General features: G+C 41.5%; 5 protein-coding genes across 17 annotated transcripts; 1 reads left to right on the top strand and 4 right to left on the bottom strand.

The window, feature by feature from the left end:
* Positions 1-2519: 2519 nt before the first annotated feature.
* LOC135235485 (sestrin-3-like) lies at positions 2520-27235 on the bottom strand. The gene is made up of 10 exons (XM_064300933.1): positions 26923-27235; positions 13787-13852; positions 12417-12617; positions 11968-12150; positions 11562-11798; positions 11053-11200; positions 9911-10029; positions 8679-8869; positions 8107-8251; positions 2520-6592 (listed from the first exon to the last, which is right to left on the bottom strand). The coding sequence occupies exons 1-10, from the start codon at positions 27001-27003 to the stop codon at positions 6506-6508; spliced, it is 1458 nt and encodes a 485-aa protein (XP_064157003.1). The 5' UTR covers positions 27004-27235; the 3' UTR covers positions 2520-6505.
* Positions 27236-47730: 20495 nt separating this feature from the next.
* Positions 47731-56662, bottom strand: LOC135235772 (protein FAM76B). 2 transcript variants are annotated; one of them, XM_064301603.1, is made up of 10 exons: positions 55823-56662; positions 54802-54866; positions 54404-54458; positions 53954-54109; positions 52600-52787; positions 51993-52040; positions 51511-51588; positions 50896-51028; positions 50698-50799; positions 47731-49464 (listed from the first exon to the last, which is right to left on the bottom strand). In XM_064301603.1, exons 1-10 carry the CDS (start codon positions 55913-55915, stop codon positions 49375-49377), a joined length of 1008 nt encoding a protein of 335 aa, XP_064157673.1. In that variant the 5' UTR covers positions 55916-56662; the 3' UTR covers positions 47731-49374. The 2 variants fall into 2 exon arrangements, with proteins under 2 accessions (XP_064157673.1, XP_064157672.1); XM_064301602.1 differs by having other exon boundaries at positions 50896-51031; positions 55823-56656.
* A 192-nt stretch (positions 56663-56854) lies between these two features.
* Positions 56855-63669, top strand: cep57 (centrosomal protein 57). 6 transcript variants are annotated; one of them, XM_064301597.1, is made up of 11 exons: positions 56855-56998; positions 57786-57945; positions 59409-59564; positions 59666-59787; positions 60208-60324; positions 60641-60718; positions 60948-61040; positions 61139-61216; positions 61531-61784; positions 62321-62465; positions 62667-63669. In XM_064301597.1, exons 1-11 carry the CDS (start codon positions 56945-56947, stop codon positions 62871-62873), a joined length of 1464 nt encoding a protein of 487 aa, XP_064157667.1. In that variant the 5' UTR covers positions 56855-56944; the 3' UTR covers positions 62874-63669. The 6 variants fall into 6 exon arrangements, with proteins under 6 accessions (XP_064157667.1, XP_064157666.1, XP_064157665.1 ...); XM_064301596.1 differs by having other exon boundaries at positions 61136-61216; XM_064301595.1 differs by having other exon boundaries at positions 60942-61040.
* A 192-nt stretch (positions 63670-63861) lies between these two features.
* On the bottom strand, positions 63862-74192 carry LOC135235770 (myotubularin-related protein 2-like). 3 transcript variants are annotated; one of them, XM_064301591.1, is made up of 15 exons: positions 73869-74189; positions 73225-73312; positions 72526-72589; positions 71558-71652; positions 71151-71255; positions 70717-70821; positions 70539-70637; positions 69802-69951; positions 68814-69002; positions 68379-68564; positions 67971-68177; positions 67323-67415; positions 66787-66900; positions 66300-66476; positions 63862-65788 (listed from the first exon to the last, which is right to left on the bottom strand). In XM_064301591.1, the coding sequence occupies exons 1-15, from the start codon at positions 73946-73948 to the stop codon at positions 65633-65635; spliced, it is 1908 nt and encodes a 635-aa protein (XP_064157661.1). In that variant the 5' UTR covers positions 73949-74189; the 3' UTR covers positions 63862-65632. The 3 variants fall into 3 exon arrangements, with proteins under 3 accessions (XP_064157661.1, XP_064157662.1, XP_064157663.1); XM_064301592.1 differs by having other exon boundaries at positions 70539-70622; positions 73869-74187; XM_064301593.1 differs by lacking the exon at positions 69802-69951 and having other exon boundaries at positions 73869-74192.
* Positions 74193-74970: 778 nt separating this feature from the next.
* Positions 74971-243359, bottom strand: LOC135235769 (cGMP-dependent 3',5'-cyclic phosphodiesterase). 5 transcript variants are annotated; one of them, XM_064301586.1, is made up of 31 exons: positions 242948-243359; positions 200218-200278; positions 125882-125971; positions 123023-123114; positions 112783-112892; positions 111881-111936; positions 108880-108939; positions 105520-105682; positions 104800-104852; positions 97791-97865; positions 97244-97285; positions 96263-96331; positions 94443-94573; positions 91746-91857; positions 90490-90529; positions 90309-90372; positions 89876-89957; positions 89311-89485; positions 87610-87722; positions 87297-87374; positions 86875-86997; positions 86696-86766; positions 85934-86056; positions 82725-82812; positions 81177-81224; positions 80825-80899; positions 80520-80619; positions 80216-80328; positions 79574-79612; positions 78744-78850; positions 74971-78257 (listed from the first exon to the last, which is right to left on the bottom strand). In XM_064301586.1, the coding sequence occupies exons 1-31, from the start codon at positions 243013-243015 to the stop codon at positions 78005-78007; spliced, it is 2874 nt and encodes a 957-aa protein (XP_064157656.1). In that variant the 5' UTR covers positions 243016-243359; the 3' UTR covers positions 74971-78004. The 5 variants fall into 5 exon arrangements, with proteins under 5 accessions (XP_064157656.1, XP_064157658.1, XP_064157657.1 ...); XM_064301588.1 differs by lacking the exon at positions 242948-243359 and adding an exon at positions 204734-205257; XM_064301587.1 differs by lacking the exon at positions 242948-243359 and adding an exon at positions 200780-200939.
* Between the last annotated feature and the right edge of the window lie 16199 nt (positions 243360-259558).

Genomic DNA, 259558 nt, shown 5'->3' with positions numbered 1-259558 from the left:
GAAGCCATTGGTTGCTTGGAAAAACTCAGAAATCCCATTGAAAATTTATTAAAAATCAAGGTAAATATCATGAATACAATAATACAAATGCAAAATAATGTTTCAGTTCTTTTAAAATAATTTTTTCCTTGAAAAAATATTAATATATTGTGAAGTCTTTCAATGACCATGGGTACCCATGCTACAGTAGAAAATATTTGACTCATTCAAAATCATTAACAAATCTGTGTCCCAACCTTTCTTCAAGCTGCTGAACACAGCCGTCAACTTGCCTTAACCCTCAGACTTACCGTTTTCCTAACCCTAACCCTAGTTTGGGCCCTTAACCCTAATTGAAGCCATTGGTAGCTTGGAAAAATTCAGAAAACCCATTGAAAATTTATTAAAAATCAAGGTAAATATCACGAATACAATAATACAAATGCAAAATAATGTTTCAGTTCTTTTAAAATAATTTTTTCCTTGAAAAAATATCAATATATTGAGAATTGTTTCAATGGCCATAGGTACCCATGCTACAGTAGAAAATATTTGAATCATTCAAAATCATTAGCAAACCTGTGTCCTAATCATTCTTCAAGCTGCTGAACACAGCTGTGAACTTGCCTTTACCCTCAGACTTACCGTTTTCCTAACCCTAACCCTAGTTTGGGCCCTGAACCCTAATTCAAGCCATTGGTAGCTTGGAAAAATTCAGAAAACCCATTGAAAATTTATTATAAATCAAGGTAAATAACACAAATCCAACCATACAAATTCAAAATAATGTTTCAGTTCTTTTAAAATAATTTTTCCTTGAAAAAATATTAATATATTGCGAAGTTTTTCAATGACCATATGTACCCATGCTGCTGTAGAAAATATTTGACTCATTCAAAATCATTAACAAATCTGTGTCCCAACCATTCTTCAAGCTGCTGAACACAGCCGTCAACTTGCCTTAACCCTCAGACTTTCCGTTTTCCTAACCCTAACCCTAGTTTGGGCCCTTAACCCTAATTGAAGCAATTGGTTGCTTGGAAATATTAGGAAAACCCATTTCAAATTTATTAAAAATCAAGGTAAATATCACGAATACAATAATACAAATGCAAAATAATGTTTCAGTTCTTTTAAAATATTTTTTTCCTTGAAAAAATATTAAAAGAGGACACAGAACCAACCACAAACACAATTCTGTAAACCGTCCAACGAGCACCTATACCAATACCGTACCAGCTTTGTGATAACGGGGTTTCACACAGAAGCGCTGATGGCTGTTCTGTCAGTGCTTATAAAGGCACCTCCCCAGGTGAAAATAATTGGGCATCAGACACCTGGAACAAATTAAGAAATTATCAAATGCCGGGTGCCTTCTAGTGGCAGCACAAGGCCACTACACCCCAGAACCATGACAAGCTCAACAAATCAAACACTGTTTTCAAAATCAGCAGTCAGAATCTTACCAACAATTTCAATTTCATTTTTAATTATTTGGGAAAAACATTTTTTTCTTTTATACTGCCTTCACATGACAATGCAAACTGTTTATTATTCTCATCTACTGTTAATAATTTTTTTTAAATTATCTCACTGAGGTGATATGTATTATGATACTTTAATAAAAGGACAATTAATTACTCTAGAAAAATCTTTCGACTAAAATACTTTTTCTTAACTCATATACAATGACAATGCAAGGTTATAAAAGGAGATTGAATGACTATAGAATCCTACTAACAAAGGGTAAGCCTTCTCTGCAAAAATGTAAAGTATCTGACAGTCTAAAAGATGTGTGTGATACTTCCTTCTGGCTGAAATGCTTGCCAAGTGTTCCACAGATTCTGCGATAAATCAAAAATCTCGCACCCTTGCTGTAATTTAGGCCTGGAATTACGAGCCAGTGACAGCTGTGCCACAGAAAGGCGAAGTAGTCAGGAAAGACTGCAGGCCCACACATTTCCATTTCTGCACAGCTTGTGTCAGAGACGAATGAGGATGGACAGTAATAATCCACTGACACTAATGAATCTGCTATCCTCTGCATTTGCAGCAATTAAGTCTGTATGAGTCTGTGATCACTGGCTGCAGATATATGAGTACACTCATTTAGCCATTTAGCCGTCTCCCTCTTTCTATCATACTGTGTTTCTGTGTGTGGACCTTAAATGCCAACCTGAGACATTGCATGTTAAAAGGATTTAGCATATTACTCTTATTCCTTGAATACCGTTTTAAAACATGTCTGACAGTGTGATTTTCTAAAGGTCAGAATTGAGGGTTGCTTATAATTATAACCACTTTCCTCACTTTTTCATTTTGTAATGTGACTATGCACATACTACTCTACTGGTAATGGAAGTCTTTCAATTGAAATAAAAACCCTGAGGTTAGTAAGAGCCATTTTTATTGGCAGCCGATAAAATAAACACAAGAAATGCTCAAGGGAGCCCTGTATGATAACTATTACATAGAAGTGGATCGCTTTTAATTATCTAGCAACAATCTGGGTTTATCAAATAGAAACACAATGCAGCAAATGGGTGTTAGAACAGCTTTATTGAAACAATGAGATTCTTCTTTTCTTCTACAAGCAACTGTAAAATACAGTCCTGCCCATATGAACACAATATAGTTGTACAAAGCCAACCCCATTGTTCCGTACCAAGTTATAGAAAAAAAAAAATCTCATGGGGAGAAAAAAGTGCAGATATTACTCGCTGAGGAGTAACTATGGAAACACATAGGAGTTTAGGTTTTTCGTTTTTAAATCACAGCTTCATTGTAATGGCCTGAACAAAAAATAAGCATACAGCACCAGTGACCCACATGGAAGTTCTGATTCTTTTCTTCCGGAACACCATTCTGAAATAGACCCTCAGGTCAGCCAGCACTGCATGGCTTGGACTGCAAAGAAGGCACAAAGATCTCCAGTCTCAGTTCCAAAGATAGACAACCCCAAATTCTGTTCATTCTCCCGGGTCTGGCCGGGTCTTCTCCTTTTCTAACATGTCTTACACGTGCCCACACATGCACGCAGAGAAGAGGCTATCGTTTTGCACTGATGTAGGCACTTGAAGTGCCCAGATGGCACAACCTGAAGTCGATCCAATGTACAAGTCACGTAAGGTTTCTCCATCATCTAGGTGCGACGGCATACATTGTTTTTAACATTCTTTATTTCTTATTTGTTTCTCTTTATGCTGTTCAGGACAGCTCATGTTTCAATCATCTTGAGCAGGCACAGACAATCAAGGCCCACTCGCATCAATGGTGAAACTATTAAATCTACAGCAAAAAAGAAACTACTTTAAAAAAACTGAAAATACAAAATAAAAATGTAAAAGTACACTTTGAACAAGTTAATTAGTGATAAAACCTTGCAACCTCAGGTGTATATCAAAACAGAGAAATGACCATGAGTCTGTAACATTCTGAAAATGTGGCTATACAAAACATTTGTTTGCAAAGCACCATGAAAAATTTTGGAGCTATATAAACACTAAAACAAAAAAGCCAGTTGTTTCCCAATTAGAACTCAAATAGTTTAAAAATAAAAACAAAATTTTAATAGCAGGTAAAAACTAAATAGATTCCAAAGGCACATAATTTGTAAAAATCAGAGGGGGGGATTCCTCTTTTGAAAAGAACATCAATGGGGCCCTCGTTAACTCGAACGATTTCTCAAGGTTCTGCGGTACACCAGAGGTTTAGACAGGAGTATGATGATCATGAATAGATCATCTAACATCATCCAGTTAGGACTCTTCAACCCTGGTCCAGTTGATATACAACCTAAAGAGAGCCTCCCAGCTCTCTTTAAACAACCGAGCACACAGCATCGAGAGAGAGAAAAGGCTACACAGGCTATGTCAAAAGGCTGATTGAATGAATCAGGTGCCTAGATGGGGGTTGGTTAATCCATGATGACACTGCACAAACATAGACCAGGGTTGAACCGCCCAAAGCAAAGTATTAGGCCTACATCTATTACAGCCTATGGGTTATGCCCTAATATGCTCGTAAGTTATACATCAGAGTACATAGCTTATTCAAGTTCTGAAATGCATCTTCCAGCAGAGCTCCTAAGAGACATGATTGTCATCTTAGATTCAATGGGGAAAAAAAGCACACGGTTTCTCCACAAACAGTACAGTAACAAAGCACTTGACTGAAAAGGATAGTTAAGTTGTGAGACACCATGGGTGTCCACAATTTCTTTCTTTTTAAAAAAGCACAGCCTGTAATTCTACTAATACTGAAAAAAGAAAAGGGCTCAAAAAATCACAAGAAATACAAGTACAGTATGTTGCTTTCATTACATGACATGCTACAAAGTTTCCTAGTAAACATTTTTTTTAAAAGTACAGGACACAAAAAATAAGTATGATGGATTCGTCCTCGCAATTCTTTTTTTTTTTTTTGTTTAAATCTGTTTTCAGTAGAAATATATACATTCATTACATCATATGACAAATAACTGAAGCAAAGCCAAGGCAGAAGGAACATTTCAAGTTTGAATCTCACCCATAAGGGCCAGTTCCAAAAAAAAAAAAAAAAAAAAAAAAAAAAAACAACTTGCAATTTTCTACTGTTGGGGGGGGGGGGGATGACTTTGTCATTAGTTATCTCTTCAAACAGGCAGAACTTAAAAAAATGTGTAATATCATGTTACCACAGCCTTACCACACAGTTACCACAACGAGGAATGTGGAAAATTTGGCACTAAAAATGTATGCTAAGCATTTTAAGTGTTAGTCTACCATTATATCAAAGCTGTTCCTGCAAAACAAGTTTTATAAACTGTTGCCTGATATATTTCAACAAATTTAATTTTAACAAGTTGGATTTGAAGACTCGCAGTCTCATTGGGTCTGTGATAATAATGGCTGATTGCCACCAGTCTGCATTTCCTCTCCTGAACAAGTCTGTTAATACTGAAAGTGAGCATACAAGAGAGCACTGAACACACGAGGGGGCACAGGTACATTGAGTCTAAGCTGTATTATACCAAACCAAATGCTCTCAAAGCCATTTTGGTGATACTCTTATGCTCTGTGATTCTACTACAGAGCAAATATTAGAGAGGTTTTCAAAGTCTTGAAAACTACTTAAATGTGCAAAATACTGAAAATAAAACATGATCATGATTTTGGGGAGTTGAGCTTAATCATATATGTGTTAATAGTCTTAACACAGTATTTCCAAGTAGTAAAACTTTGAAAAGACCAGAGATGAATATATTGCACTTAAAATTTGTCCACCAAATCACGGCAGAGCAAGCAGAATAGCTTTATTTTTTGTCATGCAATTAAACACATGATGTGCACGCTCATGCCCTCATGTCTTTTAGTGACACAACTACACTATACTACTGGAAACTGAGGCATCAGACTTTCACTCCGAATAACCACCATTTAACAACAACAACCTTTTTCAGGACCACCTGCATGGTCCACAACGTTGGATATACCCCTGTAACAAAAGAGGGGAACAGAAGGCAACATGGCGTTGATTTGGTAATGGTTAAACAAAGAACGACGTGAGCTACTGCTGGCACACAAAGCATCAGGGGGAGGAGACCCCGTGAGCAGGTCTTCGATTTTGATTGGCTGAGAACATAGATGGGGACACCTGCCTCAGGTCCTCATTTGTCTCTCGCTGCGACAACGGGGACTGTGTTCCAAACGCTGATAAGGTAGGAAGTGGAGCAGCCACTTCCTAAGCCCTGATCATGAATCAGCAGTGTTGAGGGGAGGAGGAAGTGACATAGAACGCAGTCTGCCGTATACTGTAAGCACTTCCCATCATCAGCAAATACAAGAACTTTAGGATAAGAATCTTTGAATATTTGTTAGTCAAAATGTGGCCACACTGCTGGCAGATTCTACAATAAACTAGGAGGTACAAATGTAGCATTATAAGTGGAAGCCTGGCCATCTGATACGAGGCTAGAACAAGGCTCGATGGCTTTGTAAATATCCTATTTCCTCATTCCGTGCCTGGTTTATAATGGCCAACCTTTGCTAAAATAGGCTTTTGTTTTTTTAATGACTTTCACATTTTTCCAAAAGCTACATATCAAGTAGCCAATCAATGGAAATCTCCCTGCCCCTTCACATTAGACAGCCCTGTAACAAAATAAAAAGTAAAATCATATAATGTTACAGGGGTGATTTAGCTAGCTCTGGAAAAAAAAGTGGATTTTCTGGATTATTTTCATTTGCATTCCATCTTTTCTTTCCTTAAAAAGAAGGTTAAGAGCCACATCTCTTAGCCTTCCTGACATTCTCTGGGTTTGGGTTTATTGCACCTAAATGTGCCGAGCACTGCCAAGAGTTGGGGGGAGAGTTGAGTTACTCGAGACTTGAGGCACACAGTGAAATACAGACACAGAGGGTATGGGGACACATGGGCCGTCCCACATCCCTCCAAGAGGGGCTTCAATCCAGGACCACACGTCAGGGGAGGATGGGAGGAGGGGGAGGAGGGGGTGGAGGGTGAGAGAGCCGGACGCTCCCTCCTCTCAGGTCATGTAACGGGTGATGGCACGCAGGGCGTAGAGAAGCTCGGCCTGCATACGGGCCTCCATCAGGAGCAGGTTCACATGTACCTACAGCGAGGGTGGGCGAAGGAGAATGGGTCACACAAAGCCAACCAACCACAAAATCCCTTCTTAAGACTGTGCAACTTTAGCTCTTTGACATTCCAAGTTTCAAGTTTATTTCATTTATATAGCACCTTCCATGCAAAAAGCAGCTCAAAGTGCTGTACAAAACATATCTTAGCAGATCAATAAGAACATTCAATAAAAGCACACAAAACTTTACACCAAAGACTACAATAAAAATAGAAACGAAAAAAACAAAACAACAAAACAAATAGAATAAATACATGATAATAAAAAGAATACGGGAGCTGGGGTTGAGTTGTGTAGTCACTATTCAAAAGCTAAATTTAACAGATGTGTTTTTAGATCCTTTCTAAAATTGTCATGATTCTGACACGCGAATAGACGGTGGTATGCTGTTCCACGCTTTAGGGGCGTAAGAGGAGAAAGAGGCTTCACCAGTTTTCTTTTGGGTCTTTGGTACAGTCAAAAGGCTGGCCTCAGAGGACCTGAGTGTGCGCGCAGGGACATAAGGTGTTAGACAGTCGGTAAGATAGGAGGGCTCTGAGCCATTCAATGATCTGTAGACCAAAGAGAGAATTTACCAAAGAGAGAATTTCCAAAAAATGTACTCGTCTGTGTTCAAGAACTCCAATGCTATGAATTACCAGTAGTGACTGTTAGATTAGCATTAGCACGTTCAGTTAAGATCGTACACCTTTAAGGGAAGTAAGCTATTAATTTAAAGAAAAAAGAAAACACACAGAACTGTAAAACAGAAAAATAGACCAGTTTTGGTATCCTTTAAGCTGGCCTGTATTAAAATTGTACAAAGCTGATAATGAGATTGAAGTTAATACTTAATTCTTTCCTAGTTCCCTGTTTTTATAGTACCTATAATGCTGAATTTCCAATTATTCTAATATTGTGTTACTATTTATAATATTCCATAATTTAGAATAAGACATTGTCATATGAAGGTCATTTGGAATACTGTATATGGAATGAGCCATTTCTGAACCTTGGCATAGAAGAGATGGGCTATTCTGTTAATGTTTTGCTAGATACAAACTTTTTAGTCATGTAAATGCTCTCATCAGAATTCTTAAGACATCTGGAATGCTTGGCTTGATGATCTGCATGTGTGTGAATGATTTTAAGGATGTGTTGGTGAGTCAATCTATTTGGCAGTTGTCCACTCTATAAAAGAACGATTGACAAATGTTGCAGAAAGTAAAGGAAATGCATGGACACTTTGGACATGGTCTCCATGTGTCAGTGCACCTTACATGAAATTTCAAAATTAATTTACAGTCGGCTGTGTTTACTCATGGAAATGTAAAAAGTGCACACCAGTTAGTGGACACCTTTGCCAAAAAAAGACAAAAGAATTTCCTTTTCCCTACTGTCAGTACCGAAAAACATTTGTAGAAAGCCCAGATACAGGATATGCAACCCCCTTTACCCCACCATGCTCAGTGACTCCCATACAGGGCTCTGATCTGCCACGCCCTCACCTTCTCAGAGTGGCGGAACTGGCGCCAGTAGCTGTCATACATGCGCCGCGTGGTCCTCTCTGGGTAGCAGGTCACCGTCTTGATGTAAACTTTTAGACTGCGCTCCAGCAGCTGGTTGACCTCTCCATAGTCATAGTCATCATATCTGCAGCAGAGGTGCAAGTCAGAGTCCAATTCTTATGTCCGCACAATTTAATTAAGAGACAACACATGCACGCATGCACACGCACACACACATGCACATGCACACACACACGCACACACACACTCACACGCACACACACACGCACATGCACACACACATGCACACGCACACACACACGCACACGCACACGCACACTCACACGCACACACACATGCACACGCACACGCACACGCACACGCACAGGCACACGCACACGCACACACACACACACACACACACACACACACACGCACACACACATGCACACGCATACGCACACACACATGCACACACGCGCGCGCACACACACACAGTCAGAATGTACAGGTATGAGACCCCACACCAGCACACACGACAGGGGCGAAAGAAGCGCAGGGCATCCTCGTACCTGATGCCGTACATGCAGTGCACGTAATTGAAAAGGGCCCGCCGCAGCATGGTGGTGTCCACGTCCTCGTGGCTGGCCATGTTGTAGTAGGTCAGGTTATACACCGTGCGGAACTTCTCGTCCAGCAGGTGGCCAATATCCGAGTACAGCCGGTTGACCAATGAAAAGCCGTGATCTTCCCAGGAATAGTCCTGCCAAAGCAAGGAGCGCTGTGAAGGACGGCTACAGCTTGCAGCACAGTTACACCATCCACAATTTCAACAATACCTCAGTGATGTGTAAAAAGCAGTACTCACATTACATGAGGACCACAGGGAAAATCGCTTTAAAAGTGCAAAGGAAGGCTAAATCAGTCAGTTTCCTAATATAACTCAAACTATGGTAATGATAGTCAAACCATAACTGAATTCATCATATTGCAAAAGTAGCACCAAGAATTTTTTATTTATTTTTTCATACTATTAGATGCAATTCAGGTTAGTATTATGCTCAAAAGTAACAGCAACACTTTGGCTGTAGTAAAAGAGTGGCACAGAATGACCAGCACAGTTAGGTGCCCAGCTTTAAGACAGCACTGATGGGGCTTCAGATGACATAGTTAAGACTGCAGCAGGAGATTTCAGGGCTTTGGGGCTCAGCTCTTTCACGGTGTGAGAGCCTTTACCGGCTGAGCCATGCAGGAGCCACACTTGATTTTAAATTACATTAGACGCCGCTGTGAGGGTGGATCACTGACTGCCACTTGGTTTTGTCACAGTTCTAGCCTGCCTGCGCTGTGGCTCACCTGTGCTGTGGCACAACTATACTGTGGCTCATTTTTATTCTACCTCACCTGTATTCTGGCTCACCTGTATTCTACCTCACCTGCATTCTGCCTCACCTGTATTCTGCCTCACCTGCATTCTGCCTCACCTGTATTCTACCTCACCTGTATTCTGGCTCACCTGAGCTCTGGCTCACCTGTATTCTGGCTCACCTGTATTCTACCTCACCTGTATTCTGCCTCACCTGTATTCTGGCTCACTTGAGCTCTGGCTCACCTGTATTCTACCTCACCTGTGCTCTGGCTCAGCTGTACTCTACCTCACCTGTATTCTGGCTCACCTGAGCTCTGGCTCACCTGTATTCTACCTCACCTGTGCTCAGGCTCAGCTGTATTCTACCTCACTTGTATTCTGCCTCACCTGTATTCTGCCTCACCTGTGCTCTGGCTCACCTGTATTCTACCTCACCTGTGCTCTGAAGGTTGGTGGGTTGTCCTCCCCATGCCTCGCAAAGTCCTGGTAGCCAAAGGTGGCATCCTCCACAAACCGAGACACTTTCGATGATGGCACCACTTCGTCTTGGAAACCTGTTTGAATGCACCACACCAGGATATCAGAATAAAGAAATCTACACAGACCATTTTGTTCCCGTTCATGAACCTCACAGGTAAGCAAATGCAATGTTTACACAGTTTCACGTCACAGCTTACACAAGAGAGAATGGCGGCAGCACCGTTGCCAAATGTGCAAAATGATTTTCAAAAAGTGCCAACTCAAAGCCTCAAGCCTTTGTTCACCTCCATTCTTAATGCAGTTACAGCAGCCCAGACAGATGCTGGCTGTTTAACTGCATTACTCAAGGCCGGAATGGGAGCTGGGGTGGTCTTCTAATGAAGACAACTGGCTAGATTCAAATTTGCCCGAAAGGCGAAAAAAGGGGACCAGTGACGCAGACTCTGTCACACATGATCCCGCTGTTGCACAAGCACATCTGCCCACCTGGCTCGCACACAGGGACGGGATACAGATAAAGAGGTTTGCGGAGTTTCGCAATCCAGCGGCTCTGGCGGGTAATGCGCCGGTGCCTAGCAACGGCAGCGTGCGAACCGGGGCTGGCGGGGACCCGACGGCGTCCCGCGCCTCTCCGTTTGTTCTGCTCCAGCGACGTTTGAGTCGCACACAGAAACGTCATTGGACCAAAACGCATGAAAGTGAATCGCACACGAAGGAAAAGCCGTATCAGCTGCCCTATATACCCCTACGAGAGCAGATCATCCACCCGCAGGAGAACACAATGTCCGGATTCAGCCAATACTCTAACAGAAGATTTTCCAGATTCCAATTTTTGCTGATCCACAATATCCTACTTCAATGTCACAAATAAGATTAATTAATGAAAAAGAATTAGGTTATTAGTGCCTAGATATTCTGCCCTGTCTTTTTATCTCTGTGAGCGTATAATTGTGTACATACTGATCCATTGCATGTATCCGTGTATGTATGCCTGTATGTGAGTACATCTGTGTACCCCTGTATGTGTGCACACTTGTTTGAGCTTTTGCGTGTGTCAGCATGAGCATGTACTTCCAACTGCAGCACACGGTTAGTACCTCCAGATCCCACCAGGAGGCTCTCCTTCTTCTCCTTTTCAAAGCGTGTGGCCATCTCCTCCTGCGAAGCCTCCTCATCCTCTCTCTCCTCCAGCAGCCTCTTCATCCTCTCCATCAGGGCCTCCAGCTCGCTCACAGAGTCCACCGTCTGAAACGCATGCCCCCGCCATCAACACGCGGCTGTCCAGAGCACCCGCTGCTCTTCTGCACGGCACAGACGTGCTTTAGAGCTGCCAGGCCAGTCAATGCTATCAACACTGACCAAACAGAGGCAGCAGCAGTACGGTTCTGTTCTAATGATCGAGGTGCATAACCGCTAACGTGAGTAGAGTAGGCTTATGAAATGGCCATTGACCTCTGACATCCCAGGGCACACACTCTCCCCTGAGAGTATCCAGGCGACTCAGCCAAAACAGCTGTGCCTGCGCTATGAGACCCTTGTTTGTTCCAGCAGGATCTGACTAGGACCCGTCAGAGGTACGCGGGGCTGTGCGGTGCGGGCGACTCACCCCGAGGGCGGAACTGCTGAAAGGGACCTCCTCCAGGCTGTTGTCATTGGCCAGGTCGCACGAGCACACATTGCTGACACCCATCTGCTGGAAATTGTTGGTGTTCTCCCCGTCAGGTTCGGGGTTGATGCCACTGCCGAAGACAAAGCTCGCCAGGGCATGGAAATGGGCAAGAAGCACCACTGCGTGGACCAGCTCTGCTAAAGACCAGCTGTTCTCTCCCGTTTTCACCAGATTCTAAGAGTAAAAAGAAAAGACAGATGGAGATGGAGAGAGGAGAGAAGATGAAGGTGTTCCCTTGCTTCAATCAATTGTTTCCTAAAGTTAATGAAACATACGTTGCTTATTTTTAAGATGTCATGGGTATAACTCTGAATGTATGTGTGTGTGTGTGTGTGTGTGTTACCTGTATGTGGTCCTTGGTGATGAGCCAGGGTCTGTGTGCGAGGAGCTTGTTGATCTCGTTGAGGTTCCTCAGCCGCTGGGGAGCGTACTGTAGGCCATTGAGCCACTCCACACATACGCCCATCTGGTAAAACTCCTGAACGTGCATCTTCACCAAGAACGAGCACTGGTGCCGGGCGGCTGCCTGCGGGGACCAAGTCAGCGAGCTCATTGCCAAAAACCCATCATGGTATCCCGATACTACTGCTGAGCAATATCAACAAGCTTCCATTTCCTACCTGATATCGGCTAACAGTTATCTATCTTTACTAGATAACTAATCTAAACGGGGTGTCATGAAGTATATTAAGCATGAAAAATAATCGGCAGGAATTCTGTTTAAGAAGCTACCAGTAAATATCCCTTTTGCGACCTGTGCACACAGTACATTACGTGGGCAGCACAACTCACCATGATAGCGATGTAGTGGCGGTAGTGCAGTGGAAGGGGCCCGTCCATCCTCAGCAGGTAGAACTGGCTCCTCAGGAAGGACTCCAGGTAGTGCGGGTGAAGGGCCATCACCTGGGTCAGGTGGTCCACGCGCCCGCTTGTAGAGTACTCCTCTGCCAGGAGCAGGATGGTGTGGCTGTCCACGGGCGTGGCTTCTACAATCTGGAGAAAGTCGGGGGTGACCGTGAGCTATTGCATCAACTTCAGAGTTCAAATGAGGCCAAGAACTGTGGGGTGGGGGGGGGGGGGGGGGGGGGGGGGGGCTAGAAGGATCTGGAAATCATTTATTTGATTGGTTTTTCAGGGTGACTTGAATGGTTTAGGACACAAATCACACTACGTTTACTGTACTTTAACAAGAGTAAATCAGGTAAACAGGATTACTTTAATGCCATGGTGGCTGGCTATATAAGAAATTAAAAACAACTGTGTGTGTGTGATCAGGTTGCTAGCTGTGTGCTTAGGAGGTCAAACTGAGTACTTTCCCTGTGTAACATAAATGTATAATGACTGCTTAGCTTCAAACGGATATAAATGATGCATGCTACATTACTTTTTCAGAGAAATGTCCAACGGTTGGTATCCAACCAGGGTACCAACCCCAAATTCTGTAGCATCAATAAAGGTCATAAGTAAATTCAATTGCAACTTCAGGGAGGGGGGATAATATATTTGTCACTGGAAATAAAGAAATCCATCTAGGCAGGAATGCCCCACTACAGAAGGTGCAAATCACTGGCAAACTTATTGTGCAGCGCAAATACGGAAACAGCACACAGAATGAAAGAATGTGACCAGGAGAGGACTGCTGGACTTCAGTCTGATACAGGGGCCTTGAACAGGAAAGAGAGTAGATCAGATAGAGGAGGGGAAAGAAAGTGGGTGAGATAGAGGAGGGAGAGACAGAGCGGGTGAGACAGAGGAGTGGGAAAGAGTGGATGAGGTAGAGGAGGAGGGGAAGAGACAGTTGGTGATATAGAAGAGAGGGAGAGAGAGTGGGTGAGATAAAAAAGGGGGAGAGAGTGGGTGAGACTGCAGATGAGCGAGGGGGAGAATGGAGGGAGAGGAGAAAGTGCAGGAAATAAAGGAGAGGAGGAAGAGGTAAAACAGCAGAGAAGAGAGTAAGAAAGAATATACAATCAAGAAAGTAGTGAGCTGAAAGATAAGAGTAGGAAAGGAGGGAGGGGGAGAAAGAGTGGGCTAGATGGAAGGTGAGAACAGAAGAGAGTATACGGGCAAGAAGAGAGAGACCGGGTGAGAAGAGTGAGAGAGAGCGGTCAACAGAGACGAGGGAACTGGCAGAGAGAAGATGGAAGCCAAATGGAACTTACCTCATTTTCTGGAATGAAGGAGCTGGGGCCACTGGTGAGTGGACGAGGGACTTTCATTCCCTTTTCCTGTTAAAAACACAAAAAGAAAGAGGGAAAGCTTTGTCAAAGTATGAAAACAAGGCTTACAAAATTACACATACAGCCTCATCTGACAACAGTGTTTCCTAATTAACTGTTGAAATATAGTCTTTAACAGACATAACATGTATGAACAATGTCCAAACACAACAATAATCACACACTATCTTAATATTACTCCAGTAACAGACAACACAGATGGCACAGCCTGATTTTGGCACAGTCATGTAAACTGCAATGAACTGAAAATAAACATGGAATTCTCGTCATCTGCTCTGCCCTGTATTCCAATACCAACAATCAATGTTTCCGTATAAACTTGTGAAGCAACAAAATCATTTAAATCCAACCAGGAAAAACAGCTCTGGCCTCAACTGACCACAGAGGAATTTTGATAAATAAAAGCATAAATATCTAGGCTTATATTATGTATCAAAATATAAATTTGTACATTGGTGCTACAAATGGAGATTTTCAGGGGTGACACTAACATATTCAATATTCAAAACCTCTGTGCTCGAGTGTCTAGTGACATTAGTAAAACACCCTTTAATTCCAGATCTAACCCAGGGAAATTAACAATTGTAAGACAAATGGCAGATTGGTGAGAAATATGAAGTTCAAGCTTGAAGAGACAATCAATATGCACAACACACCTGCCCAAAATCCCCCAAATCCAGTTAATCAGGATCTCTCCAAAATATCTGACTACATAATTTTGAGTGAATTTTAAGATATATACTAAACATTACAGTTACACTTCTCTGGGACAGCTAGTCCATTGAATCCTGCATCTTTGGAACACAGGACATTTCAAAATCTGCATTTTATACAAATTCACTTGCATTCAAATAAGATTTCTGCCACAATATGCCAACTGACAATAATAACACAATAAACATCTCTCATTCATAATTTTATTAGGATACTTGCAACGGAAGCGGGATGATTAGCGGGATGAAATAAAATACAAAAAATTATCAAAACAATTTTTTGTCACACAGGCCAATAATAAAAATCCCCTAGGAGTGATTGCTGTTTTAATTTACTCATGTTGAGCAAGCTAGCTAGTGCATGACATCTCAATTTTGACTTTTTATTTAAATTAAGGGCTTTCTCTTCAAATCTCGCTATGGTACCAACAGCTGAGTAAATATTATGCTCAATAAACAGCAGACACCAAAACACAATTGCCTCAAGGAAACAGGAGTAAATATTGTTGTGGTTCAAGTCTGGGTCATTGCTCCTTGTAATATCTGTGTTTATAGAATGCAGCGTATTCTTCCCCTCCATTTTGGCTCTTTTTCCAGCAGAAAAATGCAGAATCCTGTGTTAACACAACCACTGGGGGAGACCTGAAAATGTTTTGACAGATTATGGAAGTCTTACACCAAAGCTACCAGCAATCTGATTTCCTCTATTTATCGCATATTTGTCATGGCTTCAGATCTTTAGACAAAATTCTCTATTAGACAAAGGGAAACTGAGCAAACAAAAAACACCATGAATTCTGCTCTACACCACAGAATTCTTAAGGAGAATGTCTGGTCATCTGTCCATGAGCTGAAGCTGAAGTGTAATTGGGTTACGCAGCAAGACCATGATACAAAACACAAAAGCAAGACAACATCTGAATGGTTGAAAAGAAACTAAATTTAAGTTTTGGAGTGGTCTAGTCAAAGTCCTGACTTGAGATGCTGTGGCAGGACCTGAAACAAGCAGTTCATGCCCAAACACCAACCAATTTGACTGAATTAAAGCAGTTCTGCTAAGAACATTGGACTCAAATTCCTCCACAGTGATGTGAAAGACTGATATCAAATTATAGGAAGCTTTTGGTTGCAGTTATTACTGCTAAAGGTGGAGCACACAGTTATTAAGCTTAAGTGAGAAATTGCTTTTTCACATGGCTGATATGGGTGTTTGATCATTTTTTTTCATTAAATAAATGAAATAATACATTTAAAAATGTGTTTAGTGTTTACTCTGTCAAAAAGATCTGAAACCATTCAGTGTGACAAATATGCAATAATAGAGGAAATCTGGAAGGGGCCAAATACTTTTTCACAGCACTGTATCTTATAACCTGCCACCCACAAACGGACTAGCATTAGGCTGAAGTCTTATTTAGCCAAGTCTGGCAACACAAATATTTATCCAGGGATTTCTGGCATCACAAGGGCCTATAATGGGTGCAGTGATATAGACGCTAATGTAATTACATGTTACATATTGCAATGCAACTTAATACCTTGAAACTACAAGAAAATTGACCAGGTCTTATGTTAATGTGTCGTACACGAGGAATGTGAAATAAAGTCAATTGTAAATAAATACTTGTCCGATCAGCACAATTATCTTCTGGGCGTTATTTTACAGACTTTTGTTTTTTTGTACTAGCTGTGATGGCACATGGTACAGTAAAACCTAGGCCCACTGCAATGTCTATTAACTAGGCCATTTGCTGGATAAAATATAAACACTTAGGCAGACTAAAATAGACTATGGAACACTGCATATTCAGTGAAAAGAAAACAGGCTGTTCTCTCCATTCAGCAAAACTTAGACACAATTTTGCATTTAGAGAAGGGGAATCTCTTCATGCCCCTGTTATTTACATAACATATACATAAGAGAAAATAATAGCCTAAAACCTTTGCCTCCGGTAACAAACCTTTAAAGGTATGCTAAACTGCACTCCTGAAGTTCTGGACTGTTGCCGTTAGTCAAAGTAGGCCTAAGTCAATTTGAGAAAATGCAGCAAATGGAAAGTTGCAATATTTATCTGAATGAAAGTGTAATCATTTCCTTTATGACTGACAAATGAAATACAGCTTTATAATTTCTGTTTTAATGTTTGTGGGTAAAGTAAAATATGTTTACACATCAAGCAAAAAAAAGGTGTCGGACAACGCGTCAGTTGGCCAGGAGACACGTTCCGAGCCGGTGAGCTCATCTCCCCGTCCGTCGTCACGGGGGCAGGGTGTCACAGGACTCAGACACCCCTCTCCTTTTTCCCCTCTGGGGAACGAGCCAGCGTAGTAGCCCCTCCTTTCCGCCAGCCCTTTAACATTTCCACCACAGCAGACCGTGTGCACATTAGCCCCAGCCGTGACGGCACAGAAAGTGCAGAGCAAAGAAACCTCCATTACTCACACTTCATTTTACAAGTGGGTTAAACAAGGGGCACCTTACAACACGCTGCGTGTGCAGATAAGACTCTCCCACACTGCATCCTAGTTACACACTAGCAGTGCCTGTGTTTTTTAATTGTCAGCCAAACCTATGTGCGAATTTGATCTCTCGTTGGAACATCGCAGAAACCCTTTGTAACACTTTTACATGTTTCTTCTTTTTATATTCTTGTTTTTCACACTTTCCTCCTGGACATCTGTGCTTTATTGCAACAGTACAACTTGCAGCAGCTGTTACAATTCTTTGCAAAAGGACAAAATGTACAGAATATATAAACAGTCCAAATCAGCTAAATGGCAGACTGTTGTGCAGCTGAGAAGGAGGAAAAACAAGACCTGAGTGTCCAGAATGTTCCTGAAATATGCTTGTGAGCGTACGTGCATGCGCTAGTGTAACTTCTTGCAAGATCGTGGTATACAACGGCTATGAAAGCTGTGATCAGAGATGAGGTGGATGGGACAACAAGTCTTGTGCCAAGCATATGGAAAATTACAACACTTTCCCCTTTGCCATATTCACACCACTGGTGTGGACCAACGGCCTTGTGCCGCAGGGCTTTGCAGAGCATGAAGGATAGCGCACTGCTCTCCTTCACTCTGCACACACAGACTGGCCTGCTCCAGCAGAAACCAAATGTGTAACTGTTTCTGGAACACCTCTGATTTATACTCAGGAGTTAAGAAGTCCCTTTCTCCCTCTGTGTTGGCTTTATGAAGATGCGACTGTTTACACATCCTTCAGATAAGAACAGTTCGACAGTTCTGCCCACAGGGGATTGTCACGAGTATACACACACACACACACACACACACACACAAAGGCAGGAAGACTGAGGAAGCTGTACAATAATCACAGGCTCTGTTGTTCTTTGGTTCTTGTTGTGAGAAAGCCACTGTTCTTAATGTCCCTACACAGGCCGATAAACTCAAAGAAACGCTAGCGTCATTGTTCTAGAGCTAAAACAGCAAGGTTATAAAAACATGCCCCCATCTGGGTCAATGTTGCATTCTGAATCTTTAAGGAACAGGAAAAAAGTCTTTACATCTAAGGAAGTGTCTTTCCTTAGGCAAAAAACATGAGAAAATGACACGTCTTACATTTCCTCTTTTAATCAATCAAGGAAACTATAACCATAGATTAAGTATAGCCTATATGTTATGCAGGATCAAACAGATTATAATTAATGACACATTATTGACATTTCATTGCTATATGTTGGCTTTTTTAGCACTCATGAACCAATTCTAACATTTGAAAAGGTGAAGGAGTTCACAGATCCTCCTTCCCCTCTCTGAAGCTTCTTAGTATTCCTGAGACATTTCTGGTGATGACATTATTATCATAATTCAGTCAAAATATTTTTCAAAAGGAACATGTGATTGCCAAGCCACAAGAAAAACTTGTTTTCCCACAAAAAAAGCACATTTTTTCCATAAAGTGTTGGAAGATTTTACAGAAACAAATCATCAACGTTTTATTATAATAGCTGCTTTCAAACGATATGGTAACTGTCGATCAGGAAGTCATAAGGGCATCGGTCACAGCATAAACAAAGACACTAGGTCTGCGTTGACTGGAAAGACAGGATTGACTCATGTGCAACAGTCAAGTCGCGGTGGCTCCACCCTACCTTTGGCAAACATGGATATGAAGACAAACCCACTGACCCTGTTTATGAAAACAGCAAAACCTGGGCCTTTACCATTATGGTGGGTATTCTACCATGGACTCGTATATGAGGGCAACGGGTATGATGGCAATACATGAGGCAGGGGAGAGATCCAGAGGTCCCTGACACTTCTCAAGTGTTTCTCCATGTTTGTGTTTCACAGATTAATTTGCACACAAAGTACCATTAGTTATGCGAAGCTTTAAAAAAAAATTTTTAAAAAAAGCCACAAAATGGACTAATTTTTATTATCACTTGGTCTTAACCATTTCCTAAAGACTCATGTTACCTTACATAAGATGTTGATTCTGCAACAAGACCAGTGCACTGAAAGCCCAGCATGGAAACATTCAGCCCTCCAACCCAAACAGGCATCAAAATAAAATATTTTTTAAAAAACAAGGCTCTTTCAAAGACCTTCAAAAACGACTTTTCTCCAGCTAGCTGCTGCCTCCTCCCCAATCCAATTCAAATAAAAACCAAGCCACATTAAATTTACATTGTGGAGACGGCATGTTGTAAAAATGGCTACCTTGTTCATAGGCTTTGCTGACATTCCCAAATAACTGAGGTGCTAGTTTAACTGCCCCAGATTAAATTCCTAGAGATACCAGAGGTTTCGGGTTGCAGGACTGCACCCCGGACACAGAGCGCCCTGCGCAGTCTGGCTAACCTCGCCTTGACCCTTTCCTTTTGAAGAAGACCCCCATGAAATATCACAGCATCAGCTCCATGACTGCACTCAGTGAACCAATAGAAAGGGGCTGCTTGTTTTTCCTTTTTAGTTTGATACAGAAAACACAGGACAGGCGGCAAGCTGAGGTGAACTCGAAAACACTGATAAAGAGCGCAGCTCCAGTGTTATCTCCTGATAAAGCTCACACAGTCTCCCAGCCCTCCCTCCCTCTGTCTCTCTCGCCTACATCTGAACTCATCAGTTATAGCCCAATTAGCGCAGGCAGTCCAAACTCCAGTTGGAAAAACACTGCGGGACAATGCCGGGCTTTGTGGCTGCTGCCGCTGCCGTCGCTGCTCCGGCTGCTGTTGTGTAAATGGAACGCTATTTAAAGAGCAAAGATCGCAGAATGCACCGGTGGCCCCCGCCAGCAAAGGAGCACGGTGAAAAACAAAAACCGGCGTCGAGAACAACCCCGGCGTTTTTCAGTGCAGAGACGTGCCGCGATTTACCAAACAGGCTGGGCTGTTTTCAGTCCGGGCTGACGTGTTTACACTGCACTCTCTCCTCAGCCAAGTATCCCAGAGTGCTTCACTCAGAGGGAATCAAAGCGTCAACCGCAGGTCATTAAGGAACATCATTCCCTATGGCATTTCAACTCTGTGTGGGGGGGGGGGGCAGGGGGAGGGAACCTGTTTACCACAACACCGCAACAGTAAAGCAGTCATAGTGGGTGTGATTGATTGACAAGTATGGGGGTTGAGGTAAATGGGAGGGGTTACGCAGAGAGCCCTAAGAACCTAATTTAATGACAAAAAATAATGAAAAAAGTCAAAAAGTAAAAACGCACAAACGACCAGGCCCAGAACTGGAGAAAAACAAGCCTCATGCACTAGTCTTTGCCAGCTTATCTCCCAAGGGTGACACATTTGCATGCGCAACCACAAAGTGACATAAATCATGCTCCCCTCCTCCCTACCTCTCCAAAGTGGAGTTTCTACAAGATTGTTGTTTTCAGGCTGTGTGGAACTCAGAGCCTGGCTGGGGGCCAGCTCACAGTCACATGACATCAGTGGAGTCAGCTTTCCAGCCAATCAGGGCCCGTCTGCCAAAGGAGACCAGACACGCAGGCCAGAGGCCCCGAGCAGAGGTATCGCAAGCAAAACCTTAACAGTCCAGCTTAGGGAGAAGGGGAAGAGTATCTGAAAGAGTCCAGAGTCAAATTAACCTGCTCAGCGGCTACTGCTGAACAGCAGTCATCAGCATCAAAAAGCACAGTGACAAAGGTCCAGTTTCCTCTGCAAAACTAAGTGCCCAGAAACAGCTACAGCAGGTCTGACACAGAATGAGCCTTCAAATAAATCTGTAAGCGTGTCCTGTAAAGAATTTGGAGCTTATAAACAGAAATACATTTTTGAAAATGAAAATCAAAACAGTCCTTTTTAAATTCTTCTCACATGAGAGGACCAAATATTTCTGTCAAGTGAAAGGACTGTGAAAACAGAGAGGCAAATTTGAACGGTTACAAAGAACAAGTGTAGTGACGCAAAACCGAGTGTGACTGCGTCCAAGGGCACAGGGAGGTGGACTGGAGGACGTTGTCTGAACCTCCCCCGTACTGGCCGGGCCCCCAGACTCCACTCCTATGCTCATAACATGGAGAGAAGCAAGGAAAAGTGCTGATGACAACCTATCAGCCCTTCCCTCTTTTCCTGTTTCCAGATAATGGGACAGACTTGCTACTTAATTTCTTTAGAGCTTCACAATCCACAGTAGAGGCAAAAGGACATAATGGCTTTTCCCCCTATTCTGCCCAGGAACAGTTCCAACACCTGTAGACAAACCCCCAACCCCATCAACCCAGCCAGAACTAGAGTGGTGGTGTATTGAGCCCAGATACGCCACCACTGCGCAGTTGCCCAGCAGGCCTGCCGAACCTCCAGGGGTCTGAAGGATAAAGGGGAGACTGAAGCACGTTGGAGGAGCAACAGAAGCCTCTCCTGTGGGGGAGCAGGGGCCAGGAATGCAGGAGAGGCTGCGGAGGCCTGAGTGCCAGGGGCCTGCCTGCGACTCCAGCACAGGAGTTACATAATCCCCATTATACAGCATCTATCAAGGGCCCTTTAAGGGGGACAAGGGGCTCTGGTCAGCCCAAGCATTAGCACATGCACAGCTAAACCCAAAAAATAAGTCAATTTTTTTACAAGCAAATGAGCCTTATATTCAGATGTATTTCTATTACTTTTTTTCTTTTTCTTTTTACAAAATAAGACAAAAAGCTTGCCAATGAGGTGAGACAGTTTGGCTCATTGCCAAATTTACCAATGGGGTAAGACAATTTCACTTGTCCAGCAAAAAGTAACTTAAAACAAGCTCATATTTTTACTTGAGAGAAAGAAAAATATTTCCATTACAAGACTAAAACACTTTTAAGACAGGTTTTTCTCCCCAGTGTATTGCTTTTTTTCATCTTATAAACAAGCGATAAAGTATATAATTTGCTTTATCATCCTAAAGACACCCCCCCCAAAAAAAATTAAATAAAGTCAAAGAAACATCCTTGATAAGCCTGCTTTTAATCAGTGAAACAATGGGAGTTGATGGGGACAGCCATCCACACCTGTAGCCTACCTACAAAATCCTCATTAGATTGGGGTAGACCAAAAAGAAACAGAGTGGGATATCACTGGCACAGGCAGAGCCTCTTCAGCTGCATTGATAGTAGGACCATTAGTCACAATGGCCACTGAGTCACTCACAAGTCTCAATTTCAATGGATTTGGGCATACCCAATTAAAAACAAATGGTCAAATTTGCCTTTTCACACCATGACTGTTTTCCATTCTACTCCACTGTTTTCCACTGCCTGAGGCCCCAGTCCAGTAACTGTACTGCAAAGCGAACATCCTCACAAGCACGACCTTGGTTTATAACCTGTGCTGTGTGTAAAGTCCAGTATACGTTCAGGCTAGACGTGTGTCTGTTTGACAATTCTGACAGATCACGGTAGGAAATGGCATCTGCATCTGGGTTTGACCCTGAGCTGCCAGTCAGATAAAAGTTCCTGTAGCCTGCAGATGGCATTCAGCAGAAACTGGCAGCAGTGTCACAACAGATAGTTTTCTGCATTTTACTACTATGTACCAACATCGTACTGCGTCAACAACATACAGTGTATCAGTGTACCTACTTCTTTTCACATTGTTTCTAAACCCACTACTGAATTATCAAAAAAAAAAAACAGTGAATGGACACCCTTGAAGATATCAACTTTGCTTTGAACACACCTATCAGAAGTTTTTTTTTTTTTTTTAAGTTTTACAAAGTTATCTTAAAAGCAAAAAGTACACTACACAGTGTGCCAGGCTTGTGCACAAATTTTCATTTTCACACTGTGTCCTGTGCAGGCTGTCTTCAGTCTGCACTTCCCTTTGAAACAGTGCCACAGAAAGCAGAGAAGGAGCCCAGCGCAAGGTGGATCGGTCTGAACCACGGCCCAGCCAAACAAAACAGGCCGGCCGGGCACATTCCGCAGGCGGGCGAACGCAATACGACCGTCTCGCACCGCGCAGGCGCCTGCGGTGCCACCGAAACGCCCCGCCGCGCACTCTCTTAACCAGCTGAGCTGGGATGGGTCATCGAAAGGGACGCGACACCCGGTCTTCCTGGAAACCGGATGTGCCGTACAGAGTCCCCGCGGCGACGCCAGTGGAAACTCAAACAGCACTCCAGGAGGCCTCGGCCTCTGGTCTCACCTCCACCCGCTTCTATGGGAAACGCGAGCATATGTGCAGTTACGCAACAGGCCTCTGTTTGTCCTTTCTACAAACAGACAGACAATTTCCTGTGAATTAAGTAGATAGAGTCTAAAACCCGAAATCTCCCCCGCTGCCACCGGGTTGATCGGTCAGGCCCTTTCCATCACAGGAGCATCATGGGTATTTTCCTGTTCTTGCATCAGAATCGTCGCAGCTATTTCCGCGACAGCTGGCGGAATGAGCTGACAGAGAGGTTTTCCTGTTTGCAGTTAAGCGCTCAAGAGAGATACAGATAGAGTGGTTTCAGAGTGACCTCCCTTTCACTAATCATTTTACTAGATTCACTTGAGGGAAAGTCTGTTGAAGATTTAGACTGCAGAAAGCAGTATTCTGGAGTCGGTTAGAGTACTGAACATGTCACCACAGAGTTTTCGCTTCAATTATGGCTGCAGTTAATGATGCTGCAATTAAGCCCTCAGCAAATTAAAAACACAAAAAATGACCAGGGCTAGGTACGCCAGTTAAGCCATAGCAGTGAGTCACCTTGAATAAAGGCTGCTGCTAAGCAAATAGTCTAAAGAACATAATAAAATTAAGTAATTAAGTAGCATGCTGTACCCAAGTAAGTGACCTTGGCCTTTTAGCTAATTCAACAGGCCCTATAAGAGGGCAGAAGTATGGATAACATGTAGCCTAGCATGCAGCATGTATACTAAAATGGCCCATAGCTACAAACATTCCACATGCGTTGTGTTTAATGAACAGAAAGCTACTTTTTGACCCGTGGGCCACCCCTCTCCATGAAGTCTCCATGTTACCAGAAACTTCTATACAAAAACAATCCCAGAGTGAGTTACTTTGGTGTTTAGCATATGTCAAAGTGGCCTTTTCTTAAATACTGATGTTTTGATGTGAGTGTTCAAGGCAGCTGTTTCTGTTCAACTATTTGCTGCCAGTTACCACTGGATTTGTTTCATCACTTCTCGGCATTGTGGAGAAGTTATGGCAAAAATAAGATTATGTATTTCTTTTCTGCTGTAAGAGTCAGACCCAGACAAACCACAGTGTGTAAATTTGGACAGATTTATCATTTTTGCATGTTTATAGTTTTTTTATTATTTTATTTTTTACTGGTAAAATCTCTTTTTGCCATTAAACAAGTCAAATAAAATAATTATCTACAGTAAAGACAGGGACATTATTTGTATAGGTTATTCAGACAAACTTTTAAAATCATGTTGTTCAATGACAGTGTATTTTTCAGTGTTGTATTTACATTTGTTTGCCGTTTCCTTTCATGCAAGCGAGCTTGGCAGCTGCGGGTCCCCTAAAACAGGAAGTGGGATGGCTGGTGTTGAATCAGCAGCCTGGGCTCTCTGGCTTTCCAAAGTTTGGCAGCGAATCAACAGAAGGATTATATTCCAACAATAGCGGTTTTACAAAGAGAGGAGAGGGGTAAAACTTTCTATAATGTCCAGGAGAAAGAAAAAAAAAAACATTCCAACATTCAGCCAAATAGCTTCTCTTGTTAGGCTATCTCTTTCTTGGTTTTGCAATTTTTTAGATACCAGAATGATCGTCTCCCACTACAAACTTTTCACTTAACAAATCTGTCTAATTGCATTATGACTGCCTCTCTTTTGAAACCTTGTAAAACTTGCAACATGCTAGTTTTATACTGCACCCAGAAGAGCATTTGTTTTCCTAGCAAAAATGGGGATCAATGTGCTGTTTAGTTTGTAATTATCAGCAAAACGGAATTTATTCATGTGTTTATCAAGACAAGTCAGATGTCCGTGGAGTTTGTCCCTACTCCCCTCCCCAATTATATGGGCTGTGCATTCCTGCTAATTTAATTTCCCTGTAAAGGAGGGCATCTCTGGACACCACCTTTTTTAGAACTCTTTCACAAGGACTTTGCAACCCTCAGCTCCCAACCCCCAACTAAAGGACTACAAAAACAAGTCACTGAGCACAGGAACATGACCTCACCCTGTGCATGCAACAGAGATATTCGCAGTAACTTGAAAACCACAGACTTACCACAAGGGTATCAAACACTGATAGCAGAACAAGGTAATGAGAAGATAATGACAAATCTGAGCCCAACTCAGTAGCAGGCATATAAAAATCTGATCAGCAATTGCAGTTGTGTTAAATGTCACACCTCTGACAATACTGTATACTATTTGCACTTTAAAAACGACCAGACACAAAAAGCTTCTAACTTTACACAAGGGTTTTCAGCCATTTAATTTTCTGTCATTTCTAAAAATGCAATACCTTTCATAAATTAAATTTCTGGTTAAAGCACACAAAACAAGATTAAAAAGTTATTCAAAAGGCAAGGCACTATTTTGTCATTCCAACAAGCAGGATCAAATAAATAACCTACTTCACTGGCCATGCCTTTGCCCACCAAGGCCCCTTAAAAGTTGCCAGTGTAGAATTCAGCAGGTCATGGCACACATTTCACATGGCACACATTTCACCTGAAGCCCATCTGAAATGCCCACCCTCTGGGGCATTTTGCATGTGTGACAGAACTACTGCAGCACAGACATGGGGCTCCTGACACCCTCCTGACACAGTCCTGCATTCCACACTGGACCTCGAAATGCCCTCCGGCCACTCGACTGTCCCACTGACACCCAGTAGGACCCAATGAATGATCCACTAAGCAATGTGCGTAACTGTCCTTATTTCAACACTGCAGGATCTCTGGTCACCTCTTGCAATAAATGACCATAGTAACCCAAGTGCCCGCAATTGCTCAATGAAACACAGCTTGTTTAAAATAAAAGGAGATAATACTGAGTGCACTGCTCACCCCTTGTGAAAAGAAGTGCATCCAGTATAAGTGGGCCATGTGTGTCCAGGATGAATAATGACAGCTAAAAATAGAGCAGGGCAGAAAGGACTGCGTTTCATTTCCATCCCCACAATTTTACAAGTTGCATTACACACACCATTAACAGCGCCCAATTAACAAGCGCCAACAGTTCAATGCCCAGACATGTGTCAATGCCCAGATGTTCCCTTTCATTATAAAACCTGGAGCTCATGGCAGGCAGCGTAACACTGGGGTCTTTCAGCACTAATTACGCAGTCCTTTTCACCAGCTTAAGTTGTTTTTTCCCCCTCGATTTTGCTAACGTAACTAAAGTACTTCTTTTAGGATTTCCAGAACGTCTACCAAACCAGTAACGTTATCTGTGCTCACCCCCTGCCCCCACCCACCCAATTTTGATTATAAAAGAACCGCAGTATCGGCGTTGTTTTGATTGGCATATGTAATACACCAAAACATCTAATAAGCTATAGGCTATATAAGCAAAGCATTGTGAACAATTTGTCATAAAAACCCTGCAGAAGTCGAACATTTAAAAAATACAAGAGTCTCACGGCGTTAACTTATTCCACCAATGAGACCGGATTTGTGAGCATTAGCTAACACAGCTAGTTAGCTTGCTCCGCGATTCTGATATGCCGGAGCTAGAACCGTGCAAGTTCAGAAAGGGCACAATATTGTATTCGCTTGTAACTTAACGCTGATAAATACAATGAAAAAACCACCATAAAGCAAAAGAATCGACAGAATAAATGCGCAAAATTCATCGGCAGCAATCTAGCATTCTGTCTGACCAAGCCAGTTTCCAAACTAAGATCTTGAATAAACTGTATCATAAAGTAATATGATAGTTAGCCAGATTAAAGAATATTCAACATTGAAGCTGAAGGATAAACTGAGCTTGTTTACCTTTTTTCTGATCACTTTTTGACAGTTGTTACAGATGAGATAGGAGTTGGTAGTGGAGAGAGAGTCGGCACTGACATTCATTCTGGTTGCTGGTGAGAGAGCACAAATTGAATGCTTTGTTTCAACTAAAGCTGGTTGAAAGGCGCATTTTTCTTGAAATATTACAGAGTTCTGGCAGACATTTGTGGCCGGTATTTGGTGATGGGGCTGTCTTATAGCTGTTACTAAGAACGAGGCCGGTTGTTTGATGGCTGGTCGAGACTCCTTCCCCTGCGCTCTCGCTCCCCACACAGCAACACTTTTGGAGCTGCAAGTTTCCAACTTTAGCCCGAGCAACATTAAAACACGCCCACCAGCCAATCGCTTGGCTCAGGGGGCGTGGTGCTGATTATGGCGACTGTACCGGTATGCAAAACTCCGTATTAAACGATTATCTCAACGTTAAGCACAAACATATATTATGTGGCATATCCACAACTACGCCAACTAACATATTCATTAAAACGTGATGCATCTCTGAAATCATACCGATTTGTCTACTTGCACTGTAATGACCGGCTACATCTGCATACCCTTCTGACCCTTCTTTGCATGTCTGCATTTGTGCTGTTTAATGTTTCTGATTTGAGTAGCTTTCAGAGACAAGCCCACTAGGATTTTCTCTGATTTGTGGACCCTATGGACAATAAAATTGCAACGCAATATAATAACCAGACTGATGCCAATGCTAAGGTATCTGAATAAAAATATTTTTCTTCATGGAGACAGGGGAACATGCGTGTTTGGTGAGCTTCTGCATTTCTCTGTATAAAACAAAAAAATATGTAATATAATTGAGTCCAGGGAGAGAGAGAGAGAGAGAGGTTGTTTTATACATTACATTTACATTGTAAAACTCTTTGATTATTCTGGAGATGAACTCTCCTCCCTCGCTTTGTGTTGAGACCCCAAACAGCTAGAAATCACGGAAACATATTAAAAGTTATTTAATATAAGCAGTAATGAAATAACACATTTTACATTATTCATGTTCCTAAATTGTATGCTTCTCTGCTGTGAAATATAAAACGAGGTCAAGATGGAAAGGGCTATCCAAATGTATTATTTTTATAATGGGCATTGTTTATGTTTTACAGTAGTGTGTGTCTTGTGCACACATTAATAAATAAAATAAAAAATAAAATAAATGAACAGTTATTTTCACCAAAGATGTCCGTATGGTGAGATTCCATAAATATGTTTTCAGTATTTGTATCTTGGTTTGCACAGTTTTCTTGAATCCGTACTTTAATGATGTTGCATGTTGCACTTGCTTGTCTGGGAATGTTTTAACAAGGTATTACTGGCCATTTAAATCAGGTGAATGCACTTTTGTTCTCCTTCATTATAAGTCATTCTGGAAAAAAAGTGTCTGCTAAATTCATGTAATTTGAGTTTTAAAAGTTAGCTACATGTTTATGATATGTTTGCGTATTACTACTGCAAGCCCAAGATTTCAGTATTTAAAGATGACCAGAATTTACATTTTCTTTGTTATTGGTTTTATTTTTGCAAATAAAGCAGTGCCTGACCAAGGAAGATGTTATTGAAAAAGTTTGAGTTATAAAATATATAGTATCCATTAAAAAGATCATTTTAAAAATTAAGTTTGCATTGTCACGACAAAACCAGGCCACATAGTTCCCCAACAAATTGAAAAACAGCTTTTCTCTGCCCCTAGAGTTTTTCACCCAGCAACAACATGATGTCAGCAGAAAGACTGTGTGACCAATCACAGGGTTGGCTGTGGAGAAGTGAGGTCACAATGTGGTATCCTAGCAATGGCTGAATAGCTGTCAAGCAAGACAGTTCTATGCACTTCGTTTATTCCAATAGTACAGACGCTGTGTCTCCTTAGAATCAGTGCATTTTACATTATATTCGCTACCTGTTCCTGCCAACTTTATAGGTTTCATATATGAAACAAAAGCAACGGAAAATGAACTATGTCTACTGCAGTGATTGTATTCAAGTATATGAGTCATTTTCTGAACCTCTTTGCCTCTATCTGTTGTTACAGACAGAATAATTAAAAACTTCTCAATCTTAAAAGACCAAAAACCTGCAAATCAGAGTAAAAGTTGGGTCGGAGAGCCTTTAAGCCATACATGGGTCCATTTTTTATGCATTTGTTTGGAAGGTGGCTACAGTCTGAGGCTGTACTCTCATAGCACAGCACTTCAATAACAAAATCTGTTTTAATGTGTGACATTATCTTGCAGCAATAGTACAAGTAATCACAGCAAATGAAGCTGAACATGCCAATGAATGATAATGAAGTGAAGTGTTTACATGTAATCAATGTAAAATGGTATGATCCCAGAGGGGAAGCGTTAAAGATTAAAAGCTGAGATATTGCTCAAGGCTTCATACTCCATCTCATCCATGATAATAAAAAAAGTTTTTGAAGAGGTTTTTTTTTTTTTTTTGCCTCAGACAAGACTAGTTCACTCTCTTGCAGGAAGGCTGTGGTTTCATAGATTTTCACTTTTGTACCACTGTGTTGTGAGGGTATTGAATATTCTGAATCAAGGCCACAGGTCTAATATCTTGATCTGTAAATGTGGATACACAGTATGAACAATATGCAGGTTTTTTGCCTTTTAAGACACACAAGTATGATGTTTTGAGGACTACAGTGACTATATATTAAATATAAAGCTTTTACTCTCTGTACCAATTTAAGCACTCTGTGCACTGCCCTTCAGGTTTATTATGGCTAAAAGAGATGTAAAACCTCCCTGACTGCTCTAGGACCACTAGGACCAGTATAAGGAAGCCTGCCTATGTGAAAGACAAATTCTACAAGTCTGACTCAATGCAGAAAATTGCAGGGCCTTCTGACCTGGGAGAAGAACAGAAATGCGATAGTCAGGGAAAAAAGCAGCCGATTTCTGTGCAAATGCCTTACAGTTCACAAACGGCCGCTATGATCAGTGACCTAACTGTGCACCCTGGCATTTCGCTTGTCTGAAAAATGTTGCTCTAGTGCAAGTATTTATTCTGTGGGAATGACCAAACTTTCATTACTCAGCATGTATCGGCAAAACAGAAGATGCAGTAGGCAGTAAAAAAAAATGCAATAACATAATTGAGTCAACAAGATTTCTAGTCTTGAGAAAAACAGCAATCCACATCATGAGTTTACTTGCAATATATTTTTTCTCTCTCTTTCTCTTTCCCTGCCTCCCTGAAGTCTTAGAATTTTATCCTTACGACCATAGTGAACTGTTCTTGCACAGAGTTCACACTTTTCCCACAAGAGCATCCCCTCAGCTTTGACCCCCGCAATCCTATTAGTCATTGTCTACCTGGAGGGTGGTTTTACAGAACATTGTCAAGATCATGGCCCAGATAGTCACTCAGCTGAAAGAGGCACCATCTCATACATTGTGCATTTGCGGACCTGGGGCTGAGGGGGATGGATTGGTGGAAAATTTATAAGATGTAGCTAATGACTTCAGTCTGCAAGTCAATTTCAAGATCTTGAGCAAGAGAAGTCTTTTGGAAGTCAGCTGTGATATGAAAATCTCCTGTTTGTTTTACACTGTATTTGAATCAGGCCCAAAAGACTATTGAGGATTCATGATTAAACAGTATAAACAGTTTACTTTGGTTAAAATAGGAACCACAGTACACAGAACAGTAATCATTTGGAAAAGATCATAATATTGTCTATACAAAGAACACTGCAATTCGAACAGACCTTATTCAAATATTTACCTCCTTTCCAAAACAGAGCACACTGATATTTTCCATTGACATAGATAGATTTCAACCGAACTTCTTGATAGCTCTGCCTATTTAACAATACAGAAATTTAAACTGAGTTGTAATTGATCTAGCTTTATCTAGCTGCTTCTTTGTTAAATGTTCTAAGAAGCAATGCACTGGAGAATGAGTTTCAACTCAACAGAATCCATAATTTGATTAAACATGAACATGGTTTTGCCTTACATGGGAAAGCAGAAAAACTGGGAAAACTATACAACTGTCTCTAAGGCTAAACCTCAAATTTGCAGTCAGATTGACAGGAAAAAAAATTTGATACTCTAATGTTTGGTCTCAAACTGAGTATAAGTTAATCCTCAGGTCTAGGTGTGTTCCTCAAGCAGTCGTTACTAAAGGCGCTGATAATCTCAATTCATCATCTGCAGTTCTGTGAAGGTGCAGATGGGTGTTGGCATGAATAGTAATGATAAAACTTTAAAAAGAAAAAAATGACAATGTTCCACAGGGGTTTATAAGACATTTGTTCATACACAACTCATATTAGACCAGACTGACATGACTGTTCCACAGATCTGTCCTCAGAGGACCAAAGAGAAGGCTTCTCCAGAATTTGTTGTGTTTTTCTGTCCTCAGAATAACATTTCTAAATATGTACCTGAATGTTCCTATCCCATTTCTGCAATAAGCTTAGTGCCTTACGAAATTAAGCCCATTACTTTCAGTCCTGTATAGTATAGAATCATCTCCTCTCATCACAGTGAGGGGTCACAGTCAGTTACTCTCTTTCTAACTCCAGGCACATTTGTTCAATGTTATAAAAGCCTTTTTCCCAAGTTTTTAACTGTAAAGTATTTAGCTATCGTAGTCGTTTGTATATCATACATACCCTGTCTAGCAAACACCCTGTCAACTAATTTCTGAATCGTTGTAGCAATATTATCACTTGCAACAAAAATTTTTTTTTTAAATATCAAAACCAAATGTTGATATAATGTGCTGCGTTAAAATCTGATCACACTTGGCTTTCAGGCTTGTGTCAATTACCACCCTGTCATGCCATATATTCTTGTATTTGCACATCATGTTGTGGTTTAAATCTTACACTAACATACACACACACAAACACATATATAGGTTTTTTTCTTCGCAAGTGAAGGTATTCTTTGGTTATCCACTGCAGTGGTTTTCTATGGTCTAACATGTTGTTTCCTATTTCTGAGCACACCAATGCATTCTTGCATTTTAACAATCTACCAGCTAGTTGATCGATTTATTCTGATTTGTCAGCCTCATGATGGCCCAATTTACTCGCATTGACACTTTTTTGTCCTCATTTTGGGGCTCTAAAACAGAGGAACTATGTATAAAAAGGGCCATAATTTTCACACAGTTCACCCGAAATGGATCATTTCAAATTCAATGTGCCTGAATACAGAGCCAAAGCCACAAATTGTGCCACTGTACATATATTCCTAATGAAACCATGCCTGGGTTGAACATCATATTGCAAAGTAGTACAATTCCACTCATTCATGAGAGTATTTTTTTCCCTACGGGTAGGCAGCAGGCAGGTGCCTTCTAGCACTGGGCAAAAACTTGTGTAAATTTAATATGACAGACAACAAGCCTGCCTGTTGCGGGACTCTCTGTGGCTGTTGTTTCTGTGGCTGTTGGTTCCAATATGCCTGACGGCTGCACTGTAAGGAGGCCAGTGGGAGGCTCAAATTTCACCCCACAGCTGGGAGGGTGGGGGTGGACAGGGCTCACTTTGTTATGTTATTTTGGGATGGATATTGTTGACTCAGATAGCTGAGCCAGAGGAGTCTGTCAGCTTGGCTAAACATAACCCCTCTGAGCGCTGACCTCAAGACTGGAGAGCTGAGACCCCTCTCACTGGTCTCGGTTCATTCTGTTCTTGCTTTGTAGACTGCTGTGCGGTTTTCACCCAGATCCCATAACATTGGTATCTCCAGAGCTTATATTTGGTTCCTCACAGGCACCAAGGAAGATATGATACTGAAGTATAATAGACTGTTAAAAGCAGATGTGTTTCTTCTGCAGTGGTTTGTTCACCGCAAGATTATTAAATATGCTTTTAAAGGTTGTTTGTAGCTTTTATTTAATATCTGGTTAGAGGCCCCATAGCATGGAGACAAATATAAGTCAAAAGCCTGGCAATTAAATCAACTGCTGAGTAAATGCTGAAAAACTATCACTATGTGTACTGAACCATACCATAACATATATATTTGATTACACACATGCACACACACACACAGGCCTATACACACATAACATTTTTTGGTTAATATGCTAAAGCACACAGGCACATACGCCCTTTGATAGCAAAGGAGCTTTAGCATTGGCGCATAGGTCCTCAGATGCCCAGAGAAGAGGAATAAAAATGACTTGCTTTGTTAACCAAGGCTGCAGCTTAAAGCTGCCTTTAAACCTAACGTGTGGCCTGATGCATCACTGTTTCACATGTTTGAGACAGAGGATGAAGGCCTCTGAGCCCATCTGTAGCTTCACCTAGCTTTAACACACAGACACATCTCTTCCTTTAGAAGCCAGGCCACGCCCCTAAACAGACTGAGAAACAGGCCTGAAACGCATACTGATCACAAAGGCATGTGTAGACAGGTCCCATCTTATATATAATCCTCACCGCAGAGCAACTAACATTTGTTTTTCCATGAAAGGCAGCCCTGATAAAATACAGAAGACTGTTATCTCAGTGAATGTCACTGCACATAGAGAAACATGTCCAAAACTCCCAGAACTGCATTCTGAGCTTGCAGATGGTAATCAGGTCTAGCATTAGAAAGGAACCCTCATCTTTTTCCACCTTTGATTTGTCAGCCTCTCCATAAATGTTCATGTGACCTGGAATGCAGAAGAACAAATTACTTTTATTCTCCTTGAGTCCCCCCCCCCCCCCCCCTTTTTTTAAATTTTTATATTCAGTGTGGTCTTCCATGCACGAGTGATTCCTTAATCCCAAAAAAAGAACATTGTTAGTTCCACACACTGCACTTCAGTGTAATTAACAGAGATGAATATCAGCAAAATGAGTTGTGATCCTATAAGAGCATTATTACAATGAACTAATACACCAAATAATAGTAGGATCAAAAGGAGAACTTCATTCTTATGTGAAACATTCTTTTCAATCAGGGTTTTGATCCTGTATTTTACATGATAAAATGAAAGCCACCATCACCGTCATTCTATAATGTACTGTCATTTTTTACATGTACTGTCAGTTTTTGTTGTCAGAGTCCCACACCATAGTCCTCCAAAATAATATTCATAGGATTTAGTTCTATATGAGACAATTCTCTCTTACCTTCAAATTACCTAAAAAGTTGAGACAATAAATTAGATGAGTTCTGACAAAATTTCTACAAAATACTCCCTGAATGAAATTAGAGTGATTAGCCTCAACTACAAATTCTAGATTGTCCTACTTGACAAGCCAGAATAAAATATTGTTTGATGTTCATCAGTATAAGTCTAAATGGAATGTGATGCATTTCAGCTCTCTCTCTCTGTATATATATATATTTTTTTTCTCTCATATTCACCGATTCACACACACATGCAAGCATGTGTGCACGCACACATACACACACACACACACACACACACACAAACACACACAGATGTGTACTGCATAGAGGAAAGAAGAAGCAGCATCAGTGAGGATATGAGGGTCCACCTGCACTCTTGCTGTCCACATTATGAAAGCATTATATTAAGCAATGGCACTCCCTTCATTTTACCATCAGGGAATTATTTTTGCGATGCATCATATTCGACAAAGGCAGTGTAGGCTCCAGTAAGGAAAATAAATATACTGTATGATGAATGTTCTACAGACAAGACTGAATCAAAGGAACATGTCTGAGCATGTTTAAGGAGCCACAGCGCACACAAAATCAGTTTTACTGTGAAGTTAATGCAACATTTTCCTTAAATAGCCCATAGAAAACATGTGGCATGGCCAAGAGCAGTTTTTATATGAGCAGGTGCAAGACATACAATTAGACATGGGATTAGACTTAGCAAAGTTACATTAGTGCTGGCTATCAATATGCAAATGCAAAAACAATTTAGTTACTATGACAGCTTCCCCGAAAGGGAAACACAGAAACAGGTCAGCTGTCAGAGTATTTTTGCGGAACATTTATGGATTTAAACCTGGAAAAAGGCCAACAAACATATTCTCAAAGTATCACTGCAATGATTGAAACACTTCCCCTAAATTTTATGTACTTCATAAGGTAATCCTGCCCTTATGGATTCTGGGAAGACCTGAAATATAATCTATCATGGCATCCATGACAATTAGTAAGCTGCTGGAGGCAGTGACATTTAATTTGCGTTTGGGTATTTTAAACAGAATGCTTTAAAAAAAAAAAAAAATTCAATCGGTAAACTGGCTAGAAAAAATCATGGAAAAACAGTCTGGCAAATGCATGTATCAGCATCTGGGAGTCCTGCTGCTGGTGAAGTAAGACAGTAACCAAGACCTGACCCTTTAACTAATCCTTCACCTGCCTCCCTCCTCAAGCCTCCACAACTACAGTTGTTTCATGAAATATGCTGGCGCCATGCTCTACTTATAATCATTATAATCAGCATACTTAAAATATGGAAAAATTCAAACATCATTCTGTAAGATTAGAGGCTGACAGGCTCCAGTGGATACTGATAGCCATTATTGCTGGAGAGCTTGATCGCTTCCTGTAATGGACACAACAATGATGAAACCTCATAGACACTGAACCAGTACACGGTGCTCTGAGACAATTTGTTTGCAATCAAAGCACATGATGCCCTGCATGAACTTGCATAAAGTTTTGAATGAATACAATTACAAATATTTTGTCTCTCCATATTTTTTACTCCCAGTTCAGAATGGCCTATCATCTTTATAAGCCTGTGTGACTGCTGTATCCTGCACATCCTCTGCAAATGTGGGAGAGTGCGTACAGGCCACATCCACAGGATATGCTGTCAGGCAGTGCTCCTCTTTACTCTGTTATTGAAGAGCTGAACTGCACTGAAGGACAGATTGCAGGCACCTGATCAACCAAAGGGAGACCGCGCCTCCTTCCTGGGATGGCACTGCAGCCAACGATGGCACTGTGTGGTGAATCACCACATCTACACTACTCAGTGCTGCAGCAGGTTGCACCCCAGAAAGCTCCCCAAATTTACTTAGCTGAAATACAATAAAAAGATTCATCTTAGCGAGTTCTTCTTTATTGTTTTTATGAATCACACTATTATTTTGTGAATCACACTTTTCTTTGCTGTGACTTGTCAGTTTCGATCGAATCCAGGGGGTTCATTTTTTGAATGAACTGGAGAAACCTCCAAGATTCTGGGTTCTGATTTTAGGGCTTGTGGTCTTCATTAAAAAAAGAGGTTCCTGGAAAGACCTTAGCGAGCTGTAAACATTTTCTCACCCTCTCTGATTCATATCCCAAATAATGCTGTACAATTTGGTTTTGTAATTCTCCTTGTGAAGGACCAGACTTGGCTAAAAATTGGGGTACATAAGTACTCCACCCGTTTTGGCCCCCTACCCACCCCCATCCCCATCCATTGCCACTGAAGCAGAACGCTGCCTGGGGGGACCAGAGCTAACTCATAATGCCTAACACTGATTTTAACAACACAAAAACCACAAAGCTTTAATAACAGGGCCTCTTAGGGCACCTAAAAACCATTTTCCAGCTCCCTACACCCAGAAAGCCTTCAAAACACTTGCCTATTCTCCACAATGAGCTCTTCCCCAAAACACCTATACTGCTCTTCACAACAAACTGGCCTGATAAACACTTTTCCTCACAGTCAGTCTGCCCACCAAACACTTGGCCTTCTATTAAGGTCCTTTCTATTTGAATTGTTGTCGTTCTCAGTTGGGCTCTTTCAAGTGCTTTTTTCCCCCCTGAAAAATAAAAATTGAGAAAAAGTGACCACTACAAGAAACAACGGACATACTGCCTATTCCTGCCATCGTGACTGAATTGTGCTCAAAGGCTACAGAGACTCAAAAGGCTCAGCCTCAGTGGTCACCCACGCTCCCACAGCTCACGCACTCGCTCTCATCTCCCACGTTTCTCACCTCTGCACTGCTGGCCTGATCCAGTGTTCCTTTCACACGACAGGGCTATAAGAAGGAAAAAAAAAAACAAAGATGTGACGGCTTGAAGAAATGCATACAAGATCAATTGTTTTTATAATTGCAGAATATAAAATGCTATGGCCTTTCAAACTGTCTGACTCATGCACACACACACACACACACACACACAAGAATGTGTTTGGATAAAGGGGAGGGCTAACAGCCAAATGGCCGCACATGTTCTCCTGCCTTGTTCTGGTGCATGCAGTGAAAGAGAGCACACAGTCACAAGATTCCTGTCTCTGCCCACAAACACAGCAGCTGTTAGTACACATGCTCAGGATTACAGTTCCTTCTGCTTACCTTCACTATCTAAAGTTTCACCTGCAACATATTACACTTAAAAAACCTTTCCTATACAATGTTTGACCATAAACAATATATATATATATATATATATATATATATATATATATGTATTATATATATATATATATATATATATATATATATATATATATATATATATATACTGACCTGCCTATTTTATAGCACCAGAAAAAAATACCCATGTAGGTTCATGCAGAAAAATGCAAATTCAGGACAGATACTTATTCAAATATGCCTATGCTATGTTCAAACCTGATGCCTTTCTGATAAGGCATGCAAAATCTAAATCCTCAAAGGAACAGCAATCACATTATCTGTATCAACAAGCTCCTTTCTGTGCACTGTACTATCGAAGAGAAATATGTTTACCTCAGTTTAGCTTGTCACTTGGCAAAATGTTAAGTTGCAAAACTACTGCACATATCTCCTGTGGCTTTCTTTTTATGAAGTCATTATTATGTGATTGCAGATCACTCATGAATAATTCTCATGTTGTTAATAGAGTAAATTTGCTTGTTAATGACCCTCCTGGATGAATGTAAATCTTAACACCCCAGATGTGCTGTTCCACAGCCCCCCCCGGCCCTGCTGCGTGGCAGCCCCTTCTCGCTCATTACGCCTGTGTAGTCCCATTCACTGGAGGCTGCTATTCAAGAGCTCCTCCACCCACACAAACATGTGCAGTGACAGAGAAAGCATTCTTGGCAGGGCCGGCGACCCAAGCGAGAAGTGGGCAGAAACACATTTCTCCTCTTTTGCAGTTTTGTTGCTTGTTGAGGCACCATTTAGGGTGGGTGTGGAGTTAGGTTTCTTAATACACACACAGTACATGATAACCACACAGACATGCTGTCATAAATACGCACCTGGGTATTTAATTGCTGATTAGGCTACATAATCTTTATGACCAGCTACAGGTAACTAGCAGCAACTAGCAGCTAGCTACAGAACAAGGTGGAGCTGTTTTCCACCTTGGATAAAAATGATGTCCTTTACATTTCAGCTTCCTTCACTGGGGTGGTTTTGTCTGTTGATGCTCAGCAAACTCTGTACCTGACCTTTGGCTTTGTATGCATGTATACAACAAAAGAGAGTGAGGTTTGCCTGAAAGCGTGTTTCCATTGCACCTTTATAGGAAGCAGGCTGAAGACAGGATGGCCAGAACAGCTGACAGCTGGCTGTTGCAATGGACTTGAGACTATCAGCAGACAACCTTGGCCAGGCCTGGGACAGACCTGACAAAAGCTGGAGACTTAAATAAACAAGATATCAGAGGAGACTCAAAATCACATTACCTTACATTAAATTTAGCCTGACTGACAACTTCACATTGGATAAACATTCTACATACACTTAATATTGAAAAACAGAATCTTCCTCAAAGCAAAAATTCTTAAAAGAATTTGGGAATCCAACCACCTGATCAAAGTCAGGTTCAGTAGAGACAAAAGATGATGATTCATAAACGGTTTTTACAATTACCCTTCATAGGGCATAAAACACAATATAATTATCACTCCGATCAGATACACTTGTCCTTTGAGATGCAGGCCACAGACAGGGAAAATGGAATGCATGTCTCGAGTCATTTCACATCCCTTATATCTGAAAAAACAAACACGCTCACAATATAAAAAATAAAAAAAAGCAGCGGGTGGAAGAACCTTGCTTGCATTTCTGCCCTTCGCTGTTAACCCCCGCCTGCCTGCAAGGTGGAGTATCAAAGCACATGCAAAGACAAGGAGCACAATTTCCTCTCCCATGTTTTCTTTTAGGAAACAGCCTTTTGAAGACACCGCTCAGCCCGGGAAGTCCTCCCTGACTGTAATATAAAGAAAAGAGACTAGACCAAGGGGTGCCAAACTGGTCAGGGGTGTGAGCAAAGGGTGAGGGGTCAGGGTCAGGAAGCACCCAAACTTACACACACTTCGCAGCAATACTAGGGTGCAGATTTTCTCTATTGTGTTTTCCAGTCTTGGTAAGATTGCTGTCATATCAGGCTAGGACTCCGGTGTGGGTCCACCCAAGGATCTCAGAAATGATGTGATCTGTACTATTGGGCACACGGCAAGCTGGATGTCCACTAACAGAGCTGTATTAAATAAACTGCCACAGGCATTGCATTGTGCGTGTGAGTGTGGATGCAGGTGTGTGTATGTGTGAGAGTGAATGTGGCAGTGTATCTGTGTGATTGGGCATGGGAGTGCCTGTCTGCATATATGAATTTATGAAGAATATATGCATGCGTGTATGTGTGCAGGTGTGTGTGGGTGTGTATGTGCGTACTCCCATGCATCAGGCAGATCGTCCTTGTTTAGTGTATAAAAACAGGCACGTTTCCCTCGATTGTGTCCCCTGCAGCATGGGGGCAGACAGTGAGGGTGAAGGCGTGGTACTTCCTTGCACTGTTCTCCAGCTACGCTACGCTGTGCTCCGTTTGTGTCGCACCCCCAGGCTGACTGGGGGACAACAAAGTTTCTGCAACAGAGCAATAATGATTCAGATGCTCCCTAGCTAGTCGCACGCTACACACACCTACAGGCTTTGGAACCGGGTGCTCAAGCTTTAGTTTTAATGCTTGTCTCCTCTGCCGATCTCGTTTTATACAATGTACAATGTAAAAATGTACGTGTATCCACAGACAGCTTCTGTAGCCTTCCTCTCACATTACCTTCAACAAAACCGACAACAAGCCCGGTATCTAATGAGGATATAGACAAAAATATAATTGAACATATAAAAGATAGCAGGGATTGTGTGGAAAACAGTTCAATGAGGATATATACAAAAATATCACTGGACATATTAAAGGCAACAGGGGTCATGATGAAGGCGACCTTTCCTCACCATGGTCTCTGGGGATCTGGGGAGGCGGGGGACACATGGGGATGTTGATCAATTGGCCCAGGTGTGGCTTTTCCCATGTGCTGACTGAACTAGGTCAGTGTCAGCATAGTTGTAAGATAGCTTTTCCAGATGCTAGAAAATGTGGCTGTGGCCCAGGACAGTTAAATTCCTGCAGCACATCACTGCATTTTCTCTCTGCCTTTTAGTAGATTAACCTTAAACCTCCACTTCTCTAAGCCAGGGAGTATTGCAAAGCTCATATGTCTGTGTCTCTCACTGAGCCAATTACACCAGTTCTCTTTCCTGTCAGTAACGTCTTGACATAACAGGAATTGGTTCAAATGGGAATTTGATCTTTCTTTTTAAGTTTTTGATAAAAAAAAATAGATTCCCACAGCACAAAGCTACAGGCCTTCTATATCTGCCAAGGCAGGAAATTTCCATAGCGCTTCCCCTGTGAGAACGTCAAACAAAAACTGTGTTAATAGAAGGAATCAAGCAGTACTCAGAACTCTGTTCTTTGACACCAGGGTAAAGTGGGTGGAATTCCACATTAACCCAGCCTGCATCCAGCTCTGTTTGCAGAATGCACAGTCTTTATCTACGCTGCACAAATGCGCCGGCTAAAATATCGCCATACCTTACCTGCATTTGTATTAGCTTGGCACACAAAATGTTTTCTAACCGATTTGTGCAGATGGATGTGTTCAGAGAGCAACTTGCGGGAAGCACCTTACAATAGGCTACGATGGAGCATTTTGTTCCCCAATATAAAAGTTCACAACATTCAGGTGCAATAAAAACAATACTGTAGATGTTGCTGCCTCTGGCTCAGGAGATGGGGACATTTGTGACACTGTTGCTCATTCAATGGGTGGAATTGGGTGGGTAGGCAGCCCCAGCAGTTGGCTTCCTGGCAAGGCTGATGAGATCCTGCCTACTTGGCTCGGTTTCTGCTGACAGGGCCGCGGGTCCCACCCTAATCTGGCCACGGCTGGAGGGAGCGCCAGGCCCGGGCTCCATCATAGCAGCTAGCTCTGACTGCACTGACCATTTCAAACCTATCACCGCACAACAGCCTGACAGTACTCGCTCTTTCCCACCTACAATGCTCCATGAAGCCGCAGTTCTACATTTTTTATTTCATTATTTTTTGGTAATATTTCATCTTTGGCCTTTTCCCTAAAGCAGTATGCTTTACATTATGGATTTACAAAAATGGAATACATTTTCTCTTGGTCGTCTGAAAACACTCAAAACAACACTAACACGCACACACACACAAACACACACATGCACGCGGGCACACATGCACACATGCACACACACGCATGCAGGATCTGAAGGGAGTTTTCTTTTTCAATAGGAAGTCGTGCCTCTAAGAATTGATATCTCACAAAGGAAGCTGTTTCCAGGGATGTGTATGAATGAAGAAATTCATGAACACATCAATCACTGTGTGTGGGCAGGGGCATAAACAGTGACAAAGACATAAGCAAATAAAATTAATGATTTTTTAAGAAGAAGCCATTACTAAGCGGAAAAAAAACATTTTTACTAAATTTATAGCAGCGATTTCTCTAGGTTTTTTCATATTTACCTCCACCCAGGAGGTTATGTAATGACACTGCCCGTATGATCGTAACAGATATATCTGGAAAATTAATGGCTGGATTTCCAGGAAATTTTCTGTGCACATTCATGTTCCCAAGAGGAAGGAACCTATTGAGTTTGGTGACCCCATGACCTTTCTTCTAGCGCCACCATCAGGCCAAAGATATCTCAAAAGGTTATAATTGGATTGCAAACATATTTGCTGTGCACATTCATGTGAAGGGAGATTGTTGTGCCTTGGCAGAGGTCTGCACACTACTGGGCATTAATTCTCATTCTAAATAATCAGAGGATTTTTTTCTGCTTATAAGAATATTTAATTTGTGATAATAGGCAGGATATTGGAAAACATGGCGTATGTAAATTGTTTAACAATTATATGTCCGACCATTTGAAAAGGATTTTAAAGCAGCTCTGAAAGAGTATAGAATTTCAGTAGTTTTCGGAGTAGAACTTCAGGGTCTTTGGTTCCCTCCTTTTCCCCATAAATACTGTGAGTGATAACATTAAACAATTAAATCATTTACTAGCCTTTGATGGCATTCAATGTCACAGAGTGGCACTTTAAGAGGATTATGAGGCTGAAACTCTTTACAGATCAATGAGGAAAAGTGGGAGGCTGCCTCTCCCTTACTTTTAAGCTTTGTAACCCCTCCTAAACCACTTTCCGCCACACATTTCACAAGCAACACACAAAGCACATGTTTAGAATAAATTATGAACATATGCATTCTATTTTTTTATCCAGTTAATTACACAAGGAAAATAATTGGAACAGACGCATCATAAAAAAACTTTGGAACTAATCATTATTTAAGATGGATGCAGCTGAAGGGGTATGCTCCCATCTGATATAAAGACACCTGCCATCAAATTTTTTTTTTTAAATTCTAGACAATTCTACATAGTGACTTTTTATGCCTTTAAAATAAGGACACTGACCATGTGTCCTACAGATCAGCTAAGCACTGGAGGAAGAGCAGCTCAGGCCGATTGAACATACAGCACTGATGCACAAGAGGCCATTTACCCTTTCTGTAGCGCCCCCTTTTTCAACACAAACCTGAAAATGACATACTATTCTATACAATGAAATTACTATTCTTGAGCCTTTTTGAAAACAGGGATAATCCTGGTCTCTTCTAAAAGGTAACCCTTGGGAGTTTGCTTTCAAAAAGTCACCATTAACACACTTACTCTTTCAAAGATTGCCATGGAATCTCTTATGACCACAGTGAGTTGGTTTGGCATCTCATCTGAAGGTCGCAAAAACATAAAAGTGTCAACATACATATCTTAAAATACATTTTGAAATAAATTGGGTATTTTCTTGGTGAGGAGGGAAGCTTTGGCAGCTGAAACAAACAGTCACGTGACGTCACATTGTATCCCGGGGTGGATCCTTCACCAGCTGGGCTCAAGGTGAGAAGTTCTCACCTTAAAATAAGAAACACAAAGCTGTGCTGTGCTGTGCTGTTAACACATCAGACACTTGACAGATTCCACTTGACAGGGTCACAGGGACAGGGACCGGGTCAGGGACAGGGGTTCCAAAGTCAGAAAAAACATACACAAACTAACCAGGTCAGCTTTTCTTATTTCCTACTACTCTTCAACTCTGGGGCTGAATTGTAGTTGCTGTGCGACCTGCTGAGTTCATCTCTGATGTAGAGCTGCAGTAATGCAGTGCTAACTTTGACAGGGACGGGGGGGGGGGGGGATTTGTTGATCCTATGGGAAGTTTCACAACTGCAGTATGGAAGACTACTGACTCAGACATGACTCAACCACTGGCTAAGCACTCGAAGGCTGGCAGTGTTAGCTAGGGTGTGGTAGGGGGCTTTGACCCTTGGCTAAGCAGGTTGAGAGGCCCCAGCTTCTCTCAGAGTGATGACACGGAGGAACGCTGACGGGGCCAATTCCCACACGCGAGCATTATGGGAGGAATTAGGGTCCACTGAGCACTGAGAGAGGCCGTTGCTATTACAACGCCGTCTGCATGCTTGTCAAACACCACAGATTTTTTCATTGCTGAAACACACAAAAGTGTTGTTATTAATGCTACTGGCAGACTGCAGGGCAAACAATGGTTTCATAACAGCCTAATAATGATACTTTAACTGAAGCCAGTACAATAGTCCCCTTGAATATATCACATTTATTCACACTTCAGAGCTTCATTTATCTACCAAATAACCCTGCCTCCTTTCTTGCCTTCAGCCATTCATCTACACTTCAGCTGCAGAGATCTCCACCTATCCCTCCGTCCTCCCCCAGCTCTTAAAAGTCCTCAGATAGCGCTTCTGGGATTATCTGTACAGTTACATAACAATGATTAAGGGAAAATCATCTAGAAAAAAGGAGACAGTTTGGAAGCATATGAAAGGCAGTTTGTCCCCAGACTTCCAGGAAAACTGGCTAAGATGGTGAGGTTAATCATATAACCATGAGATTAGAGTCACTTGAAGAGGCTTGAGAGTCATGGATTCTTCTAAAACTGGCAAAAAAGAGAACTGATTAGGAGGACTAGAGGATCTTGTGTGGTTTCAGTGGGAAAGAATCTACTTCTTCAAACACACCATGTTTATCTATCGAAGCTGAGACAAAGTAGGATTCTGGTGTTCAGTCTAAATCAAATTCAGAGTCAGATTTAGGTTTCTTTTGACAGTAATGCTTTATGTAATCATAAAACATTACTTTTTATTTGTCCTCAACTCAGATTAATTTTTTGTGTGTGCCAAAAATCATTTAAAACTATATTCAGTCACAGGCTGCCTGGACTTGGATTTCCTTGAAGAGGTTCTTGCCTGGAAACTCTGCTGAAGCAGCAGTTTTGTGGCCGACAGCGATCCGAACTAGGCCAGAGAAAATCATGTATGTGGTTCACCAAAATTCTCCCTCTTCGTCTGCATTCAGGTCACTGCAGGGAACATCACCTTTCCCCTTGACCCCGTGTCACTGTTACCGACTCATTACTCAGCCCTTGACTACACCACCAGTTGCAGAGTCACAGGCAACAATGACTGGGTAATGCAACTGCTGTTCAACAGCTAACAAAGGGGAATACGTCTTCCTTTTGCACAGGCAACATATGGCTGCACAGTAAGGGCGTGATCATCTTTGGGAAATCTGTAAAAGAAACCCATAAACAGCAATATGGACACTGTCCAATAAGTTTACATACTAAATCGGTGAGGATTAACACAATTTTTGTAAACTCAAACTCCAATGTAATCATTGCTATATGTCTGGCTGTGGATAGCAATGTGCAGCTGACCACTGTATTGTCAAAATTGACCGTTAACTTCACAACATTATTAGGAAGCAGCAAGCCTCCTTATAATTGGCTTAGTGATAGATCCTATACACCAGTGGCTTTCATGTAAAGTAATAACACTCGGCTCTTAAACAGAAGGTTAAAAGTTCATATGCCCAACAACCAACACTACTTATAGACTACCATTGAACCATTTTAAAAACAATGGGTGGATTTTTAAAGAGACATAAACTGTATTGTTTGCTCTAGATACAGGTGTCAGCTGAGCAAATGCTTGGAATATAAAAAGAAATAAGATAGGAGGGGCAGGATTCGCCTTTTCTGTCAATGTTAAGGACCAAGTGTACTTAACAATAAAGCCGAATAGGAAAGGTCTGTATTCACACACCAGTAACAGCAGCTAAATACAGCACAGCACAGCCCAGTATCTGCCCAAACCCAAACAGTAGAACAGCAGCTTCAGCTTCCACATATCCATAAAGTCCACTGTTGATCTACAGTAACCTCATTAATGTTCATGCACAGTCCTTAGCTTATGTAACCGTGCTCACAAGCACAAAAGACAGCACGCTCGCTGTGGACAGTTCACAATTCTGATGTTTTCAGAAAGGTCTCTGCCGCTGTCCAGGCTTTTTTCTCCCTCTCTTGCAGAGTTTTCTTTCCCCCCCTCAGTTTGTTTTAACTGGCTTCACCAAAGCCTATCAGTTCCTGAAAAAGTGAACAAACAATGCTATTGAAATCCTGCCAGCAGATAAAGCAGGATGGCAGACTCCCCTCATCCCTCTAGAAAAGTAACATACACACGCAGACAGCCGAAATAAAAGAAAGAACAACACTAAATTCACGTGCGACCTTTGCAAACAGTGAGGTTGCTTTTTTCATCTCTTTTTGTAGGGGGAGAGGATAGGGCTGTGGGAGACGGTTTATACAAGACATGGTCGTACCAGCAGCCCACTGGCTTTCTGGTGCTGTCAAAAATTAGGGTAAAGTTCACTTCCACAGGTTTCTTGCCCAGTACTGCAGGGTAGCAACCGACGGGTGGCGCCAGAGATAACCACTTCCCTGAACTGGGTGTTCAGGCCACTTAAAATTAATTGCCAATTAACTGCAAAGACATAAACAGCAATTGCTCATATTCACTGTAGTTCTCTACCTTATTTGTACTTAGATTTTTGTCCCAAAATGGACTATGCAGAAGGAAAAAAATTCAATTCAGAACAACTGCGTCAATAAAATTAAAAAAAAACTTTTTTTTAGCAAACTAGTAAGGTTTTTTCCAAACTAGATACACATAGTATTCTAGATGATGACTATGTAAACTGTAATCTGTCAATCATTTAGTTTCTATGGTTAAGCAGTGTAACCATGACTGCACTTCCGTCAACTACCGACCAAAAGGACTGGAGTCTTTGAAGGTCACATATTTTTAAACTGTTCCCACCTGATATGACCTTATTCTCTGTATTTACCTATACACAAATCCTAGTGTTGCTAGCTGCCACTTTTCAGTCTGCAGCCCATCAGCTCAGCTGAACAGTCATTGCACCAGAGGACACTGCCAAATATTGACAAGTCTAATCAAGTCACTCTTGTGCGTGACCCTTTCTCTCTGCATAATGTTACAATTATGCTCCACCAAGCAGGGCTCAGTCTTGGCACAGCCACAATGCTATTCCATAACATGAAGAAAACCACTGCACTGAGAACAAGGGCATGACTGGATTCACCACTCGACAGCCACATTGGATATATCTATCCAGAAATTCCCAAAACACTCTTCCCACAAAAGGCTGAGGAATATGGGGTTTCTGAGACGGTCAGTCCATATACTGGCACTGACCACAAGCCTCTGCTATCATAGACAACCATGACCAAGACACTACTGAGACACAATTGGGCTCTCCCTGCCTGTACACTGGGTTTAAGTCAGCTGGGCTTCACCACTGCACAAGCTCCTACAAAAATGTACATTAGGCACAAGCTGTAAGTGAACAATACACCTTGCCTGCAGTCTCTCTCTTGTGCCACTGTTCTCAGCAGGGAGCAGAACGCAACACTCACATGATCACATGCTCCAATTGCAGTGCCCTTTGCACAGGTTTGGGTACACCAGTGACTCCTGGCGATTCCAAATAGGAGCAAAAAACTGCTTAAAAAAAAAAAAAAAAGAAGCAAATGTTTTTAACGGGACTATGCTGTCATCTAGTGGACAGTGAAGATAAATGACATTACGGAAACGTTAACAATAGCATTGCTTGGCCTGGTAGGGCCTCTCAATTAAACCTATGAAATTAAGAGAACCTTACCAGTGACACAATTCATTATGGACTTCTGTACAAAAACTAGACATATGTGGCAGTATAATGTGTAAAATAATTATACAAACTTATAAAAAATACTAATTGTCCATAATGGAAAAAAAACATAGCAACTACCAACTGTTGTATTATCACCATCTATCAGGCAAGCCCTTAAATGCGAAACTCATATAGTGGTGAAATTCAAACGATGTCAGCATCACTGATTGAAATGATAAAACAGAACCAGGCAGTCATGGTGCAAGCTTGCTCTCGCTGAAAATGTAGTTGACAGAAATGGTGAAATGGTAAAAAAAACAAAAAAAAAAAAAACCACCATGAATGAAGGAGTGCACTTCAAACAAAACTTGAGAACTCGTGGTAAGATTATAAAAATACAGAACAGACCGTCCTCACCCGCTTAATTTTGTGAGAAGGAGACTTAATCTCATTACAGACTTAAAGAGAAGGAGTCAGTGTTTTAAGATTTAATATTTCTGAAACATTGGGTTTGAAAAAGAGTACAAAAGTGAACTTGTACCTGTTCTGGTACAGTTTTCCTGCTCTGTCCAAGATGTAAAAAGTGAAATAGACATGTTTTTAAAAGCATATTCTACATATATTAATTGCCTTACATATACTTACTAGAAACCAATACAAGTTACAAGTTTTAAATACACAAAGGCCTTCACTGTTTAAAAGTGACATCTTTACACTGTTTTTTGAAATCTAAAAGTACAATACAGTACATGAGAGCACACTGCCCCTCCCAGCTGTGAGTCATGCAATAGTACAATTCTTTCCACAAGTGTCACAGCAAACGCCACAGCCCAGCTCTCGCACAGAGAAGGGCTGCTGGGAGAATTCAAGTTATAAAGTACATTACAAAAATAATAGTTGAAAAAAAAAAAAGATTTAATAGTCCATTTCCTAAGAATAGCGTGAGCTTAATTAGCTTGGTGGTTCGACACTTAAAGAAAGGGTTTGATTGTTTCTCCACAATCCCCTTCTCTCATCAATCCACCACACCTGGAATGCCAGTACGTTTATGGGTCCAGTAAAGGTACATGTCTGTTTGTCATGTGAAACCAGAAGAAAATAGTTTGCATGATTGGGACTCTGTGGCCCCGAAGACAGAAAACTCGGACCTGGATGTTCAAATCCAGGGAAGATTACTTTTCTTCTGGTTTGACCAAACATTAAATTGGCTTATCCTCTTTAATGGAGACCGAGAGAATGGGGGCCCATCGAAGATGGCTGCACTCTCACGTAACTGCACTGATCCAGCCACAAGAGGGGAATCTTCATACCTGCATCCCAAGGGAAAAGCCGCCATTTTGGCTCTATGCTGCATACATATACATTTCATATACATGATTATACATTAAAACTCACTTTAAAAATATAAACAGGATGTTAACAATCCTCATTGAGGTTTTGCATCACGTGAAAAAGTCTGAATAAATTACAAAATAAAAATCAAATATAAAATACTGGAAAATGGCTGAAAAGGGCCATCAACATGCAAAATGCACATCAGTTTCCTTGCATTTCAGTTGTGAAAACCCAGGATCTTTCCTTACATGCGGAAAAAGTGTTCAAACCTGCAACATATTTACAGTTCACAGGTTGATTGCTTAACAAACAAAAAAAATTCTATAGGCAGTTTAAATGCAATCAACTAAATGTTTCTGTTGGCAGTAGTATAGAAAATTATTTGACATTTAGTGATAGCACTCAATGAATAATCCAATAAATACAAAAATGTATAACTGCATATTGAAATGAAGGCAACTCAACATGAGAAGTTGTTAGTCACACTTCAAGTTACTCAGTTGTGCGAGTTTGGTTTTATTGCCATAGTGTTTCTTGGTCCACAGGGCCCTCACAAACGAGTGCATTCTCTGCGTATACATGAAGGCATGTTTGTGTTGTGTTTGAGGGTGGGAACAACGTTAATCATTAATCTGTGATCCTGAATGAGAAAACTGGGTAAAATCTGAAATGAATGAGAAAAGTGGGGGGAAAGAGGATTGAAAGAGATCAACTCAGGCTTTCACAGTGGGGAACAGTGAACCCGCTGAACTCCGTACTGGGGGGTCACCCCAGTGGTGCCCTCAAGAGGGCAGCAGTGCGCTTCCTGCCCTGTCAAACTTCTTTCCTTTAGAGAGAGCCGCCACCTGCTTCATCAGCTCTCGGTTTTTCGCCTGCAGAGGTTTAAAAATAAAAAAAGAGCAACTCGCAACCAATATCATCAACAGGTCATTTTACTGAAAGAAAACGCTCGTTTCACAACACTTAAGCCGTCACTTCATTCAAGCCTGAGAGAAATGGCAATTTGTAGGCATACGATTTCAGGAAAAAAGATCCAAATGTTATTTTAAACGGGATGTGAAGGACTCTGGTTTATTTACTTTTTACCTTAAATAGGATATGGCTTATGCATTCAAATCTGAAATTGACCTGTATTGGCTAGAAAAATGAAGTTCACTTTTTTAACAGCTACTAGCACTAGGGCACCACCATTTTGGAAAAATCTAGTGACATCACTCTGTTGATTCATCTCGGCTGCTCAGCGTATTACTACTGCAAAACGACTGACTTTCAATGAGCTCAATGAGGACTCGTGACGGTACTTTTGTATTGCCTCGGGATGCTCAAATGAGTATTACCAAAAAAAGAAAGTATTAAATGTCACAAAATATCACTCACAAAACCTCAACTACTGTGCTGCTGGTTGGCTGTTGTGCAATGGCCGTCCACCTGTGGCTGTGGACGGGGGGCGATTGTTTGAAGACCAAAATTGTCCACGTTCATCAAAGACTCCCTCCTCCACTGACCCGTTGCCCTGTCCCACAGGTGCATTGCCATTTCAGAGCAGCCAGCCAGAAGCACAGCAGTTGCGGTCTCGTCAGAGACAGTTCGTGACATTTAATAAGTTTCATTTTTCTAGCAAATACAAGACAATTACAGATTTGAATGCAGGGGCATATCTAAGGAAAAAAGCAAATGGAGTCACATGACCGTTTGTTTCACTTCCCATTTAAAATGGCCTATTTTATTTCCAGCATCTCCATGTACTGTATACTACTTATTATTGTCCTTATATCCCTTTTTTTTTTTTAATTGAGCAAATTAACTAAAAGAAAAATAATAATTTTGGCCAGAAAGCAGTGAAAACTGAGTCATAAACCACAGGCTACTGTAACGTCCAAAATTATTCACACCTGTGCTATAGACGAGTAAAGAGGGCTGTATTAAAATAACACAGGTAATGAGCTGTATTGTATGCACAGAAATGTGCATATTTTACACCAATACAATGGTTTAGGGAAAAAGTATCTGAAAGATGTTTAAAGATTCTCTTTGAAGGAACGAACAAAGACCACTGCCCCACGTTCACCAATCTCACGAAACACTAGAGAGCGTCAGACCCCAACCTGCTGTTGCTCCATGGCTTCTTTGTGAGCCTTCTCCATGTTGTTCATTTTGGCCCTCATATTGGACTCCTGGTACTGGAAATCAGCTTTCAGCTCTGTAAGCTGGAGAGGGGAGAACACACACACACATTTGTCCAACATTTGTGACGAATGCACTGTTAACTGGTTTCAGGTCTGCCCACAGACATGCCCCAGTACCTTTCTCTCCTTTTCCAGTATTGTTTGATCTCGCTGCTGCAGCAGTCTCTTCAGTGACATCACTTCCTCCTTCAACTGGCTGATCAGGATGAAGTTGTCTGTTCCTCCCGAGTCCATTGACTGATTGATGGAACTGCTGTTGAGAAACAGGGTGGCAGGTCTTTACATTAGTATTCTTACATGCAAGCACACATCAAAGCACCCTGTTTGATCCCTGTGGGAGCCCTTGGCTTACCACTCAAAACTCATCAGCTTCAAAAAATTCAATTAAAAGATAATGTTCAATAACATAGCAATATAATTCCATTTAATGGCATACAGTACCTAAGTCCACTTTGGAATACAGTGATATTCATCTTTTGAAACATTCTACAATAAGCGTAATTCTGAATACAGTGATATTCATCTTGACAAACATACTAAGATAAGTGTAATTCTGAAGTCAAATTTAATTTTTAAATGAACCAACTGAAAAGTACACAAAAGGTGTTATTGAACACTCCCCAACCATGGCAGAATTAAGAGTATGATGAAAACATCTTGCAAGCAATGCCGCAGTTTGCTTGCTCCACAAGCTCTTCTCCAACACCCGTTCTGACAATGCATCGTGCATACCTGTCTCCGTTTGATGGCTTTGTCTCAAGTTTTGGTTTCTTCTTTGGAGTCTCGTTCTGAATTGAGGAGGATTTATGGCTGAAGGAGGAGAAAGAAGACCCAGTTTGAGGTACAAGCTTCTATACTTTTGAAAAAGGATCACTAATATCAACTCATTCAACTCATGGGCGTATAATCTACACAAGACTTTCTAATGCAGTGACATGACTTACTGGAGGACATTTTAAAAGATATAAACAGTATTACAGAATCAAGATTGAAACAAACAGCCTATTTGTCTTGGGTTCTGAACAAGTAACACCCACTATCACTCAAACTGAAAGCAAAGCTGCCGTCAGCTCTGGTTTGAAAAGGGTCGTGAACTAAATGAAATCAAAGAGCCAACACCCGATTTCTACTGCGAACAAGCTGAGCATTATGGGTAAAAGCCGACTGGAATAGAACTGCATCAATGCAAAAAAGGGAGCACACCAGCCTCTTACCTCTGCTTCCAAGCTCCCTGGTCCTGCTCAGGGCTGAGGCTGCTCAATCTGCAGTGAACAAGACAAACATTACACAAACGCGAGCAGGGCGGCCTCTCTTCCTTATACCACTCCCTCAAGTGTAGAAGACCACACCTATTTACCAAAAGGCAATATGGGGAAAGCAGGACTGCCATGAACATCTTCAAAATTTCATAACTCATTCAAGGCCCATGAAACCAGAGGTTCATGTTTACACATAAATCATGGTGGTCAAAAATATGGGGCCACTTCTCTGAAACCAACCACATAGAGACATTCAGAAGTCACTATGAAAACAGCCCACACAAAAAGCTTCTGTCCTTGGTGGCTGCAGTTTCAGGACTTAGGACCCACAAAATACAAGAGCATTCCAAAATACAACATACATTTCAATTAACCCTGCTGAAACTTTGGAAACTAAAACGTTATTAAACACTTTGTTTGAAAAGCAGAAGTCTATCGAAAAGTCTTTGATAATTTTAAGCCCATTGAACACTCAAACGCCACAGACATCTGCCAGGAATATGCTTAGTACTGTGCATCACATTTATCCTGGATCAAAGGAAACTGAAGTGAAATATCGTACTTGTGGTGTGAGCTGCTGTGTCGCTGGTGGTGGTGATGATGATGATGGTGTCTGGGGTGATGCTCCTTCTCGTTCAGAGATGAAGAGTTGGAGTGGGAGGAGCCGAGGCCTTTCCTCTGTTCCTTGGTTTTCTGAAGGACGCGCCGATACGACAGTGTGCACAGCCAGCAGAGCAGCTTCCCGTCCACCTGACGCACAGGACATTGCACAAGTGCACTATGAGTAACCAGTGCAAGGGGCCAAAGCTTTACTCCCAGGTACAGATAAACTGCCAGCACTGCATGGCAGATGCACACAGACTGTCATTACTCCCCTAAAGAACCTGCTACATCAAGATTCTATGCAAGCACATGACAGCACCAGCTCACGCTGTCAAAATACTGATATGGTAAATGGTAAATGGACTGCATTTATATAGCGCTTTTATCCAAAGCACTTTACAATTGATGCCTCTCATTCACCAGAGCAGTTAGGGGTTAGGAGTTAGGTGTCTTGCTCAAGGACACTTCGACATGCCCAGGGTGGGGTTTGAACTGGCAACCCTCCGACTGCCAGACAATCGGTCTTAACTCCTGAGCTATGTCAATATAAAAATGTACCTTCGGGTGCGCGGACACATCATTAACATACCCACACTCGACCAAGAACAAAGCAAAAGGCCGCACAAAAAGCCCCATCTTAGCACATCCCAGAGAGACACATACTGTCTAAACTTACACCCTTGCAAATGGTACACAGCACGTAACGTGTCAGCTGGTTCTGCAAGTACTTCACTAAGCCAACAAAATCCCTGAGCTGGCTCTGATATACTCCATTCAAATACCTACAAAATGAAACACCAGTACCACCTTGATAGGACTGTGAGACAGGTGGGAAAAGGTCTGGACTGATGAATGTGTGGCATATTGGTCTGAGAAACACTCTGGTTTCATGTTAAATTATACTAGTTATGACAGTTTTGAGTTATGAGTGGGTTAATCTATTGGAGAATTTGACAGCACTGACTAAGCAGCAGATGGCAGCTTAAGCTATTAAACCCTTCTGAGTAATTTTAACAAGTGCCAACTGAGTCATTTAAACACCCATATTTGTACAGATCTCCCAGCACACTGGTATGTACAAAATGGCAGCAGATTTTCAACTGTGAAGTTACCAAGCAGGCTCTTATGATGTGCAGACAGACAATCTTTGCACATCTATTACAGCACCAGACAACCATTTAACATGCATCTTTAAGCAAATGCGACAGTCAGATCTGCAAACCACTCACAGAAGGTATAAGAAATGTGACATTTATCATGTATCATCACTCTATTATAATTATCATCATCATTCTCATCTTCATGTCCAGTACCTTTCTTCGGCCCTCCTCCTTGCGGTCGAAGGCGCACTGCTGCTTGCACTGCTCGCATGTCTGTGGGGGGCCGTACTTCTTCTCTGAGTTTGTGCAGCGCTGACATTTCGTCCCAATGAAGGCAGCAATGATGTTACAGTACTGACAAGGTTTTGGCTATATAGGAAAAAGAATGGATGATGGCTACGCGTTAGTCAAGACAGCCAACATCTACTGGATGTGAACTGAAAGCAAGGTAACACCATATGAGAAACTTGATTTCAAAACTGACAAAGTAAAAAGTTGACTCAGGTTGCCAAATCTGCTTTGTTCTGGCTGCCAGCTGAAACAGAGTCTCATAAAGACTAAATGTGTTCTGACATGCTTTTTGATTCTGAAAACAATTCTTCACTTTACACATTGACAATCTTCGAAATAGTTTTATTAGAAAATGACCAAACTCAGACTTACCGTTCCAAACTGTTTGACATTTTGGGCACACTTTTTGCAAATAGTGTTTGTTTTGCTGTTTTTTTAGAGAGAAAAGAAAACCTTGGTTTAGAACATTCCATAAAAAATAGAACTTAGCAGACACTATGTAGCAAAACTAAACAGAACACATCATTAAAAAGCACTTAAGCTACATTTCAATCGTAGATCTTAAAACACCATCATGCAATTTAAATTCTGAATCAGAATGTTAAATACTGAATGAATAGCCAAGGTTTTTTCTGGTGGATGCAAATGCCAATCTATAGCAAATAGGCACAGCAAGATTTTGTTTTTTCATCAGGCTGGTTATGCTTCATTATTTTGCGCAGAATTCGTTCATTTACTTGTGCATGCCATTTCTCTTTGTCACCACTAACCTTTCTTGCTGGAACTCCGACCGACAGAATGTGCATTTTACAATCGGGTGAGCTATCCGACACTCCTATTTAACATGAAATAAAATTAAAGCAAAATGTCATTGCAGTAACACTGAAAGAGAACGCATACATTGCATAGGCCAGCTTTACTTATACTTCACATGATACTCAACTTCACATAAGCCATTTTCAATTCACAAGTTTGATTTGCATTACCTACAAGCCACAAAGTGAAAATTGTACTACTAGCCATGCACATAACAGATACATTCAAGACATAATGTTAATATTAGAATCATTGAGAAAATGAAATTGTCACGTTTAGCAGACATTTGGCATTTATTAGCTACATTATAAATTGCTCACAGGCCGGATTCACTGATCAGATTTTCCAGCAAGTTAAGCTTGGATTTGCTCAAATCACAAGCTACACCGTTACCTAGAACTACACAAACCAATTTATGGTTATGAATTTACATGGCTCGCTTACAAACATGCCAACACACGTGTACCCGGCACCAGCTACAGCCAGTTACCATTAAGCAGTTGTTCAAACATGTAAATACCGAATAAGCTAACTACGTTAACTAGCATTTCTTCGAACATAGAAATTGTACATAACTCGATCTAACGATACAATTGTTAACTAGCCGCCTACTATTTCACACGACTTGAATAATAGAAAAATCAAACGCTGGTATTTGCAAGAATATATATTCCAAGTAGATAGTCCGCTTCCCTCCGCGTTTTGTTAAGGAAAACAAATGATGGGTACACTGTGTTTTTCTTTCGCGACAGTCCACGTTAGTCATTTTTGCCCACAGCCAATGATGTGTACAAACCAATTTCTATAAAGAGGGTAAATATAAGCTGCTGGTGGTATAATGCAATAGGAGAAACAAGTCCGGTGTAGTCACTCAGCGTGTGAATCCCTTGCCCATAACCTCTGCACGATTTTCCCCACATTCACATTAGCTAGCAAGCTAATGGGACGTGGGTGACAGAAGAGCAATATTCAAACCTTGCACAACTGCTGTCCCTGTGAAAGCTCTTCAAACGGATACCGTTGGTTACACTTCGTACACGCGTACAGAGCTGTTGTTGCCATTCTCATCAAGAAACAAAAAGGAGAATGTAGCTAGCTAGCAATCTAACTAGCTAGCTTGTTAGCTTTATATGTCTATTACAGATAAAAATGCAGTTGTTTCTAATATTTATCATGTGAATATGCCTAGCTATATAAACGCATTGCTTTGAAATGTCGATTACCTATACCTATAAAATGCATACAATTCTACAAAGGTTAAAAGGAGTTTAAGCTCTACTCCGCTTTTTCTTTTTTCTTTGCTTTTTTTCCTTTTTTTCTTTCTTTGGTTTTCGCGTCATCATTCGGACCGGATGCGACCAACAACTACAAAGGAAGAACCCGAGAACCAACCAACCATCACTGACTGCCAATGGGCGGGAATTTACAGGGCGTTTTTTTCCCTCATCAAATATACCTGCGCACCCCTCTCTCTGACTGGTTAATTTGGGACAAATCACATGATGAGTTAAAGGCCAATGCGCAGAGCGTTCGGTGGATAAAACGACGCTCTTTGATAAAAAGCTAAAAAATGACTCCACCATAAACGAATGGTCCTGCTTTATAACCACTGTAACGTATGAAACACACTACTGTACAACGTCATCGCTAGGGTTAGGGTTAATTCGCGTTAATCGTTTGCAATACATACAAACAATTTAAGCGAAGAGCTAGATTAATGAAAGCATGAAATGGAAAATGGCACATTAACCTTCTGACATTAGTGTGAGGTCGCGAACATCCGTTATCTAGCTAGATGGTTCAAATAATCTGTACTGAGCATGATACTATGAGTTCCGCGTCTACATTTTTAAAATAATTACCAGCGCTATTCTCTCTTGTTGAGAGCATCAACTCATTTCTGAACGTATGCCACACCCTCCAATACTCTGACGCAATTCAATTGCGTAGCACTTTTACGCGCCGCGGTTGTGTTTTGCGTTCCTGTGTTTCGCGTAATAGGTAAGTTCGGTCTGACAAGGCTGGCAACTGTTTTTAACAGATATGCTATGAGGGCGTTTGTAAATAAATCATAAGCAACCAATACATTCCAGTTTGATGGAGACAACATCTAAAACACCATCATCTGCGCCCAGGGATACAAGTGAAATGGTATGTTGCTTAGCTAACTCACACTGAAAGACAAACAGGCTTCTTAATTTCTAAGTGTTGTGGCTAGCCACTATCAACAAACTGCTAGCTAACCTGTATCAGAGTTTCACCCTCGCAATTACGAATGCTGTAACATTTTCCCGAGGCAATGCCACTGCATACCGAGCAATTGCACATTGTTACTAGCAAGTTTGCAATAAAATCAACCGTGTAACAGCTATCTGGCACCTTGCCGGTGTTGGCTTGTTATAGGAGTATAACGCTAACTTACCTAGTTTATGTGACCGGTGACCGGTACCCGTTGTACATCATTTAGCTAGCTAAAATTCGAAAACTGATCGCGCTTTAGAGTTCAGCTACTTCCTGCCATATATGCAAGGATTCTGGGAAGCGCGCAGTAGGGCAACGACCACTGAGTTTATACACAGTTGATTTTTCAAGTGTTGCATTCTTAGCACTCTGAGTTTGCAAACAAATGCTTTCGGGTATTAAACAATCAGCTTCTTACCGGACTGTTTAACTAATACGGTAGGTGACTAGCTAATTACCGCAACTCATTTAATAGCATCGTATAACCTTTAACTTGCTTAGGTGAGGGTGCAGAATTAGAAAAAACTTGCTGCTAGTAAAATTCCATAGTAAATACAATTAAGTGCGTTTGAGTCGGGTTTTTTTTTCGATGTGCAATGTAAATGTATTGTGTATATATGTGTGACGTTAATTTTACGCCTTGTGAAGGTGTTCTGACTGGGTTCACTCGTGCATTAATGTCCTCTTGTCCCTGTAGGACCATCGGACTGGGCACTCTCGTGGATACGTTATGTCAGACAGCGTCTCCCTGCCCTCCTTTGCCGAGTACCCCACGGACCGGCCTTTTATCAACGCAAACATTCCCCGACGGTCCCTCAACAAGCCTGTAAAGGCATTTCCAGAGAGCAACACTGCAGGTGCGGGCAGTCTCACCCATTTAACTGGTCTGCTTCTTTCATACTGAAGGCTAGAAGCCAGGCATGACTGTATATCAGTTTGAATGATATTTCTAGACCAGGGGTTCAATTCCTGAAAGGCTGGTGCACATCTAGGTTTTTGTTTCTACCCATTACCCTGGCTCAATACACTCATCTGTTGCTTACATCAGTGGTTCACATGTTCATGAGACCACTTTAAAATATTTAATAAAGAGACCACACATGGTCTGTCATTAATTAGCTCATCAATAGGTTTAGATGGATGCTCAGATCAGTCATGGTGGGTTTTCTTGATTAATTAAAAGCTGTTGGAATGAATTCCAGAAAAAGATCAGCCTCCCACAGCAACCACTGCTCTGGATGCTATTGTGAGCAGTGTGGTGAACTGTATTTTTTTTTAGTAGCCAATGCTTGTTTGCTCTATTTTAGAAAACTAGAAATGCATGCTTTCTGCACACCTGGCTTGGAATAAATGTATGCTTGATTCATAGATGGAGGATTACACCTAATGTCAGTGCTCTCCATAGTTACTGAGATCAATATTCAATACAGTGCTGGGCAGCTTAAGTTATACAGTGTGTTGAACATGCTGTGTACCACACACAAACACATTAGTGAGGGAAAGGATTCATCTTGTGATAGGCCTATATCTAGTGTAGGTTTGTGGATTCCATTTACCTGTGGAAATTGCATCGTTGCCACCATTTCATCTGAGTGACTGGACTCAGCATGGTCAAATTGTGTTAGGATTTAATTAAAATATCATTTTGTGGTTACATACTCCTGAATTATTAATTCTCCCTTCTGAAGGAAACAATGCTCAAAGACAGCTATAATTAATGAGGAGGCCATCCCATTCATATTACATGGCGTATGGTGAGATGCCTGTGTCCTGAGGGTTTTACTTTATTTAAAAAGAACATGGAAACACCATTACTTCTGCTGCATTAGAGTTATTGTTTTTTGAAGTAATTAGAAGCCGCTGCACCCTGTGGCTGCTTAAGCCATTTGTAGTCCTGCAGGTTGAATTGTAGGACTCCCCTGATGGGGGGGGGTGTTTGCAGCTCTTTTCTGGTTGTGCAAAATAATTATCCAGGTCAGGGCGGTGTAAAATTTTGTGAGTAATTGTATATTATACATGAAGTGGTGAGGAGGGATGTGCAAATTTGATAATTCAAATTTCTGTGTGGCTGCAGAAGTAAAATATTTGAATATTCCCCTCTTCTCATATGAAGCATTGTAAAACTCAAAGTCACATGGTAAACAATAACTCTCCAGAGATTCTTATATTTTAAGGGGAAAAAAATTATCATTGACAGAAGGCAGTCTTTGTGCTATATGTATATTTATTGAAAGAAACTCACCACCCAACAGTCAGGGAAATGCAGTATGTGGTGTTGCACTGGTTGCTAATATATCATCTGGCGCATGGCACTGCACAGCCATTCTGTCGGCGCTTAAGAACTTGCAGGAGAAGATCCACAGGCTGGAGCTGGAGCGGTCGCAAGCAGAAGAGAACCTGCAGCGCCTGACCCAAGAAACCACCCGACACAAGGCCGTCCTGGAGGATGAGAGGGAGGGCAGCACACACAGCCAAGGTGAATTAATTGTTGCCAGAGGCCCCTCAGAGCTGTACCATCTCTATGCCTCTATCTGACTCCTCCATGCCTCCCCAAACCCCCCTTCCCTCCCCCCACAGAACTAGCCACGCTGCTGGCTGCGGCTGAGTCGCGCTGCAGCCTCCTGGAAAAGCAGCTGGAGTATATGAGGAGGATGGTGCGCAATGCCGAGTCGGAGAGGACGGCTGTGCTGAAACAACAGGTTGCTATGGAAATTCCAGAGGAGCATGTTGGCCAGTGCTCTTTGTTATTATTTAATATACACAAACTTAATATGACATTGTTTAATACATCAAAAATACTGAATATGATTATCAGCCACAACCCCAAAATGCAGTTCCATTGGTGAAATACCAGACTGGAGAAGCTTATTTTGTAAAATTGTTGGCACATATTTAAAACAATAGAGGACATGTTTTAATTAAAATCTTATATTACTATGCACATTGAACAGATATAATTTTTCTGCCTGAATATATAGTGCTTCAGTAGGGTGGAATAAATTGTTGCTATGCAACAGAAGGTGTGTTGGTATGCCTGTAAGAGATATGAAGTCTGTAGTAACATTGGCATTCGCCACTTTGTCTATAGGTACTCTATTGTCTCTTGTTCCCTCCTGCAGGCGTCCCTAGAGAAGGAAAGATCAGATGACCATGCAGACGTACAGGCCAAGTTTGAGAAGCTGGATATGTTGGAACAGGAGTACATGAAGCTCACTGAGACTCAGAATCTAGCAGAGGTAGGTTGTTGTTGTTGCTATAGTTACAGATCCAGAGTTCTGCCTACACCTGTGGGCTGTCGTTGAAGGATTGATTCACTCCACAATGACCACCTTGGAAATGTCAAGGCAGAAAGAACAGAAGAACAGACTGCATATTGATTATTTCAAACATTGAATAGCTCAAGAGTGAAGATGTAGGCTAAGCAGTGGAGTGTTCTGTCAGGGTGTTGAAACCTTTTAACAAATTCATCAGTCACCCTCCATTCGTACCATGTTTATATAAACACTCAGGCTCATGCTCACTGTGCCTCTTTTTTCTTTTCCTGTGGTTCAGAGTAAAATCAGAGAGCTGGAACAGAAGCTGCAGGAGGAGGAGCATCAGAGGAAGCTGGTTGAAGACAAGGCTGCCCAGGTAGAGGTTTTTTCTCCCCCTCTTTCTCCCTCATTTGTCTCAATCTCTTTTTTTTATTTATTTATTTTTTTTATGAACACACTGCACAGTAGTGTTCCAAAGCCTTGTGGCTCACCTCCATGATTGTGAGCCAAGGAGAGTGAGTACACACACACATTCTATGTTTGCTCGAGTAAGCTCTGCTGAGAACTGTGTGACTATGCAATCACTGGCACCTCTAAAGTTACAGACAGGGCTAGAGGCCAATCGCATCCTCCTCCAGGCAGTGTCCCCCTCCTCAGCCAAGGTCACAAAAGATAAGAAGAAAAAACGTGCTGTCAAGGTAATGTGTGGGACATGATGGGAAATCGTAATGTGTTGTTTAAGTCGATTCTCTTTTATACCACGATGACGTGTGAAATGTCCCCTGTCTCCCAGAAGCCACTGCAGCAGTGTCACTCACATGCACAGCCACATTACAGACTGAGCCTAGGGGATGTGCCTTTTGTGGCAGGAACGGTAAGGCACTGATATTTACGCAATAGATTTATCTAACAGACAAAGGAAGCAATAAAAAAGGGAGCCAACAAGATGTAGACAAATAAATTTAACGCAAATTAAATGGTTTGCTAAATTGTAAAGGGAAGGTCACTATCCCCCTATGCAAACCTTTTCATTTCTGCACAAAACCCCATCAACCACAATGACGACTTCATTTTCAAACATTATGAAATGTCCATTTCCATTCCTGCTTAGCATTCTGAATCGCCTGTGTTAACAGCCTGTTGTAAATGTAGAAAATGTACAATAAATATAAAACTCACCCTTTCTAGTCCACGAGTACGAGCCATTCGGTCCGCGCCAACGTGCAGCACGTCCTGCACCTCATGAAGCAGCACAACCCCCAGTTCTGCAACGACCGTGTGCTCAGCGGCATACCGTTGGCCAGGAGGTCCTCCCGGACGACCAATGGGAAGAAGGCTTCAGACTCCCGGTCTAGCAGCACTTCCTCCTCTTCCTCTTCCAGCAGCGAGGAGCTGTCAGAGCTTCTGCTGGCCCTGCAGGATGAGTTCGGCCACATGAGCTTGTGAGTGGTCCCATCCCACCCTGCTCTTATACAAGTGACTAGATCATTCAAGTGCATTTTATACAATAAATCAGCATTTTTTGGTTACAAAACTTCTTTCCTACTGTGAAAAGGGACTGATTTAAATCTGATCTCAATTATATTATTTATTCACCTATTATACTATTATTATTCACCAGCCTGATACTTTGCAGGTTGTGGCAGAGCTTACATGCTAGTACATAACATGTATTTTCAGCTGTATTGATACTTTGTCACAGAGTAATTCCTACATGATCGTTTTGTTGGCTAAACAACTGGTTATATTCAACTAGCTAAGCCTACACAACCGCTAGCCGTCTAAGCTAGGGAGCTACCTGCTTAGCTATTTATAGGTAATGGCTAACGTTAGCATAATAACAAGAGCTAAAGCTTAAGTCTGACAGTACCAATGGTCCACCAACACAAGCTGAAACACCAAAAAAGCGAGAGACAGTTTGTGTGTGTTCACTTGTATTATACTCGGCCCTGACCTTCGGGCCTGCTGTTTCTGACAGTGAGCACCAAGAGCTGGTAAAGCAGATTCAGGACTCGCGGACAGACGGTCTGCGGCAGCACCTGGAAAAGGAGCTGGAGAGCTTGGTGAAGCGAATGGAGGGCAAAGGGGAGCAGATCGCCAAGGTGCGGCGGCACCAAGCACAGGTAGGCTGGTGCTCTGGAGGAAGGTGTTCCTCTTCTCCAACTCAGTTTATAACATTGTGCATTTGTCTCAAACCCTGCTGGCATTGGTACCTTCAGCATGTGTGAAGACTGCCACACAGCATCACTGTTCTGCAGACAACTGCCAGATGAGAGGACTGAAGTGTTGACCTTTTCTATGGAAATATTCTCTGCTCCCCTCAGATGGAGAAGCTGAAAAAGGAGTCGAGGGGTCAGAAAGGGCACCCCAGCAGGGTGAAGGTGATCACTACGGTGACCACACGAGGTAGAGGGGCTGGACCAATCAAGGTGAAGTCAGGGAACAAGAGCAAAGACAGCCTAAGGCTGCTGAGGGATATGCAGAGCCTTCAGACCTCCCTGCGCAGTGATCAGATCAACTGGAGCTACTGAGTGTGTGTGTGTGTGTGTGTGTGTGTGTGTGTCACAGACTCTGGTAGAACCAGCATCATTTTTACCCTGTGGTCTTGACATCATCATGCCAATGGACATTAAACATAAAATCACAGGAAGTGTTTAATTATGCTGCGGACATGGCACAAAAACTGGTCCTAGGTCTGCTGGAACCACTAAACAGGGTGTTTTGGAACTCCGGAGGGAGCTTCTTACTTTTGCAGTGTAGAGACTGCAAGCACAAACATTGAGGGGCGTCAGCTTTCGTCTCTTGACACTACAGCAGAGTCAGTACACGCTGCACATCTTGAAGCCCGTCCAGTTAAATAGCAGTTTATGGGCTCTTTAATTGTACTGGAACCTAACCTTGTGTTTATAAAGGAATGGAAGGTCAGAATCACCGTGAGAAAGCTCGCTTAGTTCTGGAAGATCTAAAGTTAACCTTCAAGCCACTTGTGCCTCAGCAATCACAAATTGTTCTCCGTGGAAAGAGGGCTTCTCAAATCCACAATCTGAAGTTTACAACCAACTGACTGAGCAAATGGGAAGTGTCAGAACTCCGCAACTGTGATGAAATGTGGCAGCGAAGGCTGAGATCAGGCCTACTTTCACTTCCTAGTTCCTGCTCAGAAATTTGAAAGTGTGGGGGAAAAAAAAAAAACTTGACTATTTGTTGTAACTGAAGAAGAATGTAGAAGTCACATTTTTCTCTGACGTTTCATGGACTGACTTCAGGGGTTTCCATATATATAGTTTGTGGAATTCTGATGTTTTACAATAAAGTATTTATTTTTTACACCATTGCTCTCTCTGTTTAATCACCAAAACAGAATATAGAAACAACTGGTACGTGGTCCTGTTTTAACCAGGTGTGTGTAATGGGACTCCCATTGTTCTGTTTTTTATACTAATATTAGCTCTATGTAGTCATTGTCTGAAATTGAGACGTTTATCGCTGCTGTCCAGAACGTTGCACCTACAAGTCCAGTCAAATCAGTTATTTTGATTTATTTTTACATCTTCCAGTCACGGTATCACAGGATTGTAGTGGTACATGCAATCACCTATTTTATTTTGTAGCCACAACAGCAAAAATCACGATTTGAAGAGCCCAAATTTTGCAGTTTGCATCTACTTAAGTATGAATGGCAGATGTAGCAAAGCTGTGTGGTCCAAAAATAGTGAATTATAACTGTTCACATATGCCTTAACATGCATTTAGACCAGTTACCACTATTTTGTTTTAAGCACACTTGTCTGAATTGAACACCAGACCATGGTTATTAATTAACTTTAACACTGTTCCCATTAGGTAAAGACTGCTCCTGTTAGGCAAGTTGCTCAAGATATTGGCAGTTGCATAAATTCACAATAATTGAAATGCAGCTAGCATGAACACATTCACAGATCCTGTTAATTAGCAGCAGAGACAATTACTTCCATCTCAGATCTTGCAAACAGGTGGAATCTTAACTACTCACTCACCTGAAAACAACCAATTTCCCCAAATGGCCTGCCTTCCCAATCCATCCACCAACCATTTGGGTTGCGCCTGGGCAGCACTCGGGCAAGCAAAACACTAAATGCAATCCCCCTTTCCAACCTTCTGAAAGGTTCCCCGTGACATTCAGTCACTCAAGCGTACATTACATGGGAGGAAAATTCAGACAAATCAAGGATTTGGTGTTCAGAATAGCTGACTACTTTCAATACATACAGTAAGCAATCTTGCAGTCACAAAATGCGAGACAAATGGGTCCCCCCCCCCCCCCCCCTTTTTACGTGTAGGAACCGTTTAGTAAAATTACTCAATGCAAATTCAAGTAACTACACATTTTGTTACTTGACAATCACTGAAATGGATAAACAGTGTAAACATTCATTTTGCTGTAAGTATTAATAAATAAACAGCTTGTAAGTGCTCTGGCGTCAAACAAGGCTTCAGAAGCAGGCTGCGCTTTGTGACTACTTGTAAAAAGGCACTAAAGTTTGTGTCCTTTTCCCCCAAAATAGCCCAAAAAATGTACATTTACACTGAGGTATTCAGTCCAATTGGCCCAGCCCTGTGTGTCCAGCCAGGACAGCAAATTTCACCCTCTTACAAATGCATAATCGTACGTTCTCAAGTTCTCAATGCTGAAGCATAGTTTCAGCTCCAATGTAACTAATAATAAATTATATTTAGCTAAATTTGGCCATGTAGCAAGCGTTCTGGAATTTGCAGTTTCAACTGTAACGGACCACTGGAGCGGTGCGTGTGTTAATTACACCTACCTGAGCAGAGCTGCCGCAACTTGTAAATGTCAGTAAAACGAACCTACTGACTATAAATTAGGTACGCTATAGTTGGTTTTCTTTTTTTTTCATTCTTTCTTTTTTTTTTTTTTTTTTTTAAAGCTTCCAGCAATGTTGGAATAATCCAGTGCATAAGTTATTTTAGTATTTGTTACTGTGGTGTGTTTACACCACAGTAACAAATTAGAGATTAGAGTGATTACAGTAAAGCTGAGGGCAGGTAGGGCATAGGGCCCCACTCTTCCTGGAGGTAACGGGAGTGAAATATGGCTGCGTAGTGAGAGTCTTTGGCTGAGAACCTCGGGTCTGCCATCGCCCAGGCAGGTGAGGCGGACCCCAGGTCTGTCAGGGCAGCGCTGAGGGGCCGTGTCCTGTTGCATGCACCTCTGCAGCGTTTCCCTTCAGTGAAATCAAGGTGTCCCCTAAAAACATGTCGGCACGTCCGGCACATGGCGCCACCCTGTTCAGGAGTGCACGGGCGCGGCAGGGCTCGTGGGGGAGCTGAGCCGCTCGGAGGCGGCACCGGAGCGGCCGGCCGCCCCACGCCGCAGGTCCTCCACTCTCCTCTGTAGCTCCGCACGCGCGGCCAGGAGCTCCTTATAGCGCTGCTGCACCGGCTCCTGGGAGGGGGACAGAAATACACACACAACGAGCGTCAAGCCACGTCACAGAGAAGACTTACAATGACATCATCCCAGCAGCACCAGGGCACAAGCAGACCATCTCTACAGAGCAGGGCCTCCCTTTTACACCAACCTCCGCTCTTATTTAATTAGCCATTTTTTAGCTAATGGTTATTTACAGCTGATGGCTACGTATTCTAAGTACTCTTAAAATGTCTGGGGGGTGAAGATGATCCTGTTTATTAACTGGAACAAAAACGATTCAATCTGACAGTTACGGAACTAAGAATACCACGTGTGCAGCATGGCTGCTCTGGAATGGAGTCCGACACAATGGGTCAAATAAAAATGTGTGAGGCTTGAAAAAACCCACTGTGCATCCAGACAAAACAAACAGCACATAAAACAACAGATGCGCTTCAGGCGGATGAGAAAGTGTCAATGAGCATCTTATGACAGTTCTGTACGGTTCATTCAGAACACAGGTGACGTAAACGGGTCTACTTACCTGGGGCCTCATGCGAGGGTTCCAACGGATGTAGTACCCCACCCACAGCTCTAGATGGCGCATGCTGACCACAGGGAACAGCACATGATTGGAGTAGTCCACATAGAGGGGATTGGTGAACTCCTCTGGCTGCTTGTTAATGTAAGACCACAGAGAGGCAGTCCTCTTTGGAAGCTCCTTGCAAAGTACAGATACACAAAACAGGTGATTAAGCATACATCCAAAGTGGACTGCCTTTTTTATAGATTAGCAATCATGGAAGTCATGGCGTATGAACACATACAGGGAGAGTACCGCTAGGTGCTGGTTTAGATGATGGAAAGACTGTAGGATATGTTCGATTATTATCTGTAGCATCCTTATATGTTAATCAGTAAAAACAAAAATAAGTGCTCACAAATAACAAATAACCTAGTGGCCCCTTTGTAGACTCATGCTTGAGGCATCCATATAAATGCTAACCCTGGACTCTAGGGGGCACTCTCACCTCCTTCTCTCTCTGTTGCTCACTGTTGCAGAGGAAGGTTCCAAAAAGGCAGCTGTACAGGTGATCCAGAATGGTGATCAGGAAGAACTCATTGAATTCAAATGCTGAAGGAAACTAAATAAAAACAATAAATACTTGACAATTGAAGACTAACATACAGCAACCATATCTCTGTAAAAAGTGCATTCAAAAGCCTCTCTAGTGCTACTTTAGACAAGGTGGTTTATAAGACTCTAAAAAAATTTCCCTAAATCCAAGACAGATTAGATAGCACCACTGCCTGACAAAATATTGTACCTTAGAGATTTAAATTTTAAGCATTCAGCTTAAGTTCTTATCCAGAGCAACTTACACAGCTTACATTACAGTCCACTTGCACAGCTGGATATTTATTGAAGTAATTCAAGTTAAGAACCTTGCTCAAGGGCGCAATGGCAGAACCTAACCTACAAGCTCGGAGTCACAAGCCCACCTCCCGGACCATTGTGTTACACTGCGGCGTTTAGAGACCGGAAGGTTTCAGCGCCGGCCCTCACCTGTCGGGTGAGCTGCCACACGCAGTCGATGAACTGCAGGAAGACGGGCGAGCGGTCTGCGTCAGAGTGGTTCCTGTCTCCATGACCCACTCTCTGGGCGAGCGGGAGGGGAGGTTTAAAGGGGGAGAGAAGGTTAAAAAGTTTGGGTTAGACCAAGAACGGTCAACTGCAATAACAAAGGACCACAGTGTCACCGCGCTATTCTCATTCTGCCTCAAGTGATCATCTGAAAGTTATTGTTTGGACAGGAAGTCATACCTCCTGGTGTCCCCTGTGTAAAACAGTTCATTAAAAAAGAAAAATAAACCCAGCAGAACTTTGTCACTCATGTCAAACTGTCACAGTACCATTAGAGAGAAAGTCGACACTGATTGATTAAGTCACCTTATGGCAACTTCAAAGTCATGGAAAACAGTGGCTGATACTTCTATTAATAGCCATCGGTGTCCTATGCAAAAGTTCAATGCAGGAATGGTAGGGGGGGAGGGTAAAGTGTTTTGTTCACATCATTGTAAAAAAAATTAAACAAGAGTTAAAAACTTAAGATTAAAGAGCCCTTGCAGCAGCAGCAGCAGCAGCTGTAAAGGCCAGTTTTGAAAAGTAAGTGTATGTATGTGAGAGACAGAGCAGGGAGGTGCAGGCGAGTACCAGCTGGAATCGGTGCCCGAAGCTCAGCCACTCCTTCTCCACCAGCTGCTGGAAGCCGAGCAGGCTGCGGTAGTGGGAGTCCAGCATCAGCAGGGAGAGAGAGGTGAGCTGGGCCGTGCGGTCCCAGCCGTCGCTGCAGTGCACCACCACAGACGTCTTCCCGGACTCCACCTTGTCCGCGATGCGCAGCGCCCCCGCAAGGATCAGCTGCGTGGCACGGGTGGAAGGGGTCAAAGGACAAAGGTCACAGCACAGGGAGATCAGGCAAGCCGTGTAACCAAAGCGGGGATGTGAAGGTTGCAAGCCCTGTGGAAACCCCTCCATGGAGGATTTCACATTAGCTCTCCATCGCTCTTCATCCCTGTTTCGGTGCCCCGTGCCCCCTCCACGCCCCCCTCTCTCTCTCACCTTGATGTGCTCCAGCCAGTGGGTGGACTCCAGCTTGGACAGCCAGTGGGACTCCTCAATGTTGGGGTACACCACCTCCTTCAGCTTGCGCAGAGATTCCCGCATCACGTGGATGTTGTGGATGTCAAGGAACACCAGCTCGGCGTTCTGATAGGCATCCTCACTCTCATAGCCACCCCCTTTCATCTGCAGGACACACACACACACACACACACACACACACACACACACCCACAAGCACAAATAAGCCAAAGCTTTTTGGTAAACCGGTAAGGACGCAATTTTGGTTCACCATCTCTCTAGTTCCCTCTCGAACACTCATGTGAATACTGCTTTGTCCATTAGTCATGTAATTTGGTGAGAAGAAAGCAAATGGGGAGGGGAGTAACAGTGGAGGAATCAGGATTGAAATACCAGCCGGAGGGGGGCCCTTGCCTTATTCGCCGCAGCGTTGACGCTGGGACGCGCGTCGAAGATGAAGAGCTTGTGGGACTGGGCGTTGGCGTCCATGATGGCCTGCAGGTACTTCTCGTCGTCCTTGCTGCGTTTGCCGTTGACCCCCACCATGGGCTGGCTGCAGCGGGTCACCGTGGCCTGGCTCTCCGGGTGGATCCAGGACAGGACCTGGGCGACACTCAGGGTCACCCGACTGCCCATCCTCACTACCCAAAGAGCAGCCTCTGCAGAGCGGGTGTAACGGCACCGACTAGACAGGGGGAATTCTGCCGCTTGGTGCTCGGTGCAAAGCCACAGGTAAAGCGCAGTTCTGTTGGGCTGATGGCGGTAATTGTGTGGTGTGGGGAAGAAACGTTGATCGCCAACCAATGTTTTCCACAAATCATTTTGCCATTCATCATTTCTGTTCTTATCTGAATTTGTTCTTTGGTGTTGATTTTTCTTTCGTTTTCAATTTTGATTTCAATTTGTTTAGACTACGTTAGTTTTAAGAGCAGGTTTGTTAGTTTTAGTTTTTTCAAAAAAATTATTTTATTATTTTTTCCCCACACCAAGTTTTTATCTTACATTTAGTTTATGATAACCTTTTTGGGAACATACATAATTCATTTAATTTATAAACATGATTGATGATAATATGAAGGGAGCATCTTTAGGGGCCGTACAGATACACTTGCAGAGAGTGGCAAAAGGCTGATGTTTGTACATGACCCTGAAGTCAGCATGCCCTTTATGGGACCGATAGGGTGTCTCCTTATGCTAATCAACATGAACAAGCACAAGCATCTATTTTACAAACTGCTGGCATTCATCACCCGATACACCTGGGATACGCACAAAAAAGGTCTTTGCAGTTTTCATGACTACTCCGGCATGGTTTTTCATAGGAACTATTGTTAAGAGTGAAAGTGCAGTAAGAACAGTAAAAAGGTTTCGTGAATGAGGCGTGCTGTTGCTGCAGACTCACAGGAATCCTGCCCTTGGCTCTGAAGGCTGCCACTCTCCTGAGCTCTTCATCAGGAGCGGTGACGGGCACCACCAGGGTAGCGGGGTAGGTGTCACACAGCTCATAGCGGTCGTTCACCTTCGTTATTCTCCAGCTCTCGTTAGGCAGGCCCTGCCAGTGTCACAGGGACAGAGAGGAAAGGACTCATTTTTCAGAACTTTTCAACGTGCAAGTTACATTCAGTGCAATTGGGTTATCGTGAATCTGAAAACACTGCTTGTGACATTATTACTATCAAAATATTTTGTACCTGCAGCATATACATTTGTGAGCTGCAAATTCCCTACCAGTCACCCAAGAAGATTAAGTCAAGCGTTACTGTGACAACTTTAGTTACCCAGACTTACCCATCAGTCAAAAGTATTCAGGCTGAATTTTATAAAGTACCTTTGGTGCAGATATAAATGTTTTTTTCTGCACCCATCAGCCTCTCATTGATGTGACCTTAATTAGCGATTTGTATTGCCAACTAGCATGAAGTCAGGATTAGGAATACGTTATTTTACAATTAACAGAAGTCAGGAAACTTAATGTGGCAGTCTATGGATATGGTGGAATTAAAATAATAAATACAGGATTTTCTATGACATGTCCCTGAGCACCTGAGATTTTCCTTAGATTGAGATAAGAAAAGCTCCCAAAGGAAATGCTAATTGAAAGAGAGACAGAAGGACAGGCACCACAGGATGTTCACTGACCTGTCTCTTGTATTCTGTGAGAGGGTCGTACACCTTCCACGCACTCTCAGGGAAAGTCAGCCCATATTGAAAGGCAAACATTTCCTGGAAGCAAACTGCCTTTAAGTTAAGCTACAATTAAAAACATTAAAATTAAGTTCAAATCACCAGAAAAATGAACACAATGATAGTACCTTACCAAGCCATTAGAGGCAGGAAAGGCAAACTTCATTATAACCTCAAATATTGACTTCTTGAGAGAGCCTTCTTGTGTTTTGTGTGCAAACCGAAGATTCCGTACATCCTAAAAAAAAAATTGGGACTAGTCACATGATGCAAATAAAAGATAAGGAATGGGATTACAGAGGATTCAAGACTCCAGGGGGTTATCAACTTTAAGCAAAAAGCTAAGATAGCTCAGCATCGTTCAGATTCATAAATGGAAATAATATGGAGATAATGGTAAGCAGGAAGACAGTATAGATATTACTTATATATAAAAACTAATCCATTTATAAAATGAATACCCATAGCCACAAAAACATACATCCATACATAATGCAGTATTTGGTAATGTATTCTTATGACATGGGGTACACTTCACCAAAGTATCCTGAAGAATGAACACACTACCTTGCACACAAGTCCATAGGACACTTCCCCACAGTTTGACGGTCCTCCGATTTTCTCCACCCGGCTGATCACTCCAAGGGGTAGATTCAACACTATCGCTGGATCCTAAGAACCATGCCAGCTCTTGATTATTAACAAAAGTGCTTATACTCAGTTTGCACCATAAGACAGAATTTGACCCACAAGTGCAAAATTAATTCTTCCTCATGACTGAAATCATTGGAGACAGACCTGCTAACCAGGGATGGGAATCTGTTCCATTTCAACTCACTCAATTCAGAAAATAAATTTAAATTAAATTAATGGAATAAGAAATGTCATCATTTTCTGGGTATTTTTCTATTAATTGAAGTTGTTAAACTGAATAAATGTAAATGGAATTGAACTGAACCCCGTTGCTAACTTACCCCTTCTGTGCATTTGAAAAACAGCCTATAATTGGTCACGAACAAGGTTCCCCTGATGGCACCTAGAAAAGGGCAGATGTATGTGACCTCTTCATCTACAAAGGAAATGGAAAAATTAAATATACTAGGCAGTATTTTATTTTAAAATGTTCTCATTTAAGACAATGTGGTCAAATAACCTGAGGTACCTTCCTGTCATGTGGCAAGCCAGACCAATACACTGGGGCTGTGTCCGAATCAGCCTCCTAACTAGTGTCCTCAAAGTATGTACTGTCTACAAAGCATACTTTTTTTTGTACGTTATAGGAAGTATGCAAAAAAATCCTCCATACTATTTTCAGGCACTATTGTTAAAGTGCCCCAAGACGTTCCACGTATGTTCACGTTGTTGATGGAAAATACCAGTGAAGCTGCTTTTTAAAAAAAATCACATTTTATCACATATTGAACATACACAAGAATATAGAAACAAACAGCCATAAACATTTACATTTAAAATTGTCTGTATGTATTGCTGGGTGTCATTTTCAAAGATAATAAATTTTCTATTGTAAATTTGGACTTATGAATATGTAATTTGGCTAAAATAGTTGCTAAATTAATATAACATTGCTTTGCCTTGTCAGCACTATAATTATTGAAACCAAACACTACATGTTCAAAATAAAGAACAAACTCAGCAAAACCCTGATAAGAAGTATATTATCCTGGGATTTCATGCAAGCTCAGTAGTAGTCAAGTGAGCAGATTCGGACACGGCCTCAATTTCAAGGGGGGTCAATAAGTTAAAATAAAATTAAGCATGAAGTGGCTGAAAGAAGGCATAGTTTTGTATTTAGTAGGCTAATGATTATGTTACTAAAATCCCTTGAGAAGCATATTTAAATTCACTTCATAATTCATAACTTTTGAGGTAAGGTTATGGTTAAACACTGGAATAAACATTATAAAGCAGGTGTTTGACCTACTCATGTCTTGTATCGACTCGTTTGGAAGAAACTGTGGTTCCTCTTTAATTGAATTCCCAAGTGCCTGGGGTAAAAAGGCGCAGATATTTAATAAAGCATGCAACAAATCTGGGACTACAAATAGCATGACAAAACCAGCATAAGACAGTGGCCCTGACACAACATGTAATCAAGGTTAAAAAGATTGTTTATTACACTTGGACCCCACGCTGGCCCCATGAGGGTAATTTATAATGCATACGAGTAGCGTAATCACTTTGGTCTATTTTTGAAATTTGAGTAGTTTAAAACAGTCATGAAGGCAACCCCCACTGAGAAGCAGTTCGTTACTACGTTTGATAGACACTGAGGGAAACTACTGTAAGTAAAGTCATAGGTATTTCAAAACAGTACCATTGTATCCCAATTAATTTTACCCCATAGAAAACGTATTTCAACAAAGTAAACCAATGCAGAAATGGCATTCAGTGCAATTTGTCTAAAACAGGACTGCCCACCTTTTCCTGGAGATTTATCAGAACATCCTGTAGGTTTTTACTCCAGCTGTTAACAAAGCACCCCTCATTCAATAGCCAGAGATTGTGTTGAGCTGTTAATTAGTAGAATCAGTCGTGCCAAACTAGGGTTGAAATGAAAGAACACTATATCTACAAGAAACAGGGTTGGGCACCCCTATTCAAATTAATCTTAGCCGCTTACCCGATGCTCCATGGACATCTCTACAGAGCTGGATACTGCATCAGAGAGCTTTTGTAGCGATGACTGGTCGGACCGAGATGTGGAAGAACTGTGATAAAAAAAGGGGGAAAAAATAGATTTTCACACGGTCCCAATAAAGGTTCACCCCTACAAGCCGACTGGCTACGAATATTTGCAATTCCAACTTTAAATTTCCATTATTTTACCTTAAACAAGAATAATACATTGTAATACATTTAAGAATAATTACATAATGTAGGCATACACATACGTATTATTTTAAAATATAGAAAAACTCGAAGGGAACGACATTGCTTGAAATTAATTTTAGTTTTTATGCAGTGTCATTCCATGTAGCCAAATAATATGTAGTTGAATTGACCGGACAACTAACGTTATCTAACTACAGCTGCAACGGAAATTCAGACTACCATTATAACAACAAAAAGTTACTTCATACACGCGTTAGAAAACGTTGCCTTTACTTTCTAACGTTAGCTGGTTGGCTTGCTGCGAAACTATGACAGTGCAGTAATCCAGCCTTGCTAACATCTGGGCCTGACTAACTGGCTGTCTGGATATATTGAATTTCAATTTTAAAATTTAGCACTAGTCTATCTAATTTAGATTGCTAGGACCCCCACCTCGCCACTGAATCCAAACTTGGCTGTCTGGATGAGGACGGTTTAGACTGCAGACTCTCGATGCTCATACTCTTCTCCATTGTCGAGTAACAATAGTAGATTTTTTGCTTCTAATATTCAATTCACATACAGGCAGATAAAGTGAGTTGAATGGCGAGCACCAGAAATCTAGCAATTATAACACGTAAGTCTAACCGTTATGTTTCAGACAAAAAGCAGAGCTTTATAGCAAGAGACACCGACAACGTTATATCGCTGCCATCTTTTCCCAGAATCCCTGGACATCAAGGGTGTGGTTTGTTTTTTATCCTGGAGAACTGTGCAGGAATTTACGGTAGGATCCCTGGCCGCAGCGAAGATTTCGGATATGCATATTTTGTAGCTAATAGCCTACAATAAAGGCAAGTAATTCACTGGAATATATATATATATTTTTTTAAGAACAAATCGCGAAATTTCTTATGGAACCAGGCTTAAGGAAACATACTCGTAAAAAATAACCATTGAAAAAATAACCTTTGAAGAAAGAATATCTTATTCTTTATGTATTTGATAACAACAGAGCAAAGTCATTAGTGTACGGTCAGTCCTATTAATTATCCTGGCGGAATGTTAGCTGAGAGGAGATCAGATGATAATATGGAGATTGATCACTGACAACTTTGTGAGAACAGAATCTAAAGATTAGACTACTGTGTGGTGTGACAGTTGAGTAATTGGATTGTTGCAACTGTGGTTTTGCATGATGAAAGATCATCATGCAACATCATTACTCCATAAGTGTACACTCACCCATTTAAATAGTTATGTGAAATATAAGATAAACAATTTGCCCTGGACAAATACTGTAAGTAATGCTAGTTTAAAGGAGCTGATAGCCAGTAGACAGGAATTATTTCAAAATGATAAATAAATAAATAAATAAATAAATAAATAAATAAATAAAAGAAAAAATCTATCAGCCTTGTCCTATAGCAGATGCTAGTGGCTAAACTCAAAACTTTGAACACATTGTCCTGCTAAATTAATGTTTTTCATTATATTACGGTAGATCAGGGTGCACCAGGAGCTGAACAAATATAAAAAGAATGACAACATTCACTTAAATTTATGAAATTTATTCAGATAAAAAGTTGTCAATTTTGTTCTCATCACCTGAAGGTTGACACACTTCATATTCCTTAAGTATCCCTTACACACATCCATCAGACTATCCAACACATACCCTTTACAGTATCTACAGGTATGTACAAATGACAGCACAGCCATGAACAGCACAAACAAAAACCTCAATTACTTGTTTGTGCATTATATAATTAAACAAAAATATTTGTATTTGATTTGGAAATATTTTAATCTTGGATCAGTTTAGCTTCTTTTATTGTTTTCATAATTGAAAATATATTTGTATTCTATTACAATATTAGAAGTTGGGTTTCAAAACAAGTAACCATTTTTTAAATAAAAAATATGAATATGATGAGTATATAAGGGTTTAAAAATTATATCACTGCAATCACATAGGTTTAAATAAGCAAAATAATTTTCCTGCCAATATCTCTTGATACAATTATGTATAATTGAGAAACATTTTTATTTATATTTACATATTATATTTATATTTGACACATAGATAACAATTTAATATTCCAAACACTTCAGTATTCTCCATTTACAAACAAGGTCAGAAATTGGCACATTTGTGTCTTACTTTGAGGGTGGAAAATTATGCAGACTTTGTTGTGAACACCTCTAAATATAAACTTACAAATATCAGAATATATATTTCATAAAAGAAAATGTAAAAAGGAATAATTTAAAAACACCATATTTACATTGAAGTACACAATAAACCAACACAAGCAAGCGCATCATATTGCACAGTTAAAAAGGTAGGATGAAAAAAAGATTTTAAAAAAATGGAGGCCAAGAAAACCAACCAAAGACTAAACCCAAGGTTCAAGTCACAGCATAAAAGCAGCAAAACATATTCAAAGAACTTCCTGAATGTTTAAACAATATAAATGTTTTGTACAGTATCAAGTCCAGGAAATTCTGGTGACGATCAAGGGAAGAAATGGCTTCCCTGCTAATGCATGACACCCTCACAATTTTGCAGCAATGTTGCAGCAATACGATTATATGTAGCTACAACTTTGTAACGATATTGTGAGAATATATGTCCACTGAGTTAAAATTACAGTAGTCACACATTTTTCGAGCATGGGCATTGTAATGATATTTGACACGTTTCAGTATTTACAGAGGTGTCAGAAGGTATTACCGCTCATGTCATCCCACTTATAGTGTGCATCATCATCAAACAGGCCATAATGGCCCATGTCTGTCAAAATGACATACATCGAAGTCAGTAGTCTTTGCGTGTCACGGAGTGTTAACCGTGTTTGTCAGTGTGATTTTTCCTTTTGAAGAAAATCTGAAGCTTTGTCATTTTTGAGTGGGATGGTATTATGGATAAAAAAGGTTTTTTTTTTATTTTTTTTTTTACAATTTTTTTACTGTACTTTCTTACCCATTATCTCTGTTTGATGCTTGTCACATCTGTAAAGATGTGAAATGACATGCAGCTCATCCTGAAACACTGCAGTGCGTCCAGAAACAAAATTGAGCAAGGAGGCCAACACCTTCTAGCACCCATGCAAATGAAATGTTCACACTGCAGATGTAAGTTTTTGTACAGTAAGTCTTCTTACTAAAGGCAACTCAGACAATGTAAGGCAAATTAATATACACATTCTGTCAGGCTTTAGCGTTGACCATTGATGCCATTTCCTGTGACATCACAGCCCTTGTTTCCCAAACATATTTACACTACACTTCCAAAAATTAACAAAATATCTTCCACTCATGACCAGGCGGGTGAAAGCATTGCATTCCCTTGTCTAATATCTTTTGACACAAGTTTCATCTCCCCCATCCCCCCATCCCCCCGACACACACACACATACACACACACACACACACACACCCACCCCGGCATTCTGTATCAACACTGTGCAAGGTGAGCAACATGCAAGCCACATGGGCTTGTATGGTGATTAAAGGTTCCTTTAAAGGGCTTTAGTCCTTCTTGAGTTTGAGTGGTTTTATATTTACAGAAGAAAAAGGTGAAAAAGGACTTCACATTGGGATGATTGCACATGTCAGATTCAGTGCACTTGCAATGCACAAGCCTAAAAAAAAACTTGCCAAAGAAGTCAGACCTGAATTACACAAAAACCTAAAACCTTCCGGGGTCATTCATTTTTGCAGGTTTACATTGGAAATTGGGGGGAAATACAGTATTTATCCACAGCAAAATATTTTGAAATGAAATGTTAAACATGTTTTCTTTGTGAGAAACAACAAGGCTTGATTGTCTGTCTTTTACTTTGCATGAGGTTTAAGCTGTTTTCTGAAATCCAGAAATCATAAAATATTCACACCTGACAAACAATTTTATGGAATCCTCACAGATCATCTAACTGAGATTGGGCTGGATTTTCTTATAAATACATGAGTTTTCAATAACAGAGCTGGAAAATGTTTGTACCTGTATTAAATTTACTGTGGTTTGATTGCCTGGATACTTGGCAATGGGTACAGAAATTGCTCTGGATTTGCTGTCAACTATAACACTTTACTCAATAAGAAAATGCATGGATGCAAATGCACAAAAACCTGAAATGTGTTCTTTCAAAAAGTTACCCATATATAAAGACATCAAACCTGCAACCACCATGTTTTGGCATTTAAAAGCTGAATAAAGTAACACTTTATATTTACATCACTGGAATTACCATTCTGAGACAACATGTTATCACCAGTATGTATTACAGCACACATCAAAAATGCTAGCGAAGCCTACTATTGATTTACAATATTAACATTTGTAAAAATGTTTATTTCACTGCAGCAATAAATGGAACAAGACTTCATCCCATTGAAATATTTTGTCTTTTTTGTAGTTTCAACATCTTCCACTCAGAACCATTCTCAACGTCAGGACCAACTGGTCTAAAGTTTGTGAAACGCTGTAGATAATTCCCTCTGCCCTCAAATATAAGGTGTTACTATTCGCACGCGTGTCCTGTCTGTGTTTTAAAAAAATAATAATCATATGTCCGGCGGGTCAGTCACTGGTTCTGCCGGGTGTCCAGGTCCTGGAGAGGTGCTCCAGAGTCCAGACAGCCATTCATCCTGTGGGCATCCTCACTCTGTCCACTCTGTGCCTGCATCAGCTCATACTCGTCGTCAAGGAAATCCAGGGAATTGTTGCTAGGCAACCCTCGGATGGTGAACTTGTGGGAGACCTTGGTCCATTGCTCACGGTTGGCGGATACCCTCTCATAGAGCTCAGATGCCCTTGGGAATAGCTCCTGGAGAAGCCTTTTTTGGAACAAAAAAATTGTGAAGAAAAATCTGTTTGCTTGAATAGTTATTTAGTTAATTAAAGAAAGGATCATAGTGTCATACAACCATTTCAATTAACTCTAATACAGAGCTGTGTTATATATCTATATCACTGTAAAGTTGCACTATGTGAGTGACAAAAACTCAAAACTTTAACTTTGGGCTCTTTTTCATTTTAACAGAAGAAAAAAACCAACTTTATTGACAAAGGCAAAGAAATATAAAATAAAGTTAAGCAATAAATACGAAGCACTTACTTTGATAACAGAGCCTATTAAATCACAATAAATTATAGTGGGAATTTTACTGGTAGCCTATTTTATCAAACAGTCTTCATTATGATATTTAACTGTACGTAGAGGATGTCCTCTATAGACTGATGAGCACAGATGGGACCCATACTGCATACTCAAATATTTTCAAATACGTCATTGTGTTTCTTGTGTCGTAGAAGGGACTCACTTGTAAATGGGCATGGCAATATGCTCCATGAAACTGATCTGCAGTTCTGGGATGTAGGCTTTCTCTCTGTCCATCATCTCGCTGGGCCTGTTGCCCATGGCCTTCTCCTGCAATTACACACACATCATAGCCACGCTAGGGTCCTATCAGGGTGCTTATTCACAGTGACATAGATGTTATCATATGTTGCATTATGCTTCCAGTGCAGCTCATGAAATAACGCATACACACAGCTCACATCTGCCTATGGTAGTCAGATCTGCCAATCGTCAGGTTCAATGTCACCTTTGCTTGCAATGATAATAGAGTATAATCTGCTAGGTGCCTCATTTGGAGATTGTGACAAAAGTGGCTTTGTATTTTGCAGCTAGGATTAACAAAATGTATTCACCAATTAGTTATTTAACTCTTAACAAAAAAACCTTGCTTTGGTATTTTCAGCCACAGATTATTCCTTGATTTAATCTTAAAAATGTTTTAAATTGCAGGTCTTTCACCAAATCACAAAGTTATGCGGTTATGTAAGGTTAAATGTCTACTTATTGAGTGACACAACACACTCACACACTGCATATTGCAAGTCATCACTTGAGTCCTTGAGTCTGTTAAAATGTGAATCCTTCAGGCTGGAAATTACATGTTTAAAGTATCCTTCAAACAGAGTTAAAGGAAGAGACAAATAGAATGCGTCTCTGTGACTGTCCCCAAAGTTAAATTTTAATTTTGTTAAAATGAGTTCATACACTGTTGCGATAAAAAACTAAACCAATTAAATGATAAATGATTTCCTGCCTAATTCAAAATTGGAATAAAAATCATTTCATACATACCAAATCCCCCTGAGAGAAGAACTCCTTATAAATGAGTTCCTGATAATAAAAAAAAGTTAAAGAAATGATAAGGAAATAACATGAATTGAATTTGCGGAAACATTTTCAACTTGTAAATGTGACACATACTATTGACAGCGGTAATTTTTAACCCACGGACTTAATCAGGCCAAATAATACAGAATGGGTCGTCCTTCTTTTACTACAGCTACGTATATTTAACCAGCAGGCTTTTTTTGGCCATGTCTTTCTTGTGCTTTTTGATAAGATATTGAACTGCAAAGATTCAGTCATCCTTTCTTGTTGTACACTCAACTCCCAGTAGAATTGGCTAAATTAATCCCCTCTCGTCCACCTCAGCTAAGGCGTGGTGATAAAGCATGGTGCTCTGGCACTGAATGGCTGTTGTGCATCACCCAGGATGGTACTTATTGGTGATGGTCCACAGTCAGTCACTCCCTTCACTGTAATGCGCTTTGATCCAAAAAAGATCCAAAAAAGCCGTAATATAAATGTAATCCATAAAGCTGTACCCTATGGGTGGCAGCACAGAATAGCAATCAGAAAAATGAACGTATAGTGCCTTTTCGGGAAGTCAGTTTTAGATTAAATTTAGGTTTGAAGTTAGAGGGGGCCCCTCACCGCAATCTTTCTTGTGGTCTTCCAGCCCTTGGTCTGATCAGAGAGGTCACATGACGTCATGAGCAGGCAGAGTAGCAGGCTGCGGTGAGTTTGGTTCTTGGCATTGTAGCCCACTGAAAGAGACCGCGAGTGACATATAAGAGACCATGATGCTCTCTGCTGAATGGGGCGCTACAAAGAGATGGAATAAGCACAAAGGAGCACAGCCACAGCTCTAAAGGCAATGGCTCAGGGGTCAAGCTCACTAAGCTGGCATCTTCCTGTCTGTCTGTTTATTTGTGTCTGTGTCTTGAATTAAACTCACAATCAGCCATTTTCTGCAGGTCTTTAAAGATGCGCAGGTGATGAGCCAGGTCTGTGGCAAGAATGATATCTCTCATCAAATCCAGCATCCTCTGGTAGTCCTGGCAACCAATAAAACAGAGCATTGCAAATAATTACACACTACACTTCTCTGGCTTGCCCTTCTGTATGAAAATAATGAGCATGAAGTTTCATTTACTTTGCCAATCGTGGCAACATGCTTTCTTAATTTAACATGATTTCACAGAGGAAAAAAATTTGGCCTGAGGTACTCTCTTCAGTACAACAATTGTACCTCATACTGACCTTTCTGGAGAACTTGTCAAAAATGTTGCAGCCATGTGTGTTGAGAATAGCAATCCCCTGGGCGAAGTGGTGCCTCTGTAATAGAGATAAACAAACATAAGGCCAAGTCTTTTTGAGCCTGCAGTCATATATACTGGCCACTAGGTGGCTGTAGAGACACACATGAAACCTGAACTCATGGAACTTCAGCTTGATGAAAAAAACTGCCTTCCAAGATTTGTTTGCCTGCCTTCCCTTTGGCCATATTTGAATGCTCAAACTAGCAGTTCTTTTGTGATCTCCAGGCAATATTTCAGATCATTTCCATTGTGTGTCTGGAAGCATGTCTCTGGATGGAGAGTTGAACATTTACCTCCATCACTGAGCCTTCTGAGCTATACAGGGCAGCCAGAACAGATTGCTGGAAAGAGAAAGAGAAATACATGTTCTACAATAGTCTAATAATGACATTCTAACAGCTAACAAAATGTGGTTTCAATCCTCATTAGTGGATTGCTGTTAAGGCGTGAACAAGGTCTACCTGAATTGCCCTGTGAATAAAGATCTGTGCAAAGATAATGTAAATATATCATGAATAGGTATGTCTGTTTTGTGAAAACTATGTAGTATAAAGGTGACTAATAATCTTCACCTAATGCAGGATGCAGTTCCACAAGCAGAAGCGGCCTAAAGTCATCTCCATCTAGCCTAAATCTTTTGTTGGAGGAAAATCCAAAATAATAAATAAAAGTAAATAGTTTGCTAAATATTTTCAGATTCATTAGTGATAGATCATAGCAATGTCTACTCAACACACGATGAATAGGATCACCGGAGCTATGCTGAACTAACCAAAATTCAGCCAGGACAGTAATGGTGAAGTCACTAACATTCTGGTCATTAGCAAAGTTGTGCTCCTGCATTGCTGAATCTAATCTGCTCAGACCAGGGCAGATGTTAATGAATATTCAAAAATACATAGCGTTAATTTCCCATTTCTGATTCCAATCGCAAATACGCATGGACTGTTTGAAACTACCAGTTTCATCCCCTCATTCAATGAAAATCAAAATATTATTCTGTTACATTCCAGTGAAGATTCTTGTGCACAAGAGCGTTGCCCTCAGCAAAAGGGATAGGAAGGAACAGAACATAACTCCTTTATAAAGACAATATTGTTGGCTAGGTTGACAGCATGTTTTCAGGGAGATCCTAATAAAAATTACTGTTACACTGACCAGCTCTGAGTCAAATGGGGTCAATTCACTGGAACTGAAAACCAGAACACAGTATCTGTAGTCAATATAAAAATAGGGCTACTACATAATACCATGAGCATCTGGATGAACTGGGGTTCAAATACCTGGGATAAAGCAGTAGAGACTAGTGTAATTCTTCCTCTGTGTGCTATAATTCTTTATCTAATCAAGTTGGACTATAAGCAAATAATTCTGTTGTAAGAGTTGTAAGAGGATCTCTGGCTATACCAGAGACAATAAAATATGAGACAGTGTCTCTTTTGTTTCCCATACGTCTGTGTTTAGGAGGTTCAATTATTGTCTGATCGGGTGTACAAACTATAAAGGATTTCTCTTTAGCCTCACCGCTAAATGCAGTATCTCTTTTATGAAAAAGGACAGTCGACAGAATACCCTCCATACATTTTTGTTTTACTTTACTCAGACACAGGGGCAACAGAGAGGGTTACAGATGGGTATGGGATCACAGGACAGAAAGTGCCATGGCAGGGAATCAAGCCTGTGACTACATGGGGGAATTCTTGTTTGGGTAAACAGGGCTGAAATGTTCAATTGCCAAAACTCCAAAGCTTAACCACTTGCACAGAAAATATGCCCTATGTAGTCTGCCTAGTGATACGGGGCTGTTTAAAGATTGACTTAGAGTGAGAGGGGGTCCTTACTGATGCCACTTGGAATGAGTTGTTGGTCCCTCTGTGATCCAGGTCATGGCACATACAGGACACAAAGAGGGCAAAGATCTCAATATCCCTGGAAGAAGAAAGATAAGGGTTACCAAAACATGGTAAATAATACTGGTGATGTTAAGAAATCAAGCCTGTTCAATGCTTAACTTTAGTGAGAGTGTACTAATCCTTGTATGTGGTACAGTATGTCTGAAAACAACCAGGCCCAATCAAATATGGTTGTCAGTGCAAAGTCTCAGCAGTTCTAGAACAAAGATGTGAAGTACAGCTTTCAGCCAACTTTCTCCATGCTCTTAGAATACATAAAATCCTCTACTAAAACTGGAATATTTTCCCACCTTTGCTAAATGCAAGATGCTGTTGACCATCTTCTAGTCAAGTGATTGTCCAATTAGTTTTTATGTTTTAATAAGGTGATAAAACCTGCATTTAAATATTGTGTAATGTCTCAGATTCACATTGTAAATTCCAGCCACTGTCTGGCCAGATAAAATTTTAATCACAATAAGACTTTCTTGGCTAGATAAGAAAATTCACATTGTCTTGTATGTGATCACATTTCTCTGCTTTCAAAACCCACTCCACAAGTGTAGAAATAAAGCATAATTTGTAAGTTTGGCTCTTGTGAAACGAGCAATGTGGGTCAGAACCTAGCTGAATGCACAGCTCTGAGTGAAGTTCCATAGCAGCAGTGCACTGGGGATTCCCTGCACTGTCAGATGATAAGAAAGGAGAGAATTCCTTGTGCTCAGATCTAAAGGATCGGCAGTGCTTCCAGACTAAAGATATATTTTTATTTTTGACACAATTCTTTCACAGCTCATTAGAGGTAATGGCAGTAGAATACAATTTAGAACAGCAGAATAACTGTTCAGTCTGAGAATAACAGCACAGCATGAAAGTTTCATGATTAAAATATGAAAATAAATGAAACAATCAATGGCAGTTGCCACAAAGATTTTCCTAAAACTCATCATTTCACAGCACAGATGTAGAGGATGGTCAATATCAGCAGCAAAAAAGGACTGACCATTTAGTTTTGAACCATTACCATAGACACCAACCATTTTAGTGGTTTCTTGAATTATCTTTAATGGTCCGTTGAAATCGTTAGCATGGAGCATTCAGAAGAAACCAGTGTTGAAGTAGATTAAAAGAGGTGCTTATGAGTCCAACATTTTCCCTGATGTACTTATTGAAATAAAACATGTGACCAAAAATCATTGGTCTTTCTTGATAACCAACTGGCTGGTTAGAAAATTCTTTTGAACTGTTCTTAAGTTTTTAAACCGCAGGGGTCCGACACATGGTGTGATAAATTCTTACTGCATCTAATTAACTGCAAAAAATAGGGAATATTCCATTCTCATGGGCCTCATTGGTTCTACACAGGAGTCCCTTCTCCTTGGTTGGTTGCTTACCCATCTGATGCATTTGCAATCAAAAGAACCACAGGTGTGCAGTCAAACAAGGTGTAAACATTAAGTTTCAATGAGGTTTGGAGTTCCTGTTTGATGCAGTATCTCTGAGATTTTTCCAACTTAATGTTTGGAGTTGTTAGACAGGAGGGTGGAGAGTGAAGATCTCAGTGTAAATGGAAGAGAAAGAGCTTTCACACATTCTCATATTACTTGGAAAGACAGATGGGTAGATTCCTTCCATGCAATAAAAGCAGAACATTAGGTCATTTTATTAATGTGATCTCCACGGAAAAATTACTGTGGTGTTTACTTACTCTCTGTTCCATGTCCCAGCAATTAACAGCTCCATAGACAGGTGAACTTACCATGAGCAAGACCAGTGACTCAGACAGGCAGCAGTTCGTGAAACTGTGGCTAAATTCTTACCCTTTCCTGTTATTATAGATTCTGAGAAGCACTACAGGCCTTGCTGCGTATTTATACTGTACTCACCCATTCTTAAGCGATCAGTTGCATTTTAATTTAATTCCGGTATCCCTTGCAGCCGGGGTCAACTACCTACCTCACTCAGCCCCAACATACCGGCAGCTAATGCAGCACAACAGAGATGTGCTTGTCGATTTAATTTTTTACGCCTCTGTATTATTTGTACTTGTGTACATGGAGGATAGCTTGAAAACAACTGTTTATTTTGTTAGACGAAATGACTACACTGTTACTTTTGCCTGATGATCACAGCTTCTGTACTCAAATTATAATAAATTCTATACATGCTGACAGCAATGTCACAATTATTTTTCAATTATGGTTTTGTCAATGAGCTTATTGCTGTGGAAATCAAGAGCATATGATGAGGTGAATACAAGAATACTAGTTTGAGCTTAAAACAACAACTTTTGATTTTACGTTTCCCTGCTTTTTACGGCTAATGTTTCATTTATGTGGTTTGGTGTGTGTGTGTGTGTATGTGTGTGCATGTGGGCGTGCACGTGTGTGAGTGTGTGCGTGTGTGTGCGTGTGTGTGTGTGTGTGTGTGTGTGTGTGTGTGTGTGTGTGTGTGTGAAAACCTGTTTCCACAAAGTGAAAAACAAAACAAATTTAAGTGAAAGCCAATGTCTATTTGGCCAGGTTTGGCCACATTGCATCTCAAGCAGAGGTGGAAAATCCAGGTTCAGAAAGTAAAAGTCCTTCTCAGTATTTTTTTGCAATCATCTGGACTTGCTAATTAGCTCAATTCTTCAGCCAGGAGGAGGAACTAATTTGTGAAATCAGCTAGCAAAATCATGGGTGGAAGACACAAATGGCAGGACATTTACTTTCTGACCCTTGGACTTTCATGTCATCTCATCTCAAGTCTTGAACTGCAGAGAATGTTCCCAGGCTTAGAAATATCTGAAAGGTAGAGGTGGAAAGTCCAGGGGTCAGAAAGTAAAGGTCTTGTCATGTGTTTCCTCCTCCCATGAACTCAGCCTGCTGATTTCCCTAATTAATTCTGCCACTTGGCTGAAACATTGTGCTAATTAGCAATTAGAGGTGATTGGAACAAAATGAATAATACTGGGGTGGACTTTTACTTTCTGATCCTTACTTTCCATCTATACTGAAAGGCCTGAAAGGTATCATAATCAGGACAGAAACCACAGGCACTAGACTAGGTATAAATAGGCACAAGAGTTGTGACCTTACTCCAAGTGAAATAAAAGAAACAGTGGCATTCTCCCTCAAGACACAGTATTTAGAAAAGAACAAGAGTACTGTACTTACTCGAGGTAGTTGGAGAGCTCCAGGTTCTTGTAGAGTAGATAGCAGAAGTGGGACACGGAGAAAGCATGCATCCAGTTGTGGTATGGAGGATCTCTGTAGCCCTTCTTCACCATCAGACAAAACCTACAGGTATACAAATATATGACCAACTGAATCATATCATCAGCATTGCAATCACAATACACCCTCACCATCCACCACGCTAAAATCACCGCCGATCCAATCATATCATTACCAATTATATGACCATCATGACCAACCATACTCGCATTGATGCCCAGTAATTCAGTTATCAGCAACTACACTCAAATAATCAATTATACACCATCGCTCATGCATTCACATAATCACACATAATTAAAATAATTAGCAATGGCATCATCACTGGTACTAACTGCAGTATTTTACAGTATTTTCAGGGTTATTAACACCACAAGAAAAAAAATGTTTTAGAAATGAAAGTACATTCTTTATTAATGGTGTAATGCATCACTGTTTCATTAAAAATGACATATTTGTGCATGGGAGCAACATTGCTTGTTAATTATGCAGGATTAATTATTGATAGACACCATGTATTGCCAGAAGTAATTGACAAATCATTAATACTTGATGAATATTTGACCTGATTGAAGTCACGACACAAATTTAAGCACAAACACAATTTGATTTATGGGGGTTTAATACCTAGTCAGAGCATTACATAGTGGGGAAGGGAAATGGAAGAAAAACAAAGAGCTTGATGTCAATGCTAACTCTTACCGAGCCAGTGTGTGCAGGTCAATCTTGTAAGTATTGATGAAGCCCATATCCTCAAACATGCTAAGAATACCCTAGAATTCAAAAAGAAGAAGAAGTGAGAAAGACATACACACGTGCACATGCATGCACGCACGCCCATACACATTCTATAAAGGCAGTCACATGGTGTATGGTCTCACCATGGGTGTGCTGTCGTCTGGCAGGGATCGGGGTGTGTAGGTGAATTCGGCAAAGTCAGGGTGGATCTCATCAACTGGCTCAATCCCACCAACCAGCAGTTTGACCACTTCCTCCTCCGACACCTGCCATAGTCCACAGAATCATTATTATTTCACAGCCTGCGGATACAGGCTATTTGGCAGATATGGTTTAAACCAGGACTAAACTGAATATAACAAATAAAATGTAAATTTGATAACAGACATTGATAACTTAATGTTGCACACTACTGGTCAGGTTTTTTAGTCACATTCATAAAAACATTGATATTACATGATGAATCAAGCAAAGCATAATTTGTATTCTGCTCCTGCACATGCCAGGAAAGGTGCCAGGTCAAGAATATTGTGGTTTTTAAGATGAAGTTAAAAAAAAATTTCACCTTCATGTGGTACATCATCATCTCATTGGCAAGGTGGCTCCTGAACTGGGCCTCATGGACTTTCTTGTACAAAAGAGACTGTAAAACAAAAGTTTATTTTACTACATGGCATCATGATCATTCAAGCCCAATAAATGGTTCAATATTTAATAGAACATTTAGTAAAACATAAAGGCAAAAACTGACATCAAAATATTTTGCAAATTGGCTTGGGGATTGGAGTTTGAATCAATGCCTTAAAAACAAAATGCAGTAAATTCAAATACGTTAATATCTCTCGTATCACTCAAATAACTGTAACATACACACTTACATGAGCAATACTAATACCACAATATATGGAGAAGGCAGTGGCCAAGTCCTCATCAAATCTGTTGAACCATGGTCCATTGGTCTTATTGACCAGTTCAGCCACTCCAATGACCTCTAGAGAAAGAGCATGAGAGAGAGAGAGAGAGAGGACAGATGTTCATGAGATCACTGGACATCGAGAGAGCTTGTCATTGAGAGGCACTGTTCGTACAGAGCAGAGACCAACTGCATTCATCAACGTGACAGCGAGGCGAAAGCATTCATTTGTATGCTCTTACCAGGGCAAACTGTTCTGACAGAAGCCCGACGTGCTGCTGTTTCAAGGGCGCATGTCTCTAAATGTGCACTGCAGCGCCCGGAGTAACTGGAATTAATGACAGACTGCGTCCGCGGAATGTCTCCTTCAATCCAGCTGGCGTCCTGAGCTCCCATAAGGTAATGAGGTAGCCGGAATTGAAATTGGTACCGTCACAGGGCCATTGGATGGCTCACCCAGCAAAAACCAGACGGACGTTGTCATAATATTGTCACCACCCCAGACACCCCAACCAATTTTCATGATTTTAGTAATGTTACAGTGTCCCAGCTTGTCTTAGATCATGCAGCATGCGAGGGTCTATGAGATTAATTAGAGCCGAGTTCTCATAACCTTTCTATGACATCCCAACAAAATTTCCTCTACGAGCTTTAGCTTTGACTTTTACGCACTGGATATTCATCAACACCTAATATAAATCCAAGTCTAATGACTAAATAGTCCTGCCTCACATTCATTTCACCAGATTGACATACCATATTGTCCCTGCCCTATTATCACCCTTGGCTTGTGCTTGGGGGCCAGGGGATGAAATGTCTGTAAAGAGCTTTGAGACACTGGTCCTTCGTGAAAAGTGCTAAACAAATACATTTGAAGGGAACTGAATTTAACTGTCTGTCAGCTAATTGAGTTTTCAAATCAGTGTTTATTGTCTTTTGTACAAAATAATGCACAATAAACATTCATCATGTCTTATTTTGTATCCCAAACTTACTATAGTAGAGAAATGGGAAGGAACCCCGCAGTGTGAATACAAAGTGCATATAATTGCACACCAAAAATCCTTGGTGTACATACTGATGTTTTTCAGTCGACCGAATCATACAGTGTGAGGGTTCCACTGACCTTGGGATATCAGTGGTTGGTGTCTGTTTGGCGTAAAAGGAAAGCAGCAATACACCCCATGGTTAGGAACCAAGTCTTGACTAATGGTAGCTGTGGCCCAGCAGTAGTGCGCAAATGGCTACAGATTGCAGAGGGAGCGTTTCACTTGGTGGGGTATACCCCCCCTCACTGGTTTTTTCTTTAGTAAACTGGGCAGTTGACAGCCTGTAGTCTGCCTGTGATCTACCTGTGCAAGAAATACAGTACTCTGGACTAATGGCTGTGCATGTCAGCTGGTGGACTGCAGAGTGAAGCAACATGTTTCAGAGCATATTCATGCTAGTTTACATTTTCCAGCAGCGATGGAGGATGTTGCCGAGAGAGTGCAGGCTTATGTTTGCCATTAAGGCATTCCAAAAAAAAAGGAAAGAAAAAGATGGGGATATAGGAAACACAAATGGCGGCTGTCTGACTGCTCCTCAGAGAAACTGAACAAAACTCTCTGGTCATCCTGAACGAGAGAGACTGTGACACAGGAAGGCAGACGAGGAGGAATCTTACCATTATTCTCATCCTTTATGGGGAAGCAGAGAATGTTCCGGGTGCGGAAGCCTGTGCTGTCGTCCACGCCCCGGTAGAAGAGCGGGTGCGAGTAGGCGTCCTTGATGTTTAGGATCTTCCCTGTGGTGGCCACGTGACCCGCAATCCCCTGATCTGCTGGGATCCGGAACTCTTTCTGTCAAGGAAGGAAAGAAAACACAGGATCAGAAGAGCTCAAATACTAGTGAGAGATGCTGTCGCAGTTTGTCCCCCATGATTCTACAGCATGCCTCAGTAACTAAGGAAACAGACATATCCTGCTAAAAATACTCTCTTTTTTTCTTATTTTCTTTGAACAGCCGCGAAAGACAGAACGAGTGTCAATAACAAGAACGATGAGCTGCCAGATAGTGAAAGAAGATTGTTTTTGTCACATTTACTGGACTGAGAAAGGTGTTTGAGTTGTAAGTCTCTCACACTTTCAGAGTGGAAGGCATCCTTTTGGGGTTCACAAGGTGGGTGGGTAAATGTGGGGCTGCAAGGAGTTAGATGATATGGTGGTGTGTGGAGTTTTTGAGGGACATACCTCGTCATCATTCACCACTCCACCATCGAACACCTTGGCAACCAGTTCATGGCTCACCCTGTCCAGCAGGAACACTGAACAACTGTGAGTATGTAAAGGGGAGGGGCCAAAGGAGGAAGAGAGATATGGTAAACAGTTATCATTTTCTCACCATTTGCAGACTGTTTATCTACCTTTCCCTTTTCTCATTCTCATCTGCATTAATAACATTGAATACTGACGGTGTTCAATGTACTGTTGGACTAATATAAAGTCATTAGAGTGCAGAAACAGTGAAGAGGTGGAGGTCAATTTGGACACTTGTGATTATTGGTAAACACTCAGCAGAGCCAAGGTGTGTTATGATATAAAATAGCCATTATGAAGAAGATTGTACGTTGTGCAGTGTTTAATAATGTAGTACTTGTTCGAAGCTCAATGGACAGACACTCACATCTCAGCATTGCTGAGGTTTCTGGCTTCAATGATGATTTCCTGCAGCAACACTGAGACATCATCTAGGGAAACAAAGATTTTTTTTAAAAACTTTACAACTGATGGTCTGCATTTTATCGTGAAAGACAGAAAGAGATGTATAGAGGGAAGGAAGGGAAAAAAAACAATCATTGACATACCTAAGTGTGTGAAGAGGTTTTTGGCAACCTGCAGCAGTGCCTAAACAAACACATACAAACATGAGTGACATTTGCATGCTAAGTGTGGAGGACAAGAGGGGGAAGAATCCCAGTAACCCCTCTCCCCCCCACCTCCCAATGCTCCCCACCTGTCAGGCAGACATTGTGCGCTGGCATGGCCACCTGCTGGACTCACCCTGGCAACACAACCTGCCACAGACACCAGGGCCACTCTCAAAAACGCAAACTGAAAAAGTACCCCAGGAACAAGGGCAACCTCAGCTTACTGCTGTCATTACTGCCTTCCTCACATTTGACTGCACGGTATGCTTTACATGGTTCTAAATCTCCTTGTCTGCTATAAAAATATGGGAAAGCATTTGAATAACAACTGAGCTCAGAGAAATGTACAAAACTGTGTATCTCGACAACAAAGCCAAAAACGAATTCTCTCAAGTGTTAGCAAAGAGGCACTTAGGATCTCTGAGGAGGTGAGGTCTGTCAGTACTCTTGAAACCCTCTACCCAGCCCCTTCTCCTGTCTCCACTCTTGACCTTGCCTTGGTATACACTGGCTATTTGTTTCTATAGCCAGACAAATATGCCCTGTCACTGTGCAAATAATTGAAGATAATTGAAGATAATGTGTATTCAGAAGGAAAACTACTTGAGCATGTACTCCTGGTTGAGTGCAAATTGTTTCTCTCTCTCCACCCCCCTCTCTCTCTTTGCCTTGCTCTCCCACTGTATCCCTGCCCCTCAGTGATTCCATGACTCAGTTCCACTAAAATTTGAGTGCCAGTGTTCAGCATGGTGTCAGCCAGGCAGCGAGGAAGCAGGGCCTGAGTGAAAATCCACAGCAGCCAATTAGGTCTAAGAATACTCCTCTTCCATTGGCTTTGAAGAAAGTTTGCATGAAGCCGCATGCTGGCGTGCCTGAGTCTGGTTACTGATGACACCAGCGGCGCATACTGGAGAGCACTGGGCTCTGTCTCTCTCTCTACCTCTGTCTCAGTCTCAGAGAATTTCATTGGAAGCTGCTGCTGAGTTTTCAGATGAACCCTTCTGCTTCTCTGAGTCTGTTGATGGTCTGTGTTATGCCCCCTTCTCATTTTGTTGTCTTGGCTCATTTTGGCTGTAGACGTTACGTGAGGGTCCACGCATCCTCGTCAGAGACCTCACATACAACCATCTGGAGCTTTCTGCGACTGGTGGGCCAATTAGGCGATGAGTAGCAGCCAGACGGGACCTCCTTACCTGGCACTCAAACTTGAGCTTTTGCTCCTTCTGGAACGCCAGTGTGCTGGTCAGAACGGTGGAGGTGTAGCAGAAGCAGTGCTGGATCCTGTGTTCGTCTGCCTCGGTGTACCTGCCGGGGTAAAGAGAGGGGGAGAGAAAAATGAAACACAACTTCTCTCTCACGCTCAAGAAAAACAGAGAGAATGGCCTCTCCCCTCTCGCGCCTGTGTTCCCCCTTTGGCGTCACAACCGGGAGGTAAGTGCGTCAGCATGCTGCAGGCATGCAACACTGTGCCTCTGTGCGGCCTTGACTAGGGCAGGAGAAACCCACCAGCTCCAGGAGCCGCGAGACGGTTTTCCCCAAATGCTGGCTTACAACATGTTGCGCTCAGATTGGCAAAGGAGAAGAGGCGTTGGGGTGGGAAGCATTCTCATTTTTCATTCACACTTGAGACCAATGGTTTTCCAAGAGGTGAGGTTCTCACCAGTTATATTCATATTTCTTACAGATGTCCTCTTACATGAGGACTGTATTTAGTCTCTGATCCATTGAGCAAGTCTGATCTCTGGCAAGGGGGCCATCTCATGTTACAGTATGGGACTGTATCCTTGCCCTGGGGAGTATGGGGGGAGGGGTGTCGTCGGCGGGGAGGGTCGAAGGAGAGATGTAGGACACACCCCTGCATGAGACAGGACTATCACGCTTCAGTGCGAGGAAGAGCAACGAGAGTGAGAATTAATATCTTCAGAGAGACTGCCTGGCAGCTCTCCCTCAGGGCCTTGTGCAAATGTTTACTCCCAGTCTACTTGTTAATACAGTGAACCCTAGAGGTGCCTGTCTGGAGGAGGAGAACTGATTCAATAACATTGTGCTTGTTCATTTTATTAGCTCTGTTCTCCCTTGCCAGCCTGTCTCACTACTCTGTTAAACCAAAAGTTAACTTGTGACATATGAACTTGGGGTTCATTTTCAGGAAAACTTACAGCATCATACAGCATTCCTTCCTTATCACTTGAAGTCTGGGGACTGACAGAAATCCAGATATTTTTAATGGAGCCAGAACAACGTTAAGATTGAAAATGCCAGATCATTCACTGAACAGCGTCAACAAGATCATGCATCCAAGAGCTGTCACTAAAAAACCACATCCGGTGAAATATTCTCATTTCAAAAATACACCTTATCCAACAGTCAAATTGTGCCTCTGTAATGACAAACTGACAGGGAGATTATGTGTGGCTTTACCAGTTTACTTAGTTAAACACACAAGTAAAAACACATGGCTTATGGCTTTGTAAAAAGAAGGGCTGAAATGTTCAGATATCCTCAAGTCACAATGACAACAGAAAGTCAACCTGGAAATTAGACGAGTTCAGAGTGTTTAATCAGTTATCTGTTTTCAACATGCTGAAAAGCCCGTCTCAAGGATACTCAGACTGCAGATTTCAGGGAAATTACTGAGGGTCTGTCTCCCTACCTGTTACCAGGCTGGCTTTATGGAGATACAGTAATTAAAAAAGTTGGAGCTCCATTTTAATGTGTGAGACCTGGAAACACAGCAATCTATAGCCATCAAAGTCATAGCCCTGTAGGCTACTGTCAATCTGCTTGTGCGTACATGGAGAAAGACCCCCCACTGCACCCCCCGTGCCTGCCTCTACACCCACCCAGGCTGCTCTGTCACACGCACCCCACATCCCCAGAGCACAGGTGCTGTGGAGACGATAAGCACTCCAGCCGATGTATACGAAAACAATCCAGACACAGGGGCGCAGAACAAAGGATTTCTCCTTTTGATTGGGAAATGCCTCGGTGGGCTAAAAAAAAACTGCCTGCACAGCAGTGCTCTCCATCCAAATGTTGTCCAAATCTCCTTCCCTTCTCTGAGCTCTTAAATCATGGAGGATTCAGGGTGAAGCTTAGCTTCTGGCAGACAGGTGGTGACGAGAGCCTGACATTCGAAGAAATGGGCCACACACGCCTGTACACACTTTGACGGTGTGCTCGGGGCAGACAAAAGCAGATGGTCTCATTCAGACAGGGGTCCTCTGGTTGGGCTCCCAGGTGATTTTCTTCTGGGGTCTGAAGCCCACCTTTCAGCCCAACCACCCAAACAAGGAGCTGAGCGCTGCCAAGCGCACCCACAGCCCTGATAACTGGCTAAGCCCAGGGAACGCATGGAGAATAACAAACAAGGCATCATGGACAGCAGACACATTAAACTTGGGATTCATGATGTTTTAAGGCCTTTTTGTTTGGGCTTTGACACAGTGATATGGCAAAAACAACTGAAATTCCACCACTCCAGTGAATTATGACTTAAGGGGCACATTTAGGGCAGTCACAGCCAGTACACTGGTTTCACCCTGTTTGAAACAAATAGCTTTTATGCTGAGGCAGATGCAGACACTAAAATTGAATGGATAAAAGGAGATGGAGAAGAGAGTGGTGCTGACAGTCTTTGAAAGAGCAAGAGCACGTAGTGGAACACTGGCCTGGATAAAGTCACCCATCACTTACATTTTTCCCCTCTGTGGTACTTTCTGATCTGTCTCAGGCTTAGTACTGCCTGACATTTTCAGGCATTCTTAACTCAGGTTTGATTATTAAATGCCTAAAATGTGTGCATGTACGCGTGTTGCATGTGAGGACATTGTAAATCCTGGCTACACATTCGACTGCGCAGCCCAGTCAGTAGGATGCTGCTAACTCACCTCTGACCCCCCTTCTTGTTGAAGCTGCAAGCTAAGGCCACCACCTGAGAGGTGGCCTGACTAACAACAGGCACACACAGCATGGAGTGAGCCTCAAATCCCAGCATGCTGTTCAGCTGTCGGTGTTCTTCCTGTTGCATGCAAAATAGAGAAGGAGAGCGAGTTGAATTCATTTTTATTTTCTGTTTTATTTTGTGGAGAATTGTAAAGACAGACACATACAGTAAATAATAAAATGTACTGAAGTAAAACATGTCACACACAGAGACAGTACTCCTCAGCAAAGGAAATAGAGATGTATTCTCTGGTCGTTCTGTTCAGCTCCTGAGACAGTGAGCGTCTGGCTCTCAGTACTGCAGCAGTGTGATTGCACATGTTCACTGGTCACTCAACAGATGGACGGGACACATCTACAGTGAGTGCCATAATGTTTGGGACAAAGACATTTTTTTTGTTGTTGTTTTGGCTCAGTAATACTTGGTACAAATGGCATCACATGTGCTTCTGATTAGTCAGGTGAGTTCAATTGCTATGGTACAATAGTTTAATAGTCTGCATATAAGAGAGCTTTTAATATCTTGTTTTGATTTTAGGATTTTGATTGCATACAGAGCCAAATCAAGAAAAAAATATGTGCTTCTCCCAAACATTATGGAGCTCATCGCATTTCTTGGTCAGAACACGTCAGTTGCACTTCCCCCCCATTCCTCCACACCTGTAAAATCTTACTTAGTTCCCGCTCCCCTGCAGCAGGTTTGTTATGGTTCAGGCAGTTGCCTAGGAGAGGAAAACCATCCTTCTGAAAAAGGGCACAGCCCAATTACACACTGTCAGTATGACTGGGCCATTCGGTTCTTGCGGACCTCCAATTTCATACAAAAAGAGGCCTTTTCTCCTGTGCAATGTTTACCTCAACTAAAGACAATAGAGGGCGAGACGCTCTCTCTCTCTCTAATGGGCTTCACTAATGTGGATAATGACTGGGCTTCCGTCTGCTCAACAGCAGCTGTGGGTGAAAACAGTTGACGTGCTCTATTAATGACCAATTAGGGGGAACGGCCCAGCACATCTGGGTAGAATGTCAGGCGGATGGACAAGTTTGGCGTGTTATCCGAGTGATCAATTTCATTACTATTCTAATTCATTTAGAGAGCCTTTACCACACGATGAACAACAGAAGCTATAAAAGTAGAACAAGAGGACACAATGTGTGGTGAAATAGAGACTTAAAAATAGAAGCTAACAATTAACGTGGCCCTGTGCAACCTCATCATTAACCTCTCCAAGGCCGGAGGGAGGAGGGGAGAGAAACAGAAAGTTTCTTTTTTTAAGCTGGAGTTTTAAAATATTATTTCAGTTTTAGTGTATTCTATCAATTGGTTCAGACAGTTTTTATGTGTGACAAAGAATATTATTGATATTTAGGGAAGTTTCTCGCAAACTGCTGGCTTCACAATGGCTGGTGTAGAGGCGTGAGTAGGTTTGTGATTTTAAGCAAGACAATAAACTTTAATTGCAATTTCAACTGCAATTTCTTCTGCAGAGAGTACACAAGCACAAGTATTGCAAAGCCAATTGTCACTTCTTTGTGCTGTGCAGTCCATCATCTGAGCTGTGTGCTCATTACATTACAAGACTACAGACAACTGAGGAGTCACCCTAAAGCAACAAATAAATCCCTACCTCTCTAGGCATTGCTATGGAAAATTATGAATTTCCTCACAGAACTCCTGGCAACAGTTGACTCTGGCAGGGTGAGGATTCAATCACTGCTCCAAGGACTTTGCAGTAATCACTACATACTAAAGTGCTTTACTTACCGGACTGACGTCATCCAGGGTGATGGATTTCTTCTTCTCCACTACCTTTCCAAAGCGACCAAACATTAGCTGTGAAAGGAAAGATGAGAGAGTGAGAGTCAGTGAGAGAGGAAGAACATGGATCATTTAACTTGCCCCCCCTTTCAATTTCTAACATCCTCTCCTACATTTCTCCCTCCTTCACTCTCTCCCTTGCAGTCCTTCTGGATCTCTCCTCCAGGGGGAGTTTGTGCTCTGAAAGTGACTGACTATGGCAAAGACAGTCAAACTACAAAAGCAGTCCATCTACGAAAACCTCATAGGGACATCATAGTAAAACATCCAGGGTATTGATGTTTCTTTCCAGGATGGTGTTAAGGGAGAAACTGATGGACGACCAAGGGAGAACATTTGAGAGTATTAAAAGAGTAGAGATGGGCCAGAAAGTGAAGGGAATTCCAGGTAGCTTTGTCAGGTCCATTTCTGCGGAAACTGTCAAGTAGCAATGGCTGATCCCGTTAATCAATTCCTCATGGCGGTCTCTCGCTGATGCGTAACAACAGCTTCACATTTGATACATACGGCATGTCCTGATTGGACGTGTGGAGTTGCATTTATAGTGCAGGATTAACAAAAAAAAGAGCGTCTTCACCCACGTAATATTGATGGCATGCTCAGATAACAATGCTGACAACAATAAACAAGCAACAAACAAGCCTTGCCTTGCATTGAGTATAACCACAGAGGGGGAATCTGATGTCATGGAGGTCAGGAGTTTTGCCTTGTTATTGCTGTAGCAATTCCCAGTATATTTAGAGATACATTACTTCGCATTAATTTGAGGCAGCTGTCAAAAACTGTGCAATCAATGTTTTCCTTGGATTTAATACTTTAAAACAGCAACGCGGCTCCCGAACCAGCACTGAAATGTTCACTGCCTTATAAATAAGGATTATCAGCCCCTTTGTTTCCAGCTCTACGGTAGTTTTTTTGCCAACTCACAGGAAAGCTGATCTCTTCCTCCAGAACCTTGTCCCCAACCACCTGAAAAAAGGAAACATAACAGCAGTGTCTGAGATTCTAACTCTATATTGCCATCCTGTAATCCTTTACCATAAATGTCTAACCATAAATAAGAATAATGGCATCCAGCAGAGGGGAGACATTTATCTGGTCATAGTTTATGTGTGTTTGTGTATAACCAGAGACCATTTGAGCTGTGTGTGTGTGTGTGTGTGTGTGTGTGCTTGTGTGCATGCGTTTGTGTGCGTGTGCACATGCATGTGCGCTTGTGTGTGTGTGTGCGTTTGTGTGTGTATGTGTCTGTATGTGTGTGTGTGTGTGCGCATATGTGTGCTTGTGTGCATACGTTTGTGAGTGTGGACGTGTGCGTTTGTGTGTGTGTGTACGTGTACATGTATGTGCGTGTGCGAGCGTGTGTGTGTGCGCGTGTGTGTCTACGCATGCGCACGTGCGTGCATGTGTGTCTGGCAGGCTTTAGTGAAGACAGATACTCCTTGTGAGAGTGTAACCTGAGCAGAGGCTCTACCTGGCAGAATAGCTGGTGATTGTCCTCTGATACCAGGAGCAGACAACAGCACTGTGAGTGAGTCTCCTGCTGCAGCTGTGGAAAAAGAGCATTCGTCAGTCAGTCTGCCTGCCTGCCCACTGCAACTGCACAAACAGTCAATCACTCTGTCTTTACTGGCAGTCCCCTCTGCCAAACCTCACACTTCTGGTGCCAGGCACCTGCTTTCATTACAGTGACAACAGTCAGGAACCCTTTTCTGAGCTGCATCTGTGAAAGCACCAGTCACCACCCACAATTTGCCAAACATAAACCAAATATTCAGATAGAGGACACAGTGGAGGGCTATTGAAATCTTTTCTCAACAATGCCTTGAAAAAACAATAAGATATAATGCTATGTGGAACAAAACCTTCCATTTCAAATCCCTTACAATTAGGAGCTAAAATACTAAACCTGCATGCTGCACCAAAAAAGGAAAATTCTGTACAAATGGGGTTTGTCTTGAGTGGTGACTTCAATTGGATTGCACTCTAAGCCAGTTTTACAGAGACAATGCAATGCAAGGTGAAAGAAAGTGTGAAAGATGAAATGTCTTTTTAACTGAATGTGTTTTTTCTACACGTGTCAAAGGATTTGCTTTCGCTACTTCTCAGCTGAAGCAATTCAAACTGCCATATAAATTAGCATACATTTTCAGCGTTAACTCAATTGTACCACAGTATATATGAATTCAATTGGGATCATACAAGCTCTGTCAGAGTAAAATGTACTCCATAATAGTTGATTTAATGCTGCACATTTTACTGTATAAGCAGGGAATAAAAATGGCAGCTGCAATGTAAAGCGACTTAATCTTGTGCTCAGCCGCCACATGCGGCCAGTACAGCTCCTATAAGCTGTCCCATAGTCCACCACCATCTGGAACTTAGACGAAGGAAAACAACACCGGTCTTCCAAGAGGGAATCAATCAACTCATCGTTAATTATTGGAAGTTGGAAGCTGTCAGAAAAAGCTGTCAGAAGAGATTGAAGGCAGGCTTAATGTGCAAGAGTACTACACAAGGCAGATGCAACAGGAGATCTGACAAAATACCTGTGTTTGCACAGAACTCTACGGAGACCGAATATAAAATAAACATTGAAAAAAAGGAAAAAGAGCCTTGTGCACTTGTGATTGATTGTAAAATGACTGTTATGATAATTGATAATTGAGTGCTTGTAAAGTGACTTATACGATGAACCTATTTTCACTTGTATGTATAGGCCATTTGAGGCATTCTAAACTACAAGAAGCGAACCTGATGAATCAACAGTAAAATGTGTTGTTTGCATCCTAACTTGAAATACAAGTCTTTAATGTCATAAAGTCTCATTTCTCTTCTTTCTTGAGTGTGCAGTTCAAGAAATACCAGCTATTGCTGGCCTTCATGTTGTTTGATAAAATAAACATTGTTACTATCTGGGGAACAGTGTGGTCTGTTTTAACACTGTGACTCAGTCTGACTCTGCTATGATTGTGAAAGCTAATTAATTCCTCACTGAATATATACAACGGAAAACTACTGGGAATATATAGTAATAAATGTCAACTCATCTCAAGTGAGCTTTTCTGTATAGCAAGCCTACTATAAAACTAAAAGGTTGGTTAAAACAATTCAAATTGGCGGAATACATCTTTTAAAAGCAAGTATATACTATACTATTGAGATTCCATAAAAAAAGAGGCTCACTCTGAGGCTCACAGCAGTAAAATAAAAGACGTATGCAATCCTATGCAATGGAAAGGTCAATCCTCTCATTATGGCAAAGCATACGCTGTGCTGTGAGTCTGACAGCAGGGGTCACTGCATGTGCATATATATGTGTGCATACAGGGGTGTGTGTGTGTGTGTGTGCGTGTCTGTGTGTGTGCGTGTGTGTGTGTGTGTGTGTTCGGAAGGTTTAGGGAGTACAGAGGGATCAGAGGGCAAAAGAGAATGAGCCCTAGTCAAGCCTTGGAGAAGGACACTGTCTAAACACTGATAAGGCCATTATGCTAATACTGCAGGCATGGGTGATGCCCCTCGGAATACAAATCAGGTGTGGTGACAGCCTTCTGTCTGGTGTTAAGGGACTGATTCTTTCATTTCCTTTTCGGGAAAGGAGAGGTGAGCACGGTGTTGACATCGGCCTGCAAGCTGTCTAATTACCATACCAATTTCAATACTAAGATAATCTGCCCTATTACCATCTTAATAACAATCTAATAACAAAACACAGCTGCATATTAGTGTGGCTGCCTGTATGATGCGTGACCAGCAGGCTGCTCCATTCACTCCCAGGCATTACACTGCTGCTGCACTCATGAGCATCGTACTGCTTGAACTGTTTCAGCAATTATCTAGGAATGCATATACAAGGTAAACAGTGTTACGTCACTCTGAATAAGAATGCCTGCCAAATAAACAAATAAATAATAGATCCAGGAAACAGTTCTACTGCCTCTAACAAGCCCACAATGGAGCATGAGTAACCAAATTCACTACTGGGGGCAACAGCATAAACCTGAAAAGCAGCAGCTAACTGCCCCCAAACAGTTCTTCCAGCATAAAGCAGCCTGGAAGAGACCTCTTCCTCACAGCCACAAAGCTGAAGGCAAACAAAGGAAGTAAAGGCATGTTGCTGTGCACCTCACGAGGCCTCTCCCACTCCCTCATCTCACCTCCACAGCAGGGTCGTCATGCTAGACCTGAATCGGTTAATTGCCGTAGTCACTGACAGTCTGCTCCTTCACAATAAAATCAGGAAGACGGCATTCTGTACTGGTATAATAGAGAGCAGTCACTTCATTATTCTGATGAAAGTTTTTTTTGTGTGACTCATACAGCCTTGACCCATCGTTGCTGAGTTTACTGCAGTAGATGAACAGAAACTCAGTTCCTTTCAACACTCTTTGAAGGTAAAGCTGCCAGGATCCACACAATCTCAAGACACTCGTACACAGCAGTGGGCACAAAGTGAAGCTAACAGCAGGAGCTCACCGCTCTGGTTCGCAAGGACCTTGGAGGGCCAGGCAGGTGTAATCAGCCATTTTATACTGAAGGGACTTTCACCTTGCATCTCAGGATCTCAAAATGCTTTATATTTAAATTATGCAAACTCACCTAAAATGCCCATCCACCCACCAAAGTGAATCATAGCAGCCATTTTGTTGAGGTATACAGCTGACATGGGGAGCTATTTATGAAGCCAAGTCAACTCTTTATAACATAGCTAGATTGAAAAAGTCTGGTTCTAAATTACACCACTAGCTCTGCATAATGTTTCATTCAAAAGACAGCATGTCCTACAGCACAGTGTCCCCAGAACACACTGCGACACTCAGCTTCTGCTTGGCCCAGAGGGACCAGTGTTCCCTGCTGGCTCAACAAGACCGCCATTTTTTCTGTAGAATAAACAGCCATCCCCAGTATCGCTCCAGCTTAGCTGTTTGCAAAAACATGGCCTAAAGGCGGCGTGGCTGTTGGCTGCTAAATGGTGACCACTGAAGCAGTTCCACATTAACATCAATTACATCTATCCACCTGAGCGCCAGCGTCTTCCGCTAGCCTCTGGCTCCATTCAGAAATAGTGACGCACAAATTCAGCAGGAAGCACAGCGTTATCATACACACATGGCAAAGAACAGAATTGTGGGAAAGGCAGGATAAGAAGGGACAACATGATGGAGGAAACCAGCCCAAACCTTTTTTTCACCATAGTGCCTGCCATCAGCCTTCTGATGAAAGAGCCATCTATGCCTTCTCCCACCAGCAGGGAAGTGCCAGTGTAGCAGAGGCCAGACTGGACCCACGCAGTCTGTGCTTGTACGCAACTGTACAAGCACAGACAGCGTCAATACGCCTGCTCCACAACAAAAAACAGGAAGAATGTGGAGTGGCAGTTACAAATTACGTGGAGGAAAGGAACTGAAGCGGCACCACAGAGCTTGAATAGGGAGGAACACTTCCCCAGAGACTGCAGAGGAAATGCGTGACTGAAACTGTGTGACTGCAACAGTAAACGTCTCGTGAGGATTCTTTGGAAGCTCCTCTCGTGCCATTATATTTGGTGTGTCAACAAGCAGGACAAGAATTACTAATAAAGACAACATACAAACACCATGACCTCTAAAAACACTTACTTAAAGGCATAAACTGAAGCGAGTCCAATTTACAGAGAGTGCCAAGGACAAGCTGCAGTTGTGAGGGAGAGAGAACGGTGTTAAATTTGCCTAAGTTAGAAGTGTCAATTTAATTGATATGCCTTGTTTTCAACAGAGGGATGTCGATCATGGGCCTGTCGCACAGCTTCTGGAGGACGTGCTGAATGACAGCTCTGAAATTCATCACAGCAGCTGACTGCCCTACTCACCATTCAGTAGGGCTTTGAGGGCAGAGGAATCTACTACCTGTGATGCCTTGTGCTGCAATACTGAAGATGAGGAGACCCGTTATACTGGGTGTAACAATAATGAAGGCATGACCCCCCCCCAGTGCCATCCATCTGTGTTTTAAGTAGATTCCAAAGAGTAAAGCATTAGGGTAAATACTGAGAAAAAGTAAATGGTGGATGTTGTGATCACTGGAGCAGGATGCTTCAGCTGGTCATTGATATCCTGATGATTTTTGAGCTTGTAATGGTCAAGCATCCCCCCATTAGGGGGATGCCCACATTCCTAGATGTGCAGAGGGTATTCAGTTCAAAAATTTCACGTCACAAATAGATAGTATGTCAATTTGGCACCACAGCAACACCAGCAGAAAAGTGGACATGCATGTGTGATTATGCTTTTCATAAACGGCCAGGTTCTCATGCAGGAAATAATGGAACTTCATATATTTGAATATGAATTTTATAAATGATGCAAAACCCAGGATGGAAAATTCTCCTAGATTTGCAAGGTAGCTCGGCAGATGGGAGTGGGGCATGATTCAGAGGGAGGGCAAAAGCTCAAACTAGCCAAGTTCATTAGCAGGCGGTGGAGGCCTTTCTGTGGGACTAGCCAGCCTGTGGCCTGTCTTTCTGTCCCTCTGAGTGGAGGGTGAGTATGTGACGGGGCAAGCGGAATGAATGGTGCAGGACAGGTGTCGAACATTGTGCTGCAGAATTGCCAGCTGCCCCCGCCTCCTTCTCGATCCAGTTTTTAATGGGGGTAGATGGGGTGAGTGCTGTAGCCTTCAGACTACCATGGTAAGGGCGTTCCCTCTCTCTCAAGGATGACAGAGTGAGAGCAATTGGAAGAGAGGGGAGAGAGGGAAGGATGAGAAAGAGACGGATAGGTAGTAAGATACAGGGGGTCAGGGGCACATATTATGTTTGATGATGTTTTTTTGAATGGGTTATGAAGCCACATTTTCTTTATTTTAGGAATTTTAATCAAATATCTGACTTTTCAACAACCAAATACTTTTTTTTTTCAAAATACGTATGCATTTATGTGCATGACTGAATGGCATCATGTAATCCCAGACCCCCACCCACCCCCCATCTGACACAATCACAAAGACAGATGACTGCACATCTTCCAGACTGCTTCAGTTCAATGCTCTTTTGAGAGGCTGTTTCAGTTTGTGCAATCAGCATGTGAATGGCGTTCATTCAAGGTTTCACCATGTGCCTTTGGTGTCTGTGAAAGAACACCTAAATTAATGTTTTCAGAAGAGAGCAGCACTTTCAACAGCGCATTGTGCTCCTCCATTCACTCTCATTCAAGCAGGTAATGAGGTGGTTTTGCATTATTGGTTGGAGGAGCTGGGTTTGGTTCGCAGCATGTTGTACACAGTTCAGCACAGGATACAAGCCTTTGATACATATGATTTCTGACCAGTTTTCTTCTTTAACAAAAGCTGAGTGGTAGCACTGCACTGTAACTAAACTCTGATGATTTACTTGAATTTACAAGCACGGGGCTTCCCTCTGAAAGAGTAATCTGAGAAAAGGAAGGATCTACCTTTATTTTGTTTAATTAATTAATGACAGAATGTATTTAAAACCTGACCTATTGAACACAGGCTTGATGTACAGCAGTGAATGTTATATCTACATTCCCACTCCATTTCAAAAAAGAAAAACGGTCACAGTACTGATGGCTTCAAGAGTTTTTCTTCAATTAAAAAAGGGACACGGATCAATGTTGGCTGCTGCCCTTACCGGGCGAGAACAGTTTACTGCCATTAGCATCGCTGCGATGGAATGACTCGCTCATTTGTATGGAGAAGGGCTATGTCTGGACGAGGACGTCTTGACTCCATACAAAAAGCCAGCTGTGACCTCTTAAATTCACTATCTGTAGGCCAAGCCCAAATCTAAACATTGCATGGAACAGCTTTGTCCTTTGCCAAAGGCCTTCATTTAACATTCCCCTGTTTGTGAGAGTGGATGGACATAATACGGACAGCTTTAACTCAGTTCCCCGAACCCACTATTATTCTATAAATATTGTTAAATTCATGGCTTTTGCTGCTTTATTATAAGACATACAAAGCTTGTTACACGCTTGTCATGGGGCCTTTCAGTCTCAGCTCTTACGACTTAACTGTCATTAATAATTTGTTCGGTAGCAGGCCCTCAAAACCACCAGCCCCATGCATTCAATCTACTCCCAATGACCGTCATGCTCGGTTGAGTGTTTAAATGATGTTGAAACACAAAAACCCTCTACATGTCGTCTCAAGTGCTGCCTATTGGCACTTGAAAACATGAACTGCAACACACTTATTACAAGGGTCAGACCACAACCTATTCCTCTAAAACCGTCCCTTGAAAGGTCGCTTACAGGTACTTTACTTCAAATCTGCAAACACACCAGATTAAACTGCGTCAGGCTAAGGAGGATTATGTCAATATCACGCATATGGTGTGAAGAAAGTGCTTATTGATTAACTCCAGAGATAAACACCTGGGGGTTTGTGTTTGCTCATCCTGACTGGCCTGTATCTCTGGACTGGGTCCCCAGATCCCAAAACAACTGTCAGATTAGCCTGTGCCCGGGGTACGAGGCACTTACATAATTGATGACTTTGAGCTGGAGCGAGGCTGCATCCAAGTCGTAAAGCTCACCTGAGGATGAAAAAAATACATAAATACATGCAGAGCTTGTGCGTGGCAAGAGAATATAATCTGACCTGAGCTACTGTATTCAAGATGACAGAATTCAGAGGGAAGAAGGGAGAGAGAAAGGGAGCGAGAGAGAGAGAGGAAGGAGAGATATGTGCCGTTACCTGCACCCTTGGGAAGTCATCTGAGCATGACAGGTGAAATACAGGAGGAGGAACGATGCCTCTTGCCTCAGTATGACCAAGCTGCATGGTCAAGGCCGTATGATCTTCACTGTCAAGGCTGTTCTAATGAGTATCCCAGTTAAATAAGTAATGAGCCCAAGGCCCTGTGCTGTCCTGGGGTTTGTGAGCATGTGGTACTGTGCCTTTCAGGGGTTAATGAGCGCACGTTCGTGTGCCTTTCAGGGGATCATGAGCATGCACGATTGTGTGCCTTTCACTGGTTTGTGAGTATATGTTTGTGTGTCTTTCAGGTGTTCATGAGTGCGTGTTTGTGTGCCTTTCTGGGGTTCATGAGGTCACAATTGTGTGCCTTTCAGGGGTTCATGAGTGCATGTTCGTGTGAATTTCAGGGGTTCATAAGCACACGATTGTGTGCCTTTCATGGGTTCATGACTGCGCATTTGTGTTTGCGGTCAATCTGCAGGTGAGAGGCCCAGGGCTCCTACCACAAAGCTGAAGGATCTTGTGGTCCATCTCGCAGTAGGTCCCATCGGGTGGTGTCGCCTCAGGCTTGGCAAGGGAACTCTGGGACGCGGCAGGAGACAGACAGACCTGCCGGCATGGTGCAGACCGCTGGAGGGCCTGAACTCTCTTACACGCCACAGTGACCTGCGAGAGAAAAGCAGAGGCCTGTCAACGAACACTGCCTCCTTTATTGAATGGGTTTTCAACCCTGATTTTCATCTTTAGTCCAAGTTTGGGGTATCCAAATAGTTTTTTTCTCCACCCCAATGGGCTGCTAGTCATGGTTGCTACAGGCACGGTAAAAGTCGATGTCGTGGGGTGTATACAAAATGTAACACGCGGTCCCCAAACTGTATAGGACAACTACTAGCCATGCACTTCATGGCTGACCAGAGATCAGAGTACAAATTGTGAAGAGTGGTGGAGGATTTGTGATGTACAAGATTATGGGTAAATAAAAATACTCACTGGATCCATGAGCAACACCCACTCAAAAATGAGTCACGAATAGGCCGTACTGGACATGGAACCGTATTGGTCCATATGAGAGCAAGCGAACATGCTAAATGACATCATAATCTCTGTCAGATGAATTAAATGCCATTACACAGCATGCTTTCTTTATAAGGCCAAACTCTGGGAGGGGGCTGGTTACACACATGTGCCAGGAACTGGCCAAGAAAAATGAAGACACCACTATCTGTTGACAGCCAAGCGGGGGGAGGGGGATGGGTGATGGGTTCGGTCCCTTCAATTTACATGCACCCCATATCCTGTTTTCCTTCCTGGAGCTTAACACTGAGCAGCTGGTGGATATAATGTTGATACAGAGAGACAGCATCTGTGAAAAGAGCCTTTGGGAACGACATGAAAATCAGAGTGCAGCGCAGAAGGGGAGGGCTTCGTTTCATCGCCAATAAAGAAGCTTCACAAAATGCAAAACCACATCTCTAAAACTGTAACCACCGAGACTCGAAACCAGCTGAGAGGAGCGGGTCTCTTGACGGGGAATGCATTAGTGCTTCTGTCTAACTTCCATGGATTTTCATGGCTGACTGGGTGTTATCTATCGGGATGGTTTACACGTGCATGAAATTACTGCTTAGACAGTAATTTCAGAAAACAAACAAACAAGCAAATATGTATTTTTACCTTTCAGATTTATGGAAATAAGACATTTTTCTGCACCAAACGTACAGAGTGGTAATAGGAATTCAAGGTACAATTATGAATCATGTTTGAATCCTCCAAATAAATGTGCACTGTACATGCTACTCAAAGTAAACCACAGAATTTCCCAGGAAGAAAGTTCTAATTTTGAAATTTGGAGAGGTTTCTTAATACCAAAACCATTTCTCTATCACTCTCCCCTGGCTGTGATTGACTCTCCCTGACTGGTGTGGAAGAACGTGCAGCAGCCTCATTGTAAATTTGGATTAAGACAGAGGGGGGAAACTGCCGATGCAAAGAGCACAGGCTCAGCCACCGGCAAAAGTGTTTCATCAATTCTTTGGTACAGCTATCAATAGCCATGCTGAGAGCAAGCAGGAGTGTGTGCGTCACCGGGGCAATAATTTGATTGTGCTCCATCATACGGAACAGCGGTTAGCCGTGCCGCCACTCGCCGTGACGAGAGAACAACACATATGTCCCATTGGAGAGGCCGGCTTAAATCAAACAGCCATGCCTGTTTTCCCCTGATCTCTTTATTCCTTCCTCTCACCCCCTCTGTTCTGGTTCGGTCAAAGCCCCACCTTGCTGCACACCTGCTGCTTCTCATGCCAGTCACGTTTCTCCCTCCCTACCCTTCATTGCTCTCTGTCTCCTAACTCTTTTTTCCTTCTCTCTTCCCTCTGATATGCATACACATCCTTCATTTCCTTCATACACACCCTCTCTAATTCAAGTTCAACATAGGACATATAAATAATATGGGCATTTTTTAACTTCCCTCCACAAAATTGATCACAAAGGACATGTGTATAAATATCCAATAAATACAAGTTGACTGTACAAAATTTACAGAAGCTTAAACAAGATTTATGTATGTGAAAGCTGCCTAAGCTGAAGGGTCACCCAGTTTAGTGGGATAGGGCAATGATTTTACCTTTTCCAAATATATACTTTTTATTCTACTTCCAATGAATTGGGAGTAATTGCTATACATTTTCTGAAATAATTTTATCTTTGATCATGACCGTGATTTATTAGTATAAAAAACAAAACTCATGAATAGTGAAAGTATGCACCAAACCTGTACATACAGTGTAAATAATAATCTAAGATCATTTAAAATAAACATTACTACTGCTGCTGCTACTACTACTACTACTACTACTACTACTACTAATAATAATAATAATAATAATAATAATAATAAGGACATGTTACATTACATTACATTACATTACATTACAGGCATTTGGCAGACGCTCTTATCCAGAGCGACGTACAACAAAGTGTATAACCATAACCAGGAACAAGTATACGAAACCCTAGAGAGAAGTACCGTCCAGTACAGGAACAACCGCATAGTTCAACTTGGACCCTGATGGTTAAACTGATTAACACTAACAACGAAACGGCACACGCAATATATGGAAAAATAAAAATAAATAAAAGTACAAGTAGTCATTAAGACAGCATCAACTAACTACCTATGAAACAGCTGCCTAGTTACAACCCTAAGTTTAGTCATTACAGGGGGAAGGGAGGATGGAGAGAGGTGCAGCCTGAAGAGGTGGTCTTCAGTCGTGCTTAAATTGTTCACACGACGACTGAAGACCCACCTCTTCAGGCTGCACCTCTCTCCATGTTAGAGACCCATAGTATGAAAGGTAGGAGAGAGATGCTTTTGTCTCTCATTCACTCATTCCAATCTCCTAGCAGCAGCAGGCACAAACCAGCTGGACAGACAATACTAATGTACTCCTCACTGCACCCTCTTTCAATTTGTCTGACTTTCATCCCTTCTTTGTCTCTTTTTTTCTCTGACAGGAAAACACTATAATTCAATTAATTATCTGAATCAAAGGGGAACTCCCATCTCCTTTCCACTGATCCTGGTGAAATGAGGTCCTTTTGGAGTATGATGAAAGAAGTGGCTTTCACTCCTTTTATTCCCAGAGCAAAAAGGCCATGTCCTGCGTCACAGGCTGGCTCCGGGGCAATAAGGCTGCTATTTCCCCATCTGCACTCTCCCAGCCCACAGGCTTGCCCCAACAGCCACCGGCACGTGCGCTAACTGAAGTCCACTCTCATATCCCTCCATGCTTCCACCATAAGAAAAACATTTCTGCTGTGGACCTGGAACTCGGTGTAATTGCTGGCGGTCTCCTTACATGTTTCTCCAGGATGCTGAGGTGCTGCTCATCCTGTTCACTCAGCTGCTTACAACAGGCCTATGAAAGAAAAAAAAAAGAAAAAAACAATAAGCAAACAAGGAACACCGGATTCAAGAAAGAGTTCCGGCTCTCACCACAGGAACAGAACGTCCCTACAGCTCATAAAAGGTGTGTATCCAAGGAACACACAAATGCGTAAAATAAAATGGTTCAGGATAGCAACTCCCTCCCTTTTGTAGGTTTTTCCCCAATAAACCGGCTAAAGGTTGCTGTCCGATACCATTTTTCTTCATGAAAGGAACAGCAAATTTTTACATATGAGCAAATCATGACAACTGATAGAGAAAACCCACAATTGGCTAAAGCACTGTTGCTGTCAATCAACTGACTTGTATTAACCAATCAAAAGGCTGCTTCCATTTTCAACACACTGTGATTAGTATAGATCTGTGAGATATTGAAAACACAAAAAGAGGAAGATGCAGAGAGGGATCAAATACAGCAGTGAGAAGGAACAGCAAGTGAGGGAGGGTAAGAAAATGGGGGGCAGATGGAAAAAGGGAGAGCAGGCTCAAGAGAGAGATATAACATGCGAGCGAGAGAAATGTATCTCGAAAGAGAAATGATGAATGGCCTGAGCTCCTACAGGTTCTTGTCTGTGAGGCTGCATAGTTTTACTGGCTGAGCAGTTCAAAATGAACTGTGGCGAGCTTGACCTGGGCACACTTTTACTTGTAAAATGCATGTGATGCATCCACAGGCTAATGGTCCCTCCATATCTGATGCAGAGGAGCAGCAGGCTCATGACCACACAATAGAAAGAATAACTTCCTCTGTGAAATCAGCGGAGGGGGCCACCATACAGCCCATTCCTATATGTATACCTTAATACAGTGTGTGTGTGTGTGTGTGTAAGAGAGAGAATGCGTGTGTGTGAGAGAGAGAGAAAGAGAGAGTGCGTGTGTGTGTAAGAGAGACTGTGTCTTTGTGTGTGTGTGTGTGAGAGAGAGAGTGTGTGTGTGCGTGTGTGTTTGCACATGTGTGCATGTGTGTGTTCTATAAAAGTTACAGCTTATGTTCTCTTCAAATATTGACAGTATTCCGATTTGCACAGCAACCAAATATTACTGAGACAGTCTTTCTGTGCACAGCATCTTGAAGAAATGCTGAAATCCAGGCTGAAATCCATTCCAGGGCTTTGAGGATGCCATCAACGACAACTGCGTTTTCTTTGACTTAAACTTAAACTGAAAGTATAACCTATGAAGCTAAATGGTCGTATGAATAAAAAGGTTACATTTAAGTATCTGTTTTTGACTGACTGTTTTGCATAAAAGTTTCAAAAGTTTCAAAAAGTTTTAAACAAACTAGTTTCTTTAGCCTGAGGAAGGACCTTTTCCTTCGAATCATTATAATTTCATCACGATGACATTAAGAAAACTTATATGAATTGGCATATGAGGACACCAGATGGAGTTTCATGATGAGATGGAAAAGTTGTGCAGTGATTTACAGTTTGCAAAGAGTAAAAACATAATGATGTACATTCCCTGGGTGAGTTGACAGATCACTTGTGTTTTCCCAGGCTTTCAGTCCTTATTTATTTATTTATTTTTTGGTGATAGGAGGGGAAATTGGGATTTATTCCCCTGCCAGGGGCCAGATGGCAGCCTGCTTCAGAACAGACAGACGGGGCATTTGGGGGGCACTGCAGCAGGCTGCCATCACAGGGCATGCGTGCCTTCCCACACCGCGTCCGTCATGCCCAGCTTGGTAAGCTGGTGAGGACAGACCATGAAAGATGGCTGGGCTGAGAATGGGGGCCCGACACAAGCCATCCCAAGAGCTTTAAGTGGTTTTCCCTCAGTGCCAGGAGACGCACTCAGCCGAAGACTTCATCTCGAATGTGAGGGCTAATTACGAGACAGAAAACGGGGGATGAGTAATTTGTCCTTCTTGTCTGTAATGCAGATTTGATTGACAGGTACCAGTGAATAGGGACTGCAGGGAAATACAAATGAGCTTAAAGATAACACGGATATTCTTTAAGGAAGTAATAGTGAGCCTTCCAATGAAATTGGCCCATTCAACAGGTGTCATTACGGGGCACTCACACCAACAAACAAACCAGACCTTTCTGGACCACAGTGACTCATGTATCAAAGTTTACTCACCTACCATTATTCTGCTAAACCTTCGGAGACTGAGATGTTGGCAAAAAACCTGGCAAGCTTAAGCTTCAGCAAGCCCGCTTTTCTGTTTTAATTCAGCTAACTCTAACCTTTATCTAATTTATCTATATCATGATTGCAGTCAGTTGATTGATTTGATCCGGGGTAAAAGTGGTGTCACATTTCAGTTCTGCCAGATACAGGACTGACAAACATACCACTGGCCCGAACCCAGAGCATGTTCCTGACGGCTCTGCATGACTCATATTTGAGTTTTTTCCTCCACATGAAGTCAATCTCAAAAAAACCCAGGGGTTGCAAAGAAATATCACTCCTCTTAACATGAACTGTTGATAATACATCTTCCAGAACACTGTCCATTTGAGTGCATTCATTTTGACTAAATTAAATGAGTGCACTGTGGGTTATATAATAGTCCAGAGGGATTGTAACCAGTTGCATAATTGCATGAGATCATGTTGAAATAGTAGAGTAATGGGAAATGTGTACAGCTAGCTAACTGACTGTTCTCTGCGCCAGAGGAAAGACTGACAGGAAGTAATTACACGCCACTGGAAAAATAACAGATTAGGGTGAATTTAAGCAGAGGACACATGATCCTTAAGCATGGGTGAATGGGAGAGAGAGAGAGAGAGCGTGTTGCTTCATTCTCAATAGTGCATGTAATGGGCATGCAGCATAATAGTCTCGAAGAGTTTAAGAAAATAGCATCCTCTTCAGAGAATGAAAGCAAAAGCTCTTTCTCCCACCACACACAGTTTGAGTGAAGGCCACAACAATGGGACACACACTTAAAGGCTGCCTACCAAGATTACAGCGATGACTGTGTCTTGATCCTGGTCTGCCAGAGGAATGATCAATGCTAGAGAGAGAAACACCAAAAAAGAAAAGAAAAGAACAAAGAAAGACATGAAGCCAAAGGCCAACGATTAAGCGTTTAAACCAGGCTTAAAGTTTATGAGCAACGGAACAGCCTAACTTGGTCTACCAGTTAAAAATTAATTGCAACCACACTGTGACAGGTCCCAAAAAGAGCCCTGCCGTAGACCTATCACATGGAGTGTTTTTATGGGGTTTTTATACTTTCCACACCCATCTACACACGGAATAAATTCCCATTCTGTGAGCTAGGCTCTTAATGGGCTGTGTCAGGTTCTGGTCAGGATTGCCCACAAAGATGCCATGGCTGTCTGCGCAAAAAAGATTCTCCTGAAAGAGGATGTCAACGGAATGAGAAATGGGGAGAGTGACTGAGGTAATCTGTTATTTCAGAAGAAAAATTGTGTGGGTGGTGTGGGAGGGCTCTGGGGGGAGTGAGTGGGTGCCAGGTTAGATTTTCAGACCCCAGCTTGTTAATCATTGTTTCCTATTTGTCTTTCCCACTCACACCACCTACCTGTATCTACTTGCCCATCTCTCTCTCTCTCTTTCTCCCTTTCTCCTCAAATTCCCCTTTTAACGGCTTGTCCCCCCCTCCTATTATGTCTCTGCATCACCACCCAATGCTGCCTGTAACTGCCAGTGGCTGCCCTCCTCTCTCTCTCTCTCTCTCTCTCTCTCTCTCTCTCTCTCAGGAATCCTGTCTCTTACTGGCAGTAATGCAGTGGGCCATTATGTTTTCTTAAAAATTAGTAGACTGTCACAGACACACCTATGAAGCACACAGAGCACACACAAAGCACACATAGAGACAGACAATCACACACACCTCGTTTGTCGGGTGGTAGGGGTGCTGCTAGGCTGTTCCTCTGCTTCTCCTGTAGCTCAGTTGGGGGCAGACCTGCACACTGTACCCTCTTCTTCTGGGTCACCACATCCCTGTTAGGGCAGATCACGATAATATGCACAATATTAAGTCAATTGCTGCAAGTTGCAAATTGTAAGTCATTGTAGATTTGCTTAGGTAGATTTGGTCTCACTGTGAGTTCTCAGGGATCTGCAGGAGTGTTTTTAAAATTTTACCAGAATCTAAAGACAATATGTATGTATTAAACCCACATGTGTTCACATGAGAGAGAATTTTTCAGTCAAACCTTAAGACCTTAAGTTTTCCATGAACAGTCAGTAAGAGTGGGCTGCAGTTCTACTACATTTGGGGAATACCACAAAGCCTTTTGCAACCCTCTTGGGACTGGCACCAACTGCACATGATCAGCAGATAATGAGTCTTCCATAGAGATTAACAGAGGTGAGGAACCCCACACACCCAATTTCAAAGAGTACGAGGGGTCCTTGCCCAAATTCCCAAACTGGCTTTCACAAACTGCCATCTGATCAATCCCCCAATTTAATTGCCAAAAAAAATATGTGTGTTGAGCGTTCTGGTTCAAAATCGCTGTTGTGCATCACCCCGGTGGGTGCTTCACTGTTAAAAAGTGTTTTGAGTTTAGAGAAAAGTTCTGCTTAAATGCAAGTAATTATTATTATTAATTGTTATTGTTGTTTCTTTGACAAAATGAGATTTAATGTACTTGCAGGACTCATCTGTTGCATTTTTCAACCCAACAAAATCAACCTAGATAATTTGCGTAATAAGCAGAATATAAGTCCTGCAACTCATCTTGATGAAGGCATCTGCCAAGCAAAGACCAAACAGTATTTTATCATTATTAAGAGATGGGAGGGAACTAGACAGCCAGCTTCATCAGGATCAAATAAATCAGCCCAGTCAAAACATCTGCCTGGGAAGCACCATTCAGTACAGGCTGCACTGCCACTCCTGGTTTCCTCTGTTTATCTGAAGATTACAAACTGATGGGCAGAGATTCCACACACTATTAGAGAAAGCCACCGTCAAATGGAAATAATAACACTCAATTGTCCCTCTGAAAAATTCAAGTAACGTGGGCCAATGCATTTATGCATGAGTGACCATTCATAGATGAGTAAATGTTTTTATTTTGCACAGAAAACAAATAGCTTTTTTGTCATAGGTGTGCCAGGGGGAAATAACACAGCACTCGAGATAACGATGACAGTTACAAAGAGGGTGCTAACAGAATGGGTGCATTTAGCCTTCCTCTCAACAACCATGTGCAAACTTTTAGCACATTTCTCCAAAACGTGCTGAAGCTACAGAGTGGTACTTATTTTTTCTGTATGTGAGCAAAATGGACTCGACTAATGTGCAGTCCCTAGAAAATAAGACTAATGAACAGCAAGCCAATGTGTCATTTCTCCATGAGCTCAGGGATGCCCGTGTCATGGACGTCACGAAAACATGGCTCGGAAGTGGACTCTACATTGTATATCAATGGTTTTGGAGACCTTATCCGTTTGAATGAAGACCCAAGACATCCAAAAGTATTCATTAACTGACAGATGTAGTACTGTAATGTAGCTACATTTAATTGTACGTGGACTCTCTAAGCACATTTATACCAATCCAAATATTTAGACATGGATTTCCAAAAGGTTGGAAAAAAAAAAAAGATACAGGTGATAAAATTGCTTTTACAGAAATTGGGGGGGAAAAAGTCACAACAAAAAGGACAAACATAGCTATAAAAACAAGAATAAACCTTAGTAGTAATCTAAAGTCTGTCTAGAGTGGCATGAAATGTATGACCGGCTCTCATGATAGGGGCAGTAACATAATCTGGATGATTAGCACTGAATGATTTTACTTCTATCAAGCAGCTGGCAGAGGACCTGAACAGTTTTTATCAGATATTTGACACTTATGATTTTACTGCAGAGATTAGTAACATATGTGATTGTACCAGAGCTGCAGCTACCATTTGCATTAATGAGCACAGTGTAACAAGGCTTTTTTAGACAGACTACAGAAAACAAAACTCCAGGGCCAGATAATTGGCCGGGCTCTTAGGAACTGCACCGCGCAACATATTTTTCTTTTTATCTTCACACAATTGCTAGAGCCAAAATTTGAAAGTATGCTACTATTGTCCCTGTTCTTAAAAATAAGAACCCCAAAAGTTCTTTTAAGTTTCAAATTTCTTTAAAGTACTTAATTATTTTAAACCCATTGCCCTCACTTGATGAAAATTTTTCAGAAACTGATTAAGTTGATCTCTTACAGTTTGTCTACATGACACTTGCACTCATACGTCATTTAGGTCAAGATGTTAGGCCAAAAAACCATGCAAGGTTGTTATTTTTTGACTTCTCAGTGTTCAACACTATCCAACAACATCTACTTGCATAAAACATAAAACTTCTAGGTTCTGCTCAGATCATCCACTCCATAAGGAGTCTGAGCTCCTTACTTCTGGCTGCCAATTTAGAATACACAATAATACAAAACCAAAACATACCAGAGGTTCCTGTGGCCATAAACAAACTGAATTACTTTACATAATAATGAACTGGTTCTTCTCGACACTGGCACTTTACATATAACACTGCGATCTATATGGATTCATATTAAATCTGTAAAAATCTCTTCTGGTACATTTAACTTTATGAATATTTAAAGTAATGCTTTTGATGATACTTATTTGTTGTTATACTATCTATTTATTTTAATATCCGGTGAAATATGAAGTATATCTAACAGTTCCACAGGATACTCTTCTGGAAGTGAAGTTTTTCCATTTTATTAGAAAAATATACATTATTTATTATACATTATATTATTCCTTATTCCCATGGCCTGTGTGCGGCTGGGACACTCCCATCAGAATGATATGAGCAAAAAGTTATGTCCTCTGTGGTTTTCCTGAGCTAGTTCTCCACCCCTAACCATGATGTGTTCCTGAATGTTACTGATGATATGCCCCTGGTCCACTAGCAAAAAACAAAAACAAAACATAAAACTAATTCATTCTCTCTTGTGACTTGTTTATCTCTGTGTCCTTCAAATGACTCAACACTGCAATTCCCTCCCTACCCTCTAAATTGGCCCCATTATCTCCCTCATTTGGAAACCGCTCTAAATGAATCAGGCCTGGACAGCCTCGGTGCTCTGCTCCGCTGCAGTGCCAGTTATGCAATCAGATTGGTTCAAAAGCGCTAACAGTTATGACATGAACGTGGAAAATGCTGAGTGCTTACGTTTCGGAAATGTGTAGAGCATGAAGGCTGCATTGAGCTAGGCTGGCAGCGGGCTCCATAACCACATTCTGATATGGGATAGCATGGGCGCTTCTCTGTGACTTCTGTGATAAACTGATCTGTCAACCATAGACCCAAACTGTGGCAGAGCCTTTAAAATTATTATCCAATGAAAGTATCAGCCATGGTCATCGGGTGAAGTATATGACATACCGGTGAACGTTTCTGACTCTCCACTCGTCTGTATCGAAAGGGCTCAGAAACCATTTACTTTTTTGTCATGTTCTTGAGTAGTGTCACAGCAAGAAGCAGAGGGGGAGTCAGTACAGCTTATGTGGCGAGAAGGAGACCTTTCCCTACTGCTCAGTGAACAACCAGCCAAGTATGAGATTTCATGCTCTCCAAAAAGCCAAACACGAAATTGCAGTGAAACAAATCTAATTTTTAAAAGATGCCATGAGAGTATTCTGCAGGCAGAAAAAAAACGTATGAAAACTCCTGCAAGGGACTGTAAGAGACTGAGACAGGCACAAGAAAACTTTTCACTCATTGAATGGCTGGCCGGCAAAAGACACAGATGGCCAAAGACACTGTCAGCAGATCTCAGATGGGAGTCAGCTGACAGCCAGAAAACCCCAGAGGACTAAAGTCTGGTGTGGGTGAGTGACGGATGGACACAAAGGATCTGAAGTGTGAAGTGGATGGAAGAGATGGCAACAATCACAGTCTGAAAGCAGAGAATTGGGGGAAGAAAAAAGTCACCATAATGACAGAGTATCCACACTCAGTGGTCCCATCTGAGTGTTCACATTCTGCTACCATTGCAGGCCTAGTGATTAGAGCATGATGAGAGGCATAGCCAATCAATTGGGTCGATACTGAATTTTGTGGAAAACAGGCAATTGGTGGGCATTCATGCCAATAATATACTTTCTTGACGAAGCATGCATTCTAGTTCAGAAATAGGGTCTCTCTCACATTCTGTGACTGTGGACCATCAACTCAGTAGGCTGTGTATGCAACCCCACTTAAACATGTGATGTAATTTGAAAAATACAGGAAATATCCTTTGCAGGAATCCAATAATTCTGATCATGTAATCAAGGAAAATATCAACATATTCAGTAATATTTTAAAAGACCATGGTGATAATGTCCCTGGCACATTGGTTTAGTTGACTAGCTATCTTGCTCAACTAAAATGATATCATCCAACATGGCATGAAACAGTAGGGTCATTGATGAGGTCATTAATGTTGGGACAGGACATTTCACTGGCTGGCAAGCTACCTTGCTGACAACACACAACCAGCTTCCTAAATTAGCTATCTATTCATAAACAGCTGCAACACTTTCAGTATTCTAGCTCCACTTTAAGGTGGCGCACATCAATGACTCCAACACTAGTGCTTCATGCTACTACTGCATGTAATCCTTGAAAGAATATTATAAAAACAATCAAAGAAATGAATACTCCCTTATTAGATCAAAACTGTGAAAAAATGAACCAAAACAGGAAAAAATGAACAGGAATGGAAAGGAAGTTCTGTATGTCTTCATCCATTACAAATCTGCTACCAAGAGATCATAGTGTCATGGTATTGTTGATTTTTTTCCCAAGAAATATAATTACAGTAACTGAGGGGGTGGATATCTCTTTTATCTAGCAGTCCTGTACAGTCAGCTCCAGTTTAATGACATGTCTGTGTGTGGGTGTGCTCCTGTGTGAGACTTTTTGTAAGAACGGTGCTATTATAAGCATGGAGCAAACATCCCACAGCTCCTAATTGGTTGGTGAAAAAACCTAAGAACAGAGCACTCATGGAACAGAACATTGTCCATTAAGCCCTTCTCATACGTGCACAATTCAGATAAAAGCTTCATTTCACCTTGGCTAATTGGCTGATAATGGAGTCAGCCACTCAATGATGTCTGTGCAACTTGTGTTTAGTCAGGTAGTCAAGTAGAAGCTCTTATTATGTGTACACATTGGATCACAGACCAAGTCACGGGGTGGGGGAAACGATACTACCCACAGTCCCTTAGGAATAACACATGTAAGTCAAAAGAAGACTTTTATGCATGTGCATGTCTCTCTCTCTCTCTCTCTCTCTCTCCCTCCCTCGCTCCCCCTTTCCCTCCGCGCTTCACTTCAGATCCCACACATACAAATTTGCAAAGTGAGGTGCATTTTATTGTGCGAGCAAAACTACTGAATGTTCCATATATTCCATCACATTCAGTTGTATCTAAATGGTAAGTATCAATACAGGGTCTCTTCTTTCAGTTAATCACTAATCACTGGCAGCGGCACACTGTGTCTAGGCACACCCAAAGTCACATTTGTGACTGGGACACCCAAAGATCAGTGCTTCAGAGGGTCCCCTGGTAAGAAATCTCAATTTTCCCATGGTCCACACACAAATTACTCCGGTACCCACATTAGAGGAACTCTGCCACCACAACTGGCTTAGAGTTCATCATTTTGGTTTATAAAACCATGTTAATAAACATACAGAAATAATAGCAGTGTTTTGTGTGCTTGTATTTTTAACAGAAATGAAAAATGTTGAGAGGAAAACCCATTAGTGCCTCCTTTCACCAAGTGCACCTTCTTCCAAAACATTAAAATACAGCTAACAGACACAGGATGCGTATAATTGTTTAATAGAATGAAAGCAGTTGATATATTTAAAAAAACCAAAAACAAATCCAGTCTTATCACTGCAGCTATTATTTATTCTTTTAATCAGCTTAATTAATGAGCAATATAATCTCCTTTTTTAAAGAGGGAAAAAATAAAAGGCAATTACAGATGCAATCGCCACACGCAATTGTCCTGGAGTGCATATTAATTACACTGGCATTGCTTTCCCAATGTTAATGAGCCATTTACATGCAAATTGCAGGGGATTGTTTTTGTACAGTCCAGTCCAGACCCTGTCTCAAAACGTCTGCACGCGGGAAGCACCAGTGAAGGTATTCAAATTTGATTCTTTTTTTAAGGCCCATCTATTGTGTCCAGTCAAATGTGAACACCTGGGGAGAGGGAAATGCAAAATGTAGATGGACTATGAATAAGATGAGTCATCCCTTCTATTTGTCACATCAAAAAAGGACATTTCCCTCCCATTACAGGACAGGTGTTTGGCAAACAGCTCCGCACCCTTTAAAATATGCACATTTTCTTTTGAAACTTGAAAATATGAATAACCTTTGATAATACTGAAGTTTATACAGGAAAAAAGAGGTGCCACCTTGTTGCCCAAAGTTCAGTGAAGAGATATGGTGGTACGCTATCCCTGGACTTCCAATCACAAAAGGAAAAAAGTATGCCAGTCCTCCACTAACACAACATGAAAGAAATGCTATGCAGGAAGTCAGAAAGGATAGAAGTGCTGCCTCCATTAACAAGTGAAATGAAAACAAGCCTTTGATATATGAATCCTACACTTTATTCCTGTATAAAATATATGTGCAGTTTTAGAAATGAAATTCAAAGGCTTTTGTCTATTGTTAAACGTCCTTAATGAAAAGCTAGAGACACTGAATGTGAGAAGGGGCCACTCCAAGGAGGCAGAGGCAGCTGCTGAATTATTCAGTGCTGATTGTGCTATTATCCCCAGATGACTTGGGTGAAGCACTTCACCTGTGTGAGTGCACTCCTGTCCGGCGGGGGAGAGCAGCACCATGGCCTGGCCACTCTGCACCCTGCTTCTGCATCACACAAAAGCATATCTTTCCATCCCAAGACCTACAGCCACCGGTATCAGGTTAATGACATCACTGTAGGTTAGTGATGATCCTATGCCCGGTTCTGTTCATGATGTGTTCTTGTGTTCTAATCACTTATTAATTTATGTGTAAGATGCACGGGGGAGGTGCAGACAGAGAATTGCATATCCTGTGAAGAAACAGGCCTCTTGCCTTGCAACTTGAAGTGGATATTCAGAAGAGCTGAAGAGGTATATTACACAGACATAAACAAGCTTGATTCTACAATGAAACATAAGAATATGAAACAATCAAGGAGATGAATGAAGATCATGTTTTCCTCAGGCTGCTAATGACAGCTGTGTTTCAGTTTTCAGATTTTAGTTCTGGGGCACATTGCAAAGAAGGCACAGGTGGTCGTTCAATCTAATGAGTTTAATGCAGATGAAGGCATGGTCTGCTAAATTCTTGGGTCGACATATCACTGGGTGACAGTGCGCGAAAATACTAATTGCGAGTGAACCTCAGAAAGGATTACTGCAGTACCGTCTCAACTTTGTTTCCGTGAAGCTCAGCGACTGTGAAAGACGATAATCGGCGTTTTAGACTGCAGCCCAAAGCAATCACAACGCAGCAGTCCAAATTAGTCAGAGTGATTTAACACTCGCCATACTTCACCCCTTCAGAAGGCCAGCCATCTGAAAACCCGACTTGAGTGCCAGAAGCACCAATGTCGCTGTCAAAGCATAAAACCCATCCATCTTACGGAATATTTCTGGAACGCATCCAAACATACACTTGAGCTTAAGGAGACTTCACAATTTATGAATAGGAGAGTAAGTGTGTAAGAATTTTTTTTTAGGATTAGTAGCTCAGTGAATGAGATTTTTTTATGAGATCTACTGAAAAACTCAGTTAACCTCAGATGCTCTAAAGTCATTAAATTTCTTTGTTTCCAGTTAGAGTAGCTCAAACGTTGACCCAGTACAGAAAGAAGGGAAATTTGAAGCTATTTATCTCTGTTAAGACAGTGGACAGAAGTGTGTGTCGAAGATGATAGATACAAGATGTTTTTCAAGGATCAGAAATGCTTCTGATAAAAACTGTCCCAAGACTTTTTTCCCCTTGGGAGTCCCAACAGTAGGCCTTAATCTGTGGCCTTTCTCCAACAATGAGATCATGTCAGAGTGTGATGTGTTTGACAGGTCTGAAAACATAAAACAGCCTGAACATCCAATTTTCACCTGGACTGTGAGGCTTCATGACAAAACCGTTCCAAGTGCATCTCACCCACACACCACCCATCAGCACAAGACTGAGACCAGAATGCCCACTGAGGGGTAGGGGGAGAGATAAAGGAGAAGGATTTACAGAAGAGGGTAATCCCACAGAGACAGTACTAAAACTGTATTCCCTACCTGACTGAAATTAAATCAGTTCTCATTGTCTCTCTGCACACCTTCCACAGGGACGAATGGATCAGTGACATGGCGAGCAAAAATCTGTCTTTTTGAAGACACGCTTGCTCTTTACTCTGGCTCAAGAATAAATAAGGAGACAGTAGCGAGGCTTACACGTGAAATTCTCAAAGGCGCAGCATGAGAAGGCAGATGGTTAACTGCAATATTGATCAGCAGTGATTCTGTGGAACTGCCATGGAATTTAGATCTAAGCCAGATACACAAACATGGCCAGAGGACAGCGGCTAGATTTACTGTGTTTAAAAAGTGAGAAAGAGGGTGAAGTTTAATACCGTCGAAAAGGCAACATTACAAATTACCCTTTGCAATGGCCTCAACTGAGGGCAGACTCCCAGGCAGACAGAAGCCTGTGTGGAGCAGGAGACTGGTAAATTGAGCCAGTTATCTGTCATTACGTTTTTATAGCATATCAGTCTGATTTCTATCTGTGGCAGCTGCCCCCAGGAGAATAAGGGCCCTGTAAAAATGACCTCATACCTCAAGCTCCTCCCTGCACACACATACACATGCAAAGACACACACACACACGCACACCCACAGACACACAAATGCAAAGACCCACACACACGCACATACACACACACACACACACACACACGCAGAGGCACACACGTGCACCCGCACATACACACACACATGCGAGCTGGTGAAGACACACACGCTGTTGCCACAAGCACAGGTTAAAACAAGGCAGCAGGAAGAGGCCTGTAAAACCTTCACACTTTATTAATCTGATGACAGCTCCACGGAGAACGCGCGCGGGGCGCTGAATTTACGGCTCTCCCATTGCTCCCTGGTGCACCTACTGAGCACGACTTGCTATTAAAGCCAACAGTATAATCAGCAGCGCTACCTTAACCCCCCTACTCCCACCACCGCACAGTCTGCCTCAACGTAGCCCTTCATTGCTCACTCAACACACCAACTGCGACTGGCACGCCCAATCTAGCTGTCTCCGTGTCCATGTCAGTGGAAGCGGAACCATCTTTCCCTTCCAAAATAGCCCCTCTGAAAGCCCCCAGGATGAATTGAGAGGTAAGGCATTTGGCTTAAGCTGAAATGACTGGCATAAATGGGAGGCAGAGACAGAAACCAAGCCCCACTCCTGCTGCTGACAAAATTAAAATAAAGACAATAATGTGCAGAGACTTCATGACTGACTCCTGGAGGCTGTCACACAGCTGGATCCAATAATGAGCTCAGTTAAAATGATGGTGACAGATTTTACACCATGTAATTCACTTGATCTCCCTTGGTCAATATCAAATTAAAATTTATTTCAGAAACAGAAAACAGTGTACAGCACGGCAAACATATTATATTTTCATTTCATTCATCACTGACCCTTGCTACCTTTCGGTATTTTAAAAGCACTATTAATTATAATACATATAATAAAATATAGCACTACATACAGTACATTTTATTTGTATTGATTACTCTGCCCTAGTAAAACACTTTGAGCATTCCGGTGTGAAATTAATGTTCTCTATAAAATATATCATTATTGTGGTTGTTGTTACAGTATTACTATTAATGTGAATTCTATTACAGTGGAGTTGGTTGAAGTCCTGGTATTACTTCATGATTATACCAATGAACAAGGCTTCCAGTGGGTCTACAAATGGCAGGGATATACATGAAATCCTTTGGCTGAAGGCATACAATTGTCTAAGCCCTGGAGGTGCTGTCTGACTATCTACAGTAGGGTTCACACCACCATGCCCTGCAATTTTACCTGAGCTTTCCCTCTGCGAGCAGCTCGTGGGACGGGTCTTCACAGAGCAGCCGACTGGTCTCCACATCCAGCAGGTACACAAATACACTCTCCTGCAAAACAGATCGGAGGTCAGCTTACTGCAAAATGACACAGAGACAAGCTGTGGAGACAGGCAAATCTGAAAAGCAGAGACAGAGAGGGCAAGGAATAATAAGCATGCATATTATCCATTCAGAGCACGCTAAAAGCGATTTATGCTTATGCTTAACTCAAGTGGCTGATGCTGCATCAGATCCATGTAATGCAGCAGAGGGAACTTTCATAATTTGTATAATACCATATAAATCTTTATTTATTGGATTTATTTTGGGGGAAGTTTGCTTAATGTATTTCACCAGTTATGAGGCCCATGTTATGCCTCGTCTGGGGTTTCCTTTTAGTCTGTTGTGACCTTGCGTGATATTTTCAAACTCAATCAGCAGAATTTCAGCTATTCATTAGAGGTTCCTCAGACGGCCTCCTGTGTCGTTGTTTTTTTTCCTGTAGCTTTGTAAAGAGAGAAACCATCTGCTCAGCTTTCCCCTCCAGAGGAAAATATCTCTGGTCTTACCGCCAGAGATTTTTAGAAGGTTTTGTGCAATTTGGAGGAGGTACTGCAGGAACACCAGCCAGAGCTGTGTTACAGCATCATACCTGGGTTACTGCTGTGGAAAGATCTGAGCCATGAAAAATCAAGGCCATTGCCTATATATATGGGAGGGTCAGTGCGGCATGGAGTGCGCATTCCTCTGTCTACAGCGGCACTACATCGAGCCCTTCCAGCGTGCTGAAAGTTTCTGAGGTCTGAGAGTAGATGACATGGGAGCCGGCTCAAAACATCTGGGTTTGGGGGCCAAGAAAATCCCAGCCTTCCTCAGCAGTTTCGTGCCATATCCAGCTGGCCTCAGCCCTCTGAAGAAAACAATCAGCGGAGATTGCAGCCGCAGCTTGGAGGTTGTTTTTCTGTGAGTACCATTACTCTTCTTTTTAGTCTGTTTAACCTCAGTGTGTTTGCGGCTGACAGTCCACCCCACATCTAAATGACATCACCCCCACCCCCACCCCTGCACACGCACACACACACTCACCATTCACCCCAAGATCACTGAAGTAGGTCCTGTCACAAAAACATTAATTTCCCCTGGAAAAAAATCCTTCCTAATCAATGACATAAGCCTTTAAAATTTTCTGCCACTGTCCACCCTCTGAAATTAAATCTGAAATCGAATGGGTCCTCACATTCAAAAAGGCAGATCTCACTGAGATTTGAAAAATGAGCCCATTCATTCTTCAGGGATGGCTATTACAATCTTTATTGCTTTCCTATTTTTACCAAAGCTTTATTTATTAAAGAACGGACTCTTCCAAAATGATATGTACAAAATTGGAACGAAGCTCAATATAAGGAGACTACTGAGGGACAGAGAAAAGTACCTTAATCTGAAACCACCTCTCAAAAGGTAAGAAGTGGGCACCATGAGGGCCAACCGCATAAGTTTCTATTACGATCGAGACATGCTGGAAATTAGGGTCAGAGTTCGCCATTGTCAATAGCCAATGTTAATAATGGCTCAACAGCCCAGCGTGACCCCAATTAGACAGCAAATTAACTTTCTCAATACTTACCCCAGAGCTGGAGCTGTCAAACACTGCAGGCACAATCAGTGCCTTCAAGCTTTATGAACTACACCAGGAGCCACAGACTGCCATTTCACTTTTTCCCCTCCCCCATTCAGATACACACGCTGTCCGCTTGCAAGATGAAAGCGCCAGAGATGGGACAAATTGGATTGCTTCTTTTAATTTGTCTGAAACGTCAAGGGAGTCCTGCGTCTGTTTTTTTTTTTTTTTTCTGACTCACTGTGCCCTGCGCGGAACTCATCAGAGAGTGCGCAGGCTGCTTCCCGCCATTACCTCGGATAGGCGTTATCAATTGCATAGAGAAACCCGGGACACAAATGAGGTCATGACCTGGACAAACCAAATGTCATAAGTAGACATGTCACAACGCACAGGGCAAGAACACAGTCGCATATCACACAAGGCTAGAACACAGTCCAAAATCATATGAGATTAGAACACACAGACCCATATCATACAAAACTAGAACACAGTCCCATATAATGCAAAATAAGAACAAAGTAACATATCACACAAGACTAGAACACAGTCCCAAATCACACAAGATTAGAACACAGTGCCATATCATGCAAGCTAGAATACAGTCCCAAATCATCTAAGATTAGAACACAGTCCCATATCATATAAGATTAGAACACAGTCCCTTTGCTTTAGTCGAGCATTAGGATAAAACTGCATAAAGGCATGACAATAACACAATAACTAAAATCAGTAAAACAACCACAAAATTACGTGGACTTAAAACATGATTACTGTTCAATTGCTGACCAATTACCATTCAGATGAACAATTTAGGGTAGTTTTGGGTAATCTGGGTCAAATTAGTGGCAATATAACATAAAGACATTAGCCATAAATGTGATTCTTATTAGAATTTATGTAATGTATGTAATAATAACAAGTAGCAACCCCGTTAAATTTGAATCCAGTATTTGCACGGCTCTATTGTCCTGAAACTGACCTTCAGGTAATCAAAAATATATTAGAATTATTACACTTAACTATACCTACAGAGGGTAGGAGACTAAATATAATGATAAGTTAATTATAAATATTTTTTGTACTGTTGCTTGCAATTTTCATGGTGTCATGGTGATCCTAGGAGAACCTATGTCTTCTAAAACACTAAATGACGTCTAAATCTTTAGCGAAATATTTGGCATTAGAGAAGATGTACTGCATGGGGAAGAGTCATACCACTTTGGGGAGCACAGCCTCCAGCACCTCTTTGATGACTTCCCGCAAGGAGCTGGTTTCAATGATGGAGGCAAGCCTGAGCAAAGCATCCTGGGGGGGAAAAAGCAAGAAAAAAAAAAGATTCAAATCAGGAGATAGAAAGTCCTTTTAATGGCAACCACTGGGGTGGCGCTCAGTCGGTGGCATGTACTTGTCACATTGCAGACCAGCAACCTCATCTGTTCAGTCAGGTACCCACAGTCCGCCTGCACAATGCCTCTGACTCAGTTAGGGACTGTGTGAGCTGATCTGCATGAACTGATAAAAAGGATGCACCAGCTTGACATCGTGTGTTTCAGAGGTGAGAAAGAGCCTATCACAACAGAACATGTCTTATTAATAAAGCCTCATCATCAGTATCACTGCCCGGGCTTACACTGAGAGAACTAAGAGGATTCATTAGCCGTTAAATTAAGCTAATTGAGACAAAGGTTGTCTATTTATGAAGGTAGGAGGGACTCCAATGACCTCTATGAAGCCACAGAGGTTCAGGTTCTCAGCTTCACCCGAAAAGGCAAAATCATGTACAATGCCCCAATTTATGAAGCGACATTTTGCACCCACAAAGGGCGTAGTTTTTCATTAGCACTTAGTGTGTAACTGCTTTTGGTGCTTAATACTATAGTGAATGAAAATACTAGGGTTTTTTTGTTACTCACAAAACAATAGTTGCCTTTTTTTCTTTATTCAGACAGAGCGAAAGCAGAAAGGGTAACAGATTGAGAAGGCATCATAGCACAGAAAGTGTCGTGGAAGCGGATAGAACACATAGGGGGATGGACATAGTCAGCCGCCCTAAAATCATGTTACACATCTTGCCATGTCTTTCTCATTTTCGTGAACAGATTGAGAAAATGTGACTTCTGTTTTTGTGCCAGGGGTAGTCATGAGCATTACAATGAAAGCTGAAATAATGAAGCTGAATCTTTACAATAGCACATACTCTCTGCATGGCTCTACCCCTAGGTGCTAAATAGATGGTAATTCAATTTACTGCACAATTGTACAAGGCCATTCGTTTATGTCATGCAGCTTTCACACAGAATAAATGAAAAAGAATTGGTGTGAAGAGCACCATGACTAACTGTCAAGAAACTAGTTTTTCAAGCATCCTACAATCCTCTGAGAAAAAGTTAAAGCTGGAAAATCTCCAAAACAATAAAAGGTTTATGCATATAATAAAGTAATCCAATGCAGATATGACTTTAAGAGCAGGATACTAGCTATGATACACTGTTCTTCAAGTTGGAAAGGTTTTGATATACCAGTTATTAATCAGTTTTACAGCATGTCGACAAATGCAAAAATTAACGTTCTAATAGTTTGAACATTGGCAAGCTCAAGACTGCAGTCACAGCTGAAGGGCCACTTTCCTCTGTGTCATTTTGTCATTGAAAACAATAGCTTGCCTGGTGACTTGGCACAATGGCACCTTTGAGGAGAGGAAGGCGCGGAGATGCAAAGGGCACTGTGAGGAGTGAGACGGAGTCAGGTGGAGGGCAGACAGCTCTGCAGTCCCTGGTCTGGGCCGGAGGAAAACAGGGCTGCACACTGCTAACCCCAAACTGAGCCGTGGGGAGCTACGCCATAACTGCCTCTCAGTGAAAGCCATCAAGCGCTGCTTCCAAAGCTTAGCGGAACAAGACAAGATGCAGAGTTTATTTTCTGTGGTGTTTGCTCTAAATATTGAACCATTGTCAGAGGACACACGTTAATAAAGAGAAAAATACAAGCGGTGAAATTATTTCCCTTCAGATGTGTACCTTTCTGCAATTGAGCTTTTTAATTCAATTGAGTTCCCAGCTGAATCTCTCCTGCTTTCAAATGTACTTTCACAGTAAAAGCTCACCAAGCCTCCTTTGATCATTTCCAATTTCAACTGAAAGGCCTCTTCAGTGTACTGAGAAGAAAAAAACTAAACACCAGAAATCTATTTCTGCCACTGAACTGCAATTCAATTAATTCAAAATGGACTAAACAGCTTTGAAAATACCAATTACAGTAAGCAGAGAGGAGCTTCATGGCCGCAGGCAAACGTGTTTTTATAGAATATGTCTACCAGATTTTCCAAAGCTCAATAAACCTCATACATATCAGACATTTTAAGGAGTCATTACCAGATGTAAATATTACAAAGGAATATTTCTTTAATTGGCAAGCATCAGAACATATTTGACTGCATGAATTATATAGAAATCTAAATCTGAAGCAACTGCTACTTATTTTACTCAGTCAGATCCCAAATATTGAAGATTCAATATAAACCTGGATATCATGAACATTGGGTGATCCAAGGCAAAGGAAGGGCAGTGATGAACTGGAGCTTAACCCTTCATTCACACTGCGAGCAATTCAGTTGATGGGTTGCTCAAGTGTACTGTGGATGCTGATCATTGCTAATGTAATCTGCTGGTCAAAGCAAAACTATTCCAGGTAGCCCTTGAATTACAGTTGTGCTACATTCTTTCCAACCTTTTCAAATAAAATTCAGTTTAAATTCTGTTTACAGGTTGATTATTTTTTACATTGCTGGCTTGCATAAAAGAACAATCGTGCAGGTGCAGGTAACACTCTAAGTATTATCCATTTATATAGCTGGAAATTGACAATATTTTCTGTAAGTTCAAAGGTAAAACGACAGTGTCACACCTAACATTTGAACCAAACACTTATTTTCCTTTGCAGCTTTAAAAGCCAGCAACTGTGGTTGTCGCCCTTTTTCAGCAGTGTTGCTATGACACTTGGGACAACGGTGGAAAGCTTTTACCGATGCAGCGAGAACTGTAGTCGTTTTTCAATTCCTTGACACAGAACAAGGCCCGTCTCTGACCACCAGCGAATTCAAGCTACGAATATTTTGAAACAGAGGACAGCACACATGCTGTTTCTAGGTCCCTTGCCGGCTCAGGAGAAAAGGCTCCGTCAATCGCTGTGCACTTCACAGTTCAGGATTACCTATCATGGATCTCCTTCCCCCAAATCATAATTCAAGTAGAGGCTGCATAATAATCAGTGCAGAGATAATGCTGGATTGGCAGTATGCCTGGCTGAAAATTTTCAAGAAGAAGAGGTGGGCCCCTGCAGAGCTTTAAACCCGAAGGGCATTGCATGACTTAATTGTCCCCCTTAAAGAAAAACATCCATTACCAAAACAGACATTTAGAGGTATTACAGAGGGATCGCAGATGTTAACAGGCAGTGTGTACAGACGCGCGACAAAAGGGCTCATGCTCCAGCTAGCAAGAGGAAGAGTCAGTCCACATTGATTAGTTATTACTTTCTGCAGTTAAAGAGGAAGCGCAATCGGCGAGCACTTTCTGTGACATACTGGTGTGCAGTTAGAACATATAAAATAAAATGAAAAGAGAAGCACAGTGAGAGATGACAATCCTTAAAAGGATATATCAAACACGACATCTTGGTAACAGTACTCATACAAACAGACATTTTGCAACTCATGATGATAAGCTACACCACTGGGAGCAGTAAGGGGAATCAATTATAACACGGAAGCAGTAAAATTAAAAAAATTATTTTCCTAATTAGATACTCCAATTTTTCAGGCAATTATCATAATACAGTAAATGTCTTTGGGCAGAAAACAAAATGTTAAGTCATTGCAGGTTGCTAATTTACACAACTTCAATTACCAGCAGTTTGAGAGCAATATTAGATGGAACACAATTATGACTGAGTCATAGATTTTAATTGCAAGCACCTTTTTCTCTCTATTTTGGAATGCAACATTTTGAACCAAACTTCTGAATTGCTGACAGTCTGATCTTTTCAACCAGGCCCGTCAAATTTCTGTGTCCCCACCTGCCCTTGTGAAATCCTTTCTTTGAGTGAGCCAAAAACCCGAAATGGCAAGAGTGAAGTGGAAGCACTGAGGCTCAAACAATGGTGTTGGCTTTTTAAGATACTGTGTATTCAAGAATGACAAGAAGAAGTCATAGTAAATACAGAGGCACTTTCTTAGTTACTTAGAAGTGCATTGACCTTGCTGTATTTTCTAGCATTGCTGCGCTATTTATAACTTTTTTCTTGTTCAGTTTCTGCAAAAATCCTATCAGAAATTATGCATGTAAAATCAATCTATACAACCAGACCAGTCGCCCTAATAAATATATATTCAGCGAACCATCCCATACCTGCATAAAAATTACACACCAAACCTGGAAGAATAACAGGGGTAGGCGCTAATTATTCTTGTTTGAAATGATCAGTAAATCTTTGCATTACAAGACTAAGTGTAAAACATTATTAAAGCAAGATTTACTGATCATATTTGACATTCAATTCATAAGATGTTGCATGCCTCTAGGGACAAAACATCATTTCACTTCATCCTTGTCTCGTGTAGCATAATTAAAATGATCACACGGAACAGTGGCAGATTCTAAATCTGTAATTAATTAAAATAGGTTGATATTTGCCTTCCTGTTTTATTGATGACAAGGTGTGCATTTTCAACAGCAAATATAACGTTGTGGAACACATCAGTTCAACAGTGAAGCTGCAATATTAAATACAGTCTTCCATGTTCTGATGCTTGATTAGCCAGCCACAAGGGTCGTGCAAACATTGCTTTCTAATATGATATTTCAAGATAAAAAATTAAAAGAAAATTAGATGCAGGTGACTTTTCAGGGTAAAAATAATCAATAATCTGGGGGGCATTGGTGGCTTAATACACTTTAGTATAGATCACTCATACAACAAATCTTCATGCACTGCAATAGTAAGACTCATTAAACCAAAACATTACATCAAGTTGCCCCTTAGGTTGATTAACCTTTCCCACTAATTAATCGCAGCAAGAGGGAGTAAAATGTCAAGATAAGCTGGGTGACACTGCCAAAGGAATTTACTGTGATCCATGACAACCCCCATCTACTGGATCTATACAGCACCCTTTGACAGTAATTACTTAGACTATGAGAGCTTAATTTAAGGCTGGGACCCAAACAGGAATCCTTGCCACACAGCCACATTTGGCAACCCTTTTCCATACCTTTTATGGAGTTTCTTAAATAAGCAGTGACATTTGGGCAACCTGGTACCAAAATCACCATAAAATTTTCTACACCATAAAAATGTATTTCTGTATATTCTGTAGGAACACCTACAGTATGAGCCTAAATTTCTTCTAAAACGATAACGATCAACGATATATGTTGCAGAAATTAACCAGCATGCTGATGAATAAATTAGCATCTAGACAGTATAAATAGTGGCCTCCAGTGGAAACACACAGGCAAGCTCATTGGAAATCCTGAGGAGACCTTGCCTCCCTTAGTTAATCCAATCTCCCATCGGGAGTGCAGACATGTCTGCACATTTTGTTGCGCAGACATGCATTTGACTATAATTTATCATTGAATTAAACCTCTATCTTCAGAGATTTGAAAAAGAGGTTTTAATTTCGTATTTTGGCCAGTTCTCCAAGGCATTTTTGAGTGTATACACATACACACACACACACACACACAAACATCCATCCATCCATTCATTATCTATACCCGCTTATCCTGGGGAGGGCTGCAGGGGGTGCTGGAGACTATCCTAGCGTGCATTGGACAAGAGGCAGAAATATACCATGGTCAGGCCACGAATCTGTTGCAGGGCACACACCATTCATTCACACCTATGGACAATTAAGAGTCTCAAATTAGTCTACCTGCATGTCTTTGGACTGTGGGAGGAAAGTGGAGTACCCGGAGGAAAGGCCGCACAGGAAGGCCCAAGCCAGATTTGAACCCAAGGCTTTCTTGCGAGGCTGACAGTGCTATCAACTGCACCACCGTGCCGCACCACACACAAACACAAACACAAAAAGCAGGCAGATGATGGAATAAAAACAGATGTCCACTGACTAGTCCTTTCATTATGATAAAAAAAAAATTTGAATGTAATAATGGTCAAAAAGGAGTTAGGGTTAGGATGAGGGAGTTCTATTATCTAATCCTTTCGAAATTTCAGTAAAATATATTTGGCTCGCAGGCTATCTGATGAACAAAAAAGGGTACTTGAAACAACAGACAAGAGTAGGACGATGTGGATGGGCAGCTACAGTATCTACTCAATGCCATACTTCACGGTTTAACAAGAAAAAAGCCACAAATTCTGAGACCACAGCCACTGATAAATCACACTACACAATAGAATAACCAGTCTTACTTTAACAGAGTTTACAAGAGTCCAAGCTGGATCAAATGCATTCTATCAGAGAAAAAATGTAATCTTGATGTAACACAGAACCTTTTACTGTGTAGGCAGGAGTGGAAATGGGGCATTCAATAGAGAGTGAAGAGGCAGAGTTTCCTGTCTTTTATTTTATGTTGTTCACATTGTTCACATAGTGATCTGTACAGTGATAGTGCAAGTTTGAACAGAAACAGAGACAGACATACTTAGCAATAGACTGAGTAGCATGAGAAACAAATAACCAGACAGAGACTGATCTACCATTAGTATATTCATGTACAGTAAACTGCTATACTGTTTGACCCTAGAATTGTGAAATTTAAAATAAAATTTAATTCCAGATATTCCATTCAATGTAATACCATATTTATTAGACAATTCCGTGCAGAAAAAATTATTATAAATTATTTTTTGATTGATGTTAAACTACAAATTAACCAAATTCAATTAAGAAGCCACATTAACACAAACATACCACCACCTCCCACAGCCTGTATGTGACAACGACAGTGACTAGTGGTCTCAAGTACATTCAAAATCCCATCTGTTTCCCCTTACAATGCCTCGCCCCATCAATCTAACAAACACAACTTGACATTTTATTATGGTTTGCTGCAATACAAAATGGACCATCTATCTCTGGTCCTCCAGTAGTATTATGACTTCTCTTGAATTTCAGATTTCTGTGCCGATAGCCTACAGTTGAAATTCCCTGTAAATATCCAAGGGGATTTAAAAGAAACCTGCCAATGTGACACAAGTGAAAAGGCAAAGTTTCTTTGATCCAACCATGAAATTCTGTTGCCAGAAATAAAATATGCGTGTAGCTCTCAATTTTCTCATCTGTCATTTATGTCCAGTTGTAACAGTGCATTATAGCCAACATTGTTCCTAAAGACCCCCCAACCCCCAAGCATGTCCTGTGGGCCCACATTCCAGCAGGTTTTCAGAGCCCTGGAAACGGGATGGATGAATTAGTTCAATCAAGACCCTAATTGAAGCTGAAATCTAAGGTCAAATGACCAGATGGAATTTTCCATTCTAAAAACTGAACCTTTAAGCACCACTGGTTTGTAACTCTTTGTCAATACAATAAACATATTTGACCAACTGGTATGCATTGTAAAACACGGGGCATAAGATCAGATGTTACATAGCAAGGATATCCAGCTGAAGCAAGCAGGAACACACCAAATAAACCAAATTTCACAAAGCTGTCACTAGGTTGCAAATATTTATTCCGCGCAAGTCCGCTGAGATAAAGAGCAGGTTAGACAGGTTTTTAAATGTGAATTACTTCTCCATGAAATTACATCTTAGGTGCAATTCCTATGCAACTAATCATTAGCAACTGTCAAGATCACTTTCATATTTCCCTAAAAGCTTCATTATTAATGAAGTTCTTGCATCTTCTAGATATTAACAAGCATGTCACATTTCAGGAAGCAAGATTATACTATAGTTACAAGACAGTGTTCCCTCCAAACACCCAAGACTGACACGTTATACTCCTGAGACCACAAGATCCTGATCTGAAAACATCATTTCAGTTCTTCAGGAACAATTAGCATTGGGTGTTTCTTACAGGATTGTAGTTGTTTTCAACTCTGTGGCAAACACTGTCAGGCAAATATCACTGAATTCACAGAGTACAGAGTGGAAGATTTCACATAAATTGTTCAATGGCAGACAAACCATGTGTACACTGGCCTGAATAACCAGGCCAGCACACGTGTCACTGTGCAGCACTGTGCTCATCACCCTGGTCTCTGTCAGCCTGTGGCCCCCCGCCATACGTCTCATCGGAGCCTCGCTAGAGCACTGTCCACACATCTCCTCTCTCAGCTGCCATTATTCCAATACAGATCAAACGCATAGGCGTGCATGAAAGCACAAGGGAAAGCGGATTAACCCTGACCTTGGCCTACAGCTCAATTTAATCATGAAACATCACAGAGCATGTATCTAAAACCACATGGAGGAAACATGTCGCAGCAGCACGCTGTCCAGCTTTGACGTGCATCTAAGGATCACTTTCCTTGTATTTTTGTAGTTACATGTCCACAGAGACCACAAATATTTCTACATATACGTGACAACCCCATACAGTTATCTGTGAATAATATTTTTGACACACCTGTGTATGTGTACAGGCTTGCACTGTGTGCTTGACAGGCTGGCTATATGCCGGCAGAATTGATTTGAATTGTTTCTGATTAGCAGGGGAATCAAATATCCAGCTCCAGCATCTGAAATCATGCCTGGGTGCAGCTGTTATGACTGAGATAACAGAGAACACTGAAATCCTGTTGCCAGGTAAAGCCATGGGCTGCCTCTCCCACCAGCACGGCTAGTTTTTAAGTGACAGTGCCAGGTATTTGAGGGAAAATATGATTTTAGCATGTGAGGTTTTTTTCACTTAAACGTCTGAGCATGGGGACACAGCCGGTGACTAGTTTTATCAGTGATAAGAGGGTGCATCCAGTTCTACCGAGAAATCACCTATTTTGCATGGCTTTTCTCAATAAATTGGCTCGATAAATTGGCCGTTAACTTCAAGCTGACGGCAATCGTATCTTGTAGTCTTTGTTTTTCCTTCATTAAATTTTTCCCTCCTTACTTAATCTCCCAATCAGCTTTCAACATCACTTTCCCAGCATTTCCCCTGTAATCCTTCAAACATATCTTCAAACACGCACGGGCGCACGCGCACGCACACACACACACCCAAGCATGCACCCATTTTAATACATAGTTCTGATACCACTTAATGTCAGTAGAATTTTGTTCTGTCTTGGGGGGCTAATGAAATTGAATTGTTGAAAATTCACACCGCAATATGACAGCATTTTTATCACATGATACTTCCTTTATCCTGAAACAGAATACAATCAAGGTACAACTACAGCACAAACAGGTATGTGCATACCGAAGAAAATGATAAACGCGGATTAAGAGGCTGTGTCCTCCAGATCTTCCAATAGCCAGCAGGAGAAGGTATGGGGACTGGATGTTATTCCAACAGAGATGTGTCTCCAGTAGCATATGAACACTGGAGACACATGCACTGTAGAATACAGCCAGACCTTGATCACTGGAGCACAGCCAGACTGGGAGCACTGTGGAACACTGAAGAAAAACATCTTACAGACCCTTTATTTTAAATAGACAGTCACTGAAGGAAAGTCATTGGATCGCTAGGCACAAGTATGCATTATCACGGCCAGCTAAATGCTCCACCAGGAGCATATCTATGTTCCCTCAGCCTCAGTCCATTGTTCCCTCAGCCCCAAGTTCCCTCAAGGGAGTTCCCCACCAATTTTTTTCAGTCTTATTTTAGTGTGTGTATATACGCATTTTTTCTTACCGTGGCCTAATGTGCACGGACACACACACACACACGTGCATACACACACTAGCTCTCTCTCTCTCCCTCTCTCACAGCATATTTGGGGAATAAACAACAATGTAAATTAATTCATAACCGAAATGGTCAGTTTTCCATATATTACAACCTTATTCATACTTGGTGGCCCATTCCGAATCATACAACCTTCAAATTAGCATATATTATTTACAAACTGTAAGCGTTGAAGTGCCCTGTTTCATCATGTTCTGGTCTCTTATCACTTTGCCCTCTACACAGAAATATACACTACTAACACTACTAACATCATACTCATCATTCTTCCTTACTTTACACCCATCTCATTGATTCCTTTTCCAAAATGGTTAACATGCAAGCAAGTTTAATGCCTGGAAACCATGGAGGAAAGATTTTAGGCTTTTGTGTATCTATGGTGTTCACAGGAGGTTAATATGTAATTAATAGGTGGTTACAAGGTGATTATAAGTGGTTGTTAGTGCATCGCTAGTGTGTATGAATTGGTTGCTTAGGCATCAGTAGATGGTTGCTAAGGTGTCACTAGGTGATTGCTAGGATGTTACCAGGTGGTTAAAATCATGATTACAAGATGATTGCTAGGTGGTTACTAGGTGATTACAAATGGTTGCTAGGGTGTTACTAGGTGGTTGCTAGGGTTTATGAGTTGGCTGCTAAGGTATCGGTAGGTGCCACTAGGTGGTTGCTAGGGCATAGGGCTGAGGGCTGAAAATTGGAAAAACCCTTTGAGGGAACAATGGGCTGAGTGCCTCCCCGCCCTCCCCTTCCCCCCAATTCTACAGTACCAAACTAACTTCCCTCTGTTTTTTTTTTTAAAGGACATCTCCATATTCCAGCCAAAAACGCAAATAGAATTAGCCATTACTCTTATTATCTTTTGTCTATTAGTCTCAGGAAAGATTATGCATATTGTAGTAGCACTACACATACAAGTATGCAATTCTATTTGTTGGTGAGTGATATTTTTCCATTTTAGTTACAATGCAAAAATAAATTTATAAAGCAAGAAATTTTAAAAATGATTTTTAATAGAAATGGCATACCATTTATGTGGAGAGCAATTATTACCGCTTGCAGCAAAGTGGAAAGAATCTCAGCTTTTCAAAATTTCACTCTTTCATTTTCCTGCAATTCTATTAAATTCTATTTCCATTCAAAGCCCTTTCATGGGGCCTTTTCTATGTATCAACGTCAGGGCTCTTAGACAAGCTGTTGACTGGGCGTTCTTTTGTATCCAACCGAGTACATTTTTTTCCAGAATGTTTCTTTTTATCAAATGCCTCACAAAGCAAGCAAGGCATTAAGAAAAAAAAGTCAAATGCATCTGACCTTTGACCACTTCAAGACGACAGCATGGTATTGTAATACAATTCAGCAGTGCCTAAAAAACATTTTATTTACTGCTGGCAGGTTGCCATAGCAATCAAGGCCATGATGTGTGTTTGAGAAACCTTTCCTTTGTAAAAGCTAACAGGGAGAGAATTCGGAATTTAAAACGCATCTTTTAGGTTGGCATACCCGGTGCACTAATATGTGAATGACGTTGAAATGGGATTTTGAAATAAAAAATTTAAAGATACACTTAGAAATAAAATAATCTCTGCTTATTTTCACAATGCAATAGGCCATGCACACCTCAAATCTGAATAATGGGAAATTTGAACGTGATGAACGTGACTTGAACATGATGAGAGGGAACACAGCGAGAGCTAAGATGAATGGCAAAGTAAGCAACATTAGCAACAAGATTAATCCTAGTGTCGACATTCTCAAAATCAACAAGGTGGAAAATCCTAATTCCAATGTTCAGGTTGGGCCTCAGCCCAATAATTTTGAGCCTGCCAGGTGTTCAAAGGATCAGGAACAGTCAAGGATGAGGAGAAACAACAGGCCATGGCAAGAAATTTGAGGTTTGAGGAGAAACTGAGGTGAACTGGATTAATTAATACACCCAATTCAAGACATCATAATGAAACAAATGGCTTCACAGGTGTATCTGATTGGCCAGGTGTGTTCAATTGCTTCCTTAGTGCACGTATAAGAGAGCTTTCAAATACTTCACATCACATCACATCCTAAAGAAACAAATTAAACAAACATACAAATTACCATTTCTGAAACAGCCTCTTACAGCTAATTAAACTTAGAAGCACTTACCAGTGGCTTTTTTCTCCTCATTATCATGGTATTTTTGCACGAAGGAACATAAAACTTAAAATCAATTAAAATCTTTATTTGTCCAGCCCACTGCACAACTTTCTGCCATTTTTATAATCTTGATTATCCACTGACTGCTATAATACTAACAATATGGAGCACCATGGATTCTTTTGTGGTGTGGCCTATTTATGCACTATCTCTATGATCATAGCTGACCCGCCCCTTCCACGTTGACTGACAGGCTGAGTCATTTTAATAAATAAGAGTGGAATTACATATGCCTAGAAATAAATATGCCAGGAAATTAATAACAGAGCCAATGTGCAGAGTGTCCTTCGGAAATAAAAATTTCATGATATATAGATGGGGTTATGACTAACCTTAGATCGGAACTGCAATTGCTGCGACAATTGACGTTAACAGTAGCCTATTTTTGTTCCCACTGGATGCTGAAATAGCAAATTAAGCATTGAAGCTAGATAGCAAGCTAACTAATAGCTCACCTTCTAGCTTGTTGTTGTGCATTAATAAAAAACAATCAAAAGAAATCTGTGCAAAAGAAAGTACTGTTTATTTTAACAATGAGTTATTGTAGTTTTTATGTAGTTTGCCAATTGTTGGGTATTGCTAACTAACTTGTCCCTAGTTACATGCTGAACTTGTGGAAACGTCTGAACCTGAATAATGTTATTGTACTACTGGATCTCAGATAATTAACTTTATAGTAAATTGCCATTTAAATTTACTAACTAACTGAATCACCTAGTTAACAAGTAACTGCCTTACTACTCCTGCAGTGGCAGAATTTACCTGTTCACTTTGATACATTGGAGCTGTTAGATGTCAACTTACACAAATTTGAATAGCTAAAACCTTAAGTTACCTAACTAAGCTGATCTAGTAAATCGCTTAGACGTCTGCAGTGGAACACCTGCATGAACAGTGCTCAAGATGCACCATGCAAACACAAGGCTATTGAAATTTCACATAAATGCTAAGCTTGGTATTGCTAATACTTGACTCTGCTTCTTAGATTGAGGTTGCTATACGATACTGGGAAGATCCCTAATACTTTTATCCTTCTAAACAGAGTCTGCCTTCCTCAAGAAACCCCTGACAGACTTCGAGAGGCCACGAAGGAAATACATGGTTCCCATAGTGGAGGAAGAAACACAACTGTTTTGCCTTAAGGACCAAGTATATTTTAAATGCTTTTTTAGAAGAGCAAAGCATTTCTGGATGGCTAGTCCTTTCAAATGACCTGGGATTTTAAGTAACTGTGGAAGGATAACAAGATGGGGGAAAGGCTGGCGAGAAGAAGCCAAACACAGTACTTGAACATGCTTTGTCAGAACGCCATCCCGTGCTTGCATAGAACTAAAAGTGGTACAGCAACAATTTACATTTACATTTCCCAGCAGGTACGATTGGGATTTTAGCAGGAAGACTGAATGTGGCACCATTCAGCATGAACAAATATCCTTAAAGGACAGGTTCGTATTTTTTAACCCAGGAGCAATTTTAGCATAGAGACCATCATTTCACCAATCGCTTCAGAATTGAGTTTGATGCCTCTTTGCTGCACCTACAGACATGACTCAGAAAGGAATATATTGGGGCAATTTTTGCAGCCTTCAAAATCCATGATAAATGTATTTTTTGACGTATGTAGTTGAAGTTTTAATAGAAAAGGCTCTTGAATTTGCCAGTTTTATTTTTGTAAGCCATTTGTTCAATCCACCTGTAAAGCCACAAGCAAATGTTGGCAGAACGACAACAGGCTATATTACTAAGGTATTATGCACTGCAGTTTCATGAAATAATAAAGTGTTATTTGTTAAATTATGCATCATAATTATTTTCAAATGCACTGTCATTGTATTGTTTACTCAGATTATAATAAGAATGGATTGAGGGAGAAACTATTCATTAACATACCTTTTTAATAATATAACTTTTTTCTTTTTCTGATTCATATATGGTACTATATGTATGTCTAATGTTATACTTGATTATGATATTATTTGATGTCCTAGATTATGTTAAGAAAACAAAAAGTGTGGTTCACCAAGCAGAGGAGTCCTAAATGGGATCATAATAAACATAAGGTGACACCATCACACAGTGATTTAAATTTTCAGGCTGTTAGTGACAAATTTTGGTTCTGAATGGCAGATTCTGGTAGACTTTTTTAATAACTGCAGGTGTCATTCAGACGGCGACATTGCCAGAAAGGTAAGCTACTGAATTGAAGAGGTCAAACCTCTTCTTTGGTGAGGTCCAGGATGTTAATCTTAAACCTCATGGGCTTTACTCATAATTTCAGTACAGTTCCACCAAAAAGTTTTTTTTTTTGTGGTTCTCTTTTTTCTTAAAGTCATAATTAGGGTAACACATAAAAATTGGAAGCAAATACCAATAAAATGAAAGACTAAAAACACAGGAAAAGCAAAAACTATCAATTGAGTCTATTACAAATAGCCTAATGACTACAGCTTAACTCATACAATATTGTACAAAAAAAAATAAAACATTTTAAGTTAAAGCACCGGTTGAAAACATTCTTGCTTTGAAAAAGGGATGCATTTCAATAAAAATGTAAACTGAAAGGAAAGGACTAACTAAAATTCTAAATTCCAGCATAGTGCAGAAGGGAAGGTGGTGGAACAGAGAGGGTGTCTCATCAGAGAAACGGGAGAGTACGCGGGAACCTGCTGCTGCTAAGTGACGGCTTCCTTAGGGGAGGGGGCAGCTGGGGGTGGGGTGACAGCTCACCAGGCGGGCCAAGCTACACAACTCCGGCCAGCTGGAGATAACAGGTTGGCAGGAAAAAGCAAGGCAATTAAAAAAAATCACAGGAAGTGACTCTGTGATGAAGCCTTCACTTGATGAAGGCTTTACCGCAAGTAATGCACAACGTTGTGAACGAGTCAGGCAACACTGACCCCACTGGTTTCAACACTGCCTTTGCATAGCTTGTATCCAAATTACTACCATGGAAACAGGTAGACCAATACGCAGAGAGGAGGGTTCAGATGGAATCAGATGGCAGATATGAGGAATGGGTTGTGGGATATAAGTATTGTGTTTTTAAACACATTTTTTATCCTTACCCTGTCCCTCAAATAATAATAAAAACGCCTCAAGTATGCATTGTAATTCAAAAATGTATGTAAATAAGCCTTAATGACTGAAACTAAGGTCCACATTAATATTTTTCTCAGTATTGTCTGACTACAAGCATGGAATGTTGTTGATGAGGTTTAATGGACCCATATAAAATCAAAGCTAGGCCACATACAAAAGAAAGGCTGAAAGCAAAATCTATTGAGATACAGGGAACACTTTTGCCATGGAACATGGATGACAAAAAATATTTGAACAAAAAAAATCACATTAGAACAGATATGCATTTAAATAAAATTTCAGTCGAACTAGAATTTCTTAAATTCAGAACATTGAAGGCTATATACTAAATATGACAATTGTTCATAGTTGCATTGACTTTTTGTTCCATGACATTCACAAAGTGTAAGTAATGCAGAGGCAATTTAAATAAACATCTTTTGTTTTACCAAAGACAAGTCAATGAATTTAATTACAGCAGCAGATTGTGTGTGTGTGTGTGTGTGTGTGTGTGTGTGTGTGTGTGTGTGTGTGTGTGTGTGTTTGTACGTTTGTGTGTGACTGAAACTGATGCTAGGGTGAAAGCACTTGGAAACATAGTTAATTAAAATGGGAGGGGTTAGCACCGAAGCATAAAGACACAAGAGGGGGATGGGGTGGATGACAGGACTCCAGCACTTGACAGGGTGTTAATTTGTGCACCAACTGCTAATTTCAGTAAAAGCATTGCAGCATCAGCTCTTGTGAAGCCAACTAATGAACATTAAGGCTCTTCCTCGCCATGCATGACAAGGCCTTCAGGATTCAAGATAAATAGCTTTCGAAGGGGACCTTCCGGTGCCACCACCCCCAGGGAGTGAAATAGTCCCCATGGAATAAACTCTTAATTTCAGCATGCCACCTTCATCTCCGGAGGATATTCATTGAGAAAAAAAAACATTCATTAACATGGCCTCCATTTCCAAAGCTTGAAATTAGATGCAGACTTTCAGGTGTCAGCTATCAAGGAAACCGTTTGAAAGTGAGATTAATTAGTCACCCCCCCCCCCCCCCCCCACTCCTTTCATGGATTTCCATGGAGAGCTGGGTGGTTTTTTGGAATGTGTGCACCTGGTCACTGCATTTTCCTTTTGCAGTACTCTGCTGTCGGGCATGCGCTTAATTCGCTCAGCATCACTGTCAGAGAGACTTTCCTTCCAGGGTTTGACGGTGGTGATGGGTATTCAGGTTCGCTAGGTTGGTGGACTCCAGCAAGGCGGCAATGCCCATCTCTCCCCTCAGTCACATCCAGCCCGTCACAAGTCTGCTTCTTACATAACCCCCACCCCCACATGCAGATGCCAGGAAGCTTAATTCCACATGCCACACGCATTGCACTCATGCGTCATCAGCTCAAAAAGCCATTTTAATGTGTGCTAAAAAGAAATCACCTGTTGAAGACAAAAGGGCAACAGCTCAAATCTTTTTCAAATTTACTTATTCCCTGCTTCGACCTCTCTTCAAAGAAGACATTTTTATTCAGCACATTTTTCTTTCCAGTTTTACTCTCACCCTGTGCCTTCCACATAAGGCTTGGCAGTAAGGGTCTTGCTGTTCACTGTCACACTGTACCATGTTCCAGGTGGGCTGATCCGTCTGACACCGTGGCTACGGGTTTATGCCTGTAGTTCCAGCCCTTAGTGTTTGATTTCAGCCAGGAGCTGGAAGTTTCCGCCCATCAGTCACCACTCCAATCATCTCATTCTCTTGTTCATGGCGATAACCAGTGCTCAGATTTGGCTTCTGAATTGGAGCGGAGGCCCAACCGTGGACTCCGCCTTTCTCTTCCCTTAATAGAGCTTTTAATTTCATGCGCGTTCTGTCTGATGTCTGGCAGGCTCCCCGCTCAGATGAATCCCTTCCCGATCTAGAGCACCCTCTGTGATTTGTTAACTATACGCAAGCAACCTCTACATCAAAGCGCTTACCTGATGCCAGCCACTAGCTTGTGCAGATGCTACAAATTCAAAGTGAAATTTGCCAAAAAAAAACACCTTTCACTTCATCCTGTTGTTTTCTCTTTCTTTCCACATTGATACATTGTCTTCCTGGGGTCCATTTCATGAAGCCAGTTTAAACGATCAAATATTTTGACAGAACTAGCCTGTTCAATAATAACAAGCTAATTCTATTTCACAACACTCGTTTCAGGTTAATGTCATTGTGCTAATTTAAAGTAAGTTTAGCTTGAGTATGTGAATGTGTATGTGAATGATTTAAAGATACAGATTAAGGATGCCAATCCCTGATTTGTGGAAGATAGTGAAAAGGGGAGATAAGGAAGGGAATTAAAGTTTTCTAGGTCAGAGTATTAAGAGAGATAAAAGGAATTCAAATATAGGAGAGTGTCAAAATGCAGAAAATATAGTTTATATAGTGAATAATTGCTTAGAATTGTGTGATGATGTATGAGCAGAACTACAGAGACTACAGTTTAATCAGCTGTAATGATATGTGCATGGTACAGTAACCCGCAATTCATGCCATATAATAATACATCTGTTCAAGCCTATTTCTTGGACTGCAATACATTTGAATTTTATAACAGTTTCATAATATTCTCTATTCTTCACAGATAATGGATTGTGGAGCAGAATATGGAAATATTCATCACAAAAAAGTTACTTTTCAAAGATACACAAGAAACTCCTGGCTAATTGATACACTATATCAAATAAATCTATTAAATAAAACAATTTCAATTGCCTGAGCGTATTATTATTATTTGGGAATTACATTCTTAAATGTCACATACAGTTGAGCACAGCATGGTGTGCAGGTTTATTTTCTTATCTAAATAGTCTGTATTGACAAATTTCCCTTGATCCTCCAGCTCCAGTGTCAAAGAGAAAATTTGTAAGAATCAGTTTTTCACAAAGGTTTTGCACACATACAGGTTCATTATGAAATGTGAGCTGGTTTATGATCCAGGATATATTTTCATGGCAACAAGCCCAGGTAAAATTCAGCTTGTTTGAAAAAGAGGCCATTTTGTCCAGTATATCTACAGAAAGTGAATTGGTAAACTTTGGTATTACTGCCTGCCTCCTCTCGATTTCTCTCTTGGAGCTAGAGACAGGTAGAAGGATAAACACAAGCAGGGGAAGCAAACTTGAGCTGGAAGTGGCTCTTCTCATGTCTTTTATATTGTTAGCACTCTAAATCTCTCTGACTTGCCCATAAGCCCCAGGAGTGCTTTGATTCTGGGCCATTTCCAGTTGAACTCCTGCTGACATGTGAGGCTTGACAGGGCAATGACCTTAGCCATTGAGCTAGGCCCCCAGAGGGTTTGACGGAACAGGGCATGGGGTCACTGGGCCCTCAGTAGTCCAGCTGACAACTGCAATCTGGAAGTTTCTCAAGGTGATCAGTATGCTTACGTTCCCGAACGGAGATGATATCATCGACATATATACAACTAGGTATGCCTCGGAATTGAAACTAAGGACCCCACCCCCACAATGATCCCCACCCCTGTCTCTGAATTTGATATTCTAGTAAGAGAGCAAAGCTACAGTAAATGCAGAAGTAATGCTCGACAGCCCAAGGCTAGGAGATGTGTGTCCAGGGCACTACAGATGGAAGCTTTGCCCAATCAACCTGTAAATCCCAAGCCTGACAAGTCAATTAGACCAGCCTGCCCAGTGTCAACACGCAAACTTTCATGAATACCAATGCAAAGGACGTGGGGGACACAGTCTGTGCACATGCAGCCCTACTGTGACAGTCGATGGATGCATCTAGTCATGGCCTCTGTCAGCTTTTCAAAAAGTCATCTTTTGATGTTGCTGGAAGAGTTAATTACAGCATGTTTGACTTGAGTATATAGAATAACAGCAGGGAACAATGTCAGGCGAGGGCACCAATGCCAAGAGACTGCAGGCAGTCCTCATTATGCAAAGGCCTATTTATTTGCATGGTCTGATACACATGCCCCTGTTTGTTAAGGGCAAATGCTGAAAGCACCTCCTGCACAGCAATCTGTGCATATCACCGCTTTAGTGAAGTGAGTTCCAATAGGTACAAAGCGGAACCTTGTTTATGTCCACAAGCCAAGGAACCTCAATCATCGTCATGTATGAATAACATTTACTGTTGCTCAAGGACATGAAAGTGCTGGAGAAAAGCCACGCACCCCTGCATATGCACTTCTGAAAGTGTGGGAGAAGGTCAGCACTGACTGCTTTCATCTACTCAGGCTTTTAACTAATTGGTGGGACAGGTCTGTGCATCCATTTTTCTCTTGCTCTGTCAGCTGCCTCATGGTAGGGGAGGAAGAAGGGTCTGGGGCAGTAAATCTGAGCATAGAGCTTTCAGTGGATATCATTTCAGAATGGTGGAAGCGAGGTTATCCATCTTGCATCTTGTAGTTCTGAATTGTTTACGAGGAAAAAAAAAAGGAGCAGATTTACTTTACTGAAAATTAGCTACAGCACAACAGCTGTTTATCTTGAATCCTAATTTTAATGCAGCACTTTGCAAATTGTCTTCAGTTCAGTTCAACAGGTTTCAGTTACATTTAAAAACCTGCTAGTTTTACATTGCAACGTGTTGCATTGGAAGAGACAACAACAACAGCTTTCCACAAAAGAGTGGAACAAAACCACCTCTTTAAATTTGGTGGCTCCCCAACAATTCCAGGATAATTATACACATATGACAACTGAATGAAGAAATAAGGTCTGCACGCTCCCATGTGGTTGCATGAATTCACACTGCTGCTGAGTTGATTTTTACATACCTCTCCTCACAAAATTGGCTATGACCAACATCCAACAACGTCCATTTCTCTTTAACTTTAACTCTGTTAGCGTCGTTGCTTAACAAGTAAGAACATCACTTTATCAGCCATTCACCTGAAAGTCAAGTTAAATGTCAGTGGAATGGATCAATATTCATTAACAGAAGGGGCAAAAGGCCCCTGGTGTTTATGAAAAGAGGGCTCAGAAAGAGGCTATGAACCCCTAATTGTTTTTCTGTCCTACACTAGTTCCCACCACCAATAAATTACATTAAAGAATTCCTTTCCAGGCAAAAGAGGCTCACTGCTGTAACTTTCACAGTGACAAGTCATATATTACAATGATAAAACCTCCCTGAAGCAAGACCAAGCTTCACATGCAGATTTGATTTGCCAAGATGAATCACTTATGTTTTGACATTTCCTTGGCCTGAAAAAGATAGGAGGCTGAAGAGTCAACGGCAACATCCCTGTTTCTGAGAAGAAGAATTGTTTTTTCATGGCTTAAGCAGTCTTATTTAAAATTTGTGGGACAAGATTTGGAAACAGGTTGAGACAACCTGCACATGATCCCTCATGTCCACTCGCCAAAATAAAGTCCAAACAAGAAAGCCGCACTGTTCCTTTTACTACGTTTTTATTTTTTCACTCTCGTCTCTCTATTTATCTTCTAGAGAAACTATCGTGTGGGATTGTTCCTGTTTAAGCTTGTTTGGATTTCAAGATCAATGCAAGGCAATATAAAAAAGCAAAACAAAAGATGGACTGTGAGATTTGCTTTCTCTCAAATTTTCCAAAGACCATTATGCTCCTTTGTCAGTGGGAGGTTGAGGTTAAACAAATAGTGCAATGAGGCACTCTCAGGGGGGTCAGTGGGGGCCCCCAGGGGCTGATAGAATTAAAACAGTTGAGATACCAGCTTTGCAAGTGCATGCCCGGAACCACCAGCACTGCCAATGAGAGGCGAAAGGAAAAAATTAAGTGAAAGTGAAAGCATTAAATAAAACCAATATTAATTTGGTTCTAATGCAGCAAATATATGTGCTGTATGAAAAATATGCTTTAAGCATACCTGAATCAAAACGGTAATCACAAATCTAAAAGGTTACATTGCAAGAGAGAAAGAGTAACTACATCTATTCTAACATTCCTCTATTGGGTCTGCCCATGTACAGTAGAATGCACTGCCCCATAGCCAGGCAATGCCTCAAAATAGTAAACACTTATGGAAACACATGTAACGTACCTTACATGGTGGTGGTGTAAGAAGAGGGATTTTGTGCTCCAGGGAGTCCCCCCCCACCCCCCCATGATTCCAAGGAAAGCAGTAGACATAAACAGCCTCTGCCATAAGTGTCTGCCATCAAGCACAAAAAAATAATACACTGTCCGCAGCCATCCATTAATTCACTTCACTCATTTGAACTAAACTGGCTTACATTCCTTCCATTTTTACACACCACCTGTTTATTCAGCTGAGTCCCCGCTGGGGCAGTTGAGGTGAAGTGCCTCACTCTTGGGTGCAGCAGCCTCATGGGCTGCATTTATTGCATATCGATTTTTCTGTTTTGGTCACTTGTTTTGATGAGCACAGACAACAAAGCTTCTAGAACTCTCTGTATGCTGCCGTCTCCATGGCGATGAAACCTTTCTGGTCATAAGTGAGACTGTATGGTGCATCAGATTCTGGATTGCAATTGCTAGACTGACCCCAACTTTTTTGTAACCAGCTATCATCTATTAATCACTAACTGCAAGAAGACAGTGTTATCCTGCTAGCTGCTTTCACACATGGAACACAGAATTTTGTCACAATAACTTTTCTAGCAACACTATCAGCCTTTTTCCACACAATCAAGGTCTATCTATTATTTTAACAGGTTGATAAGATTCACATGTGAAGGTGGCAGTAGCTGTTGTCTGAATAAGTGGCGACAAAATGCTTTAAAAGAGCAAACGATAAGATGGAGTTATTATAGAAGTAGGATAAGTGCATAACCAAGAGGTATACAATCCAAATCAGCTGTGTTAATTCAGCTTACAAGGTGGAGAAACTACCTAATGTTAAGTAGCTGGCTTATGAGGAAGATGAATCATAACGGTTCATGTCCTGTTACATTTTAATGTTTGTGTACACCTACAGAAAGTTCTTTAGCTTCTCTATAACTATATGACATTTGTGACGATGACGAAATGTACTGTGTAGGTAGCTAGTAAGGTATCATTTATTTGGTGTATGAGTTTACTTTATTACTTTGGTGCAGTCATAAGGAGAAATGCAAATTGTTGGATGTCTAAGTGAAACAAATCAAGTTTTGTGTGGTTGATCCATTATTGTTATGGCTTTGTTCACAATAACTTGAAAATGGAGTAATTCCATTCATGTTACAGGGCCTTGAGCTAGCAAATTACCAGAGCAATTTTTCCAGAATGTCCACCCTGATTCATCACTACCCAGAACACCTGAAAATGCAAAAGGCCTTGATGAAGCAGATAGCACGTACAAAAAAAACTTGGAACTCAAAAAAAGCAAAAGCCCTTTAAGACCATGGTGCCATTTAACTATTGTCTGCACTTTTTTCTTCACTTTTGCACTGCACTAGACATCCTACAGGGACCGCCCTATGTCATTGTTCCATTTCCCTCCTCTGTGAAATTGGCTTCTGGTGATCTTCTTCTAATCGACTATATAGTTATTCTACAGCCTTTCATTTGTCTGTTCTGTCATCGCTTTGGCTTTCATTTCCTTCTGAACAGAATACTAATTTAACACAGTCGATTGGCATGGGCCCCCAGACAGATTGAATCTGTATTCCAAACATCAAGAATCATGACTAGCAATTTACGGCAGATGTCCGCTCCTCTGTGTTTTTTTTGTCCCGTAAGGAACAAAGTGATTTTTCTCCATGCGTTTCACAGCATGTTGCTAAAGCACTCGCAGACTAAAACAAATGAATGATGTATGAAGCATTACACAAACCCCTCCCTCTTCCTCGAACATACACTCACATGCAGATCGGTTCATTAACACGACGCACAGTGTTTCCTGTCACGCCATCTGTCCAGGCCACATCATCTGATGAAGGCGACACATGCTGTGGCCATATCTAAACCCCAAAGCAGGGTCAAGGGGAGAGAGAGTAAGACAGAGAAGGAGGAGAGAGATGGGGGGGAGGGGATCGGGTTGAGAACATTCATTGAAATGCAGCATGGCATCTCTGACAGTCTGGAGCTGTGGGGAGCCTATGCCTTGAACCTTTAGGAGGTAACTGGTGAATGGGTGTCCTGCTGTCAAAGCGTGGCACCCGAGAGGCCTTCATCACCCTCAAAACTGACTCCTAGAGCTCTGGCACAGAACCAGGAAAGCTGGGCCCACTGTGCAGAAACACTGTGGGGTGATAAAAGCATGACACCCCTGACTTAGAATGGACCGTTCTACTGTACTGTTTACTGAAAATGCAGAGTTGACTGCCATGGGGGACAAGACACGTGCAAACTCACTCATCTTGATCATCAACCAGCCTGTACCATGATGAAAAAAATATAAATACATTCAATGTCTGTGTAAGCTTTTTTTTCCACGCAAATTTGTTTGTCACAGCAATTCAGCTCCTAATGAAACTGCCAGGCAAATGCAGAAGCAATTTTCCAAAGTCTGCACAAAAGTTGCACTAAAAAGCATTCTGAGATAAATAAGAGCACGATTGCATTCTTTACATATGGGCAGACTAACTTATCAGTGATTCCCAGGAATCCATTTTTTCATAGCTGCCAGCTGAGATAGCCTTTGCCTGTTCAGTATCTGCAAAGGTGCAGCATTTTGGGGGTTGTTCCAGGTCTTGAACACTCACACACTGCAGCTTCATTACCTCGTTGGGATTATTTGCATCTTGTACCCTTTGATAACACCCTGAAAGATAAATGATCTGGTGAATAAAGTCAGTTTCACCCTATTCTACAAAATGCCCTGCTCTACACGGTCAAAGTTTGCATTGGGAGAGCAATAAACTTCAAAAGAGCACACCACCACACCAAGGGGACCTTGCATAAATTGTAAACAATGCAGATGAAAGGCTAATAAAAAAACTACGGATGGCCAAATAACCCATGTCTTATTAAACACTACAGGCAGGAGATCAAACAGACACTTTACCTGCTGTTTGTGCAGACATTGCCATCTGTTATAATCCAAGGGTCTCAAGGTGACCCACTCCGATGTCTGATTGTCCCTCATGCTTTAAACTCTCCGACGAATGTTTGCTTAAAGCACACAGAAAGGTTGGACCAACTCTATTAGGGTGTTTGCAGATTGGGGCATTCTCATTAACTCCAACACACAGGTTACTCCATTACAATGTTGTCTGAGTGAGTGACCTCCAGGTAATGTTGTGCACATAACAGCCAAATGGAAAACACGAGTAGATAAAAACCAGCACAACTATATCTCCTTAAATGGAGGACATTAGTACAAATAAATGTGCTAAAACTGTCATAAAATTCGCCCACATGCTCTTTGGAAAAGGGTGAGTGAACTGCCACAGTCACTTATGTGGTAACAAGAGCAACAACATTTTGTTCAGGATGCAGCCAACTAGGATGAAATTTGAAGACTTGGGCTTTCATTTTCAATTACTATACTGTTATATATTCCTAAAAAGACAAAATATATAAAACATATGACTCAGGATACTGAGTAATCAGGATACTGGATTGTGATGTCATTCCCCACAGCAATCAATCCCCTCTGGGAGGTATGAACTCCCGAACATTGAACACACACCCCAGGTCAAATAGCCATTTTTTACATTCAAAATGATTTATGACACAGAAAGATCTTTGTTGCTGCTGGGCAACCCCTCTCCTCCTACACTCCCCCAGACTTGCATTTACTCTGATTCCCATCCCCCCCCCCCCCCCTTAACCAGGCAAGCCAAGAGTAATTGCAAGTGCTGTCTTGGTACATTAGTTCAACCTGACAAGCAGAAGACTGTGGACTTTGTGTACAGCAGCTGGAGGGAAAGAGGAGGTGAATTTTGAATAGGTGAATTAGACTCCGTAACACTGATTCCGCTGTTATTGACTCAAGGTGGTTCAATAACAGAGGAACGCTGCGCAACATTAATTACACTGGAGTGAAGTTTTACAACCACCTGATTCTTGAGATGAACATCTAACAGAGCAGAAAATACTGAGGTTGTAGAAGGTAATGGGGCAGTGAAAGGGACTGAAATAATGGCTGATATAAAAGTGGTTAAAATAAGGAGATGGGGGGCCGAACAGAGGGCAAGAAAAAGACAGTGAGAGGGAGAAAGGAAAGAGAAACTGGCAGAGAAAATATCTTTGTCATCTTGTTTCAGAGCTCAGTATCAGGTCCATATGGGCTTATGGATCTGATGAGTGGCCATCACTGTGCTATCCCCACTTCTCTGGGGTCTACTCTACGAACCATGCCACCAAGGGGGCTCCCAGCAGCCAGGCAGGGGGGTCACATGCAATTAACGCTACAACGTGCAATTAGTGGAAAGTGAATGCCAGCATTGTTGAGTTTAATTAAAATCACACCCATGATCACAAAGGAAGAGAACATCAATAATTATAATCACACCAAAAAAGTGTCTCACTCGTCAGGGTCTGCTCATATTGCTTTTCATAACTGAACCCCTAAATTAGTTTGATTGTTCTGCCACACAGCATTAGCGCAACGAGGCCCGAATTAGCCTGCTCTTTATTCATTGCCTTTGTGTTTTTCAGCAATGCTCTTCCGTGTGTTCTGTGTAAATGAAGAGTCCCAAACATCATTGTCAAAACAGACCATGGCTCTACTCTCCATGCAGTTGACTGCCAGCAGTGTGTTTGGCCTGCACAGGGTGGAATTCTTGGGACATGAAGCATACCAGTCTCAAGAGCATTAACCCCAAAAGTGTACCAGGGTGAAGAGGCAGGATCCTGTACAGTATATGCATGAGAAACCACTGATCAGTTAAGGTGTTTTTTTTACTGAGTTAGTGATGATGATAACATGATGCAACTGTCACCTAAGAGGGATCTAGCAATAATCATATTTATTTTGATTATTTATACAAACCAAATATTATATTATATTATATTATATTATATTATATTATATTATATTATATTATATTATATTATATTATAAACTCAAGTCTTGATACTAGAGATTAAGATTAGCTAGCCAGTTTATTACATGCTAAACCCTGTGTGCCACAGGTGTGTTGCCTCAGATGTGTGGTACTTACAACTAACAAGAGTATCTGTGGGAACATTTCCTGATGGATGTGACTGATCACATATGTCTTATTTTGAATTCTGTGCAGTAATGTTGCTATTATGAATGCTAACAATTGGCATGTTAAGTCAGAAAAACATCAAGAGTAACAAGAGTTTCTAGGTGAAAGACAAAATATGCCAGGTAGTTTAGATAGTTTATTATGCCATATTTTTGTCTAATAATAGCTAAACCACGTGGCGTATGCTGGTGCAATCTGTTTCATTCTGCAAGATATCCGCATTTGGGGTGATGCAAGAACTATAAAGGGATGGTTTAAAAACAGGTCAGTATTCTGGAATGGCCCAGCAAAAGCCCAGACTTAAATCCCATTGAAAATCTATGGTATGACATGAAATCAGACACTCTCCATCTAACTTTGCTGAGCTGGAACAAATCGGCATGGAGGAATGGGCAAAAATTCCATTATCTAAATGTGCAAAGCTCATACAGACATACCTGAAAAGATTCTAAGAGTTGCATATTGTGTTGTTGAAGGGGAAGAATACATTAAAGTGTAACAGGACAAAATGTGAATAAGTTCAAAGGCGGTGAAAACCTTCTGTCACTGTGTGTGTGTTTAGTTTGCAACATTACAGAGGACACTCAAAATCAAGTGTACTTTCTGTTATCGTATAAGTATTACATACTTAGTCCATAATCTTTAATCATTTCTTATACCGAGCTCAATGAGTTCATATTCTCACTACCTGGTATTATACAGATAAAGACCTGCTAAGACGGCAAGGTAGGGGTGTGTGCATTTTCAAATGTGAAGGTGACATTTTTAAGAAAAAACAAGTAAAATCATACAAAGATTAGACAGAGAACAATGAATTCAATCAAGCAATCTGATTTTGAAGAAATTGTTGTAAAACTACAAAATTGGGAAAAATATACAAAAAATAAATGCAAATAATTTTAATACATTTTGGGCAAAAACTGAAAACATTTTGTATCTCAGCATGAACACTGCTGCAGAGTACAGGCCTATTCTGTGTACAGGGGGACAGGGGGGTGGGGGAGGGCTGAGAGGGGAAGGTGGTTTAAGGCTTTCAGACACTTGCATGACACAGTACGCTCCAGAAAACATAACAGGCATGGGACTTATATCAGTTCCTTTTTTTGTCTGAGGTACATTATGTTTCTCCAAGATGTAGGGAGAGTACACCATTAGCCATCACTCCACCTTAAAAGCATAGGTCTTATAGTATATAGGTTTTTTTGCACCCTGAAAATGCACAGCAGTTTGTGTCTCTTTTAGGTTGAACTGCATAGTAGCACCACTGGTTTTCCATGGAAATCTCTGCAGAGGCATTAGGTATATAATTGCCATTATATAAAAATTCCCATTCTGATGAAACTACATTCTGAGTTTACAACACAACACCTGTTAGGTATGTGCTTTGCCATGTGATTATCTTTACTACTCTTAAATAGAGGTGATTACTCTATTTGGCCGATCCACAAAATGCACAGCATTTTGAGATGTAATTTTCATGACAGACTCCATATACAAGAAGAATTATTATAGACACAAAAGACAAGAAATAAGTAGAGGAGGGCATCACACCTAAACAGGTTATGGAAAACTACAGTGCTGTATCACTGAATATCTGTTTCTATCACTATCTGGTAAATATGCTTTGTCTCTTGATCAGTTGAGAACTCTAGAAATACAATTTTAAGTTTATTAAGAGTAGTTGTTATGAAGACACATTCAATATTTATGAGAGAACAAAAAACACACATCCAGAAATTAATCTTAATTATGTCCATCAAACCCTTGAAATGATGGCAATATACACTGGCACTCTATAAACCATGCTGAGTAAGAGCACTCAAACTCAAGCATCAGGTCCAAGCACACCTGACTTGAAGGATGTCAGGCTGTGTGCCATATAGCTTGTTAAAATTTCACATCAAGGAATTATGGGTTGATCATTGTGACGGGGTGAGCTCACACATGCTCACCCAGGCTACCAGGTGTTTGTTGCATGGAGAGAACTTGCATTTTCTTTAATTTCATAACAATCTTACAGAAAAATGCATTGTACTATAGTATGGAAGACCATTCAGTCCATCTTGGCTCTGGAGTCTTTGGTTGTTAACACCCAAAGGCATGAATACTGCTTAATTCATTTCACTTATGTCCTGCTGACAGAGTCCAATCTAAAACAATTTGTGCAATCCACTTCAGTCCCTTTTAAAAAAGCTTTTAAAAAAAATCTTAAATCAATACTCCCCTGAGTCATCCCTGAGTCATTCTTTGACTGACACTGAAGAGATCAACCGTCTTGCATCTCTCTTCAAAACTTCTAAGCTTCATACAGTCTTTTCCTGTTCTCTGTACTTTATATATACACACACTTTGAATTTCTCCTTTCATTTTAACAATTAGCCCTCAGATATCTGTCCCACAGTGGTAATTATTATTATGAAAAGAAACATTGCATGCTGTGCTAGCATACAGTAATCTCCATACATAAGAAATGCATTCCATTAGGCACCATTGTGAATGGTCCTCATGTTTCCATGGTGATGCACGCTCAGGGGGAAAATAGAGCCACTTGATATCAGGCTCTGTTGATATCACAAATATCAATACCATTGAGCACTAACTTGCAAAAGAGCATATTATGTATGTCCATACGGCAAACCTTGAAATACAATTTTGCAACTCTCCTCCCTGACTTTTTCACAAGGCTAACTACTACCTGGTGCTCTTGGGGTTGGGAGAATTTACAGAGATCTTATGCACACAGGTATGAGCCTTCTCTCTCATGGTCCAGTTAGCAAAGTGTGCCAAATGTGTGACGCTATTGCCATGGCAACTATCTAAACACCCAAGGAACTCAAAGCCCTTGACAGGCAAATAAGGCTAGAAAACCCCTCAGGTCCATTTGAAAGAAAGCCCTACAAATCTGCAGTCTTACAGTACAGCCAAGAACCTACTAATCACATACTTGTCATGAAATGGTTTGCACTGGAAGAAAGAAGTCTCGCATTTATTTGGTTCAGATTCTCACCCTTTTGCCTTCCTTCAGAACTTTCTTTGAAGTGTAAAACAGGGTCATTTTAAACACATTGCTAACATGTTTAATTATACAGTGGATATGCTCTTTTACTGAATGCCTCCTGCCCTATATGTACCCCCCACAATTATATGAGGAACAGAAGCTAAAGAAGGGTGAACAGTCCTGTTTTCCCCCCAACATTGGGAGTTGACTGAACTTTTTATTTTGAAATCTCACACCATTTTAATCTTAAAGATAATCCCTTTCACCCATGCAGTGATACATGACACTTACTAAATGCAGTCATTGCATTTATTGCAAAAATGTAGTGCCTGCATGACAGTGCATTTCAGCAAATGGTCCTTGCCTTATTACATACCAATATAATCCCACTTGACAGGGGATCACTAGGCAGTGCACAGAGCAGAATTAAGGGGCGAAAATGCTTGGCTCTGAACTGAGTAGTTCCACCTGCCATTCAGGCAGCCTAGCCACACTATCTTTTAGTGGCGTTTTTTTTTCCTGTTAGCCTGCTGCTATAACATACGGCACAGCTCTCTCTCTGGCCCGATCCCACCGACACCCACCGGAGGCTTCTGCTCGCGTCTCTGCTGCGTGGCAGGAACGGGGGCAAACAGCGTGATGAGGGCAAAAAAAACTGAGCTTGTCCTGTCAGTGCCCTCTTAGTGGCAACATGCTAACAGTGTTTAAACTGCCAGTGTCTTAATGAATGATGCAGAGATGCACTTTGTCCCAGGCTTACTGCCCCGACTCCACCCAAAACTCTGCTCATTTCCCATAAAGACCAGAGACGCAGTTTTAATTTAATCATGCCTGTTGTACTATTTCAGTGCCCATTAAATTGCAATCCATTACATAATTTTAACTCTAACAGTTTGGGCTGCACAGAGGTCTTTTGATTCTAACGAAAAGAGATCCAAGATTGATTTGAATTCAAAACCATTATTTTCTTTCATCACGGCACTGAATGACTGAAATTAGTTTGTGTGAAGTGCACAGAGACAAAGGCAAAGCTGTCACAGATGCATTGAAGAAAAGGAAATCAGTCTGACTGGTTTTAATTATACTTAACAATGAAAAACAAGCCCACAATAACTTGTTTTTTTTTTTATTTTTTTTTTTTAAATAAGCTGTGAGCTCTCACTGGTTTGCCTGTATTCATCTTAGTCCAATAGGCTAAATGCTGTGCGTTACAGTCACATGAGCAGGTGGCTGTGTGTCAGGAGGTAGGTATGACTGATTTTCAGACCACTTGTTCCAAACACTGAAAAATTCTAGAACCCTTGCATGTTAGGACAGACAAGGGTTCTCCAGTTCAAAGATATGCTGCAGGGACATTTAAATACGAATCAAAAGGGGATCAATTAGTGTACTAACTGATAAACCAGACAATCTGTTCTTATAATTGACACTAGCATGTAGACGGAATTCAGAAAACATGAAATTCAGAAGAGAAATGCAACTTAATAAAGAAGCAGTCTGAATTAAAATATTCAGTAAATAAAGTATAAAAGAAAGCCACACAAAAAAACCACAGAAGGAAAATAAGATAAATAATTTTTGGGTCAGTGTTTTTTACAAAGTAAATATGCATGTACTTCTCTTACCTGAGTAGAGTCAATCCACAAGAACAGCAGCAGCGTTGATGGAAGCAACATGGAGACAGAAAAAAGAGGCTTGTGTAAGTTGTAAACCCACATGAATGAGACAGAAGGGTGACAACAGTTGTGCCCATAGAGCTGTTAAGTGACAGCAAGCAGCCAATGCTTCATATTCATTTGTGTTACTTTGCTTTTATGAACATTCATACATTTTTTTATTTATTTTGCCACTTGAATTGTCCCAGGACACTTGTAATTTAGCATTAAATTTAAATAGTGGTATACTGGAAATTTATGAGCTCCACCATATAAAAGGTTGAATACTTGAACATGAGGGAATAACCCAGAACAGAGACTAGATATCTAAAGGGATGGAAATGTAGATTGAGAGACGTGTTGACACAAACGGACTAGGTTAACCCCAACATACATAGCTGAGGTTTTACCCAGGTATAGCTGGCTACATCCAAGTTGGTTAGAAAGCCTTCACTTTTCAACCAAATGTAGTTTGGTTTTCATCTTGATGCCTAGATGGCATTTCTCCTTTTCACCAAAAAATGTTCACTGGGAAGAATGCATGATGGCAAGGACAAGCCATCCAGTTCATTCAAGGTCATAATTTGGTTACTGTCAATTGGCTACTGGTAGTATCTGGCACATGATCAGGCCTGGTACTGCTTTATATTTAGTGTGGGAGGACAAAGGTGCAGAGCAGAGCATACTGATAGCACAGCAGATTGTGCTTAATGGAATTCAGCTACTGGATGAATCCCAGTGCTATCCCTTAAGCCCTGGAGGCCTCTGTAATGTTGTTTCTGTGCTCCATTTATTTCGAGTGACCATTTGTTTTCCTTTTGTTGAGGGCTTATAACAGGGCTGATTTGAAGGGCCTCTCCCTGATGAATACAGACTGAAAAAAGCTTTAACACCAGGAGGGAGAGTGTCCTCCATCTTAAGCCCAGAGTGAGGGCTTGAGGGCACAAGCCAAGAGCAACATTCAAAGGAACTGCCTTAGCCAGGGGGCAAGGCCTCCCAACTACAAATACAACCGCATCCTTTCACAGCAAGACATTCATTCTTACGAATGCAGCTGCTTAGGGATGTACGTAGCTGCTCCTGGCATATCTCCAGTGCCGTGCTTCAAGCTAATGTAACAGATTTGTTTGAAAAAAATCAAGCAAATAATTGTGTATATTGCACTTGTGTGTTAGTTACTCTATTCAGTCAAATGTGGCCCATTCAGGAAGCAACAACATGGCACAATAGTGACAATTTTGCAAGTTCCAATTAACTGAATTACACTCAGATGCTAGTTGCCAGTGATGTCATTACGTGTGAATGGTTTTTGTTTGCAGGGGGAAAAGTACTAGTTGTAGCTTATAAATACACTTGTCTGAGAAGTCTCTGTGTTGAAAATTAAATCATGAATCATTATATGAGTGTTTATTAGTAGCCCATTTTTACCTGCATTTTTACTGTTCTTGTTGACCAGCTTTTCAAATCTCAGTCTGACCGATCATTTACCTTTCCTTTCATCAAACCAATTGATTTAACTAGATGGATAAAGTGCTCATGTCAAGTGGTTAACTGCGATTCCTGTTATTGAAGCCTGCAAGTAGTAGTGTACTCACTGATGTTTTCAACAGAACATTTGTTTCCTCTACATTCGTGAAGCACCAAAATGGAAGTGAGAGTATTTAGGAGAAAATGGGTTTCTTTGTGTTCTCAGTTAAAGTAATGATAACCATATAAAATGAAAGAACACAAAATCTTTGCTATGTGTGTATATATATATATATATATATATATATATATATATCAGCACTCAGTGCTGCAACCTCTGCTATCAATTCGGAAGAGCACAGATAAGCACATGCTCTCCTCTGAAGCCAAGCACTGCTTCTTATCACACATTGCAAGTCAGCCTCACAAATACGAGTCGTTCCTTCTGTAAATTAGCAGGCGGACTTTCAGGCAGCCGATCAACCAGCGAAGGTCACTGGTGGTTGATGAGACACTGCCAACCCAGCTGACTGAAACCCTACCATACCTGGTTGACTCTGGAGCTAATCGTGCATCACCCTGTGGGGCAATATTTGTGTATATTGAAAGGAAATTACAATTTAGAAAATGAAATGCATATTCTTCAGTCACGTGTTAGGTGCTATGCAGTATAAACAGACTGATAAGAAAACAGAAGACACGCGCCTAATGAATCTATTAAGTCAAACAAATACAGATATTCCTGTCCATTTTGGAACTCCAGGCATCAAACGAGCAGAGCCGCTATGCAAGTAAGACAACCGGACAGCTAAAATTCCCATCCAATGCACCTGTCTATCACAATGCAAGAGGGGACTGTTCTCTCCCGCTGGGTGTGTGTGAGGAAGCAGATTGCAGTTTGGTGTCTGTCTTCAGCTCGGGAGCTCCTGGGTGTTCCTATGAAGGGAAGGCCCTGTCAGCTGGACTTACATCTGTCTGCTGGTGGCAAGGGAGGATAGCGCAGATGCAAAATGTTAGCAGGAGTCCTCACCAAAAATAGACAACAGAACCGTACGACAGTTCGGATCGCAGCGTGTTTGCCCGAGGGCGCAAATGCATGAGAGTCATCCCACATTTCCGGCTGCACAGCAGGCAGCACGTCTCCGCTCTCTGCACACGCACACGCAAACGCCCACACACCGACGAGCAAGGCTCATCAGTCAACGCACAGGTGGCAGCGCTGACCGCACTGAATGGACACATTAAGCGAGGTCATCGAAAGGGTCTCGTTAAACGATCTCTCCGCGGCGCCCGAGTCGCAGCCCGTCTGCAGAGAGCGAACGCGGGGCGTGATGCCGGCTGCTGCCGTCAGGGTTCATCTTTTTTTCTTTTTTTTTTACAATGCAAGCCTGTCAGCCTCTGGAAAGCGAAAGTCGCCAAGGTTACCACGGTATTATTAAGAGGGCTCTGACTGCAGGCTCTCTTTTCTGTCCATTTTGCTGAAGGCGCCCACGTTGGCGAGCTCCCGCCAGGGCTCCGCGGGTCCTGCCGCGCGAGTGGGTGTGCATTTCAGCAGCTAGCTGTCACAGATCTGCAGCCAGCAGCCTCTCATTTCTCACATTTTTACACAGTCCAACCCTCCGCTTAAAGGTAACATTATATAGATTTGTTTCTCCCCAGCAAGCGTTTGTTTGGGTCCAGTTATACAAAACCAGATTCACTGAACTTTCAGCTCAGCTCTGTGGATGACCACGTCCTCCTCCTATGTCTTAAAAAGACTTAGGTGCAGCTATAATAGGTGTCCACATAATTTTAGTTGAGGATAATGGGATTCTGAGGGTATGAGCAATGTGAAGGGGTGGGAATTCAGAAGAAGATGGAATGTGCCGGCATTTCAATGCATTGCATTCATCTTGCATTTGTCACATGCAATGGAACCCATTCATACAGATGGATCTGCTCAAGAAATTCTGGTTACTTTGCTTATGCTGGGGCATTGGAACCAAAAACAAAACTTGAAACTTGGGTTACAGACCCAGCTACAAAAAGTAAACCATTATAATGTGGCCCTACAATACTGTTACTCTCGATGGAACCATTCCTTAAACAACAGAGTGGGCTTGAAAAGACAACCCACACATTTTCAGAACTGAGTATTCCTTGACCTACAGGAATTCAGTTGCTTTTTATCTGCGTCATCCAGCCTGCAGTTTGCCACAGTGATTTTCTGATTGTTTTTTTTTTTTTTTTACTGCAACTCTTGTTATGACAAGACCCCTTATCTTCTAACATCTCTTTTATCCAAAAGCCCTGCAGGGTATATCGAGTGTGCATGAATCAAATGCCTCCTAATCTAGTCTGCTCCTGTTCCATGCAAATAGCAATCAATTTGCACAATGTTTCTTTACAGACATTATCATATTGGGCCTGAGCTACACACATGAGTGGGCACAGCCTTTGTTGGCAAGAGATATGCTCAAAAGGCATTACATATGTTTATCAGTGTTTCTGCACATCTCATCAATCAATGCACACTTCAACTAGTTAACACGTGCACTTCAATTGGCTAACATACCTATGAGAAGGGATTTGCTGAAAAGTCAGGCAAAAAATCTAGGCTGTTTCCGTGCTTTAAACAAATAATAGTAAAATGCGTTTCTCGACAGCAAGATTTCTTAGGAGGCACTTGCTCCTAAACCAAAAATAAATGGCTGCCTTTTTGTCTGCTCCATTCTCCAGTCGCACAGTGCTGTCTGCCTTCATCATGTGCTTATTCCTGCTCCTGCTGCGATTCTGATCTTTTGTTTCTTTTTCCTTTTCATTTCTTTTTTTTGCTGCTCTGCCATTAGAGTACTGCAGTATCTTCAAGATACAAAAAGATTTTTGGAAGTGTGAGAAATCCAAAAATGCTCCGATTTTAAGAATATGAATCCTTTGTTGATTAAAATTATATACTTACATTTTCTCATGCACTTATTTTTTTAACAGACTCATCATCATATGTTGTTGCTATAATTATTTGATAAAGTTAATATCTAATAATACGATCAGCAGTATTTGCATTAGAGCATGAGTCATTTTTCTAATACTCTGATTTTCTGAACCAGACATTTCATTTTAGTGACATGCATTTAGTGACATCATTTTAGTGCCTCATATGGAAACTGTCAGACTTTTTAAACAGTTTGCATATGATGTTTAACGCTTGCCTTTGTGTGTTGTCGTAATAAGTAGCTAATAAGGTATAAAAACAGAATCTCCCAAAATCTTTGGACTTCCCAGATTTGTGCAGGAACTCTGTCTCAATGTCTGAACGGCATTCATTTTGTGGTTTGTTCCATGGTTCTGGCATTCATTACGTTGATCACATCTGCTGCATCATTTGATTAGTACAGAGATAATCATGACGCATTTTCTTTACAGGTGCCAATCTGTGACATTATTAAGCTAACCTGAATTTAATGATATTTGGGGGAATGCCAAAACTGATTGATACCCTTAACCCTCAGATGCTGAGTCCAATACCTCAACTGCTGTTACATCCATTTCTAAGGGGGCCTGTGGATTTAGTGTCAGAATCAGGATTATTTTACTGGAAAAGCAGAAATCAGAACTATGGCACCAGTGACCCAGCTGAAGAGAGCAACATTCTCAGGCTCAGTCTAAAGACGTCAAGGCAGAGGAGTAGTCACTGTTAATATGACAGCATGATGTTCTCTGCATGACAAGCAACATTTGCAAATGCATACAGATAAAGCCCAGAAAAAGGTCCTGTAGAATACGATCCTGATGAGCTCTGTCCCAAATAAATCTGGATCATTAAGACACACCTTTCTTGAGGACTGTGTCACTGAGGACCAGAAGCACACCGGCCATGACTAATCCCATCTCCTTCATTCCCAAAGACAGGAAGAGATGAGGGGAAAGTGGAAAATCATGTTGACAGTAAGATTAAGACACTAGCACCAAGAAAGAAATCGTGGGAAAACTTAAAGTGGATCATTTTCTAAAGCCCCTAGGCATGAACTACGGTCTATATTAGGCTCTTTCCCTCCCTTTGCATTACATTGGAATGTAATTATTCTTAATCCACTCCTGATTAAAAGCAGCATACATAGTCCATGCTTATTATATTAAAAGCAGTTTAATGATGTTTAATTATTAAATCAATATGAAAGATTAACATCTCAATCTAAAATTAACAGTCACATAGCTATGGTAACTGTGCCTCCTCATCCAGTTCTATTCAGATATACAAACCATAAAGTAAATGAATCCAACACCAGAAATACAATCCAGTTTGAAGGCATATAATTCATAAACAACATTAATTAATATTCCCAGAAAAATGAAAGGCTAGAACTTTGATGTTCTTCACTGGGTGACTTCAAAGCAGGATTTTCTGGAGATTACTGTCAAATTAAAAATGCTGCCTGTCACCCTTCCAGGGAGCTCTCTCAAGGTACTATCATGGAGCAAAGATTTCAGGTACTCTTAAATATCTTTGTTCTCAGAATGTTTTTCTTCTTCTTTTTGAACAAAGTCTTTAGAAAAGAGGACATCATATCCAGTCAGCTGCAAACAAAAAATGCTTGGAATGAAACAAAATAAATATTGAAAATTATTACTCATGGTGACATTTCTGTAGAAACCCTTTTACCTTTACCCTGATTACATCAGTACAGTGCTAATTCATATATTTTTGGAAAACGGATTAGATAATTGGTTCTATCCACCCTATTTACACCTTTTGTGATTCCTCAAGCAGCCAATATAATGGAAAAGTGCCACCAGATATATTTATTTTAAAGGAACAGACCTTGGCAGATTGAAATGTAAAAATCTGATGGCATGGCATGTGGCCACAACAGAGAAGCACAGGGCACTGATATCAAAATGCTCACAACAATTTTAAATGACTATTTTTCGCACAATGGAAAAGCGTAACAATGAACAACATAAGTTATAGTTCATTCCACATTGACAGAACCTGGTTGTGCCTGTGGGTAAGACTCACAGCAGTCATTTAAAGTTTCAGTGCATCAATATATCATGAATCAGAGCTACTCAACTCCAGGTCCTGTAGACTGCAGTTTTCCTCAGTTATTTAATCCAACCATGCACTACACCACCTGATTTCACTAATGAGCTTACTTCCTGAACCAAGGAGGTAAAATAATTAGTGAAATAAGGTGGTCTGAGCAAATACCTGCAGACACTGCGTCCCACAAGATCTGGAGTTGAGCAGCACTGTCAAACTTAAGTATGCATGTAATGCACGTGTGCACACACAGACACACACACACACATACATGCACACAAACACACACGTGCAAACACATACACACAGTGTCACTTGATGTAAAGAAAAAGCCATAAAGCTCCCTCTGTAACATCAATCTGCCGTCATCCTCAAGCCAGGCCACTCCCAGTGCTTTCCCTTACTCAGCACAGGAAGTCAGCAGGTCTCTGTGGGTGTGCGGCTCATCTAAATCATGCTGCTGTTCCTCCTCATTTTCCTCTTTACCCTCAAGGGGTTAAACTGGCATCCTGGCAGTCCCAGCCGGAGCAGGGAGGAGGCTCTCATTGTGTTCATAAAACCAAAGGTTGCGCCGATTCCTGTTGACACTCCCCGCTCGCGCACAGAACACAATGCGCTGGCCCCTCGCCAGGCCCATTAGGATTTCCTCGAGCCATGGCGCAGGTGAGCGACCTGACCGACACCGACCCCCCTCTTCTGCGTGGGCTGTCGTGGATCAAACGAGGATACAAGTCTCTTGAACCGCTCGAGCCCCCGAGGAAAGATGACCGTTCGCCAGTCGGGTGAGCAGATTGCACTAACACGCAGAACCCCCAGCACAGGCCTATACATTTCCTCCCAGACTCCTTGGTGTGACTTGCCTTCGACATGCTCCTTCATTTCATATACAAACTAGAAATACCGCCTCGCGGTTGTATGCCTCCACCAACCAGTAGCCAGTGCTCTGTTTGACTGTTTGGATATAAAATGTCATCACTTCATCATTTTATCCTATTAGACATTTGTGTGAAACTTTTGTGCCAAATTTGAAGAAATTCCCTCAAGGCGTTCCTGAGATATCGCGTTCACGAGAGAATGGGACAGTCGTGAGGTCACTGTGACCTTGACCTTTGACCACCAAAATCTAATCAGTTCATCCTTGAGTACAAGTGGACGTTGAAAATTTGTGGCAAATTTGAAGAAATTTGAAGAAATTCCCCAAGGCGTTCCTGAGATATCGCGTTCACGAGAATCGGGACGGACGGACGAACAGACGGACGGACGGACAACCCGAAAACATAATGCCTCCGGCCACGGCTGTGCCGTCGTGGAGGCATAATTATTCATCACTTAAGCATTATGCATTTCTTTCAGTCAGTCTAGCACCAGCTGAAGTAGTCAATATTTAATGCTTAAATCATACTCCTATGAACTATCCTGACTATTTCACCATGTTATTTACAAATACAAATGCATATCAGGAAGTGTGTTTCTTGGAACTGTAAAGTAAGTCTCAGAATTAATGAATGCATTTGATTGGACGTACCAAGCACACAGCAGACAACTTTCATAAGGCAGTGATATGATTGCTGCCTATGTCCTACTAAAGAGCATTAAGATGTAATTTTATTTCAGAGATGAACTCTCATTGCCCTTACACTGAGGATATACTGTCACCATAGTGGGGTCTGTGGGATGTAAACTGACAGAAACAGCTTGGTATATAAAGATATATTGCCCACTCTGCCAAAAGACCCAGGATTCTGGCATAGGGGGCCGACCTGATACTTATTCACTGGCTCCAGGGGGTGAAATCACCATCTGTAATTGGCTCATTACTTCCAGCAAGCCCCATGACATTAATGACAAGCCCTGTCATCCCTTTCAAATGATTTCATTTGCCGGTGCTAAATTAGTTCTCAGCTTCTAATGATGACGGATGAAATTCATATCATGTTTGACTCTGTAATCTTACACAAAAACACCAATCAACAACTAAGAGCTACAGCGCATTAAGGATGTCTGGTAGCTTTTTGTCCGTTTAGTTAAAAGGAGATGCATTTATCACAGATTTAAGTTGTCTTGATTTAAATGAGAACAAATGCACAGAGACTTATCCATCTTGGTTGTTAAGGTTTGTAAGTTATTTTATTAGAGAGAATGCATGTGCCCCATCGCTCAGGTCTGACAAAACGAGGTGTCAAAGGTGGTGGTGCTGGTTTCACCATCTGCATCCAAATATTACCTCTGAGTGATGTCATTTCTGTGGGACATGGCCATTTTCTACCAGGCTTTATTAAAGACACATTTTATGTCTTCATCAACACCCACTGCCACGGGAAACTGAGGGTTGCCAGGAGACGAGGAGAAAATGACGCAGCAGGTGGGAAGCTGTCCATCCATTTTGTTCTGTTTGCTTTCTTATCACCAGCAAAGTCAGATCAGGCTTTATTTCATTCCTTCATTTGGTACAGCCTAAAATCGAACTTTTACAAGATTTACAGATCCTCATAAGCAAATCATACCTTTGTATTAAAGGAAAATTTTACACATATAATTTTTCTGTGTTATTTTTAGCCCTTATTTATGTAATATATTGTACACGTTTTTTATGCCGCCATAAGTATTATTCAAGCTAAAACCAATTCTAGTTAATTTTCTCTGTAATTTCCAGTTCATTATAATGAAATTAAAATCTCTTAAACTTTCCTTGAACTATTTGCCAAAAAGCCATGACATAAGATCTGTCATTACCAGCCGCAACAGCTTATTACAGCTCATTGTGAGTGTCATATCATTGGCATAGTACAGGAAATGAATTTTACTTAGCAGATTTCCAAAATAATTGTTACAAAGTGATTATGGCATACATTATGTGCAAGGACATCTATCACAAGCTGTAATGACTGCTAATGACAGGTGTCATGCTACGCTTGAATGTCACCTTAATTGCAATTAATTGCTTAATTGCAAGTTCAAGTAAATTGTTATCCCAAAATCTCCTATATGGATTTATTTCTCTTTTGCCAACATCAATGCAAAAATAATGCACATCAGTCTGGAAAATGAGGCAGTGAGCAAAGTGGGGATTAACATATTCAGCATAACTGCATGCATATTCCATGATACCCAGAATTCAAATAACTAAAAATAATTAGTAAATAGAGCACAAATGCAGCTGTATACACATACATCTCTTTCCTGACCCACTTTCCAAAATTACATGTTTAGTGTTAAACACACTTCACAGAAATAGTGTTGCCTCAAAAATTTAAATACTGACTAAATTTTGTGAAGGAAGGAAGACTGTAGAATTATGGACAAAACTATAATCTTGGATTTTTGATGAAGATTGCCATTAACTTGTGTGCTTTCCTCCTGTTATCTATTTATTAATAAAACACTGTCAATATACACAATCTCTTGTGTCACAATGTTGGAACAATGTACTGAGATAGTAAGGCATGACACAGTCATTTATAATTCATCTGCAGGGGTTCTCCTCATCAGAATGCCAGAGACCTCCTTTTCATTTTACGTTCCAAATCTCAACCTTTCAACTGTTGGATGAGGGCATTTGGCTCCGACCTCTGACTAACTTTATTAAATGGCAGTGTGAGGGTGCCCCGGTGCATTTTTCATAACGGCTGATTCGACAGTCCGGTCAAACAAGGAGACACTGCCAGCTGCCTGTTCCAGGAGGAGTTTCCTGCTTCGCAGAGGGGCCATATTCGAGTTTCTCAACAAATCTTGCCTAGGTTTTTGGGCCTTTTTTATTTTGGCCATTTCACATAATGGAGAGCAACAAATGTCTGTTTAAAATCAGCTGACACAGCAATCTCCACCTACCCTTGACCTTCCCATTTTACAGAGAAAGTCTGTATATTATCACTCAGATTTAGTGTTTGTAAAGTAAGAACTCTACAGAGACATTTACCAGTTTACATTGTTACCTTAGATGGCTTCTTTATCAAATTTGTGCGGACCCTTGAAGGGGCCCTTCATTATCTTCCTGTGCCTTGGCCCCGTAAATGCCTTGTTTACATCACTGATTTGTGTTATTCTAGACACTGCACACGGTATACATTCAGCTCTGTGCATTACTGCTGAATAATCTACATCTGCCCCATGGCTGAAGTATTATTTTCTTACACAAACACAGCCAGGCCAAGTAAAGCGAAGTGAAGGAAAAAAATATGTCTCTCTGAAGCCAACATATTTTTTCATAACATATATAAAGTGATGGACTACTCACAAACTTTGTCAGTGTGACATCCATATGCCCTATGACGCAGAATGTAATAAAACGTGAATCAGTTCAATGGCACAAAACATGAGTAAAACATTATTTCCCCAGCCCATGAAACAATAATACCACTTTAAAGTCTGCAAGCAGAGAGACGTTGTGCAGATGTCCTGAACAGAAATGGATCTCAGGCATTAGAAATGAGGAAATAGACCTGAACCCTGTATAGTGCCAAAAAAACAATACCCACACTCAATACAATCTACTAATTTCCCTTAATGATACATACTTAGGAACACATCTGCCACAATTTTGTCAAAGAAAGATTACCACAACATGAGTGGACAGATATCATTGATGAAGGTGTCATCTGACCACCTACAAAAGTCAGCAAATAACACAAGACTTTTTCAACAGATAATATAATGTCTCACTGCCCTGCTTTGGAAAGAAGCTTAGAATTTCTCTCTCACAAAAAAAGAAAAACCCCAAAAATCAGAACCAGAAAAGTCTAGACTGAATTTTAGTATTGCCTGCCATGGGCACCAGAATGAAGTCACCTCTACCCACAGTTACATCACAGGCCTTCCGTTTTTCCATGTTCAGCTGGACAGACTTTATGCTGAAACACGAATTCTGAAAATAAAGACCAAGGAAGTATCGTGTTTTCCACTCTCACCACAAGACTCCATGTTGTGCAGTCCATGTTTAAAGAGTATGTCAGCCTGCTTAGATTGATGGTGTTTTATTACACTGAAAGGTTGAACATTCTTTCTGTATCGTTTACACTAACGGTGACAGCCAGTTCCAGTGTGATCACTTGAATGGAGGTTTAAGAAGAGGATATGTCTCTTGGTCGGCGAAACCGGGAGCAGATTGGTGTGATTAGCAGCCAAAGAGGGCAGAATGATGAAGAGTGGTTTCATCACAAGCTCGTCTCACTGAAATGAATCAGAACAGGAGCTGACATCTCAGCCAAAGCCATTGCAAACACATACACCCAGACACATACAAATACACACACATATAGGTATGCTTGCATTCACAAAAGCCTATGCACACACACATAATTTCATCAGGAATGACTCAGTGAGGTATAATTTAGTAGGAAATGCAATTAGATCACAGGCACACAGGAGCACTCAGATTCAGACTCACACAGCACTAATCAAATGAGGGTAAATAACTGCAAGCCCAAACAGTCCTTGCTGATAAGTCAATCAAGAAGGCAGTATCTGGCAGGTAGTTCCACATTATATATTTTATTACAATGTGAGGAAAAAGCTCGTGCGTATCCTTCAGAGGGTCTCTCTAGTAATGGAGACCCACAGCTAACTATTTATTCAAACATGACACACATGCATGCTCATTCACACACGCGCACACACACACATAAACACATACACACACGCACACACAATCTCATAATGAGCTCTCACATGGCAAACATGCGCACACGCATACACAGACACACACACACTGAAATTACCACCCACGCTCACTCTGCACTCAGAGAATTTCTACATTTTCAATAGTTAAGAGCAGAGATCACACTGCTGTACTGGCAGTTCAGCAATGGTTCCCTTGACAACAGAAAGTTCCAGATCCACAAGTGATGAATGCCTGATTCTCTCTGGCAAATCCTAGTATTGTTGAAAATATAAAGAGAATCTGACAGACAAAACCAGACACACGCACAGGTGGCCTGAACGGGAAATAATCAGTCTTAATTAGGTGGAGCCCACAGCCAATTTCTAATAAAAAATATGCCCTAGGCAGATGACGGCTTCCTCCCAGCATGCATCACTTTCTAGAATTCCATTTAAGTCATTTTAATATATCACACTTCTGCTTTTTATATGAAAAGATAACTGCACTTAATTAGATAAAGTTGCCACTGAAAATAATAAGTACACTGACACAAACAGTGACATGGAAAAGCGGTTTAAAGACAGCCTTACTTTTTCCACAGGGGTCAGAAAAACAAGGCATTCAAGGAGACAAAGAGTGCTTAAATACAGCGGTGGAAAGAGTTAGGCTGTTTTAAGCAGCAATCAGTAATCAAAAGGAGAAGGGAGGCAAGAGTAAAAGTGCCTATTGTTTAGTATTGCTTTAGAATGGCACTCAGCAGTGCTCAAAGCACACACATAGAACAGACCTCCAAATCACAGTCAGTTAACAATGCAATTCCAACTCCACGTCCTTGGTATCGGTGGGTGACCTCGCAGCTCCTCCTGCACAAGAATGCATTCCATTCGGAGAAGCAAAACTCATTTTGAGCAAACAGATACTTGAGCGGTTCTTTCCTCTGGCCGCCTCAGATTCCTCAACCGCATAACTTGTTTAGCAGACCTGGAGCGCAACCCCAATGCCTGCAGACACCGCGTCGGTAACGACACACAAAGGCAGCCGTGCGCACTCCGCCAGCCGCATGAGCTATACGCACGGCCGCGTGGACTCATCATAGGAAACAGTATACCTGCATTTATAGTTCCTACAGTAGTGTTCAGATAAACTGACCGCCTGATCTGAGGGTTAAGGGTTCAGATCTCACACCTTTTGGGCCTAGGGATCATTACATTACATTACAGGCATTTATTAGACATTTACATAGCATTTACATTGCATCCATTTATTCAGCTGGATATATACTGCAGCAATGCAGGGTAAGTACCTTGCTCAAGGGTACAATGGCAGTGTCTTACCTGGGAATCGAACCATGACCTTTAGGTTACAAGACCAGCTTCTTACCCATTATACTACACTGCCGCCCCACTGCCAGATCAGTAAATGTGGTTATTGGACACTGCCACTGCTTTGTTTATCAGTGCAGGAGATAGGCATCCTCATCTGGATGCTCATGAACTACATCTGTACATCACTCTGCTCTGATATTTAAAAACTAGACAGCCTTTCCTTGTCACAAAGAGTACCTGGGAAATTCTACTAAAGGGCAAAGGGCAAAGATACTTAAATGGATTTGTCTCCTTAAGTCCTGTTTCAATTTCTACTTTCGTGAATATTTTAATGGATTTTTGTTGGGTCCTTGTTTGACATTTTGTGATGCAGAAGAGAAAGGCAGTAATCCTGGTGGACATGCTTAATTGAGGATAAATGTCTATTTTCCTCTCCATCAGGAGTGACACACGCAATTTGGTCTCCTATTATCTTTCACAAGGAGCCATGGTGTGTGAAATAGGATTGAAATGGACATGGAAGAAAACACTCCGGCAAGTCTGCAATCAACAGATCCCATTACCATGTCAAAATCATCATTTAATTCACTGTAGAAAATTTCAAAGGCTATGTTTAATTATGAAAAATGCAATAAAAGCATGTACATGTATTCAGCATTCTAGTTACTAAAAAGATTAGAATTTCAGGAGTCAGTATAGTATAGTCAAATGTGAACCACAACACCTGATTCCAAGCCAAGTACAAACACACACACACACACACACACACACACACACACAAATTGCCCCTCACATGCTTAGTCAAACCGACTCCAGAATATTAATCCAGAAGAGATCAATCACGTCCTGATGTCAAAAGGCTTCAAAGGATGACCAAAAATATGCTGTAAAGATAATAACGATCAAAGGTTAAATGCCCTCTCTCTCTCTCTCTCTCAAACTGTAGGCTATAGGAGCATTTGATCGATGGAACTTCAAAAGAGTGTAATTATATAGACCTTCCTGCTCCGTTGACACAAAGAAATGTCTGAAACAACAAAGGCCTGTCACTGAGGGGACCTGAAATCCACATAGAGACACAACTGCCTTCCTTTGAGTGGATGCAACACCTGTGCCATTTGGTCAGATCACACCAGCCCAAGGTGGCCAAAACATACAAAAAATACAAGAACCTGTCAAACACATATATTAAAGCTACAATATCAAACAAACTCATCAAATACAAATTAGTGCATGTGCTTATTTGAGTATGTGTGAGTGAGAGTTTGTGTACATTGTCTATGTGTAATATGTGTGCAAGACCAACAGTATAAGCTCCCAATAACACAAATTACTGATGTTGTTCAGCATTATTTGTACATCCAACAACAAGATATAAAGAAAATTGTATTTATGTGCCTCTAGTTGAACAAGAATGCAACATACACTTCTTCACTACTGCAAAATTTACCAACTAAAGTTCTGATAAGAGGCTATAACAGGCGAGATGGTGCCATGGCAACAGCGTTATCATCTACCTCAGTTCCCAGGGGAACAGGAATCCACTAACAGAATGGACTTTTTTGTCACTGACAAATATATAAAGATATTTCATGCCACTTAAGCTTTCTGCATTTTTTATTCATCAATGATTTCTTTGATAATTACTAAAATAATTACTTTAATCGTGAGAAGGAAAATGAACAGATCCCTGGCTCACAGTCCGTAGCTATGGAATTCTTTTGTTTGCCCAGGAGGTTCAAAAAATGTTTTCTAGTGTTTCAGACAATTTATGTTTATGTAGGCTTCAGTCCAGCCCTCCAGCAGAATAGGAATAATACTCCGATTGTGCATGTAATTGGTAAATGGACTGCATTTATATAGCGCTTTTATCCAAAGCGCTTTACAGTTGATGCCTCTCAGTCACCCATTCATACACACACTCACACGCCAATGGTGAAAGGCTGCCATACAAGGTACCAATCAGCTCATTGGGAGCAATTAGGGGTTAGGTGTCTTACTCAGGGACACTTCGACACGCTGTGTGTTTAATGGTTGTTCAAGGCAGTTAAATGGGTTGTTGGTAATAGGCTGACCCAAAAGCCATACTAAGTACAGCTATTTCTGAACCTTACATGCCTATCACTGAGAAAAGTAACTAGTCAAGAACCGTAGATTATAACCAATAGCCATAAATGATTCATAAGTCTGGCTGACAGGAGATCAGTTGGAAATTCTCTGTGGACAGGATCATGTACGTCCTCACTCATCCAGCTATTAGCCATTGTTCTCAATGTCATTCCCCTGAAGGACTGGTGCCACGCATGGGGTCAACATGGGGTCAGCGCTGCGTTGACCATGTGATGCCAAGGATTTATGGGAAAGGCCTTTTACCTAGTGGCCTGTACCTGCTCAGCACAAGGCAGCAGCGCAGATGCAGGGAAACAATGTCCCTTTCGCGTGCGCCGTCTGTTTCCCGTGGCCCTCCTGACCTGCAGCCAAATCCAGATGTCAGTGTCTCTGTTAGGTAAGGCAACCATTTGGCTGTGAGAGCTAAGTACGAGACTCCAAAGTACAAGAAGCTGAACCCAGCCCTTAAGATGGTGGCTGAAATAAGCCAAACCAAATTAAAGTTTTGTGCTTCCGGAACTGGTCTGGGATAAGGCAAAAGTTTTTTTATTTAACCTATATTTTAATTTCTCAATAATGAATATGAAGCATGCTTATAGTCAATGGGTTTCCAAAGGGGGGATTTAATCTTTCTGTAATCATAGAGGACTCTTTCAAGTGTCTCTGCAGCTATTTGCACATCATACAAATCCCAAAGTCTGATGCAAGATAAAACCACACTGAGCCCATGTGCTTAGTGAGGATAGCTTAAATCACTTACAGATCATGGGCACAGGTCAGTGGATTAGGGTGGAATACTGAAAATCTTCAGACACTGTCGTCGTTTTTCCCTATTCTCTGTCTCGGTCAAACGCGCGCACACACACACACACACACACACACACACACACACACACACACACACTTCATCGTTTTTTTTACAATATTATATTTAAAAATGTATGATATTAAAAAATCTGACAGACCTTTGATTATGAGACAGCTTTATAAAACAAGATGAGTGAGACATCTGAGCATAAGTGAAATCCTTACTAATTACACAATCGATCATTTTTCTCTTAATGATGAAAGTCTGGCAACCATGTTAAGGACTGGCATTGGCTTTAAAAATGGCACAACAGAATGGCAGCAGTTAGTGTATCAGAGATAGGTGGCATAGCTGGCTCCCTTTCCGAACAATGGACAAACAAACAAAGAAACAAACAAAATAAGAAAGAAAGAAAGAACGAAAGAAAGAAAGAGCGAGCCAAACAAGCAAAAAATAAACTAACAAACACACAGATAAATAGAATAGAATAGAATAGAAAGCCTGAGATCTAGGCTAGGTCCCTCAATGTGAGGTATGAATTGGATTTGCGCTGTCCATTGTAGCACAATTTCATAGCCAAATGGAAAGAAGTTTTTTTTCCACCCTGAGGTAATACAATAATCCTGGTCCCAAATAACAGTTGCCAGTTGTTTGCAGTTACGTTAATATTATACAGAAATAAAGTCCCAAGATGCTTTTTTTTCGTATTGAGCAAATACCAGCAACTATCAGGCATCCTTAGATTCATTCTGTGGTGACTCCCTTTGTGTACTCAGTAATCTTAATAGAAACCCATGGATGTATATTCCCCTGTTCAGTTAGCCCAAGCTATTATATTGTTCCATGTTTCCATGGCAACATTGAAGGTAGTTGGCTGTGGAGGCAGTGGTGTTACATAGCTATCTTTGATATGTGACTCTGAGACTAAATATACTCACATGGAACCAAAACAATTAGGTATTCAGTCATTTAAACTAATTATTCCCCTCAGAAAATGTATGACTTCATCTGAGCACATTCTTTCTTGTATTTTTAACAGTGCTTCTAATCAGCCATCCACACCATCCTACTGTATATGGTGGTGTTTCACAGATATAAAATTCATTTATTTGAGCATTACTGTTTCACACTGCAAATGCACTCATTGCAAGCCCTCAATTCAAAGGTTAATTACTATACAGTGCCATGAAAAATGTCACTATGTCACAATCAAAAAATAGACAGCCTATGGGAGAAATGAATGAAGCATTTTTAATTCATTCAAAATATTATATGACACGTTTGTTTATATATGAAAAAAGTTCAAGTGTAATTTATCATGAAGCTGCTAGTTATGATGTACATGTGCAGCAAGGTTAGCTTGCTGTTAGCAAAATAATTATTTAGTGTATGGTTATACACTCTGTTGTACGTCGCTCTGGATAAGAGCGTCTGCCAAATGCCTGTAATGTAATGTAATGTAATGAAAGTGGCATCCTGAATTCAATGGATCCAGTGTCAATTAAAAGAGAAAAGTGTGCGCATAAAAACATCAATGTTTTAAATGCCAGCTTAAATCACAGACTGCGACAGGGATGGTTTTGTGAAACTCACATAATTTTCATCATTCATTTTCATCACAGAGGAATTCTTTGATCTGGAAATCCATAAATGGACAAAGGTTTTTGCTCTGCATTACGTCAGCCCTCTAAGGCCTATTGACATATTGGACACATGCCACTCACAAATTGACTCTTACACTGGTCCTCTGTCCTTTTCTGCTAGGGCTGTACTTCCACAGTACAGTTAAGCTGAAAGTGCAGCTAACACATCCTTTTATCTACCAAGTTACATTTAAAATGCAAGATATTGGAACAAACATACTTTTCCCAAAGAGAGAGCGGAGAAAATTTAAGTTATTATGTACTTCTGAATGCTGAAGCCAATAATTTACTTTGGACAGCTTGGTTGGTCTGTTCCAAGACAGCCCTCAGCAAAGAAGATTGAAATTATTGCACTGATTACATTTAACAGCCTATTACAGTAAGACCCTGTCTTTGCCAGAAGAAAAAGAAAAAGCAATCGTTGTATAATTTGTCACCTGTAAAACTAGAGTAGGTCTACTGTCCATGCGGAGCTGACCCCAAAGCTCTAATTGCATCAGTGCTGTATTATCGCCTGTTTGGACACAGGATATTTTTTCAATTGCTAATCCTTTGGGAAAGCTATGAAACCAACAATCATTTCAAAAGGCTAGAAGAGTCAAAAAGCTGAGAGGTAGATTGGTCTGAAAATCTATTTGTTTTTTTCAGTGTTACACAATTACACTTGTGCCATCGGGAAATGGTCTCATGCTCACTGTCAGTATAGCATCTTTGAAAAAAACAGCAGCATCCCTCTGCTCATGCCCTCACCCAAGAATAAAATTTCAATTGAATTTCACAAATATGTTTCATGATTTGAAGAATATATTATTACTCTGAAAAGTATATTTAAATTTAAACCTGTTTCTTCTGATTTCCGTTGTGTAAACCTTGTATATTTGAATGATGCCATTAATATTATAAAATGAAAAGATTTATTTATTATAACTCTATTTCTAAGTTTCTCAAACCCAGCTGAATCTTGTCATAAGATTGAATGTAAGATTAATCATTAATCATTACCCATTAATTGATACATTTAACAAAGTGTCCCATGCAGTTTCACCATTTACCAAATCCAATTCAATGAAATGCTTGTTTGCCTTGAAGCTGGAATAAACAGAAGGCCGCCAAATTCAATATGTTCTATTTCATGGTGCCAGGCTCCGTGTTTTTTTATATCTTGTGAAATTGCCGTTATTACCTTGGAACAGTTCTGTTTTTCAGCTGTCAAAAGCGAGAAATAACTGCCTAATTGTCTTTGTGAAATGGAAAAAAAGGACTCAAAACAAACCATTAGTTCAAGGAATATCACTATAGGTAGAAACATATATGATATGACTGTGCAGGTGTCTGAAAGATTTTGGCATAAATATAATAAATATAAATATAATCAAAATGACTATTGCAGATGCAGCCTATAAGTATTTCAACAGTGACATAACTTTTGCTGTTTTGGCTCTGTATTCCAGCACATTAGATATGAAATGAAACAATGAACATGAGGTTAAAGTGCAGACTGTCAGCTGTAATTTGATATTTACATGCATATCAGGTCATTCGAGTAGGCAATACAGCCCTTTTTATATATAGCCCCCAATTTTAGGGGAGCAAATGTAATTGAACAAATGAACATAATCTGAAATAAAGTCATCATATTTAGTACTTGGTTGCAAATCCTTTACATTCAATAACTGTCTGAAGTCTGTGACCCATATACATCACCAGATCTTTCCTTGTGATGCTTCTAGGGCATTTTGCCTTTAGTCTTGTCTTGTCAGCAAGTGAAATGCATGTTCAATTGGATTCAGGATGGGTGACTGACTTGGCCAGATGAGAACACTCCACATTTAGGCCCTGAGAAACTCCTTGGTTGTTTTGGCTTTATGTTTGGGGTCATAGTCCTGCTGCAAGGTGAAGCAGTGTCCAGTGAGTATTGAGGCATTTGGTTGGATCTCAACAGAGATGTTTTCTGTACGCTTCAGAATTCATCCTGCTGCTGCTGCCAGCAGTCACATTATCAATGAGCCAGTTTCAGTGGCAGTCTTACATGCCCAAGCCATAACACCCCCGCCACCATGTTTCACAGATGAAGGGGGCTGCTTTGGATCATGAGCAGTTTTGTTTTTCCGCCACACTTTCCTCTTTCCGTCACTTTGGCACAGGTTAAAACTAGTCTCATCTGCCCGTAAGACTTTGTTCCTGAACTCTACAGTTCTTAAAATGTACTTTTTAACAAGCTCTAGCCTGGCCATTCATTCTGTTCTTGAAGCTGAACAGTGGTTTACATCTTCCAGTGAACCCTCTGAGGTTATGCTGGGGTAGTCTTCTTTATATAGTAGTTTTTGACACATCTGACACACCTACATCTTGGAGTGTGTTCTTGATCTGTTCGACAGTTGAAATGGTGTTTCTTCACAATTGAAAGTATTCTTTGGTCATCCATTACATTGGCCTTCCATGGTCTACCAGGTAGTTTGCTATCGCTGAACTCACCAGTGCGTTCTTGCTTCCTAACAATGTACCAAAGAGTTGATTTGACACACCCAGTGTTATGGCTATGTCAAAATTTTTCTGCCTCATGATGGCCTACTTTACTGATATTGACACTTGTCCTCATGTTGAGAGACAACAGGGACAGACTCCAAATGCAAAGCCCAGACCTGGAATTTACTCAAGTTCTTTTGTTACATGTTTTGTGCATTAACTAATGATGCAAAGACAGCTGGCCAAGAAACAGCTGAGCAGCCAATTCTCTAATTACTTTTGCTGTCCTAAAATGGGGTATAAAAAGAGCTGTAATTCCTACATGGATTACCTGACATGGATTTAAATACCAATTTAAAACTAACACTCTGCACTTTAACCTCATATTCATTGTTTTATTTTAAATCCAATGTCCAGAGTACAGAGCCAAACAAGAAAAGATTGTGTCACTGTCCAAATATTTATGCACCGCACTGTATATATGAATCAGGTTTACACCAGAATGCTGTATTGACCCATACATGTAATGCTGAAACATTTGATCCCCTTGGTACGAAAAGCAACTCTCATCTTCTCTCATACGTTTGTAATTACAAGTACCCATGAAAATAGGTCACCATTAATAATTACTGTTGGTTTTCATTATATGAGGAATAATTAAATGTCAGGATTAATTCCCCTTTAACTTTGAGCAACTGGAGAAGGGTCCCATCGGTATAGTTTGCTCATAATTGCATGTAATCACAACCTTTCCCCCGTTGATTTGGATGTCTCTGTGTTCATCACTTTTATTCCTTAAACAGGGTGAAACAAGTATCGCTGTGGTTGATACTGACAGGTTGGTCTCCCTAGGCATGCAGACAGTAACACTACTGTAGCAAGCATCTCTGTTGCTGTTCAAAGCTCATGTTTATTAATGTCCTTTTTCGATACTGAATTGTTTTGTTTATTTTTTCCCATAATTATACCTGACTTGTCTTGTCATGCAGAACACCTCACCTATGACTGAAAAGACAACAAAAGTCACATTTGCTGCTCACATTGGGTTTGGAGTTAATCCCCAATGTTTATACTGCAATGTAGCCTGACTTACAAGTACCACATACCCTCCTTGTCAGGCTGTCGATCTACAACTTTTCCTAATCACAGGAATGACATCAATCACCACGTCAACACTGACATCTTAATTATGGGACAAATCTTATCTTACGATTTACAATGGTGTGGCAGAGCGCCTAATTATTTTTCTGGAAGCGGAGGCATCATGGCCTAACACTGGTGTTTTGCCTTTTGAGAACAGACATGAGTATGCGATAAGGAAAAGTAATTGGAACCAGATATATGATAAAGTGGTATTTGTCCAGGAGCGATTTCTGAGCTGATTTTTACCATAGTGCCCTCTCAAATGCTTTGCTGCTATTAAAGTTTGCCAAAGATCCATTGTTCAAGCCAGAGTTCAAATTACACACTGACTTTTGTGGAGGGGGGAGGGGGGGGTCTGTGAGATCGCGGACCAGGTGGGGTTGCAATCATGGACCGGGGGGAGGGGGAAGCTCAGGTCTCTTTCGGGGGGGGGGGGGGGGGGGGGCAGGCTTCCTCTGGCTCGCCCATAATTAAAACTCTGTGGTACATTCTCTCTTAATATTTAATGTGCTAATGTCATGAGCGAATCAAGCTTGCTCAGGAAATTTCAACAGTTAAAAAATAGTATGACCTGCCACAGGAGTGATCAAAATTGTAGTACAATTCTACTTCAGACAAGGCTGGGGAAACGCATTTGAAAACTTACTATTAGAAATGCGTAATTTATGTAGAGATGTTAGAACACCCATAACCTTCTGTTTCTTCCTTCAGGGGGTTCAAGTCTCAATTAGGGGAGGTCAGACCTCTCAAACCCATCATATTTCGCACCCTGATCAAAGCCTCAGCCTGGAAGGAAGAGGTGTACAAACTTTATCCTTTGTACCTTTGCAGTATGATGCATCCCCACAATCCTGGAAGCATAGGCAACAGTGTAGTGAGAATATCAGTTATTACAGAAGTCCTGATAGTAGAGAACCACTAAAACTCCTCACCTTCCAGCATACAATACTAGGTTTATATGCTGTTCTGCCCAAGATAATTTCCTGTTTCCTTCCACAGTTTAGTATCTTGGTCTTATATCAGTGAATGCCATTCTACCTTACCAAAGCACAAGCAGGAAATGCATGCTTGGTTTCTAACTCACTGCAGCAGGTATTTTCTTCTCACTTTGAACATCAACCTTTAAACCATGTGCAGGTTTTAACTTATTTATCATATTCATATATTACTGAAATTGTAAACTATATTGTAGGCTGAAATCTCTTTGCTCCCAGCTATTCTGTCTCCAGACACTGGAACAAGTTTAAAAATCAGGTATTGTCCAATGGGCAACCTCCTCAAAGCTTTTGGTGACATTGACTGTAGTGCATTAAGCACACATGCTACCATGTAAGGTTATAAATAGGCTTTGTATAGCGCAGTTTATAAGGGTAAACCTATAAATGTCCTTTCCTTAAAACAATGTAAAACTACAGCTTCTCAACAGAAGTATACATGTTGAAATAGAACAGAATAATATAAATGCAATATATTACATTTTGTCATTTCCAGTTCTACTTAATAATCTCCTATGGTGCTATACAGGTGGATCCTTTTTTAATATAAATTTGTGAGGGACGAGGGAGCTGAGAAACTAAAAAGAATATTAATTTTTTGTTGCTCCTAATATTGCATAACATTCCCACTTGGCACTTTGATGTATGCAGTGTGAAAACCTTGAAGCCATTGGTCCAACTGTTCTTTTATTAATGCTGGCCACAGTAGACACTACTTAATCACAGTATGGGAGCTCCATATACATTTTTTGTAATTCAGTTTTTAAAGTGATTTTGCATGTCAACAGAATGTAATGCTTTGTGTTTTGAGGTAGAAAAGGTAGTTGACAGTTGTTTCAAGTCCTTGCTCCATTCACCAGCCTTTTTGGGTTAAATCAATTTTTCAATCAACAGCATCTGGCTGGCAGAAGTCTGTAGGAAACAGAAATGTGTCTGGCTTACATATATATATATATATATATATATATATATATATATATATATATATATAAATTAATATGGTACATTCTGTTATTAAATGCTTGTTTTTAATTTGCTTCTTATTTCTTCCTGGTTGCTTGTCAAATCCAGCACTGCACAAGAGACAAAAATGTACAAACTGCCTAATATACATTTGCAACATTTACTGTAAGGCACATTTAAGAGAAAATGTCCTTCAAAAGATCTTAAAAACTATACAATCCAAGGGGTTTAGTCAAGCACAATGCATGACATTCAGAATAACTAACTTCATCAGGAACATTTGTAAACTTCACTTGTAAATTATTCCTTTCTCAAAACCATCAGTTGACAACAGTCAAATCATGCTGGTCAAATATAATATAAAACTATGAGTGTCTCTCTGCAATCAGGGATCTAAAGACACCAAGGTAGACAATAATTTCTAAAATGGGGGCAGTGATTAAATGTTGATTATATGTTTCTAGAACTTGAGGGAAACCTTGGCATACAGTTTCCCCCCAAGTTCTTGCATGAAGATCAGTGGTCCGAAAATAAGCTTTAGCCTCGCTTCCTCAAACAAAAAGCATGTGAATAAGCCAAGCATCCCTCACTTGTACACTTGAGTGTGTCCTTGCACTGGTGTCACTTGGTCTTGCCACGATCTGTTTGAGGGTAAAATGAGTTCTACTCACTAAATGAGGTTGAGAGCAAACGTCTGAACACTGAGCTTCACTTCACTCATTTAAAGTTCCGCTGTGAGAACTAACATTTGAGTGTATGTATTTGAACAACAATCATAGAAAGTTATCCCACCACCAGACAGCACCAACAATGTGTGTCTACAAGTGGGCTTGCGTCAAAAGTTTTAGAAATTCACCTCTGTCCCCCAGTCAATTCTTGTTTGCCTGTGTATTACTGATATTATTTTCATTGCAGGTCATTGTTGTGGTTGTTGTTGCTGTGTTGTGCTTCTCTCCTGACCCTCAAGTATACACATGGCAACACTAGTGCCCCCCGTCTAATCAGAATTTATAAAGAGAATACAAGAGGAGTGGGGAGACACAGAGAAGGCGGAGCACAAAGACAGTCTTTTCCCAATGACATGCACACTCCACAGCCAGGCCCAACATTAATATTGAAGAGTCCAAACATCTGCTTCGCAAGCCTTCTTTATATCTTAGGGAGTATAGAGTAAATCCTGAAGTGAGCAAGACCCGTCTCCCCCAGTCACTGTATACAGTATAGTAGCAGTAAATTTGTCTGTGTGCCCGGTTATTTGTGCAGGTCATCCTGAGGTCAAATTCCCATCAGAGTGCTTTCCTCTGAGGCGGCCTGAGCAGAGAAAAGTCAGAAAGATGACTTTTCTTTTTTCGTTTACTTTAAACAGGGCTCATATTCTTGTAACCCGAGTAGTTTATAATGTGCTTTGATGTCTGGGTCACGTACACGTAGCACGTACTTCCAATACACTGGAGCAATGTCTAACTTACATTGACATGACAGGAGCTTTACCAAGGTGAAGTGGTACTATAAGACATCTTGTTGTTAATTTTAGTTTCTTTGTCATGCATGCCTGCAAATCTTCCAGGGGGATAGTAAATATTCTTTGCTAGCTATGTATGGCATGACACATTCATGTGAAGAAGTGAATATTCAGTGGCTTGGAAGTTTGAGAAAGTCAAAGAGAGGAGAGGAGAGTGAGAAGAAAATGAGTTAGAAAAAATTAAGAAGGAGAAGAGGAATGTTTTGTATTTATCACTGAATATAAGTGCCATTTTCCATTAAAACAGTGTGCTACAGAAGGCTATAGTTTGACAAGCAGCCCAAAAAGTATATTTTGCTGTGTGTGTGTGTGAGAGAGACAGAGAGAGAGAGAGAGAGAGAGAGAGAGAGAGAGAGAGACATGGTACATTTTTTAAAATAAATTCTAAAAGGAGTCCTTGCAAACATCCTTTATATTTTTTCAAAATTTTTGTCACAATAAAATATTGTGAAAAGAGCGATTCCAAAATTGCCAGCTTCGACACGGCTGTCAGAAGGATTTTCAAAGCCAGTGAAAATATTTCTACCATGATCCACTGAGCTTATTTCCAAGCATTAGTCAATAAGAAAACAGTGAGAATGTGAAAAAAGAGAGACTCCTGTATGTAGAGATGTGTCTACAGGGAAGAGATGTCTCTGCTACATACCACCTCTCTGCTGTGCCCTCCTGGGGTGACCTGGTTTTCTGAAACCTAGACAGCAGTACACTCCTATAGCATGAGCATTCATATAGCATACAAGTACAACACTACAGTTTCAGCATAAAGAATATTTTTTCTAAAAAAATGAATAATCAGCTCAGAATATTTCTGGTATCTCCTTTCACTCTCTCTCTCTCTCACTCTCTGAGCAATTTCCACACCTCCGCGTGTATATCATTTGTAGCTAATTAGTTGGACTGAAATTGTTACCATGGCTACTACTGTTACAACTACCATCACAACCAGCAGACCAATAAGAATAAACATCTCTCTGAGTTCTGTGTCTTTTCATTAGGGCCACATGGTCCGTAAGTACAGAACAATCGAATATAAGCTAAGTAAAACGCTATGGCCGCAAATGTGTGCCTCTGTGATTGTGCAAGTGATGTTTCCTGTGGTTTCCATCCACATACTCAATTCTCATTTCCTCTTCAGCGTGTTTGTCAGGGAAGTGGTATGACAAACAGATATTCAGAGGAAGCTGTGCTTCCACACAGGAAGTGGTTTAAAAAAAATAACAGGGGGTCGTTAAAGGCACTGATGGAAAATCCCCGGACACTGAGGACCTTTGGAACAGAGACCCCCACACAGATCGACTCATCCACACCCCTCCCCCTCCCCCCATTCTTTTTCCATCACCCACTTCCCAAAATTAATTTTAGGATATTACCATGTGTGAAGCTAGGATTAGTCATAATGCAAGGACTGTGAGACTATCGATCAATCAGACAGGCCCGGCTTCCAAAATGGGCCAACTTTAAGTGAGAAATTTAAAACTGACTGGGGAGTAATATCAGAAAAGAAATAAAGAAATGAAACCAAAGAACCTTTCATTCCACCCACTCATGCCCCCCTTCTCATGTCCCCACTCGCCCTCCCCCAAAGGCGATTACTCCTCATTTGCAAATGCGCACTCTTCACCTCCGCTTCCCTGTCAAAAGCCGAGTCAGTTCCTCAGCTGACATTTTTCTTCCTTTGCTTCCTTGCCGTTTACATACTAATAACGGTCATCAATCTAATGGCAGTCTAGCAAACAGGGGCAGCGAGGCCTGTGACGAATCTCTGAGGGGCCGGGCACACGCGTCTCCCGCCAGCGCACGCGGGGTTAACTCTATTCATGGCCACAAATTACCCTGTCGGGCGTGTCAGAGACGTCAGCCCGCTGCGGCTCAGCGTAACCCAACCAGGGCTGGCTCATTCCAGCACCACACGACATGCCAATGCCGGGTTCACCCACACAGCCCCTCAAAGGGGTTCCGTAAAGTTTCCTGCCTTCTGTCAAACTTTTCACACTTTCGCATATCGATATAAGAATAATAAGGGTAATTTTGGGTGCCCTGCGCCACAGTGCCAGCAGCCTTCAGATTACAAGAACAGCTCCTTGTCCACTTCTCCATATTAGTGCCATGTCAGCTGAGTACAGGGCAGTCTGATCCTCACCAGCCGGTGCTGTGCATGCATTGCCAACACAAACATGCCCATTGTATTCATTTGTTCATTTTATCATTCTCGCCGAGGGGTGGAGAGTGGAAGGGTCAGAATTAGGTTAGGTTAGAGCTTTGTGGCACCTGACAGGGTGGAAGTGGAGGAGAATTGGACCAGCCCCCACAGGCCATCTAAGGGCATCCAGATGATACAGCTGGACTTCTAGCGCCAGTGTGAGCGATTTCCTGAGAAAAAGTCAAACCCCTATCCCGCTCTTCCTGTTTCTGACAACAGAGCCGCGCTGTTTAGCCATTAATCTCCCCTTCTGCCACACGTAGGAACGTTCCTCTGGGGACCTAATGCTGAATGAAACCCACTCTTTCCTGAAAAGAAGAAGGGCTTTTTATCGATGTCGGTGATAATCCAGGGAAGGAGCCGGATTCAATTATAAGGTTCTGGCTTTACCGGCCCTGTCTACTACCGAATGACAGCCATAAAAAATGAGCTAAGGAAATAAGATGGCTGTAAAAGGTAAATAACATCAAAGTCTGAGGGAGTGAGTAAACTTCAACTTTGAAGATTCGGCAGCTGAAATGATGCTAAACCGTATGTGACGGAGTAAGAGAAAATCGCTCATTTCTGCGCTTCTCCTCAAATTCCACAGGTGCCGGCTCCTGTCACATCACTGGGTATATCCAGGGCGACAGTGAGGGGCTCTGATTCGCCACAGTGCATCTCCCTGGATGTCTGGCTGCCTCACCTGGATGGGAGTGATATGCATGGAAGCTCTTTGTGCTTCTGTGATTGAGTGGAATGGCCAGGTTTTGGTCGCTTTGGTGCCTGTGCTTAAGCCCAAGGACTCTGAAGGTCCAGTGGAACTCCATCACAGTGATGGCTTCTACCTCCCCCAGAATCTATTGAAAGCATCTTTTTTAGATCAGAAAGCTACTTTAAATTTAGCCATTTTTGTCACTAATTTATTCTCATTTTAATTTTCTGACATCATAGGTAATTCTGTTTCTTGAAATGTTGGCATGAGGAAAAGAACATGCTGTATTTCAAGGTCAGAATCATATTGTAGATATAGGCACATGAAGCTTAAATGACACTATATGTGCACTCATACTGTATGTGGGTGGAGTGTACTATACACTCATAAATAATCACACACAGATGCATGAAAACCTGTAATTTAAGGGAGAAGAAAGAAAGGGAGGAAAAGAGAGAAGGAAAGACACAAAGGGGGCAAGAGAGCGAGAGAGACTGAGAGAGACAAACTCTGGTAAATTGCTTCAAAAATCAGTTACAAAACATGAGTTTATGTACGCTTTAAAATAAGGTAGACCATTCAGCTGCCACAGAGAGGTTAAAGGTAAATAATTAAATGTGGAAACAATATGGAAAAATACTGCAGTTAGAACAGGCTGGGATTAGCACTCGATAATGCAGTTCATGCACCTTGCGCAACCCGCAGTGCTTCCACAACTGCTGATCTATGAGCTTAAAATACTACACCCAGGAAAACCCTTAGCCATTATGAGGATATTGGCAGCACATCCCATGGATTATGTATGTATGTGTCTTCCAATAGGTGTTTTAAAAGCACTTCTTACGGTGTGCTTACACTGTGCACACAATCACATACAAAGAAGGAGACGACCTGAGAAGCGTACCGAGCGTACAGGAACTCTGGCAGATAAGATTTAACGGAAATTGAAAAGGAAGGTATATCAGGGAGGGACACAACAGCACAGGAAACTGAGAGCCTACAGCAGATGAAGATTATGCAGAGATCCTGAACATTTTGTCACCGACAGAAATGCAATTTGTTTTCTTTGAGGCCATGCGCACATGTTGCAGGTCCTTGTGTAATAACCTGCCTCACCACACCATGTTGGAAATTTCCCACAGGATGGTTTGCTTGGTTATTACTGCAGCCGCACTTCCAGAGGTAGGCCTCCCCATTCTGAGGAATGTCCCGGCGGCGGACATTCCACGCCGGTGAGCCCGTGTGCTTTGACTTGTCCACCTGCCGGCCTGTGAAGCTCCTTAGCGCTGTTGTTAAGACTGGCTCGGAACAAAACAGGGAGGCAGGAAGCAGGACGTTAATCTATGTCATTTGCGATCGCTGCAGACACCTGCTCCAGGGGGCAAGCGGAGGGCTCTGCCCCCCTCCAGCCACTTTTTTAGAAAAGCTGATGGCAGTGTGCTCTGAGCCGCATGGGAATCTAATCAGTGCCAGATGGCAGAGCCAGTCACTGGGAAGTCCAAGGAGCACCACTACTCTCTTCTAGGGCGGTTTCGCACAAACACCTTGCTGAAAGAGCCAACAGACCGAAGAACGGCTTCCCACAGTGCGGAAGCAAACTGAAACCAAGTCCTTATAAAATGGTCCTGGGTCATCAAGGTTTATCTTTTGCTTCTTTTTTTCAAAAGTCTTCATATTGAAGCTAACCCAAGGTCCTGTCATCCTGAGGAACAGTGTCAATCAATTTTTTTAAGAAAATAGTACAATTACTAGAATAGTAGTTATTATAAATATTTTAAAAGAGTTTCAGATGACTAAACTTCTCCATCTGGTGCTTTCACTTAAAGAATAGGTGAAAGGACTGAGGGCAAGAGCTTGTCCATACAGGAAATTAAGCATAAAACAGAAGCTCTACTTCAAACAGGAGTCATTACCATATTTACAGAAGAGCCAAAGCATGAAATTGAGAAAAGACTAATTACATTAGTAAATCCATTGACTGATTTTCCATGAGCAGAAAAGTTGTAACAAGTAAAATATTTATTTTAAGTGAAAAAAAAATATGAAGGGGCCACTGAGTCAGATTAATTTCCTGTTGCTGGTGAGTTGGCCTCAGAGAAATGTGGGATTTAATAATAAAAGGCAACCTGCATTCAGCGCAGCCATATTCAATGTTTTATTCGCTGTGCTCGTGCATTACATTAAGGACAAATAGACAGGCTTTCACCGAACAGGCATAAATAAAGCATAGCAGCTGAGGATGCACTTGTATAGGTGTTTGCCTTTCTGTTGTGGTTTCACAGGGTAATAACTCGATTATTAAAACAAATTCACCCGGGCCGCTATGCGCAAAAGCGAAAGGCGCGCATGAGGCGTGACCGAGGCGCGAACGCCACGAGGAGAACAAAGGCTGACGGGGGCTGGACAGAAGTGCAGCTGGCCTCGGTCTCTGAACAGTGGCTCGCCGAGAATAAGCGCGGGCCTTTTGCCACTGTTATCCATGTTTTAGATTGGCTCACAGTCCTGTAATCTCGCGGGGTTCAGGGCCTGCACGCAAGCAGAATATGATCACGCCCATTAAGCTATTTCACAGACATTACTGGTGTTTTGCATATGGGTATATGTTCTGCTATGGTGGCTCAGAGAATCATAATGCTGCCTTGTACTGTATGTCTTACAAACCAAGGGAAATGCAGTGGCCGCCTGGAAAATCGCATATTGAGCCTCCAGGGGAACCTTTAAATCTGATGTAATACCGTTGCTCCATTTAAGGAGGAAAGCAAAAATGATTTTCATTTTTCCTTGTTCAAAATAAGCAGGTCACAACTGAATTGTGGGTCATCAGCATGGCAAGGCTGTAAACATGGAAAGCCCTAACCTTGATTTAGATGCAGCTCTCTACAACATCCATTAGCATACAAAACGGTGTTCTACAAAGACACATACAGATAGGGAACTTCCCTGTTATTAGCTAAAGTGTTGTTTCTCCAGAACCACGTTCCTGCATGCCACAGAAATTAGATGCATTTATCCATTGAGCAAATTGCATTTTTCAGCCTTTTATGGTAATTTCCATGTGCTGTTTCCCTCTCACTTTCGTGCAGTAAGGGTCAGAGTGACATGATGGAGCCTCAGTCAGTTTACATTTAGCCAATACCTTTTTTTGACCAAATTTTTTCTATAGTTCAAAGATTCCGCAATCAGAGACAGAGTAATGCAAACCACCCGGACGACCCTGGGTCTTTAATCAGTGAAGGCCACCTCCTTTCACTTGAGGAGCGCTGCTCTCCCGAAGGGCTCTCTGATTGGTGGTAAATCTAAACAGGATAAATATTTGCACTGGGCCTTTGTGAATTGAGCGATTGTTTCAATTTGCAGCTGCACTGAATATGAAATGCGCCAGCCTCAGTGAGGAACGGAAATCTGCATGCGGAGCGTAGTCCCTCCCCCCCCTCCCCCCCCCCCCACCATCCATGCCTGCTGAATACATAACTGATATGGCAGGGTAACCCAATGTCCCTCTGCGGGGAGCTGGGCAGAACAGCAGCAGCTGCTGCGGGCCTGATAGAGAGGTGATGGCAAACCCCACCTTGACCTGGAGGTGTGGGCTGGGGGGAAGGGCAGGAGCTCTCATGGCCTGGCCCTTGCTGCTTTTAGAGACTGGACTACTTGAGAACCTGCCTCTCCAAGTGCATAAATGTGAAGATGGGGTTTGTTTAGGGCATTTTCTGTCAATAGGCAAGCATAAGCGTGCTCAGCAAACTCCCCTGGGGCCTCAGCTGCTCTAATCCCATCTCAGGGCTCACCAGTAGCCCAGTTCTGCTTCTGTCTGACCAGGCATCGGAAGGCCTGCTGCAGGTGGAGATGTGGTAAAGATGGAGCACAACAGGGAAAATGGTGGGAAAGCGTCCCAGTCCAGAATATCTCATTAGAATACATCACCAAGCACTGACACTATCCAGACTGGGTCAGAACTAACTAGGACACCTGCAAGCTGAGAGAGAGAAAGGCTCTCCGAAGCCATCTGTGCCAAAGACAGGAAGCAACAGTGTTTCTGACTAAAATAGCGTAATGGCAGGTGGTAAGGTATGCTAGGAAAAAACCCATGAATACATTAATGCAGTGAAATGGTTTCCATTAGCCCCATTGTGCTATACCTGCTATATGCATGTACTAAACTGTGACGCCTGCTAGGAGCACTTAAGGGTAGCACATTATGTACCTTCAGTCTTTGTTGTAAGGGATGGTCTTCTCACTTTTAATGTCAGGAACACCAATATGTAATTTAAGAACAGAGGACAAAATTATACGAATATTTATTTTACTGTTGATGTCAAAAGGCCCAAAGGTCTTTCTCAAGCATTAGCACCTAATGAGAGAGGGAAAGTATAAATTTGCACTTCAAAGCAGTTATTTAAGATAACTATTTGGCAAAAGGTTGAGCTCCCTTTCTACAGTTAGGGATTTATTTGATAAAACTGGGGATTTTTCTATCATAATGAATGCGTAAATATCTCACACGGGTTTGCTGCCTGCCTTCTCTACAATGTTCCATCTTCATAGGGTCTCATAACAAACCATCGACTGTGCTTATACTTCTACAATGTTTCATACCTCACCATATGCAATGTTACTTTTGTCAGTTAAATCCACAACAAGGTTACCTGCCAAACAATAAAATGGTAAAGGTTTCACAATAGTGATGATAGTAATCTGTTTCTTCTGTTAATTTGTTGACAAATATATGATGAAGCAAAAACAAGCTTTTCCATGTCTGACTACCAATGAGAAAGGAACAGCCAGCCAGTTAACTACAACACAACATCACTTGCCTCACATGCCTTTTTAAATGTTAGAGTATAAATTTACATTTTCGTCTGCAAATTAACTTGTTATGAAGATTCACAGCTGGAGGATAGATCCTGCAGCACTGTACTCGTTCCATGTTAAACTGTGTTCCACACAGCAGAACCACATTTTTCTTGGTGCTGTTTGTCTTTTCTGCCTCCTGAAGCAAATGCCCTTTGCAGAAAAATGCATTGCACCCTTCTCTTCTGTAGATTTTCTTTAAAATAAACTTAATATGATGTAGTACTATCGTTTGGGGTAGAGAAAAAGGGAAGGAGGAAAATCTGGTTACAAAGCACCCAGAAGACCAATGTTAAATTAAAACAATGAATTACACTTAAATGAGGCAAACACAATTATACAGATGCCGAATCATTCCGTTGCCCTATTGTGGCGGTTTGTATTGTCCCCCCAGCAACAATAATAAGAGCTCAGTACCGCTGCCTACACAAGACACAAAAAAAGAAAGCAGCAGTTCCGCCTACTTCAAGCGTATATATTGTATCATATAACTACAATAAAGGGTGCATTCCTCCTGAAAACCGAACTTATCCCAGCCCCTGTAAAGGATTTGAATGTAATGGCCACCTGACCTTTAAATGTAGGACTTTAAATTCAGATGACTGATTCAGCTGCTCTATGGCTGCTCCAAGCTATCCGAGCCATGTTTCCACTGACTGGCCTCAGCTGTAGGTCAGCTGTACCTGAGGCAAGTTGGAGGTGTTTTCACAGCAAACTGACCCGGGTCCACAGAACTTTGGCCAACATTAAACAGGATATTAGGTTGGCCCTGTGCCCAGACAAGTCCAGAGGAAGTACACCTGTTTATCCTGTGTAAAAGAAACAGATTAGAATATGTATTTTTCAATGCTCACTGCCGGCTATGTAACACAGTCTTGTTTGCATACTGTATTATGAAAAGATCTCTCCACAAAATAAACATTGGTCATCCACTGCTGTTTGCCGCATGCACACATAATCAGAACCATTCACTGCTATCTCCCAAAAAAGAACAACAAAATCACTAGTATTAGAACTCCTGCGTCCATAAAAAGTGATTTTTCTCATTTAGCTGCAAGAACCGGAGGCTTCCACAAAATGTTGTCAGTATGTATGTTATAGGAGACCCCACAGTTGAATGCTAATGGTATTGGCTCACATTTTTACACACAGTACATTTATCATTCCTCAGAGACACCCAAGGGTTGGTCCACTAGCCTGTGGTCTGTATTTTGTGTAAGGTAAGTCTCTGTGTTAACTCACCTGAAAAAGAGCTGATATGAATCCACAATGGAAAATCTATACTATACTACAATGCTTTATGTGAGAGTTCATAAATCAGTGATCATTTTGCTGTGTAGCCCTGTACAGATTCATTTTTCACCTTCCACTTTCAGAGGCTCACATCTCAAATATTCCAACAAACTGACCAGGGAGAGACGTATCTTTTCTCCAAGGAAAGATACTGTGGACTGAGGGGCGTCGCTTCAGGTCTGGTGGCAGGCCACGGGGTGCCGCGGGGAAAGGCTAGGCTGGCCAGCAGCCACAGCTGTAGGCATTTTGATAATCAATACTAATCCTGATCTGCAGTGAGATCTGGGTTTGTTCAAATGATGTCAAGCACATGGGCCGTGAGGGGAGAGAGACATTTATAGACTATGGGACAGAGAGTGTGGTGTCTTATGTTTGGCGTCGACTACCATTTTCCCCTTCCCTTTGTAAGAAAGATATGTTTGTGAGCGTGTGCGTGTGTGTGTGTAACCGCAAGCCAGTGTCATCCATCCACTCCAGAGAACCTGCTACAGATATTTTTCATGATTATCATGACTTATCTCTTCATGACTCAAATAGGTTCAATACTTACTGCATCCTGAATCAACGAATTCTAGCACACAGGGATTTGACTGTGCTTTACTTTCTTTATCCTTTCATAATACGTTCAACGGAGGAACAGATGATTTGTTTGGTTGTCAGGATGGCCAAACCCTATGTCAGACTAGTCTGTTTCTTCAATAGTTACACTGAGACCCTTCTCTATATACCCAACTGCCACATTCAATATAATTAACATCAAACCACACTTATCTGTAAGACTGAGAGGTATGGAAACCTGATCCTGCAACTGGGTTATTTTTCAACATAAACACATTAGCACACCAAAGCATATTGCTGTCAGAAAAACACACACTAACCTAAATACCATCTCACTCTCTCTTTTTCTTTCACGGACACACACATGCAGGCGCACACACACACACACCCCCATGTACACACCAGAGACCTGCTGTTGGTCTGCCTGCTCCATTTCCTGGTACCAACCTTCTTGAAGGTGACTGTTTATCTGAATTGGAGTCCTTATCTTTGTGATTATGGCCTGATTCTCCAGGCTGCCTTTTGCAGACACTCCCCCAGGTTTGCTGATAAACAAGCCAAGGCGACACAACTTTGGCTGATTTTGTAATCATGAAATATCCGTCTGCCACCTCGTATTTGCACAGAGTCACACAAAGGGCCTTCTCAACAGACATCACAATGGCTTCACCAAGAGGTTTGTTTTGGACTTTGGGCCAATGGGGCACATTGGAATGTAATTGCCATCATAATCCTCAGCTGTATGATACGCACACAGTCTCTACTCAGTGACTCCAATCTGCCATTGGAAAATTTCCAGCCTGCAGCCTGTGCGGCATAGAAAGTGTATGCTTTTATCAATGTGTGCGCGTGTGTGTGTGTGTGTGTGCGTATCCTATCAATGTGTAATTCTAGGTAGTGATCTGAGGTACCCACTAATGTCTGAGGTAGTAGTGAACGGAGGTATTAGGTGATCGGTGTGTCATTATTATGGCTCCCCACGATCATTCCGACCCCATAGCCAGGAAGCGCTGTTTAACACACAATTCCTGGTCAGAATTCCCTGGCAGGAGACAACGAATGCACACCCTCACTAATCCCCTTTCCATTTAACCCCCAGGAATAAACTGGTGAATCGAATGAAAACCGCAAATCGCAGTTCTTCCACATTCTCCTGCGCCCGGCTCTCCTCCCCCTCTCTGCTGGCCAAATGTTGACAGGAGGAGCAGAAGAGGGATTATTACATAATCGCAGTGTGAAAGCTGGCACTGGTAAGTGCCTCGTTGAGAGACCAGCTTTCCATTTGCACAGCGGAGCAGGGAGCTGGCAGATGCCGAGGCACAGGGACCAGTTCTGAACAGCATGTGTGCGAGAGGAGGCAGGGGCCAAACAGGGCACGCTCATTTGGGAGGACTGAAGTATCATTTGCACCTTTTAAGTAAATGAGGATTGTCAGTGCACCAGCCAATTCATTTACTGGTCAAGTACATTTCACAAATTTACAGCATTCCATTTGATTAGTCAGTGAGGTCCTAAGTTGACCATTCCTCAGCAATGCATTAACTTGCTAAAGCTTCACAGTAAAATGTCCAGTGTTAATTCAACTAGAACAGTGTTAATTCAACTCTCCACATATAACATTTGGTCCCACATTCCAGAGTGAATTGAAAGCTGAATTAACACTGGACATTTTCCTGTGTTTAATTCAAGGGGATTGTTTCAACACAACCTTGATTTTTCCCAAAATGTTTAGAAAAAAAAAATTTCTAGGCAGTGGTAAAGTACAGTAGGATGGTCATAAATTCACTGCTTTAAAAAAAGAAAGACTACTTTTGGAATCCATAAGCAGTGTAGTAGCAGTGTTAATCACAATGAATAAATTATGAACCAAATTCAGGGAATCGGCGCAGCTACATGGCACTGTACGACCAAACAGACTATTTTACAGCATGTTCTTGTTAAGTGCCTCTTGCAGTGCTGAAAAGAAATTTGAGGGGGAAACTCTTCAGATCCAAACACTCCTCGATGGGAAGTGACAGATTTTGAAATGAGAAATAAATAATGCAGCGCTGCAATTTGTCCAAAGCGAAGCTCGCGGCAAGAGCAGGTGGAGGACTGGCAGAGAACAGGAGTGCGGTGACAGGAGGCGGTTATTCCCCCCGAGGGATGCGGGGTGGGGGTACATCTCAACGAGGGCACTCAGATCCCCGCGCTCCTGATAGTCGCCACCCTCGGCGCACTGGCCTCTGGCCAAGCGCAACCTTGCCGTCTATACTGATGCGCCGTCCAAGGGCAGCGGTGCGACCCTGACCTTCACTCTGCATGGAGGCTGTGTGTGCGGTTGGTCGGGGGGCTTTACAAACAGGCCAGTAGTGGGCCGTGATTTCAGCTCTGTTTGTGTTCTGTGTTTCGAGACCCAACTCTAGAATAAGCAAAGCCTGATCTTTTTTAGTAAGTACGTTTTTCTGTTTGCTCTCTTCTTGGCATGTCCTCCATTTTAATAGATCGTCAGCTGTGCAGGTGTTCACAGGATGCGAGCGGGGCAACGAGCGAGCGAGAGGCAACCCCGGCGGGGACCACTTCCGTGCGTGCGAAACGTCTCGTCCCAGAAAACGCACCGGCTATTTTTACACCTCCCTCCATAGATCCGGCGAAGCCAGGCCACGTTTCTGGGGCAGACGCAACCCCACTGTTCCGCCCGGTCCCCAGGCCCTCATCTCACTCCCCCCCCCCAAAAAAAAGCATCTTGTGCCAGACATTCTTCAATAAGGAGACAGGATGTGTGAGGCGGGAACGCCCCTCGAGGGTGTTCCCGGCGCGTCTGCATCCCCAGCGGTGCCTCCCTGCTCGCCGGGGAACGGCTTACCCCAGAAACGCGCCGGGCTGCCGACAGCACCGCGGAGCTGAACGGCGGCGCGAGTTACCACGCTTCCCTGTCATCACACGGACGCTTCTGCCGCATCGCGTCACCAATAAAAGCCCCCGGACCGGCGGGGAGGGCTATATCAGCGAGGCCCTTTCGGAACAAAGGACGGGAATACGTGATGAGGGAGATTAGCTGCGGGCCTTTTAGCGGCGCTGCCATTACCATAAGTACCAGCCGCAGTGACAGCACCGCTGAGAGCCGCAGACCAGCGGAGAAATGCTGAGGACTGACGCAGCGGAAGAGAAAGCGCTGGATTCCACAGGGAGATTGATGTCGGCACTGATTTGAGCACCGCGGCAATTGATCGCGATCGATTGCGAGGTTGAGCTTAATTTCCAGCTGACGGACCGGTTTAACAAAGTCGATCAAACAGACAGCTTTAGTGTCTTCATTTACATGTGGTCATTTGCTTACAATTTCTAAAGGACCTCCCAACGGAATACACTCAATAGCAAACAAATACAGTGAATTGCGATTAGGATTTATTATTATTATTTTTTTAATCTAGATTTTTCAAAGAATTCTTAATTCATTATTTAAATCATATATTTATTAAATAAAATCAGAGTGTCTAGGAGATTCAAGGTCACCTTGAGTGACAATGTTTGTGCCATCAGTATGGCTCACTGTAAGAGATCATGGTGCAGGTGTGTTATCGGGGGTTGGGAAGAAGGAGACACATTACAAAGAAATGAGAAAGGATGTGCGATCACTTCAAATCCCACAGGGGGATGTGAGGCAATTTCATTCATCCCCCACATGGGGCCTCATCCGTCAGTATACAGCACCCAACCGCCCCCCCCACCCCCACCCCCAGCCCAAAAATAATACACAGACACACGTATACATGCACACATGTACACACACACAAATACATATATGCATTTGTGCACACACACACGCGCCCACACATGCATTCATAATCACAATCAACTACCCACACACACATACACACATGCACATTTGCACACACACGCACAAACACACACACACACACATATTCACACATACACACATATACACACCGGACCTAACACAAATAAACTTTAACCCTTTTGACTCCAGTAAAATTCCTGCAGATTACAGACTCCACAAATTCTTAATTTATATGATTATACATTTTGGATGGCAAAATTCTCTAGGATCTGCAGAATTTTACCAGCATCTAAACAGTTAAAGTATTTCAATTTACACACACACACACACACACACACACACACGCACACATACGCACATACATTTCCCCCAAGACCCTCCGATATAAAACGGTTAGAACTCCAGGGTTTGTGTGTGGGATGTGTTCCTCCCTCATTTTTCTCATTGGGTTCTTAGAGGGGGGGCTCTGAGGAGAAGGCAGACAGTGGCCTGAGGTGATAGGTTTCCCTGGAGAACTGTGCAGGAATTACACAGAAATCCCCTTTAGAGCCAAGTTCAAGCTTTTCAAACACAAATATGAGTAATAGAAGGACCATTTCTTGCGCATTGCAGTGGGTGCCAACTAGGCAAAAACACCGGTTATTGTCATCCTTATTCACTGACATTTCCACGCACGATAGTACATATCTATGGATAGTCAATGCTGCAGTATTGCTCTCAAAATATTGAAGGTAAAGTACTGACCAATGGTACAATTTCAGCTTCAAGTCACATTCTTTTCAAATAAAATTTTAACTGAAGAGCTTGTATTCATGTTTGTCCTTACAAAGAAAATACTCAGCCGCCCACAGGCAGCAAGAGCTCACAAAGATCTGCTGCATGACTTTTTAATTCACCACATGCATGTAAGAGACACACAGAGGAACGCATGACACCAAGAGTGAAGAGTGATAAACACGATGAATATACAGAGCAGACGGAGATGGTATGCCTTCACGTACCTCCACATCCAGAGAGGGCCCTTCAGAAGTCAACTGTGAAAGCATTGGCAGCTGGGAGAGGGGAAAGCCTTCCTCGAGTCCGTAACACTCAGCGCTGATCAGCGAGGAAGAGCTGCTGACGGATTGGACGCATTCGGCAGGAGCCGGCCGCGGGGACTGCAGGCGCGAGCGTTTCAGGAAGCCTCGAGCGAGACGGCGGAGCTAATCTCAGTAACGCGCTGAGCGTTTCCTAAAATGCGCCTGTCAGGAACGTCGCGCGCGCTAAGCCCGGCCTGTCCTCCCCCACTGTCTGACACTTCCCTTTAACTCAGCGCTGACAGAACCAGGCGCATGTCAAACGTGTGCGCGTAATGCCTGTGTGTGAGCGCGTCTGTTTGGGTGTGTGTGTGTGCGTAAACGTATGAGTTCTGTTATGCAGATCCTTCACATCTGGCACTGGGGACTGGTCCTGACAAGGGATTAACCCTTTTTTTTGTGCGCAGACCCGGGTAAAATCCTAAGAGCGTCGGCCACCCTGCTGGGGCAGTCACAGGCAGACAGAAAGGCGCTTCTCTCAAAGTAAAATCAGCATCGGGCGGTGGATGAAAGCCTGGCATCCGCTGCGCAAAGTGCTCTGTATGCTAATGGCCAGCCTGCCGCTGACACCACAGGTGCTGTGAGAGGAGAGGAGAGAAGAGGAGAGGAGAGGAGAGGAGAGGGGGAGCGAGAGGCAGAGACGAGGGAGAACGACAAGCCAGTGAGGACAGGGAGAGGGAGGGAAAGGAGAGGGCAAGAGAATGATGAGGAAGGGGGAGCGAGAGGTAGAGGAGAGAGGAGAACGGCGAGTGGTGGTGAGGAGAGGGAGGGAGATGAGAGGAGATCGGCGATGACGAACAAGCGGGGGTTTGACAGACAGGTGGGCAGGGAGGTAAAGACAGCAGGGAATGCTGGAAGTGAAGAGCGTGCGTGGAGAATGGAGGAGCGAAAGATCCGGCTGCCGGTGGACCTGAGGGACGCGGCGAGAGGGACCTGGGTCCTTGCGAAGGCGCAGGGAGTGGGAGGTGACAGGAGCAGAAGCAGAGGAGGGGAGGTGCAGATAGGGAGCCGCGATAGGACAGGGGCGCAGAAGCAGGGAGCAGGAGAATGTCAAGAGAGAGAGCCGCAGGAGGTCGACGAGCGCAATGTGCTCGCATGGAGAGACGGACGCACAGCGAAGTAACCGATGAGCCCAAAGATGGGAGCGACGTATCCAACAAACGTCCAGGCTGGCTTGCCTAAACTACAAAAATAAAACATCTCAGAGATTTCACAGCTGTCATAATGCTTTGAATAGCCGGTCCGCTTTCACATCTGCATGGCGTCTTTCATAACGGCATGCCAACATGCTCCTAATGCAGCAGTTTGGGCTCAGGCGCAAAATTCCACAGGTGTCTCAAAGCTTGAAATAGGTATGTTACACTACATGGCTATAATCATGTTCTGTAATTTAGTGGCTAGGCTTCCCCTGAACACAACGGCTGGTTTGATTGCAGGGCTCACAGGAATGTTCTCCGCAAAGCTGTCAGGGGTACGGAGGCGTTCCAGAAAAACGGAGCGCCGCGGCTCACGCAGCGCCGTGGAAACAAAACAATCCTCAAAACCTCATGAATATTCAGCGCTCGACGCCTATACAGCCGCGCGGCTGCGTGCCCGCACGGGCACCGTCTGAATTATTAAATGTTCGGCACTGAGCAAATCTCCAAGAAAACTTTCAGCTCACAGCCGAATCTTTTTGTCTTGCCTCTCACCTGTTACTGGAACCCCCCAGATAATCAAACAGACAGTCTGAAAAAAAAGAGTGCTCTCTCCATGCACACAAATCCATGAAATACCCAGACTAAACAAATAACAATAACGGTACTTCAGGTCTCTTCCACTGCTGAAGCTTAACACTTGTCTGCCCCTGCTGGGCATGTTTAGAAGTTGGAATGAATGAATACGTACAAACCCAAAAAAAAGCCAGCTAATTATATGCCTGCTTCCACAGATATTTTTATTTACTTACTTATTTTTTTTCAAGTAATGTTCTTGTACTAACAAATCCAGTTTGGAATTGCCATCTGAATGAATTTCTTTAGATCTTAACAGAGACAAAAACATCATGCCAGCTTTCAGTGCTAACTGCCAAAAACCACGATACCCTCATTAGAGAATACAATTGTGCATATGTAAAAGCTGAAAAGCTAGCTGTGATATACAACTTTGATATGAGATAAATGGTTTTGTCTAAACAGCCCTCGCCAGAACAGAAGAAAAGTGTCAGTGCCAGAGAAAACGGGGGTTGACTTTCCTGATCTCCCTGTTTTTCTGCGTGCTCTATATTTCAGTCCTCGGGTCCTATCATACATCCATGTGAGAGGGGACGCACTGTTGTCTCCAGAAGTTCATTTGTCAAACTGTCTAAATATTTGAATGGTTGGGTCACGCTGTTTAAGTGTGGTTGCTAAAACAAGCTAATCGAGCTTGTTGACTGAACTGAGAACACATGAGATGACACCATCAGCCTCCTTAAATTACCCTGGGTAATTGTTTAAGACAAAAGGGCCGTGGTGGTGGGGAGGGTAGGTGTTAAATTTTCTGGCTGCTAAAGAGGAGTTGTGGCAGAAATACAGTAAACTGATGCGGCCTTGGATTTCAAATACTAAAGAGCAGGTTCTGTATACATTCCCTAAATATAATCAATGTCAACTGGCACTCATTTTTAGATTTAGAATCAATGGATATGCAGACCACAATCATGCTGTCGCCTAATGAAACAAAGGTGCAGATGTTATCAGTTTGTCATGATGTATCTTCAGAAATTAAATTTTTAAAAAGGGGTCATACTGTCTGATGAATAACAACACATGCTCTCTCTCTCTCTCTCTCTCTCTCTCTCTCTCTGTGTGAGTGGCGCAGTGTGTTTGTCTTTGCCGCAGCAGCAGAAGTGAGCGATGCGCCGCTGCCTCGTGGTTGCGCAGAAATCGCCTGCGTCCAGCGGCAACCCCCCAACCCCAGCCAGAAACACGCGGGCTGACTCTCAGATACCTCACAAGTGGACGCTCTGTGAGAGAGGTCTGAAAAACATGTCAAAGTTCTACTGTTCTGGTAGGCAGGAATCCTGATACCTTCCTCAGACGCCCTGTTTCAACACGTTTCTGGTGCGTTTCTGCCTGGTTCCTTGTTTTGCACACCGTGTGGAATCAGGTCAGTGTGTTGGTCATGGCACGTGCAAAAGCCATATCAGTCCTCCGGGATAAAATGAGGTAGAGCACACGCAAAAGGGGAAAGGTCACATCCATCCCCTGCAGTCAGTCTAGAGATTTTTACTATGTAAAGACGGTAATATCAGATCAAGCCTTTGGACCTGCCTTGGCAATTTACCAGCAGTCAGCTACCAAATACACTCCCCCCATGTTCAGCAAGGTGTCACTCCACCTAATAAAGCATTCTTCACACATATGAAAATACGTGAACTGATGTGATTTGACTGACTTTTCCAGCACGGGAGAGTCAGAATGTATCTACAGAAAAGATATTCTTATAAGCTTACCTTTCTGCAAAATGATCATGCAAAAATAAATACATTATAACTCTACTCAGGTATTACACATTCACTATGTTCGGACCACATAAATATATGAATAAATAGGTAACAAACAGAGCCAGAAATTAGTCTACTTAGCAATTATATTTATATAAGTTTATATATTTATAGCAAAATATCAGTTTTCAGTCTATAGCTGAAACTGATCGACCATACTGTTCTGACAACTTTCCAAAGACTTTTTAAAATTTTGGATTGTTGAATGAGGGACAACGAATAGGAAGGAATAGAAATAGGATGTTGCGCATGAGGTGACTTTGGAATGGTGCGTATGGCACCAACACAGTGCAGGAATGCAAAATGTGGCGTGTCTGCAGCAAGTGGATCAGAGCACTGCCTAGGGCACGCTGTCACTTTCACTTTGACACCAATAGTGGTTTTTTTCTTACCAGGACTGCCCCTCACGTCACGTTGACAAGTCCTCAAAGGACAGTTTTGTTTAACAAACAATCCACCCACATCGAAAAGGGGGGGGGGGGGGTGGACAGAGAAACTCGAACTTTCAAGAGAGAGGATCTTCTACTTAAAGAGACAACAAACAACAGTACGACAGTAACAGACGCAACAGAGAGGAGGTCTGAAAGAAAGAGAAGAACGGGAAGAAGAAGAAAGCCGCTCTCTTACCTGAAAGGTGTCCGAAAGTAACGATGGCTCCTCTGCCCTCAGGAACACTTGCTGTCCCCTTCTGAAAAATTGAATGACTGCAATGAGAATCTGCTGCAAAATCAAAACCATTATTTTAGAGGCTTCTGATGTCTCTCTTTCTCTTTCTATCTCCGTTTTCTCCCTCCTGCTCAATCTCTGGCTCCCTGGCTGGCTGTCAGTAGCTGGGGAGTGTGCCTGCATACACCAGCGCACAAATCTACACACAGTCCCCGCTTATCTCTCTCTCTCGCTCTCTTGCTCTCTCTCTCTCACACACACACAAACACACACTCTCTCTCTCTCTCTCGCTGTCTCTCCCTATTTCTCTCGTCACTCGCTCATATGCTCACTCTCTCTGTATATGTGCATACGTGTGTGTTTGTGTAGTGTGTGTGTTTGTGTTGCATGTGTGCGTGCGCGTGTGTGTGTGTGTATGTTTGTTTATGTGTCTATGTACACGTGTGTGTGTGCGCGTGCGTGTGTGTGCGCCTGTGCTTGTATATATCAGTGACTGGTTGGCTGCTACATCTTCACCGCTTACAAGTCCCTCCCTCTTTTTCTTTCAGTGGCTGTCATGTCATCTACACCTGCTGCCCATAGCGATGGGGGCAACAGGCAGTCTAAATCAGAGGTGTGAGCTGCGGGTGCCAGGGTACAGAGCAAGCTTGCGGCATTCGTCCTCTCTCCCTTATATTTCTCTCACCCTTTCCACTGCGCTGAGGCAGGGAAGAGTGGATCTCCGCTCAAGTCTCCTCTGGGTCCTAAAGCCTGAGAGCCAAGCAATCCTCATTTCCCCTGATTTTCTGTATCGGCAGGAACTCTTAGTCTAATCATGAGCAGAACAAACATCCGCACGAGAGCCTGATTTCTTTCCTTCTTTTTTCACTCACATTTACATTTTTTTAAAGAGAATGCAATAGTAATTTTTTTACCATTCACTTAAAAAAAGGAAAAGACTGACATTTTTATGAAAATGATCTTTCTACATGCTCCCAAGACAAATGAAAAAAACTGCCAAGTTAAATCTAAATAATTCCTCATTCTATTCAGCCTCTGAGAAGGGATGACAAGAATAATTGGACTAAACAAGCCAAATTAAATTAATGCTAAATTAATCCCAGAATCTCCACTGTATCTCCAAACCTATACGCCACACAAATTACCATGTACATTAACTGGCTGCAATGTACAAACTTCCATTGTACTTATGTAGACATTTCACCATTTACTCTTTGCTGTACAGAATCTGTAATTATATGCTGTCAGTTTTGTAGCAATAGACACTTCTCATTTACTTGAAAGAGCACATTTTGCTCTTGAATGATAGCAAAATAAGAAACAAGGTCAAAGCAATAATAGGGCCAAGACCACAGCACAGGCCTTTTGATTTAAAAGAATTATATAGCATAACTTGTACGATGCCATATTTCAATGCCTGCATGTTCATGGAAATAAAATAAAAACTGATGCTGATAACAGACAGATTTAGAGCACCTGAGATAAGACCCAAACTCCAATCTCTAACCCAGCTAGCTTTAAAAATTAATTTGCACACAAGCCCAGTAACACACAAAGAAGTATTGATCAAGAGACACTGATAAAAATGGCACAATAACTTATGTTTAAAGAAATGTAATTAAAGAAGCAGGAACTGACCAGAATTTTTATGGGTACTGGAAGGGATAAAACCTTGAGATAACCTTGCCTGGTATAAGTTACTTGATTCCTCTGTTAAAATACATTTAGTGCCTAGGTTTTGGAATTTAATAAATAATAAATTATTAATTAATAAATAATTAATATTTGAGGCTTAGAAAGGTGTAGTATTTGGCATTTTTTAACCACAAGTTATTTTTACTAAAGGCGAAATCCTTTGAAAAAAAAATTCCTTCAGGTGAAAAACAATTTTGCAGTACGTAAATGTGGTAAATTGTGTACGATGGGAGGGGAGAAAATACATAAATTTGCTTTTGGATTCCGTGTTAGGAGTAGAATTTTCCGTAATGAGAATGAGGGAAAACAAAAAAGCGGATTGGACATAAGACAAACAGGTCTATAAAGAATGGTTCTGCAAAAAAAGACAGGAGCAGCTTCTTTTCCAATTACATTGATGTATTTTGTCACTAAATTTGATGTGACTTTCAGACATCCCTCCAGATTACGCATGCGTTTCTAAGTATGGCTGTCTTTGGAAGATTAATTTCCTGATGGAACAAAGGTGCCTCAAGGTGGCTGAGCTCATTTGCATGGATGACATCATGATTCAAACGTGAGTCCATACCTGACAGCCAAATCAACCCAGAAGGCTTCATAAAATAACATATAACTATGCAGCTTTTAATGCACTGAAAAAGAATGTGTGAATTTTCAGAGAAAAAGGTCTTTAAAATGTACATTATCTGTACATAATTATTATTATAAGGTAACATTTATCATCATGTTTTTCAACAAAATTTCAGTGCAGAACTATGTTCCATCATTTCTTATTTAAATAGACTGTAGTTTTCATTCAATGGTATCAATTTGTCTTACATTCTGAAACCATCCACAGCATATGGAGGCCTTCAGGACATCTGGACTGCTCTGAATTATGTTGGCAGTTTTAGAGATAACCCACACAGCCTTCTCAATGTAGATCAATTCATCCTCATTCCAGCAACCAGCGAAGGCTGGTTTCTTACAGACACCTCAGCTCAGGTTAGCTCAGGCTTTTGCTTTCCATCTCAGGAATATCGTATATTTCAGCACTACAGTAAACACTTCTCTTCAGTTTCCAAGTATTTACCCATGGGAAAAAATGACATCATCTCTCAAGCTTTGCACTTATGACACATTAATATGCATCCCTGGAGAATATACATGAGTCTGGAACCATTCTGCTCTCTATGGTTATGACAGATCAAGATATCTGGAGATATATAGAAAAGGAAAGAGACAAAAGAGATGGGGCGATGGAAATGCTGACATGGAACGAAGTATTTAACTTTTAATAAGATCTGATTCAAGAAAAAAGTATGCATTTGTGAATTATGTTAAAATGGTTAATCGCACTGATGGTGCTTGGTCACTGAAACTGACAGGAAATTACAGCAAAGTTCCATGATGATCAAAAGGGACACTTCAATGTAAAATCCCAGAGCTGTAGAAGACTACTCAAATCATTCACCAAAAGTGTTGGATTTCTCTCTCATATATGGAACCATACACACAAATTAATGATTAAAAAAAAACGGAAAAGATAAAAACAAGCTAATGAAGATATTTGGCATTCTTCAATATTTTGCATTCTTCACAATGTAAAAATGGTTAAACGTAGCTAAAAAGACTTATTAATCTCTAATATTAATATTTTCCTTTTGCCAATTGAATAGCTTTGCATACATTTTATTGAAATATCATAAAACTCCACTGTAAGTTAACAGTGGCAGGTGCTCTTATTTTGCTTTGTTGATGTTAAACGGATCTAACCATGTCACTCTACAAAGAGGCCACCAAGCCTAAAACCAGTCCATTTTTTAAATAGATTTATTGAATTTATTCATGTTTATTATCTCTATGTAGTGGTTTCATTATCACAACTAAGTGTTCACGGTAATAAATAATGTATTTTCACAAATACATAATCCAAAATATACACCGTGAAAGACACACAGAATGAGGAGCAAAGAAAAGGAAACCTAATAGTAAGAATAGGGAGCTGAGTGCAAAATAACCTCAAAACTCGGTTCTCCAGGACAATTAGAGAGACAACTGCTACTACACTATCACTGCTACTACACACCAAGAACACTAGCTCCAAGCTAAATCATAAACACTCATAACTGATATCATAAACGAAGATCATTAGCCCAAACTGCAGAGTGTGAATCTTTAAAATGCTAATTTAAATTAGAGTGTATCACTGGTTGTCTATGACACATTATTTAGGGTGATTAAATACACAAGAATTACAGGATTACATATTCATACATCATACCCCACCTATAATACAAATTTTTCCTATTTTCATTATTGTTATTTTATTTTACAGAAAGCACCCAGTCCTCACTCTCCACTCCATGATTTGTGCTTTTTGATCTTTCAGTGCCTGAAACCGTTTCCAATTTTAATTACATTTTATGAAAATGAAGCCAACAACTTTACTGTTTGGGGGGATTTTTTGGCACAGGGTTCTTTTCCTCTGGGATAAAAACAAATTGGAATTCATTTTTTAGTTTAAGCTACAATATGTGCAACATGAAATGCTAAACCAGAAATAACAGCAGAGTCTATTTGCATAAAATCAAACAACTATATGTTCCTGTCACAGAAGGTTTCAAGCAAATTGTAACAAATCTTACCCTTATTTCATTTTTTTTTAAATTATTTTCTTTCTCAGCTCCAGGAACATGGCTCTCCATGAGGTAGTAAAAATTATTTCAGGATGTCATTCCTGTCCTGTAGTTATATTAATCAGGAAAAGTGAAGTCAAGTTGAGCATGAAAGAAGCACTTACTGTGACATCTTGCATTGGACTTCACTGGAGAGCTATGGATTATGGTAACAGAAGATCTCCTGCCCACACTGCAGCCCCACAAGAAAAGCAGGAGATCCACAAAGAAGTGCTGTCTGTCTCTGGAGCAGAGCAGTATCACAGCAACCCAAAGACCATGCAGATGTCGGGTCTCTCTGGATCAAGCCAGCCGCACACTAACCACCATGTAGCTGTCCGTAAGCTCCAATCAACAGCACTGCAATCTCCAGCAATGGGAGGAAGTGCTGAGCCAAAGGCCGGAGACAGGAATGAGGAAGTCTCATCACACGCATGCACGCACACACACAAGCGCGTGCGCACGCGCGCACACACACACACACACTCACTTGCACATACATTCACACATTCCCATAGATTCCATTCATCAGAAACAAGAAAATGTAATGGCATCAGTGTAATTTTTGGTTGCTAGGTATGTGGACAAGCCAATTTCCCCAAAACCTTATGACACCACATTTAAACAGTTAAATGCAAAAGTATGGGCACAGTTGTGTTAATTGGTTGTTTTTCATATGTACTAGTTAAATTCGTTTTTCAAATCATACAGTGACTATGAGGCAAAATTCCCATGTATGCATTTGTTTTTGTTTTTTTAAACAGACATTATTACAGATCTACATATTTAAACAGAATTATCAAGATCCCTCTTACAAGTCAGCATAAGCACTGGGCAAATAACTGAGCTGTTTCAAATTTCACAGGTTTACCATATTACTCTATTCATAAATGGAAAGCTGCGAGGGTCAGGGCATGGGTTATATCCTTTGGAAGGATTTGTAGAGTCTACTTCATAAGCTAAAAGACACAAGACAGAACAACTGAAGATGAGGCCCAGAGAATTGAGTATGACAACCAAGAAAGCTACGGTGAGAACAGAATGTTTGTGTATTCCCAAGTCAACAGTATGGAATGCCCTGATGAAACTAAACTGGAGAGATTACTGGAGATCTTAGGAATCACCAGTTATTAGGCCGTTCCCAGAAGACATGAGAAAAGGATGACAGGATGATTATAATCTGTGATGATTATGACCTGAGAAAAAAAAAATCATAATTGTCAGATTGAGTAATTGCTAATAATCTCCGTACATTGGGATGAAATGATCACAGGACACTGTGCAAAAGACAACGGGCAAATGACAGAGGCTACACTTCTAGATGTAAACCTCTCAAGAACAAAACTAAGAACAAATATTCAACATTGGATTGAACTTTTTAAAAAGAGTTTTGGAAACAAGCCTCATGGAGAGATGAGACAAAGATAAACTTTTACCAGAGTGGTGAAAAGGTGGAAGTGTGGGGACAGAGAGGGACTGCTCAGCATACGGCTTCATCTGTCAAGCATGATGGATGCAGTGTGATGGCCTGGGCCTGTCTGACTGCATCTGGAACTGGTTCCGTGGTCTTTACTGATGATGTAACTACTGACAGCGTAAAGTGCAGAGTTGGAAAACCCAGGTTTACTAAACCTGGAGAAAGTCATCCTTGGCATTTTGCTCCAATCACCTGAATTTGCTAATTAGCAGAATTCTTCAGCTATGAGGCAGAACTATCAGCAGGATGAGTTCACTGGGAGGAGGAAACATATGAAAGGACTTTTACTTTCTAACCCCTGGACTTTCTAGCTCCACTGAAGTGTACAGACAGTGCACCCATATTCAGACAAAATGCCACCAAACCGTGCATCCAAACCAACTGGATAAAAGTTTATCATGCAGCAAAATATTGACCAAAAACATACACCACACTTAACAAAGAAGCTAATCAGGAAGAAAAGGTGGAAATGTTTGACATGACCTAGTCAGTCACCACATTTAAACCCCATTGAGCAAGCCTTTCACTGGCTCAAAAGAAAACTGAAGTCAAAAGATTTTGCAATTTTGCTCAGTACAATGTTGAAGTACAAAACGTTATAAAACATTTCAGCCAAACAAACTACTCTGTATGCAATTTCTTTCTCAATTTATCCAAGGGTATGAATAAAGGGTACATAAAAGTGAAAACCTAAAATGAAATGCACAGAACGCACAATATTATGCTGCCGCAGTGAAATATTGTTGCTGCCACTGTAAAGAATAGTGGATTATCTTGTCAGTTCAGATAATTTGTTTTTTTTACTTGAACTGACTTTCCCCGTTCTCTATGTCATTTCGTACCTCCTACCACATCACAGCAGGACTTGATACAAGGTTGAGGCCATCTATTCAGTAACATGTTGCCTTGCTTGAGCCTTGTGATGTTACCACAGTAACTGTAAGATATTTCACATGGGTCAAAGAACCTTCCTCATTGTATAGAAGTTGTTGAAATCTTCAGCACATGAAATGAATAGACAGTAAGGGACAAATTGATAAAACTGAAGAAGGAAAATGGATTTATGCAGTGTGTGCCCATGATATCAATGAAAACATTAATAGAAATTTGTGTGGGAGTCGCAGTGTAATTTCAAAGTGGGCTTATGCCAAACTCACGCTGGCTTGTAGTTCTGCATTCATACATGCATTTCCACAATGGCAGACATTTATAGTTCACAACGCTCATATGAGATTCAGGTAAAGTGGTGGGCCAGGTGTAACTGCTGTGGGTAATGTACAATAATGGGGTGGAACTATTGGGACATCATCCAAGTTTTAAGGCACGTACAGAATGTAATGCATGTAATGTTTATGTAATCAGCTGCCCTGCAATTAGTACTACTATTGTGTGTGCACATACTGTACATGTTTGCTGTTGTTTTCGTATATATTGTCAATCTGACCAAGGACGACTGACTTCTCATCTATGGGCAACACCGAGCCCCATGAAGAGACAGGGAGAGAGGGAGAAGAGAGAAGGATAGAATAGCACACTCCTTGTGATGGTGCTTCCCGGCTGGCATTCTTTCCATATTTGCGCTCTCTGTGCTGTCCTCTGCCAGTGTCTGCTGTTCCCCCACAGCTTCCAAGCACACTCACTCATCAGCTTTCCAGAAGAGGTTGTTTCCTAGAAATGACTCACAATACAGGACAGTAGGAAGCGCAACAGCTCAATTCCTTGTGATAGTGATTGCAACCCAAGTAGGAATATTTTTTATCTTTTGTATAATTATTACATAAAATAATAAATATAATATATGGATATCTTCAGCACCTGGAAAAGGCCACAGCTGTTTCTGCTCATTAGTTATGCTGGCACAGTAACACTACAGCAGTGGATAACCAACCCTGTTCCTACCACAACATTAAATAGTGTGCTAATGGCAAGGCTAGCACTATAGGAATAGTAATGCTTACACAAATGATCTGTGGTCCTTCACTTCACGTGTACCACTCTCCCCCACACTATTCAGAGCTGCAATATTTTTGATTGCAATAGATTGACTACAGAGTGGAGCAATTTACATTCTGTGTACTGTACAGCATGAATACTGCACTATCTGCCTCTACAAAATGCAAGAAATACATCTATATGTTAATAATTTACTGGACAGAAGATGCAGGTAACACAACACTATGCACCCTGTGAGCACTGTAGAAATGATGGCACATTGCAGGCCTGAAGGCAGCAGTTATCCGTGAGATCTAGGGGAAAATGCAGCATTGTAGGCCAGACAACAGAACAGGCTGCACATTCTCTCTTAGTCAATAACCGACACTATCACAGCACAGAAAGATTTACTAAATCCTGCAGATGATGGGTGAGAATATTTGGTATCCACACCGCAAAGGAGAACACGTTAAATCAGGCCAAAGACTGACAAGGGCTTATGCACAATCCATGCAAAGGCTTAATTTTCCTTCCGCGGTTTCCTCTGTGTCACATATTCCAAACAGTCTGTAGAGCTTTCAGGAATATTTCCAGCTCTCTAAGTAATTTTATTGCACAGTTCAGAGTGAAGACTAGGGGGACCCTCACAGTGACCCAGTGGAAGACCATGTGAGACGGCAGAATGAACAAGCTCGGCTCAGGCCCCAGTATAAATGTTCCCAAATGGTTACATTGCCACTCTTCCTCCCATGAGAGGATGACCCCTGTGATGGACAGCGAGACAGAGTCACTAGTTGATGGTTTGGAGAGAAGAATGTCTCGTACTGTAGCAGATAACTTAGAGAAAATATTGTTGGTTGGTAACTGGTCTATGCTGTTTGAAGCACTACTGATGAATGGGCAACATAAAATCAATGCATAGCATGTTGAGTTAATTAATCGTACATGGTAGCTCTGTGCATTCAAGCATGAACAATATGTGGAAGTGATTTAGGAGGGCACACAATTTAATTTTTTTCTTGATTTGGCTCTGTACGCCACAATTTTATATTTGTAATCCAACAATTCACGTTCCACATGCTCAGCTTTCATTAAAGGGTATTTTAATAAACCTAAGGACCACAGTTGTGCCAATCGAAGTCAATGACGAGGCTGAGAAATAAGAAGAAAAAAAAAACACTAAGCTTAGGCTTACCAAAGTTAACTGTTTGGAACATCATTAAAGAGAAAGAGAGCACTGGTGAGCTCAGTAATCAGTAAAGGGCCTGGTAGGCTAAGGAAGACCTCTAAAGTTGATGACCAAATAATTCTCACCATAATGATGAAAAACCCCCAAATACCTGTCAAATCAGAAACACTCTTCAGGAGGCAGGCATGGATATGTCTGACTACTGTCAACAGAAAAGTTCATGAACACAACTACAGAGGCTACACTACAAAATGCAAACCACAAAAACAGGATTGCCAGGTTACAGTTTTCTATGAAGTACCTAAAATAGCCTGCAGAGTTCAGGAAAAGGGCTCTGTGGACAGATGAGACCAAGAAACGCTTGTATCTGAGTGATGGCAAGAGCAAAGCGTGAAGACCAAAAAGCAACTTCCCAAAACCAAAGCCCTTCTCCCCCTCGTCTGTGAAACACAGTGGGGGGTGTTATGGTTTTCGCATGTACAGTATGGTTGCCAAAGGTACTGGCTCACTTGTTTTCAATGATGATATAACGACTCATAGTGGCAGCAGAATGAATTCTGATGTGTACGGAAGAAGATGATGTGCTCAAGTTCAAGTTAATGCCATATTAGATGCCACTTCATCCTACAGCAAGACAATGATCCCAAACATACTGCTAAAACAAGAAAGAAGTTTTTCAAAGCCTAAAACTGTAAAATTCTTCAATGAATTGAGCTTGCTGTATGTTTTACACATCTTCAATATAACTCCGCATAATTTTTTACAGATTTTTTTTTCCACTACTGAGTTTTTTTTGTTTGTTATTTGTTACTATAAACTATTACACCGTGGTGCTCTTTGCACTTGCTGCCACATATAATTTCACACCTAAAAGCATGCTAAACATGCATGAGAGATATTAAAAATGACTGGAGAAAGAATGCAATCTTTCTTTCTGAAATATGATCTCATTCAGACAAACAGCTGAGCAGTTTAATTTGAGGAACATTAATTTGAATCCCCTGAGTGGCGATAATGAAAAGGTAAGCCTGCTAGATCTCTATCTGCTCAATTTCATCCAACTGGCTTGTCTAACTATGCTGCAACACCAACAAAAATATTTAACATATTCAAATGTGGTCGAGAACAGTATTATTCATGAACTCAGCTGTGAATGTTTGCCCCCAAAACAGTCAAAGCTCCACTTCCAGGATGACTTTTGAAGTGTTGCAGTGAAGCATCTTTGTTGGGTTTGGCAGCCTCTTTGCATCGCAGCTCCTGGATTTGGATCCAGGAGCGTCTCTCACGGGCAGCTCCCTCCGTCTGCCACAAAATGTTGCGCTACAGCGGGCAGGAAAAGTTTACACATCAGCTCTCCAGAAACCTTTTCACACAAACTGAGATTTTCGGTTTATTTCACAAAAAATTAATTCACAGCCTAGCAATGCTGCGTCTCTCCAAATTGTCTTTAGTGAAATGTCACTGTGAGCACAGGTAGCTTCTCAAACAGGTTTTCTACTGTGCTTGCTGTTGTTATTGGTGATGATTAAAGAAGCACATGCTTTGATTCCAGGCCAGTTTCCACCACTGATTGCATCTCCTGATGCTCTTTCACTGAAAGACTCTTACCGTTGTTGCCGTATACTGAGGAGATATTTAACCAGGATGGCATGTGAATATCTGCTGAGCAGCATTAGCTAAACTACCTTCATCTTCTCAATGCAGAAGTAGCGGCTGAAATAACCTTAGGTTGCTTCAAGTTCAACCCGGAGAATGTCAAGGAAGGATGAAGCTTCTCTCAAGCAATCTCTCCTAATGGAGAATACAATTCTTGTGGCAGGTATCTCAGAAAATTTAACCACGGTTGCCATTTTGTAATTGTTTAGTGCTGAGAGCAGGAGTAATATAAAAACATCCATTTAAAGTTAACATTGAAACAAGCCCCTTCTCACAGAGAATTTGCATGGATCAGCTCTATCTCTGGATGTGTACCATCTGAATGCCTAAGCCCATGGCAATAACCTTACAGAGTTTCCTTGGAACAGATATAAAGAGAAAATTCCTCTAATGCAATTACTGCATTTCTCCAGTTTCTCTAATGTGATTGGTTGCCTATCACATCAAATCAATCTGTTTTTTCGTTCTTTTGAAACGGCAATGGTACAAGGAAAAAACACATTTGAATCACAGTTGCCATGGCATTTTGAATCCTGAGGCATATTAATTGCATCCCATTTTCCCATCAGCCCTTGGCAGCCATTTAGTCCAAGCATTCCATTAGCATTTTTTCACACCTTATGAGATGTGGTGCTGTCATTGCTGGTTACGCTCCTGGCAACAAAAGAGAAAATTACAGCCTGTCAAAATAAATTAGAAAGTGTATTCTGTGGTGCAAGTACCTCAAGCCTGGCATGATGGGTTTGTGAAACACATCATTTCAGAGGAACTGCCGTGCCCACAGCCTGACTTCTGAGTCTACCTCTTCATCTTTCTCAAAGTAAACTGAACAGCACATCTTTCTCTTGATTGCACTTACAGAATTGGCCGACCGGGGCTCATTTGGGTTCGTTTGGCACTGAGACGGTGTGTGTCTGCATATGCTGGTGCTGCCAGGGAATCAAAGCAAATGCTAGGTTGGGGGGGTCGAAGTTTCACAAGACAGTGAATGAAAGACTGTGCACTCACTGACTTCAGAGAAAGGGGGGAGAAGAAAAAAGAGAATAAGAGAGAAAGAAGGAGAAAGAGCAAAGAAAGAGGGGAGGGGAGAGGGACAAAAAAAGAGGGTAAACACTAAAGAGGATGACAGGACACAGGGGATTGATGTACGCATAGATGTAGTCTCGATTTCTGATCAAGGAGGGAGTGGAACTGCTTTTGCTTTAAACAGGTTTGTGACATTTTCCGTTAGAATCCTTATTTCACCATTATTTTTACCTTATGCAGCGAAGCCTGGAAGAGGACCTTGCCTATTCAAGCCATCTACTCTTTTACTCAGTCTCATCCTCCTCGACCACACAGAATACAAATGTAAACCGCTTCTTTCAGAGGCCGAGAGAGGTAATTATGTAAATTTTGTATCAATTGAGGGTTTACCCCTGCTGACTGTGTCACACCAGCAGTGGTGTGATATTAAATTGTCTAACATTGCACATTAAACACAATACGAAAATCAGTTTGGAGCAGTTATGGGGAGAGTGAACTGTTGGGTCTAAAAAGGGCTATTTTCATCTGGTAAAATGCTACTGGTTTATGGCTGAGTGGGACAAATAAATAATAAAACACAACGACCTTGTGTCCTCAAAGAGTAATAAATACATGCGCTCTAATAAAAGTGTGAGGAACATTAAGAAAGCTGGGTATTTTCACATGTATAAATGCCTTGAAAAAGCATTGATTTTTGGAAAAAAAAAAGGAAAAATATGACTCCACTTGCCACGTTCCTTCCTGCCAAACTGACCACGGCTCAAGGGATGTGTTCTTGTTTGGGTCCCACAGGTGGACATCTGCTGTTCTGTGGTTTCAGGGAGAACACTGGCTTTCTTTTTAGGCCCAAAGTTGCAATGCGCAAAAGATCCCTGCTCTTAAATTACAAACTTCCAAAGGATTTCTCTCTATAGAACCACATGGAGTATGGTTGAAAAATATTTCAAATCTATCCCTGCATTTCAAATCTTGCATGGAATGACTTGCAGTGCTCCAGTAGGGGTTTGGCACAGTCCCTGCCAGTGGACTCAGGAAGCAGTAGGGGCTCTCAGGCGGTCATGACTTCAACATTAAACTCAAAAGAGAGGGGTGGTTCCCTTCCTTTTTGCAAGACAGAAAGACAATCTAAATGGGCCCTGAAATGCAGAAATACCCTGAAATACCTCCTTTGAACAGGAGGTAAAATCCAAAAGGTTTAACTCACATACCTCAGGGTGTTCCGAATAAGAGTCACAGGTACTCCAAAAAGAGGAGTGTGCATAGAGCTAATCAACACACAGCAGATAGAGAGTCGCATGTCAAAGCAACCTCAGCCTTTCTCCACAGCACATACTCGACACGGTACGTGGGTAAGGCATTCTACTCTGTCAGTGAAAAAAAATAAAATAAAATCCAAATAAACGATGCATTTGGCTCCACAGGTGTAAAAAGAACTCAAAATTGCTTTGCCAGAAGAGTACCTAAAAAATAACCCATTTTTTTCTTCTTCATGAGGAATGATAGTAAGTGTGCTTTTTGCTCGTCGTACAGATTCTATTATCCGTCAGAAACCCGGGAAGAATATCAATAACGCCATCTTCTCTCCATGATGGAAGGGCTGAATTTGTCTTGACAGATCTTCATGGAACATGGATGTGAGGCACTTCACAGGTTAAAAAAAAATACAGAAGTCCCCTTGGCCTTTGGCCTAGTTTGGTGCTTTATTAATGTTAGCATCTTTCCTGAGCAGTCCCCTGTGGTCTGATAAGTAAAGGACATCAGGTTTGAAGAGCAAACCTTTCTCCCCATGTGTTCTAGGTTTCTGTTTGGTTGCTCGATCATGTTGCCATCTAGTGGTCAAATACCAGCCCTGTATGATGTTTCAACACAGTGTCCAAAAGCAAAAATAAAACACTCAAAAGCATCAGAAAAATTATATGGCTGTACATCAATCATGTCAGGAGTTTTTTTCCCATTACAGAAAGGTAGCATTCAACTCAAAATAATTTGATTATAAAAGAGCCTTGTAGTTTCATAAACATAAGGTCATTTGATATGTTCATATTTTGGAGAAAATAAATTATGCATATATGTACATATCGTGTTTTGCTCGCATTTATTCAGCAAAGTGAAGAAAGCAGACATTCTGCATTTCTTTGATGATCTGCACATTCCTTTTTTTATTATTTCCTGAAGTAAGTTTAGTGTAGTAGATCATGACCAAAGTCACTGAATACAAATGCTAAAACAAGGATACTCCCAAATCAGAGGTCCCACCTGAGAAATATTCAACATTCACTACTGTGTCTTATTTTACACAGTTCATTTAACTTTCAGCTTCCATATATGAGATCTCAATAAAGACCAGGAGCCACACACACTCATTTTGTGCATTAAAATGAGATGCTATTCGACTGATGATGTAAGCTTTAAGCATTTGGCCTCTTCTCTGTGGAAAGTGCTGGAGTGCTGGAAAGTAATTATACTCTAGGAGTGAGTGATGTAAAGTTCTGTGGCTAAGTCAATCAGAATTGTAGAATGATGTGGCTGAGTGAAAAGTGTATTGCTGTCATGGTAGAGTGCTTTAAAATATGTTTTTGTGGATGAACGTTGTAAGGTCAGTGGCTCTGTTGCAGAGCCCGGTAAAGTGTCATATCTCTATGGCTCTATGGATGAGTGCTGTAAAACCATGTTTCTATGTTATTGCGTGTTGAAAAGGCTTGTGTCTATGTTAGCGAGTGCTGGGATGTGTTGCTTCTCTTCGGTTGAGTGCTGTGGGTCTGTGTTGGATGAGAGCATGGAAGGGCTAGGGTTCTGTTGATAAATTCATCTGAGGATAACTGTCGAACCTCAAAGGGCGACAGATGTGGATTGGCCTTGGAGACAGCACAGATTAAAAAAGGGTCAAACATTATAATCAAGTGCAGACAGCATCTGCCAGAGCCATGCGCGGGTGTTTCTTCCCAGAGGGGATTGACTGGGCAAGAAGTGTTTTATTTATTTACTGTAGCCAACAGTAAATACAGTATGCTGTGATTCAAACCTGCTTTTCAAGTGATGGCTTGGAAACATTAATTAGGAACATGATCACCAGTTCAAATTCAGGAGACAAACCACCTGCACCCACTCCCAGACCTGTTGCATGCCTACAAGTGCCTATAAATTGAGCAAATTCCAGATAAACGTAACCAGTTAGGCCACAGTAATAATGGCAGAATAGGCCACAGGCTCAGATGTTGTCATGTGCACAGCGGTAAGTGCTTGTGTGAAGGTACGCCCCAGATACAGTATCTCTGCATTTGTTAGGGCTCATCTAAGATAATCCAAATCAGACCTCATGAGTAATATCATGTGGTATTCAGCTGTTACTCATGTGCTCCCCAGGCATCACTCTGAGTCAGAGCTCCTCAGAAGCATTGAACCTTTGATCGTCAATTTTGAGTCTAGTTCGGTGAGTGGCCCGGTGCTCTCACAATTTTATATCCATCAGAAGAACTTAGGAAATCACAAAAGTCTGGGGTTGTTTCATTCAATATCACATAAAACATGAAATTGAAAACTTTTATTCACATGTAATGCAAATGTGTGTTTAAGAAATTAAGCATAAAAATACATAACATTTGAGATGACATGAATATTCACAAAATAAATCCCAAGTGGGAAAATTCATTAACTGTTATGGGCAAAAAGATAACCTTATACTATCCACGCAATTAAATTGATTTTATTTACTAATTAAATCATTCTCTGAGATACCACCTTCAAAAATAAACATCATATCTGTATTTGTGAAATGTACTAAGGGTGGGCAGGGGAAGGGGTGGTGGAAGTAATGATCTGAAATTTCAGTCGCGTGAGGAGTGGGCAGCCATGTTTTCACCTATGGTTTTTATGCCAGTGGTATTTTCACAATCTTTCGGAACAGAGAGAAAGTCTTTCACTTGGAGGAAGACTGTGCCTTCAAAAACGCACACCAAAACATAGCAGCATTATGGGTGTCATCAGGGATGTGCTCGTTTAAAGCATCAGGTAGTCCTTCTAGTGGTATTAAGGGTCCATATTCAGTTAAAAGGGCCACAGCCATGGCTGCAATCAAAGCTTTTCCGTTTGGTCAGAATCTTTGAAGAACAAATTAGAACAGACTCCATTTAATGAATGTCATGACAAAATTAGCTGCCATTTCTGTATGTTGAAAAAGTCCTGAGACCTCCCGAGTCTTCCACTAGCCTTAGATCTAGTTAATGTGGCCATTTCTAGCTGAACACATCAAAGGGTCTCTCACTCCACAGTTTCATTATGGAGTAGCACAGTCATACAACTTTGTACTGACATAATTTACAAAGAGGACAGAAATAAGGCAACAATGGATGCACAGAATATTATATAATCTCCCCTAAGGGCTAGTGTACAAATACTCAGTTTTTTCTTTTTTTTTTTAAGAGAGGAGACATAATTAAAACCTTTTTTTCTGGTGGAAAAAAGCACACAATGAAAGATTAATTAAATTGGTTCTCCTAAAAATAATCAGGTCATCATCTGCCATTTGTAGTCTACTTCAGTGTCTAAACGAGCACCAGACAAAGGGATTTCCTTGGCAATACAAAGTTTGCAGTAGCCACCTATGCTGTGCTTTTGTACGAGGAAATTCGATTAGGTGCCAGACAGGCAATTACTTCACAGGCGCATCCATTTTTCCGGGAGCTCTGTCACATTGTCTGCATTCACCACAGTTCATTTTCTCCTACACCCCCAACATCCCCCACAAATGCACACAGAATAAAAGAGAGAGAAAAAAAGACTGGGAAACGTGGCCCAGTCAGGCATCACACTGTACACACGGTGACATTTACCATTCCCAGAACAGCGCTCCACCTAGCTTCGCCCGCCTCGGTTGCCAACTGTTCTCTTTGTAGCGCAGCACATTACTGCGAAGTAACCCTGCCTCACCTCTTCCAGCCGGCGCGGAAACTCGTGAAAGAGCCTGATCCCGGCAGGTGGCGAGGAAGCGGAGCTAAGATGACCTCCATGCAAAGATCTCCTCCGTCGCCACTGTCTCTACTGACCGATTCAAATGACATCTGCATCATCGGGTGCAACATCACCTGCCCTGCACTCCCCAACTCCACAGACCGCAAATGTTCTTTAAACCATGACAAGCAAACAGCCCTCGGCCCTTCCAGAAACACATTAGAACAAGGTTACATTTATCAACCATTCACAATAATAATATACATTAATTGATTTATAATTAAAGTGATTACTTAACTCCTCAATAATATGCTATTTTTTTTTTTTTGTGCCATAAGAATCAGAATGGATGCATTTGATTAACATCAAATGTTTCACTTAAGCTCAGTAACTACATTAGCTAATGATTTGGCCATGTCAATGAATACATTACTTCCTGTTAGTCAAAGCAACCATATCAAACAATATCACTTGCATGCCCTCTGTGCACCCTGATAAATGCCTATTACAACATACTCTGGATCCCTCCTGTGCCCTCAAATGAATTAACCAAATTATACCCCTTTGAACATCAGTCTGGCACATATCAATTTCTTTTGACAAAGATGGCACTCTGTACCCAGTCCAGATGTGTATACACCCATTTATACTGTCTGTGTGGGGCACAGCTGTAAATCCCTGGGGCTGCATTTGAGCCTTGAGAGCTACAGTATTAACATTCAACCTTATTCTGACATCTAGTGTGATGCATGGCAGCACACCGTGGACCACAATGCACACAGCACATCTCCCCAGAGTGAGAGAGAGAGGGGGGGGGGGCAGAGAGAGAGAGAGAGAGAGAGAGAGAGAGAGCATATATAGTATGTAGTTCATAGCTTCATTGCTATAGCCCTCTCAAGCAGGCCTGGCTGTCAAGAAAGCAGGCTACATGCACACTGCTCTAAAAACCTACCAGGGGCAGAAGTAATTTCATATTGCTTGTCAATTCTTGGAGGATATTATATAGACTTTTTTGTCTTGATTATGTACCTACATGCACATTAGCTTCACATTTGATGATGGTGAGAGACAGCGCAAGACTGATTAAAAAGAAATGAAATGAGAGTGAAAAATGGTGAGGGAAAAAATGGCACTGTCCTATGGTGTTGTGTGTTTTTTTTGTTTCCTTGCATTTTTTCTTAAAATATCAATTTATCCAGGGTCTGATGTTCTAAATGTTGTGGTGTTTGTTGTACATGTGTTTTTGTATTATTGTATATAAGCACACAAACAAATTCCTAATTATCCTAGGGTGGATGTGGCAATAAAGGAGTGAATTTAATTGAATGTGTTTCAATAGAAATGTGAACTTGGGAATGCTAACACTGCTAACACCCTAGAAAAACCATAAAAATAAATTCACTGCTGTAGTCACTAAGTGTTTATTTGGGGAGATGGACATTTTTAGATACTATCAATTTACACAACTGTATATGAACTGCAGAAATTCAGGTTAAGTACCGAGCTCAGGGGTACATCAGTGGTGGACCACCCATGCTTTTTACCTGCAATATTGCAATTACTGGTGCATTTCCTTAACCACTGCACATTACCACAATGCTCCTCCTGTTAGAGGGCCCTGCTGCTGCTGAACCTACTGCGAGAACCTGAACAACCACTGAAAAGATACTGTACCACATACCTTAATGTCAAAGACACTCTAAATCCTAATTCTTTGTCATCTCGGTTTAGTATTCCCATGGACAAAAATAAAAAACTATTCATATGCTACTGCCGGAACTTATCCCTCACCCAGCTCTGTTTTTGTGCAGCACCAATGCTATGCCTTTTAGCAAATGCTAAATAAAGAGCGCTAAACAGACTAAGTCTCTCACTCTGTCTTCTACTAAGGATTTATTCCTCTGTGCTGCATGGCAAAAACGACAAGCGTACCACAGGTAAAATAAAAAAATTCACCTTTTTACCTGGATGAAGGAGCTGGAGGTTCAATAATGCTGTGCGATGTCTGTGCATGCAACATCTTTTCGTGGCAACCGCAGCAGAAAGTGTGACTCTTGGCATCTCGTCTTCGAGCAGAAGCTGGTGTGTGGTGGTGTAGGTCCTAGACTGCTCTACTAGCATTGAGCAAGTTATTCATTTGACATTTTGAATCATTAACAGGAAAATGCATGCCGTGCACTGCGCAAAACTGGGCAGTGGTGGGTCTGAACATGAACACATAAAAGAGGCAACAAATAGTTCTGTAAAAAGACTATTCAATAATGGGAGAAAGTGCCATGGTATGACGAAGTGAAGATCACGGAAATGTAGAACAGGGTATTTTCTGTTCGCCCTTCATATGGATGTATAATACAGCCGTTGCTGTGACCTGACCTTTCTAATACAATAAGTGAGCCCTCAAGGGATTTTCTGGGTTCAAATAATTTATTTCTCCAGTGAATATTCCCTGCTCAGAGGGGCAGAGTCCAACCTTCAGGCCCTGTGATGCATTACCTTGATGTAAGCCTTCCAACAGCAACTTCTGAAAACACTGACATAAGGAATTGGCTGCCAGTCTGCGATATTGCATTTATTCTTTTTCACCGGCTTCAGATTTGTTTGAAGCACTTCAGGAGTGCTTAAATCGGGGGATCATAATGCACTGCTTGATTAGTTTGTGCAGATAGAGCTATATAGTAGCTATTTGGCTGAGGGAGATTTGCATTACTGATTTCTGTGTGAATTATAGCGGACTTTGGCCACTTCAGGTAACGATCCTTTTGTATACTGTAGGTACAAACCCTAACCCTAACTTGCTGTACTGTCTTGTGCCTACTGCTGCTTTTCATCTAAAATAAACAAATGTATGTGGTAGGAGCCCAGTAGGTCAACCAAGCATAAGATGTCCAATGCTCTTGTTTCTTGTGTATGTTGAATCTGATCAGTGTTGCTCATTCTTTCCTTGAGTGAGCAAGTATCACCCACTACACCCCAACCTCCTCAACACCCCCACCCCCCCATCCCCAACAATCTGCCTACATGAGCAAAGATATTCCAACCCATTTCAAATCTGACAGCTGGATCAGAGTTTGCTCAAAGAGAGTGACAGATATGCACACCGATCGATAGCTAATGCACTGCAGAAGCATGGACTGTGCAGCAGAAGATGACATGATGCACATTAGCCCATGAGCCATGAAGGTTATCCAAATGGACGCATTGCTAAAATGGAGATTATTGGTCTAGGCTTGCACTTCTATAGGGAATCATTGTTAACGAGGCTCCAAAGCCCCTCCGCACCCCTGCCCCACACTTACAAGGTTCTTAAACATTGAGACAATAACCTCTGATTGGGTGGAGATGGGCTATGGGGTAACTGTGTGGAGAGGGCGGAGGGATAGACTTACGTGGGGGGGGGGGGCTTTGAAATTTCAGTGAACTCCTGAATTGTACTTGCAATAAAAGAGCAAGAAATAGAGATAGCAGTAAAGCAGCTGTTTTTGTTTTTTTGTTTTTTTCATGTCAGCATTCAGCAGATGCTCTCATCCACAGGGACTTAAACAGATTACATTTTTACACATAATCCATTTACACAGCTGGATATTTACCAAAGTACTTCAGGTTAACTACCTTGTACCCAAGGGTTCAATGGTACAATAGCAGCAACCAGGCTGGGAATTGAACCCGAAGCCCACTTCCCTAACCATTATATCACACTGCTGGGTTTTTTTTTGTGTGTTTTGTTTTTGCTAAGTGCAAAATCAACTAAGAAGTTGCACATGCAAAAAGTCCAAATAAAGCTGCCAGTGTATGGTAAGGACGTGTGTGCTTGTGCAGACGCAAGCAAGTAGTCAATCAAACTAATCCTGCTTTGTCTCCATTCAGCCAGGGATTTAGACTCCCATCCCACACATCACATGGATTAACTACAGTATTGTTTAAAATATCACAGTAAATTCAAGCATATATATTTTTTAAATTAAATTCATGAGAGTTTGAGATTCGTCGGGGATAGCGAATGGGTGATGAGCCTCCCATAGGGCATGTCAAAGCTAAAGCACTCTTTCTCAGCATAGCCATACAGCTCTGTGGGCTGGAAGTAAAACCACTGCCAGAATAAAATCAGTGAAAAGGAGCATATAAAGCACAGTCCTTCCAGGCAAGGAAAGTATATTTGAGCTGGTGAACTGAGGAGTTTCTCCCTAACAGGATGCTGCACCAGTGACTAGGCATTTCACACTGGAAGAGTATGTACCGATTTAAAGTAAAATATATCTTTTGAAAACAATCTGCTGGGTGGCTCATCGTGTTAAGGCACAGTTGCAGCGTGTGGATGGGTCTGACGGTCTGGGACGGAATTCAGACTGTGACAGTGCCAGTACTGGCTGTCACCAGCTACCATAGGGTGGAAGGGATTTCAGCTCATCGCACACACACCCGCAGTGGGTTGTGAAAATACACATTAACACACACAGGTGAGTCATTACAAATTTGGAGAACGAGGTAAAGATTGGGAGAAACTCATGCACTCACACAGAGTGTGTTCTAAAAAGGCTGTAGAAAATCATAAGTCTAAGTCTGATGAACCCCCCCGCCCCTCGCTCTGCTTTCACCGGGAAATGTTCGGGGCACAGCAGACAGCACTGATGAGGACAACTATTGCCTACCAGAATTCATCTGCACTGTGGCTCTTCAACCCCTCCACCCAATCCATATACCACCCACACCACCCACAATCATCACCAAGACTGTGTGGAGACCCTGATAAAACGCACCCTCTCCATGGCAACACAGCCCCTACATCTCTTCAGCAAAAACAAGCTCTCCGTCCCTCTCATATACTCTCTACTCTCCTGCATGGGGGTTCATCAAAGAGCTGATGGATATTACAGTTTTCTCTCTAGTGTTTTCACATTTCACAGATTCTCTGCTCAATTCCATGAGTATGAGTTAACAAAGACATCAGAAAAATCTGCTTTGCAGGGGAGAGAGCTCAAAACACCCAAAGGTGCAGAAATCACATCTTGTTTTAGTCCACTTCATCTTCAGGGACATCCAAGCAAGCAGTTCAGTCTCCAGCACAATTCAGACAGATTTGATAATTAAACTGTATGAATGCTGCTTCAAATGTTGTTTTCTCCATGCTTTAAATAAATTTCCCTGCATTGCTGAACTGACAGCTAATTTTCAGTCCACAATGATGGAGGATTCACAGTCAATGGGTACTAATGACATCACAACTTTGTAGAAATATGAAAAACTATATGGGTTTGACCTCAGCAGAAATAAACCTTTCTGTTCATTGTATACACTTCAGTTGTTCAATTTTGAACCTCCCTGAAAGTACATCGAACACCACTGAATTGGCACTTTCTTCCCTGTTTAATTAAGGCAAATAAATGACTTTGGGGATTTGGTTCCCCCTGTTTTAGCTGAGTGGTTACAGAAAGCGCTGGCAGAATGAGCATCACAGTCAACTCGGCCAGGGCAGAATGAGATAACACGGTTTTGCCAAAGCCTCTGACTCTGCACTCGTCGTCTCTTTTCTCCTTGTAGCTCTCCCTCTATTTAGACTTATCTTTCCACCTTCCCTAGTTCTTCCCCTTCTCTCCGCATCCCTTTCTGCTCCCTGCTCCAAATCACCATTAATCCCCCACTCTTTGTGAATCACATGAGTAGACAACCTTCACAATAAAGGAAATCTCAACATTTCCACTTTGTGAACTTAACACATCACAACAAAATCCAGGCCCCGTGGACCTACAGTAGCATGCATTGCATGCTATTTTTCACTCAAACTGAGCTGTCCACTAATGAGGCTTGTTACAGCCATTATTTTATTTTGTTTCACACTAAGGTGGCACCTCTCTCTTTGTTACATATATATGTGCTGGTTTTAACAGAAGATAATAACAGAAGATGCCACTATTTCAAGGTCAATGAGATCCCCAGTCACTGCTCTCCAGCCAGGGGGCATCAGGCAGTACAGGTCTGTGAGGCCCACAGGGTGCACTTCTAGAGGTCCTCCCGGCTGCCCAGCCTAAGCAGTCCCCATTGCCCTGTCTTTAGACATTACCAGCTTCTGGGGCCCCTACATCATTCATTGATTGTTGCTATGTGGGGATGCACTATTTTTGGAACATAAACATGAACAGTCTACGGATGGACATCACAACCATTGGCACATACTTCCAAAAAGGCAAAGGCACTGAGGGTAATTTTTAACCGAACAGAATATTTTAATTTATGTTACAAAAGACTAGAATGCAATTCAAATCCATTGTGGTACAGTGGGGATTGTATTATTCATTTTGTATTTAGTTAAAGTAAAGTTTGGTAAAGACTTCTATCTAGAATGACTCACAAGACCATCAATACACTGTACATACACACTGAGTGTACCCATTGATTAGATAAAAGAATCAAAGCAAAGTCAAGGGCAATTATACCAGTGGAAACTCATCAAATAGACCCTGGAATTTAGATCTGATATATTATCTGTGGCCATTTTTTTTTAGAATTATCATTGTTTGATGATAATCAATGACGTGGGTTTAAAGAGAAATTTAATTTGTTCTTGGTGTGTGTGTGTGTGTGTGTGTGTGTGTTCTAGATGAAGCCACATGCAAATTATTAAGCTCTGTGGTTGTTTGTGAGTAACTGCAGAATTATATTTGGATTTCAAAAGTAAATTTTTGGCAATTTGAGGCCACATTGAGACGAATCCACGAAGTCCATTTTATCAGATTGAGCTCCAGCCTACAGCACATCAAGAAAACCTGTCACATTTGAGCAAAACTATCTGGATGGACAGATACTATTCCAGGTACGTGGAAACATACCTTAATTTCATTATTAGGTGAACTGCCCCTTTATCAAGTGTTTTCATCTTGTAATGAGACAAGAATTTGGGTCCATCTTGCTCTGCAGAAGGAGGCATATTCATCTTGAAAGACACCCTTCTTTGAAGGGAAAAAATTGCTCTGACATGGATCACTCAGTATCATAAAGTGATGACTGACATCAGTCTCCTTTTCTAAAAGTATGAATCATCCAAACCATGCCAGAAGAATGGCAGTCAATTGCACAGAACCACTAAGGCCCTTCACTTGTAATATTGATGACTTTCTTTTTTTTCACTAGTTGCTGATTATTAGTTCTATTTACCTGTGCTTGTTTTTTATGATAATATTATAATAATTACTGTTATATTCACATATGCATGTTTGTATGATTAAACCATGCCAAAGTTACATATTTACCATTCCGTACTTCAATTACCTGTACTTTGCATGCATGGCAATGAAGAGCTGTTGAAATTAATTTAACAGAATTGAAAGATAGATAAAGTAAGAGAATGAAAGATAATATTACTGCACTGCCATTGTTGTTCAGTTATGATAATAATTTTAACTGTACAAATTGTAATCAACGCTCACAAAAAAGGCATTAAAATTGACTTATATAGAGAGGGATGGGACTTTTCATCAGACGTATGATTTCATACAGCCTTCTCTCTAGAACACACTCTGTGTGAGGGGTGATTCTGCTTTCGGCTGTTTTTTTATTTCAGTTCAGTAAACAAACACAGGCGGCCGGGTGATAAGAAAGGCCTGCCTTTTAATTCTCCGGCTTTATGCTAGTTTGTTTATATCATCTGTTGATTTGGTTTTCATGCCACCTGGGAGATAAGACACATCCTGTAGGAGTGGCCCATCAAACACATGGAACAGTTCCTCTCATCAAGAGGCGTCCAAACAAAACAGCGCTAACATTTACTCAAGACAGGAACAAACACCTTGTTGCGCCTATCTGGCACATCCTCGGGCTGCCTGAGTCAGCTTCACGCAGACCTTAGCACACAGCCGGGATAACGACTTCCTGTTTAGCACCACTGCAGGATTTAGGGCTAATCTGCTGCATGGGTGCACTACAGAGTATCAGCATTAATAAATGACAGGCAAAGTGCCAGAGCGAGTCCCTAAGAAACAGGAGTCACAGCTAGCCCCCTAACAGAGGCTCTGACAGCTCAGGACCCCAGGAGACCCTGCCCCCAGCCAACACCGCTGCCCAGTCTGGTGTCACAAGTACTGCACAGGCAGATACTTACACAGGAGCCAGCAGACAATCAGTATGGTGGGCCTTGCATAAAGGCAACATCACAGGAACAAGTATAATACAATGAACAATACAATATAATAAAATTCTGTATTTGTTAAAATGTTGTCCTAGATGGAACAGCTGTTGGAATAGGTCTCGAAATTCATATATCATAGTAAAGCAGGCTGTGCCCTTTATCTTGTTAGAGTTTCTCACTGAGGAGCAATTCCCTTCTGTCTGTAGAGTAAGAATATGATTAAACTGGATTAATCCAGGCGGGAGTTAAAAGGTGTGCATTATATTGTTTAATATTGAATTCTCCTTGTTGTTTAGAGGTGGCTGGAGATTTCCTGATAGCAACAGGTTTGGATAAGAAGCCCTGACGCCAGCAGTTTTCAACCAAACGTCATACAAAGAGGGCTGCAATATGAAGGATAAGAGATAATAACCAGGGTTGTTTATAGAGTGCCCCCTCTGTCACAGTCGTGCAGTGCCTGCCACTGGCCATCCACTGACCCAGCTTGCTCCAGCAGGCTGCACCACACCCTGCAACAGCGCTAACTGAACAGCCCAGTCCCCCAAGAGTATTTCTGCCCTGTTCCGCAAGAGTAATTCTGCCCTGTCCCGCAAGAGTAACTCTGGCCTGTCCCACAAGAGTAACTCTGCCCTGTTCCGCAAGAGTAATTCTGCCCTGTCCCGCAAGAATAACTCTGCCCTGTCCCACAAGAATAACGCAGCCCTGACCCCCAAGAGTAACTCCATGTAAACGGTAGCACGGGGAAGCGGTGAGAATGCGTGGTGGAGGATTACATCGAGGGCACCCATCATCCTCTTCAGCCAGGATGATCAAACCTGACATCAGCTAAGAAGTGGTTGATAAATTGGGGAATGGGGGGCTTTTTTCCACTCTGCAGATTGGTACAAATCACTTTCTCTTCACCCTGAACCTCTCCTCCCACGTCAGGAAGTGTGCTGTGTGTTCATACCAGCAACACCTAGACCTATGTGCTCACTCTTCACCCCAGTGCATTCCAATCATTTCCTACTGATACATAAAAATGAAGCCAGGTAGCTCAGGATACATGTTTTGCATCTTCATGGTGCAATGTTTGGCCTGACCGCTAAACTCCAACTGAGAAATCAGTACTTCATGTTTCAGAAGCAAGCTTCAAAACAGCCTCTTTGTTATAGCACCACCTTCCTTAACGCCCAAAGGCAACAACATTGGGTTTTAATAGTTCCATTTGCTTGTTTCACTTCTCAATAGCAGATGATTTAATAATAATTTAATAGCACCAAGATTTTGTAACAGTGGGTGTGACTATACCCCTGTCACCATTTGGAAATGGCACAAAACATAATGTTTAACTTTCAGAGGTGTTTGCTTCAAAAGTATGTAGTTTTCCAACGATCTTTGATTTACAAGGCACCTGAAGGTATCAGTTAATATTCACAAAAACAGGACAGAATGGTTCATTTTTAGACACACACAAATGATCGCTTCAGAGACAGAAAAATACCATTACTGAAATGATTGATATGACTTGATAAAAACTTCAGTCAATGGAACTCAATCAATGGATTGGTAAACTAGATAGCTAATGTATTTATCTTCCAGACCTGCTGCTGCCAGAGGTTGCAAGGGGAGAGCAAGGAGAGGGCGGTGGAAAGTGGGGGAGAAGGAAAGGGAGAGGGACGGGGAGGGTGATAGACAGGGGAAAGCAAGCTTCCTTTAAACATACTTCTTTTAATGAGCATATATTATACAATATATAGAGTTTTACACCGATAAAAACTCATAATTTAATTCAGTTACCAAGTGTTTTTTCAGAGCCTCCAAATGGTCTTTTTGGAAACCCACCAAGACATAGCTTAGGAAAATAATGTAGAATACTCATTTTTGATGGTACTGCCATCAAATTTGAACCAGAATTTGTCCAGCATTGTGGCAGCGGCTGCATTGTGTTTCCAAGCCCACCAGTCATAGCCACAAGCATCTACATCCACTCAAATCAAATTTTTCAGGTGAGAAAAAACTTTCACTTCCACTGTGTTTCTGTGAGCTTCTGTTGCTCTGTTTCAGTAACACTTAGAGCAATCCTGACATTTGGAAAACAAACTCCCAATTGTTACTTTTCAGAAGAGACCAAGATTATGCCTGTAGCCAAAAGGGTTCAAGAACAGTAACCATTTTATTTCGGGTATGTCAGGATAAGCACTGTTGTAACTATTGTTACAATAACAACGTTTTATTTTTCAGGGCCAGGTTGTGCAACACCATCCTGAAAACAGTTAAACTTAAAAGAACTCATCTGGTAAGATTAAAAAGATTACCCATCAACCTCCAGATATGCAGCCAACATTCATTTCATGAGAGCGCTGAAGGAAGAGTCTGAGCTGAAACTGGAGCCAAGACAGTTTTCAGTAGAACAAAGCAAAAGCTACAGTTTTTCATCTGAAACAAACACAGTGAAAGTGATGAGTAAATTGAATGTGGATTAAAGCTCTCATTTCTGCTTCAGTACAACAGTGGATCAGAAATCCTTACAGCTGTACTTATTCTGCAAGAAATTAGGACACATGTTTTTAATGGGACAAGAGACTGCACTCATGCATTTCTGTCACTAATAAAAAAAAAAATTTTTAAATAAAGACAAAACTTAAACTAAATTCCAAAGAAAAACTACCACAAATACATCCTCGTTTTCTATTTAATGAACCCAAGAGGAAATAAAATTCACATATTTCTGGTACAGCAGAACTGAGCTTAAGTATTGGTGGAGCGAGAGTAAATTCATCTCCCCCAAGGGGGAAATATTACTGACAGAAAAGCACTAAAGCTTATGTCCTAAAAAATCTATATATGGACTAGACTGTCTCATCACCACTCTGCTTAAGAGGAAGGAGGACATCCAACTACATGGCTACAGGATCAAATCCCAGTTGAGGCACAGCTGCTACACCACTGTAAACGGTGCTGAGGTGATCAATATATATAAATTGTTATATAAAAGTTGTATACAGTAGGTATGCCTATCTGTCTTGGTGTCCTGCAAGTCAGAACACAACAAGTCTCATTTACTTAAGGAAATAGAAAACTCTCTGTGAAACACTATAATGAAGCCACTATGGACATCTGTCATTGGTCTAATCTCAGAAGCACTTGTCTCAATGTCTAGTGATATTAAGAGGATGCCACAAATTATTCATAATAAATTACTCTCCCTCAAAACATCCTGTATAACGTCATTTTATAATCCATAATCTTTGAATAATTTAGCGCATTTTTTGATTAATTATATGGATCATAGAATTGTAACTTAAAACATGCAGGCCTCTTGAAATAAAAAACTTTTGATTTGATAAGCTCCCAAATATTATTTTTTCTTGAATAAATTCTAATATATATACAATTGCCATTTCCAGTTTCTACACCCTTGCCTTCTACAAGGGCAATATCCTCCACAAGGTTTGACTTTTGTGTGTGCGTGTGTTTATTTTATATTAGGACAGCAAAGGGACTTAGGGCAACAGGACTAATTGTTAAAAGTAATTACCAAAACAAATACCAACCAATCTAATTGGTAGCTTTGTAGCATACACTGTATTTAATTCCACCCACAAGCTATTCAACATGGGTGATAGAACATCACACCAATTCTCACTGCCGAATGAAGGAATGTGTTGATAGTGTTCAAACACCTAGTAACAGGATTTCATTTCAGTGATAACCATGGAGAATGCTAAATCCATGGAGCATGACGGTCTGCGCCTCTCCCTTTGTCACACTTGCTGCTGAGTAGCCTTCAGGACCTTGGAGAACAGCAGCCTCATCTACAGGTATAGTATACACACCTAGGACTGAATGATATTAAACCCAGACCTTGTATTAACACAGTCTGCTGTGCCTTTAGAGGCCTACAGGTGCTGCAGATGAAGCCATACAGACGTCCTCCCATTTTGATAGAACAGACTACCTTTTAGTAGGCTACTTGTTTCAGTGTTTGATTTGTATTTGGTTCTGTTTTTCTGATGCCCCACGAGAGGGAAACAATGGACCGTCCATTGTTTCTTGCTTTCGCTTATCCACTCAGCACTTGGCAAGGTTGCCACAGCAGAGAGGCCACTTCTGACCGTATTTACCATGATTAGTGCAGTGTGTGCTGCATTGGCGATGATTGGTTTTATATTTTAAAAGAACACTGTATCTTGCAGTGGGTAAAATATTGAAACCCTATATAAAAGTGAGTAACAGTCCAATCAGCGGGCACAGCAGTGGAAAAGACATACAGTGTTCATGTGTTTTATCAAAGCCAACATCAAGGGATTTTCTTCAGACCTGGATCAATGGAATAGCAACCAGCTGTACAGGATTTTATTTGCCAGTTAACACAGACACAGTTAACATTATCTATTCCTTTGCAAAACCCAAATAAAAATGTTCAAAATATTATGTAAAAGAATTTATAGTGCTGGATGTTTATTCTTAATTCTTAATTCAGCTACCTTTCTCATGGATGCAATAACGAACAAGCAGCATTAAAACAGCATCATTTTGGAAATTAAACCAGCATAATTCTCGATTAAGTCTCTGCGCATATAGTCACTGTACTGTGACTGAACTTATAAATGTGTAAAAAAATGCACAAAGCCCATTTAATCTTAAAGCTAAGAGTGACAGCGCACAGATACAGATTCAAGCCTGATATTGCCTGATATTGGTGAGGAAGCATCTGTCAGACGCCGATACAATGTCGTCAAGAGAAACAATTAGCTACTAACCAACTATGATTTTCTTTCTATATTTTCTTTCCTTGCATCCACGTAGTGAGAGATGAAATGGCAAAATCTAGCTCATTTTTGTTGCTACCACAGGTGATTTGTTTCCAGGCAATACCCTTGCAAAAGGCTCTCTCCACAGTGAGAGAAGAGACACTAGAATAAACCACACAAGAGTGCTGATCACAAATAAGCCCCAGGGACTGAGTGAAGAATTTCAAAAAGCTAAATGAGAAACACCTCCATTTAGCAAATAATTGTTTTCCTCCTTACAGTAATTCTAAGTCACAGTCAACCACTCCAAACAAGAACAGTTCGTTATTTTATTTAGCCACAATACAGAAATAGCACAGTAAAAAGCACAGTAACGCAGTACAGTAAAACACTGTAAAATGTACAGTAAAACATGTACTGTACAGTGTAAGTACACTAAAAAACAACTACATGTATGACTCCTGTAGCTATGGAAAAATCATCCCTCCTGAGAGCATCAACTAGACCCTTAATAACTATGCGACACTGCCCCCTGATGTCAAGATGACAGCAGCAAAGAATGGCTTTGAGCAATGGCATTCTGAGCTCTGCTTTTGGGCACATATTCACCACTCAATTATGCACATGCTGCAGACCAGGGTGAGGAAGGCTATTCGGAGAACAATATCCATGGAGACCGATCCTTCAAAATACCCTGACTCATTTCCACCAAAGGCTCTCTCCACAGTGAGAGAATGGACACTAGAATAAACCGCACAAGAGTGCTCATGACATAAAAGCCACTGGGACAGAAAGAAAAATCTCATAGAAATATGCATAGATACATACAGCTCACACCACACACCACACACACACGTACACGCACACACACACGCACACGCACCACACACACACACAAAAACATACAGGCATACATGCATATACACAGGCACGTATGCATTCAGACACTGAAGTGTATGCACACACATAAATACACACACCTATGCAGACATACACTCACATGCACACATATTCATACCAGCACACACACATGCCTACAAATACATAAGACCACCTACACATGCACACTGGCAGCGCTAACAAGGGCAGAACAGATTTTTAAAAAGTGTTTTTTTGATGCGTATTCAATCTGCCAGAGAGTTAAACAAGAGAAACGCTCTGCAATGCCCAATCGATATTGTTCACCATGGCCAGTGGGTCACGAAGAAAAGCAAAGATAAACTAAGCAAAAACACATCTATCATCATTTTGTGATAAAAGCGCGCTGGTACATGTGGGTGTTGTAGAGCTTTCCTACAGCACACGGCACATGCCCCTGCTCACCCTCCTCACCTCTGTGGGCTGTTACTTTATACACCCACAATCTATCTGCGCATCTGTGTATAGCAGCATTCATCCCTCATTCTCTCTGCTCAGAAATAACCCCAAGGTCCTGATTTAATAACTACTGCATTCTTTCAGACCTGAACACTCTTCGCTAGAGAAAAGTTTTTTTTTTTTAATTGAGGGGAAAATAGTTGTTATTCTGCTGTAAGCACACAATAAAATGAGCCAAACCATTATCTCAGTTCCTGCAGCTCAATATTTGACTGATTCTTACAGTCACCTCTGCAGAAGCTAGCTGTCAGAGCTCCAGAGAAGCCGGGCTATAAATACAGACTATCCATTACAGGCAGGGGGTGCAGCGTGGAGCCAGCGCTAGCACATGCTAGGGTATTGTACTCAGGTAGTGTAGGGAACAGGACACAGGTAGGGTATGTGCATGGAGAGAATGGGCATTCAGTGTGTGTGCGTGTGTGTGTGTGTGGAAGGGGGGGATGGGGTGCAGACTGTGATTGCAACTAAGGGAAAGGTCACCTTCAGAACGCTTGCTTCCTCAGGCTGCATGTGACCTCATTCAAATTGGATGCTGCGTTTAATTGTACAATCCTACATCTACTAATTATAATTATGATTATGGTTAGGACTGAAGCAATTGCACTTTGGGATTTGATTATGGATACATGTTGAGTCGTTACACCTCAAGATTTGATTATAATTTAGATTGCATTCGTTACACTGTAGGATTTGATTATGATTAAGATTGCAGACGTTACACTTCTGGATTTGATTATAGCTCAGGTTGGATCATTACACTAGGAGATTTGTGTTAATTGGTTAAGATGACTCAGCTGCTCTTTTGATTTGGTAACTGGAAGCATGCTCCAGGTTCTATTCCATTTGTTATTATTTTATTTGTTATTTGATTTCTATGCTGAATTCTCTATTGCTACCATATGTTAGACACCTGAATCAACTAAAACCCATAAGACAAACAGACTAGTGCAACGTTTTGCACAGAATGACTAAATCAATCCAATCTAATTCATTTCAGTTTTCTATCTGGCAACCTTGCAGTTGACCTCTTCAAAATGAAAATATCCAGCCATTCTCCAATGATTTGTTAGAGGATGTACAGTACATATCATGTTTCTTAAAACATAGAAAATGGCAAATGATTTGTAATGTTGTTCCTCTCCAATTTTTTTCCATTTACCTCCTCACTTTCTTTCTTTCTGTCTCTCATATTCTCCTCCCCTTCTCTTTCTGTCTCTTTTTGTTGATCTTGTTTTCTCTCCATGGAGAGGAGCAGTTGGCTTGGATTAAATTAAGTGACATTTAGGGCCTCTGACCCTGAGAAGCGTAGAAGGGAACAGGTGGGCTCGGACACGGCTGTCATGCAGCACGCAGACATACTGTAGTGTATTATGACAGGGTTACAGGTCTCATTCCATGCCACCCAACAGTCATGACACAAGGAAGCCGCGTTTCCAAGGCAACCAAACGCCTCCAGCCTCCTCCACTAATGGAAATACATTTCCAGACTGACTGGAAGTTAATGACGGGCAACCAAAATAAAGGATATTTGATAATAGAGTTTTATTGAGCATGGAGCACTTAACGCTGTGAGAGCCACGATAAAATTTTATGAGAGAGGGGAACGGTAGAGGGATTTCGCCAAATGCTAAAATAAAATAGGAAAGGAGGAAAATCACAGATCTTGTCTTAAATAATCAAAAAGGACATAGCAACACTCGTTTTCACATGAAGGTTATTTGATAATGGTACAGCTACTTGCATCAGTTCAGATTCAATATTCACAGAGAGAATGTGACAACAGGGGGAAATTGAAACAATGGGTTGGATTTACAAATTTATGTCATAGCAATACGTAATAATGCATAAAAGCTTAAAAACTACTCTGAGCTGTGCTATATTTGCATTATAGCAGCTCCTAGTCTGTTCACTCAGTGATGCTCTTTTTCACCTCAAAGCTTAATTTGAAAAGCTTGTCAAAAAGAAAAGAGCGAATCTCTTAATCTATAGATTGTCTTGAAGCCCATTATTAAGTGGGTCAAATAATGCCGTAATTCAAAACTCAATTTATCTAGATTCTGACAATTTTTTAAAATTAAAAAACTGAAGTGGCAACAAACAGCATCAATAGACCAAAATATACCTGCTCCACAGCATGAATTGAGGAGCCTTGATTTTGTAGTTGATTGTACCGAGGGCCATGACTACATGAGAGCTACTCCTCCAGTCTGTTGCTTTTCCCTCCTTATAGCCCAGAGCAACAACAGCACAATGAATCAATGAAGCGTGGCTCTCCCTCCGTACTGTGACGGGGACAAAACGCCAAGGAGCTCCTAAAGAGATGCATAATGCATGACAGAGGCCACAGAGAAGAACACGGAAATACAATGTTTTTCTGTATTGGACAATTTCAGTCCAGTACTGATGTTGTGCCACAGGTATTAATTGCCGGCGTTTGTGGGTAAGGGGCACAGCGGGTGCATCAGATTTAATCAATACACTGTGCATGGAACACAGAGAGAGGGAGAAAGGTGTCTTGAAAGCTGCATAAATCTAGCCTTACCTACAAGTACAGCATGTAAGATCGACGTCAGTCAATATCAGGGGCTTTACCCGATCCAGCCATAAAACCCAGAGTGAAAAACATCAAAGACATGAGTACTTAACGTATCGATATCGTCAGCTGTGGGACTGAACAACATAGGCTTCCGAAAAGTCAGACACATAGGACAGTGAACTGTGTAAAATCAAACACTGATAGAGGTGTTTTTAATCTCATGGACTACATGTAGTCCGTATTAACTCATCACAGAGGCTCCCAACACATTGATTCAAATCAGGTTGTTGCAAAACCACCCTACACAGGGGCTTCACTGGCAAGGAAACACCACAAAACCTTATTTTATGACCATGAAATTTTAAGATAAAATAAATAAAAATATACACATTTCGATAAACAATGAACAAATTTAACAAATAAAAAATATCATTTTGGATGTGTGTATGAATTCACAGGATTATTTAGAATGTAGACTTTTCCATTCTAGTGCAGCAGGCATCTGGAAGGAGGGATTCGATTAAAACTGCCAAGGTGCCATTGATGAGCCTGACTTTTCAACACAAGAACAGAAGGAGAGGGGGGGACACCAGAGGGGGAGGAGGGGGATTATTGTAAAAGGTCAGGCAATTACCCATCACTGGGATCTCACTAACCAATTTCCACCAGTTAATTATTACACTTCCCACATGCTCAGAGACAACAGACAGCTATTCATCACTTTCTAAAGCTTTCTAAATCTGTCTTTTACCACCATGCCTATCTCACAGCATTACTTTCAGGACTGTATTTCTTTCTTACTTTTTTCAGCAATTCAGGTAGAAGTTTGAACTATACTGTAACTGTGTTTTAATGCCCAGGAATTTTGGTAGCCAGCACTTCTAGGTTGCCAGAAGTCAAAACATATTCTAAAAATGTAAATTTGTAAAAAATGCAATAGAGCACGTAAGTGTGTAACGAAATACATATTTGGTCAAGTCAAAGCCACAGATCCCAGGGATCAAGCAAATCAATATCAGCACCATTGCCATTTCAGTTCCATCTCACCCATCGATTCACAGATTAAAAAACGAAAACCACCTTTCTGCAGGGAGGGCCCCAGGCCTGATCCATGTAATGTAGGGAACAGGCCAGTGTGATGCCAACTCCATCCTTCCAGTTGACTGCCTCCCTGCAGCTTGGTGCTGGGTTTTTCCCCTGTCTCAGGATCAGCCGTGGTCTCAAAAACCTCTGTGTCAGGAGCCGTGGTGCTGAAGCCACCCAGCGCATGGAAGTCCCCATCACCATATGCCAGGGCCTGGTACAGTTTCACCTCATTCAGTATTCACAAGCATTCACTCACTTGCTCACTCAGCAAAGAGAGAGAGACATCGAGAAAGCAAAAAAAAAAAAAAAAAAACCACGAAAACACAAATACACCTAAACATCACATGCTTTTATTGCAAGCCGCGTTCAATAATTCACACGCAGAGGACAGGGAATCTTTCTCAGGGCTAGCAGTCTGGAAGCCTTAACATTGAGATCTGAATGACTAACCCCTGAGAAATCATGGCCATTAAATATCCCCCATGGGTTTTCCTCCACCTACCTGTCATTTGAAAGCCACTCCGGTTGCACAGTGTTCACAGTGCACGGACACACGCCTCCATTATTTTGCACCTTTGTTGTTGTAAGGTGAATTTTTTGCGACAAAAATAGACCAGTGGAAGAAAAAAAGCCACAAATGACACCTGCTGAGATGCAAAAGACATGTATGACTATACATACTCTTCTTTGGAAGAGTTCAATGCCCTGAAAAAAGGCCTGCAAGGGCACAGGTGCAAAACTGTATTTTGAGTCACAAGGAGTCCCGTGACATGATATTTCTTTTTTTTTCCGTCAGTGCCTCAAGATAGAAACATTCTGTGTGGGCTTTCACTGGCGTGGAGGATGGCAGCAAGTTTCTGGTAGAAGAGCGTTGGATGTGCACTTCTTTACAAAGGGTTTGAAGAAAAGGCTGAGAATCTCAAACTTGACCCCTTTCTTCAAAGAAAATGCCATTCTGTGGGCAGTGAGAAGGAGGTAGTTAGTTGTATTAGCTATTTTTCCCAGTGTAATCGCTAACTTTTACATGGAAGGGGAAATTAAAAAGCTGGAGGAAACCGAGGAATTGATTGCATTCTAAGTCACTATTCAGCTCTAATTGCTCTGAGACAAAAGGGATTTGTGTTATCACTTTCATAAATTCAGTTTTAGGGGGGATTGGAAATTTGCACGCATAAATGCATCAGGGCACAATTGTATCAAAGCCAAATGAAACTCATAACTGCATAAACTGCCAAACCCAAATCCTATCAATGTCTTTCTCAAGTTCCCTTTCTGTCTTCAAATATGTCTCCTGTGATCCAGACTGCCAGCAGCAACAGCTTTTTTAAATGACAGCTGACAAAACGTCCCCCTCCTGCACATCAGAGACCAACTGAAAGGAATTTAGATCTTCACTGTTGAAGTATGCTGGCTTCTGCGAAGAAATCAGCAACAACAGAGCTTACAACAAGCGAGCTGGCCCAAAACAGCAGCCACGCATCATCAAAGTACTACACACAACTTGTTCAGTAGAAGAAACTGTATGGATTGGGTTCATCAGCTACCTACTGTATACAGCACAACAGTTCAGAGGTCATATACTGTAGCATCTGTTACATGGTTAAAGACCAGGTCTGATTAGCAGAGGGCTTAGTGCCACTGCACAGCTGAGGCTGATTTGTGTGGCGATGGATGCCTCCCTCGACCTTGAATCAAGACATCTTTTTATCAGGAATCTAAACACAGAATCTCACCCTTGTTTGTTTTTCAGACATCTTTGTTTGTCAGCACAAATTGCAATGGTGGACGTTCTTAACATTTATGCCTGCTACAAAAAGAAGATATTGGAGCGTACTACAGCACAGTATGAGGTATAGGAAGTCACTGTATACAACTGCATCCAAAAACATACCAGCTACTTGAAGTTCACTTGCTTAATTCTCTAAATTTATGCAGTTCAATTAACTTAGACCGATGTACCAAAGTATCTAATCAACAGGATTTCAGTTTGGCAAGAAATATGTTATAACTTACAATTGAATGTTTCAGACCTGGCCAGTGTTGCAGATGAAATGTGCAAGTCTGAAACTCCTAATTGTTGTTGTGTTCACAATTATAACTATGTAAACATATTCTCTATGTTTACGGTTCAGCAGGTCAATTTATTGTTTTATTTTTTGCAAATATTATAACCTGAAAACAAATATTGAGTTATTTGGGAGAAGCATGAATTGGTAGTCACAAATCAAATCCACTCTAAGCACAAGCCATTACAGCCAGGCAAAACACACGCAAGGTAGGTTGCCTGTATTTGGAGTCGATAGTTGTATGTCAATCCCAAAAATGTATAACCCACTCCTAAATGAAACCCACTCTAATAAAAGTACTGTCTCTCAGAGATATTGAAATACAACAAATTCCATTATGTTGAAGAACAGGAAAAGGCCCTAGCATATGTTTGAGTGTGTGACAGTGCTACCATGTGTCAACAGCCTGTATAAAATGCTAAATATTGTATTATAAAAATGTGGAACAGCCTATCAACCAGCATAAACCATATGTCTTGATTTGTCACAGAACAGAAAGCCATAGCCGCATTGCCAACTGGGATGAGTCACTATTTTACTGGACAAGCTATACTGTTATCAAAGATAGATTGTGGTGAAAAAAACTGAAACAATAAGTACTTCCATTTCTTTGGCTTCTACAGGTGGTGATGGTTCGCCAAGCGGTAGCACAGGGCAGTCAAAGGGGCTCTGAAACTATGGTTCAGTCCCATCTTAAACGCATGGCTTTTTCAATGAGGACATATGGTAAATGGTAAATGGACTGCATTTATATAGCGCTTTTATCCAAAGCGCTTTACAATTGATGCCTCTCATTCGCCAGAGCAGTTAGGGGTTAGGTGTCTTGCTCAAGGACACTTCGACACGCCCAGGACGGGGTTTGAACTGGCAACCCTCCGACTGCCAGACAATCGGTCTTACCTCCTGAGCTATGTCGCCCCTGAGAAATCTGCAGAAAGCACAGCTATATACATATCAGTCACTGATATAGCTGTGCTTTCTGCAAGCAGATTTCTCAGAGACACCCATCGGCCAAGAAACCATCCAAAAAAGACCTCCACCAATCGCCATTCCTATTCAAATGGGCAGGCAGAAAAATGGATGAAAATAGACCCTTCTTTTAGCTCAGAGCCACACTGAGGTGAAAATAATGTGGAACCACCCTTGCAGCTTGCGAGCGCATTCTGATTATCCTGTGCAGAGAAATTGTTTTTTTTTTTTCAAAATTTGGTCTCGGCACTACTTGCTTCGACAAGAGCAGGCTGTTTGATTGATGTTGTATCATACAAGCACACATAACACTGTATATATGACATTCATCATACTGCATGTTGTTTTTTCACCCTGTGCCTTGGTAACATCTTGCAGAGACATTCAAAACAGACCTCCCTTAATTCTCCAAAAAATTACATGATCACACTCTATACAGTGCTTTATATTAAGTATGGCTTCCATCCATCTGATAAGCTTTACAGTGAAAGTTGGAATGGCTGTCATTCTCACTGTCTTAAATGTAAAAATAAGATAAATATACATTTTGAGAAATTGAGACAATAACCAAATGTTCTATGGAATAGCTAGCTAGCTCAATTAATTTACCTGGTGTGTGTGTGTGTGTGTTGTAGCATAGTGCATTTTAATACAAACTACGAAAACATATTCTGGCACAAAATATGCCGCAAGGCATTGTAAATCTTTCTTTAACTCATACCCAAGAAAACATTTGTTCAATTTGTTCAATAAGAATAAATTGATAACTAATCATGCTGTGATATGTAGCCTAATAGTTCAAATCATTGATTTGGATTTGTACTACCGTACGTTGTACGAAGGAATAACCTATTATTTATTCTGTCATTTGGTGACAAGGTAAGTTATGTTAAATTATTTATGTGCATTTCTTTAGGTATATTATCTCACCTGGTTAAATAATATACATAAAAATGAACTGTCACTTTGGCAGTGTTTCAATGTTTATTTCCTTTCTGTAAAACAACCATATATTTACTGTGTAAAAAAAGTTAAATCCAAAAGTGACATGCTCAATCTACTACCCACTGTCCTTTCATTTCTTAAGGCAGCTAACTTGGGGGCTGATCAGTGTCTTATCCTGTGAAGACACTGTGTTAGCAGCGATGACTGGGGCGGCCCATAATTCACCATCGTATCACCCAAGGAGGGAGGGAGCCAATCAGCAGGATGGCTGTGTCTCATTGTGCGCCTGGTGCCCACAGGCTGCCTGCACAAAAGAAAATCAGCATACAGCTCCAGCACTATGACTGCGCATGCACAACAGGGGGCCAGCTGGGTGAAAAGCAGGGGCAGAGGACGAGTGTGTATGATGTGTAGAATGGCATGGGCTTGCCAGCTTTCTCTTGGATTAATGGAAGAAATCGCAATGTCAATACTGACTTGGAAAATGGATTTGGAAATGTCCCTGCGCACAGCATGAAATGTTTGTTTTGCAATATTCTTGCAAAATGTTTGTTTTTGCTGAATCACATGGTTGCATGAAAAAGATCCTATGCAGAGTTTGTGACCACACTTGTGCATATGTATTGATTTATCAGTGCGGCAGGAGAGACTACAGCACTCAAGCCAATCTCATTTCAGAAGGCCGGAATAAGCAAAGCTGAAGAAAAACACACTCACACCATCACCTTCCAGCAGTAAAAATGCGTCATCCAAATCTTACTTGCATCAACTCCGAGGCCAAAAGTTCTGATGGACATTCAAAAAGATGTTCAGAATACCAGCATGACAAAGCATGTCCTTTAAATGCCATGCCTGCTGATATCAAATGTGGAGGACAAAGGGCAGAGAAGCCGGTGACCAAATATATGAGTCACACATCAATACCAAAACTCCATTGCTATCAAATGCAAATATAGGCCCCAGCTAATATTCACACAGGCACAATCCAGCAAATCTCTGGGACACAGTAACATCCCAACAGCGCAGGAATCATAAACTTGCCTTCAGAAAAAAGCTTCGTCTACTCAATTTCACCAAGAAATAGGAGGCTACTGAACCAAATAGGCATAGTAAATGGAGGCTGTTCTAATAACTTATGTGTTGCAGGTTTGATTGGCATCTGGGAAATGCCCATTGCGTCTGTGAGCAAGCAAGGTACCACAAAATGAGGACTATGCAAGTTGCCCTGGTTACCGATGTCTGTTAAGAAAATGGATAATGCAATGTAATAGAATTTCCCTCTACGTAATTGTGATGAACACTGATATTACTGCCTAATCGAAACCAGAGATTCAAAGCATTCACCACTGGTCCATAAACCTGCCCACACTTCATTCTAATAAAGAAGATAGAAAACCACACACACACACACACACACACACATACACCTTATCTTGTGTAGGCCTAACCTCCCAGTGAGCAAAAGCCAGAATCGATACTAGAGGAGTGGAAATCTTGGGTTAGAGATGTTTTGACATACACACACCACAATTTTAACCCCAAAGTTAACCCCAATACAGCTCAGATTTAGCCAAGCTATCCAGATATAGCTTGGCTACATCCTATGTGGGTAGAAAACGGGTTGTCATCTGAATGCCAAGATGGTGTTCAATCCAAAAACAGTATATGCCCTACCTAGTATATTTAACACCAGTTTAGGAAAACAAGTTTAGGTAAGCCAGGGTTGGGGGTTGTGATCATGTGTGATCATGAGAGTACAGCCCTCACCACCTCCTTTCCCTCTTTCCCTTTTTTCAACAGTTTGCCCCTATGTGGAAGAGACCAGGTGTGCTGTCAGATTGGCTAATCCATTGCTTCTCTGCACTGGATCAAAGAGGTCTATTGCATGAGTATCTCCACCCTGGGGAAGACACAGCATCCAAATGAAGGCTTACTGTAACTGAACTGAGATCAGCTTGCATGCTCAAAGTCAAAGGAAGATTTGAAGAAAGGAACATTCTGTCACTGCCCCTCATGGTCAAAGAAGCAGCTACCTTGAGGAGGGTCTCCAGGGAAAGGCCTTTATGCATGGTCAATTGGCTGTGACTGCAATTTAAGCACAATGGCTGAGCTTAGGCTGAATAGGTGGATGCACCCAAGTGTGTGTCCATTAAAATGTGCTTCCCCTTGGAAACGCATTTATCTCAGGAAAGAACCGCACTGTGAAGGTGGACCTCCTCTGTCACCACCCAATGTGTTTGTCTCCTGTTAGTGAATCATGGAGTTACACGGAGGAAAGTTTTACACCAGCAATGGGAAAATTTGAATCATATTACATTCTCCAGGACATTTTAATTATTTACGACAGACCAGCAGCATGGAAGGTTAGGCACTGAGCAGTATGCTGGTATTTTTGTAATAGATAATGGTAGCACTGCACATCACTACTTGACATTATTGATTGGTAACAGCCTTTGTTACCATTTATGCTCTAGCTAATATTTTGCATATACTCAAGCTGAATATTTTGACTATCTGCAAAAACAGCTTAATTTGGTGCCTTGTTCAAGAAAAGACCATTTCTATCTCCAGAAACATGTCAAATACTCTACCCATAATTCCACTGTGATACTCCTGAATAACAGAAATTCCAGGGTGAGTTGATTTTAGCAAATACTCAGAGCTCAATGCACACACAAAAATGTATACAACAAAATGAAAGCTGAGTTTCATAGTGATTGGTGGGATAGACGATGACCTTCTCTAACAAAAACATATGATAATAATAGCAGGCCAATGAAATCATCTCAGCTGAAGGCCCCTCATCACAGAGGGTGGTTATGAGGATTCAGTCGTGCTGCTCTGAGTGACACTTGGAGCGAAATGCAATATTACCAACCCCTGATAGACATGTGGGCTGGAGGTCTCTCACTGACTCATTTAGGCAGTATTGTCCCTCTCCCCTACACTCCTCAATAAAGCATAATCTCATAGGGACAGGGTTTAGAGGGTGCAAACTGAAACTGGGAAGGATATCTTTGATTGTCTCTGATTGACACTTCTAATTTGTAGATTCTCACCGCAGATAAGGCAGTACAGTCCTCAAACTATGTACATGTAAACAGGACTCATGGGCACTGCACAGCAAAATGTTCAGTGTAAAATCAACTCTAACAGTGTCCATTCTCCTAATCGACTCAGTGTCATTAAAACAAATTTAAGTTAACACTAATAATTATACTATACTATGAGTGAAAGAGGCAGAGCAATTGTATGTTTTTCTGATACCTTCCCCCACATATTGACAAGTGATTTATTAGACACTAGGGGTCAATTTCAGTGTGCTTAACTGGAGATTAAACCTCAGGTGTAAACCCAGACCACAGAACTACATTAAACTGGAACAGTAATCCAAATATGTGAAATACGGATTAGCTGTTCCAGTTGTAATTCAGTTCTCTGGTCTAGGGGTTTAAACCTGAGGTTCAGTGAGGCCCTGTGAGTCCAATGTACAATTCACAGACTGCATTCAGTTTGCATTCCACAAAGCATGCTGTCTATAGTTATTGACAGTATGGTCGGTAAATTGTATATAACTTAAGGTCATTGCTACCATTTCTGTAGTAAGTGCAAGTGGTGCTATCAAATAAACGTTGCCTTTACATGGCCATGCAGTTGTGTTAAGCTTAGGACAGTTTATGTTCATTCAGCTGTTCCAAGACAAGTTATTGTAAGTTGAAAAACATTCATTTAACAAGGCAACCATTTAAAATCATTTTAAATGAGTAACCTAAATGGCAGGCACATTTCTGACCATTATAGAAATCACGTGGCGCTTGTCAACAAGAGTAGAGCTTTTGAAGTTAGCCTACTGGTTGAGAGACATCGCTGTGGTAATGACCGGCTTCAAAGCCTGCAACGCTACGGAGATAAAGCAGTGATATTTACCGTTTAAATTGAAAGCAGATCGTGATCTGTCACTTTAAAAACTTTGTTATAGTCTGTATCAGAACATTTGACGAGCATATTGCATTGCATATTAGGATGTTTGTTGTCCTTCACAATTCTTAGCTATTCAATTTAGCTAGCCAGAAGCGAACACGAAACATTTTAATTGCTATCAGTCTTTATCCCATAATCAGAATTGAGCAATCGCAACAAATGCGCGACGAATGTAGCCCATACTTAACGAACGTAAACACGCAGAGACTGTACGCATTACTACAGCCTTCTTAACAGTATATAATTATGGGCTACATTAAAGCACGATGGTCCATCGTAAACTGCCACGGGGACACTTACATCTCTGATGTTGCTGGTTGGTATTGGTGGCTACGGCACAGAAAAGAATGTCCACAAGCCTGGCCCATGTCTCATGATGCCTCTTAGAAGCCGGTTCCGAAAGAGTTCAGCCTCATCCGCGGGGCCGCAAGTTGGAGTCTGTTCCGAAGCGTGTCAAGTGTTGAATGTGACAGGGCAATGAGTGGGTTTTGTTTTCTATGCGGATGGGTGTGTGTCTCTCTCTCTCTCTCTCTCTCTCTCTCTCTCTCTATTTCTTACTCGCTTTTGGTAGTAGGAGTGGATTGGCTGTGCAGTCGAGGAGATACTAATAGGCTACAGCATCTCTCAGACATGCGGACAGATACGCGCACACGAGGATACACCTCCCTAGAAACCACTGGCTTGAGGCTGATCAATGTCGTAGCCGGGTGCGTTTTCTAGGTCAGATGGCAAACAGCTGTGACAGTTTAGTTCGTCGTCTTGACGGGATGCTGCCATTAAGAACAATAAATGGGTTACTACAATGCAGTGCCTTCGTAAAGTTTTTACCACTATTGATTATTTCTCATTAACTTTAATTTATTTTTATCCCAAATTTATAAAATGTTAAAATGAAATAATGCATTTAGGGTCTTCATAAATATATTAAAAATAAAATCCTGAAAATGACAAAGATTCACCCCCTTTGTATTATCAGCCAAAATAGAAGTCAGGTGTATTCCCTTTTCTTGAGAGTGCATATTAACAAGGTCCACCTATGTTGATTTCTAGTCCTCCTGTGTTCACTTGCATGATTGCGTAATATCACTGACTATGTGAGGTCGAACAATTGAAACAGCAGGTTAGATCAGTTACACTTTGTTTGGTAGGTTATGTTTCACTTATTGATTATAAATGCACCTCTGTGCATTCTTGATGATATTGATTTTTTTCTATTCCTAAGAGTAACAATGATGTTCTCCACTACTATACCTCGCTCTGGATAAGAGCATATGCCAAGTGATTGTAATGAAATGTATACACTCTCACTGCCTGTGCAACTTTATAGATTATAAAATATCATTAAAATATTGACAAAGTGAGTACCGTCCTTAAATCCATTGTGACAAAACTGGAAAAATATGCCAAAACCCAGGCACCTCCAATATCAGACCTTCCTACCAATATCAGACCTTCCTACCAAACTGAGCAAAAAGACAAGAAGGGCAATTGTCAGTGAAGTGACTAAGAGGGTGAAATGGGAGAAACTGTCCAGAGGTCAACAATCTCTTCAGCACTTCACAGATTTGGCCTCTTTGGGACAGTGGCTAGACAGAAGCCCCTTCTGAGAAAGACCAACATTAACTCATGCCTGGAGTTTTCCAGAAGCCATTTGACAGACCCCTGAGACATTCTGGAGGAAGATTTTGTGGTCTGATGAGACTGAAGTTGAGCTCTTTTGACTGAAAGCAATGTGTTACGTTTGGTACAAATCAAACACAGCTCATCACCCAGGTAACACTATCCCTTCCATCCAGCATGGTTATGGCAGCATCACGCTAATGGGTCGCTTTTCAGCAGGAGGGACTGGAAAGCTTGCTGACATCAACATTGATGGAACAATATACAGATACATCCTTGAGAACCTGTTTCAGTCTGCAAGGGATCTGTCATTTAGGGCAAAGGTTCATGTTTCAACAGGACAATGGCTCAAAGCCCATGGCCTAAACTACAAAGGAACGGTTTAAAAACAAGAAGGTCAGAATTCTGGAATGGTCTAACCAAAGCCCAGACTTAAATCCCATTAAATCTGTGTTATGACCTGGAAATTCATGTCTATCAACAGAGTTGCAGCAAATTTCTATGGAGGAATGAGCAAAAAATTCCAAAATCCAAATGTGAAATTCGTATACATAGCAGAGAAGAATCTGAACTGTAATTGCTGCCATAGGTCATATGATTTTTTCTGTTAATGAGAAAATGTAAATCTTTCATTGAATAATATTATTTTTTTGCATCATAATTGTGTTGAATATATTGCATTAGTGAAGGGGAAAATATTTCACCCCATCACAATGGTGCAACAGGACAAAACTTTTAGAAGACATTGTATGTCATCACTGCTCATATTTCATTATTACTCTGATTTAATTATGTAATTGTACACTATATGTCATCCATATTTCAGGTCACTTGACAGTTCATGTGCAAGTTGCTATTGCAAGTTCAATGTGTTAATTTCATATTTTTTGTGAAAAATCATTAGCGAGGTAAAGAGAAATAATGGATTTGAAAAAGACAACTGCTAAACACAGGCTTGTGGGTGGCTACAGCACTGATTGTTGGTGCAGTGTTGTGTTCAATAGCCCAGAATCTTCACCATGCCTATCCATGCTCCCAACACAGCATGTTCTTGTGATGTGACCGTAACAAACTGTTCATATCACTGCCCTTACCCCCATTCCACTCCACCCCAACTCCACAACAATGATAATTTCTGTATCAGCTTTGTCTGAATGTTGCACAGTATCAGATTAACATGTTTTCTGCAGAGGCTGCACAGGCTTTGAATGCACAGATTCAAATGTTGTGAGACTTAACTGAGCTGCAAAAGGCAACTGTGAAGCTGTGTTAAACTGCCACCTCCATAGCCACATGTTCCAACTCTTCCTTCTGACCCCAAAGCATGTCTCCAGGCCAGATATTCTCTTTCTCTCTCCTTACAATTCACAATAATCTCTTTTATATGTCTGATCTCTGACAAGAGGTTTCAATCCCGTGTCCTCAACTAAAATACTTTCTTCTCCAAAACACCTTGAGGGTAATTCTGAACTGTCTATGTTGAAAAATTCTAAGTGCATTTTTGATAATTTCCTAGAGATCTACACATCCACACTTCCAGAGGCACAGATACATGCAGTCACATCCACATATTCCATGCAATCAAACACACCATGAAGTTCTCTGCGGCCTGTGCACAGAGGATCTACACACAGCTTCCTTGTCAGTAGCTGGAAAGAAATGAGTTATGTTGCTTTCCTCTTACAATACACACACACACACACACATTAAATAACAGTTATGAAACAATACTTATTCCATTACTCAGTTGCTTAGCTGACATCTTTGATTAAAAAAACTTTTATTTATTTATTTATTTATTTATTTATTTAGGATTCCCATTAGCAATACACAGTGTGCAGTTAATCTTCCTGGGGTCAATATTTGTCAAATTACAGAGCAGGATGACAGCATTATTAAAGCAATGACTGCCTGACCTGCACAGTCATCACTAGACCACATCCACAACATCATTACTGTTCAACAATGAATGTTTTACATTTTCTTTACTAAATGAAAAGCCCCTTGACCATGTAAAATAATTTGTAAGCAAGTAAGTAGAGGGTGACCTGTGAATGTATGCAACTTATGCAAAATGGTGTTCAGTTATAAGGTGATAAATCACATCAGAACATGCTGTTGATATCAGGTGTGTCCAATCTGCTCTGAAATGGGTTGCTATGAGTGCAGATTTCTGTTGTAGCCAGAAATTCAGCTAAGTAACTAATATGTAATATAAGTAGAATCTGAGTGTCTCAGTGCTGGGCTAAAACAAAAGCCTGCACCCACGTCAGCCCAAAAGATTGGACACCTTACTGGGGCGGCACGGTGGTGCAGTGGGTAGCACTGGCACCTCGCAGCAAGAAGGCCCAGTGTTTGAGTCTGGACCTTCTTTGTGGCGTGGTTTCCCCCGGGATCTCTGAACTTCAGTTTCCTACGTGCAGGTAGGCTAATTGGACTCTAAATTCTCCATAGGTATGATTGTGTGAGTGAATGTGTGTGTGCCCAGCTCATGTACCGCTTGTGGCAAATGAGCTGGATAGTAGTGTTCATTGCTCAAGCGACTCCTGTTGGCTCTCTGCGCACGTTCATGACTGGGTTTCCTCCAACCCCACTCTGCGTGTGTGCGGCTTGAACCGCACTCTGCGTGTGTGCAGCTTGTGGCTGCAGTGTGAAAAGAAGCAGCTCGCTGACACCATATGTTTTGGAGGAGAACCGCAAGTTGTCGCAAATTAAACATCTAAAATTTGGGAGGGATTGGAGATGGCAAATTTTAAAGAAAAATGTTGAGCTGTGCTATGTCTGTGCCCTCAGTCATGAAGTTAAGTCCTGTGTTTTGCTTACATTGCTCTTGTAACTTTCGGAAGTGATATTACCGTGATTGCCTTCCCTCTCTCACGCTGACCCTTGATGTTAGGTTGACTGGGAAAGGGGTGCAGATCTCACAGAAGTGCGTGAACAACTCCTGAATTCTTGAGGTCCTGAACTCCTATTACAGTGCATGATGTTCAGCCTTGGTGACAGGACCAGGAATTCTGTTTCTAATTTTGGATCCAATGCAATATCCTAGCTATTTCATTACTTTCAGTTCAAAGGAGAGAAATCTCAGATAAGGTTTAACGTCAACAAGAGTTTATTTAAATTTAGTCTTTGTCTCTTCCCACAAAGAAACTATGGATAGTGATTAACTGGGTTAACAGGGTATAGGGAGTTTCACCAAACTGTACTTTTAAGCTGCTTTGAGCCACCCATTTTTGCAAAGATTTGGAAAATAAAAAAACAAATTCCATTCTGCCAAATTTAAATGAACATTAAACATACTACCATGAATCCCACATAAGATCTAGAAGAGAACTGGCATCTATCTGGCGCACAGCTGGTAGATTAAGGCCCCTTGAAGTTCCCTGTAACAGAAGGCAGTGAGGAGCAGAGATGGCTTTCTTACTCAGTACCGCGCTAATCCCATCTGTGGACTGTTCCGTTGTGTTTTGCGGTAACTTGTGCCTCAAACAAATACTGGTATTAAAGTGAACAACACACAGATAGCTTCATGAGTCCTCTCAGGAGCAAGACGAGACAGAGCAGATTACAATAAACTGTCACATTTTAAATCAGACCCTATCCTTGGATTTGTTGCTCAAAATGCATACAAGTGCAAAGGCTGTGAAAGAATTGCAAATAGCGCTACTTTGGCTCCATTGCTTATTCATATACAGTAGAATTGTGATCATTAGACTTGCATACATTATTATAAATCTTAATTGATATACATGCTCATTTGTCTGTAGTAGATTTGGGTTCTACAAATTTCTATGTCCATTGTGAAAAATTGTGTGCTCTCATTTTACTTGAGATATTGGGTTTTAAAATAGACGTCAAGACCCTGGGAATTGAGCTGTTGGCCAACTACCCTTAATAAAATTAAGGTGAATAAACTGAGTAAAATGTTGCGTTCCATTTCAAACTTAAATTGATTTGCTTTCCCATCTGTTAGTTTCTGTTATGCTCAAAGCTGTAAAGATCGGAGTCATCAGAGATTTTTTATTAGATGCACAGTCAATGAATATTTTCCTCGGCATCCTCCACAATGACAATGTGCCACCTGCATTGGCAGTATGGGGGCTGCAGTTAACTTGTGAGAGGCTCTGATTAGGCCATGAAGCCTAAACAAGGTGTGTGTTACTGCACATATAATAGCAAATATAACAACTGTAATTGTCAAATACTGAACCCTCAAAATATCTTGAGTGATTTAGTACACTGCAAAATGTAAGGTCGGCATAAATAATTCAAGTACTTCATACTGCAATATAAGCAACCCACTTAGAATAATTGAGAAGTCAGACACATCCCTTCTTTTCATGTGTGAGCTGTCATCCTTGTTGTTGGTATCAAAAAGGTCTGCATTTCAAAGCAGTAATAGGGAGCCAAAACTACAATATTTTTCGAAACCTGTTTCATTCCGCCATGTTGCCTATAGCAGACAGCCTCCCATGAACTACATCCTCTCTCCTGCATTGAACTGATATACACTTCCATAAGTGTAACCACATTCTATCGTAATAAAGTAAACAAAATTGCTCAAGGAATATTACCTCTGCAAAAAAAAAAAAAAAGCTTACATCATGAATTTAGGGATGAACTAAATGCGTTTTTTTTTTAGCTTACCACGCATCATTGTGAGATGCGGTATCTGCAATACAACTACTGTTTTATTTTTTAGTGAGTACGCAGACCTGCAATAGGAAACACATTGTTAAGTCAAAAGATCTGTCTGTGACCCTGTATTTTTCACCAGGGTGAGGTAAAGGTTACCCGTGTTTGTCACGGCAGCGGGAGAATTTCAGAACGCTCCACTTTCAAAGAGCGCCTGTTTCCATATGGTGCATTTCTCTTTCTTTCCCCGCTCTCTGTACCCCTTGACCTCCGGTTTGAATTTGTACTTTTTGTACTCAGGATTCTTCAGGTAGATTATGAGCCTGCACCAGTTACAGAGCAGGCTAGCCTGGGAGAGAAACTGCGCAGTTCAGCAGTTGTATTTGATAGCGTAAAGGAACGGCGTCTGTCTGCACTGACTTCAGAGTTCAACCTTGCCAATGTGTGGCCTGTGAATTGGACGGGGAAATTATAATTATAATATGCATTCCAAACTGGGAGAGAAAAGAAAAATGAAGAAGTCTCTTTAAGCAATGTATTTTGTTCGCTTGAATAGCAAATCAGTGGCTTGTAACCAAAAGTCCTATCATACATATTTAATAAAGCTGTCCTTTGCAGCTAGGTCATAACTGGCATGCTAGATATAAGGGGTTAAATTACTTCTCAACAGTGTCCCTAGTGTGCATACACATTTATTGGAAACTGCATGCAACTTATTGGAAAGCAATATTTTTTATCATTTTATTGATTTTTTTTTACAGGCAATGAACAAGCAATTCACATTAAAAATATGGTAGATATTTAATTTATTTTCTGGAATAATGCTTAATACTGGCATATATACTATTGATACCAGCAATATGTCAAAGTATATAGATACAAACTTCATGAAGCTAAAGAATGACCTTTAACCACAATAGATTAATTGCCCTCATGTCACCAGGTTGCAAAAGTAATGAACAAACATTTTTGAAAATATTATATGTAAAAATGTACATAGTAAAAAATCATGTTAACAAATAGTTGGTGGGCCTGTTTACCTGTGGGCCTAGGTCTGCATGTCTATCTCAAAAAACTAGAAGAGCGCATTTGGAAGCAGAGTACTAATTCTAAGAAGTAAAAGCTTATATATATGCAAACAAAAAAAAGATTGTAAAAAGCAGTAGAACTTTCAATCAATAGAGCATCAATTTTCTGAAATGCTAGAATCATCCATTCATGCAATAATTACAATCTAGGTTCTGTTTGCTGCAATCATTTCAGAGATGGCTGCTGATTTTACATTTGCAGTATTAGCCAAGATGCAATCAACAATCCAGGGAGATGTTGGAGGTGTGTGTGTGTGGGGGGGGGGGGCGCAGATTGTGTACAGCCGTTCCTACATGGATGTTTATTTTATTGTGGGGGTTTAAGCTTTTATTGTGGTGACAGTCATTCAAAAGCATTCCAAAGGATGTTTCCTTAATGTTTCCTTCCTTAGGTGTTTTTAGCCTTGTTAGAATGTATGAATTAAAACATTAAACATTTACATTCTGATCAAAATGAATTACCTCTGCAATTGCTTCAACACAAGAAGTTGTAAGAATTTTTTTTACCAGTATGAAACAGCTTACATAACCTTGACTGTAATTAATTTATGTGAAACAGGACAAGAGAGCCTATGGCTAAGTTTTTCATCCCCCTGCCCCTCGCTCTCTCTCTCTCTCTCTCTCTCCTGCATTAAATTGCTGAATTAGCATTTAGTTAGAGGGGAAGAAGAAATGAGCAGCAACCTTTTTCAAGCTCTATCACTTTGCACGCAATTTATGCATGCTGTTTTCCTCAAGGTATGCTTCAGTTATTACTTCTCCTGACCAAAGACTAAATCATTCTGTCATCTTGTAAAATATCTTCAGCACGATTCAAAAACATAGTACATAGTATAGTACTCCTGTACAGTCAATGCAAACCTTAGGTTGAACATAAAATTTATTTAGTATCAAACCTTTGACCCTGCAATTAAGGGACATTATGTCTCTTCTACTGTATGTGCCATGCATCTCACCACCGTGGTAAAGAAAAACAAACAGGAAGACTAATCCTTGTAGTGCAGAGTAGTTTAAAACACAAGGGGATTCAAACAGTCACTGTAGTTTTAGAGGATATGATTTGAGGATATGTTTCCTGGTGTGTATGTGATACAGAGAGTGAGCGAGAGATTTGAACTGAGGACAGCTGTCACTCACAGCTAGCCGGGAGAGACATGGTGCACTTATGAAGTTCTGGGAGGCTGTGATGCCTGGCATCAGACCAGCTACAATGAATCAGTCAGAGACCCTTCAGAGATGGCTACTGAAAGCGCCCAGCCCTGTGATTTCCCATGCTGCCTCTGTCCATCAGAGCGGTGACTACTCGAGAGCTGGGACTAGGGGCTTTAGTTACATGTCTTCACCATGACCCCTCAAAGACCAACACCATTCTCCTTAAGGCCGGTGGTCTCTGAACATTATGCAGAAAAACCTGCCCATTCTGAAACAGCGTGCCACTACTGTGATATCACAATGGGACTGGTAAATGGGATAGGGGTCACTATTAAGGATCGGTGAGGATGAGCATCCTGAGATACAACAGGCACACTTGCCACTGTATTAAAAATACAAGTGCATTCAATGGAAAAACTGGATGTTATAAAAAGAGTGCATACTCTAAAGGCACAGTGTGCGAGAACAGCACTATCAAATGTATTTCTGAGTGCAGCGGCAGAGAAGGAGGTCAGGGAAGTTTCCTTCAGGCCACTTCCAGGAAAACAAAGTTCTTGTTAACCGTTGTAGCGAACATGGCATTCTCTGCAAACTACTCTGTACAAAGCTTTGCTGTTTTGCCTTCCACACCCTCAGGAGAACAGGAGATGCAGTCATATCTGACTAAAGGGGATGAGAAAGGTGACCCACAGCGTCTGAGTGTACTACCCATTAACTTCATCCCTGCTGTTGCCATAGCGATGTAAGGGTGGAGTTACCATGGAAATGAGTTTGACAGGATGTTGTGTGAGAATGTTTTGTGGGAGTGGGAAAAAAAAGGCAGGCTGGCTGCCTTTTCCATTTTGTTTTCTCTGTTTTATTAACATGTTGGACAAGAGGGGGAAAAAGAGGCTTTTCTTTTCTGGCATGCAACCATGGCAGCAGCCACCCTGGGCCAGGGTATCGCCCACTGGTCCACCAGTACTGTCAGCACCACAGGGTCTTTAGTGGCAGACCTAACATGCCGACACTATCTAATGCAGAGTCCCATTGTTTTGCAAGGGAAACACAATGACTCAGCCTCAGGCATCTTCCCTCCACACGCACACAAATACACACACGCGCATGCTTGCACAGACATACACACATGATCACATGTACAAACACATCACAGAACCACAGTGACAGTACCATAATCCAGCCTCAAGGGCAGGGCAAAGCATTCGTGCCTTCTCCAAAGCATTCATTCAGTATTCCCTGAGGAAAGAGGACAGCCCTCTATAGCATAATATGAAGGGGGCAGTAGGCAGGACAGTATCTATGGAGGGGCAGGTACTGTAGCTGTAGAGCTACAGTAAAGGCAGGAGGAAAGGGCATGTATAGGTGAAGATAAACATCTTTCCACAATAATAACAGGATTTTTCTCTACCATAATAATTATCCATAATTGCATAAAAGCAGGGCTCCAAGCAGAGCAGAGCTTCAAAGCTGTGTCACAACATAACATTTTTCAATGTCAAAATGCTGACATTCAAATACACATGGATAATTGCTTCGCTTTGCCACTTTAGCAACAGCATAAAATACCGCCTGCTGCTAAATATGCTAATGCTTCCTCTAAAGGAAAAACACCTTTTGCACCTTTTGTTATATTGTTGCAGTCGTTATATTGTTGATAGTTATATTTCATATAAATTGTAAAATTATTAAACAATTTTATATACTATATTGTACATTTAAATATAATAATTGTTAAAATGGCAGACCATTTGTTGTAATATTTCACATCATGAATGACAGTAAACAGATTAATTTTTACACATTTTAATTATTGTCACTGGCTGAGTAGTGTCAAATATTGCTTCCAATATTCTCTGGTGGGAAAAGGGCCTGTTTTTCTATTGTTGCAGTTACTATGATTTTTATTTATAGCTTAAATAAATGTCTGATGGCACACTACTGTGACAGACTGAATTAAAGTTTCAGTAAAGATCCTGTCAGTTTCTTCACCACAATGACCTGCACAATGAAGAGCATTGATAAGCAAAATCATCTTATACTGTATCATGATGTCATGCTTGTAGAAAACTGAATATAAACTGTCCAAGCAAGCCATCAAAGACAAAACTTTAATTGGGAAGAGATCTTAGAATGTGTAACATGAAGTCTCGCCAGTGAGGGGAAAAATTAAAACAAAAACAAATTTGTGGGGTGATAATCTTCTCAAACCAGAACCTTGAGCAGCATCTTTTAATTTACCTTCAATGCTCCAGTACAGCTACTCCAATAATTGAAAAATCCTCAGCGTTCTCATTTTTCCCTCTTTAGTCAAATATACTGAGGATTGCTCAGATTGACTTTTACAATGCCAGCGTATTCTTATGATGAGATTCATTTAACTTGAGATAAAATGAATTCTAAATGCAGTCAAGTCACTTGACATCATCACCACTGTGGCTTGTCAAAAACATACCATTAATATTTAATTTAACCCCTTGGGTATCTCAGTTAACTTTCACTTTCCTGATAACACTGTTTTTTTTTACAGGGTAGCCATGTCCATACTTTGACAGAATACACAGTCTTATGAGTAATGAGAGCCCGATACATTGCAGCAAGATACGGAATGCTTGTGACGGGTCTAGCTCACTCCCAAACAACTGCGATAGGCCACCTCTCTCAGTGTCTCTCTATAACCTTTGAAAGTCATTTCAGCTTCTCGTATGCGCGTTATCTAACATGGAAATCAATTCTGCAAAAGTCCTCGAAATTTATGAGTGAAGTCTTCACAGCCAGGTCTGGTTGCCATGGGAATGCTGCAAAGGTTCCAAGCCATTAGGACATAATGGGAGACAGGCTGGAAAGGGTGTCAGTAGAGAAAGCTTACAATGTACTTCACTGCATTAAATGCTAATGCATTTCAAAAATGTCAGCTCTAAACAGGATTCGCAGAACAAACAAAGCACTTTAATGTGGAGGACATTAGGTGATGGTTGTTCATTTGTTCAAAAGCATTCCAAATATTAAGATGACTTCATCACCTAAATCATAAAAAGCAAGGCTGATGGAAAAAAGAATGCACCATTAAGAAGAAATCAGTAAATCAATACCGATTTTTAATGCAACCAGGAGTCACGTTTTCCATAGTTTCCCTGCTTAACTCCTACACAAGATATTGTTTCCTTTAACCTCACCTACGATGTGTTGCCACGGCAGATGATGGTGTGTCGCTCATATTCAAAGGAGAAAAAGGACAAATCCACAAAGAATGTAGCTCAACCTCCACCTGGAGTTTCGATTTTTGCCTTGATGTCACACAATGAGTTTCTATAGCAGCTCTGCCCTTTTATTTATACCTTTGCCTCTTTTTTTCATGACTTGAGTGTTTTTCTCTCCATCTTTCCTTTAGATCCGTTTCTCCTATGAACTCTCCCATGGTGGCAAAGCTGCTTTTGTCGTAGCACGTTTCAAAGTAGGGTGGCAGACAACACAAAGTGCCCCTCAAAAATCTCAACAATTTTCCTGTCATTGTTTCCGATAACACAACACAACAGATATGTTTGTAAGTGTTCATGTGATACAGCCTATCATTAATTTGAATGCTGGGAGTTGGATTATTTTGGTGTCCACACTTTTGTGGCAGGTTTCATACAATCTGATAGGTGGCAGCAGATTGATTCCTCTTGTCTGTCTATATTGATTTTCAGCATTTAAACCAGGGTTGGCCAACCCTGTTCCTGGAGATACACCATCCTGTAGGTTTTCATTTCAATCCTAATTTGGCACACTTGATTCTACTAATTAGCACCTCAACAAGATTTCTAGCTGCTGAATGAGGTGTTCTTTATAAGGGCTAGAGTGAAAACCTAGAGGATGGCAGCTCTCAAGCAACAGGGTTGGGCAGCCTTGATTTAACCAAGCAAGGTCACCCTAACATACAGTAGGTCTATATTAGATGAATTGCGCTATCTGTCTAAATGTACAATAATGTCTCAGATTAAACCACTTGCCATGCCATTTTATTTATTTATTATTTGTAATAAAGGGATTTCCAATGAACTCTGTTTAGTAGAAAAGTTGGAATGTATATTGGTATACAGTAAAATGTCCAGCGTTAATTCAACACAATAGATAACATAATAGATGTCATCTGTTAAGAGTGGAATCAACACTTGACATTTTACTGTGTATTATTTTCTGATCAGTGTTCCTGACTGTTGCTTAAATTAGGCTAGTCTAGGCTAGGCTAAAGCAACAACTATATCAAATTCAGACTTTTTAAATGACTCTGGATCAGGGGTCACCAATCGTGTTTTTAGAGATCTGCCGTCCCGTAGGTTTACACTCCAACCATAACAAAGCACCAATGATTCAACAGCTAGAGATCTCATTGAGCGGCTAATTAGTAGAATCGGGTGCACCAAATTATGATTGAAATAAAAAGGAAAAGGGTTGATTACCACTGCTCGAGATATTGTATAGGCCTGTAGCCCCCTCAACGACATTAGAAGTACACACACATTTGCACACACAATAGGGGTACACACACATTTGCACACACACATTAGCACATCTGAGGCAGGTTTTCTCCAAGGAACCTGGACAGAGTGAGCTCTCTGGAGTCAGATTCCCCTGATGTGTCGGAGTGGCTGTGCGCGTACATTCTGGACATGTTATTATTCTCCCAGCTCCTTCATCCCCTCTATGAATGTGAAGGTAATGTTCACATATTGGACTGTGCCAGGCTTTGGTGTTTGCGAACAGGACTAAATTGTTTTTTGTCCTTTTGTTTGCATCATTAATAATGTCCACATATAGGATTTCAGTTGTCCCTCATCACACTTGTTTATGTTTCTTCTTGGCCTTTGCACACCCTTGCATGGAGGAACACTTAATCCCCATATTAGGATGCCTGGTTTCCATGGTGATAGCTCAGAAAATTGTTACTATGGTTCACTTTTTGAATTGCCACTCATAGCAGCCTTGAGTTAGCTTGTTGGCCCTCTCTTTATACTTGATTAGCTAGCCAGCCATACGAAAATGCATTTTTTAAAATGAACAACGGTTCATTCCAATTTCAGTTCTATGTAATTTCAGATTAGGATGATGTATATTTCTTCTTGGACAAGGTCTGGGTCAAGGTTTTTCTCCCTTATTTTGGTTGGTTTTTCCTGTGTGATTTCATTTCTATTGTTCTTTCTTTATGTTCCATCCTTTCACTTTTTAAACTAATATTATGGCAATGGCAGTTCTCTATCATTTTAGTTAATTCTTGGAGCAGCCCATCTCTCTCACTCTCTCTCTCTGTCTCTTTCTCTTGTGTTTAACAGGTGTGCACTCAAATAGAAAACACCTCACGTCTCTTCCCTGGAGTCAGGTCTATTTTTGACATCTGTTACAGAAGCTACTTATCTCCGGCAGCATGCAGTACCTCCGAGAGGACACAACATTGTGTACATTGTGTGTCTTCAACATCAGAATTTCTCAAAGACTGTAACACAAAAAAATAAATGAACAAATGAAGCAAGCCATGGGTAACCTGCACGGATGTGTCAAAGTGTCTCTGAATCTTGGGCAGGTGAGGTGTACCATATGATAAAGTCCATAACTCAATACACTATGTGGACTGAGTCCAGCTCACTGCAGTCCATGTAGACTCGGCCTAACCCCCCGTCATGTCGATGCTCACGCCATGGTTTTGCACTCGGCTGAAGCTTTAACGCTGCGTTAGCGAGCCCACCCTGGGTGTGCTTCCGCAGGCCTCGAGCCCAGAGGGAATATCGCATGATATCGGACTCCTGAGTCGCGTCCTTGAGGTTGCGCCGACCCTGCCGCACCGCGTTTTGATTTGTGCTGCCCGGAGGAGTGAGGCGGGAGAGCACAGCCATGCTGACGGGGAGCCTTCAGGAGCCCTGCGTCTCACAGAGCTCCAGTATTCCTTAAGGGGGGGGGGGGGGTGTGCAAGGTGCAGCGTCTCCATGGGGGTGTGTGTGCAAGGTACAGCGTCTCCATGGCAACAAGGCACAAAGGGGTAAACGTTTGAGGCAGATAAATAAACAAGGTTTTCCAGCAATTGCTCAGCAGGTTATGCCTCAATACATCCACTCAGAAGTTCCACATTTTATCCCAGGCAGCAACATTCATAACTGCAGCTGAATGATCTTTAGTGCGTTACATGTTGACAAATGTGTTTGTGCACAGCGATATTTCAAAGTTTCAGAAATCCCTGCAATGTGATTCCCTGTAAAACCCTGTTTCATTTGCACCTGGATAATATGATGCATCAAGAGTGAATTTACTTAAACTTATGAAACTCCTAAAAAGTAGCATCCAAGACCACCATTTATTTTTTAAAAAGTGTGCAATCAATAGACGGGATCGGCCCAGTTCCCGCTCCGTCGGCACCAGATCCGTGCCGAACCGCGGCTCTGCTTCTCCGTGCCTTTGGCTTTCTTTTCCCACAATGATTTTAATCAGTGTGAAGTGCCCCTCGGGCAGCGGCTGTGTTTGTGGCAGCGGGCCCCTCCCCCATCTCTCATCTCCAATCAAATGAATCCTCCTCCAGACCCTGCGGTGACTGGGGACCTTTTCCACCAGGGCGGAGCGCTACAGGCCGCCAGCTTGGCGTCTCCATTACAAGCGGGGCCCCTGTTTGGCGTGGCGCAGACGCTCGGGCACGAGGGCTGGCCCCGGGGCCGAGGCAAGCGTTCAACAGGGGGGACGTGCGCTCAACTAACCGTTCGCTTGCGAGATAATGGATATCAGCTGCCCTGGCGATGACGACGATGCAATTCAGGTCCAGAGACGTGTTCAGTCAGGGCACTGGCCTTGAACAAATGCAGCGATGGGAACAAACACATGCGTTTGCCGTTGGAGAAGATAAGGCAACACTGCGTGGCAGTCATCTCCCTTCTTCCCAATGAGAAACTTCTGCTGAAACAGTGCCGTAAAAGCATAAAACTAGCTAAATAAATACATGTCATCATGGATTCCATTTTGACACAAGTTCCAGGTCTGCACTCACTGGTGCTCAAATGGCAGATGGGACGCAGTGATGCGTCTTCCCCGTCTGTCAGCAATGATGAGGTGGAGCTGAGAGAGGCACTCTGCTGTGGGCTCTAGAAGGGGGAGGAGCCAGTGGGCACAGGATTGCAGGAGAGCATCCTGCGATACGAAGGCATGCACAGATAGGCAGGTTCACTGACTGCAAGACGGAGCTGTGTCTCAAAGTCACCAAAGGGTTCACGGGTTTGAATCTGTCACTTGGACTAAAAATGATCCCAGCAGTTTTGACTTCAAAGAAGGCCCAGCTGCTAACGCAGGGCCGTGAGCAAAATTCAAGCCTCGTCAATTTCTTCCAGAAGAACTTGACAAATAGAAGAGGAAGAGCGCTGAATGCAGAACAGCATGGGGTGGGTGCAGCGTTGTAAAACGTCCCTGCGAGTGGTAAATGGTAATTTTTCTCATACAGAGATGGGCCTCGTTTCTCACAACAGAGAAAATGTATAAATAAACACAAGCGTGCGCTCCCCACCCCACCCCATCAACACAGCAAAAAAGTAAAGTTTCCAGGGAAGTGAAGGAAGTGCTCGGAGTGCTCTGAAGGAGGCTGATGACCAGCTTCCTCCTATGTTTCCCCTTTGAGCACTACAATGTCTCCCCGTCTGGCACTGTGGAGCTTGAAATTGACACATCTGGATTCTGCTGCAATATTTCACTACAGAGCAAGACGTACTCCTCCTCCTGTTAGACAGAACTGTACAATCACACTGCCTGCACTGATATGGGACACTACAGAGAGGTTTCTAGTGATGGAAGGCAGGACAAATTCTTGACAGCAGAACAGTGCATCGGAGGGGAACGGCACAGGCAGGAAACACGGAAGGGCGGAGAGTGGTGACAGCTGACACGGAGGCCTTGGCAGAGCGCATTCTGTGCCACTGAGCAGTCATGTCCCGTAACGGATGGCAAACGATGCGTCCGCCTGCATAAACATGGGTGAGACACAACTGATGAATACAACAGCTGGTCCTGTGTTTTTCTCCTCGGTGACAGAGCCGCTCGTTCTGGAACGGCGCTGGCTTTAACAGACTTTGCGCTGACACGAGGAGTCTGAGGGGGAAAGGAGGCGAGAAGATGCCGGGAGAGATGGGTCCGCAGTGTTGCCCAAACTGCATGAGCATCAACTCGCCAGGTCAGGTGGAAAACCATCCTTGTTGGGGACAAAAGGCAAAAGTCACTGTTTGCTGATATGAAACAGAGCTTAAAGGAACCAAAATATAAATTACTTATGAAGAAATATGCTACATTCAGTAGCACTGGTTCATGCCACCCTGTGAACTTAATCCATGCCTTAATCCAAGGTCCAGAATGACTGGAGTACTGCGAGGTGACGCAGGAGGGTGTGTAATTGGCTGCAGCGGGGAGAGGGAGGGCT

The sequence above is a fragment of the Anguilla rostrata genome, chromosome 12, assembly GCF_018555375.3.
Source record: "Anguilla rostrata isolate EN2019 chromosome 12, ASM1855537v3, whole genome shotgun sequence".
NCBI classification, from domain to species: domain Eukaryota; kingdom Metazoa; phylum Chordata; class Actinopteri; order Anguilliformes; family Anguillidae; genus Anguilla; species Anguilla rostrata.
Note: the sequence above shows the minus strand (reverse complement) of the source record. Positions and strands in the feature narration are given on the sequence as shown.

Coding starts and splice junctions, on each gene's coding strand:
- LOC135235769 (XM_064301585.1), bottom strand. CDS start 200,439: ATGCAGGCACACTCCCCAGCTACTGACAGCCAGCCAGGGAGCCAGAGA. Junction 96,332..97,243: donor AGGAAGAGATCAGCTTTCCT/GTGAGTTGGCAA, acceptor TTCCTTTCACAG/CTAATGTTTGGTCGCTTTGG. Junction 81,225..82,724: donor ACTCATTCCAAGTGGCATCA/GTAAGGACCCCC, acceptor TTCTCTTTCCAG/CAATCTGTTCTGGCTGCCCT.
- LOC135235485 (XM_064300933.1), bottom strand. CDS start 27,003: ATGAATGTCAGTGCCGACTCTCTCTCCACTACCAACTCCTATCTCATC. Junction 11,201..11,561: donor TCAGCAGTTCCGCCCTCGGG/GTGAGTCGCCCG, acceptor CATGCGTTTCAG/ACGGTGGACTCTGTGAGCGA. Junction 6,593..8,106: donor AGTTCCGCCACTCTGAGAAG/GTGAGGGCGTGG, acceptor CCCTCGCTGTAG/GTACATGTGAACCTGCTCCT.
- cep57 (XM_064301594.1), top strand. CDS start 56,945: ATGGAGACAACATCTAAAACACCATCATCTGCGCCCAGGGATACAAGT. Junction 59,565..59,665: donor GGGCAGCACACACAGCCAAG/GTGAATTAATTG, acceptor CTCCCCCCACAG/AACTAGCCACGCTGCTGGCT. Junction 61,785..62,320: donor GAGTTCGGCCACATGAGCTT/GTGAGTGGTCCC, acceptor TGTTTCTGACAG/TGAGCACCAAGAGCTGGTAA.
- LOC135235770 (XM_064301591.1), bottom strand. CDS start 73,948: ATGGAGAAGAGTATGAGCATCGAGAGTCTGCAGTCTAAACCGTCCTCA. Junction 69,952..70,538: donor TCACAGAATACAAGAGACAG/GTCAGTGAACAT, acceptor TGACACTGGCAG/GGCCTGCCTAACGAGAGCTG. Junction 65,789..66,299: donor ACCCTCGCATGAGGCCCCAG/GTAAGTAGACCC, acceptor TCCCCCTCCCAG/GAGCCGGTGCAGCAGCGCTA.
- LOC135235772 (XM_064301602.1), bottom strand. CDS start 55,915: ATGAGAATGGCAACAACAGCTCTGTACGCGTGTACGAAGTGTAACCAA. Junction 54,867..55,822: donor AGGGACAGCAGTTGTGCAAG/GTTTGAATATTG, acceptor CATGTTAAATAG/GAGTGTCGGATAGCTCACCC. Junction 52,041..52,599: donor CACAGCAGCTCACACCACAA/GTACGATATTTC, acceptor TGTTCACTGCAG/ATTGAGCAGCCTCAGCCCTG.